A 241708-nucleotide genomic window follows, 5' to 3' on the forward strand; every position below is an offset into this window, starting at 1 on the left:
GTAAACATTTTGCAGGTCTGTTAGATAATAAAGACAACTCTATTTCAGCGTTCAGCTCCATTCCATGGTTTCACTTACATATTGCAATCTACTATGTTGGGATATGCCTGCTAATGAGTGGAGAGTGGAGTGTTCCTAATAGCAAAGCTGTTGCAGCTGAAGCCCACTCTTTGGTAGGTCTGATAATTCTCTGCTGCAGCTTCCCTATGCTCTTCTGCAATTAAAAATAACCATGACTTAAACCACCATGTTTTAAGCAATACAAAGGCAGTATTTCCAGTTTCCCACTTCCAGTTCTTACCTCCTATGAAATTTTGCTGATTACAGCTAATAAAAATCAGCCTTTCTTTTTAATAATGATTTGCATGTGTGCTCTAGGAACAAGATTGATATTGATTGCTTCATTTGAGGTTTCCTGTTACTGACTTTACATTGCAATTGACATTTTAAATCGCTTTGATTCAGATCCAGTCCATTTTGGTAGATGCTATTTGAGGTTGCAGAAAACCTTACTTTCTAATGTTATAATGGACAGATTTTGGCCTTTTTTCCTGTAACACACAAATCCAAAAACTACAAGGCCTGCTATGCTTCTGATGTAACTTAATAGAGCTTCCAGGTGAAATGCAGTGCCAAAACAGGCAAGTTATTTAGAGTTAAGGATGGAATCCAGCTTAAGCTGAGTTGCACTAAGCTAATCCGAATTCCTCAAAAATCTTAAGGTAATAATGTACAATCATTCTCTTCAAGTTTACTATTCCCCTTCTAGGATGTCTCAAGCCATAACATCTTTGATCTGTTGAGAAGCTTCCCTGATTGGCATGCTTCTACATCTAATTTTGCAATACAACAACTGCTCCCTTCAAAATACCCGCCCTGGTTAAATGTTAACACAGGGAAAGCATTCAGTGGATTCCTCCGAATGATGACTCGGTGTGCTTCCTAGATACAAAGAGGAAGTCCCTCTGGAGGAAGGAAAAGGACACTGCATTTTGGTCTGCGCAGGCTGCAGACTTGCAGAACAGGCAAAAGAACACACCCAACTCCTATGCCAGAGCACAAGACTGGGTCTTCCAGATCAGTGAACATCTTTAACAACAGCTGACAAAACACCACGGTGTTTCATTCTGCAGGGGACAAACACGTAGCCCACCAGCTTGAGCTTCTACCAGGAGCGCTAACATACCCTGAGAGGCAGGGTTTTACCAGAAGGGTTCTGTGCTCCTAAGAGGTCAAATGAGCCTTTTCCTTCTGAGCTGCTGTGTTTTGCAACACCACATGCAAACGGTATTTTACTGCAACGACCAAATGCAATGCAACGTTTATTTACGGCCAACTCCGATGTTTATTTCTTACCTGCACTTTGGGAGGACTGAATTCAAGATTGTAGACTCTGCCACTAGCAGGGTGGATCCAACGTGCTGTGAGCCGACTTTTTATGGTCTCAAATGGCACATCTAGGTCAATCACAGTGTCTATTTGACATGCTTTATCCAGGGCTTCTGCCTGAGCAACTGTTCTGGGGAAACCTGTTTAAAAGGAAACAACTCCATAAAACCCCAAAGGTAGAGTTATAGCAAGAATTACCTGGATTCAGTCATTAAAGAAACTAATTGTCCGGCAGAAAAAAAGCATCATCATACTGTAAAGGTTGAAGAGTCATCAGACTTTCCAAGTATTTTTCAGTATGCCGTGGCACTCTGAATTGTTAAATGCCTCCCATCTGTTTCCTCGTTTCAGTTAATCATCTTCCCAAAAGTGTAACAAATGCAAAAAAGACCCCATACTCATATGTACTACATACCACTATATTGAATAAAACCATTGTATACACATTTCAAACAATAAAAGACATGGGCAGTTCACTCAGAGGTCTGGAACAACCTAGAAACACTTGCAACAGCTCGCACTTCTACAGATGTGTAAGTGTGGCTTAAGGAGGTGACCATTACAAACCTATTTTACTCAGTTGCAGTAAGCCAAGTCTATCTACCTGAGGCAGTCTATAAAACAATAGCCTAAGAAAGCATTCTGGAAAGTCTAGCGTGTCAAACTATCCTCAGGGATGATGACTGTGAGAACACTCAGGCTGAACAGGAATCTGTCTCTTCACTTAACAGACACTACGTTTTGCCCCATGAACTCCGTGGCTCTGTTAGCATGCCTTCAAAGGCACATGTTGCTACTGGAGAACTCTACTGGAACTTAAGAAGGAGGCAGGGGGGAAACAGAGAACAAGAAAACCAAGGTCTCCATCATAAAGAATTTAAAATGAAGAAATTACCGCAGAACGTTAGCAGTCAAAGCTACAGTAGAATACGCCATTGCACCACAAATTCTCTGGAATAATACCTCTACCCACAAAGCTCTTGCACAGTCTCATGTTCTTCAGGAGCTTGTAATTTTCATCATACTACAGAAGTAAACTTCTCCACAAAGGCAAGTTCTGATAGGTACAAACTTAAGAAATTCTTCCTTGCATAACACTGGTTTATAAGTCCATTGCCTGAGTAAGGAACCAGCCAAGAACTAGCCTTAAAACAGGAAAAAAAAAATACTTCATGGTCTTAAGGCTACTGTGTCTTGTCTAATACAACACAAAAAGAAAGAGTTGATTAACTCGGACCAAGCTTTCACTTGTGCTTTGTCTGGTGTACCTGGTTTGCATCACAGTCATCAACTGCGCTCATTCTATTTCTGTCACGTTCACATTATCTCATGGAAGTACTTCTAAATGTTAAGAGCAGAGGGAGAGCCAGGACTCCAGCACTGCTGTTCTTTCTTATGGTTGACAAACTAGTCAGCCACCACACGTCTTAGTTATGCAGCTGGAAAATGAGTTTGCTTTGGGACTTACCAATGAGAAACTTCCTCAACAAATATAAAGCATTTCATTGAAACTGAACCAGCGTTGCTGCATACAGTGTTTTCTTGGTACAGAAAAAAAATAAATCTACAAGATCTAATGAATTATGAAGAATCCAAGAACACAAAGCGCCTAATTATACAGCACATAAGTCTAAGCAGATCATACCCCCCAGCTCCGACTCTGATTGCTGTATCTGCTATGGCTCTAGAAGCCACCAACCTATCTAAGGCAGTAGAAATGGGTATTTGGCCAAGTGAACACTCAAGCAGTTCAGCAACTCTATTTAGTTTGACCTAGCTGACCTCAGCTGTTTGTTCTGTGTTGCAGTTATTAAACTAAAGACTCACTGGTTAACACATTTCAACAGAACAGTATTGTTCCTACAGAGCCGATTATGCCAGAGCTATCCCTAGTGTAATTCACTGAGTCTCATTACAAATGCTGATACAGACAAGATTTCTGCTCCAGGAGTTTAAAGACGACAGGACATTAACATGCAGCAGAAATTGATTTATTCTCTTACAGTCTCCACATCATCTGCCTCTTAAGAGTTGCCGGTGTGCCCAGCTATACTGCTACGCATCCAGATGCACAAGGCTGGAACTGTGTGTACGTAGGACCTGGAACTAAAGGAAAAAAAAAACCAAACACCTGCAGCTCTTTCCTTCATTGATTGTGTTTTATTATGCTGTTCACCGTGGGAATTAAGCCTTTGTCCTCACTAAGGAGGAACACAATTGTGACTAAAGCCACCAGAACAGATCACTGTACTCGAAACAATTATAATAAAGCACTAAGGGACAGAGAGCACTGTGGATTTTTCACTCCCTCTAAACAAAAAGCCACACCAACAACTTTTTTTCGTTTTATCTACTGAGACAGGTTGCGACTAGAATCTGAAAACACACACATCCAGCCTGGATGCTATCTTTGTGCTGCGCATCCAACTGTACTCCCATGGGCTGGGGAAACAAGGGCCATTCAGTCCACAAAGATAGTGGCCAATGCATTTTTTTTCCCTACTGTGAACACTGAAGCAATAAGCTTACTCTGCAGAATTGCAGAACAATTCACTCTAGAAAACAGAACCAAAGAAGCAAACGAAAGAGGTCTTTTAGAGCACTGAAGACGTATTTTTGTTAGTGATTTATTATACGCTGCGCTGCTGTAGTACTTGCTTTCCATACTTACCTCACTGCTCTATCACATACCTACGTTCCTATTTAAATAATTCCTCAGCCCCATTCTTCAAAGGTGTTCCATTCCCAAAGGACTTTAAAATGAAAAGGCTTCAAAAAAATACACTTCTCAATGCATATTTCAAAGGGGAAATAAAGCACAAGGATTACCAGAATTGCCAGTTTTGAAAATTTTCTGGAGTGCTGAAGTCCCCCTTTTCAACATGAATTAAACATCCCTGTAATGCTCTGAAGGCGGGATGCACCCGAGGCCATTTTACAGCCGAAAAACCTGAGGCAGACGAGCAGCTGAAGGTTTCACAAACAAGCTGGCAAGAAACACCGTCCAGTTACTACGACTCAAGGATGGCTACTGGAGTGTAGCCACCCACAAGCAACCAAAGCACTCAAAGCTTGCCAGGGCAGTTTTTCGCTCCATATATAGCAATATCTAATATGCTAACTTACCATCCAGTAGCCAGTTGTACCGATCCAGACCTTTTAGCTCACTCAGCATTAGTCGTGTCATGATGTCATCTGGAATAAGCCGCCCTTGATCAATGTAGGACTTGGCAAGGATTCCAACGTCTGCGAAAGTAATAGAAGTCGCATTACACTATCTCTGACCTCCAGTGAGCGAAAAAAAGCCCACAAGCCTGCAAAAAATTTGTTTTGATCAGGGTGGTGCAGAACAGTACAGCTGTAAGCAAGACAGACAGTATGCTTGCTGAAATTCAGAAACAGGTGATCAGTTAGGATCTGATCATGCAAATATGCATCAGATTAATTTAACTGGTCTAGCTCCGCGGATAGCAACTTGGTGTTCAGCACACCTCTGTCCCCACACTCTCCTAATAATTTTACTGTTTGAAATATTAGGTTCCAAAAACAAAATCAGGAGAGCCCATTAGGTAAAAGAGTCTTCAAAAGAAGAAGAAATGTAAAGGATACAAGTTCATTAAAGAGATCAGCCCTCAGATTTCCTGTCAGGGAAGCTATTTTCTTAGGTTAGTGGCTAGTTATTAACTTAGGACCTCACTAAAAAGAGAAATGCCTTTGGTATTTAAAAGAGCGTTATGCAGTGGGACATGCTTGCCAGATATGAATTTTTATGATTACTAGAGTTACAAGAGGATGTTTATAGATGTTGTAAACTATTTTTGGGAGTGTGCAGACATTAGTATTTTCCCATGGAACTGACTAACCTTTAATACCCATCATTTCTTCTACTGGCTCGCTAAAATGCCATCCATGCATCAGAGTTCTGGATATCACACCACACTCCTGCATGACATGCAGTAGTGTGCTACAGTTCACCCAAACTATGGGTCTAGCCGGGAAGAAATTAATTTGCCTGGGTTGTGTCCAAGGCACAAAGTCTCCGTGGCCTTCATTTATAAAACAATTACCCAATAATGTAAATCACCCAGAATAGCAGTTGGACTGTTTTTACTGTGGATCTGCAGAAGCCTTTACTTGCAGCCAATTCAGATCTAGTTACAGTAAACTAAACAGAAGAGAAAATGGGATGGACTGACATACCAACACAAGATATAACCACTTTTCAGCAGAAAGCAATGGAGAATGCCAATCCCATCACTTGATGCAGTATTGAAACATGCAATACTACGGAGGCCTTTCTTCAGACAAGGCAACTGAAAAGCAATAGATGCCCTCAAGTAATACAAACAGTAGCTTTGGTGCTGGGGAAAAAAAAAAGTAATAAAAGGACAATTTCTCCTTATTGGGTGTTCACAGCTATAGTCAGGCTTTAAATTGAACACCATTCAAAAATAGGTGCTGTGCACCTTGGTCAGACTTCGAATAATCATCACAATGTGGAAAAGAGTCAGACTCCAGTGCTTCAGTCCTCCAGCACATCACAAACTGGAAAGGTGACAGTCTGTCTGGGTACAAAGTGTGTACGCTTTTCCCTACCTCCCTTCTTCAAAGCCAGCAAGTCATACCTCTTTCCTTATTCTAGTGCACTTTGAACTATGTACCCTGCAAACATAGGCCGAGAGGAGGAATAAATTACATCTAGATAGTTTAATGTGCACTTGATGCTTGGATCTGTTACTGATTTATGCAGCAGCATTGCTCCAGCCAGAATGATCTAAGAATATGCGCAAGGCAAGGCTGATAGAGAATGACAGTGACATACTGTGAAAAGACAGATGAACTTTTGGGCCCAGAGAGGTTTAGAGTACGGCAAGCTGCAAAGCACACAGGTCCTATTATTAGACTAACAGAGCTGGAAACACGCTGCCTCTCTCTACAAACTTCAGGTTGTTTAGAAAGTCATTACAGAAGAAAAAAAAAGGCACAACTGTTCCCAAATAGTTATATTAGGACAGAAAGTTTTTCTTCTCCTCCCCCCCCGTTGTTGGGGATGGGATTTTGTGAGGTTTTGTTGTTTTTATTTTGTTCTGGTTTTTCAACTCGGGTCTGAAACCACTAGAGGCATGGCAATCTTTGGAATTAAAGGCAACACAGGTTTCTTTCCTGTCTAGGTGGTAACAGATATCCAAGTTTCAAGGTTTGGCAAAAGATTGGCACATTCTAACCACATTACAGCAAACAAGCTCTATCCATATTCAGACAACAGGCTGCTTAGCACGAGAGAGGTGGTCACAGACTCCCCACTCTCCAAAGCAGCAGAACATGGTACTACCTGCAAATGGCTAAGGACACTTGTGTGTTCAACAGGATTTTTCAAAGTCCATTTTCACAAGACAGCAAATGCCAAAAACGGCACCGCATCACTATTGTTAGTTATATTTAATTTTCCAAGTGTTTTAACTGCCCACTTTAGTCTAACACAGTCCGCAGAGAACAGGGAATCGCAGGAGTCTTCTATTATAATCAAAACCAATAAACCTTTTGCCTCAACTAAACTTGTCAAAGCTCCCTGAGTTCCCTCTCAGTCCCTCTTCCTCCTTCAGTGTATTACTCCTGCAATCTCAGTATTCATCTCAATCTTTTGGAGACCATTTCTGCAACCAGTGACTCGCTTTCAATAAAATTACGACAGAGCTTCATCTGGGTTAATTAGTGAGTGAAAAACTCCGTAGCAGATTCCTCTAAGTTCTACACTAGCTATTCAGAGCAAACTTCATCATCTCTTACACACTCCACAGGCTTCTCTCCTCACATCCACAGTTTTAAAGCATCTGCTACACTTCCATTTCACATTTTGATTCTCCTTCGCATTCTTTCATCTGTTCAACTCACCTACAACAAACACTTTGCTGAATCACTTTTCTTTACACTGCTTCACGGCTCCCTCCTCAAATCAAGCAATGGGGTATTCCCACTCACAGTCTCCTCTCGCACACCCTTCAGCTTGATTCTGGCGCTCTTTGACCTTGCCTCCAAGACATACTGAAAGAGCACAAACACCTGAAGCGTTTAGTAAATAACATATTTGCTTCATCTTCTGGAACACCTTCCCTTCTCACTTGGTCTTACTTACACTGAAAGATCCTAACAGCAACAATTATGCTTTTGTGACCCTCTGTACGTAAAGACTTATGCTTGCACAACCAAAGAGGCAGAAAAAGCATGAATGTGATCAGATATGCCTGCAGAGGTGGTGCTCCTAGCAAATGTTTAACTTATCAGTATCAGCTGTAGTAAAAGTCAACTAAGCCAAAGTCATTGTTCTTGCAGAGCAAACAGAATTTGTGTGAAAAGAGATGTGGAAATCACATCACAATTGGTTTCATAATACAGATAATTTTTCACCCTCAAACATGCTTGTAAGCTTCCAAAACCAAGACTGCCAGTTACCTAACCGTAACACTGCAGTGATGCTTACAAGTGAATGTAGCCCTCTGCTGCTTCCAACCGCTGGAAATAAGAATACTCTTTACTTCATCACATGCCATCTGAAGTGGTTCTTACGAGGTTTTCTACCCCACCGTGGAAAGAAGCAGATGTTAGGAGGGGGCCTTTCATTATTGCAAAAATCCAGCAAAGAGAGGGGTTGTGGCATCTCAAAAGAGCACCAGAGGTCAAGCCAGGACAACATGCTAAGTATAATTCACATCATTACCTAATACAAGCAGCTCTGTATGCAAACACAGACCACGCTGAAACCTAAGCACAATATGAACTTGTTGTAAGATAATAATAATTTTAAAAGCACAAGGTCAGCATCTTGAAACTTTTTCCCATTGTTTTTGGGAAGCACCACTATAGCTATGCCTGCTAGTTCAGGACAAGGCCTTCTTATTTTGGAATAACTAGTAATTCTAGTTGCCTTTACTTCTAGCCATCTGTAAGAGATCTGAAGAAGTCTTATCGCTCAGAACTCCTCCTCCTGCCCCATCTGTTAAAAAAACATGAGTATTCTTCCTTTCCACGACGTTCAGCTGCAAAACTATCAGAGACACCTACCAAAACAAACAAACAAAAAAAAACCACTTATAAAAAGCACACCGAGACCAGCCCAGCCAACAATTAGGCGTTATGAAAACCGGGAAAAGGGGATAAACCCCAGATACGCTCCCGAAGAGGTTGCCGAATGACAGCTTTCTAGAAGACCCTCGGCCTCTGGCCTTCCAGAAGAACTGCGTGAGGACGGTTCCCACGGAGGGCGGGGGGAGAGGCGGGGGAGCCGGGACGATCTTCCCCCGCACCCCGGTTCCCCCCAGGGTCTGGACCGTCCTCGTTCCCACCTGTCTTCTTCTGCATGTTGTCCCTCAGCAGGTCGCCGCTGGAGAGGTGCTTCACCCCGAAATGTTTGATAATCCGAGCGGAGACGGTGCCTTTGCCGGAGCCCGGCGGCCCCATGATGACGGCGCGCAGCAGCGGCGGCACCACCATGCTGGAGCCGGAGCCGGAGCCGGAGCCGGAGCCGCTGCTGCTGGAGACGGGCAGGGGACGGGCAGGGGACGGGCAGGAGCGGCGCGCCGCCCTCCCAGCGAGCGCCGCCTCGGCCGCCCGCCCTAGGACCGGGGATGGCGGAGGTTGAGGGGGGGTGGCGGGGGAGGGGAGCCGGGGGGGGAAGGCGAGGCCGGTCCTCCTAGGGAAAAAACAGTGGCAGCTTTTCTGGCTGTCAATCAGGGGCAGGAAGGGAAGATCCTTTACGTAAAAGCACCGGGGGCGGGGGTAACAAAAAAAAAAAAAAAAGGCAAAACAAACCCGCAACCAAACAGGAAAGCAAATGGCATGATAGGAAGTCACGCATCAGGGGGCACCTGAAAGCACCTGACGGGAGGGTGCGGAGAGGCGGGGGTCGGTCTCTTCTCCCAAGTCACAGGCGATAGGACAAGAGGGAAAGGCCCCAAGTTGCACCAGGGGAGGTTTAGGTTGGATATTAGGAAAAATTTTTACACTGGAAGGGTTATTAAGCACTGGAATGGGCTGCCCAGGGAAGTGGTGGAATTGCCATCCCTGGAATATGGTTTAGTGTTGTCAGTGTTAGGTTGATGGTTAGACTCGATGATCTTAAAGTTGCCTTCCAACCTAGGCAATTCTCTGATCTTCCCTAACTGTCCCTGACCAACCTCCCCAAGTCCCTCTGCTCAGAAGCCCCTTTTCAGCTGCCTTGGGAGCCCCCCTGCCCCAGACTGTTCCCACGCTCAGTCCTGACCTATGGTCAGGATTTCCCAGACTGACCTGGGACATCTGGCTGTCACCTGATGGCTGCTGGGGCTGCTGACACTCTTACCACAAACCAGCAGGTAAAACTTTCTAAGACTCAATTTGAAGTTTCAGAAAGCAGGCATTCTTTATTGCGGCGCCAGGTGCACAGGGGATCACTCCTCCTATTGTGCACGCCAAATCCTGTCGTCAAGCCAAATTTATACGTGACAGGTATACATATTCAATATAATTCCAAGAAAATATTAGCATATTCATTACATTTGCCAAGAATTCATTTACATATTATAATGAGCTTTGGGGCATGTGTAGTCATGCCTTCTGGTGGTCCTCATTTTAAGTGAGGGTCATTTCTTCTGCAATCTTCATCTTCTTCATCTGTCCTTTGGCTCACTTTTCACATTGGCAAAACATTTTAACTGCCTAATTAGCCATTAAAACTAACGATCTTCCTGCTACCACCCCTTTGTCAGACAATGCCCGTATTTATTGCATCCTTGTCTTAGGCCACCATGTTCTCAAGGCCATATACATCCTTTCTTATCTTACTAAGTCCTTGAAAGGATTTAGGATGGTGACTAAAATAGCTACATTTCTTCTCTAAAAGAACGTTCCCTACAGTTTAACCCTTTACGGAATACACAAAGTCTGCTTTAGGTATCAAAAGGTCTGAGCTTTTTTTTCCAGATACGTGAATGTGAACTGCAGCGGGTTGGCCTTGTTTTGGAGCGGGGTTCTTCCAAACCACATCCAGAGGTCTGTTCCCACAGATACAGTTCAGTGATTCTCAGCTACAGCAGAACGCAGGGTTTTCACCAAAACAGCAGGTTGCACCACTTGCTGAGTGTTCACTGTCATGTCTGCAGCCATAGGAGTGAGCCCTCCCGCTAAAGGTTCTGGAGATGCTGATGGATCTCAGCCACTGTGAGCTGGAAGGGCCGCAGTGAACAAGTGATCTCACAGAAAGCAGAGCTCAAACCAAAACATTAATGAAATTCAACTTTCCGTTTTAAAACCTTGTTTAATTTGAGTGGTTTTACAAGAGATTTGCAACAGCAGGAGGAAAACATTCAAATGGATATGTGGCACTTGACAACAGTAGGAAAATGGGAATATAGCCCAAAACCTGCCCGGTCAACAAAATAAATCTCCTTAACAATTAAGTAGGGAGGCACTGGCTTGGCACAGAAATGTTAGCATGAGCATAAATCTTACTACACTGAGAAATGTGAACCTCTGTAATTGAACCCAGTGATACCTTTATTCTAAAATGCAGTAGGACATAAAGAGTGAAACATTCAGGGCCTTATGAATGTTCCCAGGGCAACATCTCACTCTGCCAAAGCACCAGAGTCTTAAATAAAATTTGTCGACAAAAACCATTTAAATGTTAGAAGCCATGCTGTTCTTTTTCAGCTCCATTCTTCACAGGCTTCTGAAAGGTGGAAGTCCACAAAATGCATAGACAACCTCTGAGTATTCCTAAAGTAAATCTGTGGGAAAATGGAAGGTATTGTAGGAAATAAATATGCAACAAATAACTAGATTTGTCAGAGGGGTCACTAACCCTTATCTCCAAAGCCACCATGTATAAAAAGCAGAAATAATTTATCTGACTGTTAAGGAGGGAACCAGAGGTCCAGCCTCCCTGCAGGCACTATTGAGCAGCTCAGAAAAACTCCACAAACAACTGCTAAAATAATCCCACTGTTGAAAACTACTTAGAAACCTGTCTGAACTTCATAAGGGATACACAAAGAAGGGGTGGAAGTGGATAGAAAGGCACTTCTCTCACACGCACACATGCTCTTACTAACCTATGGCCTTTGCAGAACAAAACTGGGTATTCATAGTATAAAAATTATGTAGTAAAAGAAATCGTTGTTCCCCTCTCCTTGGCTTTCTTTGCCAGAGTCCAAACCTTGTTCTACTGGTTTTGTGCAATAGTTGTGACATATTCAGAAGTGGAAAAAGAAATTGTGGCAGGATTTGTAATACTGAAAGAGATCATTGGTTCATTAGTTTGTACACAATTTTTTACACAGATATTCTGTATTTAAAAAAATGCACATGATTTTTTCTGCCATGATTGTTTTGATGTTTGGAACATGACATTTGATTATCTTCATTCAGACTTAGTAATCAATGTTTAATTAATGCAACTTGCGTTGTATTCTGAATTAACCTTTTTCTTCTTACAGACCAGATGCCTCATTCACACATGTAGCATATAGGTATAAGTTAAAATCCTCACTCTTGTTCAGTGAATTTATTGAAGTTGCCCTCATAGTGACTCAACAGTAATCAAGATCTTGTTTCTAACAGGTCCAAATGTTCTTTCCAATACAGAGTGTTTTGGATTTCTCAGCATTTTTTCAAGTATAAGAAATTTTTAAAGAGGCTTGTTAAGACTTAAATTGTCAGAAGAGTTACTGTCATGTCTTCTCCTTGGAAATCTGAATGCTCTCTTTTGAGATTGATACAGAATTCCTTTAGTACTGTCAGATAGCTACTTCCCAAGTGTTCTATGTTATACCAAAATGGTTGCTTACATGGGAAAGAAGTTATAGTATTATACTGACCTTGGTAGGGCTTCTGACGTGGTCTCCCACATAATGTTTGCACCTCATCTGGGTGGATGGGTGGACAACTAGATGGGTGAAAAACTGCGTGGAATCAAGGTTGAACTATAGCTGTTAAGTTTTGTACCCTACCAAGAAGCTGTTAAGGAGTGTAGTTTGTCAGGGTCTGCCCCAAGACCTTGTCCTGTTTAGTGTCTGTAGATAACCCTGGGGAGGAGACAGAGTGCACCCGTGTCAACTTTGCAGGTAACACCAAACCATGAGACCTCAATGGACAGGGCAGGGCTGGGCAGCCCAAGGGCAGGGCTGCAGTTCAGCAGGATCTGGCAGGGAAACGGGTCAAATGGAAACCTGACAAAATTTGACAAAGGCAGATGCAAAGTCCTGCACCCAGGACACAGTAACTACTTGCAGGAGAGGACTGACTAGAGAGGTTGCAGCTCTGGGAGGCACTGGTGGGGAGAAACACCCCAGCGCATGCCCTGGCAGCAATGAAGGCCAGTGACATCCTGGGCTATACTAACAGGAGGGTAGACATTACCTCAGGGGAAGCAATTATCCCCCTTTATTAGGCACTCCTTAAACTACATCTGGATACTGTGGCCAGTTTTGGGCTCTCCAGTAGATGACAGACATTGATTAGTTGGAGTGGGTTTATCAGGAAGTGATCAAGATGGTCCAGGGACTGGAGGAGAGCCACTGCCAGGGGCTGAGGGAACCACCCTTGCTCAGCCTGGGAAGGGGAAGGGTTCAGTGGTACCACGTAGCAGCCCTCTAACACCTACAGGCACCTCTAACAGCCAGTGAGAAGGCAGGGCCAGGCTCTTTGCTAAGGTGTGCAGCAGGACTCACGGAGTCAGGTAGTGGAGCCAAAGTAGTAGTAGTCGTCTCAGCCCTTCGAGGTGAGACTCGAAGCAAAGCGCCGAGCAACCCAGTCTGACCCTGCTTTGGGCCACAGGCTGGACTAGAGATCTGGATCCCAACCTGAATTAGGTTTTGATGTCATATTTTTTAATTAATCATGGGTTTTTTTTAAAAACAGGCATCAAGTACTTATCCAATGAGGACTAGCATACTTATGCAATATAGTTGGACATTCTCCCTCAAAAGTGAATACCATCAAAAACATTTGAGGCACAAATTTTTCTATTTTTAATTAGATATAGGTTAAAATATGTAGGGTGAAATGTTGTTAGCTTTAATTGTTTGCCTTATAGTTGAAGTAGCAAATGCATGAGGTTTTACAAACCAAATAGGTTCATTCACCAAACATGTACAGCTGTGATTCTTTATTTAGATTTAAATAATGTCTTATGCTTTGCAAAGAGGGATATAACAGTATCAATTTTGTTGTGTCATTCCTACCTTTATCAAACAGTCCAATGCATTATTCCCCCCAGATGCTAAGCAAGGCAAATTAACACTTATCCTTAACAAGAGTAGTCCCAAAACTCTTAAGTTGCCTAGGAAATTTATGTTTTTGAGGTAGAAATTTACTGTCTGTACAACAAGCTTGTTACACTCAAGACTTTATTTATGACAACGATGAAACACATCTTATTTATAAAGTAAAAAATTTATTGTTAGCATAATTGAGATATTAACAGCCTCATTCAAGAATTGTTATGCTGAAAAGTTTCAATAATAATAATACAGTTAAAATTGTTCGTCACACACTTCTTAGTTTCTACCGTTCTCCCTGTGTTGTGTTCACCCTTTTCCCCTCCTTCCCCAGACCCCAAGGTCAGTGGTCTCATTGGGGTGCGGGGATGGGTGTTACAGTGAGTCACCAACAGCTGGAGTCCTCCACCAGGAGGAATACGATGTTCATCTTGATGGTTTCTTCTTCCTCCCTCTAGGGTCCACTTGGAGTAATTTTTGTATGCTTGCCAACACGCTTTTATACCTTTCCTTTTTCTTCACTAGCCTGTAACTCCACATTACATCTGAGTTTACTCTATACAGGGCCTTCCACATATATTGTTAGATAGTTTCTTTGTCTTCTTTGCTAGCCCTAAAAGCAGTTGTGTCCAGCTCTAGGTCTCCATTTCTCTAACTGGCCACTGGTGAATTGTTTGTAGCTGTGAGGTCTCCAGTGCCAGCCTCGTGCTCCATCTCTTATCAGCCTATGTTCACTCTTTCCCGTGTCTCCACTTCTCAAGGCTACTCAAGGTATTGTACCAGGCCTGCATTTCTCTACATTACCCCATCATATTAGAGTCATAAATACCATTCTACACAGCACAACTGCTTGTTACTAATCCCTATTTAAAACTATCATTGTACTCTGCCGAGATACAGAAGAAAAATAATTTAGCCATAGAAAACTCATGAACTGGAGAAACTGCTGTCACAGTGTCCTGGTTTTGGCTGGGATAGAGTTAACTTTCTTAGTAGCAGCTGGAAACTCTGTACAAGGCTTATGGCCTGTTATGAGCAAAGGCAATGCTTTATTACGGGGCTACACAGTTACAAGCTGATAATGATCAAATACAGTATTTTGTTTGCAAAATATTTGTGTCTTCCCAGTCTTTCTTTTGAGATATATTTATAGTCTGTAATGAAGGAGTCCTGTTTTAATCCTATAAAAAGCACTCATCACAGATTGCTTAGACATCCCTCAAAATACAGCAGATAGATAGGAAAAGACAGTAAGTTAAACAGGGGTTACATAGCTATGTTTCTGAGCCTGTGTGAAAACACTTGGGACATATGTGAACTCACAGAAATTTAGAAAACAGCATTATCTTTTTGGACACTTGGAGGCCTCGTATAGTAGCAGAAAACAGCTCTCAGATATTTCTGGAATGAACTTTTCTGTATTATTTACCTCTACAAGCAATTAAATTATCAGAAGACTGTCATGTTCTCCAACCATTACTTCCATGAAAACAAACATCTATCCTAAATATTAAGAAATAGCTTTACATGATGAGACTAAATGGTAATGCTTATAAGTATCTAAAGGGTGGGTTGAAGGAGGAGGGAGCCAGACTCTTTTCAGTCGTTGCCAGTGAGAGGACGACGGGCAATGGGCACAAGTTGGAACGTGGGAGGTTCCACTCAAATATGAGAAAAAACTTCACGGTGAGGGTGACAGAGCACTGGAACAGGCTGCCCAGGGAGGTTGTGGAGTCCCCTTCCCTGGAGATTTTCAAGACCCGCCTGGATGCAGTCCTGAGTAACATGCTCTAGGCAGTCCTGCTTTGGCAGGGGAATTGGACTAGAAGATCTCTATGGTCCCTTCCAACTCTAAAAATTCAGTGAAATTCAGTGAAATTCAGTAATGACTGTCCAGATCACGACATTTGTACATCTACAATCTGCCATTCAGCCCTTCTGTGGCATCTCTGGGCAGTTAATAAAAATCTTTGTCCTGGCTCCAGAAATCCTTGAACTCCTAGGACAACAAACTGCCGGCATTTCCAGGGGAAGGAAATCCCTCTTCCATGTTGTTAGATACTGTAATGACAGATACAGCTGCCTCATTACAGGTATACTTACGTTATACCAGCCAATTAGTGTTTTTCATTCTTTCTGCCAGTGATTGTTTTACGAAGTATCTTATCTCATTTACGTGAGGACATTCTGGCTACCGATGGAGTGAGTCAGTATTGAAGATGACTGTTCTCCCGATTTTGTTTTCACATGCCTTGACATGAAACTGATACTTGCAAATTGTTAACAGATGATTCCAAGTCATCGGAAGTTACAGCAGAAGGATGAGAAGGACAGAACTAAAAATATGCATATGAGAGAGCAGGACTGTACACAAAGGAAGAGAAATGAACCAGAGCAGAGAGTTCATTTCAACTAGATGTATTGGACTAGATGTTTTCTGCATAAATCAAAGGGTTCACTGATACAGAGCTCAGACAATGCAGTGGAAAACTTCCATAGCTCCAGTAGCAGCAGGTGGAAGCATTTTAACTCAGCTGTCTTCACAGAAGAAGACCCCCTTGATTTCAGTGGGAGTGTCCATCCTCTATCACATCCTGAATCCACAACCTCACAGCAAACTACTACTTAACTAATATCCTGTAATTATGTCTAAAAGTCCTGTGAATAAAGGAAATTAAAGGAGACAAAATTGTCCCCTGAAAATAGGGACGTCTTTTCCATTTAATATTATAATGAATTCAGCACTGTTTGCTCTGGAATTCCAAAATACCTTCCAAATTCTGAAGCCCAAAGGAACTGTGCAGAGATTTGGCTGAATTTAATTGTTGGTAAGCAGGAATACAAGCCACCAATTTATGAAGAATGCTTTAAGAATTTTTCTGCAGACAAGTTTGGACATAGATTTAATAGATGGGAGGGAAATGATAAGATATGTGTGTTTTTTACCTTCCTCCCACTCACAGTTTTCTCTTAGTTCTGCTGAGTGCATCACAGAACAGCATTTCATGTGCACAAGATCCACTGGTATTTCTGTGATATTCTAGATCAGGGCTGCAATTTGCAACAAATTTCTCACACACAGAAATCTACATTGGTTTGATTCCTCAAAAACATGACAAAAACCTCTTTTTCTAAAAGTAGAGATGTGTTTATCTGTACATGAATAGCTCTACACACTTTTGCCCATATCACAGAAATCTTGGGCATTGCGTACGTGAGCTAAGGCTATATTCCAGCTGTCATTTTTTGATTTTAATTTTTCACAAATTTCTCAGCCTGTTTCCGTTAAGAAAATTTTTCATGCTTTTTTCAACATGGATGCGTTCTTTTGGTTTGGATGCATAATTTTTCTGGTTTTGATTTTTTTGCGTTTGCACCTGGGTCAGAGAAATCCTCAATATCAGTCCAGACTGGGGAATGAATGGCTTGAGCAGAGAAGAACTTGGGGATACAAAGATGTGAAAATCTGGATGCTTGCAGCCCAGAAAGCCAACCGCATTCTGGGCTGCACCAAAACAAGCGCGGCCAGCAGGTTGAGGGAGGTGATTCTGCCCCTTTACTCTGCTCTGGTGAGACCCCACCTGGAGTACTGCGTCCAGCTCTAGAGTCCTCAGAACAATAAAAACATAGACCAGATAAAGCCAGTACAGAGGAGAGCCACAAAAATGATCAGAGGGCTGGAACACCTCTCCTATGAGGAAAGGCTGAGAAAGTTGGAGTTGTTCAGCCTGGAGAAGAGAAGGCTGTGGGCAGACCTCATTGTGGCCTTTCAGTACTTAAAGGGGGCTTACAACAAAGATGGAGACTTCTTAACAGGGCCTGTAGTGACAGGACAAGACTGAAAAAGGGTAGTTTTAGATTGGACATGAGGAAGAACTTTTTTATGATGAAGGTGGTGAGGCGCTGGAATAGGTTGCCCAGGGAAGTTGTGGATGCCCCATCCCTGGAGGTGTTCAAGGCCGGGCTGGATGGGCCTTTGAGCAACTTGGTCTAGTGAGTGGTGTCCCTGCCCATGGCAGGGGGATTGGACTAGATGATCTTTAAAGTCCTTTCCAACCTAAACCATTCTGTGATTATGATTCTGTGTTGAAATTCAGGAAAATAATGACTAGTTAGACCTAAATTCAACATGCTTTCCACAAAACTTACTGTGGTCAGGTCTACTAGCAGTAGAGAACTTTCTTGAGTAGTAAGATACTTAACTTCAGGGGTGCATGGGAACTGAAAAGTAAGAGTTTGAAAGTATGCAGAAGTGTCCTTTGCATCATAATCATGCCATGTCATGTTTCCACTATCCCAATGGACTACCAAGAATGGGAAAAAAACACAGACTACTGGTGTTTGAATTCCAGTTTTATACTTTTCCTCTGGCATGTGTCCAATCTCTGCAAAGTATCCATATTCATCAAAGCTGTTATTATATAACCATGTAATTCACCTAATATTACATTTAAGGTGAAAGATACTGAAAAGGAATAAAACTACATGACTGGCAAATGCTGCATGTCATTCCAACCCAGATAAGCAAGAAGAGTCAGAGCCAAAGCTGGTCATGGGTCTCTCAACACTTGAACGTGGATTGCATTCATAAAATGAAGATTCACTAAAGCTATCAAAGGTGAAATAATACTTAAAAATCAATGATTCTTAACTCTGTTCTTTCTCAATAGGAATCCTTAACGGATTCAGCCAAAACCACAGCACATCTCCACCGACTTCACACACTAGTTGCTTGATACCCACCCGTAAGAAACATAGCTACCCTCAAAACTGTCAGAATTAAGTGGCAGTTTAAGACCTGCAGTAACACTTTTGGTCAGGAGATGTCCCTGCATCTACGCCTGAAGGGGCTACTGTCCTGAGCGCTCGCTCGCCGCTTTCAGGCAGCATCAAACTGTGGTATTTATTAATAGAGGCTTATTTCCTAGGCTTTACTCTTGTATTTGAGCTGCAGGTGTGATGTGTGCCATCCAATACACTCAAACATCTAACTTTGTCCAATATTTGGTAAAAGGATAAAACATTCAACCCTACAATGACTTATCCGAGTCCAGTTGAAGGCCTGTAACTAGCAGTGCACTGGGTCCGGTCTTGATCAATATATTCATCAATGACCTGGATGAGGGGACAGAGTGTACCCTCAGCAAGTTTTCTGAGGATACAAAACTGGGAGGAGTAGCTGACACACCAGAAGGCTGTGCTGCCATACAGTGAGACCTGGACAGGCCGGAGAGTTGGGCAGTCAGGAACCTGATGAAATTCAACAAGGGCAAGTAGTAGGGTGCTGCACCTGGCGGGGAATAACCCCATACACCAGTACAGGTTAGGGGATGACCTGCTGGAGAGCAGCTCTGTAGAGAGAGACGTTAGAGTCCTGGTGGACAACAAGTTGACCATCAGCCAGCAATGTGCCCTTGTGGCCAAGAAGGCCAACTGTCTCCTGGGGTGCCTGAAGAAGAGTGTGGCCAGCAGTTCAAGGGAGATCATCCTCCCCTTCTGCTCTGCCCTGGTGAGGCCACATCTGGAGTACTGTGTCCAATTCTGGACCCCCCAGTTCAAGAAAAACAGGGAACTGCTGGAAAGAGTCCAGCGGAGGGCTACAAAGATGATCAAGGGAATGGAGCACCTCCCTGAAGAGAAAAGGCTGAGAGATCTGGGTCCGTTTAGCCTGGAGAAAGGAAGACTGGGAGGGGACCTCATCAATGTTTATAATTTTCTAAAGGGCAAATGTCAAGAGGATGGGGCCAGAACCTTCTCAGTGGTGCCTGGTGACAGGACAAGGGGCAAGGGGTGCAAGCTGGGACACAGGAAATTCCACCTCAATGTGAAGAAAAACTTCTTTACTTTGAGGGTGCCAGGGCACTGGAACAGGCTGCCCAGAGAGGTTGTGGAGTAGCCTTTTCCAGAGACATTCAAAACCCGCCGGGATGCATTCCTGTCAAGCCTGCCCTAGGTAAACCTGCTTTGGCAGGGGAGTTGGAGTAGATGATGTCCAAAAGTCTCTTCTAACCTCTACCATTCTGTGATTCTTTGATTCTGCAATCTTGCAGATTATTTCATTTATCTCCTCTGCCTCCAAATGCACTGCATGTAAACAAGATCAGTGCTATCTGGTTATGTTTCAGGAAAAAAAAATAATTAATCTTATTAGGATTATTTATTTTAATCCACCTCAATTTAACCACCAACAATACATGTCCTCGTTCATTTTTCAATCAAGTATTTAGAGCAGATAAAATTGGATCATCTTTGTCTTCTGACAGCTAACCCTGACCAAAACTCTTCTTACATGGCCTCTGTGAAGCCCTCAAGAAGACAAGTGTTAAGATCCTTCTCTTGTCTACATAACAGCAGTTTTGGAAATTGCATGGCCTCTTATCACTGCTCCATCCATGCACAGCTGTTGTGAATTCAACAGTTTAATAGATTAATGCAGTAGATTACCAGTCATTAGCAGGTAAATCCTTTGGGAAAGAAGGACCTGACAATAATATGAAGGGACATTGTTCTGTGTTTACATCAAAAAGAAAAAATTTATTTTCTATAAGTTGATGCTGAGAAAGGCTGAGAGAGCTGGGACTCTTTAGCCTGGAAAAGAAAAGGCTGAGGAGAGACCTAATTAATGCTTATAAGTATCTAAAGAGTGGGTTGAAGGAGGATAGAGCCTCCTTCAGTGGAGGTTTTTCAGTGGTTCCCAGTGACAGGATGAGGGGCAATGGGCACAAGGTGGAACATAGGAAGTTCCATTTAAACATGAGGAAAAACTTCTTTAAGGTGAGGGTGACAGAGCCCTGGAACAGGCTGCCCAGGGAGGTTGTGGAGTCCCCTTCTCTGGAGATTTTCAAGACCCGCCTGGATGCAGTCTTGAGTAATGTGCTCTACGCAATCCTGCTTTGGCAGGGGAGCTGGAATAGATGATCTCTAGAGGTCCCTTCCAACCCTGACAATTCTGTGATTTCATGATTCCGTGATACAAGTGAAAAATCTACTTCCAGCTGAGTTAAGAAAAGAACCATGATCAAAGCAACTAAGCAGGAAGCTGGTCTTTATGAAGAAACAACAGAACAAAACTTTGCAGAGTTTTCAAAAAGCAAATTTAGAAGTTTGCATCATGACCCAAGGGTAATTTCAAATCAGATCTGAATGTAAATCCAATCCTTCTTCTTCTAAATGCTGAACATGATCTTTCTTATGGCTCCAAGCCTTGTTTGCGGTTTTTCTGTTTTATTTTCAGATCTTGAAATATTTTATAGAATCATAGAATATCTGAAGTTGGAAAAGACCCATAGGGATCATCGAGTCCAAATCCCTGCTCCTCACAGGACTACCTAAAGCTAAACCAAGACTAAAAGCATCGTCCAGATGCTCCCTGAACTCTGACAGGCTTGGTGCTGTGACCACTTCCCTGGGGAGCCTGTTCCAGTGACCGACTAGCCTCTAAGTGAAGAACCTTTTCCTAATTCCAATCTGAACTTCCCCTGATTCAGCTTCATTCCATTTCCTTGTGTCCTGTCACTGGTTACCAGAGCGAGGAGGTCAGCAGCTCCTGGTCTGCCACCCACCTTGAGGAAGTTGTAGACTGCAATGAGGTCAACCCTCATTTTGATTTGACACCATAATCTAAATCACAGAAATACACATTCTATTTATACCTCTCTGAAGAGCACTCTTCCAAAGACTGGCAATGGGAATGTATGCTTTAGCTGTATCCTCAGCAAAGGATAAGTCAAGAGCAAGGGACAACATGAGAACCCCACTGGTAGAGTTACCTTTAGGACATGGCTTCACAGTACGAAAAGATCAGCATGAATACTAGGTTGACTTGTCCGTGCTCCTTCTTCACTTTAGAGCCAATCAGTTCCATGACTAAGTTTGTAACATGGATGCAGAAATAGCTGTACCAGAAAGACTAGGAGGGCAAGAGAAGAGGCCATGGCAGGGGGCCAGGAATATCTTTAGCAAGCGTAGCCATCCAACGCTTCAAATTGTGAAACATAGCCTGCAGTTATGTCTGCACAGGAAAACCACAAGGCACCCTGAACTTCAGGGAAGGTACGTGCAGGCAAGTGTAAAGTAGCCTTTCAATCACTTTGATCTCAGTTCTTCAGACTCAGGTGTTGTTCCACAGCAGTTTGTACCACTAAGTCACATCCTCTCTCTAACCCCCTCAACACATCTCTGATGCCTTTCTTGTACCAGCAGTACTTGGGAAGCTTGTTCAGGGAGCTAATTCAGATGAAAACTAACTCTCCAAAAAAGGAAGTCTCCAGCGTCAGCAGCTCCCAGAACCAGTACCCCATGCTGCTGGTAGCGCAGACACAAGGAAGGATCTGTGGCAGCTAGACTCGAATCAGCTGAAGAATGTTGTTCTATGGCAGCCATGAGCCCATATGAAAACCCTGGTTCAATAAAGACCCCAGATGCCAGGAGTAATTTGTATATAGTAACCTCTGCCTAAATATACAGCTAGGTGCACCTAGTATTATTGTTTAGGCATGGTTGGCACAGGTATACAAGTCGTTTGAAACCTGTCATTTTCTACTGTCTACATTGAGAAGTACGTGATGTGCATTTCTATTTGTATTGATATGGAGGGCAGTATACCTGTAGGACAGACATTATGGTTACACTAAATTGAATTTCTTTGCAAGCTGAAGAACAGAGCTTACATGTCCACATGTGCAAATTTATTGCTCTCTTCTGACATTTCCAGACACCCTGGCCTGTCAAATACCTAGTCTTGGTAGACCACCAACCAAAGCATAAGGAGAATCTGCTGCCAAAGTCAGTAGTGTTGATGGGCCTGTGTTCCCTCCCCTCTATTAAGCGATACTGCTCTGGAGCCCAGAACGCTGTCTAAACAACTGAAGCTGCCTCTTTACAGGCCAGTGCTATTTTCCTAGCTGGTTGGATGTCCACTTCTCACCACCACCAGTACTGGCTCCCTACACCCAGACCGCAACAACATCTTTCTTGGCAGAGAATGTGAGAGCCAGAGGTAAGCCACAGCACTTTGTATCCCCTACCATTTTCGAGCTTTGTTATGAAAATGATACAGAAGTACAGTATTAAGACAAGCTCATGTACTTGTAGGGAGAGGAGGGTTTTACCTCATTTCAAGGCACTTTACATCTTTCCAAAGACAGTTTTTTATAAGAGTTGTGACCCTCTCTCCATTAGTGCTTTGGGTAGAATTAGACGGCTCTGGTTCAGGGACTTTAAGAAATATGAACCAGAACTGGAGGAGGAATTCTGGCTGGTATGACTTACTCTTTTTGTATCATCCCAGAAGCATAGCACAGTCTGTAATAACTGAATGAGATGCTGATGAAGGCCTAGGTACCAAACTATAAGATACATACATATGTAGCCCCCAAATCTTTTCAATTACACCTTATAATTTCAACCCATAACAATGCACAGAATATCAGGAAAAATTTGTGACTGTCAACTATATGAAGACTGTACCTCTGATTCCTATATTGTTGATATCTTTTCATAGCCTTAGTAAGAATAAATTTTTTCCAGGAACTTTCGAAACTATTGAGTTAAGTCCCTTTTAGAAGGCATGTTTCATGAGCTTATTGCAGAATGGAGGAAAACCAAAATAATTTAGTGCTTCAGAGAGGGAATTACATGGATTCTCCAGGATCAACCACTTACATTTTGGGGAAACTGACTTTTATATTTAGGCTTTGAGTAGATGACTTACCTTGAGTGTATCCTAGTTCAAGAAAAAATGTGGTCCATACTCTTTTGTAAAGATACGCATTTTCATACATCTTCCTGAATTTTCTACTGACAACGAGGTCATTCCTTTGTGCTTCCCTAGAGTTTGTTACAGTAAGTAACAAATACGTGAGGCCATATTACACATGTGTTCCTCTGAGGACCACAAAGAAAGGATCAGTATACATGCAAGGATACATGTGATTGTAATTTAACCAATTTGCACGAGTATACAACACTTTTTTTCTACAATAATATCAAAAACTTTTAAAGAATTCCTCCCTTATATGTTAATGCTTTAAACATTTTCACAGCATGCTACATAAAACTTGCACCAAATTCTCCAATGTTCATTTCATGTGCTTTATACCTATCATAGCTTACTAATTATAACAAAAAAGCAAAGGGGCAGGAAAGCTGGATATTATCCAAGAAGGAGATCTTCAAGGCGCAGGAGCAGGCTATCCCCACGTGCCGAAAGACAAGCTGGCGGGGAAGAAGACCGGCCTGGCTGAACAGAGAGCTTTGGCTGGAAGTCGGGGGAAAAAAGGAGAGTTTCCGAGCTTTGGAAGAAGGTGTCGGCGACTCAAGAAGACTACAAGGACGTCATGAGGTTATGCAGGGAGAAAATGAGAAGGGCCAAAGCCCAGCTAGAACTTCAACAGGCTACTGCTAGGAAAAGCAGTAGAAAATGTTTGGATAGATACACTAGCAACAAAAGGAGGGCTAAGGACAATCTCCGTCCTTTGTAGGATACATGTCCCGGACAGGGCTGCACCATGTGGGCGCCCAGTAGACCCAGTGCCCAGATCCAACGTGTCCCCCAAACGTACTGGGCCAGAGCCTGGAGATCCTGACCCCCAGACGCTGCCAGGCTCTGACGACTCCTTCCAGGGGCCAGATGCAACCCTCGTGCCAAAGGATTTTGTCAAGGGCCTTAGGCAGGAGAAGGCTACGGGAGCGTCGTCTCCTTTTGCTGGGTTAGGAGACATGCCCTTGGTGGAGAGAAAGCGGAAAGCCTGAGGAAGGCCTCAGCCTTCCTTTGAGGGCCTCTGAGACGACCTTGTCTCTGCACCAGACTAACAGCCACATGCCTCTCGCCTGATTCTCCTTTTTCTGCATTAATTTTTATTGAGGAAAACAGGACTACACAGGTGTCTGTCGCTGGCATCTCTTCCCACCATCGTCCCGCGCGCCTGCACTCAATAAATGCAGGTCTATCCTGGTTTTCCCCAGTTGCTCCGAATGCCAAGTTTTGTGAACTGAAAGGCTCTGGGGATCCCATTCTGCAAAGAAACCGTGTCAAAAATCAGCATCTCTCTGGGGTGTGAAGAGCGAGAGCGGGCTCCGTGTGTCAGGCCCCTCTCCCAGCGGGGACCGTCCGCGTTTCTTCCCCAAGCGGCTTGCTGGCAGGCGGGCGTTTCTGCCCTGGCCTCTTGCCCACATGCACGCACTGTACCTGCAGAGGCAAGGTCTGATGGGGCTTTCTCTGCATGGTGTAGTTGGATGTCCCCAGCAGAGTTTCGGCCTCGCCTTCCTCATCCAGTCCCTTGGAGATAAAGCACAGGGGAGGAGGTCAGGCTCGACCCGACCACGAGGAAACGTTCGTGCCTGCCCCGGGACCGTCATCTGCACCCGCCTCCTGCGGCTCCAGCAGAGTCTGGCACGGGATGCGGTGGGGCTGAGCCTCCTCCTTGTGTGTTGCTGGGGGTCCCGCAGGCGCTGGGCCAAAACGCACGGAGCAAGTCTTAGGAGGGGTGACAGCACCCTGCGTGTGCCTTGGAATGTCCCCTCAGAGAACGGCAGTGCGTGGGAGCACACGGATCTCGGCAGATGCGCCGAGAGCAGCAAGTCCCCGTTAACAGCTTTTCCCCGCGGCCGGGTCCCAGCCTCCAGCCCCCAGCCCCCAGCAGAGACTTACACAGGCAGCGAAATCTCGGGGGGCACCGCTGGCAGTCTTTGAGGTGTGCTGTACGGTGACTGCCTTCAGGGGTATTGGTGCCGGTAACGGGATTAGCAGCTCACTCCGAGACCCTTGGAATGGCCAGCAGTATCTCAGTAAAGCATCCGGCTGAAAGCAGAAGGCAAGAGCATGGAAGGTGAGGGCATGATGGGGCCCGTGTGCTCCAATGCAGCCATGAGCACAGGCGGCACTGCGCCGGTGGGCTGTGCTTGTGCTGGAAATGAATGGCGTGTTGGGAAGCCCACAGAAGCGCCCGGCCATCTTCCCGACCTGGGAAGGAGGAAAACAGCCATGCAGTGGGAAACATCCCATACCCCGCGTCGGAGCCAGGGCTTTCAAGAAACCTCTCCTTTTGGCCAGCAGCTCTGCACGCTCCCCCCACCCTCCACTGCCCCATCTGCGGAGCAGGAAAAGCCCAACAACTGGTCCAAGAAGGGCCTTGTGCACGGCCCAGCTGCTCCCAGCCCTCTTTCCCAAAGTGCAGCATCACCTTCTTCGTCGGGTCCATCTCTGCAGCCAGGCACGCGACCTCATTCCTCTGCCATTGAGATTGTTCCCTGCAGGCACCAGGAGAGCAGATCTTGTCAGAGCGCTGCCCAGCCCCTCCGGAGCCTCCAAGCTCAGGAGGAGCAGAGACAGAGGTGCTCGAGCCCCCGTTTCTTCCCCTGGTTTCTGAGTGCTTCCCTCCCCCTCCAGGTTTAGCAAATGGCCCGGGCAGGAGCCAAAGGCATGAGCCCTGGGCACTGGGCAAGTGAGGGCAAAGAGCACGCGCTCATCTGCCGCTACCCCAGCACAGGCGCTGCAGGTCCGGAGGGAGGAGAGGGCTCTTACCACAAGGACCACAGGTTGGCTGGTGCCTGCCCCAGCTGCACCTAAAAGAGAAAAGCTCTCCGTTTGAGTCCCAGAGCTGCCGGGGCTTGCCAGAGCCGGTGGCTCCAGGAAAGCCTGGCAGATGCTGCTGCCTGCTGAGCAGGACTCCTCTGTGGGCCTTTCCTGTCCCACTGACCAGCAGTCACTGATCAGCAGTCACTGACCTGTGGCACATCCTCTGCCCACTGCGTCCACGTGAGCTGCATGATCCCGCAGCAGGCACCAGCTGTAATTCACATCACCAAGAGAGAGTTACTTTGCGAGGGTTTCTAACGAGCCCTGCCGTCACGCGCTCTCCTCCCCCAGCAGGGTGGCAAGAGGCTGGCTGAGGACACGGGAAAGGGTGCAGAGAGAGGTTGTGGCTCCGAGCAGGGACCCTTTCCCTGGGCCTCGGGGCTCCGTGACACAGCCCTGCTTCCCGGGCACACTTCCCTGGTGCCCCACAGCTACAGCCCAATTCCCCTCCCTGCTCCGCGTGCAGGGAGCACCTTGGGAGCTCCCTGAGCTGCAGACGCGGGAGGCTGGAAAGGCCCCGCTCGCTCCTCTCCCTCACGCTGAAGCTCACACTCCCTGCCTCCGTGGCTCTGCTGCCAGCAGACAGACTCACCAAGAGCAGCTAGGTTCATGACGAAGAGGATCGTGAAGAGCCTCTTCTTATTTACGGCGACCATCTCTTTCCTGAAAAAGAGGGGGTTCTGGGCTTAGCAGGGGCCAAGGGCAGAGCCCTGCCCAGGGGGACTTTCTCTTCCAGGCTGAGGAGCAGGAATTCTGGAGGAGCCAGGCTCTCCTGGTGGGAAGCCTGACCGCCAGCCTGACCCTGCTCGCCCTGACCCACTGGCACCCCTCGTCTCCGTGTCCCCGCTGCACCGTCTTGTACTCACAGGGTGGAGATGCCCGTGCTGAGGCATCTCTGGACAAAGTCCACAGCCACCAGCAGACTGAAGAGCAAGCCTGTGTGAAGAAAGCGGAGATGAACCGGAGGACCCCTCTTGAGGACACCGGTCCAGCGCGTGCCAGATCCCTGCAGGGAGGTGGGCGCTGCTCCTCCCTCCCTGGGGGCAGGGGCAGGGGCAGGGCCGTGGTTATGCCCTGGAGAGGGGGGCAGCTGGGGGCAGCCTGGGAGTGGGCTGCCAAGGGCCGGGCAGGATCCCCTCGCAGGCAGGGCACTGACGGCGTGCCTGGGCAGGGAGGGTGGCCCCAGTCCCAGGGGACCCCGTGGTTACTCCAGTATCCCACAAAGACATGGGCAGGGTAGCCAGCTCCACATGGTCTCGCAGGCGAGGTGGCCCCAAGCCTCCCTCGGGGCAGGGTGCCGCTGGTTCTGCAGGGCCGTGGGTCCCGGCCGAGGCAGGCAGGCTTGGCGCAAGCCTGGGGTGAAAAAAGGCAGCCCTGAACTTACGCTTCTTCGCTGCAGCCCTGCAGCGTGCGGGCCTCGGCCGTCTGGTGCCCTGAGCCTGCCCAGATCTGGCCCAGCTGCCTCTGGCCCATCTGCTGGGAGCTCGTGCGGGAGCCCTTATCCTCCCCATCCTGGGGAGCAAGGAAGCTCTCCTGAAAGCTTCTGTGCCCTCCTTCAGCCACACGAGTGTTGCCTGTCCGCGCAGATCCCTCCTGGAGATAGCCGAGAGGAGAACGCCTGCCACAGGCACACAGCCGGCAGCACACTGCGAGCCCACAGCTTATGGCCCGCAGGGCACAACCTCACAAAGGCCTGGCCCCGCACGGTGTGAGCTCATGGCTCTGAAGTCACAGAGAGAGCTACAGCGTGGCTACATGGTGGGGAGAGACCCCGCTGCCCACCTGGCGCTGTGTTCTGCATTGGTGACTAGAATCGTAGAACCGTAGAATCAGAGAATCGTCTAGTTTGGAAGGGACCTTTAAGATCACCTAGTCCAACCATCAACCTCACTCTGACAAAAAAAGTACCCATCACCAAAGCACGTCCCTGAGCTCTATGTCAGCCCGTCTTTTGAACACCTCTAGGGATGGTGCCTCAACCACTTCCCTGGGCAGCCCATTCCGGTGCTTAATAAGCCTTCCAGTGTAAAGATTTTTCCTCATATCCAATCTGAACCTCCCCTGGCACAACTTGAGGCCATTTCCTCTTGTCCTATCGCCTGTGACTTGGGAGAAGAGACCGACCCCCGCCTCTCCACACCCTCCTTTCTTTCAGGTAGCTGTAGAGAGCGAGAAGGTCTCCCCTCAGCCTCCTTTTCTCCGCGCTGAACAAGCCCAGCTCCCTCAGCCGCTCCTCGTAAGACTTACTCTCCAGACCCCTCACCAGCTTCGTTGCCCTTCTCTGGACCCGCTCCAGCACCTCAGTGTCTTTCTTGTGGTAAGGGGCCCAAAACCGGACACAGCACTCGAGATGGGTTTTTCTGATTTTCTGATGATTTTCTGTTGCGTGAAGAGGCAAAACGGTTTTGGCAGAAAATAAACCCCCTTGCGTTCTAACGCTCCTCACCGAGGTGGGAGGCTCGGGGCGGCTGGGTTTAAATTCTGAGTGATGCCCAAGTCACCGCTATCAGTCCCGTCGCCTTTAATATTAAACTATCACGATGCTGGATACACTAATAGTGGACTGCACCTTCAGTCTAGTCGTGCTCACGAACGAGCACGGCCGCACTTCAGTGTCTGGTCACGTTCAGTGAGAAACCGAAACGGCTAGCTCCTTAAACAGTGCAGTTTGTTTAAGCAACAGATAGAAAGGTTCTTATGGTTTGCCGGTGATAAGTACAGTCTGCAAAGCACGTGCAAGTAAAAGAAAAAATGTTAATGGTACAAAGCGCGCGACAAAGTTGCAAACAATACAGCCTGGCTATAAATGTCACAGGTAACCCTCTAGAGAGATTTCTAAGTTCCCCGAGGAAGCACTCGGGACAGTCTGAGTCTTACCCACAGGCGTCCGTCCCTATGGGGGGGGAAGAAAGGCTCAGCCCATCGACTGGTCCCGGGAGTCAGAGGCAGTCCGTGATGGGGTCCTCCCTGACTTGTTTACGACGGTGTCTTCCCTAGCATCCCCCCTTTCTCGGGTTAGTTTTATATTATTTTTTACCTTCAAGGTGGAGTTTGAGTGACTTTAGTCATAAATACCATTATTAAGATTGGTGTAAAATTCTCTCGCCTCGCATTTAAAGTTATAGTTTACGAAAAATTCAGGGCGCAGACTCAAGGAGGAGTGGTCGCACCTTGGAGGCGGGTAGCCTTCGGGCTGGAGGTGTGTTTTGGTATTATAATGACATTATAATGAGCAAAGTTCGCACAAAGGACAGCATTTCATCAAAATTTGACAGACTCTTGGCTCAGGGTAGCAAGCATGCCACCTATCACTTCCATAGGATCACCTTGTTCCCATTCTGCTGTGTAATCACAGAGCTTGGCCGTGGAATCTTCACTCCACTCCATCCTCCGTGTTGCTTTTGCAAGCAATATTGTTCAGGGAGTCATAGGTGTAGGGCATTCCTTGCATACCAGCTGCTGCTGTGTTCCACCCCAGAAACGTTTTGATTTTATACCTTTCCTTAACGTGCGAACAAAGCTATATATTTTTAATAAAAATTATATTTTAGGAATTATTCCACAGCCTCACCAGTGCCCAGTAGAGGGGGACGATCGCCTCCCGAGTCCTACTCGCCACGCTGTTCCCGATACAGGCTGGGATGCTGTTGGCCTTCTTGGCCACCTGGGCACACTGCGGGCTCACGTTCAGCGGGCTGTTGACCAACACCCCCAGGTCCTTTTCTGCCAGGCAGCTCTCCAGCCACTCTGCCCCAAGCCTCTAGCGCTGCATGGGGTTGTTGTGAGGCAAGTGCAGGACCCGGCACTTGCCCTTGTTGAGCCTCGGCCCGTTGATCCAACCTGCCCAGGTCCCTCTGCAAAGCCTTTCTACCCTCAAGCAGGTTGACGCTCCCACCCAACTTGGTGTTGTCTGCAAACTTACTGAGGGTGCACTCGATCCCCTCCTCCAGATCATTGATAAAGATATTAGAGAGAACTGGCCCCGGTACCGAGCCCTGGGGAGCACCACTCGTGACTGGCCGCCAACTGGATTTAACTCCATTCACCACCACTCTCTGGCCCAGCCCTGCAGCCAGCTTCTTAACCCAGTGGAGAGTACTCCCATCCAAGCCACGGGCAGCCAGTTTCTCCAGGAGGATGCTGTGGGAGACTGTATCAAAGGCCGTACTAAAGTCCAGGTAAACATCACCCACAGCCTTTCCCTCATCCACCAAGCGGGTCACTTTGTCACAGAAGGAGATGGGGTTTGTCAAGTGGCACCTGCCCCTCATGAACCCATGCTGGCTGGGCCTGATTCCCTGGCTCTCCTTCGTGCGCCGCATGAAGGCATTCAGGATGATCTGCTCCATGACCTTGCCAGGCACCGAGGCCAGACTGACAGGCCTGTAGTTGCCCGGATCATCCTTCCGACCCTTCTTGTGGATGGGCGTCACATTTGCTAGACGCCAGTCAGCTGGGACCTCCCCGCTTTGCCAGGACTGCTGCTAAATGATGGGAAGTGGCTGAGTGAGCACTTCCGCCAGCTCCCTCAGTGCCCTCGGGTGGATCCCATGTGGCCCCAGAGACTAGACAGCGTTGCAAACACAGCAGTGGTGTAGCTGGTGCTGAGCAGCGCCTGCAGAGCGCCAAGGCTTCCTCTGTTCTTTCTCTGTGTGTCCCCCAGCCAGCAGGCTGAGGCTGGGCGAGAGGCTGGGAGGGGACAGAGCAGGGAGAGCCAACCCCAACCGACGCAGGGGTACTCCGTGCCGTGTAACGTCGTGCCCTGCAATAAATCCTGGGCCTTTGGTCTTTCGCAGAAAGAGTGGTCAGGCATTGGAATAGGCTGCCCAGGGAGGTGGTTGAGTCACCATCCCTGGATGTGTTTAAGAGAGATTTAGATGTGGTGTTGGGGGATAGGATATAGGGAAGAACTTTGTAGTGTAGGGTAGATGGTTGGACTCGATGATCCCAAGGGTCTCTTCCAACCTGGATGATTCTATGATTCTGTGATTCTGTGATTCTATGATTCAAAGCAGCCAGTGCTTGGGGACTGGCTGGGCATCGGCCTCCTGGGGTCACCCCACCGCAGCCTGTGTAGAAAAAGGAGGGTGTTTGATGTGTGCTTGATAGTTGGAGGCTTCACAGGTTGGAGGCTGTCTTGGGCATAATCGCAACATCAGAGAACCGCAAAACGATAGAGTTTTTGATTCCTAGAGAAGTAAGGACAGGGGTGAGCAGAACTGCTTCCTTGGAGCTGCGGAGGGCAGGCTTGGAGCTGCCCAGGAGCCTGGCTGAGAGAGTGCCTTGGGAGGCAGCCCTGAAAGCAAAGGGGCCCAGGAAGGCTGGATATTATCCAAGAAGGAGATCTTCAAGGCGCAGGAGCAGGCTATCCCCACATGCCGAAAGACAAGCTGGCGGGGAAGAAGACCGGCCTGGCTGAACAGAGAGCTTTGGCTGGAAGTCGGGGGAAAAAAGGAGAGTTTCCGAGCTTTGGAAGAAGGTGTCGGCAACTCAAGAGGACTACAAGGACGTCGTGAGGTTATGCAGGGAGAAAATGAGAAGGGCCAAAGCCCAGCTAGAACTTCATCTGGCTATTCGTGTCCCAGACAGGGCTGCACCATGTGGGCGCCCAGTAGACCCAGTGCCCAGATCCAACGTGTCCCCGAAACGTACTGGGCCAGAGCCTGGGGATCCTGACCCCCAGACGCTGCCAGGCTCTGACGACTCCTTCCAGGGGCCAGATGCAACCCTCGTGCCAAAGGATTTTGTCAAGGGCCTTAGGCAGGAGAAGGCTACGGGAGCGTCGTCTCCTTTTGCTGGGTTAGGAGACATGCCCTTGGTGGAGAGAAAGCGGAAAGCCTGAGGAAGACCTCAGCCTTCCTTTGAGGGCCTCTGAGACGACCTTGTCTCTGCACCAGACTAACAGCCACATGCCTCTCGCCTGATTCTCCTTTTTCTGCATTAATTTTTATTGAGGAAAACAGGACTACACAGGTGTCTGTCGCTGGCATCTCTTCCCACCATCGTCCCGCGCGCCTGCACTTGATAAATGCAGGTCTATCCTGGTTTTCCGGAGTTGCTCCGAATGCCAAGTTTTGTGAACTGAAAGGCTCTGGGGATCCCATTCTGCAAAGAAACCGTGTCAAAAATCAGCATCTCTCTGGGGTGTGAAGAGCGAGAGCGGGCTCCGTGTGTCAGGCCCCTCTCCCAGCGGGGACCGTCCGCGTTTCTTCCCCAAGCGGCTTGCTGGCAGGCGGGCGTTTCTGCCCTGGCCTCTTGCCCACACGCACGCACTGTACCTGCAGAGGCAAGGTCTGATGGGGCTTTCTCTGCATGGTGTAGTTGGATGTCCCCAGCAGAGTTTCGGCCTCGCCTTCCTCATCCAGTCCCTTGGAGATAAAGCACAGGGGAGGAGGTCAGGCTCGACCCGACCACGAGGAAACGTTCGTGCCTGCCCCGGGACCGTCATCTGCACCCGCCTCCTGCGGCTCCAGCAGAGTCTGGCACGGGATGCGGTGGGGCTGAGCCTCCTCCTTGTGTGTTGCTGGGGGTCCCGCAAGCGCTGGGCCAAAACGCATGGAGCAAGTCTTAGGAGGGGTGACAGCACCCTGCGTGTGCCTTGGAATGTCCCCTCAGAGAACGGCAGTGCGTGGGAGCACACGGATCTCGGCAGATGCGCCGAGAGCAGCAAGTCCCCGTTAACAGCTTTTCCCCGCGGCCGGGTCCCAGCCCCCAGCCCCCAGCCCCCAGCCCCCAGCCCCCAGCAGAGACTTACACAGGCAGCGAAATCTCGGGGGGCACCGCTGGCAGTCTTTGAGGTGTACTGTACGGTGACTGCCTTCAGGGGTATTGGTGCCGGTAACGGGATTAGCAGCTCGCTCCGAGACCCTTGGAATGGCCAGCAGTATCTCAGTAAAGCATCCGGCTGAAAGCAGAAGGCAAGAGCATGGAAGGTGAGGGCATGATGGGGCCCGTGTGCTCCAATGCAGCCATGAGCACAGGCGGCACTGCGCCGGTGGGCTGTGCTTGTGCTGGAAATGAATGGCGTGTTGGGAAGCCCACAGAAGCGCCCGGCCATCTTCCCGACCTGGGAAGGAGGAAAACAGCCATGCAGTGGGAAACATCCCATACCCCGCGTCGGAGCCAGGGCTTTCAAGAAACCTCTCCTTTTGGCCAGCAGCTCTGCACGCTCCCCCCACCCTCCACTGCCCCATCTGCGGAGCAGGAAAAGCCCAACAACTGGTCCAAGAAGGGCCTTGTGCACGGCCCAGCTGCTCCCAGCCCTCTTTCCCAAAGTGCAGCATCACCTTCTTCGTAGGGTCCATCTCTGCAGCCAGGCACGCGACCTCATTCCTCTGCCATTGAGATTGTTCCCTGCAGGCACCAGGAGAGCAGATCTTGTCAGAGCGCTGCCCAGCCCCTCCGGAGCCTCCAAGCTCAGGAGGAGCAGAGACAGAGGTGCTCGAGCCCCCGTTTCTTCCCCTGGTTTCTGAGTGCTTCCCTCCCCCTCCAGGTTTAGCAAATGGCCCGGGCAGGAGCCAAAGGCATGAGCCCTGGGCACTGGGCAAGTGAGGGCAAAGAGCACGCGCTCATCTGCCGCTACCCCAGCACAGGCGCTGCAGGTCCGGAGGGAGGAGAGGGCTCTTACCACAAGGACCACAGGTTGGCTGGTGCCTGCCCCAGCTGCACCTAAAAGAGAAAAGCTCTCCGTTTGAGTCCCAGAGCTGCCGGGGCTTGCCAGAGCCGGTGGCTCCAGGAAAGCCTGGCAGATGCTGCTGCCTGCTGAGCAGGACTCCTCTGTGGGCCTTTCCTGTCCCACTGACCAGCAGTCACTGACCTGTGGCACATCCTCTGCCCGCTGCGTCCACGTGAGCTGCATGATCCCGCAGCAGGCACCAGCTGTAATTCACATCACCAAGAGAGAGTTACTTTGCGAGGGTTTCTAACGAGCCCTGCCGTCACGCGCTCTCCTCCCCCAGCAGGGTGGCAAGAGGCTGGCTGAGGACACGGGAAAGGGTGCAGAGAGAGGTTGTGGCTCCGAGCAGGGACCCTTTCCCTGGGCCTCGGGGCTCCGTGACACAGCCCTGCTTCCCGGGCACACTTCCCTGGTGCCCCACAGCTACAGCCCAATTCCCCTCCCTGCTCCGCGTGCAGGGAGCACCTTGGGAGCTCCCTGAGCTGCAGACGCGGGAGGCTGGAAAGGCCCCGCTCGCTCCTCTCCCTCACGCTGAAGCTCACACTCCCTGCCTCCGTGGCTCTGCTGCCAGCAGACAGACTCACCAAGAGCAGCTAGGTTCATGACGAAGAGGATCGTGAAGAGCCTCTTCTTATTTACGGCGACCATCTCTTTCCTGAAAAAGAGGGGGTTCTGGGCTTAGCAGGGGCCAAGGGCAGAGCCCTGCCCAGGGGGACTTTCTCTTCCAGGCTGAGGAGCAGGAATTCTGGAGGAGCCAGGCTCTCCTGGTGGGAAGCCTGACCGCCAGCCTGACCCTGCTCGCCCTGACCCACTGGCACCCCTCGTCTCCGTGTCCCCGCTGCACCGTCTTGTACTCACAGGGTGGAGATGCCCGTGCTGAGGCATCTCTGGACAAAGTCCACAGCCACCAGCAGACTGAAGAGCAAGCCTGTGTGAAGAAAGCGGAGATGAACCGGAGGACCCCTCTTGAGGACACCGGTCCAGCGCGTGCCAGATCCCTGCAGGGAGGTGGGCGCTGCTCCTCCCTCCCTGGGGGCAGGGGCAGGGGCAGGGCCGTGGTTATGCCCTGGAGAGGGGGGCAGCTGGGGGCAGCCTGGGAGTGGGCTGCCAAGGGCCGGGCAGGATCCCCTCGCAGGCAGGGCACTGACGGCGTGCCTGGGCAGGGAGGGTGGCCCCAGTCCCAGGGGACCCTGTGGTTACTCCAGTATCCCACAAAGACATGGGCAGGGTAGCCAGCTCCACATGGTCTCGCAGGCGAGGTGGCCCCAAGCCTCCCTCGGGGCAGGGTGCCGCTGGTTCTGCAGGGCCGTGGGTCCCGGCCGAGGCAGGCAGGCTTGGCGCAAGCCTGGGGTGAAAAAAGGCAGCCCTGAACTTACGCTTCTTCGCTGCAGCCCTGCAGCGTGCGGGCCTCGGCCGTCTGGTGCCCTGAGCCTGCCCAGATCTGGCCCAGCTGCCTCTGGCCCATCTGCTGGGAGCTCGTGCGGGAGCCCTTATCCTCCCCATCCTGGGGAGCAAGGAAGCTCTCCTGAAAGCTTCTGTGCCCTCCTTCAGCCACACGAGTGTTGCCTGTCCGCGCAGATCCCTCCTGGAGATAGCCGAGAGGAGAACGCCTGCCACAGGCACACAGCCGGCAGCACACTGCGAGCCCACAGCTTATGGCCCACAGGGCACAACCTCACAAAGGCCTGGCCCCGCACGGTGTGAGCTCATGGCTCTGAAGTCACAGAGAGAGCTACAGCGTGGCTACATGGTGGGGAGAGACCCCGCTGCCCACCTGGCGCTGTGTTCTGCATTGGTGACTAGAATCGTAGAACCGTAGAATCAGAGAATCGTCTAGTTTGGAAGGGACCTTTAAGATCACCTAGTCCAACCATCAACCTCACTCTGACCAAAAAAGTACCCATCACCAAAGCACGTCCCTGAGCTCTATGTCAGCCCGTCTTTTGAACACCTCTAGGGATGGTGCCTCAACCACTTCCCTGGGCAGCCCATTCCGGTGCTTAATAAGCCTTCCAGTGTAAAGATTTTTCCTCATATCCAATCTGAACCTCCCCTGGCACAACTTGAGGCCATTTCCTCTTGTCCTATCGCCTGTGACTTGGGAGAAGAGACCGACCCCCGCCTCTCCACACCCTCCTTTCTTTCAGGTAGCTGTAGAGAGCGAGAAGGTCTCCCCTCAGCCTCCTTTTCTCCGCGCTGAACAAGCCCAGCTCCCTCAGCCGCTCCTCGTAAGACTTACTCTCCAGACCCCTCACCAGCTTCGTTGCCCTTCTCTGGACCCGCTCCAGCACCTCAGTGTCTTTCTTGTGGTAAGGGGCCCAAAACCGGACACAGCACTCGAGATGGGTTTTTCTGATTTTCTGATGATTTTCTGTTGCGTGAAGAGGCAAAACGGTTTTGGCAGAAAATAAACCCCCTTGCGTTCTAACGCTCCTCACCGAGGTGGGAGGCTCGGGGCGGCTGGGTTTAAATTCTGAGTGATGCCCAAGTCACCGCTATCAGTCCCGTCGCCTTTAATATTAAACTATCACGATGCTGGATACACTAATAGTGGACTGCACCTTCAGTCTAGTCGTGCTCACGAACGAGCACGGCCGCACTTCAGTGTCTGGTCGCGTTCAGTGAGAAACCGAAACGGCTAGCTCCTTAAACAGTGCAGTTTGTTTAAGCAACAGATAGAAAGGTTCTTATGGTTTGCCGGTGATAAGTACAGTCTGCAAAGCACGTGCAAGTAAAAGAAAAAATGTTAATGGTACAAAGCGCGCGACAAAGTTGCAAACAATACAGCCTGGCTATAAATGTCACAGGTAACCCTCTAGAGAGATTTCTAAGTTCCCCGAGGAAGCACTCGGGACAGTCTGAGTCTTACCCACAGGCGTCCGTCCCTATGGGGGGGGAAGAAAGGCTCAGCCCATCGACTGGTCCCGGGAGTCAGAGGCAGTCCGTGATGGGGTCCTCCCTGACTTGTTTACGACGGTGTCTTCCCTAGCATCCCCCCTTTCTCGGGTTAGTTTTATATTATTTTTTACCTTCAAGGTGGAGTTTGAGTGACTTTAGTCATAAATACCTTTATTAAGATTGGTGTAAAATTCTCTCGCCTCGCATTTAAAGGTATAGTTTACGAAAAATTCAGGGCGCAGACTCAAGGAGGAGTGGTCGCACCTTGGAGGCGGGTAGCCTTCAGGCTGGAGGTGTGTTTTGGTATTATAATGACATTATAATGAGCAAAGTTCGCACAAAGGACAGCATTTCATCAAAATTTGACAGACTCTTGGCTCAGGGTAGCAAGCATGCCACCTATCACTTCCATAAGATCACCTTGTTCCCATTCTGCTGTGTAATCACAGAGCTTGGCCGTGGAATCTTCACTCCACTCCATCCTCCGTGTTGCTTTTGCAAGCAATATTGTTCAGGGAGTCATAGGTGTAGGGCATTCCTTGCATACCAGCTGCTGCTGTGTTCCACCCCAGAAACGTTTTGATTTTATACCTTTCCTTAACGTGCGAACAATGCTATATATTTTTAATAAAAATTATATTTTAGGAATTATTCCACAGCCTCACCAGTGCCCAGTAGAGGGGGACGATCGCCTCCCGAGTCCTACTCGCCACGCTGTTCCCGATACAGGCCGGGATGCTGTTGGCCTTCTTGGCCACCTGGGCACACTGCGGGCTCACGTTCAGCGGGCTGTCGACCAACACCCCCAGGTCCTTTTCTGCCAGGCAGCTCTCCAGCCACTCTGCCCCAAGCCTCTAGCGCTGCATGGGGTTGTTGTGAGGCAAGTGCAGGACCCGGCACTTGCCCTTGTTGAGCCTCGGCCCGTTGATCCAACCTGCCCAGGTCCCTCTGCAAAGCCTTTCTACCCTCAAGCAGGTTGACGCTCCCACCCAACTTGGTGTTGTCTGCAAACTTACTGAGGGTGCACTCGATCCCCTCCTCCAGATCATTGATAAAGATATTAGAGAGAACTGGCCCCGGTACCGAGCCCTGGGGAGCACCACTCGTGACTGGCCGCCAACTGGATTTAACTCCATTCACCACCACTCTCTGGCCCAGCCCTGCAGCCAGCTTCTTAACCCAGTGGAGAGTACTCCCATCCAAGCCACGGGCAGCCAGTTTCTCCAGGAGGATGCTGTGGGAGACTGTATCAAAGGCCGTACTAAAGTCCAGGTAAACATCACCCACAGCCTTTCCCTCATCCACCAAGCGGGTCACTTTGTCACAGAAGGAGATGGGGTTTGTCAAGTGGCACCTGCCCCTCATGAACCCATGCTGGCTGGGCCTGATTCCCTGGCTCTCCTTCGTGCGCCGCATGAAGGCATTCAGGATGATCTGCTCCATGACCTTGCCAGGCACCGAGGCCAGACTGACAGGCCTGTAGTTGCCCGGATCATCCTTCCGACCCTTCTTGTGGATGGGCGTCACATTTGCTAGACGCCAGTCAGCTGGGACCTCCCCGCTTTGCCAGGACTGCTGCTAAATGATGGGAAGTGGCTGAGTGAGCACTTCCGCCAGCTCCCTCAGTGCCCTCGGGTGGATCCCATGTGGCCCCAGAGACTAGACAGCGTTGCAAACACAGCAGTGGTGTAGCTGGTGCTGAGCAGCGCCTGCAGAGCGCCAAGGCTTCCTCTGTTCTTTCTCTGTGTGTCCCCCAGCCAGCAGGCTGAGGCTGGGCGAGAGGCTGGGAGGGGACAGAGCAGGGAGAGCCAACCCCAACCGACACAGGGGTACTCCGTGCCGTGTAACGTCGTGCCCTGCAATAAATCCTGGGCCTTTGGTCTTTCGCAGAAAGAGTGGTCAGGCATTGGAATAGGCTGCCCAGGGAGGTGGTTGAGTCACCATCCCTGGATGTGTTTAAGAGAGATTTAGATGTGGTGTTGGGGGATAGGATATAGGGAAGAACTTTGTAGTGTAGGGTAGATGGTTGGACTCGATGATCCCAAGGGTCTCTTCCAACCTGGATGATTCTATGATTCTGTGATTCTGTGATTCTATGATTCAAAGCAGCCAGTGCTTGGGGACTGGCTGGGCATCGGCCTCCTGGGGTCACCCCACCGCAGCCTGTGTAGAAAAAGGAGGGTGTTTGATGTGTGCTTGATAGTTGGAGGCTTCACAGGTTGGAGGCTGTCTTGGGCATAATCGCAACATCAGAGAACCGCAAAACGATAGAGTTTTTGATTCCTAGAGAAGTAAGGACAGGGGTGAGCAGAACTGCTTCCTTGGAGCTGCGGAGGGCAGGCTTGGAGCCTGGCTGAGAGAGTGCCTTGGGAGGCAGCCCTGAAAGCAAAGGGGCCCAGGAAGGCTGGATATTATCCAAGAAGGAGATCTTCAAGGCGCAGGAGCAGGCTATCCCCACATGCCGAAAGACAAGCTGGCGGGGAAGAAGACCGGCCTGGCTGAACAGAGAGCTTTGGCTGGAAGTCGGGGGAAAAAAGGAGAGTTTCCGAGCTTTGGAAGAAGGTGTCGGCGACTCAAGAGGACTACAAGGACGTCGTGAGGTTATGCAGGGAGAAAATGAGAAGGGCCAAAGCCCAGCTAGAACTTCATCTGGCTATTTGTGTCCCAGACAGGGCTGCACCATGTGGGCGCCCAGTAGACCCAGTGCCCAGATCCAACGTGTCCCCGAAACGTACTGGGCCAGAGCCTGGGGATCCTGACCCCCAGACGCTGCCAGGCTCTGACGACTCCTTCCAGGGGCCAGATGCAACCCTCGTGCCAAAGGATTTTGTCAAGGGCCTTAGGCAGGAGAAGGCTACGGGAGCGTCGTCTCCTTTTGCTGGGTTAGGAGACATGCCCTTGGTGGAGAGAAAGCGGAAAGCCTGAGGAAGACCTCAGCCTTCCTTTGAGGGCCTCTGAGACGACCTTGTCTCTGCACCAGACTAACAGCCACATGCCTCTCGCCTGATTCTCCTTTTTCTGCATTAATTTTTATTGAGGAAAACAGGACTACACAGGTGTCTGTCGCTGGCATCTCTTCCCACCATCGTCCCGCGCGCCTGCACTTGATAAATGCAGGTCTATCCTGGTTTTCCGGAGTTGCTCCGAATGCCAAGTTTTGTGAACTGAAAGGCTCTGGGGATCCCATTCTGCAAAGAAACCGTGTCAAAAATCAGCATCTCTCTGGGGTGTGAAGAGCGAGAGCGGGCTCCGTGTGTCAGGCCCCTCTCCCAGCGGGGACCGTCCGCGTTTCTTCCCCAAGCGGCTTGCTGGCAGGCGGGCGTTTCTGCCCTGGCCTCTTGCCCACACGCACGCACTGTACCTGCAGAGGCAAGGTCTGATGGGGCTTTCTCTGCATGGTGTAGTTGGATGTCCCCAGCAGAGTTTCGGCCTCGCCTTCCTCATCCAGTCCCTTGGAGATAAAGCACAGGGGAGGAGGTCAGGCTCGACCCGACCACGAGGAAACGTTCGTGCCTGCCCCGGGACCGTCATCTGCACCCGCCTCCTGCGGCTCCAGCAGAGTCTGGCACGGGATGCGGTGGGGCTGAGCCTCCTCCTTGTGTGTTGCTGGGGGTCCCGCAAGCGCTGGGCCAAAACGCATGGAGCAAGTCTTAGGAGGGGTGACAGCACCCTGCGTGTGCCTTGGAATGTCCCCTCAGAGAACGGCAGTGCGTGGGAGCACACGGATCTCGGCAGATGCGCCGAGAGCAGCAAGTCCCCGTTAACAGCTTTTCCCCGCGGCCGGGTCCCAGCCCCCAGCCCCCAGCCCCCAGCCCCCAGCCCCCAGCAGAGACTTACACAGGCAGCGAAATCTCGGGGGGCACCGCTGGCAGTCTTTGAGGTGTACTGTACGGTGACTGCCTTCAGGGGTATTGGTGCCGGTAACGGGATTAGCAGCTCGCTCCGAGACCCTTGGAATGGCCAGCAGTATCTCAGTAAAGCATCCGGCTGAAAGCAGAAGGCAAGAGCATGGAAGGTGAGGGCATGATGGGGCCCGTGTGCTCCAATGCAGCCATGAGCACAGGCGGCACTGCGCCGGTGGGCTGTGCTTGTGCTGGAAATGAATGGCGTGTTGGGAAGCCCACAGAAGCGCCCGGCCATCTTCCCGACCTGGGAAGGAGGAAAACAGCCATGCAGTGGGAAACATCCCATACCCCGCGTCGGAGCCAGGGCTTTCAAGAAACCTCTCCTTTTGGCCAGCAGCTCTGCACGCTCCCCCCACCCTCCACTGCCCCATCTGCGGAGCAGGAAAAGCCCAACAACTGGTCCAAGAAGGGCCTTGTGCACGGCCCAGCTGCTCCCAGCCCTCTTTCCCAAAGTGCAGCATCACCTTCTTCGTAGGGTCCATCTCTGCAGCCAGGCACGCGACCTCATTCCTCTGCCATTGAGATTGTTCCCTGCAGGCACCAGGAGAGCAGATCTTGTCAGAGCGCTGCCCAGCCCCTCCGGAGCCTCCAAGCTCAGGAGGAGCAGAGACAGAGGTGCTCGAGCCCCCGTTTCTTCCCCTGGTTTCTGAGTGCTTCCCTCCCCCTCCAGGTTTAGCAAATGGCCCGGGCAGGAGCCAAAGGCATGAGCCCTGGGCACTGGGCAAGTGAGGGCAAAGAGCACGCGCTCATCTGCCGCTACCCCAGCACAGGCGCTGCAGGTCCGGAGGGAGGAGAGGGCTCTTACCACAAGGACCACAGGTTGGCTGGTGCCTGCCCCAGCTGCACCTAAAAGAGAAAAGCTCTCCGTTTGAGTCCCAGAGCTGCCGGGGCTTGCCAGAGCCAGTGGCTCCAGGAAAGCCTGGCAGATGCTGCTGCCTGCTGAGCAGGACTCCTCTGTGGGCCTTTCCTGTCCCACTGACCAGCAGTCACTGACCTGTGGCACATCCTCTGCCCGCTGCGTCCACGTGAGCTGCATGATCCCGCAGCAGGCACCAGCTGTAATTCACATCACCAAGAGAGAGTTACTTTGCGAGGGTTTCTAACGAGCCCTGCCGTCACGCGCTCTCCTCCCCCAGCAGGGTGGCAAGAGGCTGGCTGAGGACACGGGAAAGGGTGCAGAGAGAGGTTGTGGCTCCGAGCAGGGACCCTTTCCCTGGGCCTCGGGGCTCCGTGACACAGCCCTGCTTCCCGGGCACACTTCCCTGGTGCCCCACAGCTACAGCCCAATTCCCCTCCCTGCTCCGCGTGCAGGGAGCACCTTGGGAGCTCCCTGAGCTGCAGACGCGGGAGGCTGGAAAGGCCCCGCTCGCTCCTCTCCCTCACGCTGAAGCTCACACTCCCTGCCTCCGTGGCTCTGCTGCCAGCAGACAGACTCACCAAGAGCAGCTAGGTTCATGACGAAGAGGATCGTGAAGAGCCTCTTCTTATTTACGGCGACCATCTCTTTCCTGAAAAAGAGGGGGTTCTGGGCTTAGCAGGGGCCAAGGGCAGAGCCCTGCCCAGGGGGACTTTGTCTTCCAGGCTGAGGAGCAGGAATTCTGGAGGAGCCAGGCTCTCCTGGTGGGAAGCCTGACCGCCAGCCTGACCCTGCTCGCCCTGACCCACTGGCACCCCTCGTCTCCGTGTCCCCGCTGCACCGTCTTGTACTCACAGGGTGGAGATGCCCGTGCTGAGGCATCTCTGGACAAAGTCCACAGCCACCAGCAGACTGAAGAGCAAGCCTGTGTGAAGAAAGCGGAGATGAACCGGAGGACCCCTCTTGAGGACACCGGTCCAGCGCGTGCCAGATCCCTGCAGGGAGGTGGGCGCTGCTCCTCCCTCCCTGGGGGCAGGGGCAGGGGCAGGGCCGTGGTTATGCCCTGGAGAGGGGGGCAGCTGGGGGCAGCCTGGGAGTGGGCTGCCAAGGGCCGGGCAGGATCCCCTCGCAGGCAGGGCACTGACGGCGTGCCTGGGCAGGGAGGGTGGCCCCAGTCCCAGGGGACCCCGTGGTTACTCCAGTATCCCACAAAGACATGGGCAGGGTAGCCAGCTCCACATGGTCTCGCAGGCGAGGTGGCCCCAAGCCTCCCTCGGGGCAGGGTGCCGCTGGTTCTGCAGGGCCGTGGGTCCCGGCCGAGGCAGGCAGGCTTGGCGCAAGCCTGGGGTGAAAAAAGGCAGCCCTGAACTTACGCTTCTTCGCTGCAGCCCTGCAGCGTGCGGGCCTCGGCCGTCTGGTGCCCTGAGCCTGCCCAGATCTGGCCCAGCTGCCTCTGGCCCATCTGCTGGGAGCTCGTGCGGGAGCCCTTATCCTCCCCATCCTGGGGAGCAAGGAAGCTCTCCTGAAAGCTTCTGTGCCCTCCTTCAGCCACACGAGTGTTGCCTGTCCGCGCAGATCCCTCCTGGAGATAGCCGAGAGGAGAACGCCTGCCACAGGCACACAGCCGGCAGCACACTGCGAGCCCACAGCTTATGGCCCGCAGGGCACAACCTCACAAAGGCCTGGCCCCGCACGGTGTGAGCTCATGGCTCTGAAGTCACAGAGAGAGCTACAGCGTGGCTACATGGTGGGGAGAGACCCCGCTGCCCACCTGGCGCTGTGTTCTGCATTGGTGACTAGAATCGTAGAATCAGAGAATCGTCTAGTTTGGAAGGGACCTTTAAGATCACCTAGTCCAACCATCAACCTCACTCTGACAAAAAAAGTACCCATCACCAAAGCACGTCCCTGAGCTCTATGTCAGCCCGTCTTTTGAACACCTCTAGGGATGGTGCCTCAACCACTTCCCTGGGCAGCCCATTCCGGTGCTTAATAAGCCTTCCAGTGTAAAGATTTTTCCTCATATCCAATCTGAACCTCCCCTGGCACAACTTGAGGCCATTTCCTCTTGTCCTATCGCCTGTGACTTGGGAGAAGAGACCGACCCCCGCCTCTCCACACCCTCCTTTCTTTCAGGTAGCTGTAGAGAGCGAGAAGGTCTCCCCTCAGCCTCCTTTTCTCCGCGCTGAACAAGCCCAGCTCCCTCAGCCGCTCCTCGTAAGACTTACTCTCCAGACCCCTCACCAGCTTCGTTGCCCTTCTCTGGACCCGCTCCAGCACCTCAGTGTCTTTCTTGTGGTAAGGGGCCCAAAACCGGACACAGCACTCGAGATGGGTTTTTCTGATTTTCTGATGATTTTCTGTTGCGTGAAGAGGCAAAACGGTTTTGGCAGAAAATAAACCCCCTTGCGTTCTAACGCTCCTCACCGAGGTGGGAGGCTCGGGGCGGCTGGGTTTAAATTCTGAGTGATGCCCAAGTCACCGCTATCAGTCCCGTCGCCTTTAATATTAAACTATCACGATGCTGGATACACTAATAGTGGACTGCACCTTCAGTCTAGTCGTGCTCACGAACGAGCACGGCCGCACTTCAGTGTCTGGTCGCGTTCAGTGAGAAACCGAAACGGCTAGCTCCTTAAACAGTGCAGTTTGTTTAAGCAACAGATAGAAAGGTTCTTATGGTTTGCCGGTGATAAGTACAGTCTGCAAAGCACGTGCAAGTAAAAGAAAAAATGTTAATGGTACAAAGCGCGCGACAAAGTTGCAAACAATACAGCCTGGCTATAAATGTCACAGGTAACCCTCTAGAGAGATTTCTAAGTTCCCCGAGGAAGCACTCGGGACAGTCTGAGTCTTACCCACAGGCGTCCGTCCCTATGGGGGGGGAAGAAAGGCTCAGCCCATCGACTGGTCCCGGGAGTCAGAGGCAGTCCGTGATGGGGTCCTCCCTGACTTGTTTACGACGGTGTCTTCCCTAGCATCCCCCCTTTCTCGGGTTAGTTTTATATTATTTTTTACCTTCAAGGTGGAGTTTGAGTGACTTTAGTCATAAATACCTTTATTAAGATTGGTGTAAAATTCTCTCGCCTCGCATTTAAAGGTATAGTTTACGAAAAATTCAGGGCGCAGACTCAAGGAGGAGTGGTCGCACCTTGGAGGCGGGTAGCCTTCAGGCTGGAGGTGTGTTTTGGTATTATAATGACATTATAATGAGCAAAGTTCGCACAAAGGACAGCATTTCATCAAAATTTGACAGACTCTTGGCTCAGGGTAGCAAGCATGCCACCTATCACTTCCATAAGATCACCTTGTTCCCATTCTGCTGTGTAATCACAGAGCTTGGCCGTGGAATCTTCACTCCACTCCATCCTCCGTGTTGCTTTTGCAAGCAATATTGTTCAGGGAGTCATAGGTGTAGGGCATTCCTTGCATACCAGCTGCTGCTGTGTTCCACCCCAGAAACGTTTTGATTTTATACCTTTCCTTAACGTGCGAACAATGCTATATATTTTTAATAAAAATTATATTTTAGGAATTATTCCACAGCCTCACCAGTGCCCAGTAGAGGGGGACGATCGCCTCCCGAGTCCTACTCGCCACGCTGTTCCCGATACAGGCCGGGATGCTGTTGGCCTTCTTGGCCACCTGGGCACACTGCGGGCTCACGTTCAGCGGGCTGTCGACCAACACCCCCAGGTCCTTTTCTGCCAGGCAGCTCTCCAGCCACTCTGCCCCAAGCCTCTAGCGCTGCATGGGGTTGTTGTGAGGCAAGTGCAGGACCCGGCACTTGCCCTTGTTGAGCCTCGGCCCGTTGATCCAACCTGCCCAGGTCCCTCTGCAAAGCCTTTCTACCCTCAAGCAGGTTGACGCTCCCACCCAACTTGGTGTTGTCTGCAAACTTACTGAGGGTGCACTCGATCCCCTCCTCCAGATCATTGATAAAGATATTAGAGAGAACTGGCCCCGGTACCGAGCCCTGGGGAGCACCACTCGTGACTGGCCGCCAACTGGATTTAACTCCATTCACCACCACTCTCTGGCCCAGCCCTGCAGCCAGCTTCTTAACCCAGTGGAGAGTACTCCCATCCAAGCCACGGGCAGCCAGTTTCTCCAGGAGGATGCTGTGGGAGACTGTATCAAAGGCCGTACTAAAGTCCAGGTAAACATCACCCACAGCCTTTCCCTCATCCACCAAGCGGGTCACTTTGTCACAGAAGGAGATGGGGTTTGTCAAGTGGCACCTGCCCCTCATGAACCCATGCTGGCTGGGCCTGATTCCCTGGCTCTCCTTCGTGCGCCGCATGAAGGCATTCAGGATGATCTGCTCCATGACCTTGCCAGGCACCGAGGCCAGACTGACAGGCCTGTAGTTGCCCGGATCATCCTTCCGACCCTTCTTGTGGATGGGCGTCACATTTGCTAGACGCCAGTCAGCTGGGACCTCCCCGCTTTGCCAGGACTGCTGCTAAATGATGGGAAGTGGCTGAGTGAGCACTTCCGCCAGCTCCCTCAGTGCCCTCGGGTGGATCCCATGTGGCCCCAGAGACTAGACAGCGTTGCAAACACAGCAGTGGTGTAGCTGGTGCTGAGCAGCGCCTGCAGAGCGCCAAGGCTTCCTCTGTTCTTTCTCTGTGTGTCCCCCAGCCAGCAGGCTGAGGCTGGGCGAGAGGCTGGGAGGGGACAGAGCAGGGAGAGCCAACCCCAACCGACACAGGGGTACTCCGTGCCGTGTAACGTCGTGCCCTGCAATAAATCCTGGGCCTTTGGTCTTTCGCAGAAAGAGTGGTCAGGCATTGGAATAGGCTGCCCAGGGAGGTGGTTGAGTCACCATCCCTGGATGTGTTTAAGAGAGATTTAGATGTGGTGTTGGGGGATAGGATATAGGGAAGAACTTTGTAGTGTAGGGTAGATGGTTGGACTCGATGATCCCAAGGGTCTCTTCCAACCTGGATGATTCTATGATTCTGTGATTCTGTGATTCTATGATTCAAAGCAGCCAGTGCTTGGGGACTGGCTGGGCATCGGCCTCCTGGGGTCACCCCACCGCAGCCTGTGTAGAAAAAGGAGGGTGTTTGATGTGTGCTTGATAGTTGGAGGCTTCACAGGTTGGAGGCTGTCTTGGGCATAATCGCAACATCAGAGAACCGCAAAACGATAGAGTTTTTGATTCCTAGAGAAGTAAGGACAGGGGTGAGCAGAACTGCTTCCTTGGAGCTGCGGAGGGCAGGCTTGGAGCTGCCCAGGAGCCTGGCTGAGAGAGTGCCTTGGGAGGCAGCCCTGAAAGCAAAGGGGCCCAGGAAGGCTGGATATTATCCAAGAAGGAGATCTTCAAGGCGCAGGAGCAGGCTATCCCCACATGCCGAAAGACAAGCTGGCGGGGAAGAAGACCGGCCTGGCTGAACAGAGAGCTTTGGCTGGAAGTCGGGGGAAAAAAGGAGAGTTTCCGAGCTTTGGAAGAAGGTGTCGGCGACTCAAGAGGACTACAAGGACGTCGTGAGGTTATGCAGGGAGAAAATGAGAAGGGCCAAAGCCCAGCTAGAACTTCATCTGGCTATTCGTGTCCCAGACAGGGCTGCACCATGTGGGCGCCCAGTAGACCCAGTGCCCAGATCCAACGTGTCCCCCAAACGTACTGGGCCAGAGCCTGGGGATCCTGACCCCCAGACGCTGCCAGGCTCTGACGACTCCTTCCAGGGGCCAGATGCAACCCTCGTGCCAAAGGATTTTGTCAAGGGCCTTAGGCAGGAGAAGGCTACGGGAGCGTCGTCTCCTTTTGCTGGGTTAGGAGACATGCCCTTGGTGGAGAGAAAGCGGAAAGCCTGAGGAAGACCTCAGCCTTCCTTTGAGGGCCTCTGAGACGACCTTGTCTCTGCACCAGACTAACAGCCACATGCCTCTCGCCTGATTCTCCTTTTTCTGCATTAATTTTTATTGAGGAAAACAGGACTACACAGGTGTCTGTCGCTGGCATCTCTTCCCACCATCGTCCCGCGCGCCTGCACTTGATAAATGCAGGTCTATCCTGGTTTTCCGGAGTTGCTCCGAATGCCAAGTTTTGTGAACTGAAAGGCTCTGGGGATCCCATTCTGCAAAGAAACCGTGTCAAAAATCAGCATCTCTCTGGGGTGTGAAGAGCGAGAGCGGGCTCCGTGTGTCAGGCCCCTCTCCCAGCGGGGACCGTCCGCGTTTCTTCCCCAAGCGGCTTGCTGGCAGGCGGGCGTTTCTGCCCTGGCCTCTTGCCCACACGCATGCACTGTACCTGCAGAGGCAAGGTCTGATGGGGCTTTCTCTGCATGGTGTAGTTGGATGTCCCCAGCAGAGTTTCGGCCTCGCCTTCCTCATCCAGTCCCTTGGAGATAAAGCACAGGGGAGGAGGTCAGGCTCGACCCGACCACGAGGAAACATTCGTGCCTGCCCCGGGACCGTCATCTGCACCCGCCTCCTGCGGCTCCAGCAGAGTCTGGCACGGGATGCGGTGGGGCTGAGCCTCCTCCTTGTGTGTTGCTGGGGGTCCCGCAAGCGCTGGGCCAAAACGCATGGAGCAAGTCTTAGGAGGGGTGACAGCACCCTGCGTGTGCCTTGGAATGTCCCCTCAGAGAACGGCAGTGCGTGGGAGCACACGGATCTCGGCAGATGCGCCGAGAGCAGCAAGTCCCCGTTAACAGCTTTTCCCCGCGGCCGGGTCCCAGCCCCCAGCCCCCAGCCCCCAGCCCCCAGCCCCCAGCAGAGACTTACACAGGCAGCGAAATCTCGGGGGGCACCGCTGGCAGTCTTTGAGGTGTACTGTACGGTGACTGCCTTCAGGGGTATTGGTGCCGGTAACGGGATTAGCAGCTCGCTCCGAGACCCTTGGAATGGCCAGCAGTATCTCAGTAAAGCATCCGGCTGAAAGCAGAAGGCAAGAGCATGGAAGGTGAGGGCATGATGGGGCCCGTGTGCTCCAATGCAGCCATGAGCACAGGCGGCACTGCGCCGGTGGGCTGTGCTTGTGCTGGAAATGAATGGCGTGTTGGGAAGCCCACAGAAGCGCCCGGCCATCTTCCCGACCTGGGAAGGAGGAAAACAGCCATGCAGTGGGAAACATCCCATACCCCGCGTCGGAGCCAGGGCTTTCAAGAAACCTCTCCTTTTGGCCAGCAGCTCTGCACGCTCCCCCCACCCTCCACTGCCCCATCTGCGGAGCAGGAAAAGCCCAACAACTGGTCCAAGAAGGGCCTTGTGCACGGCCCAGCTGCTCCCAGCCCTCTTTCCCAAAGTGCAGCATCACCTTCTTCGTCGGGTCCATCTCTGCAGCCAGGCACGCGACCTCATTCCTCTGCCATTGAGATTGTTCCCTGCAGGCACCAGGAGAGCAGATCTTGTCAGAGCGCTGCCCAGCCCCTCCGGAGCCTCCAAGCTCAGGAGGAGCAGAGACAGAGGTGCTCGAGCCCCCGTTTCTTCCCCTGGTTTCTGAGTGCTTCCCTCCCCCTCCAGGTTTAGCAAATGGCCCAGGCAGGAGCCAAAGGCATGAGCCCTGGGCACTGGGCAAGTGAGGGCAAAGAGCACGCGCTCATCTGCCGCTACCCCAGCACAGGCGCTGCAGGTCCGGAGGGAGGAGAGGGCTCTTACCACAAGGACCACAGGTTGGCTGGTGCCTGCCCCAGCTGCACCTAAAAGAGAAAAGCTCTCCGTTTGAGTCCCAGAGCTGCCGGGGCTTGCCAGAGCCGGTGGCTCTAGGAAAGCCTGGCAGATGCTGCTGCCTGCTGAGCAGGACTCCTCTGTGGGCCTTTCCTGTCCCACTGACCAGCAGTCACTGACCTGTGGCACATCCTCTGCCCACTGCGTCCACGTGAGCTGCATGATCCCGCAGCAGGCACCAGCTGTAATTCACATCACCAAGAGAGAGTTACTTTGCGAGGGTTTCTAACGAGCCCTGCCGTCACGCGCTCTCCTCCCCCAGCAGGGTGGCAAGAGGCTGGCTGAGGACATGGGAAAGGGTGCAGAGAGAGGTTGTGGCTCCGAGCAGGGACCCTTTCCCTGGGCCTCGGGGCTCCGTGACACAGCCCTGCTTCCCGGGCACGCTTCCCTGGTGCCCCACAGCTACAGCCCAATTCCCCTCCCTGCTCCACGTGCAGGGAGCACCTTGGGAGCTCCCTGAGCTGCAGACGCGGGAGGCTGGAAAGGCCCCGCTCGCTCCTCTCCCTCACGCTGAAGCTCACACTCCCTGCCTCCGTGGCTCTGCTGCCAGCAGACAGACTCACCAAGAGCAGCTAAGTTCATGACGAAGAGGATCGTGAAGAGCCTCTTCTTATTTACGGCGACCATCTCTTTCCTGAAAAAGAGGGGGTTCTGGGCTTAGCAGGGGCCAAGGGCAGAGCCCTGCCCAGGGGGACTTTCTCTTCCAGGCTGAGGAGCAGGAATTCTGGAGGAGCCAGGCTCTCCTGGTGGGAAGCCTGACCGCCAGCCTGACCCTGCTCGCCCTGACCCACTGGCACCCCTCGTCTCCGTGTCCCCGCTGCACCGTCTTGTACTCACAGGGTGGAGATGCCCGTGCTGAGGCATCTCTGGACAAAGTCCACAGCCACCAGCAGACTGAAGAGCAAGCCTGTGTGAAGAAAGCGGAGATGAACCGGAGGACCCCTCTTGAGGACACCGGTCCAGCGCGTGCCAGATCCCTGCAGGGAGGTGGGCGCTGCTCCTCCCTCCCTGGGGGCAGGGGCAGGGGCAGGGCCGTGGTTATGCCCTGGAGAGGGGGGCAGCTGGGGGCAGCCTGGGAGTGGGCTGCCAAGGGCCGGGCAGGATCCCCTCGCAGGCAGGGCACTGACGGCGTGCCTGGGCAGGGAGGGTGGCCCCAGTCCCAGGGGACCCCGTGGTTACTCCAGTATCCCACAAAGACATGGGCAGGGTAGCCAGCTCCACATGGTCTCGCAGGCGAGGTGGCCCCAAGCCTCCCTCGGGGCAGGGTGCCGCTGGTTCTGCAGGGCCGTGGGTCCCGGCCGAGGCAGGCAGGCTTGGCGCAAGCCTGGGGTGAAAAAAGGCAGCCCTGAACTTACGCTTCTTCGCTGCAGCCCTGCAGCGTGCGGGCCTCGGCCGTCTGGTGCCCTGAGCCTGCCCAGATCTGGCCCAGCTGCCTCTGGCCCATCTGCTGGGAGCTCGTGCGGGAGCCCTTATCCTCCCCATCCTGGGGAGCAAGGAAGCTCTCCTGAAAGCTTCTGTGCCCTCCTTCAGCCACACGAGTGTTGCCTGTCCGCGCAGATCCCTCCTGGAGATAGCCGAGAGGAGAACGCCTGCCACAGGCACACAGCCGGCAGCACACTGCGAGCCCACAGCTTATGGCCCGCAGGGCACAACCTCACAAAGGCCTGGCCCCGCACGGTGTGAGCTCATGGCTCTGAAGTCACAGAGAGAGCTACAGCGTGGCTACATGGTGGGGAGAGACCCCGCTGCCCACCTGGCGCTGTGTTCTGCATTGGTGACTAGAATCGTAGAACCGTAGAATCAGAGAATCGTCTAGTTTGGAAGGGACCTTTAAGATCACCTAGTCCAACCATCAACCTCACTCTGACAAAAAAAGTACCCATCACCAAAGCACGTCCCTGAGCTCTATGTCAGCCCGTCTTTTGAACACCTCTAGGGATGGTGCCTCAACCACTTCCCTGGGCAGCCCATTCCGGTGCTTAATAAGCCTTCCAGTGTAAAGATTTTTCCTCATATCCAATCTGAACCTCCCCTGGCACAACTTGAGGCCATTTCCTCTTGTCCTATCGCCTGTGACTTGGGAGAAGAGACCGACCCCCGCCTCTCCACACCCTCCTTTCTTTCAGGTAGCTGTAGAGAGCGAGAAGGTCTCCCCTCAGCCTCCTTTTCTCCGCGCTGAACAAGCCCAGCTCCCTCAGCCGCTCCTCGTAAGACTTACTCTCCAGACCCCTCACCAGCTTCGTTGCCCTTCTCTGGACCCGCTCCAGCACCTCAGTGTCTTTCTTGTGGTAAGGGGCCCAAAACCGGACACAGCACTCGAGATGGGTTTTTCTGATTTTCTGATGATTTTCTGTTGCGTGAAGAGGCAAAACGGTTTTGGCAGAAAATAAACCCCCTTGCGTTCTAACGCTCCTCACCGAGGTGGGAGGCTCGGGGCGGCTGGGTTTAAATTCTGAGTGATGCCCAAGTCACCGCTATCAGTCCCGTCGCCTTTAATATTAAACTATCACGATGCTGGATACACTAATAGTGGACTGCACCTTCAGTCTAGTCGTGCTCACGAACGAGCACGGCCGCACTTCAGTGTCTGGTCGCGTTCAGTGAGAAACCGAAACGGCTAGCTCCTTAAACAGTGCAGTTTGTTTAAGCAACAGATAGAAAGGTTCTTATGGTTTGCCGGTGATAAGTACAGTCTGCAAAGCACGTGCAAGTAAAAGAAAAAATGTTAATGGTACAAAGCGCGCGACAAAGTTGCAAACAATACAGCCTGGCTATAAATGTCACAGGTAACCCTCTAGAGAGATTTCTAAGTTCCCCGAGGAAGCACTCGGGACAGTCTGAGTCTTACCCACAGGCGTCCGTCCCTATGGGGGGGGAAGAAAGGCTCAGCCCATCGACTGGTCCCGGGAGTCAGAGGCAGTCCGTGATGGGGTCCTCCCTGACTTGTTTACGACGGTGTCTTCCCTAGCATCCCCCCTTTCTCGGGTTAGTTTTATATTATTTTTTACCTTCAAGGTGGAGTTTGAGTGACTTTAGTCATAAATACCATTATTAAGATTGGTGTAAAATTCTCTCGCCTCGCATTTAAAGTTATAGTTTACGAAAAATTCAGGGCGCAGACTCAAGGAGGAGTGGTCGCACCTTGGAGGCGGGTAGCCTTCGGGCTGGAGGTGTGTTTTGGTATTATAATGACATTATAATGAGCAAAGTTCGCACAAAGGACAGCATTTCATCAAAATTTGACAGACTCTTGGCTCAGGGTAGCAAGCATGCCACCTATCACTTCCATAAGATCACCTTGTTCCCATTCTGCTGTGTAATCACAGAGCTTGGCCGTGGAATCTTCACTCCACTCCATCCTCCGTGTTGCTTTTGCAAGCAATATTGTTCAGGGAGTCATAGGTGTAGGGCATTCCTTGCATACCAGCTGCTGCTGTGTTCCACCCCAGAAACGTTTTGATTTTATACCTTTCCTTAACGTGCGAACAAAGCTATATATTTTTAATAAAAATTATATTTTAGGAATTATTCCACAGCCTCACCAGTGCCCAGTAGAGGGGGACGATCGCCTCCCGAGTCCTACTCGCCACGCTGTTCCCGATACAGGCTGGGATGCTGTTGGCCTTCTTGGCCACCTGGGCACACTGCGGGCTCACGTTCAGCGGGCTGTTGACCAACACCCCCAGGTCCTTTTCTGCCAGGCAGCTCTCCAGCCACTCTGCCCCAAGCCTCTAGCGCTGCATGGGGTTGTTGTGAGGCAAGTGCAGGACCCGGCACTTGCCCTTGTTGAGCCTCGGCCCGTTGATCCAACCTGCCCAGGTCCCTCTGCAAAGCCTTTCTACCCTCAAGCAGGTTGACGCTCCCACCCAACTTGGTGTTGTCTGCAAACTTACTGAGGGTGCACTCGATCCCCTCCTCCAGATCATTGATAAAGATATTAGAGAGAACTGGCCCCGGTACCGAGCCCTGGGGAGCACCACTCGTGACTGGCCGCCAACTGGATTTAACTCCATTCACCACCACTCTCTGGCCCAGCCCTGCAGCCAGCTTCTTAACCCAGTGGAGAGTACTCCCATCCAAGCCACGGGCAGCCAGTTTCTCCAGGAGGATGCTGTGGGAGACTGTATCAAAGGCCGTACTAAAGTCCAGGTAAACATCACCCACAGCCTTTCCCTCATCCACCAAGCGGGTCACTTTGTCACAGAAGGAGATGGGGTTTGTCAAGTGGCACCTGCCCCTCATGAACCCATGCTGGCTGGGCCTGATTCCCTGGCTCTCCTTCGTGCGCCGCATGAAGGCATTCAGGATGATCTGCTCCATGACCTTGCCAGGCACCGAGGCCAGACTGACAGGCCTGTAGTTGCCCGGATCATCCTTCCGACCCTTCTTGTGGATGGGCGTCACGTTTGCTAGACGCCAGTCAGCTGGGACCTCCCCGCTTTGCCAGGACTGCTGCTAAATGATGGGAAGTGGCTGAGTGAGCACTTCCGCCAGCTCCCTCAGTGCCCTCGGGTGGATCCCATGTGGCCCCAGAGACTAGACAGCGTTGCAAACACAGCAGTGGTGTAGCTGGTGCTGAGCAGCGCCTGCAGAGCGCCAAGGCTTCCTCTGTTCTTTCTCTGTGTGTCCCCCAGCCAGCAGGCTGAGGCTGGGCGAGAGGCTGGGAGGGGACAGAGCAGGGAGAGCCAACCCCAACCGACGCAGGGGTACTCCGTGCCGTGTAACGTCGTGCCCTGCAATAAATCCTGGGCCTTTGGTCTTTCGCAGAAAGAGTGGTCAGGCATTGGAATAGGCTGCCCAGGGAGGTGGTTGAGTCACCATCCCTGGATGTGTTTAAGAGAGATTTAGATGTGGTGTTGGGGGATAGGATATAGGGAAGAACTTTGTAGTGTAGGGTAGATGGTTGGACTCGATGATCCCAAGGGTCTCTTCCAACCTGGATGATTCTATGATTCTGTGATTCTGTGATTCTATGATTCAAAGCAGCCAGTGCTTGGGGACTGGCTGGGCATCGGCCTCCTGGGGTCACCCCACCGCAGCCTGTGTAGAAAAAGGAGGGTGTTTGATGTGTGCTTGATAGTTGGAGGCTTCACAGGTTGGAGGCTGTCTTGGGCATAATCGCAACATCAGAGAACCGCAAAACGATAGAGTTTTTGATTCCTAGAGAAGTAAGGACAGGGGTGAGCAGAACTGCTTCCTTGGAGCTGCGGAGGGCAGGCTTGGAGCTGCCCAGGAGCCTGGCTGAGAGAGTGCCTTGGGAGGCAGCCCTGAAAGCAAAGGGGCCCAGGAAGGCTGGATGTTATCCAAGAAGGAGATCTTCAAGGCGCAGGAGCAGGCTATCCCCACATGCCGAAAGACAAGCTGGCGGGGAAGAAGACCGGCCTGGCTGAACAGAGAGCTTTGGCTGGAAGTCGGGGGAAAAAAGGAGAGTTTCCGAGCTTTGGAAGAAGGTGTCGGCGACTCAAGAGGACTACAAGGACGTCGTGAGGTTATGCAGGGAGAAAATGAGAAGGGCCAAAGCCCAGCTAGAACTTCATCTGGCTATTCGTGTCCCAGACAGGGCTGCACCATGTGGGCGCCCAGTAGACCCAGTGCCCAGATCCAACGTGTCCCCGAAACGTACTGGGCCAGAGCCTGGGGATCCTGACCCCCAGACGCTGCCAGGCTCTGACGACTCCTTCCAGGGGCCAGATGCAACCCTCGTGCCAAAGGATTTTGTCAAGGGCCTTAGGCAGGAGAAGGCTACGGGAGCGTCGTCTCCTTTTGCTGGGTTAGGAGACATGCCCTTGGTGGAGAGAAAGCGGAAAGCCTGAGGAAGACCTCAGCCTTCCTTTGAGGGCCTCTGAGACGACCTTGTCTCTGCACCAGACTAACAGCCACATGCCTCTCGCCTGATTCTCCTTTTTCTGCATTAATTTTTATTGAGGAAAACAGGACTACACAGGTGTCTGTCGCTGGCATCTCTTCCCACCATCGTCCCGCGCGCCTGCACTTGATAAATGCAGGTCTATCCTGGTTTTCCGGAGTTGCTCCGAATGCCAAGTTTTGTGAACTGAAAGGCTCTGGGGATCCCATTCTGCAAAGAAACCGTGTCAAAAATCAGCATCTCTCTGGGGTGTGAAGAGCGAGAGCGGGCTCCGTGTGTCAGGCCCCTCTCCCAGCGGGGACCGTCCGCGTTTCTTCCCCAAGCGGCTTGCTGGCAGGCGGGCGTTTCTGCCCTGGCCTCTTGCCCACACGCATGCACTGTACCTGCAGAGGCAAGGTCTGATGGGGCTTTCTCTGCATGGTGTAGTTGGATGTCCCCAGCAGAGTTTCGGCCTCGCCTTCCTCATCCAGTCCCTTGGAGATAAAGCACAGGGGAGGAGGTCAGGCTCGACCCGACCACGAGGAAACATTCGTGCCTGCCCCGGGACCGTCATCTGCACCCGCCTCCTGCGGCTCCAGCAGAGTCTGGCACGGGATGCGGTGGGGCTGAGCCTCCTCCTTGTGTGTTGCTGGGGGTCCCGCAAGCGCTGGGCCAAAACGCATGGAGCAAGTCTTAGGAGGGGTGACAGCACCCTGCGTGTGCCTTGGAATGTCCCCTCAGAGAACGGCAGTGCGTGGGAGCACACGGATCTCGGCAGATGCGCCGAGAGCAGCAAGTCCCCGTTAACAGCTTTTCCCCGCGGCCGGGTCCCAGCCCCCAGCCCCCAGCCCCCAGCCCCCAGCCCCCAGCAGAGACTTACACAGGCAGCGAAATCTCGGGGGGCACCGCTGGCAGTCTTTGAGGTGTACTGTACGGTGACTGCCTTCAGGGGTATTGGTGCCGGTAACGGGATTAGCAGCTCGCTCCGAGACCCTTGGAATGGCCAGCAGTATCTCAGTAAAGCATCCGGCTGAAAGCAGAAGGCAAGAGCATGGAAGGTGAGGGCATGATGGGGCCCGTGTGCTCCAATGCAGCCATGAGCACAGGCGGCACTGCGCCGGTGGGCTGTGCTTGTGCTGGAAATGAATGGCGTGTTGGGAAGCCCACAGAAGCGCCCGGCCATCTTCCCGACCTGGGAAGGAGGAAAACAGCCATGCAGTGGGAAACATCCCATACCCCGCGTCGGAGCCAGGGCTTTCAAGAAACCTCTCCTTTTGGCCAGCAGCTCTGCACGCTCCCCCCACCCTCCACTGCCCCATCTGCGGAGCAGGAAAAGCCCAACAACTGGTCCAAGAAGGGCCTTGTGCACGGCCCAGCTGCTCCCAGCCCTCTTTCCCAAAGTGCAGCATCACCTTCTTCGTCGGGTCCATCTCTGCAGCCAGGCACGCGACCTCATTCCTCTGCCATTGAGATTGTTCCCTGCAGGCACCAGGAGAGCAGATCTTGTCAGAGCGCTGCCCAGCCCCTCCGGAGCCTCCAAGCTCAGGAGGAGCAGAGACAGAGGTGCTCGAGCCCCCGTTTCTTCCCCTGGTTTCTGAGTGCTTCCCTCCCCCTCCAGGTTTAGCAAATGGCCCGGGCAGGAGCCAAAGGCATGAGCCCTGGGCACTGGGCAAGTGAGGGCAAAGAGCACGCGCTCATCTGCCGCTACCCCAGCACAGGCGCTGCAGGTCCGGAGGGAGGAGAGGGCTCTTACCACAAGGACCACAGGTTGGCTGGTGCCTGCCCCAGCTGCACCTAAAAGAGAAAAGCTCTCCGTTTGAGTCCCAGAGCTGCCGGGGCTTGCCAGAGCCGGTGGCTCTAGGAAAGCCTGGCAGATGCTGCTGCCTGCTGAGCAGGACTCCTCTGTGGGCCTTTCCTGTCCCACTGACCAGCAGTCACTGACCTGTGGCACATCCTCTGCCCACTGCGTCCACGTGAGCTGCATGATCCCGCAGCAGGCACCAGCTGTAATTCACATCACCAAGAGAGAGTTACTTTGCGAGGGTTTCTAACGAGCCCTGCCGTCACGCGCTCTCCTCCCCCAGCAGGGTGGCAAGAGGCTGGCTGAGGACATGGGAAAGGGTGCAGAGAGAGGTTGTGGCTCCGAGCAGGGACCCTTTCCCTGGGCCTCGGGGCTCCGTGACACAGCCCTGCTTCCCGGGCACGCTTCCCTGGTGCCCCACAGCTACAGCCCAATTCCCCTCCCTGCTCCGCGTGCAGGGAGCACCTTGGGAGCTCCCTGAGCTGCAGACGCGGGAGGCTGGAAAGGCCCCGCTCGCTCCTCTCCCTCACGCTGAAGCTCACACTCCCTGCCTCCGTGGCTCTGCTGCCAGCAGACAGACTCACCAAGAGCAGCTAAGTTCATGACGAAGAGGATCGTGAAGAGCCTCTTCTTATTTACGGCGACCATCTCTTTCCTGAAAAAGAGGGGGTTCTGGGCTTAGCAGGGGCCAAGGGCAGAGCCCTGCCCAGGGGGACTTTCTCTTCCAGGCTGAGGAGCAGGAATTCTGGAGGAGCCAGGCTCTCCTGGTGGGAAGCCTGACCGCCAGCCTGACCCTGCTCGCCCTGACCCACTGGCACCCCTCGTCTCCGTGTCCCCGCTGCACCGTCTTGTACTCACAGGGTGGAGATGCCCGTGCTGAGGCATCTCTGGACAAAGTCCACAGCCACCAGCAGACTGAAGAGCAAGCCTGTGTGAAGAAAGCGGAGATGAACCGGAGGACCCCTCTTGAGGACACCGGTCCAGCGCATGCCAGATCCCTGCAGGGAGGTGGGCGCTGCTCCTCCCTCCCTGGGGGCAGGGGCAGGGGCAGGGCCGTGGTTATGCCCTGGAGAGGGGGGCAGCTGGGGGCAGCCTGGGAGTGGGCTGCCAAGGGCCGGGCAGGATCCCCTCGCAGGCAGGGCACTGACGGCGTGCCTGGGCAGGGAGGGTGGCCCCAGTCCCGGGGGACCCCGTGGTTACTCCAGTATCCCACAAAGACATGGGCAGGGTAGCCAGCTCCACATGGTCTCGCAGGCGAGGTGGCCCCAAGCCTCCCTCGGGGCAGGGTGCCGCTGGTTCTGCAGGGCCGTGGGTCCCGGCCGAGGCAGGCAGGCTTGGCGCAAGCCTGGGGTGAAAAAAGGCAGCCCTGAACTTACGCTTCTTCGCTGCAGCCCTGCAGCGTGCGGGCCTCGGCCGTCTGGTGCCCTGAGCCTGCCCAGATCTGGCCCAGCTGCCTCTGGCCCATCTGCTGGGAGCTCGTGCGGGAGCCCTTATCCTCCCCATCCTGGGGAGCAAGGAAGCTCTCCTGAAAGCTTCTGTGCCCTCCTTCAGCCACACGAGTGTTGCCTGTCCGCGCAGATCCCTCCTGGAGATAGCCGAGAGGAGAACGCCTGCCACAGGCACACAGCCGGCAGCACACTGCGAGCCCACAGCTTATGGCCCGCAGGGCACAACCTCACAAAGGCCTGGCCCCGCACGGTGTGAGCTCATGGCTCTGAAGTCACAGAGAGAGCTACAGCGTGGCTACATGGTGGGGAGAGACCCCGCTGCCCACCTGGCGCTGTGTTCTGCATTGGTGACTAGAATCGTAGAATCAGAGAATCGTCTAGTTTGGAAGGGACCTTTAAGATCACCTAGTCCAACCATCAACCTCACTCTGACAAAAAAAGTACCCATCACCAAAGCACGTCCCTGAGCTCTATGTCAGCCCGTCTTTTGAACACCTCTAGGGATGGTGCCTCAACCACTTCCCTGGGCAGCCCATTCCGGTGCTTAATAAGCCTTCCAGTGTAAAGATTTTTCCTCATATCCAATCTGAACCTCCCCTGGCACAACTTGAGGCCATTTCCTCTTGTCCTATCGCCTGTGACTTGGGAGAAGAGACCGACCCCCGCCTCTCCACACCCTCCTTTCTTTCAGGTAGCTGTAGAGAGCGAGAAGGTCTCCCCTCAGCCTCCTTTTCTCCGCGCTGAACAAGCCCAGCTCCCTCAGCCGCTCCTCGTAAGACTTACTCTCCAGACCCCTCACCAGCTTCGTTGCCCTTCTCTGGACCCGCTCCAGCACCTCAGTGTCTTTCTTGTGGTAAGGGGCCCAAAACCGGACACAGCACTCGAGATGGGTTTTTCTGATTTTCTGATGATTTTCTGTTGCGTGAAGAGGCAAAACGGTTTTGGCAGAAAATAAACCCCCTTGCGTTCTAACGCTCCTCACCGAGGTGGGAGGCTCGGGGCGGCTGGGTTTAAATTCTGAGTGATGCCCAAGTCACCGCTATCAGTCCCGTCGCCTTTAATATTAAACTATCACGATGCTGGATACACTGATAGTGGACTGCACCTTCAGTCTAGTCGTGCTCACGAACGAGCACGGCCGCACTTCAGTGTCTGGTCGTGTTCAGTGAGAAACCGAAACGGCTAGCTCCTTAAACAGTGCAGTTTGTTTAAGCAACAGATAGAAAGGTTCTTATGGTTTGCCGGTGATAAGTACAGTCTGCAAAGCACGTGCAAGTAAAAGAAAAAATGTTAATGGTACAAAGCGCGCGACAAAGTTGCAAACAATACAGCCTGGCTATAAATGTCACAGGTAACCCTCTAGAGAGATTTCTAAGTTCCCCGAGGAAGCACTCGGGACAGTCTGAGTCTTACCCACAGGCGTCCGTCCCTATGGGGGGGGAAGAAAGGCTCAGCCCATCGACTGGTCCCGGGAGTCAGAGGCAGTCCGTGATGGGGTCCTCCCTGACTTGTTTACGACGGTGTCTTCCCTAGCATCCCCCCTTTCTCGGGTTAGTTTTATATTATTTTTTACCTTCAAGGTGGAGTTTGAGTGACTTTAGTCATAAATACCTTTATTAAGATTGGTGTAAAATTCTCTCGCCTCGCATTTAAAGTTATAGTTTACGAAAAATTCAGGGCGCAGACTCAAGGAGGAGTGGTCGCACCTTGGAGGCGGGTAGCCTTCGGGCTGGAGGTGTGTTTTGGTATTATAATGACATTATAATGAGCAAAGTTCGCACAAAGGACAGCATTTCATCAAAATTTGACAGACTCTTGGCTCAGGGTAGCAAGCATGCCACCTATCACTTCCATAAGATCACCTTGTTCCCATTCTGCTGTGTAATCACAGAGCTTGGCCGTGGAATCTTCACTCCACTCCATCCTCCGTGTTGCTTTTGCAAGCAATATTGTTCAGGGAGTCATAGGTGTAGGGCATTCCTTGCATACCAGCTGCTGCTGTGTTCCACCCCGGAAACGTTTTGATTTTATACCTTTCCTTAACGTGCGAACAATGCTATATATTTTTAATAAAAATTATATTTTAGGAATTATTCCACAGCCTCACCAGTGCCCAGTAGAGGGGGACGATCGCCTCCCGAGTCCTACTCGCCACGCTGTTCCCGATACAGGCTGGGATGCTGTTGGCCTTCTTGGCCACCTGGGCACACTGCGGGCTCACGTTCAGCGGGCTGTTGACCAACACCCCCAGGTCCTTTTCTGCCAGGCAGCTCTCCAGCCACTCTGCCCCAAGCCTCTAGCGCTGCATGGGGTTGTTGTGAGGCAAGTGCAGGACCCGGCACTTGCCCTTGTTGAGCCTCGGCCCGTTGATCCAACCTGCCCAGGTCCCTCTGCAAAGCCTTTCTACCCTCAAGCAGGTTGACGCTCCCACCCAACTTGGTGTTGTCTGCAAACTTACTGAGGGTGCACTCGATCCCCTCCTCCAGATCATTGATAAAGATATTAGAGAGAACTGGCCCCGGTACCGAGCCCTGGGGAGCACCACTCGTGACTGGCCGCCAACTGGATTTAACTCCATTCACCACCACTCTCTGGCCCAGCCCTGCAGCCAGCTTCTTAACCCAGTGGAGAGTACTCCCATCCAAGCCACGGGCAGCCAGTTTCTCCAGGAGGATGCTGTGGGAGACTGTATCAAAGGCCGTACTAAAGTCCAGGTAAACATCACCCACAGCCTTTCCCTCATCCACCAAGCGGGTCACTTTGTCACAGAAGGAGATGGGGTTTGTCAAGTGGCACCTGCCCCTCATGAACCCATGCTGGCTGGGCCTGATTCCCTGGCTCTCCTTCGTGCGCCGCATGAAGGCATTCAGGATGATCTGCTCCATGACCTTGCCAGGCACCGAGGCCAGACTGACAGGCCTGTAGTTGCCCGGATCATCCTTCCGACCCTTCTTGTGGATGGGCGTCACGTTTGCTAGACGCCAGTCAGCTGGGACCTCCCCGCTTTGCCAGGACTGCTGCTAAATGATGGGAAGTGGCTGAGTGAGCACTTCCGCCAGCTCCCTCAGTGCCCTCGGGTGGATCCCATGTGGCCCCAGAGACTAGACAGCGTTGCAAACACAGCAGTGGTGTAGCTGGTGCTGAGCAGCGCCTGCAGAGCGCCAAGGCTTCCTCTGTTCTTTCTCTGTGTGTCCCCCAGCCAGCAGGCTGAGGCTGGGCGAGAGGCTGGGAGGGGACAGAGCAGGGAGAGCCAACCCCAACCGACGCAGGGGTACTCCGTGCCGTGTAACGTCGTGCCCTGCAATAAATCCTGGGCCTTTGGTCTTTCGCAGAAAGAGTGGTCAGGCATTGGAATAGGCTGCCCAGGGAGGTGGTTGAGTCACCATCCCTGGATGTGTTTAAGAGAGATTTAGATGTGGTGTTGGGGGATAGGATATAGGGAAGAACTTTGTAGTGTAGGGTAGATGGTTGGACTCGATGATCCCAAGGGTCTCTTCCAACCTGGATGATTCTATGATTCTGTGATTCTGTGATTCTATGATTCAAAGCAGCCAGTGCTTGGGGACTGGCTGGGCATCGGCCTCCTGGGGTCACCCCACCGCAGCCTGTGTAGAAAAAGGAGGGTGTTTGATGTGTGCTTGATAGTTGGAGGCTTCACAGGTTGGAGGCTGTCTTGGGCATAATCGCAACATCAGAGAACCGCAAAACGATAGAGTTTTTGATTCCTAGAGAAGTAAGGACAGGGGTGAGCAGAACTGCTTCCTTGGAGCTGCGGAGGGCAGGCTTGGAGCTGCCCAGGAGCCTGGCTGAGAGAGTGCCTTGGGAGGCAGCCCTGAAAGCAAAGGGGCCCAGGAAGGCTGGATGTTATCCAAGAAGGAGATCTTCAAGGCGCAGGAGCAGGCTATCCCCACATGCCGAAAGACAAGCTGGCGGGGAAGAAGACCGGCCTGGCTGAACAGAGAGCTTTGGCTGGAAGTCGGGGGAAAAAAGGAGAGTTTCCGAGCTTTGGAAGAAGGTGTCGGCGACTCAAGAGGACTACAAGGACGTCGTGAGGTTATGCAGGGAGAAAATGAGAAGGGCCAAAGCCCAGCTAGAACTTCATCTGGCTATTCGTGTCCCAGACAGGGCTGCACCATGTGGGCGCCCAGTAGACCCAGTGCCCAGATCCAACGTGTCCCCGAAACGTACTGGGCCAGAGCCTGGGGATCCTGACCCCCAGACGCTGCCAGGCTCTGACGACTCCTTCCAGGGGCCAGATGCAACCCTCGTGCCAAAGGATTTTGTCAAGGGCCTTAGGCAGGAGAAGGCTACGGGAGCGTCGTCTCCTTTTGCTGGGTTAGGAGACATGCCCTTGGTGGAGAGAAAGCGGAAAGCCTGAGGAAGACCTCAGCCTTCCTTTGAGGGCCTCTGAGACGACCTTGTCTCTGCACCAGACTAACAGCCACATGCCTCTCGCCTGATTCTCCTTTTTCTGCATTAATTTTTATTGAGGAAAACAGGACTACACAGGTGTCTGTCGCTGGCATCTCTTCCCACCATCGTCCCGCGCGCCTGCACTTGATAAATGCAGGTCTATCCTGGTTTTCCGGAGTTGCTCCGAATGCCAAGTTTTGTGAACTGAAAGGCTCTGGGGATCCCATTCTGCAAAGAAACCGTGTCAAAAATCAGCATCTCTCTGGGGTGTGAAGAGCGAGAGCGGGCTCCGTGTGTCAGGCCCCTCTCCCAGCGGGGACCGTCCGCGTTTCTTCCCCAAGCGGCTTGCTGGCAGGCGGGCGTTTCTGCCCTGGCCTCTTGCCCACACGCATGCACTGTACCTGCAGAGGCAAGGTCTGATGGGGCTTTCTCTGCATGGTGTAGTTGGATGTCCCCAGCAGAGTTTCGGCCTCGCCTTCCTCATCCAGTCCCTTGGAGATAAAGCACAGGGGAGGAGGTCAGGCTCGACCCGACCACGAGGAAACATTCGTGCCTGCCCCGGGACCGTCATCTGCACCCGCCTCCTGCGGCTCCAGCAGAGTCTGGCACGGGATGCGGTGGGGCTGAGCCTCCTCCTTGTGTGTTGCTGGGGGTCCCGCAAGCGCTGGGCCAAAACGCATGGAGCAAGTCTTAGGAGGGGTGACAGCACCCTGCGTGTGCCTTGGAATGTCCCCTCAGAGAACGGCAGTGCGTGGGAGCACACGGATCTCGGCAGATGCGCCGAGAGCAGCAAGTCCCCGTTAACAGCTTTTCCCCGCGGCCGGGTCCCAGCCCCCAGCCCCCAGCCCCCAGCCCCCAGCCCCCAGCAGAGACTTACACAGGCAGCGAAATCTCGGGGGGCACCGCTGGCAGTCTTTGAGGTGTACTGTACGGTGACTGCCTTCAGGGGTATTGGTGCCGGTAACGGGATTAGCAGCTCGCTCCGAGACCCTTGGAATGGCCAGCAGTATCTCAGTAAAGCATCCGGCTGAAAGCAGAAGGCAAGAGCATGGAAGGTGAGGGCATGATGGGGCCCGTGTGCTCCAATGCAGCCATGAGCACAGGCGGCACTGCGCCGGTGGGCTGTGCTTGTGCTGGAAATGAATGGCGTGTTGGGAAGCCCACAGAAGCGCCCGGCCATCTTCCCGACCTGGGAAGGAGGAAAACAGCCATGCAGTGGGAAACATCCCATACCCCGCGTCGGAGCCAGGGCTTTCAAGAAACCTCTCCTTTTGGCCAGCAGCTCTGCACGCTCCCCCCACCCTCCACTGCCCCATCTGCGGAGCAGGAAAAGCCCAACAACTGGTCCAAGAAGGGCCTTGTGCACGGCCCAGCTGCTCCCAGCCCTCTTTCCCAAAGTGCAGCATCACCTTCTTCGTCGGGTCCATCTCTGCAGCCAGGCACGCGACCTCATTCCTCTGCCATTGAGATTGTTCCCTGCAGGCACCAGGAGAGCAGATCTTGTCAGAGCGCTGCCCAGCCCCTCCGGAGCCTCCAAGCTCAGGAGGAGCAGAGACAGAGGTGCTCGAGCCCCCGTTTCTTCCCCTGGTTTCTGAGTGCTTCCCTCCCCCTCCAGGTTTAGCAAATGGCCCGGGCAGGAGCCAAAGGCATGAGCCCTGGGCACTGGGCAAGTGAGGGCAAAGAGCACGCGCTCATCTGCCGCTACCCCAGCACAGGCGCTGCAGGTCCGGAGGGAGGAGAGGGCTCTTACCACAAGGACCACAGGTTGGCTGGTGCCTGCCCCAGCTGCACCTAAAAGAGAAAAGCTCTCCGTTTGAGTCCCAGAGCTGCCGGGGCTTGCCAGAGCCGGTGGCTCTAGGAAAGCCTGGCAGATGCTGCTGCCTGCTGAGCAGGACTCCTCTGTGGGCCTTTCCTGTCCCACTGACCAGCAGTCACTGACCTGTGGCACATCCTCTGCCCACTGCGTCCACGTGAGCTGCATGATCCCGCAGCAGGCACCAGCTGTAATTCACATCACCAAGAGAGAGTTACTTTGCGAGGGTTTCTAACGAGCCCTGCCGTCACGCGCTCTCCTCCCCCAGCAGGGTGGCAAGAGGCTGGCTGAGGACATGGGAAAGGGTGCAGAGAGAGGTTGTGGCTCCGAGCAGGGACCCTTTCCCTGGGCCTCGGGGCTCCGTGACACAGCCCTGCTTCCCGGGCACGCTTCCCTGGTGCCCCACAGCTACAGCCCAATTCCCCTCCCTGCTCCGCGTGCAGGGAGCACCTTGGGAGCTCCCTGAGCTGCAGACGCGGGAGGCTGGAAAGGCCCCGCTCGCTCCTCTCCCTCACGCTGAAGCTCACACTCCCTGCCTCCGTGGCTCTGCTGCCAGCAGACAGACTCACCAAGAGCAGCTAAGTTCATGACGAAGAGGATCGTGAAGAGCCTCTTCTTATTTACGGCGACCATCTCTTTCCTGAAAAAGAGGGGGTTCTGGGCTTAGCAGGGGCCAAGGGCAGAGCCCTGCCCAGGGGGACTTTCTCTTCCAGGCTGAGGAGCAGGAATTCTGGAGGAGCCAGGCTCTCCTGGTGGGAAGCCTGACCGCCAGCCTGACCCTGCTCGCCCTGACCCACTGGCACCCCTCGTCTCCGTGTCCCCGCTGCACCGTCTTGTACTCACAGGGTGGAGATGCCCGTGCTGAGGCATCTCTGGACAAAGTCCACAGCCACCAGCAGACTGAAGAGCAAGCCTGTGTGAAGAAAGCGGAGATGAACCGGAGGACCCCTCTTGAGGACACCGGTCCAGCGCATGCCAGATCCCTGCAGGGAGGTGGGCGCTGCTCCTCCCTCCCTGGGGGCAGGGGCAGGGGCAGGGCCGTGGTTATGCCCTGGAGAGGGGGGCAGCTGGGGGCAGCCTGGGAGTGGGCTGCCAAGGGCCGGGCAGGATCCCCTCGCAGGCAGGGCACTGACGGCGTGCCTGGGCAGGGAGGGTGGCCCCAGTCCCGGGGGACCCCGTGGTTACTCCAGTATCCCACAAAGACATGGGCAGGGTAGCCAGCTCCACATGGTCTCGCAGGCGAGGTGGCCCCAAGCCTCCCTCGGGGCAGGGTGCCGCTGGTTCTGCAGGGCCGTGGGTCCCGGCCGAGGCAGGCAGGCTTGGCGCAAGCCTGGGGTGAAAAAAGGCAGCCCTGAACTTACGCTTCTTCGCTGCAGCCCTGCAGCGTGCGGGCCTCGGCCGTCTGGTGCCCTGAGCCTGCCCAGATCTGGCCCAGCTGCCTCTGGCCCATCTGCTGGGAGCTCGTGCGGGAGCCCTTATCCTCCCCATCCTGGGGAGCAAGGAAGCTCTCCTGAAAGCTTCTGTGCCCTCCTTCAGCCACACGAGTGTTGCCTGTCCGCGCAGATCCCTCCTGGAGATAGCCGAGAGGAGAACGCCTGCCACAGGCACACAGCCGGCAGCACACTGCGAGCCCACAGCTTATGGCCCGCAGGGCACAACCTCACAAAGGCCTGGCCCCGCACGGTGTGAGCTCATGGCTCTGAAGTCACAGAGAGAGCTACAGCGTGGCTACATGGTGGGGAGAGACCCCGCTGCCCACCTGGCGCTGTGTTCTGCATTGGTGACTAGAATCGTAGAATCAGAGAATCGTCTAGTTTGGAAGGGACCTTTAAGATCACCTAGTCCAACCATCAACCTCACTCTGACAAAAAAAGTACCCATCACCAAAGCACGTCCCTGAGCTCTATGTCAGCCCGTCTTTTGAACACCTCTAGGGATGGTGCCTCAACCACTTCCCTGGGCAGCCCATTCCGGTGCTTAATAAGCCTTCCAGTGTAAAGATTTTTCCTCATATCCAATCTGAACCTCCCCTGGCACAACTTGAGGCCATTTCCTCTTGTCCTATCGCCTGTGACTTGGGAGAAGAGACCGACCCCCGCCTCTCCACACCCTCCTTTCTTTCAGGTAGCTGTAGAGAGCGAGAAGGTCTCCCCTCAGCCTCCTTTTCTCCGCGCTGAACAAGCCCAGCTCCCTCAGCCGCTCCTCGTAAGACTTACTCTCCAGACCCCTCACCAGCTTCGTTGCCCTTCTCTGGACCCGCTCCAGCACCTCAGTGTCTTTCTTGTGGTAAGGGGCCCAAAACCGGACACAGCACTCGAGATGGGTTTTTCTGATTTTCTGATGATTTTCTGTTGCGTGAAGAGGCAAAACGGTTTTGGCAGAAAATAAACCCCCTTGCGTTCTAACGCTCCTCACCGAGGTGGGAGGCTCGGGGCGGCTGGGTTTAAATTCTGAGTGATGCCCAAGTCACCGCTATCAGTCCCGTCGCCTTTAATATTAAACTATCACGATGCTGGATACACTGATAGTGGACTGCACCTTCAGTCTAGTCGTGCTCACGAACGAGCACGGCCGCACTTCAGTGTCTGGTCGTGTTCAGTGAGAAACCGAAACGGCTAGCTCCTTAAACAGTGCAGTTTGTTTAAGCAACAGATAGAAAGGTTCTTATGGTTTGCCGGTGATAAGTACAGTCTGCAAAGCACGTGCAAGTAAAAGAAAAAATGTTAATGGTACAAAGCGCGCGACAAAGTTGCAAACAATACAGCCTGGCTATAAATGTCACAGGTAACCCTCTAGAGAGATTTCTAAGTTCCCCGAGGAAGCACTCGGGACAGTCTGAGTCTTACCCACAGGCGTCCGTCCCTATGGGGGGGGAAGAAAGGCTCAGCCCATCGACTGGTCCCGGGAGTCAGAGGCAGTCCGTGATGGGGTCCTCCCTGACTTGTTTACGACGGTGTCTTCCCTAGCATCCCCCCTTTCTCGGGTTAGTTTTATATTATTTTTTACCTTCAAGGTGGAGTTTGAGTGACTTTAGTCATAAATACCATTATTAAGATTGGTGTAAAATTCTCTCGCCTCGCATTTAAAGTTATAGTTTACGAAAAATTCAGGGCGCAGACTCAAGGAGGAGTGGTCGCACCTTGGAGGCGGGTAGCCTTCGGGCTGGAGGTGTGTTTTGGTATTATAATGACATTATAATGAGCAAAGTTCGCACAAAGGACAGCATTTCATCAAAATTTGACAGACTCTTGGCTCAGGGTAGCAAGCATGCCACCTATCACTTCCATAGGATCACCTTGTTCCCATTCTGCTGTGTAATCACAGAGCTTGGCCGTGGAATCTTCACTCCACTCCATCCTCCGTGTTGCTTTTGCAAGCAATATTGTTCAGGGAGTCATAGGTGTAGGGCATTCCTTGCATACCAGCTGCTGCTGTGTTCCACCCCAGAAACGTTTTGATTTTATACCTTTCCTTAACGTGCGAACAAAGCTATATATTTTTAATAAAAATTATATTTTAGGAATTATTCCACAGCCTCACCAGTGCCCAGTAGAGGGGGACGATCGCCTCCCGAGTCCTACTCGCCACGCTGTTCCCGATACAGGCTGGGATGCTGTTGGCCTTCTTGGCCACCTGGGCACACTGCGGGCTCACGTTCAGCGGGCTGTTGACCAACACCCCCAGGTCCTTTTCTGCCAGGCAGCTCTCCAGCCACTCTGCCCCAAGCCTCTAGCGCTGCATGGGGTTGTTGTGAGGCAAGTGCAGGACCCGGCACTTGCCCTTGTTGAGCCTCGGCCCGTTGATCCAACCTGCCCAGGTCCCTCTGCAAAGCCTTTCTACCCTCAAGCAGGTTGACGCTCCCACCCAACTTGGTGTTGTCTGCAAACTTACTGAGGGTGCACTCGATCCCCTCCTCCAGATCATTGATAAAGATATTAGAGAGAACTGGCCCCGGTACCGAGCCCTGGGGAGCACCACTCGTGACTGGCCGCCAACTGGATTTAACTCCATTCACCACCACTCTCTGGCCCAGCCCTGCAGCCAGCTTCTTAACCCAGTGGAGAGTACTCCCATCCAAGCCACGGGCAGCCAGTTTCTCCAGGAGGATGCTGTGGGAGACTGTATCAAAGGCCGTACTAAAGTCCAGGTAAACATCACCCACAGCCTTTCCCTCATCCACCAAGCGGGTCACTTTGTCACAGAAGGAGATGGGGTTTGTCAAGTGGCACCTGCCCCTCATGAACCCATGCTGGCTGGGCCTGATTCCCTGGCTCTCCTTCGTGCGCCGCATGAAGGCATTCAGGATGATCTGCTCCATGACCTTGCCAGGCACCGAGGCCAGACTGACAGGCCTGTAGTTGCCCGGATCATCCTTCCGACCCTTCTTGTGGATGGGCGTCACGTTTGCTAGACGCCAGTCAGCTGGGACCTCCCCGCTTTGCCAGGACTGCTGCTAAATGATGGGAAGTGGCTGAGTGAGCACTTCCGCCAGCTCCCTCAGTGCCCTCGGGTGGATCCCATGTGGCCCCAGAGACTAGACAGCGTTGCAAACACAGCAGTGGTGTAGCTGGTGCTGAGCAGCGCCTGCAGAGCGCCAAGGCTTCCTCTGTTCTTTCTCTGTGTGTCCCCCAGCCAGCAGGCTGAGGCTGGGCGAGAGGCTGGGAGGGGACAGAGCAGGGAGAGCCAACCCCAACCGACGCAGGGGTACTCCGTGCCGTGTAACGTCGTGCCCTGCAATAAATCCTGGGCCTTTGGTCTTTCGCAGAAAGAGTGGTCAGGCATTGGAATAGGCTGCCCAGGGAGGTGGTTGAGTCACCATCCCTGGATGTGTTTAAGAGAGATTTAGATGTGGTGTTGGGGGATAGGATATAGGGAAGAACTTTGTAGTGTAGGGTAGATGGTTGGACTCGATGATCCCAAGGGTCTCTTCCAACCTGGATGATTCTATGATTCTGTGATTCTGTGATTCTATGATTCAAAGCAGCCAGTGCTTGGGGACTGGCTGGGCATCGGCCTCCTGGGGTCACCCCACCGCAGCCTGTGTAGAAAAAGGAGGGTGTTTGATGTGTGCTTGATAGTTGGAGGCTTCACAGGTTGGAGGCTGTCTTGGGCATAATCGCAACATCAGAGAACCGCAAAACGATAGAGTTTTTGATTCCTAGAGAAGTAAGGACAGGGGTGAGCAGAACTGCTTCCTTGGAGCTGCGGAGGGCAGGCTTGGAGCCTGGCTGAGAGAGTGCCTTGGGAGGCAGCCCTGAAAGCAAAGGGGCCCAGGAAGGCTGGATATTATCCAAGAAGGAGATCTTCAAGGCGCAGGAGCAGGCTATCCCCACATGCCGAAAGACAAGCTGGCGGGGAAGAAGACCGGCCTGGCTGAACAGAGAGCTTTGGCTGGAAGTCGGGGGAAAAAAGGAGAGTTTCCGAGCTTTGGAAGAAGGTGTCGGCGACTCAAGAGGACTACAAGGACGTCGTGAGGTTATGCAGGGAGAAAATGAGAAGGGCCAAAGCCCAGCTAGAACTTCATCTGGCTATTTGTGTCCCAGACAGGGCTGCACCATGTGGGCGCCCAGTAGACCCAGTGCCCAGATCCAACGTGTCCCCGAAACGTACTGGGCCAGAGCCTGGGGATCCTGACCCCCAGACGCTGCCAGGCTCTGACGACTCCTTCCAGGGGCCAGATGCAACCCTCGTGCCAAAGGATTTTGTCAAGGGCCTTAGGCAGGAGAAGGCTACGGGAGCGTCGTCTCCTTTTGCTGGGTTAGGAGACATGCCCTTGGTGGAGAGAAAGCGGAAAGCCTGAGGAAGACCTCAGCCTTCCTTTGAGGGCCTCTGAGACGACCTTGTCTCTGCACCAGACTAACAGCCACATGCCTCTCGCCTGATTCTCCTTTTTCTGCATTAATTTTTATTGAGGAAAACAGGACTACACAGGTGTCTGTCGCTGGCATCTCTTCCCACCATCGTCCCGCGCGCCTGCACTTGATAAATGCAGGTCTATCCTGGTTTTCCGGAGTTGCTCCGAATGCCAAGTTTTGTGAACTGAAAGGCTCTGGGGATCCCATTCTGCAAAGAAACCGTGTCAAAAATCAGCATCTCTCTGGGGTGTGAAGAGCGAGAGCGGGCTCCGTGTGTCAGGCCCCTCTCCCAGCGGGGACCGTCCGCGTTTCTTCCCCAAGCGGCTTGCTGGCAGGCGGGCGTTTCTGCCCTGGCCTCTTGCCCACACGCACGCACTGTACCTGCAGAGGCAAGGTCTGATGGGGCTTTCTCTGCATGGTGTAGTTGGATGTCCCCAGCAGAGTTTCGGCCTCGCCTTCCTCATCCAGTCCCTTGGAGATAAAGCACAGGGGAGGAGGTCAGGCTCGACCCGACCACGAGGAAACGTTCGTGCCTGCCCCGGGACCGTCATCTGCACCCGCCTCCTGCGGCTCCAGCAGAGTCTGGCACGGGATGCGGTGGGGCTGAGCCTCCTCCTTGTGTGTTGCTGGGGGTCCCGCAAGCGCTGGGCCAAAACGCATGGAGCAAGTCTTAGGAGGGGTGACAGCACCCTGCGTGTGCCTTGGAATGTCCCCTCAGAGAACGGCAGTGCGTGGGAGCACACGGATCTCGGCAGATGCGCCGAGAGCAGCAAGTCCCCGTTAACAGCTTTTCCCCGCGGCCGGGTCCCAGCCCCCAGCCCCCAGCCCCCAGCCCCCAGCCCCCAGCAGAGACTTACACAGGCAGCGAAATCTCGGGGGGCACCGCTGGCAGTCTTTGAGGTGTACTGTACGGTGACTGCCTTCAGGGGTATTGGTGCCGGTAACGGGATTAGCAGCTCGCTCCGAGACCCTTGGAATGGCCAGCAGTATCTCAGTAAAGCATCCGGCTGAAAGCAGAAGGCAAGAGCATGGAAGGTGAGGGCATGATGGGGCCCGTGTGCTCCAATGCAGCCATGAGCACAGGCGGCACTGCGCCGGTGGGCTGTGCTTGTGCTGGAAATGAATGGCGTGTTGGGAAGCCCACAGAAGCGCCCGGCCATCTTCCCGACCTGGGAAGGAGGAAAACAGCCATGCAGTGGGAAACATCCCATACCCCGCGTCGGAGCCAGGGCTTTCAAGAAACCTCTCCTTTTGGCCAGCAGCTCTGCACGCTCCCCCCACCCTCCACTGCCCCATCTGCGGAGCAGGAAAAGCCCAACAACTGGTCCAAGAAGGGCCTTGTGCACGGCCCAGCTGCTCCCAGCCCTCTTTCCCAAAGTGCAGCATCACCTTCTTCGTAGGGTCCATCTCTGCAGCCAGGCACGCGACCTCATTCCTCTGCCATTGAGATTGTTCCCTGCAGGCACCAGGAGAGCAGATCTTGTCAGAGCGCTGCCCAGCCCCTCCGGAGCCTCCAAGCTCAGGAGGAGCAGAGACAGAGGTGCTCGAGCCCCTGTTTCTTCCCCTGGTTTCTGAGTGCTTCCCTCCCCCTCCAGGTTTAGCAAATGGCCCGGGCAGGAGCCAAAGGCATGAGCCCTGGGCACTGGGCAAGTGAGGGCAAAGAGCACGCGCTCATCTGCCGCTACCCCAGCACAGGCGCTGCAGGTCCGGAGGGAGGAGAGGGCTCTTACCACAAGGACCACAGGTTGGCTGGTGCCTGCCCCAGCTGCACCTAAAAGAGAAAAGCTCTCCGTTTGAGTCCCAGAGCTGCCGGGGCTTGCCAGAGCCAGTGGCTCCAGGAAAGCCTGGCAGATGCTGCTGCCTGCTGAGCAGGACTCCTCTGTGGGCCTTTCCTGTCCCACTGACCAGCAGTCACTGATCAGCAGTCACTGACCTGTGGCACATCCTCTGCCCACTGCGTCCACGTGAGCTGCATGATCCCGCAGCAGGCACCAGCTGTAATTCACATCACCAAGAGAGAGTTACTTTGCGAGGGTTTCTAACGAGCCCTGCCGTCACGCGCTCTCCTCCCCCAGCAGGGTGGCAAGAGGCTGGCTGAGGACACGGGAAAGGGTGCAGAGAGAGGTTGTGGCTCCGAGCAGGGACCCTTTCCCTGGGCCTCGGGGCTCCGTGACACAGCCCTGCTTCCCGGGCACACTTCCCTGGTGCCCCACAGCTACAGCCCAATTCCCCTCCCTGCTCCGCGTGCAGGGAGCACCTTGGGAGCTCCCTGAGCTGCAGACGCGGGAGGCTGGAAAGGCCCCGCTCGCTCCTCTCCCTCACGCTGAAGCTCACACTCCCTGCCTCCGTGGCTCTGCTGCCAGCAGACAGACTCACCAAGAGCAGCTAGGTTCATGACGAAGAGGATCGTGAAGAGCCTCTTCTTATTTACGGCGACCATCTCTTTCCTGAAAAAGAGGGGGTTCTGGGCTTAGCAGGGGCCAAGGGCAGAGCCCTGCCCAGGGGGACTTTCTCTTCCAGGCTGAGGAGCAGGAATTCTGGAGGAGCCAGGCTCTCCTGGTGGGAAGCCTGACCGCCAGCCTGACCCTGCTCGCCCTGACCCACTGGCACCCCTCGTCTCCGTGTCCCCGCTGCACCGTCTTGTACTCACAGGGTGGAGATGCCCGTGCTGAGGCATCTCTGGACAAAGTCCACAGCCACCAGCAGACTGAAGAGCAAGCCTGTGTGAAGAAAGCGGAGATGAACCGGAGGACCCCTCTTGAGGACACCGGTCCAGCGCGTGCCAGATCCCTGCAGGGAGGTGGGCGCTGCTCCTCCCTCCCTGGGGGCAGGGGCAGGGGCAGGGCCGTGGTTATGCCCTGGAGAGGGGGGCAGCTGGGGGCAGCCTGGGAGTGGGCTGCCAAGGGCCGGGCAGGATCCCCTCGCAGGCAGGGCACTGACGGCGTGCCTGGGCAGGGAGGGTGGCCCCAGTCCCAGGGGACCCCGTGGTTACTCCAGTATCCCACAAAGACATGGGCAGGGTAGCCAGCTCCACATGGTCTCGCAGGCGAGGTGGCCCCAAGCCTCCCTCGGGGCAGGGTGCCGCTGGTTCTGCAGGGCCGTGGGTCCCGGCCGAGGCAGGCAGGCTTGGCGCAAGCCTGGGGTGAAAAAAGGCAGCCCTGAACTTACGCTTCTTCGCTGCAGCCCTGCAGCGTGCGGGCCTCGGCCGTCTGGTGCCCTGAGCCTGCCCAGATCTGGCCCAGCTGCCTCTGGCCCATCTGCTGGGAGCTCGTGCGGGAGCCCTTATCCTCCCCATCCTGGGGAGCAAGGAAGCTCTCCTGAAAGCTTCTGTGCCCTCCTTCAGCCACACGAGTGTTGCCTGTCCGCGCAGATCCCTCCTGGAGATAGCCGAGAGGAGAACGCCTGCCACAGGCACACAGCCGGCAGCACACTGCGAGCCCACAGCTTATGGCCCGCAGGGCACAACCTCACAAAGGCCTGGCCCCGCACGGTGTGAGCTCATGGCTCTGAAGTCACAGAGAGAGCTACAGCGTGGCTACATGGTGGGGAGAGACCCCGCTGCCCACCTGGCGCTGTGTTCTGCATTGGTGACTAGAATCGTAGAACCGTAGAATCAGAGAATCGTCTAGTTTGGAAGGGACCTTTAAGATCACCTAGTCCAACCATCAACCTCACTCTGACCAAAAAAGTACCCATCACCAAAGCACGTCCCTGAGCTCTATGTCAGCCCGTCTTTTGAACACCTCTAGGGATGGTGCCTCAACCACTTCCCTGGGCAGCCCATTCCGGTGCTTAATAAGCCTTCCAGTGTAAAGATTTTTCCTCATATCCAATCTGAACCTCCCCTGGCACAACTTGAGGCCATTTCCTCTTGTCCTATCGCCTGTGACTTGGGAGAAGAGACCGACCCCCGCCTCTCCACACCCTCCTTTCTTTCAGGTAGCTGTAGAGAGCGAGAAGGTCTCCCCTCAGCCTCCTTTTCTCCGCGCTGAACAAGCCCAGCTCCCTCAGCCGCTCCTCGTAAGACTTACTCTCCAGACCCCTCACCAGCTTCGTTGCCCTTCTCTGGACCCGCTCCAGCACCTCAGTGTCTTTCTTGTGGTAAGGGGCCCAAAACCGGACACAGCACTCGAGATGGGTTTTTCTGATTTTCTGATGATTTTCTGTTGCGTGAAGAGGCAAAACGGTTTTGGCAGAAAATAAACCCCCTTGCGTTCTAACGCTCCTCACCGAGGTGGGAGGCTCGGGGCGGCTGGGTTTAAATTCTGAGTGATGCCCAAGTCACCGCTATCAGTCCCGTCGCCTTTAATATTAAACTATCACGATGCTGGATACACTGATAGTGGACTGCACCTTCAGTCTAGTCGTGCTCACGAACGAGCACGGCCGCACTTCAGTGTCTGGTCGCGTTCAGTGAGAAACCGAAACGGCTAGCTCCTTAAACAGTGCAGTTTGTTTAAGCAACAGATAGAAAGGTTCTTATGGTTTGCCGGTGATAAGTACAGTCTGCAAAGCACGTGCAAGTAAAAGAAAAAATGTTAATGGTACAAAGCGCGCGACAAAGTTGCAAACAATACAGCCTGGCTATAAATGTCACAGGTAACCCTCTAGAGAGATTTCTAAGTTCCCCGAGGAAGCACTCGGGACAGTCTGAGTCTTACCCACAGGCGTCCGTCCCTATGGGGGGGGAAGAAAGGCTCAGCCCATCGACTGGTCCCGGGAGTCAGAGGCAGTCCGTGATGGGGTCCTCCCTGACTTGTTTACGACGGTGTCTTCCCTAGCATCCCCCCTTTCTCGGGTTAGTTTTATATTATTTTTTACCTTCAAGGTGGAGTTTGAGTGACTTTAGTCATAAATACCTTTATTAAGATTGGTGTAAAATTCTCTCGCCTCGCATTTAAAGTTATAGTTTACGAAAAATTCAGGGCGCAGACTCAAGGAGGAGTGGTCGCACCTTGGAGGCGGGTAGCCTTCGGGCTGGAGGTGTGTTTTGGTATTATAATGACATTATAATGAGCAAAGTTCGCACAAAGGACAGCATTTCATCAAAATTTGACAGACTCTTGGCTCAGGGTAGCAAGCATGCCACCTATCACTTCCATAAGATCACCTTGTTCCCATTCTGCTGTGTAATCACAGAGCTTGGCCGTGGAATCTTCACTCCACTCCATCCTCCGTGTTGCTTTTGCAAGCAATATTGTTCAGGGAGTCATAGGTGTAGGGCATTCCTTGCATACCAGCTGCTGCTGTGTTCCACCCCGGAAACGTTTTGATTTTATACCTTTCCTTAACGTGCGAACAATGCTATATATTTTTAATAAAAATTATATTTTAGGAATTATTCCACAGCCTCACCAGTGCCCAGTAGAGGGGGACGATCGCCTCCCGAGTCCTACTCGCCACGCTGTTCCCGATACAGGCTGGGATGCTGTTGGCCTTCTTGGCCACCTGGGCACACTGCGGGCTCACGTTCAGCGGGCTGTTGACCAACACCCCCAGGTCCTTTTCTGCCAGGCAGCTCTCCAGCCACTCTGCCCCAAGCCTCTAGCGCTGCATGGGGTTGTTGTGAGGCAAGTGCAGGACCCGGCACTTGCCCTTGTTGAGCCTCGGCCCGTTGATCCAACCTGCCCAGGTCCCTCTGCAAAGCCTTTCTACCCTCAAGCAGGTTGACGCTCCCACCCAACTTGGTGTTGTCTGCAAACTTACTGAGGGTGCACTCGATCCCCTCCTCCAGATCATTGATAAAGATATTAGAGAGAACTGGCCCCGGTACCGAGCCCTGGGGAGCACCACTCGTGACTGGCCGCCAACTGGATTTAACTCCATTCACCACCACTCTCTGGCCCAGCCCTGCAGCCAGCTTCTTAACCCAGTGGAAAGTACTCCCATCCAAGCCACGGGCAGCCAGTTTCTCCAGGAGGATGCTGTGGGAGACTGTATCAAAGGCCGTACTAAAGTCCAGGTAAACATCACCCACAGCCTTTCCCTCATCGGGTCACTTTGTCACAGAAGGAGATGGGGTTTGTCAAGTGGCACCTGCCCCTCATGAACCCATGCTGGCTGGGCCTGATTCCCTGGCTCTCCTTCGTGCGCCGCATGAAGGCATTCAGGATGATCTGCTCCATGACCTTGCCAGGCACCGAGGCCAGACTGACAGGCCTGTAGTTGCCCGGATCATCCTTCCGACCCTTCTTGTGGATGGGCGTCACATTTGCTAGACGCCAGTCAGCTGGGACCTCCCCGCTTTGCCAGGACTGCTGCTAAATGATGGGAAGTGGCTGAGTGAGCACTTCCGCCAGCTCCCTCAGTGCCCTCGGGTGGATCCCATGTGGCCCCAGAGACTAGACAGCGTTGCAAACACAGCAGTGGTGTAGCTGGTGCTGAGCAGCGCCTGCAGAGCGCCAAGGCTTCCTCTGTTCTTTCTCTGTGTGTCCCCCAGCCAGCAGGCTGAGGCTGGGCGAGAGGCTGGGAGGGGACAGAGCAGGGAGAGCCAACCCCAACCGACGCAGGGGTACTCCGTGCCGTGTAACGTCGTGCCCTGCAATAAATCCTGGGCCTTTGGTCTTTCGCAGAAAGAGTGGTCAGGCATTGGAATAGGCTGCCCAGGGAGGTGGTTGAGTCACCATCCCTGGATGTGTTTAAGAGAGATTTAGATGTGGTGTTGGGGGATAGGATATAGGGAAGAACTTTGTAGTGTAGGGTAGATGGTTGGACTCGATGATCCCAAGGGTCTCTTCCAACCTGGATGATTCTATGATTCTGTGATTCTGTGATTCTATGATTCAAAGCAGCCAGTGCTTGGGGACTGGCTGGGCATCGGCCTCCTGGGGTCACCCCACCGCAGCCTGTGTAGAAAAAGGAGGGTGTTTGATGTGTGCTTGATAGTTGGAGGCTTCACAGGTTGGAGGCTGTCTTGGGCATAATCGCAACATCAGAGAACCGCAAAACGATAGAGTTTTTGATTCCTAGAGAAGTAAGGACAGGGGTGAGCAGAACTGCTTCCTTGGAGCTGCGGAGGGCAGGCTTGGAGCTGCCCAGGAGCCTGGCTGAGAGAGTGCCTTGGGAGGCAGCCCTGAAAGCAAAGGGGCCCAGGAAGGCTGGATATTATCCAAGAAGGAGATCTTCAAGGCGCAGGAGCAGGCTATCCCCACATGCCGAAAGACAAGCTGGCGGGGAAGAAGACCGGCCTGGCTGAACAGAGAGCTTTGGCTGGAAGTCGGGGGAAAAAAGGAGAGTTTCCGAGCTTTGGAAGAAGGTGTCGGCGACTCAAGAGGACTACAAGGACGTCGTGAGGTTATGCAGGGAGAAAATGAGAAGGGCCAAAGCCCAGCTAGAACTTCATCTGGCTATTCGTGTCCCAGACAGGGCTGCACCATGTGGGCGCCCAGTAGACCCAGTGCCCAGATCCAACGTGTCCCCGAAACGTACTGGGCCAGAGCCTGGGGATCCTGACCCCCAGACGCTGCCAGGCTCTGACGACTCCTTCCAGGGGCCAGATGCAACCCTCGTGCCAAAGGATTTTGTCAAGGGCCTTAGGCAGGAGAAGGCTACGGGAGCGTCGTCTCCTTTTGCTGGGTTAGGAGACATGCCCTTGGTGGAGAGAAAGCGGAAAGCCTGAGGAAGGCCTCAGCCTTCCTTTGAGGGCCTCTGAGACGACCTTGTCTCTGCACCAGACTAACAGCCACATGCCTCTCGCCTGATTCTCCTTTTTCTGCATTAATTTTTATTGAGGAAAACAGGACTACACAGGTGTCTGTCGCTGGCATCTCTTCCCACCATCGTCCCGCGCGCCTGCACTCGATAAATGCAGGTCTATCCTGGTTTTCCGGAGTTGCTCCGAATGCCAAGTTTTGTGAACTGATAGGCTCTGGGGATCCCATTCTGCAAAGAAACCGTGTCAAAAATCAGCATCTCTCTGGGGTGTGAAGAGCGAGAGCGGGCTCCGTGTGTCAGGCCCCTCTCCCAGCGGGGACCGTCCGCGTTTCTTCCCCAAGCGGCTTGCTGGCAGGCAGGCGTTTCTGCCCTGGCCTCTTGCCCACACGCACGCACTGTACCTGCAGAGGCAAGGTCTGATGGGGCTTTCTCTGCATGGTGTAGTTGGATGTCCCCAGCAGAGTTTCGGCCTCGCCTTCCTCATCCAGTCCCTTGGAGATAAAGCACAGGGGAGGAGGTCAGGCTCGACCCGACCACGAGGAAACGTTCGTGCCTGCCCCGGGACCGTCATCTGCACCCGCCTCCTGCGGCTCCAGCAGAGTCTGGCACGGGATGCGGTGGGGCTGAGCCTCCTCCTTGTGTGTTGCTGGGGGTCCCGCAGGCGCTGGGCCAAACCGCGCGGAGCAAGTCTTAGGAGGGGTGACAGCACCCTGCGTGTGCCTTGGAATGTCCCCTCAGAGAACGGCAGTGCGTGGGAGCACACGGATCTCGGCAGGTGCGCCGAGAGCAGCAAGTCCCCGTTAACAGCTTTTCCCCGCGGCCGGGTCCCAGCCCCCAGCCCCCAGCCCCCAGCAGAGACTTACACAGGCAGCGAAATCTCGGGGGGCACCGCTGGCAGTCTTTGAGGTGTGCTGTACGGTGACTGCCTTCAGGGGTATTGGTGCCGGTAACGGGATTAGCAGCTCGCTCCGAGACCCTTGGAATGGCCAGCAGTATCTCAGTAAAGCATCCGGCTGAAAGCAGAAGGCAAGAGCATGGAAGGTGAGGGCATGATGGGGCCCGTGTGCTCCAATGCAGCCATGAGCACAGGCGGCACTGCGCCGGTGGGCTGTGCTTGTGCTGGAAATGAATGGCGTGTTGGGAAGCCCACAGAAGCGCCCGGCCATCTTCCCGACCTGGGAAGGAGGAAAACAGCCATGCAGTGGGAAACATCCCATACCCCGCGTCGGAGCCAGGGCTTTCAAGAAACCTCTCCTTTTGGCCAGCAGCTCTGCACGCTCCCCCCACCCTCCACTGCCCCATCTGCGGAGCAGGAAAAGCCCAACAACTGGTCCAAGAAGGGCCTTGTGCACGGCCCAGCTGCTCCCAGCCCTCTTTCCCAAAGTGCAGCATCACCTTCTTCGTAGGGTCCATCTCTGCAGCCAGGCACGCGACCTCATTCCTCTGCCATTGAGATTGTTCCCTGCAGGCACCAGGAGAGCAGATCTTGTCAGAGCGCTGCCCAGCCCCTCCGGAGCCTCCAAGCTCAGGAGGAGCAGAGACAGAGGTGCTCGAGCCCCCGTTTCTTCCCCTGGTTTCTGAGTGCTTCCCTCCCCCTCCAGGTTTAGCAAATGGCCCGGGCAGGAGCCAAAGGCATGAGCCCTGGGCACTGGGCAAGTGAGGGCAAAGAGCACGCGCTCATCTGCCGCTACCCCAGCACAGGCGCTGCAGGTCCGGAGGGAGGAGAGGGCTCTTACCACAAGGACCACAGGTTGGCTGGTGCCTGCCCCAGCTGCACCTAAAAGAGAAAAGCTCTCCGTTTGAGTCCCAGAGCTGCCGGGGCTTGCCAGAGCCGGTGGCTCCAGGAAAGCCTGGCAGATGCTGCTGCCTGCTGAGCAGGACTCCTCTGTGGGCCTTTCCTGTCCCACTGACCAGCAGTCACTGATCAGCAGTCACTGACCTGTGGCACATCCTCTGCCCACTGCGTCCACGTGAGCTGCATGATCCCGCAGCAGGCACCAGCTGTAATTCACATCACCAAGAGAGAGTTACTTTGCGAGGGTTTCTAACGAGCCCTGCCGTCACGCGCTCTCCTCCCCCAGCAGGGTGGCAAGAGGCTGGCTGAGGACATGGGAAAGGGTGCAGAGAGAGGTTGTGGCTCCGAGCAGGGACCCTTTCCCTGGGCCTCGGGGCTCCGTGACACAGCCCTGCTTCCCGGGCACACTTCCCTGGTGCCCCACAGCTACAGCCCAATTCCCCTCCCTGCTCCGCGTGCAGGGAGCACCTTGGGAGCTCCCTGAGCTGCAGACGCGGGAGGCTGGAAAGGCCCCGCTCGCTCCTCTCCCTCACGCTGAAGCTCACACTCCCTGCCTCCGTGGCTCTGCTGCCAGCAGACAGACTCACCAAGAGCAGCTAAGTTCATGACGAAGAGGATCGTGAAGAGCCTCTTCTTATTTACGGCGACCATCTCTTTCCTGAAAAAGAGGGGGTTCTGGGCTTAGCAGGGGCCAAGGGCAGAGCCCTGCCCAGGGGGACTTTGTCTTCCAGGCTGAGGAGCAGGAATTCTGGAGGAGCCAGGCTCTCCTGGTGGGAAGCCTGACCGCCAGCCTGACCCTGCTCGCCCTGACCCACTGGCACCCCTCGTCTCCGTGTCCCCGCTGCACCGTCTTGTACTCACAGGGTGGAGATGCCCGTGCTGAGGCATCTCTGGACAAAGTCCACAGCCACCAGCAGACTGAAGAGCAAGCCTGTGTGAAGAAAGCGGAGATGAACCGGAGGACCCCTCTTGAGGACACCGGTCCAGCGCGTGCCAGATCCCTGCAGGGAGGTGGGCGCTGCTCCTCCCTCCCTGGGGGCAGGGGCAGGGGCAGGGCCGTGGTTATGCCCTGGAGAGGGGGGCAGCTGGGGGCAGCCTGGGAGTGGGCTGCCAAGGGCCAGGCGGGATCCCCTCGCAGGCAGGGCACTGACGGCGTGCCTGGGCAGGGAGGGTGGCCCCAGTCCCGGGGGACCCCGTGGTTACTCCAGTATCCCACAAAGACATGGGCAGGGTAGCCAGCTCCACATGGTCTCGCAGGCGAGGTGGCCCCAAGCCTCCCTCGGGGCAGGGTGCCGCTGGTTCTGCAGGGCCGTGGGTCCCGGCCGAGGCAGGCAGGCTTGGCGCAAGCCTGGGGTGAAAAAAGGCAGCCCTGAACTTACGCTTCTTCGCTGCAGCCCTGCAGCGTGCGGGCCTCGGCCGTCTGGTGCCCTGAGCCTGCCCAGATCTGGCCCAGCTGCCTCTGGCCCATCTGCTGGGAGCTCGTGCGGGAGCCCTTATCCTCCCCATCCTGGGGAGCAAGGAAGCTCTCCTGAAAGCTTCTGTGCCCTCCTTCAGCCACACGAGTGTTGCCTGTCCGCGCAGATCCCTCCTGGAGATAGCCGAGAGGAGAACGCCTGCCACAGGCACACAGCCGGCAGCACACTGCGAGCCCACAGCTTATGGCCCGCAGGGCACAACCTCACAAAGGCCTGGCCCCGCACGGTGTGAGCTCATGGCTCTGAAGTCACAGAGAGAGCTACAGCGTGGCTACATGGTGGGGAGAGACCCCGCTGCCCACCTGGCGCTGTGTTCTGCATTGGTGACTAGAATCGTAGAACCGTAGAATCAGAGAATCGTCTAGTTTGGAAGGGACCTTTAAGATCACCTAGTCCAACCATCAACCTCACTCTGACAAAAAAAGTACCCATCACCAAAGCACGTCCCTGAGCTCTATGTCAGCCCGTCTTTTGAACACCTCTAGGGATGGTGCCTCAACCACTTCCCTGGGCAGCCCATTCCGGTGCTTAATAAGCCTTCCAGTGTAAAGATTTTTCCTCATATCCAATCTGAACCTCCCCTGGCACAACTTGAGGCCATTTCCTCTTGTCCTATCGCCTGTGACTTGGGAGAAGAGACCGACCCCCGCCTCTCCACACCCTCCTTTCTTTCAGGTAGCTGTAGAGAGCGAGAAGGTCTCCCCTCAGCCTCCTTTTCTCCGCGCTGAACAAGCCCAGCTCCCTCAGCCGCTCCTCGTAAGACTTACTCTCCAGACCCCTCACCAGCTTCGTTGCCCTTCTCTGGACCCGCTCCAGCACCTCAGTGTCTTTCTTGTGGTAAGGGGCCCAAAACCGGACACAGCACTCGAGATGGGTTTTTCTGATTTTCTGATGATTTTCTGTTGCGTGAAGAGGCAAAACGGTTTTGGCAGAAAATAAACCCCCTTGCGTTCTAACGCTCCTCACCGAGGTGGGAGGCTCGGGGCGGCTGGGTTTAAATTCTGAGTGATGCCCAAGTCACCGCTATCAGTCCCGTCGCCTTTAATATTAAACTATCACGATGCTGGATACACTAATAGTGGACTGCACCTTCAGTCTAGTCGTGCTCACGAACGAGCACGGCCGCACTTCAGTGTCTGGTCACGTTCAGTGAGAAACCGAAACGGCTAGCTCCTTAAACAGTGCAGTTTGTTTAAGCAACAGATAGAAAGGTTCTTATGGTTTGCCGGTGATAAGTACAGTCTGCAAAGCACGTGCAAGTAAAAGAAAAAATGTTAATGGTGCAAGTAAAAGAAAAAATATTAATGGTACAAAGCGCGCGACAAAGTTGCAAACAATACAGCCTGGCTATAAATGTCACAGGTAACCCTCTAGAGAGATTTCTAAGTTCCCCGAGGAAGCACTCGGGACAGTCTGAGTCTTACCCACAGGCGTCCGTCCCTATGGGGGGGGAAGAAAGGCTCAGCCCGTCGACTGGTCCCGGGAGTCAGAGGCAGTCCGTGATGGGGTCCTCCCTGACTTGTTTACGACGGTGTCTTCCCTAGCATCCCCCCTTTCTCGGGTTAGTTTTATATTATTTTTTACCTTCAAGGTGGAGTTTGAGTGACTTTAGTCATAAATACCTTTATTAAGATTGGTGTAAAATTCTCTCGCCTCGCATTTAAAGTTATAGTTTACGAAAAATTCAGGGCGCAGACTCAAGGAGGAGTGGTCGCACCTTGGAGGCGGGTAGCCTTCGGGCTGGAGGTGTGTTTTGGTATTATAATGACATTATAATGAGCAAAGTTCGCACAAAGGACAGCATTTCATCAAAATTTGACAGACTCTTGGCTCAGGGTAGCAAGCATGCCGCCTATCACTTCCATAGGATCACCTTGTTCCCATTCTGCTGTGTAATCACAGAGCTTGGCCGTGGAATCTTCACTCCACTCCATCCTCCGTGTTGCTTTTGCAAGCAATATTGTTCAGGGAGTCATAGGTGTAGGGCATTCCTTGCATACCAGCTGCTGCTGTGTTCCACCCCGGAAACGTTTTGATTTTATACCTTTCCTTAACGTGCGAACAATGCTATATATTTTTAATAAAAATTATATTTTAGGAATTATTCCACAGCCTCACCAGTGCCCAGGACAGGGGGACGATCGCCTCCCGAGTCCTGCTCACCACGCTGTTCCCGATACAGGCCAGGATGCTGTTGGCCTTCTTGGCCACCTGGGCACACTGCGGGCTCACGTTCAGCGGGCTGTCGACCAACACCCCCAGGTCCTTTTCTGCCAGGCAGCTCTCCAGCCACTCTGCCCCAAGCCTCTAGCGCTGCATGGGGTTGTTGTGAGGCAAGTGCAGGACCCGGCACTTGCCCTTGTTGAGCCTCGGCCCGTTGATCCAACCTGCCCAGGTCCCTCTGCAAAGCCTTTCTACCCTCAAGCAGGTTGACGCTCCCACCCAACTTGGTGTTGTCTGCAAACTTACTGAGGGTGCACTCGATCCCCTCCTCCAGATCATTGATAAAGATATTAGAGAGAACTGGCCCCGGTACCGAGCCCTGGGGAGCACCACTCGTGACTGGCCGCCAACTGGATTTAACTCCATTCACCACCACTCTCTGGCCCAGCCCTGCAGCCAGCTTCTTAACCCAGTGGAGAGTACTCCCATCCAAGCCACGGGCAGCCAGTTTCTCCAGGAGGATGCTGTGGGAGACTGTATCAAAGGCCGTACTAAAGTCCAGGTAAACATCACCCACAGCCTTTCCCTCATCCACCAAGCGGGTCACTTTGTCACAGAAGGAGATGGGGTTTGTCAAGTGGCACCTGCCCCTCATGAACCCATGCTGGCTGGGCCTGATTCCCTGGCTCTCCTTCGTGCGCCGCATGAAGGCATTCAGGATGATCTGCTCCATGACCTTGCCAGGCACCGAGGCCAGACTGACAGGCCTGTAGTTGCCCGGATCATCCTTCCGACCCTTCTTGTGGATGGGCGTCACGTTTGCTAGACGCCAGTCAGCTGGGACCTCCCCGCTTTGCCAGGACTGCTGCTAAATGATGGGAAGTGGCTGAGTGAGCACTTCCGCCAGCTCCCTCAGTGCCCTCGGGTGGATCCCATGTGGCCCCAGAGACTAGACAGCGTTGCAAACACAGCAGTGGTGTAGCTGGTGCTGAGCAGCGCCTGCAGAGCGCCAAGGCTTCCTCTGTTCTTTCTCTGTGTGTCCCCCAGCCAGCAGGCTGAGGCTGGGCGAGAGGCTGGGAGGGGACAGAGCAGGGAGAGCCAACCCCAACCGACGCAGGGGTACTCCGTGCCGTGTAACGTCGTGCCCCGCAATAAATCCTGGGCCTTTGGTCTTTCGCAGAAAGAGTGGTCAGGCATTGGAATAGGCTGCCCAGGGAGGTGGTTGAGTCACCATCCCTGGATGTGTTTAAGAGAGATTTAGATGTGGTGTTGGGGGATAGGATATAGGGAAGAACTTTGTAGTGTAGGGTAGATGGTTGGACTCGATGATCCCAAGGGTCTCTTCCAACCTGGATGATTCTATGATTCTGTGATTCTGTGATTCTATGATTCAAAGCAGCCAGTGCTTGGGGACTGGCTGGGCATCGGCCTCCTGGGGTCATCCCACCGCAGCCTGTGTAGAAAAAGGAGGGTGTTTGTAGCGTATGAAGGCACTGACCCCAGTCAGAGATGCAACCAGAATCTTTTATTACAACAAACACACAGTTTATATAGCACCAAGTATCTTCTTTCCCAGACAACATGCCCCTGCAACCCCCAACTGCCAGACGGGCGGAATTCCCCTCAATCTGTAGGGTCCTTAGGTGCTGTGTACGGGTTGTCCTTTGCCAGTGTTCCTGCTTCTTGTATTCCTTCCTCTGGCCTTGCTTCTTCCACAATCCTGTTCACCCACACCTCCCCCTTTTTTGTTTAATATACAGAATAATGCTTGTGTTAATATATCAGATAATGATTATACGTATATTACATCCTAATGATTACACTGACCCTATACTATTAAAAATACTATAAAACTACTATTAACTATACTGTTTTTTATAACCCTCTCATATAATGTGATTAGCTTACTTCCACACAAATTCTATGCTATGGCTGGTTTCTACATCCACTTCTTTTTCTAACATCATGCTTTGCTTTGCAAAGCAAGTACAGTGTGCATTTGAGCATACATGACTTGATTTTATGCTTTTATAACATAGGAAAACAAACATGGCAAGCATAACATAATTATCAACAGAACTACCAGGCCGATAACATCAAAACCAACGATACTTCTGTGAACAGAAAAGATTCATTGCTCTGTTGTTTCTAATGGTTGTTCGCGATGCTCAGCTTCTAGATATGGTCAAACGTATTGTGCTGGGATCCACTTGGGACCATTTCCTGTGGAAACACAAGCGTATCCCCGCCCCCAGGTTATCAATGGCACAGGGCCTTCCCATTGTCCAGTAGCCATATCACAAATATGGACCATTGGCCGTGTTTTGAACACTGGGGAAGCTCCAAAGTGTTGACTTACTCGTGTCATATCACTGTTGTCTCTGTTTAGAAAGTTTAAAACAAAAGTGGCTTTCCATAGTTGTTCCTGTGGTGAATCTCCCAGATTCCCCCTTTTTTGTTTAGTTAGCAATTGCTTTAGCGTTTGATGGGCACGCTCAACAATCACCTGCCCTGTAGGGGAGTGTGGAATTCCAGTGATGTGGCGAATGCCCCATTCCTGTAAAAAAAGTTGTGTGGTTTTAGATACATACGCAGGGCCATTGTCTGTCTTGATGGTTTCTGGTATACCCATAGCAGCAATGGCTACTAGCCAGTGTCATCGGACATCTCGACTCTTTTCTTTATATAGGGTTCTCCAGGCGCTTGTGTGATAGCAGAAAAGGAAGCTTCTGGAGCGGCTGTATCAGGTACCCGTCTGTCCTGGGTTGAGAGACATAGGACTAACTTTTCTTCTAATGCTGGGGAAAATTGCACTTTTAGAAGACTCTAGTGTCTGAATTTGTGAAAATGTTTACTTCATAGCCAGCCAGGCTCCGTGGGACTCAAGGTTAGTGTTTTTGAGCCTTGCCAGGTGCAGGGACAAGGAGGAGCAAGGCCTGGGCATTTGACCCAGGCTGGCCAATAGGAGTATTTCATACCATGAACATCATATCCAATATAAATTAGAAAAGTTTGCTGCATAGTGGGCTCTCTCCCTGATGGCGGTGGTCCAGACAACTCCTTGCCCCGGTGCCAGAGCCCTGAGGCCTTTCCTTCCTCCTGAAGCCATTGCGCTCGCAGTGTCCGATACTTGCCGTCCACTGCTGGGAGTGCACAGCTTCCTACTGATAGAATTGGCTGAGTAGAATTCCTGTATATCTTATATCAGTATCGGGATTAATACTGGTTCTTTAGTATTATTGTTAATTATTTAGTCTTAGTCTATTGAATCTATTTATATTTCAATCCTTCTGTTTCTTTGTGTTCCCCAATTCCCCTTTCCGGGTGGGGAGGGGTCATTGGGTGATAGAATAATTGTCTAACGACAATAGATTGTTATGGGTTCTCTCAAACTGTAACACCATCTTATTGCGCGCTGTACAATTTCTTTTACTTGCTCAAAACACCGTCTGTCCATTTGGGCTTGCACAATGGGAGTAGCCCGAGGCCCCTCAATGATGAGCTCATTCACACCAATATGATTTAAATTGCCAGTTAAGTTATCCAATGCTTTAGCAGTCGCGAGATCACGGTACTCAGTCATGAATACAGCATATTGCATAGCTGACAAAATCATACGCAACACCAGTTTCCAATCACGAGCAGTCATAACGTATCCATCCCCAACAGTTGTTAGTAAGTTCATGGTGTATGCTGACTGGAGACCATAATCTTTTACTGATTTCCTCAGCTCTTTAACATGATCCTAACTCAAAGCCTCCCACGCTCCGGGTCCATTTCCACGATAAATAACAGGGAACGCCTGCAAAATGTCTGTGTCGCCTTTAACTAAGGCTTCTTTTTGACATCTGTCCCACACATTACAACAATCACTCAAGGGGGTTAGGTCATTCCCCACTACCTCTTTCAATTTATCATCACAAAGAAATAGATTAGGTTCTTGGTCTGGGTCAGTCGGCCCAGGATCGAAGGAGTCTCCCGAGAGACTCTATTCTGCAACATAGGTATTGTCCGGGGGTGGCAGCGGCAGGGTGGAAGGATGCGTTGGGCTCTCCTCAGAGTTTTTTGGGGTTTTTTGTCCCTTTCTGGAGCTCTACTAGGGCTTCAGATATCTGCCGCCAAACTGGTAAATGCTTAGCTGCAACCTTATCTGTCCCTGCAGCAGCGTCCCAAAGCTTTGTGCCAATTTGGTCCCACGTGTCTTTGTCAAAGGTGCCGGTCTTAGGAAAGCCCGGGACATTTTCTTGTACCCAGTCTAAGAGGGTTACCAAACACAGGGTAGGTACGGATCGATTCTGAGTTTTTAAAATACAGTGTAGTACTTCAAGATTAATTTGCTGCTCTTTCGGGAGTGTTTCCCATGGTTCCCGATCACTCACCTCTGTCCTGCAGAAAGGTGATGAGCCGGCAGTGAAGTCAGTCCTCGAGGCAATCCCTGGTTCAATCGGGATACGCTACCGGTACAGACATCTTTAGTCTCTTGATTCATGCCCCACGTTGGGCGCCATTTGTAGCGTATGAAGGCACTGACCCCAGTCACAGATGCAACCAGAATCGTTTATTACAACAAACACACAGTTTATATAGTACCAAGTATCTTCTTTCCCAGACAACACGTCCCTGCAACCCCCAACCGCCAGACGGGCGGAATTCCCCTCAATCAGTAGGGTCCTTAGGTGCTGTTTATGGGTTGTCCCTTGCCAGTGTTCCTGCTTCTTCCGCTCCTTCCTCTGGCCTTGCTTCTTCCACAATCCTGTTCACCCACAGGTGTTTGATATGTGCTTTATAGTTGGAGGCTTCACAGGTTGGAGGCTGTCTTGGGCATAATCGCAACATCAGAGAACCGCAAAACGATAGAGTTTTTGATTCCTAGAGATGTAAGGACAGGGGTGAGCAGAACTGCTTCCTTGGAGCTGTGGAGGGCAGGCTTGGAGCTGCCCAGGAGCCTGGCTGAGAGAGTGCCTTGGGAGGCAGCCCTGAAAGCAAAGGGGCCCAGGAAGGCTGGATATTATCCAAGAAGGAGATCTTCAAGGTGCAGGAGCAGGCTATCCCCACGTGCCGAAAGACAAGCTGGCGGGGAAGAAGACCGGCTTGGTTGAACAGAGAGCTTTGGCTGGAAGTCGGGGGAAAAAAGGAGAGTTTCCGAGCTTTGGAAGAAGGTGTCGGCGACTCAAGAGGACTACAAGGACGTTGTGAGGTTATGCAGGGAGAAAATGAGTAGGGCCAAAGCCCAGCTAGAACTTCATCTGGCTACTGCTGGGAAAAGCAGTAGAAAATGTTTGGATAGATACACTAGCAACAAAAGGAGGGCTAAGGACAATCTCCGTCCTTTATTGGATTTGTGTCCCAGACAGGGCTGCACCATGTGGGCGCCCAGTAGACCCAGTGCCCAGATCCAACGTGTTCCCCAAGCGTACCGGGCCAGAGCCTGGGGATCATGACCTCCAGATGCTGCCAGGCTCTGACGACTCCTTCCAGGAGCCAGATGCAACCCTCGTGCCAAAGGATTTTGTCAAGGGCCTTAGGCAGGAGAAGGCTACGGGAGCGTCGTCTCCTTTTGCTGGGTTAGGAGACATGCCCTTGGTGGAGAGAAAGCGGAAAGCCTGAGGAAGGCCTCAGCCTTCCTTTGAGGGCCTCTGAGACGACCTTGTCTCTGCACCAGACTAACAGCCACATGCCTCTCGCCTGATTCTCCTTTTTCTGCATTAATTTTTATTGAGGAAAACAGGACTATACAGGTGTCTGTCGATGGCATCTCATCCCACCATCTTCCCATGCACTTGCACTCGATAAATGCAGGTGTATCCTGGTTTTCCCCAGTTGCTCTGAATGCTAAGTTTCAGAAACTGAAAGGCTCTGGGGATCCCATTCTGCAAAGAAACCGTGTCAAAAATCAGCATCTCTCTGGGGTGTGAAGAGCGAGAGCGGGCTCCGTGTGTCAGGCCCCTCCCAGCGGGGACCGTCCGCGTTTCTTCCCCAAGCGGCTTGCTGGCAGGCGGGCGTTTCTGCCCTGGCCTCTTGCCCACACGCACGCACTGTACCTGCAGAGGGAAAGTCTGCATCGGCTCATTCTGCACGATGTAGCTGAATGTTCCCAGCAGAGTTTCGGCCTCGCCTTCCTCATCCAGTCCCTTGGAGATAAAGCACAGGGGAGGAGGTCAGGCTCAACCCAACCACGAGGAAACGTTCGTGCCTGCCCCGGGACCGTCATCTGCACCCGCCTCCTGCGGCTCCAGCAGAGACTGGCACGGGATGCGGTGGGGCTGAGCCTCCTCCTTGTGTGTTGCTGGGGGGCCCGCAGGCGCTGGGCCAAAACGCGCGGAGCAAGTCTTAGGAGGGGTGACACCACCCTGCGTGTGCCTTGGAATGTCCCCTCAGAGAACGGCAGTGCGTGGGAGCACACGGATCTCGGCAGATGCGCTGAGAGCAGCAAGTCCCCGTTAACAGCTTTTCCCCGCGGCCAGGTCCCAGACCCTAGCCCCCAGCAGAGACTTACACAGACAGCAAAATCTCGGGGGGCACTGCTGGCAGTCCCCAGCGGAGAGGCTCTCTTTGAGGTGTGCTGTATGGAGATGGCTACTGGTAGTATTTGTGCTGGTAATCGGATTAGCAGCTCGCTCCGAGACCCTTGGAATGGCCAGCAGTATCCTGGAGAAGCATCTGGCTGAAAACAGAAGGCAAGCGCAAGGATCATGAGGATCTGATGGGAATGTGAAGACATGGTGGGGCCTGTGTGCTCCAATGCAGCCATAAGCTCAGGCAGCACTGCGTCAGTGGGCTGTGCTTGTGCTGGAAATGAATGGCGTGTTGGGAAGCCGACAGAAGCGTCCGGCCATCTTCCCAACCCTGGAAAGGGGAAAACAGCCACCCAGTGGGAAACATCCCATACCCTGCATCGGAGCCAGGGCTTTCAAGAAACCTCTCCTTTTGGCCAGCAGCTCTGCAGCATTCCCCAACCCTCCACTGCCCCATTGGGAAGGAGACAATCAGAGCTGTGGCGGGAAAATGGGGTCCTGAAGGAGAATCCTCTTCCCCCAGCAGTGACCAGGGAAGGTGGGCAGGAAGCTCAGCTCAGCGCAGCTCCTTTCTGAGGGCAACTGCTGTTTTTCAGGGAGCCAAGCCCTGTGTGAGACCTCAGGTGCGTGGCACTGGACTAGTGCTGTGGCCTTTGGCAATAGCACTGGCCTGAGGGGAGACGCTTGCCCCACACCTTCTAAGAGTCAAAAGAAGCAACACTGATGGTTTCTGCTCCTGTACCTGCACAAAGGTATCCTGAAGTGGTGGAGCACACAGGAACCAAAACACCCTGCAGAGCCCTGCAGAGCTCCTGGATGATCTCTGCAGGTCGATGGCAGCCCCTGAAGGGAGAAGAGCACAGCTGACTGCAAAAGCCCCAGGCTCAGAGCACTTCAGGCTGCAGGCCTGGCAACCCCCCAGATAGTGCTGCATGCTCAGAGGTGCCCCAGGAAAAGAAGGGAATCCCCTGTGCCCGGTGATGACATTTCTCTCCCCGCCACACAAAGAGAAGGTCTGCGGGTGCTGGGAGACAGCAAGCCCCCACAGGAAAGGCTGCAGACCTAAGCTGAGGAGGCCCTGCTGCAGGGACAGCAAAGGACAACCCGGCCGCTGGCTTTTGTTACTTCCCTAGAAGAGCTCTGGGGAGAGGGAGAGGGCAGAAATGCTGTCAGGGGCATGGCAGAGGCACAAGCAAGGGGTCCAACGGCAGGGCTGGGGGGGAGCTCTGCTACAGTCATGCTCTTGGGCCCTGTGGTTTCATCTAATCTCCCTATGCTTTGGAGAGCAGAGTCTGCAGCGCAGCCTCATTTTAGGAGCACTGAGCCGGAGTTCAGTGTGATGAGAGCCCTGCCTGCGTGCTTCCATCCATACCTGCCTCCTTCAGAACCCAGTCAGACATCTGCGAGCTTGCAGACATCGCCTCTCTCATGTGCTGAGCTTCCTGGAAAGACACATAGGAACAGGGGAAATGACCTTGGTCAGGGGAAAGGGCTTTACTGTGGAGAAGCTCAACTAGCAGCCCCAGGCCAGGTATGGGTGTGTGGGTAGAGCAGGAAAAGCCCAACAAGTCACACAAGAGGAGCTTTCTGCAGGGCCCTGCTTGTCCCAGCCCTCTTTCCCAAAGTGCAGCATCACCTTCTCCATCGCATCGATCTCTGCAGCCAGGCACATGATCTCATTCCTGAGGAGTTTCACCTCTTGGGATTGTTCCCTGCAGCCACCAGAAAAGCAGATCTTGTCAGAGCGCTGCCCAGCCCCTCTGGAGCCTCCAAGCTCAGGAGGAGCAGAGACAGAGGTGCTCGAGCCCCCGTTTCTTCCCCTGGTTTCTGAGTGCTTCCCTCCCCCTCCAGGTTTAGCAAATGGCCCGGGCAGGAGCCAAAGGCATGAGCCCTGGGCACTGGGCAAGTGAGGGCAAAGAGCACGCGCTCATCTGCTGCTACCCCAGCACAGACGCTGCAGGTCAGGAGGGAGGAGAGGGCTCTTACCACAAGGACCACAGGTTGTCTGGTGCCTGCCCCAGCTGCACCTAAAAGAGAAAAGCTCTCCGTTTGAGTCCCAGAGCTGCCGGGGCTTGCCAGAGCCGGTGGCTCCAGGAAAGCCTGGCAGATGCTGCTGCCTGCTGAGCAGGACTCCGCTGTGGGCCCTTCCTGTCCCACTGACCAGCAGTCACTGATCAGCAGTCACTGACCTGTGGCACATCCTCTGCCCACTGCGTCCACGTGAGCTGCATGATCCCGCAGCAGGCACCAGCTGTAATTCACATCACCAAGAGAGAGTTACTTTGCGAGGGTTTCTAACGAGCCCTGCTGTCACGCGCTCTCCTCCCCCAGCAGGGTGGCAAGAGGCTGGCTGAGGACACGGGAAAGGGTGCAGAGAGAGGTTGTGGCTCCGAGCAGGGACCCTTTCCCTGGGCCTCGGGGCTCCGTGACACAGCCCTGCTTCCCGGGCACGCTTCCCTGGTGCCCCACAGCTACAGCCCAATTCCCCTCCCTGCTCCGCGTGCAGGGAGCACCTTGGGAGCTCCCTGAGCTGCAGACGCGGGAGGCTGGAAAGGCCCCGCTCGCTCCTCTCCCTCACGCTGAAGCTCACACTCCCTGCCTCCGTGGCTCTGCTGCCAGCAGACAGACTCACCAAAAGCACCTAGGGCCATCACGAAGAGGATCGTGAAGAGCCTCTTCTTATTTACGGCGACCATCTCTTTCCTGAAAAAGAGGGGGTTCTGGGCTTAGCAGGGGCCAAGGGCAGAGTTCTGCCCAGGGGGACTTTCTCTTCCAAGCTGAGGAGCAGGAATTTTGGAGGAGCCAGGGTCTCCTGGTGGGAAGCCTGACCGCCAGCCTGACCCTGCTCGCCCTGACCCACTGGCACCCCTCGTCTCCGTGTCCCCGCTGCACCGTCTTGTACTCACAGGGTGGAGATATGTGTGCACTGAGGCATCTCTGGACAAAGTCCACAAGCCACCAGCAGACTGAAGAGCAAGCCTGTGTGAAGAAAGTGGAGATGAACCGGAGGACCCCTCTTGAGGACACCGGTCCAGCGCGTGCCAGATCCCTGCAGGGAGGTGGGCGCTGCTCCTTCCTCCCTGGGGGCAGGGGCAGGGGCAGGGCCGTGGTTATGCCCTGGAGAGGGGGGCAGCTGGGGGCAGCCTGGGAGTGGGCTGCCAAGGGCCGGGCAGGATCCCCTCGCAGGCAGGGCACTGACGGCGTGCCTGGGCAGGGAGGGTGGCCCCAGTCCTGGGGGACCTCCTGGTTACTCCAGTATCCCACAAAGACAGGACAGGGTAGCCAGCTCCACGTGGTCTTGCAGGCGAGGTGGCCCCAAGCCTCCCTCGGGGCAGGGTGCCGCTGGTTCTGCAGGGCCGTGGGTCCCAGCTGAGGCAGGCAGGCTTGGTGCAAGCCTGGGGTGAAAAAAGGCAGCCCAGAACTCACGCTTCTTCACTGCAGCTCTTGTCCCCTGAGCCTGCCCAGACCTTGCCTGGCTGCTTCTGGCTCATCTCCTTGGAAGGACAGTCCCTTGTGCTCTTGGAGGACCCTTTCTCCTTCTCTTCCTGGTGTGAACTGAAGCTTACAAAGGCCTGGCCCCACATTGTGAGGTCATGGCTCTGATGTCACAGAGAGAGCTACAGGGTGGTGGGGGGTTGGAGAGAGACCCCGCTGCCCACTTGGAGCTGTGTTTTGAATTTGTGACGAGACAGCGTTGCAAACACAGCAGTGGTGTAGCTGGTGCTGAGCAGCGCCTGCAGAGCGCCAAGGCTTCCTCTGTTCTCTCTCTGTGTGTCCCCCAGCCAGCAGGCCGAGGCTGGGAGGGGACACAGCAGGGAGCGCCAACCCCAACCAACGCAGGGGTACTCCATGCCGTGTAACGTCGTGCCCCGCAATAAAGCCTGGGCCTTTGGTCTTTCCAAAGCAGCCAGTGCTTGGGGACTGGCTGGGCATCGGCCTCCTGGGGTCACCCCACCGCAGCCTGTGTAGAAAAAGGAGGGTGTTTGATGTGTGCTTGATAGTCTTCCGGTGGACCAGGAAAGTTCTTCTGTGCAGGTACAGGCTGCCCTGATGGCACTGGGCATCTGGCGTAGTGGCATGGGGACATGGGGGGTACTGAGCATGGCTCCCTGCCTTCTCCCTGCCTGGGCAGGGCCAGGCCAGCCAGATGGGGTTCTCATGGAGCAAGGAGGGAGCACTGGCTCTGGGTGACATGGGCTGAGGCTGCATGGTGCTTGGGCCTATTCAGCTGCTCTGGCTCCGCCTCATCATGGGGAGCTTCAGCCACCAAACTGTCCGTCTCTAAAGTGTACATGCCAAGGGGCTGCTGTGCACCTCCATCCTCAACAAGATGCACGAGCATCAAGGACACTGCAGCTGCTCCTTCTGGGGTAGCTCACGAATCCCAGTGATTCCTCTGGGATGAGACAGTTTCCAGGACCTCGCCAACTTGTGATGAGAGTAGACACCTATAGAAGGAAAGACAGAGTCTTTCTGCGCACTTTCCTCCTGCCATGCAAGCTGAGGCAGGTGACGGCCCCTGATGTGGAGGTTGTGTCCAGGACACAGGCTTTGGGAAGCCTCTCAGCAGATGCCCCTGCCACAGCTCCTCCACTTGCCACAGTCACTCCACCTAGTCTTGCTGTCTGTCCTTGCCCAGGCACCTGCACTGCTCCAGACACACTCGCCCAGTGTATTGGTGTACTGGGTGTCCCTGTCCAGGTGTTGGCAGTGGTGGGACTGCTGAGGGAGCCCCTGTGGGTAGAGGCCAGGACTGCCCTGTACCTGGCACAGCCATCCCAGCCAGCTCCAACAGATTCATTGCAGCTGAGCACATCCTACGCTTCCTGGGGCAAAATGTACACCAGGGGTCTGGATACATGATGATCTGGATGATGGGGCAGAGTGTGCTCTCATCAAGTTTGCTGATGACATGGAACTGGAAAGAGTGGCTGATGCACTAGAGGTTGTGCTCCCCTCCAGAGGGATCTCAACAGGCGGGAGAAATGGGCTGACAGAAGCCTCATGAAGTTCATCAAGGAGTAAAGGGCACTCAAGGGGGAACAACCCTATGGACCAGGACATGCTGGTGTTCAACACCAAGTTGAACATGAGCCAGCAATGTGCCCTCACAGCAAAGGTGGAGAATGGTATCCTGCACCGCAACAGGGGAAGAGCTGCCAGCAGGTTGAGGGAGGTGATCCTTGCCCTCTCTGCAGCACTGGTGAGGCAAGGCCACAACTGCAGTTCTGTGTCCAGTTCTGGGCTCCCCCTTACAACAGAGACATAGACATACTGGATAGAGTCCAGCAAAGGGCCAGTAAGATATTAAAGGACTGGAGCATCTCTCAGACGAGGAACGGCTGAAAGAGCTGGGACTGTTCGGCCTGGGGAAGAGAAGGCTCAGGGAGGATCTCATCAATATATATAAATTCCTGTCGTGTTTTAATCCTAGCTGGCAACTAGGACCATGCAGCCACTCACTCATTTCTCCCCCCCTCCAGTGGGAGGGGGAGAAGAATCGAAAAAATAAGGAAAATTCATGGATTCAGCAGGTAAGGATTCAGCCACCTCCAGGAAAGTGAGGTTCCATCACGCGTAACAGTTACTTGTGGAGAAAAACACCATACCTCCGAATGTTGTCCCCGCCCCCGCCTTCCTTCTTCCCCCAGCTTTATATGCTGAGCATGACATCGCGTGGCATGAAATACTCCTTTAGTCAGCTGGGGTCAGCTGCTCCAGTTGTATCTCCTCCCAACTTTTTGTGGACTGTCAGCCTACTTGCTGGTCAGGCAGTGTGAGGAGCAGAAAAGGCCGTGACTGACAACTAAAAACACCAGTGTGCTATCAGTACTATTCTCATCCCAAATCCAAAACACAGCACTATACCAGCCGAAAGTATACAGCAAGAAAGTCAATCCATCCCAGTTAAACCATCACAATTCCTAAATGGAGGGAGCAAAGACGATGGAGCCATGCTTTTCTCAGTGGTGCCCAGTGACAGGAAAAGAAGCAATGGTGTCATGGTCCATTTGGATCCCTCAAATTTACAAGACCATTTACTCTGTAAATTAATGAGCTCTTTAGGAAAGAAAACAAACAAACATGACAAACAAGGGCTCAACCCCCTTTGTACAGACTATCCTAGCATATGAATTCACTAACTCATTACTTAAGTCATGAGGTTTCTAACTCACAAGTTCTCTAATTCATAACTTGCTACTCATAACTTGTAATTTGTGCACCTAAGAGCAAAATAGTTCCTCCTCCGTCATGGCGCGAGCATCCCTCTGTATTGCAGCAGGAAGCCCAAACACCTCAGCAGTCTAGCTACTGTTGGATCCTCTTCAAAAACTTTTTGAGTAAGCTGACATATTTATGCCTTCCAGCTTGGAAGTTTGGTCTATAACATTTCCATGAGTTAGCAGATCCTGGAAAAACTGCCAGACATCCAACACGAAAGGATTATTATGGCTGCAGGAGACAGCAAGTTGCAGGTGACACTGGCAGCATAATGACCTTCCTTTACCCCTTTCTGGCCACTGCGTCCTCCTTCAATGTTGCCCTCTCTGTGACCTGATGGCACTGCCCCCATCACACATCAGGCCTCAGCATGAGCTGTGTGTCAGCCAAAACCTGAGCAGGAGTTGAGTGAACAGTGAATGAAAAAGCCCTTCGCCAGCTCCTTAAAGCATATGTACAGTCATTCCTGTGCTTCCTAGTATTTATACCTCCAACATCACTGTTAGCCTTTCAACCTGACAGACAGCATGCAGGGACAACATAAACTGATGCTTGCACTTTTTGCTTCCTGCTTTTTGCCCAGCCGGCCTTTATTTACTGTGGGAGCTTTCTGTTCTCCCTTCCTTGCTCCCAGATAGATAGTTACTCTTTCCTACAGAAAACAGAGAGTCTTTCCCTACATTGCTTAAACTCTGCCCCAAAACAGACAGCCAGGGACCTCTTAAGAATTTCACAAAGCCAGACCACCACTTCAGTTAAAGCAAAATGAACAGAGGACCCCTCTATTGCTCTCCTCAGTCTTCAGCCTGCCTAAACAAATCATGCTCTTCCAAAACAGCTTTCCCAACTAATTCCTGGGAAGATCCACCACCTTTCGCTCTGCTATTTCTTAATTTATTCCCTCTTCTAAATAGATGCAGCTAGAGAATCCAGGACCTCATCTTGATCCTTCTTGTGAGTGGAAGGCCTCAGAGTTCCAAGGTCTGACCTCCTCATCCAGAGGAGGGCAACAAGCCAGTGAAAGGGCTGGAAGGCATGTCCTAAGAGGAGCAGCTGAGGACGCTGGGTCCAACTGGTTCAGAGAAAAGCACGCTGAGGAGCGACCTTGTTGCTCTCTGCAGCTTCCTGAGGAGGGGACATGGAGAGGGAGGTGCTGGTCTCTGCTCCCTGGGATCCCGCGACAGGACGAGTGGGAATGGTTCAAAGCTGCACCAGGGGAGGTTCAGACTGGACATGAGGAAGCATTTCTTTACCAAGAGGGTGGTCAAACACTGGAACAGGCTTCCTGGAGAGGTGGTCGATGCCCCAAGCCTGTCGCCGTTCTAGAGGCGTTTGGGCAGTGCCCTTAACAACATGCTTTAACTTCTCATCAGCCCTGAAGTGGTCAGGCAGCTGGGCTCGGTGATGGCTGTAGCTCCCTCACAGCTGGACCTATCCCATTCTAAGAAGCTTCTATTCCCGTGCGCATGGACGCAGCCTGGCAATGAACACCGCCTCGCCTCTGCTGTAACGCGGGCTTCCCTCACAACACAGGCTGAGAGCTCCGCTCGCCCCTCGTCTTTAAGCGCAGCTGGGGCTCCGCCACAGATTTTCCGCTGGAAATCACCCTCTCTCCTCCCCGCAGCTCCCCTCAGGACAGCCCCGGGGAAACCGCCGGGACGGACGGACTGGGGGCGGGATAGGGAGGGACGGAGGGAACCTCCCGCCGCCCCGCCCCGCGCCCTCTGACCCCGCCGCCGCTGCCCCAGCGCTTCCTGTTTCCCCCCCACGCGGGCGCGGCGGCATGGCGGGCGGCGGGGCGGGCGGCGCGGCGCCTTGCCTGGGCTACGCCGGCTGCAACTTCCTGCGGCAGCGGCTGGTGCTCGCCACCCTCAGCGGGCGGCCGCTGAAAATCCGCAAGATCCGCGCCAAGGAGGAGGATCCCGGGCTCCGGGGTGAGCGGGGGGAACACCGGCACCGGCGGGGCCCCGGCCGTGCTGGTGTGGGAGGGCGGTGGAAGCGGCCGAAGCGCGTGGGCGGGTGTGTGTCACCCCGGGTCGCTCGGCTGCCGGCGTGGGGCCTTGCGGCGTGTGGCGGGAGTGGGGAGGAGGTGCCACGCGTGGGGCTGAGCCCCCTCGCCGGGTCCTGCCTAAGCTCCGCTGGCAGCTGGCCCGTGTCGCGGTAAAAAGTGGGCTTTTGGGTCAAAAGTCGCGGAATCGGGGCGGGGGGGGGGGGAACGGTCCGGCTGCCGTCGCTGTACGGGGAGCCCAGGCTCCCACAGCGGTAACGGCTCGGCCTGCACCCTTCGATTCGTTTTGGTTTGGTTTTGTTTTTTTTTTTTTAATCTGGGTTTTGCCCCAATAGTGATAACAGCGAAAGACGTGAAATCCGTTTATACCTCGTTTCTGAAAGCTGCCGGCCATGCCCACTCCTCCGGGGGAAACCTTGCCTAGGGGGTACCCGCTTTGCTCCTGCGCGGGGGCTTCGGCACCCCGAAGCGACGCTCCTCCTGTAACTGAAGTAAGGAGACGGCAGGATGGAGATGGAGGAGGAGACGCTGTTGTGGGATTCAGTTATGTTTCGGGCAAGGTGTGAAGCAGGGCTAGGACCAGTGTAGGTGCTACCCTGCCCCCGGAGGAGGCTTCAGCTTATAGCTAGAAATTCCCTGAAACTGTCAAAAAACTCTTGTGTGCTTGGCTTCACGCTTACCGTCACCCCGAGCATTTACTGTTACCTGGGGATGGAAGTTTGGTGTCGGTGAAGTTTGTAGGTTTTGCCACGGGTCGATTTGAATTGCCTTTTTCAAGGATGGGTTAAAATGTAAACTGCGGCTCTTAACAGAAAAGTAGTAACAACAAACCCTGATTTGCGCTGACGATTCAGCGTGCAGTTCTCTCTGCTTTTCATGACTGGAACCTTTGCAGTGAAAGCCTTTCTACAGGTTTGCTCACCAAAAGGGAAACATATATTCGCAAGGATGCACTCTTGCCCTGGAAGAGGTCCCAGAGCTCTCATATAAACTTTTAAGTTCAGAGATCAGCGTAACGAAGAGCAGAATCAGCACTGTGTGACTGGGGCATCAACTGTATTATGCAAATATTAACAAACTGTGATTTCTGCAGGTAGCTCTTTGTTTTAAATTTTTATGCATCCTACAAGGTTATATAGAAAGAAAAATATGATTAGTGTTTAAGAAGTTAACACAGGTTGTTGCTAAGGAAGTGCTGCAGCCTGCCAACTGTTACGCAGGTTCTGCCTGTCCTTAAAACTACCTGGGTTTTGAACTCTGCATATGTTCACATATTTCCCTTGATATCGAGTATGTATCAGCTTGGGATACCTAAATACTAGAATACTAGCGTATTGTCCCCTCCCCCCTTTTTTGGGGTGTGTGTGTTTGTTTTTTTTTTCTTTTGTTAAATATGCTTGTCCTTTCCTGTGCCTCTGAGCGAGAGTGCACACAAATAAGAGAAACTGAGGAATTAGTTCCATGTGAACTGCTGTAGCATACACAGTAAGGAAGAAAGGAGGTCATGGGGAGACTTGTGTTCCTCTAGCCTTTATTATGTCAATTACAGTTTTGGAAATGGGAAATACGAAACTTTGCAGATAGCTAATTGTGTCTGTGGATCAACTGTGCAGCAGCACTTCACATGTGAATGTCCCCTTCTTTTAAACTTAGACGAGAATAAGGCGTTATTAGCTTGTCGTGCTTAAATATATGGGATCCTGTTTGCTAGGATTTGCATGCTTTGCTTGATACTGGGCAAAATCTAAATTGTCAAAGGTTTTATCCTGGGCTTGATTGGTCCCTCAGGCCACAGTGGTCAGAAGTGTCAGCTTGTATCGCTCGCTGTGTGCCCGGGAGAGGAGTGTGGCTAGTCCAGCAGTCGCATCTGGGGGCATCTCAATTAATACGAGATGCCCATAAGCATGGGGGGTCAAATTAACATCTCTGGTTTTGTCATGAATTGTCTTTTCTCATGTGTTAGAATTATACCATGACAAGTTGAAGAGTGAAGGTAGACTTAATGTTTGTGAGAGGCAGGGAATGGAAAATGTGCAAGTATGGTGTTGGAGTTTCATATTTTTTTCCACGAATAAATTTAAGGAACTTTAAAATTCTGTCTTTGTTCTATTCCCCAGATTTTGAAGCAAGCTTTATTCGCCTGATTGACAAAGTGACCAATGGCTCTCGCATTGAAATAAACCAAACAGGTGAGATCTGTTTTCTCTTCTTCCACTGTTCTGGTCTTCTGGGCTGTATCAGTTGCTGCAATGAAATCAAAGTTTTGGCTTGGCGTAGGTGTTCAGATAGCATTGACTGAGAAGACTAGAAAAAACCAACCTGAGAAGTTTTGTAGTAATTGATCACGTGCAAGATGAGTGCTCCACCAGAGTGTTAAGCGAACTGTATTGCTCAAGAATTAAAGTTAGTTAGTATTTTGTTTGGTATGCAGGATTTTGTAGTGGGGGAAGATCCCTCTGAACCAGAACAGCTTTTTGTAGAACTACAAATGGTTTTTTTTTTGCGTTTTTTTCTACAAACGCAAAACGCAAACTTCTGAGCACAACTGGTTTGTCTAGTGATGCTCAGAAAAGAGGTTGGTTTGAGTGAGAAGCATCCCACGTGAAAATCTCGTCTGGTTCTTGTCTTTTTTTTTTTTCTCCTGAGGCTTTTAAGGATTATGGTTGGTTAGTAAAGCAGATGAACTACCACCAGATATGCCGAGACAGCAATGACCTGATCGTCTGCTGAAGATTTATCTGCTGCAGAGGATGATAATTGCTTGTATCGACATTTTGGGATTTGCAAAGAGTGCCTTGATTTTTGGGGAGGAGTGGAAAGGAGAAATTATGTGCAAGACAGACAGTCATGTGTTGGCCCATTTATTAACTGCAGACATAGAAACAGCATGCTGGAAGTGGCACCATCTTTCATAAGTTCTTCTGTCTCCGATGTGCCTGTATACGTTGCTGCAAAGTGTCTTTATGCTGCAGTAACGGCCAGTGTGCTGACGGTGCTCTGAATTGGTTTCCTCCACTCCCATCTTCCCCAGGTACTAGCTTGTATTATCAGCCTGGTCTTCTGTACGGAGGCTCATTGGAGCATGACTGCAGCCCCAGTCGCAGTATTGGCTACTATTTGGAAAGTCTGCTCTGCTTGGCACCTTTCATGAAACATCCATTGAAGATTGTCCTGAGGGGAGTTACAAATGATCAAGTAGATCCTTCGGTAAGTAATAAAATTTAAGTACCAGAGGAGGATTATATTTTTTCCTAGAAAAAAACCAAACAAAAATCCCCACCAAAAACTAAAAAAGATTAGGAAGAAGTCTCTAAAACATGTTGCATTTCTGTCATCTCCCACAGCCAGAAGTATCCAGTGTTATTGCATCTGCCAGCAAACTCTTTGAATCAAACAACCATTTGCTAAACTGCTGCTTTTCTGCATCACACTCCAAACTACAGTTTGTAATCCACCTCTTTTCTTTCAGTTCTGTATTGCTTCGGTCTTGTCCCCTGGAAATTCCCTGTAAATGCACTGTGAGGACGTGCCACTGGTTTGCTTCTCTTGTTCTCTTAGAAATTAGATGGGTTGTTTCTCCCACCCCACGTAGGTATTTACTGTAAAAAGAGGAAAATTTGAGTGTGACAAGGAAGGAATCTTTCTCTTCTGTTAGGTGCTGGGCATAGTTATACTAGTGGTGCTGTGAAGCTGCCTTTCTGTTAGAAACAGAAGTCACATGACAGTTATGAAATTTCAGTAGCAAAAATATGTAAAAACTCTCTGATTCTTCAGAAAGACACTAGAAGGCAGAGTAGATCAAATGACTATGAAATGCTTGCTTTGATTTTCAGTACTGCTGATTTACAGTCCTTTGTTGTAACAGTGTTTTTACAAAAATAAGCTAAGGATAATGTGGGATTAAAACACTGAAGTAATGGTTAGTGGTTATACGCTTTTTTTTTTTCGAAAAAAAAAAAAAAAAACACATGTAATGACTTTTGGAGAACAGCACTGCTTTTTACCTTTCAAATGGTAATTGAAAATCGGCTGTTTTCCTCTGAATAGATTAAGGAAACATTGTCATCTGGAAACTCAACCAGTTTAAATGAATACAAATACTATTAAGTATAGTATTAGACGAGCCTCCGAATCCTGCTGTTATTTATGGCTTTTCAACTGCACTTCTCTTGTCATTTAAAAAGCTTGTTTTCTCACCTGTGGCTTTGTGAGGCACCTACATGACTTAAATGATTGAAGTGGGTTATACACAGTACTGTCAAAAAAAAAAAGAAAAAAACCTAAAGTGAGAAGCATGTTTCTCTAACCTTTCAGTTACCATGATTAGAAGTGCTTTATAGAAAAGGTAAGTAGTAAGAATCAAAGAAGTCTTTTTGGTTGACTGTATCTTTTTAATCACGCGGCAGAAATTCTTGAATATTTTGGAGACAAAGAGCAGTCTGATCTTAGTTTTGCTTTCAAGTAAGTTTGGACGCTTATCTAAGCAATTGAGTCTCGATTCCGGAAGGTTGACATGGGTGTGAGAATTTGAGCCAGTTAGTTTGTGCTCGAAGAGGGCTTGCACTGGCCAAAGCTCAGACATGGAAGGGCGTTGTATGCATACATCAGCTATCACAGTATCTGACACTAAGTTTAAATAAAGCGTAGATGTGCGTACTAACTTCTTAAGTTTGTTGTGCTGTAGAAGCACACCCCTTGCTACTGTGACTCGGCTCCTGTGTAGTAACTTTAAATGGCAATAACTGAAATAGCAATTCCTAAAACTGGTTTAAACCTGGTTTATGTCTGTTTAACTATCCTGAGTAAACACTAAACCTTGTTCACACCAACAAACTACTTTAAAGAGTTTTACAAGTTTTTGTATATCATACGGCTCTGCAGGTTGCTGAGACTAAAGGCACAAGTTTAAGTACCACCCTAAGTGGTTTATTTGCTTAAGTAAATGGAAACTTAGTTTTAAATTGAGTTGGACTTTTATTTTTCAGTAGGCAGGAAGTGTTTAGAAACTAGGTGAACGTTTATTATGCTTGCCGAAAAAGGGATGCTTAAATTTGTCTATCCATCTGTACACTGTCTGGCTTTCCAAGGAGAAGGGGGAAAGGCAAATCAATGTAAATACCTTGTGAGTTGTTTAAAATGAGCAAGTTTTCGCTGCTGCTCTTCATGTAGGAACCCCTCCATCTCAACTTAATAGGTACAATAGGAAAGGCACCCACTCATTGTCTTAGGAGAGTTTTTATTGTTTTTATTTGTAAAATGGTTATCACGTCTTGTAAGCAGGTGTCTGTTTTGGAGCTAGATGAACTCTGCAGGATGTATCCGTACATGAGTTTGTTCACCATCTGTCACCTGCAGATAAAAGTACAAATTCACATAGGTGTGTGAAAATATGTATGTACATGTACACACATACAATCCTACAGCACTCTCTTTGTGCTTGAAAGGAGAACGTAGTCCTGCCCACCCTCCTCTCCTGCTTTCAGCAACACAGTCCTGCATACTCCAGTACCCCAGAGACTTCTCGGAGCCCTCCCTAAGACGGTTCAACTAACAGGGAAAATGGCAGAGAGCTGTATCCCTCATGGAGGGATTTTCTCATGGAGGCATCCACAAGGTAAATAGCAGGAATGTGTGTGCAGCCAGAGAAGTCGGACCTTTCCCTCATGGTAGCAGTGAGCAGGTAGGCTGACCCACTGGGCTTTCTGAAATCCACTCTCAGCTTTTATACAGCCTCAAAAATATCAGTTGGATGTGATAACTGTGTTGTGGCTTTGGGGTTGCTCTTTGCCAGAGACCCCTGTGTCGGAAGGATGAAAGAAAACGTGGCAGATCTCCTGCTGTGGGGAGAGTGGAAGTGGTGGTCAAGGTAAGAGAAAGGGGGTTGCTAAAGGATGGCTTGTGGAAGATTACAGCTGAGTTCAGCAAGGCGCAGGTCAGGCTTAGTTCCTGGAGTATAAATAATGTGTGTTTATGACAGCATTTGCTTATATACATTAATAGCTCTCCAGCGGGGTGCAGTGACATCTTTGACAGCTGGTGCCCTTCCAAAAGAGTACTCTGACCACTGATACACAGGGTATATACAGGTACTTGCTCCAGGTTGGACTATGGTGATAATTGTATGTGAGTGGTACATCCTCAATGAGTGAGAGGGATACTGCTTTGCTCCCACTTGTTGGGAAGAGATGTGGCTTTGGAATACCAGCCTGAGCCATTAACCCTCAGCCTTACATTTGCATTATGTTTTTCTGCACAGCCACTGGTGAGACCTGACCATGGACAGGGTTGTGGCTCTATATGGCTTGTGGGACTGCCATATAGAGTTGGGGTAGTTTCAAGTGTTTCAGTTTAGAGAGTATGTATGTGGGGGGTGTCTCTGTAAAGTGCCTTTTTGAAGGGAATGGAGGTGGCACACAAATAATAGATCTCATTTTCTTTTCTTTCTCTACGTGTTGTTATTCTGACAGATAAGTAGTGCTTCGGGAACCTGGTTTTAGACTAGTCTTTCTTAATGTTTGGGTTTGCAGGTGTTGAAGTTTTTTTACAGCTATGCTGTGGGACTTTGAACTGAAATTACTTTCATGCTGGCATGAGGCTATCTTGCGAAGTTTTGGGTTGGGAGCAATAAGTTTCAATGTTAATCAAAATTCAGCAGTTGTCTGTAATCCCAGGAAAACAGTGTTCTTCCTACTGACTTTTCTATCTTTTTTTTTTTTAACTGCTAAATTCTGGTTTCACTCTTCCCCACACCCCAATTCTAGGTTGTTGTCCCCAAAACATAATGCTGTATGGATGGCAGGGATAAATGCTGTTCTGTGCAGTGCTGATGGCTGCGCAGGGCAGCTAATGGTTGCCCCTTTCCTAGGTAGCCACGTGCTGTGGGATCTGTGTCTGGGTTTTTTTTTTTTTCAGCTTTGCAGTAGCTAGTGGATTCTGCAAACCACTAAAAGTTACTTTTCTTTTCTTTTTTTTGTTAATCATTGTAAATTTCTTTAAAAGAAAAAGGGTTGTATGTTGTATTTACACTGGTTTGTGAAGGAGTGATGTCTGTGGGCCTTAGCAAGTTGTTGGCGTTTGTGGTGAGGTATGCCCTCGGTTGTGTGATGCATTTGCCGTGGTACAACTTGATGTTGTGTTGTCTGCTCTGGAGATGGAATAACTGCCCTTCAAGGGGAGTTGAAGGATGGGTTTATGGCTGAGTATAGGCAAGAGACTGTAAATATGGGTTTAGGTCTCAATTCTGCTACTGTCTTGTGATTTCCAGTGAAGTACTTAACCTCTCCTGCCTGAACTCCTACTCGTCTGCTAAGAAGAACAGCCTTTTCCACTTCTTCAAATACTGCTGATTACCTTCTGTATTTAGACTGCAAATTTGGAACAGAGACAGTCTCTTATTATGTGTCTGTCTGGTACCTGATAAGTATCATGCCTGGAATTTGTCTGAGGACTGAAAACTATGAGGAGTCTTGAAATTTTTGGAAATAGACAAGCCAGACTCAAAATTGATCCAGCTTCCTAATGCTGGCATAAAGTGCTTTCTCCAGAGATAGAGACTTCAGTCCAGAATTGCAAAAGTGGAAATGGAGAAGGGAAAGGGAGTTCCTAACCTACGCAGTGGAGCTTTTCTTTTTTTACTGGTATATTTTGTTCCCTAAGAAAGAGGGAGAAATATTGTGTAACCTTTAATGTGAGCCAGACCAGCTTGTTGGAACTTCTGCCAGTGGTATTCACAGGTATCTGTGTGTATGCACATGCATGTTAGTAAAGGTTTTTGCTCTAAAAGTCAAATTTGTGTGATTAATGAATACTACTGAGGGGCCGAATTAAGCTAGCCTGGCTGAAAAAAAAAGAATATATAAATATAAAAAATTAATCATTCGCTTACAGGTTTTTATAACAAAGACATTCAAATATTGATACTACCATTTAAAACAACACCAAGTGTCTCTCTGGAAGAAGGGAAGTATGTTGGCCAGCAGAATTTGAAGAATGAGAACCACAGCATACACTTGTAGCTGCTCAGGTAGCTCTTGACAGGTTGTTCACAGCTTTGTCGGTGAGCTATGTGCTACTTCTTCATCAGTGGCTTTCATTCTGTGCAAGCAGAGAGAATGAAACTCAAGAACTGTGGATTCTGGCTGAATTCGTGGGAAGGAGAGCGCTTTTTTTCTGCCTCTGACACCTGAATTTAGTTCCTCTTTAGTGTACTGTCCTGGTCCTGTCTCTCACAAGCTGCTTGTCTTGGGTAACTCCCTGTGCTGTTGCTCTGCTAAATCATTTTTGTCACCTTCAGCAGCGCTACTGAAGTTTCAGCAGAAGGAAGATCACAGTCGCTGTTGTCTTAAGTAAGCAATTAGGAGGAGCAATGGCAAGAAATCCTGCACAGACCTGGATCTGGCAAGCATCTGGCTCAAGTGGGCGATGTCTCACCCACTTCAGATTCTTCTAAGTATTTCAACACAAGTTACCTAGAAGCTTCTGTTTCTCAGAAACAGATGAAAAGAAGTTCTTGACAAAAGGATGAGGTTCTTCCTGCCAAATCGAGGGCCTGCTCCAAAATGCGAAGGTTCTTGAAGTCATCATTTATTTAGCTGTAGCAATTTTTGAGCAATGACAAAAGAGTATAATTTTTTCAATATCTGTGTTCAGAGAAAAAAGTGAGCTGTTTTAGCTGAACCATAATACAAATGAAAATCAGGCTGAGGAAGAAATCCAGAGTAGGAAATTTCACTCCCAGTAATTTTTTCTAGCAATTTTTTTGAGTAATGATATCCTGTGGTAGTCTGAGAGTAGCTGAAGCTCTCTGTGTTGCATTTCCATGTCTTCCCATAGAATACCTAGTATGGAAAAGCCTTGTGTTTGTTAGGCACTTCATAATGCAATGATTTTTAAATTACTGACTTCTGTAACTTCCAATAAAGAGTCTGCTTTTTTGATTGTGTTCGACAGGTTGATGTCCTCAAGGCTACAGCTCTCCCCCTACTGAAGAAGTTTGGAATTGATGGTGAAAGTCTGGAAATCAAGGTAAGACAATTTGTTCCTTTCTAAAGGAACACATTTCTAAAATTGCCTCTTGTTCTTGGCATGTTTTAAATAGCATGCCAGCCACATAATGATTGAAGATGTGGTAGGAGAGAGATGCAAAGGCTATGTGTAGAGAGGGTAAGGAGAAAGTAGTGACTTTCCTTAGTCTGCAAGATCTTTGCAAGCTAAGATGTTTTGCTTTCCTTTTCAGTTCATTTCATTTCTTCTTCCTTCCGCTTGGTCTTCCTGCCTCATGCTTAGGGCTAGGGAGTAATAGTAGGATCTTTTGCCTACTTTACCAGTAGAGAAGCTGTATCTGTGTTTGGGTGATTAAGATTTGCTTCCAGTTTGGAAAATACAGGAAAGAAACTTTTCTTTAAAGACTACGCTCTTCACAGGCCCAATAAATCTGGATGTAGAATAGGTATTTTTTTTCAGGTTGGAGAAAAGGTATAGTTTCTTTCTCATTTAAAATATGTGAAGGCCCTAGCTGCATTACTAGTCTTTGCTTGCTCTGCCAGGCTCCTTCTAGGTGGTTCCCTCTGACCCTGCCTGTGACCCAGGATCCCACGTCATTCTCCTGGGACTGTCAGCCCCTGCTCCACTGACCCCACAGCTCTGGAGCCCTGCCTGGCCATGGGCTACCCCAGCCAGACCCACCCCTGGGCCCATGTCCCATCCCCATCCTTGTGGACATTGGCTGGGGAGGTGGGACAGGCTTGGGCTGGCCAGGCCTGTTAGTGGGAATGAGTTCATTCTGGTTCCCCATATACATATGAAGCATCAAAAACTCATAGACTTTCTTCAGCAGTGAGGTACGAATTTGCTATTAGAGAGCAGTCGTCAGCCGAGGTTGCCTTCCTGCTAAAGGTGTTGGGGTTTTGGTTGGTTGGTTTTGTTTTGTTTCCCATTGAGAAGCCATGCCCTACTGTACTTGAGAGAGAGGAGGAAAAAAGAAATCAATTTTTGCTTATACGTTTGGTGCAAAATCCATTTCTGCCTTTAGGATGTCTTTTTCTCGTCTATGTTCACATAATACCCCTACTGATAACATTTTATTATATGTGAAATAAAAGCTATCATTTTTGAGTGTATTAAGGACATTCGTTGTGCTCTTTACTAACCTCCTTTTTTTTCCCCCCGTTGTTTCTAGATCAACCGGAGAGGAATGCCTCCTAAAGGGGGAGGAGAGATAGTGTTTTCTTGCCCAGTGAGAAAGGTCTTGCAGCCTATTCAGTTCACAGACCCTGGCAAAATCAAACGCATCAGAGGAACTGCGTATCCTTTTTTTATTTTTTTTTTTCTTCTTTTAAAAGAATTTATGATTTAAAAAAAAAAAAAGAAAAAGAAATCTTCCAGCTTGAAGTCACAGAAGTGCATCCATGTTGCTGAGCATGTATCCAGATAGCACAGGGTGACCTTAAGCTGAGGGATCACACAACTGGATTTCAGGACTGTGTCTGAAAACTGCTGTGTTCAGAATATTGCTGTTCAAAAAGCAGCAGAGTAGAGAAGTAAATAAATTCAAAACTGAACAGCACTATTTCAAATCTTTTCAATAGACAGAAAAAGCTAAGATACCTTCCATCACATAATGTAGCAGCACTAAAAGGAATCATACCTTGTGTGTAAATCCAGTGTGACAAAGGAAGCTTTGTTATGCATCGAATATGTGGCATCTTGGCTGTTAAGAAGTCTAGCAGAATGTTGGATGGGAGCTTAAATTTTAGTTCAGTTTACACCTCACTAAACGCATGTGAACTGAGCTTTTTGTTTTGTTATGAAAAGTTTGTTAGCTCTTCATCTTCAGTAGTACCGTTGGAAATCAAAGTGGAGGAGGTTTTACTTCTGCACAAAATAATATTGTGGAGACAATTTTGCAAGCAGAACTGCACAGCTAGTTAATGTTTTGTTCGGGGTTTTTTCTTGATTTTTGTTTTGTGGTTTTTATATGGTATCTGTCATGAATCTACTGTCACCGTAGGAAGAAGGCAAGATATACTAAAGGTTGTGTTTCTTGAGCATTTTCCAACTTGTAGTTTAATTTGTGATTATAAGAGTCCTAAACATGATCTGGCTTTGATTACTCCAAAAGCAAGCAGGAACAGGGGCAGGTTTCCTGTCAGAGGTGCAGACTTGCAGCCTGTTCCTCCTTTATGGCATACCATCATAACTGAGTGTGAATACAGCACACCGCTACCTCTGTTTCCAACTGTGGCATTTGGATGACTGCAGCATTGCCAAGTATGAGCAATTTTACTGGGTGCGTATGCTGTAGAATAACAAAGGAGGAAGCTCAGTGTGCTTTTGGTGGTATTTGTCATGGTCTTTTCATGAAGAAAGTAATTTCCTTATGCCCCCGTCCACTTCTGTAGTAAGTAGTTTGTTCCTCTGTTTCTATGTGAAGGAGGAAGCAATGATCATGGCTTTAGTGCCGTCTTTCTAAATTGACATTAATACAGAGTGCCATTCTGGGCCACTTTCACTGGATTTGGTCAATGTCTGTGAACTACAGGTTTTCGAACTTCCTTTTTCCTTTAGGTTTTCGAACTTCCTTTTTCCTTTAGGTTTTCGAACTTCCTTTTTCCTTTAGGTTTTCCTGGGCCTTTTCTCAGGGGTAAAGGTATGCCTTCAAGTAAGCTTGGTGAGAGGCAGTCTGATTTTAGTTTAGCCACTAAGTGGTCCTTCAAGCCAGTAGAAAACAAAACATCTGGAAAGATGTGCTTAGGTCTTTTATATGTGCGTTTTTCTCCCTTCAAGATTCAACTGAGCAGTTCTGCCTCCTCACTGGGGAGCTTGTGTTGCAGCAACCTTTTATAGTCATCCAAAATACTGAGTGCACCAACTGTGCAGAACAATCAGTTTTCTGATTATTATTTACTGGTTTTGCCCTTAAAGTCTTAAAGCTTTTGGGTTACCTTCTCCACAAGAGCATGCAATAGAAATTTGTAGAAAAGGGAATTCACTTCTGCCAGTTGGAAGGTTTGAGAATGTGTTTCTCTGCATTGCTGTGTTGCCTGTAGGTGCAGATGGTGCTTAAATGTGCAGAGCGTGAATCTGCATTATAGTTGGGATGGAATTTGAAGCACAAGGTGCTTTGTACATTTGAAGATCTGTTGGGAATATCACTGAAGCGGCATCTAAGTAAAAAGGCACAAAGGCATTTCATCTCCTGTGTACTGTGAGAATGTGTGTTGTGATGAGCAGGAAGGTGGTGATTTCTTCTTCCCTGGAACCATTATCCTCGCATGCTGAGTGACTAGAGAACCAGTGAACCTGATAGCCTTACAGCACAGCAAAATAGTTGGAGAGAGCAAAAATTATTTTTTTTTATTTTTTAGCCTTTTAAAATTAATTTTTTCTTTTGGTAAAACATTTGTCTTTAATTTCATCTACCCAGTTTCTCTCTGATAGAAATAGAAAGACAAGATTTCTTGTTGCTAATTCAGAGAAAGTTCACCCATCACCTTTTTTTTAATAGTATTTGAGGAGCAAAGCACACAGGGCTTCCACCATTGTAAGAAAGCACAGGATGACGGAACAACAACTTAAAATTATTGGAGGGCGTTTTTAAGATAGATGTTTACCTAGTCATAACAGGCTGTTCTTCTGCATGTGTTCTGTGTACTTTACTTCAAGGTATATGAGTGAAAAGACTGTAGAAAACACTTTACGCACATGTACTTCCCTAAGTAGAGGAAAATGGACCAGTGCTCATGAATGGGTGTATAGGACAAAACCACATTTTCCGAAATAATGCATTGGGACCTTTTGACCACGTTTGTCAGCCTCTAGTTTAAATTTCTTATGTGACCACAATGAATTCCTTAGCTTGGAAATGTAGATATTCTGTCAGAGTGTCACCACAGATGGCAAACAGAATGGTGGAATCTGCAAGGAGCATCCTGAATAAATTCCTCCCAGACATTTATATCTACACGGATCACATGAAGGGGGTCAGCTCTGGAAAGTGAGTATCCAGTATTCACAGGGAACAGAAATGTAATTCTGCATTTGTTCATCTGCTAGGGTGTTATGAGCTATGATTTTATTGAATTTTAGATCATGATCTTCTATTTTGCTGACTTGAAGTAAATATTTCAGTTACAGGCGGAAAAAATTGAATGATTCACTACATATGTTTTGTTTTTACTCGTGGAACAGGGATAGAAGTTGTGTGTTTTCTTAAACAGGGAATGTAATACATCATTACTGCTACTAAAGGCAACTTGAGCTCACTTCAGGTTTAAGCCTGTTGCTTTGAAGTGAGATTAAGATCAGAGGTGCCATGGTATACTGTGAAAACTAACACACAAACTTGACTGTACACCTTTTGATGGCAAAGGTAGTACTAAGGATGAGACCAAACTCTTTTAGAAAGTGTTTGAGCTGTATGGGTTGTCTTCTGCTTTACTGTTACATAAATAGCTGAAGGAGTGTCCTTACACTAGTGAGGACTGGAAAATTGAGACATTAATTTACTGTACTTTCACAGATTTTGTTTGCCAGCAGAACACAGAATAGATGGATGGGATTCTGACAATTTTACTGATATCTGTCAGCTGTGTTGTCATCTTGTCATTGATTTTTTCATTGAGGTTGAGGGAGTTCTGGATAACTAATTTGCTTGTCTTCTATCTGTATGCTCGAATACAAGCATGCACATTTTCTTTTGTTGTTTCTGCTTTTTTAAATATTACCTGAAGGAAAACTTCTTAGGTTTGCAAATTTACAAATCTAAAAATTGTCGACTTGCTTTTAAGTATTTTTCCTGTTTTCCAATCCTTCCTATCCTATTAAATATCCCTGGTTAGTAAATATTTTGGCTCTGGACTGTTAATGGTGATCAGAATTGTGAAGACTTTTCTGGGACCTGTGAGGTTTTGAAATCTCATTTTATTTTTGATCTGTCTATAAAGTGGAAAAGTCAAATGAATTGGGGCAGCAGTATTACATTTACTTGGGCAGCCCATGCAGAGGGATAAGTAACAGCATTGGAAGAGGAACTGAATCCCTCGCCCCCTTGCTGGTTCATGTAGCTTTCTGATGCTGCAGTGCTGTCACATTCAGCATAAATACGATTGCAGTATACCCAATACTAACGTTGTGCCACTTTGGCAAAGCTTTTTTTATTACCTGGTTCCCAGTGCCTCCCTGTGTGTGTGTCTTGGCACAACAAGGAAGGAAAAATGTATGCCTTGTTTCCCATGCTGCCTCTGATGATGAGTAAGACCGGCAAGGACTAGTTCAGCCCATCTGTCCTCAGCTCAAACCAAGTCCTGATTTCAGAATATAAAGAGTTGAAATAGATACCTTCCACTGTGCAAAAAGCTTCAGGGAATAAATCATTTGAGCATGTTCTGCTCTATAATGTCTCTTTAAACAGAAACTTCCCAGTTCTGTTGTGAGCATTTGCAGCAAAAATTTCATGCAGATGCTTCCTAATACTGTCTGCTGCACATCCATGAGGCACTGGATGATTTTCATTTTTATTTAGGCAGATTGCCACATGCCACTGAACACTAACAAAATCTGCCAGTGGGTATGGGTATTAAAGGATGCTTGTCTAAAATATAGTATCTTTGACGCTGTTCTTGTCTTGCTGTCCAGACTTCTGTCCCTCCTTCAGAGGGAGGAAGGAAAGGAGAAGAGAAACATCTTTAACATACCTTCTACATTGCTTAGCAAGTGCAGGCAGTTGGGTGGGAATATGGGTGGAAACCACTGATATCTTTTCATTCCTGCCCTAATGAAATGCCTCTGGAGGAACTGCTTTTCTGGCACTGGGAGTGTTTGTGTGTATTGACGCTTGGGGTTTGATTTTGTGGTTTGTTGATGACATTCTTTACAGTTTTGGGTCAGTGGCACTATTTTAATTTAAAAGTTTGGGTGATGGAGGGAGCAGGAGTCCAGAACTGTGGTGGGAAGTGAAGTTAAACATGTTTTGAATGGTTAGCTCTTGATGCCTTTCCAGACCATATAAATAAGAGGATCTTGTGACTTTTTTTTTCCCTTCAACTTTCTGATTTCTTAGCAAGCTATATTTGGCCATCTGTGACTTTCTTGTAGCAAAAAATGTTTCTTTACTCTCTCAATAGCATTTTGTAGGAGCCTAAGCTCTTTTTTTGTTTTTCTCTTCAAATCCTATGTTTAGAATTCTTACACAGTTGTAGCGATTTGAATGGTATTGAACTGAAAGTGAAAAGAAGTGATTGGAAGTACAAATAATGTGGATCAGACTTTTTTTTTATTCTCCTGCTTGGTGTGATGGCTATGATCTGATCTTGATAAATATTGAAGCTTCCAGGGAAAGGGCTCCATTCCTAAAGAAAGTTAGTTTTGGTTTTGAATGTTGCAGAGAAAAAATTCCAGATACCTTTGAAATGTTCATCAAATATGAATTAAATAAATGTGAAGGACACTATTTTTTTTAATACAGGAGGGTATTTCTGAGGCTTGGATGTTTTATTTACTTTTTTCCTTCCTTTTTTCCTTTTTTAAAGAGCTTGTGCCAGAAATAGCCAGCACAGTGGGTTTGGGGCAGGTGGTACTGGGTTTAACTTATAAATACTGTTAATTTTTTTTCCAGGGTGAGTCAAACACACAGAACAGGAGATTTCTTAGCAAGTCCAGATTCCCAGTATTGTCCTATGAGAGGAGCTGTTTGTGACTTAAGGAGGAGGCTGGCTGGGAGTAGTTCTTGCCTCATTAGTCTATTTCTATCCTTAAATCAAATGCGCTTTTCCCCTTTCTTTCAGATCACCAGGTTTTGGCATGTGCCTTACTGCAGAAACCATCAATGGCACAATTCTCAGTGCTGAATTAGCCTCAAACCCTCAGGGCCAGGGAGCAACTGTGCTTCCCGAGGAACTTGGCCAGAGTTGTGCTAAGCTGTTGCTTGAGGAGGTCTACAGGGTAAGTGGCCAATACGTTTAGTGTGTATAGCTGTAGGGGAAGAAGGTAATGACATACTGGTAAAGGAAGAGGTGGTTTTGGAGGTAACCTCAGACAGGCTCAGATCCAAACAGAGAAATTATCTGATGCTGCCAGTGTCTTCACCCAGATAAGGAGTGGTTTTGAATGGTTCTGTTAACAGTGTAATGACGTACTGGACCATGTTATTTCCCATGTCCTGGAGATGTTACTATGAATCATAGTAGTGGCAGACTTTTCTTTTGTTGCTTTCTGTCTGCAGCACAGTTCAGTTAGCTTCACATTGGCTGGAAGTTTGTTTTTGTTGTTTTTAATGTTTAGTTGGAGGGGTTGAGTCAATAGAGTCAATGCTCTTAAACTAGTCTTTGTAATGAGGCATTATAAGTGGGAGAACTTAGGAGGAAGAAGAAGGGGAAAAATAGGAACTAATCTCAATGGCTGCTTTATGGTGATGATGATAGTCAAATATGCTGAGATCTGGTTGGTTGCATGAGGAATTGGCTGAATGCATTGTTCGAAAGGGGCTAGGACAGCGCGTAAGAATCTTAGGTGTATTACAGTTTTCTGCAGTGTAATTTTTTAATGCATTAAAATGTTTTTCATTTGTGGTGAAACTTTTAGTGGATGACCAGCTTTCAATTTTACATATGGTTTGGCAATTAGCATCACAGTGAGTTTCTGATTTAATGAAGATCTTACCTGCTTTTGTTGTGTATCTCTGCAAATGTTAAAATAAGTAGCTGTTAGTATTGGCAAAACACATTTGGCCTTTGGGAGGCAGTCATCTACAAATTGTACTCACTGTTTTAAAATACATAATTGCTCTGAACTGGAATAACTTGATAGGACTTCGCAAAGTATTAAAAATGCCATTAATGAGATTCCGTATTAGGTAATGTAGTCAATTATAAAAATACCCTAAAACCTCATAAATCATATTGATGCCTGTGGTAGATTGTTCATCTGTGCCCATGTTACCTTTTCCTTTCCCTACTGCAAACCCTTCATCTGTCTGAATTACCAACTTGCCCACTTGTTCCAGTCTTCTGTTAATATTTTGTCTTTGTTTATTCAGTATATGCACCATGTTGCTAGAGGACCTTCCCTTTCTAGCCCTGGGTTCTTATCTCATAGAAACACCACAAACAAATACTCTTCCTGGGTAAGGTCCAGATGCCTTGCATTTGAAAGTCCATCGTGCATGGAGAATGCAATCACAACTAGTGACCAAAACATCAGTCTGTTTCTGCAGTTATGTGGTGACAGGTAGCTATTTTTATTTGAATGATGAATTGTAAAATCTTTCAGCTTCCTCCCCTGCCCCCACTCCTCTCCCCTCCCCCCCAAAAAAAACCCTAAAATTTGGTACATTTTTAGCTTTGTGTAAACCTCTTGGAAGACATCTTCAGACAAATGGTCAGAGGCATCAAAAGTCCAATTTCCACATAATTTTATGAGCAGCAATAGGTATTTTTTTTTCCTTTGAAAACCACTCAGTGCTTGACACGTTGAAACTAGTGGGGGAATTTGTCCAGATATTATTCTTTCTTCGGAGTCAGATGTCAGAGAACTTCCAAAATGAAGAGGGCTGGAAAGGTCTGAACCAGGTAATTTTCTGCTTTAGTGTACTGCAGCCATTTGAACATAAGCCAAATTCTGCAAAGTACCAGTATAGCGAAGATCTCAGGACAACAGAAAAAAAAACATATGAGGAGGAAACAGGGTCAGGCAAGTCATTGAATGGTAAAGTGGTAGGCCATGACATTTCAATGTCTTTGAAGATCAGACTCTGAGCGAGTCAGGTTGTTGTGGCCTGCTATGGTACCGCTGGTGCTCCTGGAAGGCTCTTCTATGTGTGGGCCACTTCAGTCCAAAAGTGATTGACAAGTGCTGGGCATTGTACAGACTGCTTGTGGTCCTCCACTGCAGCAGCTCATAGTGGAAAAGTTCTTGTTTGTTAGCATTTTTAGCTATGGTGTTGCTCACCCACTGGCGTGCTCAGGCCTTATTCAGTGTTCATTAATTCCCCACTCCGTCATAGGCATTGTGGTGGGGTTTCTTCTGTAGTTTTCAGGATGCACACTTGAATTTATGTATGGCACACATGCTCACACAGCCCATCTTTCCAAATTCCTGGCTAGTGCTTTCCCCTTGGTTTTTTTGGAGCGTTGGGGGTTTGTTTTTTTTTTTTTTTGAGCTAGTGTTGGCCTCAGAGAAGATACTAAAACATGTTGCAAAGCGTCCAATGTTTGCTTAATTTGAAAATACTTTTTTTTTTTTTTAAGTTTCTTTGCCTAGATAAGATGTCTAGTGTAACAGTAAAAATTTGGGACATCTGTGCATGGGGCAAGAATACGTCGCTCTGAACAGGCACTTTTTAAGTCTCCCTCTCTTTACACCAGCTACTCTCTGAATACAGGGCTCAAGGGAGAATTTGTTCCCCTACATTTAGATCCATTCTTTATGAGATTGTTTCTCCATCTGTGTCTTTGCCAGTAGGTACTGTGCTGCAGGAGCCAGGGGAGGGTTGACCAGAAAAGAGCATCCTGGGGGCCTTGGAGATAATTCTCTGTGGAAGAGTTTTAGCTGTCAGGGTCACCTGCAAATCTGCTGGAGTTCATTACTGTTTAAAGGGGCCCAGGGACGTCTCTTAAAGTGCTAGTTTAATGCTTGCTATTATGTGAACTTCATCACCTAGGAAATGTAGGGATTTGAGTCTTGCTATGTTAAGTGCTAAATGGTCCCTTTTACTCAGCCTTCAAAAAGAAACGAAAGAGGGCGTATGATTCTTGGAATCAGTGGAGCTTTTTTATGTACATTTGTTGATGGAAAGATGTCGGAGCTAATTGACTAATAATAAGTGGCACAGTGCTAATTACAGTAACCCTGAAAAAGGGGGCATGGAGTGATTGGCTGGCATTGTCTTTACAAATCCATATGCAGTTCTGATGTAACTTAATTGTAGAAGGCCAATAAGGATTTTCCTCTTGTCTTTGAAAGGCATCACTTACGGGAGCTTTATATAGCAGGCAGCTGGCAGAATGGAAAAGCCTGGAAAAACTGGAAAAGAATTGAATGTTTACATTCCTTGTGGATCATGAGAAGTAGGGGAGGATGCAATATGTATTTAAGTCTGAGCTCTTAAATGAAAAAAGGTCAAGTTGTTGGTGTTGCTTGAGGGGGCAGGAAGGGTAAGGCGGTTTGTCTTATTTAACTAGACTAACGTGAGTGAAGCATTTAATTAAAAGGCTTAATTTTCAAGTGTTCTTACTTCAGTGTGACAAGGCTCTGCTCCATTCTTCTAAAAAAAAGTCAAAAAAACCCTCTGCACTTCACATAACAAATTATTGAGGCATGCATATATGTACCACACAGGTAAGGGAGAAAATTGTATGTATGCCAAAATATAACCAAGACTAAATCAAAGATGGGGTCAAGCTCAGAAGAGTAATCATCTTCAAAACACTGTTGACCAATACCCAGAGTTGTGGTATTTTTATGTGTGTGTCAGCTGTGTATATTTGTATAACATTCCAAAACGGACGGGATTTTAAGTGTTTGGTGTCTGTAATTGTCACATCCAGCTGGATCTGGTTCTGTTGTCAATGGAAACAATAATGGAGAAACTGCCATAAACTAAATTAATACAGACTAGAAGCTGTGTCCTGGGTTGGTAACGAGTGCCAGCTATTTTGGAACAAATGTCAGTTTGTTCAGCTCTGACTTTGCCCATCACATTTCTTGTGGGAGGGTTGTTTTTTATTTTGGACTCTTGAGTAAGTGGCAGGTGGATTGAGAGAAAAAAAGTTGGCCTTTTTGGGAGCGACATGTCCTTCATTTGGCACAAGTTACTGCTCTGTCATCATTAGCTTACAAGCAAATCACTTGATTTCCTTTCTGGCAACTGCCTATGTGGGAATGGGCGTAAGAGTGCATTGCTAATGCACAACAATAGTGGGGACGACTGACTCACTGCAGCAAGAGAGCTTATGTAAGCAGCTGGGACATGATGGATGCATCATGTTTTGCTGTATTGTTTAGGATGTGGTTGGCTCCGTGCTGATTGAAGCTTTTGTGTGAATTTGGTCATTTAAAAAAAAAAAAAAAAAAAAAAAAAAAAAACGTTTTCAGCTTTAGGAAAACAAAAACAAGCTCAGAAAATGTAAAGTTTTCATCCAAGTGACAAAGAATTGTTAATCAAACTACAAATACAAAAAGCCCTGTGTCAGGAATGCTTGTCACTGAACTCTCATCTGCTGCTTGTACGTGTTTCAGATTGGCAAATACAGCCGGTGAGAGCTGTAGCTCTAGATCATACCACCAAATTCCACAGGTACCTGTTCGCTCAAGACCAAGCACAATTTTTATCAGTCCCACAGAGGGCACTAGGTTGAATGCATGAACTTCGCTTTGGTATGGCAGGTTCATGCAGTTAAAAGGGCAAGAGCTGCTGCAACAGCATGTTGCTAGGAGTCAGGTCATGGTAGTGAACATAATAAAGATGTTTCCTTCGTTGCGGTGTATCACTAGTTGCATGAAGTCCAGAAGCTTTTTTCAGAAGAACGGAGCTGAGACTTGTCACTTAGAGGCAAGATCATCTTGAGAATTAAACCTTCAGTAACTTTCCTTGGAAAGGTCCTCCTTTCTGCCCTCTCACTGAGTTAATGTGCTGAGGTTGTCACATCATTGTGTTTTCTTAATCTGTGTAGTCCAAAATTTATTTTGCCCCCTCCCTTGCCTTTTTGGATGGTATTATCTCTTAAAATAATGACAGGTTACTCCTTGCCCACAGAGGTAACTGTGAGTTTATTTCATTAGAGAATTTGGTTTTAAAAGGATGAATTTTTGGTTTTGCTCTCCCCAGAGAGTGTGTTCAGAGGGCTTACTATTAGGACCAATCCAGCAGGAGACTGTTCACAGACTTCATATTGCTGTGGATTAGGATGAATATGAGGACAGTCTTAAATAATGTTATGCCAGATTATTTTTCTGTTTTCAGTGTGTTTGCATAGTAGTAGTTGGTAAATTCTCTCTACAGCAGTCTAGACTGAAAGTATCCCTCTTAATTTATGTTCAAGCCTTGTAAATAAAGCAAGCCTTCCAATTCTAAATTACATATGCATCATAGTTAACACCTTCCACACACAAAACAATTTACCATGCGTGTACGACTTATTATAGTCAAGTATGTACAAGAGTATGTGTAGTTCTACATAATTTTATGCATGGCTTTTTCACATAGCAATAAAAAAAAAATATTCCCATTTAAATAAGGGCGAAAAAGTGTTTTACCTTTAACCACAAAAGTTAGCAGCAAGGCCTTGGGTGGATGTGCATGAAAGAACTTTTAACTTGTTGTTTTGCACCTGCTAACTATTTGTCTGAACGTAGCTTTATAGTTATCTTAAAGTGCTGCAATTCATGGTATCTTCAAATGCCCATGAACTATGATTAATACCTATTTTCAATTTACTGCAAAGAAATTCTTCAGTACTTACATTCTGTGATGTTAGGAGAGAACATGTTGAGAGAGATGGGAGGGATTCATGTGACCTTGTTACTGGGTTTTGTTTTAGGTCTGTTCCTTTCCCAGCCTGCCATGTGAAATTCATTTGTCATTGTTACAAAATCTAGATTTTTATCTTTTTGGACTTGAAAATTGGAAGCGGTAATTCAGCCTTTTAAGTGTATCTTTCTCCTTCATTACTCTCCTCCCATCCCAATTTCTGGTTTGTACAGAGATTAATTATTAAAACATTTTGGTTTGCAGGGAGGCTGTGTAGATTCAACAAATCAGAGCCTTGCTCTGCTCCTCATGACCCTTGGACAGCGGGATGTTTCCAAAGTCCTGTTAGGACCTCTGTCTCCGTATACGTAAGTTGCTTTGTTCAGTTTAATTACCCAGACTTGTTTAATTCACTAATTTTATTGCACAGCTATTTTTTATATATGGAGGACTTTGTCTGTGGCTATGAATAGAACAACTTGTACCCGTCTTCAAATGAGACAGGTGGTATAAGTTACCTAGTGTTTATTCCTACACGTTAGAAGATGATTCCCTTACAGTTCTATATTATTCACAGTTCTGAGAATTGCAGGGATGGGGTTTATTGTTGGTTCTTGGTTTTGGATTGTATCTGTACATCAGTTTGCTTTTTGTTGCCTGGCATACACTGCTGTGTTTTCCTGGTGATCTCTCTGTAGCTGTGGCATTAAATAGCATGTTTCGAATGGCTAGACAAATGCTAAAGCTGTGATTGTCTGTAGGCAACAACATAACAGTTCAATTCGTGGAGCTATGTGCAATCCCAAAGCTTTAGCCCTATCAGGCAGCAGACTTCTGTCTAGTCCTTCAGTCTCAATTTTTATTAAAGCTTTGTCTGCAGCTGATAGTGGTTCAGAGGATAGAAAAAGACTGAATTTCTTACACTGATAGTTGAAACACATAGGTTAGGGGAAGGGCATCCAGTATCAAAAGTTTCATTTATTCTATCAGACTGACAAGTGATTGACTAGATCACAGTTAAGCCTAGAGACTGAGCAGTTTTCCTTTAATCAAATGGAGGGAGGGTTGTTTATCTGACAATGGCATCAAATAATAAGAATGTGAACTGTCCTTTTTCGGTTATCATGGTACCGGTGCTGTATACGTGAAAGGTACAGTACTGTGATAACTGAAGAATGGTGGTGCCATCACATGAGAGCTAGAAATTGCCTAACTGCTCTTCTCAACCCCTGATATCTTGGAAACAACATTCATCAGATTTTTGAGGGAAAGACAGGGAAGCTTTCCATTGCACTGGGCTAAAGTAGTCCCCTGTAAAGTAAGTAACCATGTGAAGGGCTTACAAAGAGTAGATATCAGTGTTTGAAGTGTACAGTTAAGCATGTGAAACAAACCAATCACTTGTCATTGTCTAGTCCTTTTTTTTTTGTTTGTTTGTGTTTTTTTTTTTGAGGTTATGAAAATCACAGAAAGGCACTAGTTTATTTCGTAAGCAGGCTGATTTCAAATGGGTAGACTGTCACTTCTTCCCAGCTAGGAGTGCGCAGCAGGGATGAAGGTCAGGAGCAGACATCCTGAAGCAGTGTGTGTCACATGAGATCATAAAATCTGTGATTCTGTGAGGATCTGTGACTCATCAGTCCTATGAGGATCTGTTCAGAGATCAGGCAGCTCTGTCTGAAGCACCCCTCTGCCCTCACTGAAGCAGTGCATAAAGGGCTGGGAAACTGGGCTCCTGAGCAACTGATTGGATTCACAGGCTTTTGAAATTGCAATACTGTCATGTTCCACTTCGTTGTTCTTTCTTTTTTCTCTTGGGGCTGTGACATCTCTGCATTTAACACTGTCACCCTGCAGAATCTGAAGCTATTTATAAGCCATGTTACACTAGATTGGCTTCCCTGTCTAGCACAATGTAGCATGGATGTGACAGTTCAGCTGGTGGATGAGAGCACCATGAGGGGACATGGTGCTTTGGAATACGTCCATCAGAATGCGGCCGTGTCTCCCAAATTTGTTTATTTCTATGGGAGACATCCTTTTGGCCCTGCTAATGGCATGGGGTGGGCAACACCATGAGGAGGGCTATCCTAAGTGGCACTGGGGACACCAGTCCCCAAAAGACCACTTGGCCTGCAGCCGTCTGGATTCCCTCCTCTTGCCTTATGCTCCAGATTTCACAGAAGTAAGCCCTCTCTGTCAAGCCTGAGCTTAAAAATCAGATGCAGGGTGCTGGCTGTGTTGCCAGCTCTCCTGCAGAGATCAGTCTTGCAGGACAGGTCAGCTGGCAGGAGCCTGGGCTAGGTGAAGGAGAGTGGTGGTGGCCAGCAGCTGCAGGTCAGGGCTGGCTGTCCCCAGCGGGACACTGGGGAGCAATACCAGGGCTGCTGGCACTGCCGGGCAGTGTCCTGCGCTGTTCTTGGGGTAGTTGAACTGAGAAGGCGTTGCTGGGGCACAGGTCTTCTCTTGCACTGATCTGTGAAGTTGGTCGTTTTCCCCTGACAGCAAGCTGTGTGAAGTGGTGTTGTACCTTTTGGTGTTGCTTAGCAGGCTTCTGGGAAAAGATAGCACTTAGTTTTTTTAATTTTTTTTTTCCCCTTGGTAATACAATGTTTTGGTTTTTTTTGAAAGCGGCTGGCCCTGGGGAAAATCTCCTGTGTGGCTCAAGTAGCTGTACCTGGGCCTAAAGAAAAGCGTTCAGCTCTGCCTTGTTCTTGCATGAAAACAGAGTCTAAATTTCCAGAAAAATAGAACTTCTCTGTACTTCTCACCCCCCCCCCTCAGTCCTCCAGCCTGTACGTAGATGTTTAAGTGCAGCCCTCCACTATTACTTGAGGTGCAAACCTTCCCACACGCAACCCGTGTCAGCCACAGGCTAATACAGACCTGCTTTCTGCTGCACTTCTGTCACATGCCCCTGCCTTTCCCCCCTCTTTTTCTCTAATTTCCAGGGCTCTTGCCATTTGTGCTTCTACTGCTGCAAGCCAGAGCTGGCCTCTTGCTGCTCCTCAGTTCTCCCCAAGCAGCCTCCCCTTCGCTCCCCCTCCTGTGAGCCTTTCCCATGTCCCTGGGGTCTGTGGCAAAGCCTTCTGGCTTTTTCTCACTCTGCCTTTCTTCAAAAGGGAGAAGAGGTAGAGAAGCATGGTAGTCCACGTAGGTGCCAAGAGAGGTGCGAACTGAACTGGTCCTACCAGCATGTTGCACAGTTTGCTAATTGGCTTTTAGGATTTTTTTTTCCCCAAGGCTGCGGCTCCACGCTGCCTCTGGCATTTGCAGGGTTTGTTCTCTGCCCTCCTTGCAGTTCAGCGTGCCGCTCCTGCTGTTTTGGGCTTGGCTGCTTTCTTGTCACACTGCCAGAGCTCTGGGAAAAGACCCAGCTAAGGAGGAGGCTGGTACAGAGCTTGTTGTCTGTCAGCTTTACTGAAGCATTTGTGCCAGCATATGCCCATTTGCCTATTATAGCAGCAACCAGAGACCTTGCAGTTGGGGGGGCAAGGAAGAAAAGGTGCTTTTCAGTTCTTTCTTTAAACTGTGTGTCCATTTGAGAGGTGAGGGAGCTGGTGTCTGTGCTGAGGCCAGTTGCCAGCCCGGGAAGGTGAGGTAGAAAGGTGTACATAGCATGGGGAGCCACGTGCCCAGGTTCACCTTGCAGAGGTATTCAGCTGGCTGGCCCAGAGGTAACCCGGATCTTGCTAAGCGTAGAGCAGTGTAGGTAAGAGCAGCCTCTCTCTGTCTGGCTCCTGCTGTTTCCATCCTCTCCGCACGCACATACCCGAGTGCAGGAGCGGCAGCACACCCAGCTGAAGTGGGTAAGGCAGCTCGTGCTCCCGCAACTCTCACTCTGCTTATTCACAATTTCGGTGTATAGGAGCTGCCAGGAGCCTTTCAGAAGCCTCATCGTGTTGCAGTGGGGACCGTCCTACCCTCTAGGTCTCCTGCTTCCCATTTTGTGGGTACTTTCTCTTGATTTGGTGTAATGATTTAAGTGTAATTAGCTTGCGATTATGCTCTCAGCATGAAGAGCAGGGGCTTTTTCCAGATTGCCAGCCAAACAAATGTGTGGACTGGATGTGCACATTCCCTTTCTTTAAAGGTTAAACTTAACCTAAGAAGGGCACATACCAATTGCTGCAGGAGATTAAACCTTAGTTCAAGAGTGCAGGCTTGCTTGTGGCCATGACTGGAAGAAACCAGACTTCTGTCTGGAGCAATTACCAATTTTATATCTGTAGCCTTTTGGTGTAATTGCTTGTTTCTTGTTTTGGGGACGCCAGCAGGGATGCTTCTTAGCTGGTTTTGGTATTGTCCTTTTTTTACACTTTTCAGTAGTTTTTCCTGTCAGTCACCCTCCAGTCAGCGTACGTTTAGGAGCACTGTGGCTATTTCGTCTCTTCGTGCCTCTCATTCTAAAATGATGACAGGAAAATTACCTTCTTTTTTTTTTTTTTTCTGAAAATCAGGAGAGGAAACAGGAAGAATTCTGAGTCTGTGATTCTAATGAAACATTCAACTAAGAAATGGATAAGTTAGTAATACAAATCAAACATTTGCTTTAGGATCTGATGCCTCTGGTTTTAAAGTATGCACCCAAGGCCAACGTCTTGGTTATCCCTGTTTATTTTTTATTTCTGCTTTAAACATTGGAAGGGGGTGGAGTACCACCACAGGTTGGTACTCAACATCATGAGTAAGTGACCTTGCCTGGCTACATCTCTTCTTTCTCCTTTCGTTCTTGTGCCCTCACCATTTAATCTCGTTGTGCTACCAGGCATTCCTCCTCTCTCTGCTCATACAGAGAGTGCGCTGGTTTCAGCAGGGGTCACTAGCCACTTTTACAACACAAGTGAGAAGACTGTTTGGAGCCTGTAGGCTTGTTTCTCTGTGCTAACAATATTTTCATGTCCTCTTCACTGTTGTCATTGCTGGAATTAGTGTTAGTACATACTGCTAATGGGTCTTCTGTTTTGTTTCTTAAACTCTGTTGTTTTCTCTCCCCCAGAATTGAGTTTCTCCGACACCTGAGAAGCTTCTTCCAGATCATGTTTAAAATTGAAACAAAGACCCCTGAGGAAGAGCACGTGGGCGGGGAGAAAGTCTTAATGACCTGTGTTGGCATTGGATTTTCCAACCTTAGCAAAACTATAAGATAAGAAACACCAGCAGACTTCATGAAATGGGGTGACAGAAAACTCTGCAAAGATCTGATAAAACCTGCCTTGCCCTGTGCTTGTTCTGGCACAGGGGAAAACCAGTGGTGCTTCCAGTGCAGAGGTACCCAAGCTTGCTGCATGTAAACAACAGAGCTGACTTTATGCTGTTTAGACTTGTGCTGTTTATAAACGCCATGCCAGTTTTCTGTGCTGCAGGGAATGGCTGGCTGGAGCCTCAGCTGGCTTGGGACTCTTTGCACTGTATTCCACTGCAAGGGACACAAGTGCCTCTTATGTGCCTGTGCCCTCAAGCCTCAATGCAGTGGGTGCTCTAGTTCTGTGTATCTACAGACTTCACTCTTAGATTTTTCTGAAAGGTTTAGATAGAGAAACAAGATTGACTAAAACAAGCTTTGCAGTGCAAAACAAATGATCACAACAGAAGCATTAGATTCTTGAGGTAATTGCAAAGACGATGTTGGCATGGAAATAAAAGTAAAGGTGTAATGGTAATTCTTTGTTTATACACTGCATGTGTATAGACTTTGTCAAGTGCTTTACTCCTGATTACATTGACTAAATTACAGTTTCACAAGAAGAAAAATATACCTGTCTTAATTTTCATTAATGTTCAAATAATGCAGAAGAGATCACAGCCTATACTGACTTGTTTTAGCCTTCTCTGCAAAGATGGGCATGGGAGGGGAAACCTCCTCAACAGTTTTTGACTGATCGCATGTATTCTTTTCAGGTTTGCTTGGCATGCCACACACTACAGTTCACAATCAGTTGTGAAAGGTAGCAAAAAAAGCTGTAGGCTTTGAGGGAGAAAAAAATACATATTCAGTTATGCCATCAACATTTTGTGCAGCTGCTCCCTTTTGAAAGAGGGGACAATGGTGTATGGGCACTGCTTAGATTGACAGGTACAAAAAGTTCCTACTGGGATATAAATATTTACCCAAGAAAGACTTTTGGTAGATTCCACGCAAACCTGCTGAAATTAATGCTGAACTCCTGACACAAGGAAAGAAACTTATACTTGACTTCAGACTACGCTCAGTGTGTCTGGAGTAAAAATAAAACTATGTCAAAAGCTGGTATATATATATATAGACCAAATACTAGTGACTGTGTTATAATGGTCTTACAGACTTTCTCTGATGCCACTGTAAAGGGGCATTACCTCTGTAATATGAAAAATGTATATTGGACCCAAAAGGACTTTGACAAAACGTTAGGTATTTGATTAGTGTTTTATTAACTACTGCAGGCTGCATGAGTCATTTTTGTACTGTACTTTGTTCTTGTTGCAATCTGTCTAAACATGTTTTTGAAAAATAAAGTATTTTTTCCTAAATAAGGTTTTATTTCCCTTTAAAAGAAAACAAGCAACAACCAAAAAAAAAAAAAACCACCCTGAAACCTTTTTCCCAGCCCTGTAGGATGGCACTTCAAAAGATAAGTGGCTATTTTGAACGCATATATCAAAAGAACAACTTTGGGAGTTGCCAGGGTGGGAGGAAGGGGGAGGGCGAAGCCGCCCTTACCATTTACTAGCTTTCCAAAATTTGTTTTTCAGGTAAGGAAACCCTAAAGAAAACAGTAGAATGGGAACTTAAATTATGTTACTGTATATTTTAAATTTCAAGTTACATTAGGAAAAAGTCTGTGGGCAAGGAACAATTTACCTTCTCCCTTCTGTTACCTATGCAATGAAAAAGCTAGAAGCTCTCAAAATTAAATTCCCTAAATACAGGGGGCCACTGATGCAAAAGGCGAAATGTACAAGCTGAGATTAATAGCCACTTGAATAAAAATATAAAGGTTATACTAATAAAAGAAAAAAAAAAGCACAGTGCAGGTTTCCAAAACTGGCCCAAGCAAAAATTTGGAAGTATTGTCACAATTTCAAAAATCAAAAGCTTTATTATCTTTAAACTCTTAAAGCTCTGAATTTTGAAGCTGTGACAGCTTTTCCAAATGTTCCAGTTGCACCAAACATAGAAAGGGCAATGTATTGCCCAGGTAGCATATTCTTTAGTAATAGAGTAATTATGTCATAAAATTACCCGTGCTTAACTAAACCTCACTGTTAAAGTTAAGACTGCTAACCTTTAGCCCTGCTGCAAATTGCATAGTTTTACAGCACAACACTCGCTATGACTCAGAATCGCTTGTTGCTTTCCGGAGAAAAAGGTATGTATATGTTTTTCCAGAACAGCCAGCCTCTGGAGAAACAGGAACAATTCCAGAGGAGGTTTTAGGCAAGAGCTTTCTTAAAATGGTTTGACCTCCATGTTCTGTGAGAAGTACTTAGTAGGAAATCCTGCAGATAAAAGCTGTTTATGACCAGAACAGCGATTAACGCCTGCGTTGGTGGGCTGATCCCACAAGCAGTAGACAGTTCAATTTTAGAGCTGGACAGAGGAAATTAATTTTTGGTGGAGACAACTCATATTCTTTGTAGCCACAGACTTTATGGTAAGGATGCTAGTTACTAGGAGATGTATCTTACATCTTAGTCCATCGTGGCAGATTTAATACTCGGATGTCTTGAATTTGGACTCAGTAGCTGCATGTGAATAGTCTTTGAGCTATTCATCACCAATTTAGTTAATCCCTTTGGTTGAACAACTCCGATAATGCCCTTCTGCTGTAATTGGAAACTTTTCTGCTTACAGAAAACTTCAAGGCCAGACCTAGGGAAATGGAGGTGTGCGAAGGGACTAATTAACGGAAGTATTTTGAAATGTGCATTTTAATTGCAATCATTTTAAAATATGGGGAGAGGGTGAAGAATGTACAGAAAAATGGTTTGGGACAGGATGCCTCATAAAAAGGAGAATCTCTTCCTTTAAACTTGCCTGACAGGAAAGGCAGCATGCTACGGCGGTGATGTGAAAAGTATTTGCAAAACGTGCCTTTACCTTGCACCCGCTTCCACTTTGGTGTAATATCTATTGACAAACCGTCTTCCACCTCTAAGCTATGATGGTAACTCGACTGCACCTTCTGTGCTTACGTCAGAAAATTCACATCGTTAACGTGCTGTGGGACGGGTTTCTGGAGTTGTAGAGATGATCCTGAAGGTGAGGCTGCCTCAGCCCAAGGCAGCGCGCTTTGCTGAAGGTGTGTGACTAGAAGCCAGCACAGTAACTGTCTGGGGACACAGGCAGTAGGTAAGTTAGCTAAGCCAAAACAGTAAGTACATGGCTGTCTTGGGTAATGTTTTCCAAATGGTGATTATGTGACTGCTGGAGCATAGATGCTCTCTCTCTCCTCTCCTCCTTCCCCACAGGTGATATTATGAGTCAAATGGATTTTGTTCCAAGCCACCGAGGCATAGTTCTGCTGCTTGCAAGCTCTGATGTTCACTTCCCCATTTTTCAGTCGTGCTCTTGAGACAGCAACAGGAGGAAAAAAAAACCAAATAAAAGTACCAGCTTTCAGGAGGCATAATTTTGCCTATGAGTTTCTTTCTCATCTTTTGATACTGTATGGCCATCTCCACAGTTTTATTCTGTATGATGAAAGCATTTCTATTTAGGCCAGATCCTAGGGGCTATCAAGTGAGACATGCAACTGTCAGGGCAACTCTAAATAAAAGAAAAAGGTGGAAGCAGTATCTTTTATAGCCACTGCTTAGGTTTTAGTAAGCTCTGTCCTAAAGTATCATTCTTGGTGGGATATGTACAGCTTTCCTTGTGTCTGATCTAGGAGCAGCACTGGCAAGCTCTGAAAAACACTGATTACTTGTTGTCAGTGGGAGAGGGAAAAAGGCAGAAAGTCCTGCAGGGAAGAGAGTGTGTGGGTTGAACTCTGCAGCGACAGCATCGTATGTGTAATGAAAACAAGTCATGCACTGCATCGGCATCACAATGTCCAAAATAGCACTTGTGCTACATAAAGTTAAATTGTGGCATTGTTATACGACAGGTTCGTTGGGATGATGTGTGGTATATCTGTAGCTATAGATGCTAGGTGTGAGTTCTAATCTCTCTCCTGGAATAGTGAGATTATTGCATACACGCACCAAGAAGAGTGCCCAGACCTATATTCCCTGTGTACTACAGAGTATAGAAACAACTGTGTGTGGAGGGAGCAATAAGGAGACCCACAGAGAAAATGTTTTCATACAAACCTGTATTGATCAAGGATACAACCCCAAGAGAACAATGGCCAAAAGCGACTCCTTACACCGGGGTGAATGGTGGCTGGGAGCCGACAGGAGTGAAGTGGCCAGGAGCCTGCCACTGCTGGCAACTCTGCAGCTGTGGAGGGGTGGCCCACCATGCACACCAGGGCAGGCTGGTGCCTTCGTACATGTGCCCTGGTGCTGTATGCCTGCCAGATTGTCCACACGCGCCCCGCTCTGCTCTGTATCAGTTTGGTCACGCTTCCCTGGCAGCCTCCACTTTGCTGTTCCCACAACAAACATCAACACGGTGAAAATCTGTCGGGTCCTTGTGGAGACTGATCCATGTGAGGTACCCCGTGCTTAACTACGTACGAATGAGCTGGTAGGATTAAGGGCTTGATTCCAGTGATCCTCACTACATGTCAGTGAGACATCCTGTTATACAAAACGGGACGGCCTCAGTAAGGCACCCATGTTTGCGGGCTGCATCGAAAGTCACACCATTTGAGAACAAATGTCTTGCTCCATCCTACCCTGCTTCTGTCCTGCAACCATGCTGCTCCTTGAAACTTACTTACACTTTTTCCAATCTTAAACTGTCTCCATGGATAAGAGAAAAGTTGCTTTAGCCAGTGATGAATGTAGATATATTCTGTAAGGTAAGGCAGTGGTTCTGAGTGGTCACCCCTCAGTATCATCAGGGTAGACAATTCTCTTCCATGTGTCTGGAAATGTAGTTTTGATTAGGTATAAAACACCATGCATTGGCAACCTGGGTCTAGATCAGAATATGCATGAATTTTGATTGTTTATTCTCTTTTTGCTTTTTAATTTACCAAAGTGAGGAAAAAAAAAAAAAAAGGAAAAAAAACACCTTGTGGCTTGTTTGCATGTCAGCATTCGGAAGGTGCCTGATTCAGTGAGGCTTTCTGAGAGATTTGTTTAAATACGTATTTAGAAACACATCTAGAGATTCAGAATGCATCTGCAGGAAAGAGTTGCTCCTGCAGAAAGTTCCCGAGCACTGAGTGTAAAAACCTACTTCATAATTCATGCCACAATTGTGTTACCCACTATTTTCACCTTGTTTTTTGCAACTTAAATAATGTATCTAATATACTTTCAAAGAAAACATCCACAATAAATCAGGGCTAAGTAAGATAACCTAGGAAATCTTATTGCCATTTCGTTTGGAAATGTGTTTGTCAGGCTGTTTAAATAAAAAACACTGTTTCCTCATCCTTCACTATTAATGTCAGTAGTGAGCCTTCCCCTGAAACAGTGTCAAGAGCTTGTTCTAGTCTTTTCTAAGCAGTAATGTATGGATTCAAAGTGAAGAAGAGCTGATTTGAAAAGATCTGGCTTTTTCCATGGTATGTAGAACATCTTGGAAGAACAAGCTATTACACAAGGCACAAGCTCCTCAACAGCTTCTTAGTTAACAAGAGGGTGATGAGGGGGAGGCTGATCTAAAGCTACACCATCTGAGGCTGGCCTTGTCCCAGGAAGAACGTGGCAACTTCCTGAATAGTTTTTCTTCTTAATTTTCAGTTTCGAAATACGAATAAAGAAGGAACATCTGTTTCAGCTTGCAGAGTTAAATACGCATTGTAAGCAGATGGTTTTTAAGACTTGAAATTTATGGTAAGAAGTGTTCGTGAAAAGAGGGTGTAGCTAATAGGCAAGGAGATGGATATTACAGAATCCTATTATCCTTTTTTTCCCTCCCCACAGGTTTACAGAGAAAAGAACAATTTGGTCAGAAATTGCTGAATAGCTGTTGAGACATTGTAAGGATAATACAGGAAATTATCAAAATCCTCATTCGCCTGACTGAAGCATGGAGTAAAACCTTAACCATGCTTATGTTCATGGCATTTTCTTCACTGACCCAGCTTTCGAAGTAAGAGCTGCTATGAGAGAACTTGACTGAAACGCCTGTTTTCACACCTTTTCAGATTTCAGTAGAATCTCTCATTGATTTCCTCTGGCCTCTGCCTTCCCCGGCAAGAACAATGCTATTAATTAATTAACTACTTGAAGTGGTTTGCCAATCATAGGCATATAAATACATAAAGGTGCGTTGTTTGCATTCATATAATTAAATACTTGGCTTTATGGATTTTCATCCTCTGTTCCAAAGCTTGTGTCTTAGAGAACTGCCTTTGTGCCTGTGGTACAGAAGAACGAAGTGACTCATTTGTATCCCACAGGGAGCTGGAATAGAAAATATCAAGATCCACATGTTCTCAGGTCTGTGCAAACATTTCCCTCACCTTATGAGGGCTATAAGCATGTTGGGGCTCTGCAAGCCCAAATCCTCCTAACTTATTTCTGCTCTATTTTTCTGGTTTGGTTTGGTTTGTTCATAGGATTTGTTTGGGTTATTTTGTCTACATTAGATTCTTGTGAAGACTAAAACCTGCCGGTTTTACTTGAGAAAGATTTCCTTTGTGGTACATCCCTTTCTCTGCTGATCTGTTCTCCCTCCTCCTGTTAGCTCCATGGCTTTCCCCCCTGTCATGCAAGCTGGAAGAACAGCCCCCACCACACTGCTATGGGGTTCTGAGTTACTGGATCATTTCCCTTCTCTGTTCCCTGGCATGAACACGGATTTCTCTGCGGGCTCTCTCCCTGGACACTCACCCAGACAACTTGCCGCTCTTTTGTCCAGCCTCACTGCAGGGACTTTCATCCAGGGTTTATAAAATGGAAAAGTGAATAGATGCACTGGAGTTCTTCTAACTAAATACACCCTAGGAGTCCCTTCTGTGGAAACAAAGCATTGTCCTCATCTCTTCCACCTCAGAGGTCTCCTTGAGGGCTTGCCATCCCAAAGTCAGAGAATTTAGGACCAAGAGGGGTTGCTAATTACAGAGTCTGACCTCCTGTATATTAGTACATTCTTCCTTATTGAAGGGAAATGACAATTTTCAGAAGGGCCCACAGACTTCACCAGAAAACGAAGACATGGTATTTCCATTACACAGTTCTGTGAATTGGCTCTAGCATTTAATCACTTGTTGCTTAAAAACAAGTGCTTGCTTTACTTGGTCAGCTTTCAGCTCCTGGTCCTTACAGTGCTAGAGAGCCCAGTGGGATCCAGTATGTTTCCACCCCATGAGTAACACATGAAAGACCTCAAAAACAAACAAAAAAAAAAGATTTCTGCTTTAGGATTAGAAAGCCTTATCTGACACACAGAGGAAAAGTAACAGTCTTCTAGCCGAATCCTCTGAGTTTTAAAGTGGAGCAGGAAAGCAAAGTACTTACAAATATTCAAAAATCAAAGTTTCATGCTGATTGGCATTAAAAGGTATGGGCTGCTTTAAAACCATCGTGCTACTAAATGGACAATAGGCACGTTCTCATAAAGTCGTGGGGCTATGGGTGGAACAAGACAAAATCTTGACATACAGCTCCACTCTTACGAAGCTGAACGACTGTACTCTTTTAGGCCTGTCTCTTGAGGAAGCAGACTAGTATTGTGTTTACTTACCAATATTGTGGGGGTTTTCTCTCGTTAACCTTCCACTGGCGAAAGCCCCGACTGTGTTTCATTATATAAGGTGCCCACCACTACTAGTACGAAGACTATTTATAACACAAAGACAGCATTGGCTTAAGAGCAGGAGTTCTGGGGACTAGCTACTACTTTTTAGCTCCTTGCTTTTCAAAGAAGTTGGGTGGGGAATACAAATTAAGATAAACATGGGGAAAAAAGTCTGAGAGATACAAAAACACACAATGGAAGAAATGAATATAACTGGTCTAGTGTTTCAATTATCTCCCTATATTTAAGATATTTAAAACTATGTAAAAATACTGTTCTTTATCCCACTAACACTTTATAGGGAATAAAGAAAAAAAAACCAGAACCCTTGCCAGAATACTTTTGCAGCACTAACTCATGTAACAAACCAGGAAATGCAGATGCTAAGGATTTCAGTAGCTGTATCTCACCCACCACTCTCATGACGATCTACTCCTGCTGGTGTTACTGCAGCTGCTAGCCAAATATTGAACTCGGCAAGCTGCGTGTGGCAAAATACGTTAGTTTCACTTTTAGGGGGAAGCAGAAAAGCAGCGGTTCCAAGTAAAAGCAGCCTCCTTTGCAATCTTTTCAGTTTGCTTCCTCTGCCGTTGACTGAACGGTAGCCCACCTGTAGACTGGTGGAATATTTATTTCTGTTGCCTGCTCCAGCATTTCTTCTACACAAACTGGCTCCCCATTTTCACAATTTCTGCTGACCAAATATATCTCCAGGTGGGTTTGCTGGTACCTCTAGGCTCTCCACCGATGGCTGACGCAGTCGTGTAGCAGCAGAGGGAAGCAGAAGACATTCAAAACCGGGAGGGATGGGCTCACACGGCTCATCCCAGAGGACAGGGTTTGCCCCCCAGGTCGAGCTGTGTCAGAGGCAGCAGCAGGGTGGGCTGCGGTGGGACTCCCTTGGTTCCTCTGGCCCTGGGGAATGCTAGGTTCAAGACGGCTCGGCACTGGACAGGGCATTTAGCAAAAACGATGAAAAAGAGCTTTCCTTCCTTTCTGTGGATGAGAACTACTTGTACTTTAAAGCAATTAGGTAAAAACTTCTAATTGGTTTAGTTCTTCACATGAAATTTACTTTGGGAATGACACATTTTGAAGTGATTACCTGCGAGGATCAAACCGAGTTGACTACTGTTTCTGCCTCCTGTACAACTGCCTTTTATAGTCCCACAGAAGGCAGGCTAGGAAGCTCGATGGCAAGTGAGAAATATCCCTGTGCCTGAGGGAGAACTTCCACGCTTTATTTCGCATGTTTACCACCGTGTGAGGAACTGCTTATCTAAAAACACCCCTCCTCCAAGAAGAGGAGTTTGTGGAAGCTGTTTCTAGTTCCTGAAACGCTCTCCCTGAGAGCTCCAGTACGTGGTTTATTTCCATTACGCCACAGAAACTAGAATGAGGAACCAATGTTTTTAAATGTAATAATTGCTGAGTGCCTTTTTTTTTTTTTTTTTTGGAAATAGGAAATGAAAACTGAATTAATCAAGCTGAATTTGATTTATTGTTTTAATTACAAAGAAAAGACCTAATCAATGTGACCGGAGTTCAAAAATACGGCAGCAGAAAAAGAAGAGCCACTGGCACAGGTTTGATGTTGTTTGTACAAATGTAATTCCAGAGCAACAGTGAAAGTTACTAGTTAATTTAAATTATGTAGAGTCTGACCCACAATTAACTAATTAAAGCAGTGTTACCCAAGTGATGGCCTGTGGGCAGACCTCTCTCTTTGTAAGTGCTTCTTAAATGGTTTGCACAGGTATCTAGCAGGGTACCTTTCTGAGTCCACACACTGAAATTTACTTTTTTGTGAAACCCCTGTGCTTCTGCTAGTTTCAACTAAAATTGGCCAAAAGATTCAAAAGCAAAATAGTCATGCTAAAGATACTTAATAGTTTATTTTTAACCTAAAATGTTTTGATGGTACAGTTTAGGCAGTGTGCACACTTGATACCAACATTGATATTCAGATGCTTCCTGCAGTAACTTACTTTTTCAGAAATACGGTAAAGCAAAGCATCTCATACTGACTCTCATTTGAGCAATTATTACTTGGTGCTTTTGACAAATCAGCACAATGCATATTTGTATAATTTTATTTCAAACTGAAATATGTTTCTGTTTTTAAATTAAACTCTGTTCATCCTTTTCCAGGACTGCGAATCAAAACACAACATGCTATTACTTTGTCCTATCAACCAGAAGTAAAACTGAATAGAAACAAAAACGAAACTCAGTGTCTTTGCTTCACTAATACGAAGATGAGAATACTAAGTGGAAAAATTAGCTACAAACAAATGAAATGTTTCACTTTGAATTTACTGTAAGCATTTTAAAGAGTTTTAGAAAAAGTTCATAAAAGGTTCTTGTTCATATATTTGTGTGTGTATTAAAGGTTCTTTCTCTTCAAGGTCTCTTGCAATTGATATTAATACAGTAGGCAATTTGGAAAATGTACAACATAACCTTGGTTCAGTTTTATGACATTAACTCCCATATTGCATTCAAGTAGCCTAGTTATGTATTTAATCATTCATAAAAATGCAAAAAAAAAAATTCAAAAATATCATTAAGGTTGAGCTCTACAGTGAGGAAATTTCAAAATTTCAACAGTTTACCTTAAAGGAATTTAGTTACTCTGTTCTGTTGTCTTTTGTCCTTTTAGTTTCCAGCTGTATCACACACATCGTGTCACACTAGCTAAGGCAGATTAGATTACACAAACAGATTAAATAATAACAACAACAATAATAATAATAAAAACACAGGATAAGAAATTACTGACTGAAATGGATTTATATAAACATTAACTTTTGAAGCTTCCTGACTTTGACAGGTAGGTAAGTGCTGCCAAACAAGTTCAGGAAGGTTAACTTTCCATACTAATGCAAAGCAAAAGCACCTTGACAGAGCTGCAGTTCCTTGCATTTAAAAACAAATATCATTAATCAGTACATATTTAACTTCTAGAAACCTTAAATATGAAAAATCCTTAACAGAGGTTTCCATCTAAATGTCCACTGATACCTTGAAATGTAAGAAAAAATTCTAATATATGTACATGTGTGAAAATATCTATTTCAAACAACAAACTTCCTTTTCACAAACTGGTGCCAGGTCCACCCAAGTCATTATGGGGTTCTGCACAGGATGAAGTCCTGGAGAAGGTGAACCTGGGCTGGAAACTTTTAAACTGGTATTAAGTTATTAGTTAATTTAATTCTGGTCAATATCTGAGTCCCTCTAAATGTTTGGAAACTCCAAAGCTGAAAGCAAAAATATTAGCTGTTTCCCATGTTTGACTAATGTAAAAAAGGCTGAGGTGATTTTGCTTAAATTTGTCAAAAGGAAAAAAAAAAATGAACCCTGGTCCCTCCAAAATCTGTTACAGGAGCTTTTCAAGACAGTAGACTTCCTTACTCCCGGGGGATTTTCAAATACTTTCTTGAGAGGAGTTACAATCTATTTTCCTGGTGATAGGTATATCCAGGAAGGCACAATTTTAGTTCCTCTTTATTATGAATACATTCAGTTTGCATAACAGTATAACCAAAACCCATACGAAATGACATATCACTTTGTTCAGTCACCAGTTAAACATGGAGGATATCCTGTTCTAAAGATGAAATAGTCTTGGGGGAGGAAACAACAGAACAGGACAAAACCTTTGCAAGCAAAATTTGATTAGGAAGTAAAGTGTAACTCAATGGAGACCTGTACTGATGGACTCCAGAAGCATCTGTATTGCAAACACCAGGAGTTTTGACTGCAGAGCCACTGGCAACCACTGCAAGCTGGGGTTTCCCGTGTCTACATTTCAAGGTTCTCCTTCAGCTCAAGTTCAGTATTGTTCATTTTGGTTTGTTTCTTTCTGTTAGCCGATTTTGTTAAGGAAGGAGAACATCAGAGTTTTTTTACTGACTCTTTTCCTCACTGGATGGTGCTAGCACACGTTATCTGTTTACTCCAACACAAGAGCAAAAAGTGGATCAGTTTTTGCTTAGAAGGTGACAGAGTGACAGTAAATTTGTGGTTCCCTGTACTGCCATGTACACCAAGCCATTTCCCATCAATGGCCTGTATTTCAAAATTTGTTTTCAAGAAGTTCTACGGTTAAGACAACTGCTTGCACTTACTTGCCTGCCTGCTTTTTCCAGCTACATAACTGTTGGCAGCACGCTAGTTTTTATCCTATAACAGGAGAAAGACACTTGTTCCTTAAAAGGAAATCCCATGCTGCTGCTCAGTTGTGACTCAACTAACTTGGCAAGAAACGAATTTGCTCCATCTCCAGATCAGATGCACACCAACCTGTGCTGAGCCGCATGAGGGATGAGAGGGTTCACAGGCTTGGAACATCTGGATCCGTCTCCAGGGGCAGTGTGGGGATCGGTGCGGGCACTGCGGCTCACATGAGGCAATCGGCGTCCCTAGAGACTAAACAAAAAAGTTACTTAATCTTTCTTTTATTTGCAGAAAACCCCTCAGAAACTACTGAAACCAACAAAACCAGAGTAACTCAATCTGAAAGATACAGATGAAAAGCCTGGGCGGTGCATGTGCTTGATCTGTGTATATGCTACCAATATAGAAGTAAGCAATACAGCAACACCGCTACGTCACCTTTTTTTTTTTTTAAATCCAAGTTTTATTGCTGCTGCACATCCGGCGTACACACCCCCACCGTGCAAACCAAGAGTCTCTCAGGTAGAGCACTATTTCTGATCCCTGCAGGCGATAAGGCGGGCTTCGTCACTGTCTCCTCCCTGTACCGCTTGGGGGGAATCCCAGAGAGCTGCTGGGAAGCAGCAGCTTAACCTGCCCCCTGGAGAACGCCAAGAAGGGCAACAGGGCAGCTATGGATACAGAGGAGGGGGGAGCATTCGTCTGACTTTATTGCTCTCTGTTTTAGAGAAGTCCTTGTTCTGCATTAGTCACTGTGGTGTCTGAGTGCTTTCCCGTTGCTCAGCAATTGAAATGAAGCCTGTTCTGGAAGATTTTTTTTTTTCTGTGTTTTGTTGGGATTTTATTTATTTATTTATTTATTTATTTATTTTGTTTGGGTTTTTTATTTATTTATTTTTCTTCTGGGATTGTTGTATGATGCAGCATTTCGTACGTGATCAACAACATAGCAGGGCTGTTAGGGAAGGTAGGATCAAAGAAGTGCATCTTCACAGAATCACAGAATGATATGGGGTTGGAAGGGACTTCTGGAGATCATCTAGTCCAAAGCAGGTCCACCTACGGCAGGTTGCACAGGAACATGTCCAGGCGGGTTTTGAATGTCTCCAGAGACAGGGACTCCACCACCTCTCTGGGCAGCCTGTCCCAGTGCTCTGCCACCCTCAAAGTAAAGAAGTTCCTCCTCATGTTGAGATGGAACTTCCTATGTCCAAGTTTGTGTCCATTCCCTCTTGTCCTGTCACTGGGCACCACTGAAAAAAGACTGGCCCCGTCCTCCTGACACCCACCCTTTAAGGATTTATAGGCACTGAAGTGTTTATAATAAGCAAATTATTGAATATTATGAAGCATTTAAGTATTTATAGGCATCTCCCACCAGCAGCAGTATCCAGTATAGAATTTAGTGTCTGGGGAAGTACATTTTTCATTCTTGGGTATGTGTTCCAAAAGCAGTCTTTGCAGAAATGCATTATGGCATTTTTTTAAGTGCTCTCTACCGTGTCTCGGAGGAATGGTTATCAAGTGAATGTCTAGAAGGGAACAAACTCATGGAACCACTGGAACACTCAAAGACAAGAGGTGGCTTTTTTTCCCTAGTTGGTTGTGGTGGTGTGTGTTTTTTTTTCTCAAAGTGGGTGAATTAGAAGTCTGTCCTTTCGGTAGCTGAATCATATGCAAACCTGTATTTACAGGTGCTTGTTCCTCTTTTCTCCTCCAGGAAGGAGGTATTCTATCGTACTACTCAAGGAAATAGCTTTCAGATAATGATTATAAACCATGAAAAAGTTTGTTTCAAGAGTGTTCTTTGTGCCATATATTTAAAGAAAAAGCATGGGTTTAAACTGAAATATATTTTTTTCTAAGGCTGGGCCTATACAAAAAGGAGAAAAACTATTGCAACACATGTGCTTATCTTCAAAGAGTAAAAATTTTACATCATACTCCAAAAGTAGACGGAAAAGTGAAATACATGCAGGCAGTCTCACTTCATAGATTTGACTTAAATGAGTTACTTCCCTGGCCTTGTTCAAATTTGTGAAGGTTTTGCAAATAATCCCCCCATCCTGAATACAGAATGTGCTTTGATTTTCATTTCGGCTGAAAAAGATAAATCTAAATCCAACTATTTTGAATTTTTGAAGTAACTACGACAAAACTACTACTATAATTTTTAGCTCTTTGAATATGAAAATGAAACAATCTATTTCCTGGTCTGTATGCTGATCTCAGAATCTGGAACACAGAAGTAATCAAGAAAGTAGAACTAAGCCTTTTGCACAGATGGCAATTTTTGTAACCTGCTTTGAAAAGCAAACTAACTCTGAAGTTGCTACAACAGTTGTAAAAATCAAGTTTCGTGTATAATTAGCGGTATTGTTGCCCATTATTTGGGGGTATGTTTACAAAGTTTAGTGTTTTACACCCCTGTTTAACTTAGGGTTCTGTGGTTATGCCGGTGTTACTACACCCTACACATATTTGTGTTTGACATGGTGTGAATTATGTGAAATTAAATGTGTAAACTGGATGTAGGTAAGTGATACTTCAGTACTTTCCAGTTCCCCCTGTGTCACAGGTTGACACTTGTACCCAAGTGTATTACATGCAAATATATGGAGACCATGGACAGTCATTTAGGAAAGAAAAAGGAAAGGGGGAGGCTTACATGGTAATAAGATGCAAATCTGACACGCCGACAGTTTTTGGGTGCACAAGCCTTTGAAAGGACTTGTTAAAAATTAAGAGTAGCAGGAGCACCATTGAAAGTACCCTGAACAGGTTACTGAAAAAGGATATTTCACAGGACAACGCTGTTTCTTGCTATACTATGCTAAAATGTGTTTAAACTAATTATAATAGAAGACAAACAAAAGTAAAAATGCCTGGTATCATCAGATAAGCTGTAATGTTTGGAGTCCTAAAATAGATTGGACTTTCACAATCTCATCAACTGATGGTGTGCTTTATCAGTCAAGAGTTTGGCAAGTTTTGCAGGTCCAACTAAACCTGACCCTGACAAAATGTTGAAACTTAATAAAACAAGGATTTCCCACCTATTTCAGTAAAATTATTTGCATTTGCAAGGTTCTGTCCACAGATATCTTGACGAGCTGAGTCTTAGATTCCCGGTGAGCACAACCAACATAGTATGCTACTCTCCTAGTCTCCTAAGTGGCCTGGATACCGGTGGTGTATTAGCTGATTATATTTGGGAGGAATCAGAAATTTTTGTTTCACTGTTTGTTTCCTTTCCCTGTTTGCGCGAAGTTTTCTGTGTCACTGCTTGTGTATGAGAGAGACATTAAAAATGAAAAGCAAATTATTAGAGGATGTAATAGCACAGAAACTTTCAGTGAGATCAGGGACTAGATATACTAGAAGACGACACGCTATAATCTACTCTATTTCAAAATCACCAGCTATCCTTCAAACTCTATGTTCAAGAAAACCAAATATGCAAAACAATATACACACACCAAGTTAAATTCTAGATCTGAATTGGCCTAGATTTTATTTTTTCTGGAAGATGATGTTATATGACATGGGCATACTCTTTTCTTCTGCACAAAGAGTGAAAAAACACATATAACCCTGTAGAAATAACAGTGATAAGCTTGTCCTTAATGAGATACTTTGACACTACCAAATTGTTAGCTGACAGTTAAGAGTTTGCTTTGAAATCACTTAAATGTATGAGCATGAGTCTGTTCGTAGCTTTGAAACTCAACATCTATCCAACTTTTACACGGCTTTTCAGTTCTTCCCTGTCCCAACTTCTGTTTTTCCTTTGTCTGCCGGATACAGACTTCACAGTATGTATTTGTAGATCAAGTCCCCTGACTCCGGTGCTCCTTCCTTAACTCGCACCAGCTGAGCTCTTTCTCTTTTTGCTCACATGCAAGAGACAATCTCTTTCAGAGCTTTCAGCTGAAGCATGTTTACTTGGCATGGACAAGAAAATAAGGAACTCACCACATAGGAAGTTACAGAGAAATGTACCTTTGCAAGGTCAGAACTGTGCAATAAATTCTGGGAGCTAGGACAGAAGGCGCAGAGACGCATTGCAGGAAAAAAACCAAACCAAACCCAAACCCAAACCAAACCCGTGCATTTTCCCTTTGGCCCAACTAACACACAGACTACTGTGAGACGAGACCAGACCAAAGATGCACTGCTTTTGTTTACCCCAGCTGAACAAGGAAAGGTCTGTCCCTCTAACTTCTGCTGGCCGCTCCGAGGCCCTTTGCTTCACTTCACTCGCAGTTTTTACCTCACAGCGGCTCCCACCGGTGGGGCCGGACCGAAACTTGCGAGACAAGCAGCCCTTGTTCCCCACAGAGAGCGGGGAGGAAGGGGGCCGGGGGAAGGGGGGTGGGGTGGTATACAGCAGCAACCGCTCGCCCAGGAGCCGTTCCCCTTCCCGCAGCCACACACCCCTTCTGCCCTCCTCAGCGCCGAGCAGGGAGCCTGCCGCCGCCATAGCCCAGCCGCTCTCTGCTCGCCCTGCTGGCAGCCCACGGGGCTGACAACCGGCCCCTGGGACGGCTCGCCTGCAGCGAGCGACACCCCGCCGGGACGCAGGACCCCGCGGGACGGCTGAGGGGGACGACGAGTGACGAAGGATGGCCGCGGCGCCCGCCCCTGAAGGGAGCTTGGGGGGAGAGGGCAGCCGTGAGCCCCGCGGAGCCACGCCCCGCGCGTCGCCTAGCAGCTGCGTGATGACGCAAACGTCGGGAGCCCGCGCGTCTCGCCCGGCGAGAAAGGTGGCTGCTCCGCCCTCCCCGCCCCCCCCCCCCGCGCCTTCCCGTCCCTCCCCCGCCCCGTAACGGCCGCTCCCCCGGGCGGGAGGGCGGGGCGGCCGCGCGCAGGCAGCGGGGCAGAGCGCGGCTCGGCACGCCGCCGCCGCCGCTGCCGCCTCCCCCGGTTCCGTACATGGGGAGAGGGAGCGGGTGCCGAGGGGATCTGCCTGCCCGCCCCGGCCAGCTCAGCCGCCGCCGGGGTGAGTGGGGCCAGCGCCGCCCGCCGGCTGGTGCCCGCTGTGGGGAGGGTGGTGGTGGTTGTTATTTACACCTTGGCGTATCCCGCCGTCCCGTCCCGCCGACGGGGATCTCCGCCGGGCGGCCCGAGAACCGCCTGTTGACGGCTGCACCCCCCTTCCCTGCCCCGGGACCCCGCGGAGTGTGAGAGGAGGGCGGGGGTGCGCGGCGGGGCCGGCGCTAGGCAACGCGACGGTCGGCGGGACGGCCGCCCCTCGGTAGGCCGTACCTGGGGAGGGAGGGGGGCAGGAGAGCCGCCGGTCGGCGGGGAAGGCCCTTGGTGGCCGGCGGTGTGTGTACGGGTCGGTGGGGCGCTCCCCTCCTCTCCCACTGGGGAAAACGGGACTCCCGGGGGGCCGGCGGGGAGCGGGTCCCACCGGGCCGGTGGGGGGACCGGGGAGCCGCCGTCCCTCCGCTGTCTGCCGCGACTCAGCGGAGGTAGTGTGTTGTGCGGGAGAACTTCCTCGACAATACTTAACTTGTGCCGCTAAAAAAAAAAAAAAAAATGCTCTCATGGCAGAAGGAGGGCAAACAGTCACAGAAACATATGTGGTTTTTCTCTATATGTCTGTATTGAATTTGCTTCTCGGTGGGGAAATGTTTCCTGAGATGTGGGGTATGAGTTCATGAATTTCATTTATTTTCACAGAAGACTTTTTTTTTTTTTTTCCAGAAAAGAATTGCAGATAAAACTTCTTCAGAATCTTTTTTTTTTTTTTTGTGTGTGTGCAACTGAAGTCTAATTAGAACCTGATTGGCTCTGTCTTCAAATTTCCCCTTCTCACCTCTGCAGCCGGTGACAGGTGAGAAAATAACACCTTGCTTTGGCTATTCGTAAATTATTTGTTGCTGGAGAGACATAGACTATATTCTTTTGGTTGTTGGGCAGAGGGAAACATAACTGTGAAAATTGTGGTGGCTACTCATAGTTTCAAATGTGATTTCGCACTTGAGATTACTTGCTTAATGGTCAGTGTTTCTGATATCTTAGCCCTGTACAGCTTTCCAGTTTATCTACTTCTCCATTGGTTCTATCATTAGCCAAATTTAATATATATGTAGTTTAGGTGAGAGAGAAATCTTTCTAAAGTTTATATTTTATGGAAAATCAATATCGATGGGAGATTGTGGAGATACTATGTGCACTGTTAAAAAGGGTTGTTTGGATCAGTTATATGGATTTAACTTTTTTTTCTTCCCTGGTTTTTATAGTAGCTGATATCGGAGTAATGTTGCAGTGATGTTCCTTGGGAATGCCAATTTATTGTCTCTGCTTAGGGTTATTGACAGTAATTTGAGGATTCATTAGGAACACAGTAGCCATTGCTGTCTCCTGCTTGATAAGGACAAGTACTAAGTGACTTCAGTAGTGTAAATGGAGAATTTTGTAGTAAACAACTTCAGCATTATAGTGTGAAATGATAGGGGCTTTAAGCAGCGGTGCATTTTCCAGAGAAGCCTTAAATCAGCTCTATTTACAGAGTTTTTCATTTTCATAAGTGCCAACGACAGCAACATAGGGAAGTGGCATTTGCTGCTGGGAGGGGAAGTTTTAATGAGCAAGAAGTTTACGGAATGCAGAAAACGGTTTGACATTCTTGTTGATCAAATCAGATTGACTGGAACTACAGAATGGAAAATGAAAGGAGACTGCTGCTGCTTCTCACATGCAGCTGGTGAGAATGGTGATTGGGCTAATAAAAATCGAAGTTGAAATCTCTGTAAATTAACCATTTCCAAACTATGTGGAGTTAATGTTATGCACGACCACCAAATACTACTAAAGTGAATGTCACTGCCATCTTGTACCAGCAATGGCATCGTCTTGCTAAAGTTGTAAGAAAAGCAGTTGCTGGACAGGGTTGCCATTTTTGCCATTGGTCTCTCTATCTCAGCTCTGGGGCATTTTTACAGTATGACCTTATGTAAACAAAAAGCTAAGTGATGATGTTTGCAGCTCCAGGAAATAATCTAGCATCTCGGCTGAAAGAACCTGAAGAGGGAAATACACAAGATTCAGAAATACAGTCATACTAAACAGATACATGAATTAAATGGTGTTAGTTATGGATAAAAGTATGCTATCAAAAGTTACAAAACTTTCATGAAAAATCAGATTAACATAGTTAAACATGCAATAATTAAAAAGAAATTTGTTTTAATAGTGTTTTGAAAAAAACAACTGATGTGGAAGAAGGCAACCAAAACCTCATGGCTTTTTTATAAAAATAGCTGGAGCTTTGAGTAGGAGGTTGAACTAAATGACCTCTTAAGGTGCCTTTCAACCCAAATTATTCTGTCCTATTGCTACTGTGCTATTAGAGGCTAGCATTTCTGTTATAAGACACCCCCCTTTCTTTTTACCTAGGCTTGTATGCAAATATCCATGCTGTTAGGCAATACACAGTTATATTTATTCCATTTAATTTAACAGAGCTGCTGTTTCAAAGCCTCTGACCCTGGCTGTGCACTGATTTCAGTGGGTTCCATATGAATTCATGTGTCCACCCACAGGGTTCTCAGCGTGAGCCCAGTAAGATGACTAATATGAGTAAGACTAGCAAGATCTGAGTCAACGTTTGAGCTCATGCTTGCATTTGTATTTCTCTAACTTGTTTCAGATGTGATTTCTTTATCAGAAGGTAAATGAGAAGCTTTCTTGAATTTCTGGATATCAAATTTTGCAGATTATTCCATAAGGTAGATCTCTCGCCATAAAAACTTGAAAAAACAAAAATGTGTATATACAATGAAGCTTCTTTATAGTAGCTCTGCTGGAAGAACTGTACTAGGTTTTATTTGCTACATACAAATACGTGCTTTTTGCTGCATGCTGTGTTGATCTAGAGAGTGCTTTATATCTCTTGCTTAAATGAGTTACGCATCTTGAGATACAGTGAGAGCCACAAGGTACAGGTGTAAAGTATCTTGTTGCTGTCAGTTGCAACCTGTGAGATGCTGGAAGAAAAAAAGTGATGCCTTACTCTGGTGTTAAGCTCTCAGGGCTATGCGGTACTGAATGCAGAGAGATCTGATTCACATGGACAGTGTTACAATCCCCTTGTGTTATTGTGGATATTGAGGTGCAGCTGATTTGATCTTTAGAAGTATTTCCTAGCTTTCTTTCCATCCCATTGACAGGTACTAGAAAGTAATTTTCTGTGGAGGAAAATCTAAATACTTCTTGAGTAGACAAGTAGAATTACTTGCCTGGAAGATAACTGTCCATCTGATTTTGATTACGCAGTCAGTATACCACACAGTCAGACATGACTATTTAAATTTGACTTGTAGAAAAAAACCCAACCCTAATGCATTGCAGCCAACTCTTGATTTAAAGTCAATACAAGCTTTGTCCTTTTATGATGTGAGTTGTCTCTGCATCTATGTCTTTGATAGTGATTTCCATGTCCATGGTAGTTTTCCTTTTGTTGTTAGTAGATTGCTTTTTAATCATGGTTGAACATTTCCCTGTACTAGGAAGGGAGGCATTAGCTCTTGATGTTTTGATTTTCTGTACCTCTGTCCCTTCTTCTGGGCTTTCTTCTGTTTTGTTGTTTTTGTTGTGGTGTTTTTTCCTAGTCTCTTTAGTACTTGTGCATAGCTCAGATAAATCTAGGAATTGATTCTGGTTTTCTGTGTTTTCTGTAACATCACAAAAGACAGTATTCCAGATGAAATGAGAATGTTTTCGATCCCATTCTTTGTTCATTGGAACACTTTGTTTCTTGTCTTGTGTTTGCCTGTATTAAGCAGACATTCTGTTGAGCTGCACATCCTGTGCATGGTTATTTTGTTTATCTGCTTACATTTGGCTTAAAATTCAATGCCGTGTGGGAATAGCTGCAAGTTATTCTTTCAGGAGTTTATTATTTTGTATTTGTTGACATCAAATCTTATCTGTCTCCTGTTTTTTCGCTTGGCTAGCTCTCAGTTTTGATCCTGCTAAGTCTCATGTTAACTGGTTATCACCAAAGTTGTTTTTAGGTTGGTGTTCAATACTTACTGGAAAGCTGGAAAATATATTCAATGCCAGGCCTAGGAAATAGAGCTGGAGCATTTTATGGACTTATTAAACTGAAAATTGATTACTTAGGCTGAGACTTTGAAAGCACTTATATGCTCGCATAACTATGTGTAGCGTACTCTTTCATGCTCTGTGTGCATCCCCATGTAGAAACTTTTCTGGTATTTACCTCAGTTCTTGAACTATGTGATGTTCATGATGTAAAATTTTTTTTATTGACAGGCTGGTGGAGCTGTCTTAGCTGATACTTCCTTTATCATTTTGCTTATGTGTCTGAGCAGCTGCAGTAGATTTCAGGGTTTAAGGTGGTCTTTTACAAGTGTTCTAAATAAATGAATCTATGATATATGTTCAAAGTGATGTGATTAAAATTATTTGCATGTATAATTAAGAATTTTACAATCTTTCTTTATGTGACTTTATTGGTCTTAATAATTTCTTTTTTTTGTAGCCTTTAGTAAGAAGAATTATCAAATCAGTCAAAATCCATTTGTGAGACTTTTTTTTTGCACAAACCAAGTCATCCTGTTTCCCGAAAATAGAGTATATGGAGACAAGAACTTCGACTGATATTTTTTGGTTTTTAATGTTTTAGAGGAATAGCATTAACATTTCTTAGTCTAGTATTGACATTTTGCATATATGAAATGGATATTTAAGATCATGTCTAGTATGCCTTAAATTAATATTTTCTGTCTTTTTTCTCCATTAGTCTTGGTTGATAATGAACAATTTGTAGTTATAAGCAAAATGTTCATCATTCTTCGATGTGTTGTGCTATAGCCTGGGTTTCCAGCACTGGGAGATATTTTTAAACTAAGAAAAAATTTGATTTTTAATTGGCTGATCTTGCTACATATAAACATACAGTAAATTTGTTATCTGTATTTCTCAAACAATTTTCAGAGGCCTCAGTTGTTCAAGTGCATTTAGATTGGGACCTCTGTTACCTTCAACATAAAATTATGGTACTGCTTGCATAGGTTCAGTTACAGAGATAGGGCCGCAGGTGGTGTCTGAGTTTTACGGAATATATTAGGTAAAACTTGACTACAAGACTAACGCAAGAGCATTTGAGGACATAGGCTATTGGAAAACAACCATTAACTCTTAATAAAAGAGGAGTTTTTGTGAGTTAAAGAGGTGCTTTGGAAACCCATTAAGATAGCCAAATAATATGGGAGGCTCTGAGGCTGTAAAGACAAAAACCTCTTAAAAATGCAGCCTTCAAGTGAGGGTTCATGTTGGAGGATGATGTTCAGAAAACAATATCAAGTCTGTTATCTGTGGAATAGTTGATGTACTGCATACTATAGTGGGCAGTATAAGCCAGCAAAAATCTTCTCTTTTGCAGGATTTCCCAGTTGTTGGGAATTCTGACATTCTTTAATGTTTGGTGCTGGTTCTGCAAAATGTAACAATACTGTATTATGTTTGTTCATAAGTTAACTAGAATACAGTTGCAAGGGGCAGCAATCCAGCTCTCTCTATACTTCTCTCTGAAGCCAAAGAACAAAAGGTTGCCAGAATGCAGAGAGGGGGAAAAAGCCACTTATGTGCTTGTTACATCCCATCTATGTGAAGGAGTACTCCTCTGTGCCCAGAAAGCAGGAGTTGGGGCCAAATAGCAACTGGTCCATATGAGGGGGGCATCTCTCTAGGGTGGAGAGATCAAAAACATTCTTACTCTAGTCCTGTAGTCTACAAAGATAAAGAAGGCAAAATGCTATCCTCAGAAAATGGAGGGATTAAAAGGAATTGAATTAAGTGAAACCTTTAAAACCCTTTCCTTGTAGTTGGAGGAATCAAAATTGGACAAAAGCCAAACTATTTCCATTTCATTGGCTGCGTGAAGATTGCCAAGAGGATTGGTGAACCTGAAAGCTTGCATGTTTTTCAGCTTTATCATCAAACTACTAAAGACATTTCCTCTCCCTAGGAAACGTACCTCACATGGAGAGAACTGCTTCTCCTGCAAACTGATTTTGGAAATTATAACTGGCATTTATGATCTTATAGCTGACACTATTTTGTCATACTTTGCAACACTGTCAGTACAGGTTCTCTCTTTGCATTTTTTTTTTTTAACCACTAGAAGTTTTATTTTAATATGGCATATATTATAGTCATATAATAATATGTACATAGAAATGTCGTCAGTTTTTATTGTCTTGTAAAATCAGATTTAAGCCAGTGCTACAAGATTGTACTCTCTAGAGTCTCAGATCAGTTGTGTGAGATTTGAATGTATTAACGTCAGTGTTAATATGCAGTCTTTAAGCAACAGATTTATTTTTATTACATTGATGAATTGTTGGCTATGCATAGTTTTCAGATTTCTGCACTGAGTAAAACAGTGACACTCTTGGGTTTTTTACATTTTGATACCTTGAGGTTTTGCTCTTTGGAGCAGCAGAAAGCAGACTCTACCTACTTGGGAACTGATGGCCAAGGGACAGGAGAATTCCTGAAGTGGGATTCTAAGCAGACAGTTTTGGCCTTTCTGTCAGGAAATGTAAACCAGGAAGTCCCAGAGATCTGAGAGTGAGGTAGAGGTTGTAGTTTCATGATGTGTGTTAAGTGTCCTCTTAAACTGTCTTTGGCACAGAAGATGCTTCTTTTCTCAGGGTCTCACAAACGCTGGATTTTGCTGCTCCCTCAGTTTTGTAAACACAACAGCTCTTTGTAGAGCTGTGCTGTAAACTGTATCACTACTGTGACCTAAGTTAAATTTTTTTTCTTCTCTTTTGGAACAAGTGGCACAAGGGAAGGGGAATAGACAGGGTAACTTCTTAAGATGGCCTGCAGTGCCAGAGAAAATGTTGTGTAACCACATCCTGGATAACCCCAAAGATGGACTGAGCTACAAAAGAAATTTTAGGTTCCCAGTGGAATCTGAGGACATGGGATTGCACAAGACGCAGATCCTCAGCTGTGGGCAATAAAGCATGTGTCAATCCAACAGCTGGCTCCCAGAAGGTTGAGACTTTGGAACTATTCTAACAACTGTGTAAATAGATGCATGGTTATCTTTTAATGGCTGTATACCTGGGTCTTCATAAACCTTTGTAACTATGTTGTCTATTGGTGTTTCATGAATAGATACTTCTGGTTGCTTTTATCTTAACCTGGCTTCAGTTAAAGGTGATTTCAAGGTAGCTTGCTAACATTAAGATGTTCTATTCATATGAGTCTTTTGATCCCTAAAACTGGAACATCTCACACTAACATGGTGGTTTGGGCATTGAAAGGATGATGGAGTTGCACTGAATTCCAACGAGTATTTTGGAAGCACACTTATACAGAAGTTGGGGAGAAGCACATTAGACTTAAGTTTGTGATAATGAGAATACAAAACTGTTTAGTAGGGCTTATGGGCCCTGTGCAAGGTGGGTGTGAAAAGTGAGCTGGAATCTTCACTTTTCATTGTTATGCATTGGCAGACCTAAAAGCGGTGTGATGAAATAGGCTCAGGTCAAAGTGGAGAATAAATAAAGCAGGAGGTTTATTTGGATGAGGTTGATGGGATTACACCAGTATAAGTCAGAACCAAATCAATTTGAAGCTGTGTCTCTAATAGAGTTGCATGTGTGATTGTAACACACGTGGGTGTACCTGAACTCCTCATATTTCAGTAGCTAGAAGCCACAGCAGTGTAAATTGCACAGGACACTGAAAATTTCGTGTTGCTTTTGCTCCTCAAGCTGGTTCAGGTATATTAACAGTGTTTAAAAGGATATCTTTAGACTGCAGCGGACTTAAGCTGTGCCATAATTTTCTTGGGCCTTGGTACTTTTCCAAGTCTAAGAGCTCTGCCACTTGCTCAACCTGATAGCTTATCAATATTTTTGGCTGTGAACTCACAAAACTGAGTTTTAAACTAACTTTAGAATCATAGAATGGTTAGAGTTGGAAGGGACCTTAAAGATCATCGAGTTCCAACCCCCCTGCCATGGGCAGGGACACCTCCCACTAGACCAGGTTGCTCAAAGCCCCATCCAGCCTGGCCTTAAACACTTTCAGGGATGGGGCATCCACAACTTCCCTGGGCAACCTGTTCCAGTGCTTCACTATCCTCACAGTGAAGAATTTACTCCTAATATCTAATCTAAATCTCCCCTCTTCCAATTTAAAACCATTACCCCTTGTCCTGTCACTACATCTCCTGATAAAGAGTCCCTCTCCAGCTCTCCTGTAGGCTCCCTTCAGATATTGGAAGGCTGCTATGAGGTCTCCCTGGAGCCTTCTCTTCCCCAGGCTGAACAACCCCAGCTCTCTCAGCCTGTCTTCATAGGAGAGGTACTCCATCCCTCTGATCATCTTCGTGGCCCTCCGCTGGACCTGTTCCAACAGGTCCATGTCCTTCCTGTGTTGAGGACTCCAAAGCTGGACACAGTATTCCAGGTGGGGTCTCACAAGCGCAGAGTAGAGGGGTAGAATCACCTCCCACGACCTGCTGGCCATACTTTTCTTGATGCAGCCCAGGATCTGGTTGGCTTTCTGGGCTGCCAGTGCACACTGCCAGCTCATGTTGAGCTTCTCATCCACCAACACCCCCAAGTCCTCCTCAGGGCTGCTCTCCAGCCATTCTCCACCCAACCTGTATTTGTGCCTGGGATTGCCACATCCCAGGTGCAGGACCCTGCACTTGGCCTGGTTGAACTTCATGTGATTTGCACGAGCCCATCTCTCAAGCCTGTCCAGGTCCCTCTGGATGGCATCCCTTCCCTCCAGCGTGTCGACCGCGCCACCGAGCTTGGTGTCGTCGGCAAACTTGCTGAGGGTGCACTCAATCCCACTGTCCATGTCTCCAACAAAGATGTTGAACAGCACTGGTCCCAGTACCGACCCCTGAGGAACTCCACTCATCACTGTCCGCCAATTGGACATTGAACCATTGACCACAACCCTTTGAGTGCGGCCAGCCAGCCAGTTCCTTATCCACTGAGTGCTCCATCATCGAACCCATGACTATCCAATTTTGAGACCAGGATGTTGTGCGGGACAGTGTCAAACACTTTGCATAAGTCCAGGCAGATGACGTCTGTTGCTCTGCCCTTGTCCACCAAGCCTGTGGCAGTATTGTAAAAGGCCACCAAATCTGTCAGGCATGATTTGCCCTTGGTGAAGCCATGCTGGCTGTCTCCAGTCACCTCTTTATTTTCCATGTGCCTTAGCAGAGATTCCAGGAGGATCTGCTCCATGATCTTGCCAGGCACAGAGGTGAGGCTGACTGGCCTATAGTTCCCTGGGTCTTCCTTTTTTTCCTTTTTTGAGTATTGGGGTTATGTTCCCCTTTTTCCAGTCAGTGGGAACTTCGCCAGATTGGCACAATTTCTCAAATATGATGGAAAGCGGCTTAGCAACTTCGTCCACCAGCTCCCTCAGGACCCGTGGGTGGATTTCGTCAGGTCCCATGGACTTACGCACCTTCAGGTTCCTTAATAGGTCTTGAACCTATCTTCTCCTACTGTGGGCAGTTCTTCATTCGCAGAGCCCTTGTTTTTGCCTTCCGTGACATGGGCAGTGTGGTTAGAGCCCTTGCCGGTGAAGACTAAGGCAAGAAAGTTGTTCAGTAGCTCAGCCTTGTCCATATCCTGGGAGGCCAGGTCTCCCGTTTCCTTCCGGAGAGGGCCCACAACTTCCCTAGTCTTGCCTTTGTCCCTGACATATCTGTAGAAGTTTTTCTTATTGTTTTTGATGTCCCTGGCTAGATTTAGTTCTGCCTGGGCTTTCGCTTGCCTGATCTGGTTCCTGGCCACTTGGACAGTTTCTTTATATTCTGCCCATTCTGCCCGTCCCTGCTTCCACCCTCTATAGGCCTCCCTTTTGGTCTTGAGCTTTTCCAGCAGTTCCTTGTTCATCCACACAGGCCTGCTGGCTATTTTGCCTGACTTCTTTTTCGGGATGCACCTCTCCTGAGCTTGGAGGAGGCGATCCTTGAATACCAACCAGCTTTCTTGGGCCCCTCCCCTCCAGTTCTTTCTCCCACACTACCCTGCCAATCAGATCTCTCAGGAGACCAAAGTCTGCTCTTCTGAGGTTCAGGGTAGCAAGCTTGCTGCACACCCTCCTCGCTTTCCTGTGAATCTTGAATTCTACCATTTCGTGGTCACTGCAGCCGAGGCTACCCTTGAACTTGACATCCCCCTCCAGTCCCTCCTTGTTGGTAAGGACAAGGTCCAGCACGGCTCTTCTCATTGGCTCCTCTATCATTTGAAGAAGAAATGTTAAAATGCTTTTACTTTTTCGTAAAAAGTACTGTAATATTTGTCAATTTTATGGTGGTTCTGTGAGTTTTGACACAGTCTTCTGGAACTCTTGAACCTGAGGTAAAAATTTGGGGGTAAGTTGATAATACACAATGGCTCTTTTTGTCAATTAAGATATTATGCTATGATTAGAAGACTGTGCAAGGTGGTGAAGTAACGTTTTTTACAGTGAGACTTTTTAGAAGGAAACTGGAAGTTTGTTGTTACCTGGTATCACAGCAGGTTAACCACACGCCATAGTATGCTAGAAGGCATTGTCTGTCTAGTTTCTTATTCCTGCAGTAGCCTTGTGGACTGCTCTACCAGCTTGTGTGAAATTTCTTTGAGCAACTTTATATTTAGATTACTTGATGCCATTTGTGGAAATACGGAAAAGCTTTACTTTTAAACAGCATGTAGGGCACTTTGTGCTCTGTATTAATGCGTCAAACTACTTTTCTCCTTCTCCCACATCTGAAGTCTATCTTGGCTAAGAAACCCAGTATTGTTATGACTTGCCACAATGCCGCTGAAGTATTTCTGACTGGGAATGCCTAAGGGGAAGTGACCTCAAGTGCACTTTATCATACTGTTGAAACAATACATTAAATATCCGTGGAGCCAGGAAAAGTGGTGATCTCTTTTTATGCCAAGGGGACATGAAGAAGAATAAGAAGAGCATATCATTCATGACCTTGGGTACACAGGCGTTTAACAGAGATGAAAATGATTTCTTAAAATTACTGTTTGTTTTAAAGAAAACCATTTGGAGATTGTTATTACAATTCTGCTAAGGCCTAAATTTAGTCAAATAATGTAACTTTTGATTAAATAAAAATAGCATATTCACTGAATCACAGAATAATTTAGTGTGGAGGGGACCTCAGTAGGTTTCTGCTCCAAACTCCTGCCAAAAGCAGCGTCACTAATGAGGTCAGAATGGGTACCGAAGCTGTATCCACTCAGGTCATGGAAGCAAGGTGGAGACAAGGCTTCCACTGCTGGGCTGTTGTCAGAATGACAAACTTTCTCCTTATGTCTGCTCAGAACCTCTTGTTTTTCAGCTTATGCCTGTTGTCTCTTATACTGTAAATAGCCTTGCTCTGTCTTCTGAATAACCTCCTGTCAGTACTGGGTGCTGCCGTTAGGTTTCCCCAAAGTCTTCTCCAGGTGAAACAGGCCCCTCTCCACAGGGTCTGTGCTACAGTCCCCGACTATGTTGGTGGCCTTTGCTGTGAACTTGTTCTGGTTTGTCCATGTTTTTTGTATTCGGGGGTGGCATAGGGCCTGGACACAGAATTTTAAATTAAAATAAGATCTGAATATTGGCAAAGTTCTAAAGAAAAGCCAGGACAGTAGGCAGTCAGAGACTTTACAATAACCAGACTGGGAACATTTCCCTCTCCCAGTTTATGTATAAAAATAACCATAAGATGATGAGAGACATTAGTTCTAAACCCTTGAAGGACATTGTGACCAGAAACAATCTGTTCAGTTCACGTAATTGTAGTGCTTTCCTTCTCTAATGAACTGATCAGTTTGAAGTGTAAAATGTGTTTTAATAAATTTATTTGGTTATGTAGCATTTCTTTGGAAGTGTTGTGTTTAATAATGTCAAGTGTAGATTTTTTTCTTTAGTTCTGTATATGTTTTTGTTACATTTCAATTTTCTAAATGCAGTATGCAAGAAATAAGTTAAAAATTAGTGTCTTGAAAACTGTAGCCAATATGCTTGTTAGCATAATGTAATTAATTAAAACTCAAACTCTATCTAGAACACATTAAGTTCTATCGCTTCTTACATAAAAATGCAACATAATACATCTTGTTTAATTAAAAAAAAATTAGTACAAAGAACTATTTCACTGCTTCAGTGATTAAATGTGCGGAACAAGAGCTTAAAAAATAATTGTGCAAAACGAGTGATTTATATTAAGTGTTCTCTTGAATTTCAGTCATAACTTAAAGAAACTATTTTAAATTAATTTGAATAAATCCATCTCTCTTGCCCTCAGATTGCTGAGTACTTAATTATACATACTTTATATGCATGCGATGCCTATATTTGGGGTTTCGGGTTCATTGTTTTGGGGGATTTTTTAATTCCCTTTAGTTCTGTAAGGTTCATGGACTGTTAAGCCAAATGGAACTTCTGGATTATTACAGCCTTTTCTTTTTGTCAAGTCATTAAACTTCCACCAGTTGAGACCAATGCATTCTGTTTTGTGGGCATGTCTTCTAGAGCTCGTTACAGCCAGTAGGATTTTTCTTTTTTCTTTTATCAAACTGGATTCTTGAGTACAAGTTCACAAGTCAAGTTAGTTTTACTATGTGGCTGCCTTAACAGTTGCTGTATAATCTCTTTACTTACTAATGAAGTTAATTGTGGAATGTAAGTTTCTTCCTTTGAAGAACATAACTGTGTGATGAATCAGCATGCCATTTTTTTGCATCTTTTAATGATATATAAATGTGTTTAATAAGAGCTTGTACTATTGTTATTATTTATTCCTAAAATTCTTTTATTTTTTACTGAGATTTACTCTTGTACTTGAGAAGCTAATTATGTATGGAATGTTAGAACACTTGCCTTTTGTTTCCACTTCTTTTTGCCTTATATCGCTTTTTAAATTTCATGTTGCTCTCTCTATTATCAAATTAAGATAAGCTAAAATATTAGGCTACTTCCTTTATAATTTAAGATTAGTTCAAAAGGGGAAAGAAGACATTTTAAAAAGTCCCAACTTGTTAAGCAAAATATCTTTGTCTTAATTCTTTTTCTTTATTTGAGAAATATATCTGTTTGGTAGCAGTAAGCATGCATGTGTTGCCTCTATCGTGTTATTAGTTGAAACTGTCTTTGCTTATTTCTGGTTCAAAAGCAAATATAAATTCTCATCTAATAGTTAATTTGTTATAATCCATTACAATTAATTTAAACTTCTTATCTATTGTTTGGTGCAGTATCTTTCTTATCTTGACATAATTTCCAGTTACTCACTGAGCCTTTAGAGAAAGAAACAAAGCAAACAAAACTGATGGAGATCCTTTGTTGTCAGGGAAATAAGATGGGAAGTCATCCTCCCTGATAACACATTAAGGAAAGGAAAGAGAGACTAAGGGAACAACAACAATATAAAAGCCTCCCTGGCAAAAATATACAAGATGCAGCAACAGAGTTAAATGGACTTTTAGAGGCATTTAGTAAGCTTACGCAGCAGATGGTAGAATAAAGGTTTTTTAAAATTGTAGATGTGAACTTTTTAATGTGAATGATATTGCATCACACTATAACGTAACTATTTTGAACCTACAAACAGAAACTAAGACAGTCTCGGTCAAAGACACTGCGGGGAGAGCATAATATATCCTTACTGCTTCTGAATGGTTATGCTTCCTGTGCTGTAAGAAAAGGAATTTACTACTTCTCCCACAACAGTAAAAATATTGTTGCTTTCCTTCCTAACAGTAGTGAAGCAGGAGGTAAGTTTACAGGCAGAACCAGGAAGGCAATAGGATTCTGGAACTAAAATGGCTTAAAGTAAGGAGGGAGCAAGTACGTAAACAGCTTTGTCTCTTCATCCCTCCAGATGCCTCTGTGTTCTTTACCTTCTTAGCATTTTACTCTTCTTTTTCAGAACTTTTCTGTCATGTTCAACCACATCTCTCCTATTGCAGCTTTGTTGCTTTCTTACATTCCTTCCTCCAGTCCCATTAACAAAAGAGCCATTAGCTGTGCTGTTGTTCTCAGAGTCAAGGAAGATCGCTTTTTGATCTTGACAGTAGTCAAGGTCTGACCTACTTGAAACCAAACTTCAGGGCCCAGATCCAGCCAAGTATTTAGTCCTTCAGTTTACATAGGTGAGAAAACTTTTGGATCCATTGTCCTCAGATTTGCTAGAGCAAAGTCCCCAGAGTGTCTCTGGGTGGCAAAATGGGGAGAAAATAAAATAACTAAAAAGCACATTATTTGAAAAAGATGTTCAGATCAGAAACTATATGGCAAATACATTTGCAAGCTGGGATAAACTATATTAAAATTATCTGGGAGGTTGGAAAATTGATTTTTCAATTGGAAGAGAACTGTTGCTGGTTTTGAAGAGGAAATTAGTTTTGATTTGTTAGTGGAAGAAACAAATTGCTTGTGAAAAACAGATTGTGAGAAGACTCAGTTCTGTTAGCCTCAGTGGGCAAGGGTGTGGTGTTGTGATTAGAATTTATTTTGAAGTGTGGGGAATGAGAAAAATCAATATTTGTCTGGAAGGAAAAGAGACTGACAGGTGGCTTGGCAGTAGACTGGATGAGAGCTGATGGTTAGTCTGAAATACAGGGATAATGAGGGGAAGTCAAAATGTGTTATGAACGAGGGGAAAAAAAACAGATGACAGATGGGTAGAAAGGTGCAAGCAGGTGTGGTTAGATGAGTGGTTCTGTACTGGAAATGCAGACAGTACAAGTCCTTGTATGTAATTTTTTTAGCCTTAACTGTTAATGTCCATGTTTAATTATTCCAGCAGCTATAGCTGTTGGAAAGTACTGTGTAATTCCAAATTTCTGTGAGGCTGATGCGTTGAGAAGTCTTTTCTTGCGCTAAGGCTTTGGAAATTTAGTAACATCACTATGGACAATTGGTCTAGAAAAAGATTCATGTTGGTAGGCTTTTGGGGCCTGAGTGTCTTGCTTACTTTTGATTCAACATGGTTGAGGGCCAGACACTCTGGCTATATGTAAGCATTAAAGAATTCATAATTTGAACTAAAATTATCTCTAATATAAATTAGAATTTATTTCCCCAGCAAATGCTGTATCTAACATGCATGCATGCACACATTCCTTACTTATTTTTTGCCAATAGCTTTTTAGTTTCATAACGGTGGAATGAGCAGAAATACGTATTTCAGATTGTGGTTCTTTCCTTATTTAGTCTGTGTGGTGGAATAAAGTAGCAGTTTAGCAAGCCTTTTTGTTTTATCGTGTCTCTGTTGTACTGTCACAGATGGTGTACAGGATTAGTTTTGCAATCGTAATTTGTGATCTTTCCTATCCTATTTGTTCCTACATACTTTTATTTCCTTCTTTTATCTGTGTAACGGGTGGGGTCCTTTTGATGGTATAATTAAAATATCAGATCACAGTACTAACCATGGGTAGTGATTGCTATATGAGACTAGAACTGTTTAAGTTACTGAAACAATTTTATACACATAAATACAGAATTATACATGCAATGTTCACAGTAAAATGTTACACCATTCTGATGGTTTTATGAGAGGCAATCTTCAGTAGACTACCGTTGCATGCATAAAAATACATTTATCACTATGTAAAATGATAACATGTCTCTGTTTTGTAGAACATGGGAGTTAATCTAGGTCATGATTAGAAAATTTTGCGTGCTTTCAAAATGCAGTTAGAGCATTGCAAATGTATTATTACTAATGCTACTGTTTCTGCCAGTTTCAAGACATTTGAAAAGTATTCTTGGTGTTTGGTGAGTAGATCATCAAAATGCTACTGTTGGACTAGTTCACACAAAGTCTGGCTTTAGCAAATCTCATTATATGATTACAGCCATACTTAAAGTGTTAAATGGTGTGTACAAGTAATGAAAGAAATGGCAGGTCAGCCATGGATTACACAGACTGTATGTGGGAGTGTCAGTTTGTTAATTTGTCTTTTCAGTTTTGCCTTTGTAACCTGAAAATCCTGGTTGAGTAAAGAACGTCATGTTTACTGTCAAGACTACTATGATAATTAGACTGTTTGGAACAAATGCATGATATCTAGACTCAGTAACACATATTTTGACATCTGCAGTTGTGTGTTTCTTTCACACAAAAAGAAGATGAAAAAAAACTTAGGTGATTTTTTAATTCACTAATAGTGCTGGAACTAATGAAAGTAACACTGTAATTGAACTTGATCGTGGTTTGGTAGAAATGAAGTAATTTGCAGTGCAGGAGCAAGAAAAATTTGGCAACACTGCCCTTAATGATAGTATAAAAATGAGTTTCCTAGATCCTTTTTGTAGATATATTTTTGAAGTATATTTTTAGGGTTCATACAAATTTCTAAGTTAACCTATTTCCCCATTAGAGCTCAGTCTCTGAATGTCTCTGAATGGAGGCTGTTTGCAGATCTTGTAAAATTCAGTGGTCACATAAAGAGCCTCATCAATAATTTATACTTCTAATATATTATTTCTAATTACTGACTTGACAGCCGTTACACAAAAAGACATTGCAGATTATCAACTCCAAAAGCAACTTGTATGCTCTTGAGTGATAAGGAAACAAAATACTAGTGAGAGCTGGCTTTTTTTTGTCTCCTGAAGAAAGGAAAAAAAAAAAACCCAAACCTCTCAAAGGGGTAGAATGACTTCCTGTGAGGAGTCCTGCTGCTAGGAAAGGAAGGAGAAAACGGGAAATGGAGAATGTCCAAAATAAACAAAGGAAAAAGGAATTTAAAGTGGGCAACTTTTACAAAATACAGAATAGAGCAGGGGTATAGATTAAAGTGGAAAAAACAGAAGAGGCCATGTGGTTTCTTCCCTCTCTCCTCTCTGTTCCCTCCTCTTTTTCCTTTTGTCTTTTTGAGGGAGGTGAAGGTTATGATGTATAAAAGAGAAGGGAAGAACATAAAACCAGAGGAAAAAGTTAAAGGGGATTTAGCTGCCAGCATAATTATGGCCTTGCTGGACTGGAGGCTCAGCATGAGAAGTATTTCGAGGCTTTGCAGACCCAGTATAGGCAATATATTTGCATTTGTGTGGTAAAGGGAGAAAAAGTTAGTCACTTGTCTGAATCGTAAAGCCCATGAACTGAAGGGTCAGTAAAGGGGGTCCTCAGCAGCTGAGCAAAGGGATTACAGAAAGGACCAGTTTGAGAGCAACTGCAGCTGTAGGAAGACAGTTGAACTATGTGTGGGACAACTTTGGATTTGTAAAAGGAAAAAGAAGTAATGACATTTCAGTTGGTTTGGCCATAGTGGAAGATGGCACTTGTTTCAGTGAGCATGTCCATTCACCAGGTTCTGGGCATTGGCATGTGAAGCCTTTGACTGCCTAGCTTTACCTCCCATATTAGTGATGTGACGGAAGTTTCCCATCCAATATGTCAGTTACTCACAAACATGTAAAAGCAGAGTATAAAGGAGAGCAGCAGCACGAGTGTTTACTGGTTTTGTTTGCTTAGAGTAGAGTTGCTAATAAGGTGAGGTAGACATCGTCAAGGGGAAGAGGTTTGGCAAGGTTGGGATGAGGGGGTATGTGGAAGCTTGGCATCACTGTAATCAACGTTTCCTATTAAAAAGCCTGATAAGAGGAATGAGGTCCTCAAGCAGAAAGCACTGAAAAGAGAGGGATAAAAAAAGAGAAAGGGTTAAAACTTTTGAGTACTGACACTTGCTTTGATGTCAGGGACGGGTAGGGCCAGTGCAGGTGTTCCTGAAGGGCTCAGTGAGATGAGGTTTTCAGTGCTGCAAGGATCCTCTGTTGATTGAGTCAAAGGCCAGCTGGAATTAACTGGAATTGAGTAACATACATAGAGAAGGCTAGTAGGTGTGTATTCATTGCTGTTTTATTTCTAGTACTGGTGCTGCAATGATAAGGGGTGGGCATTAAGCTGCCAAAATCCTTGCACCTAGATACACAGTATTGTTTTATAATATTTGAAGGAATTCAAAGAGATACTGGTTTAGAGATACATATAGGTGGCTTTCATCAAAGCACTGATTCTGTTGTTTGATTGCATTCAGTATAAAATAATGTCCATAAAATGTTGAGAACAAAATAACAGTCATGACTGCCTGTATGTTTACAGCCCTTAAAGCAGACAAATTTCAAGTGCCTTTAGAGAGAATCTGCAGCCAGATCATATTTTTTTGTTCCTGTATATTTAAAAATAATGAAACACCTCTAGTCAAAAGATCCAGTATTATCACTAGAAACCTAGCTTCTGATATTTACGTAAAGTACCCAGCTCTTCTGGGACTCAAATTGAAAAATATCTTAGATTAATATGCAAGAATCAAGTCAACAATCAAACATGTTAGACTCCTTAATCTGACTGAAATGCAACTTGTTTAATTTGATTTCTAAGTTTTTGCTGTCAGGATTCAAATGTAGTTTTACTCCTTGGGCTTTCAGTCAAAACCTTATGAAATCAACAAAATTAATTTGAATACTTCTCCATTTTCATTTCGAATTATGTGGATGTGATGAACAAAAATATTTGAGTAATATGTGACAGGGCTAGTACCTGGTTTTATGTAGCAAGAGTTATTTTTTTAATTGTGGTGGATTTATGAAGTATTTCTGACGTAATGAAAAGGTTGTTATTCCAGATAGAAGACACAACCTTTTGGAGGCAGACATCAGTACACTTGGCACGCACTGGACTTGATACTTAGAGAACATTTCTGTGTAACAGGTCCTGTTGTTTATTATAAAAGCCTTGAAGTTCTTGGTGTAAGTTTAACAAGCTTCCATGTCCCGGATCTTGTCTTGGAATGTAAGTTAAGTGTTGAGAGGAGGTATGGGAAAACTCCAATACCAATTTCCACTTGACTTGAGCCTTCTAAAGGTGACAGAGGGCTATGGGCAGGAGGGCAGACAGTGGACAAGCACGAAACAGGTTACAGTCCTTGCTTGTGTTTATTGGCAGACCAGATTGCAGAGATCAACAAATACTTTATTGTAGTTGCAAAGGGAGGAAAACCCTTTAATCTCCAAGCATCTTGCAATTAGGAGCATCCCTTTCTCACTAAATTGGTTCTTCTCTGAAATGACTTTCTTTTATTGTCAAATTTAGAGTACTTACTTGCTGGCTGATGTAACCATTCCACAACCTGTCTTGGCAAAAAGAGTGTTTTTGAATCCTCTTCTACCTTTATGTAGAATCCAGAAAGGTACTATGCATCTTCAGGAATCAGTCCGTGTCTCTGTTAACTTTTTTTTCCACCTACAGATTGAATTTGCTGGTCATTGACGTTACGTGGAGTAAATACAAGTTTCTCTTGTGTAGTCTAGCAAAGTGTATTGTTGAGTACTAAGAAATGTTTGGTCTGCACTACTTGAAAAAAAAAAAAATTAAATCTTGTTAACTCAAAGTTTAAAACTGAACCAGCCACTTTGTTGCGAGTCAGAAGCTGCTCCAGCAAGTTCAGTCGATGTGTCAAATATGTACAACTTCAACAGTGACTACAAGTGTTTATAAATTATAGTTTTATTCTCTGATTTAGTCTTGAATTTTCGCAAATGTTAAGCATTTGAATATTTGTAATACATTGCCTAGATAATCTTCAAACTAGAATATTCGTAAATAAATGTCACTCCTGCAGGAACTCTAGAACTGTATTTCTGTTTTGGATTTCAGCCAGGTGGTATGTAAAGGTAAAATTGTCTCCACCCTTGATGACTAAGTCCCTTGATTTATATATATACACATTTTTATATATAAAGTATATAAGTTAAATTGAATGTGCATAATGTTAATCTGATCCATATATATGTATGGTGCTTATTAGATGGGTTTACTGCTGAATTATATTGAAAATCTGTATTGAATTCACTCTCACTATGCCAGTAGTTATAATAACTACTACTTTTCAGGGCAAACTCAGTTGTTTCCTAGGTGTAGCCTGCATTTTTTTGGGGTATCTAACTTTGCATTTACATCACTAAAATATATTTCTTTTGAAAGAACATTTGATTTGAAAGGGCAGTCATTTTGTCTGGTTGTGCTATTCCAGTTCAGAGCTTCTTAATACTAGATTGACACTGGCATTCTGGAGTGAGTCCAGTGAAGGACCGCCAAAGATGAATAGGGGTGGTGTACATGATATACAAGGGGCTGAGAGAACTGTGTGTTTCCACTTGGAGAAGGCTGAGAAGATGTTTGTTGTCTTCAGCTACATGATGGGAAGGTATAAGGAATATGGAGCTGGACTTTTTTTTTTTTCTTTGAAAAGTACATGGTACTTCTAAAGGTACATGGTGTTTGGATGAGAGACAACAGACACAAGTGAAAACATGGGAAATTCTTCTTAGGTATTAAGGAAAATTTTTTCAGCATGAGGACAGTCAAACAGTGGAACAAGCTGTTCAGAGGGGTTGTGAAATATCAATCTTCAAAGATGGTAAAAACTTCACTAGACTGGCTTTGAGCCTGACATAGTTTGACCCTGCTTTGAGCAGAGGTATTGAACCAAATGACCACCATAGGTCCCTTCTAACTATATTAGCCTATGATTTCCTATTATTAATTGCAATTTATATCAACCTTTGTCACTTTCACATGTAATAGTTGTGACTTTTGGTTGCTATATGAAAACAGCCTATCGTCTCACACCAAAGAAAATGTTTGCTTGAATTGCACCTGTGTATGAATAATCATAACCCCAGGTAAACAACCCTGCCTCACTTTGATTCCCTGTTGGTAATTACTTTGAGGCTCTAATTAGTATGTATAACAACCTCTCTAAAATACATTTTTCATTTGTTTCTTGAAGTGGAACGTAATGGGATGCTAAGTCAAAATTGTTGCAAAAGCCTGCCGGTATAGGTATGTTTGGTTAATGGAAGTGTCTTTCTATGAAAAAAAAAAAATATACTCATGGCCTTTTTCCTGTATGAAGTCTTCTATTTTCAAATTTTCCTTGAATCTCTTGAGAATGTAAGTTTCCAGCCGTGAACCAGCTTTTTCTTAACTCTGGTGGCTTTTCTGTAGTTTTAGAGGAACTTCAGTGGTTTTCATTAAGGATGCAGTTCAGTGTCAGTGTTAGACTGGAGCATGTTTCCAGATATTTCTCCGCACCTGTGCTAGCAATCCTGTATCTGTGGAGTGAAAAAATGTGGAGAGCTGTTCCTCTGAAAACTTTAAAATAGTCATGACTGAAATTGGTTTACAGTTGTCACAGTACAGATTTCTCCAAGGAGAAATTAGGCTGCATTAACCTTCATATTTGAGACTTTTTAGTACTAGAGTTAGTTAATTGTTAAATAATTAGAGTAATCTTAAATTTGGTGATGATTGAATAGGAGTGTGGCTATTTTTATAGGCATTCAGAATTAGTTGAGCTGCTTGTTCAACTGAAAATGTAGCTCTTGTAGGTAAACTTGTGAGTAAATGCACTTGGTTCACTGGATTTTTATTTCTGTGGCATGTTTATACAATGGGTATCTCTCAAACAAATGTGTATCTTCATGAAGACCTTTAAACTGGGAGAAAAAGCAGATGAGAATGAATCTTGCTGCCATTTGTAATTTTGTTTATGTTGATCTGTGATTAATGCCAGCTCTGTTCTGATAGGTCTGTAATTTGATATGGAAATCATGGATATCCGAAGCCCACATACACAATTCTTTTAGTGATAAAAATCTTGGATTCAAGTATACTTGCTTAGAATTAAAGTTTCTCTTCTTTCTCATGGGTTTTAAATGGTTAAATGGGTGTTTATGTACTGAAAAGCTGGCATGTAGAATAGTTAATCGGAACACATCCTGCAGTATTTACCTGAGCATATAAGGTAAGGTTCTTTTGGACTTCATAAATTATATGTTGATTTCCGATGTGTACAAAAGTTTGAAGTTGCAGTAATGGTGACACTTGACTCCCCTCTTTCCATGGCTTTGCCAGCAGCTCACTTTCAGTACTGTAAATTGTGTTGATGATTTCAAGAATGCCACTTTATATAAGAACTTTTTCAGAACTCCAGCTCTTGAGAACTGTCTGCATTCTTCTCAGATGATATTCAAAACCCACCTGGACATGTTCCTGTGCAACCTGCTCTAGGTGGACCTGCTTTGGCAGGGGGCTTGGACTAGATCTCCAGACGTCCCTTCCAACCCCATATCATTCTGTGATTCTGTGTTAGCAAGATGCCTACCATTTGTATATGAGGATTGAATGAGTGTGTGTGTGTGGGGGGGTCAGTTTTGTTGTGGTCTGCCAATTTGTGTGTGTACTATATATGCATACCTAGTATCTTTAATTAAATACTGCCTCGACTGCTGTTCCAGATAATCTGTGCTGACTGGTTCCCTGTTTCAGATGCAGGCTTTCCAGTTCATGCAGCTCTCTCTACTGGTCAACCAGTATAATCAGATGTGCCTTAATAAAAGCACAATCAGAATTTTTCCTTTAGTATGTGCCTGTCTTTTCTTACTTAAGGATCAGGAGGTGTCACTGGAGTTGCCTTGCTCTTCAAGTCCTTTCAAGATCTCTGAATACTTTAATTGTGTAATTCTGCCTCACCCTGTGTTGTGTTCCAGTGTGAGTCATAGTCCTTGCCAAATAGATTTGCAGTCCTGCCTAATCTTGCTGCCATGTTCTGTGTCTTCTCTTGAGAGTGAAATGGACTGCTTGCTGTATTTTCCTTTCTTGCCGTCTCTACCCAGTTATTTTAGTATGGAGTTATTATTTTATAATGGCTTGTCTTTCTCATATGATGCAAGGACTGCTTATGGTAGGTGTTTTCTTTGTGAGCAAAAATACCTGCCAGATGTGCTGCTTTGAGTTTGATTTCATTACTTGGAAGTTGACTTGTTGAGTGGCTGATAACGATTCTGTGTCTTCTAAGTTAGGTAAATTACTATGATTCTCTTTCACTTTTGGGTCACGGAAAAAGCAGATTGCCTAGTCTGAGTGATAAGAGGAAAAAACTGTAGAAAGTGACAGGAAAAGATGGAAAGAGGAAACGTTAGAAGAGAGAGAGGAAATTAGGAGTGATGTGGGATCTTAGGGTTAATCATGTGGGGAGAAAAAAAGAAGTATCTCTAACTTAGTGCTAGAATTGAGTATCTTCTGGTCTGATGATTTTCATGTTTGAAGGCCAGAGGGATTTTCAGAACTGTCAGACATGCCTAATGCCCATCTAAATCAGTTAATCATTTGAGTGATTTTTATATTCTAATTCAGCTAAAGTGCATCCTTGTAAGCCTCTGAAAACATGGCAGAAGTTGGCCAGAACATTAAGAAGCCCAAATCTGTGTCATACAATTGACAAGAGAGATGAATATCAATCTGGAATACTAATCTAGCGGATAGAATCGCCTGTCTGCATATTGCTACAAAGCATGTTACTGGGATTTTTTTGTTCCCACCAACCTACCCTAGTAATGATTTCAATACAAAGTCATCTTTATCCCGAGTCTAATAATAATTTTGGGTGAGAAATGAAAACTGAATTAATTTGATAGTGGTGACAGAGGCCTTGAGTCTTGCAGGTGTAAAAGAACTATAATATTCACTGTGTTTTTCTTTTTTTGCTAAAAGATGGCTGTAATACCACGTATGATTCTTAAGAATCTGTTCCCTTTTATATGTTATCATTATTATAGTTAGATGCTCAAAATCAGTTCAGTCCCATTCCATGTACTTCATTGTGCATGTTTTGTATATTTTAGTTTACTTTTGTTTTAATTTTAAGCTTAGTTTGCCAAATGCTATAATTCTTCTGTATCAGAAAATAGGATGAAAAAGTTGAATCTACTTTTCAAATTAGAAATATCCAGATAGGAGTGTGTTAACTCATATTTTTCCCTGTCTTCATTCTTTGTAAGCAGGGAAACAGGTACATTTTGGAAACTTGGTAGTGCTCAGATACGTATTGCTGGTCTCAAAAGGCCGGTCACAGAATCATGGAATTTTCAGAGTTGGAAGGGACCTCTAGAGATCATCTAGTCCAACTCCCCTGCTAAAGCAGGATTGCGTAGAGCACATTGCTCAGGACTGCATCAAGGTGGGTCTTGAAAATCTCCAGAGAAGGGGACTCCACAACCTCCCTGGGCAGCCTGTTCCAGTGCTCTGTCACCCTCACCGTGAAGAAGTTTTGCCTAGTATTTAAGTGGAACTTCCTATGTTCCAGCTTGTGCCCGTTGCCCCTCGTCCTATCACTGGAAACCACTGAAAAGAGTCCAGCTCCATCATCCTTCAATCCACCCTTTAGGTAATTGTGAACATAGATAAGGTCTCCCCTCAGCCTTCTCTTCTCCAGGCTAAAGAGCCCCAGCTCTTTGAGCCTTTCCTCATAAGCTTCCTGTCAAGTTGACAGGAAGCACTTCAACATCTTAGTCTTTCTTTTGCTTTTTTGGGGCGTAGGGGTTAGAATCTTAAGATGGAAACAATGCAGGTGCATCGCTGGTATGATGGATGTTTCATGGAGAGTGCCTCTAGGCAAGAGAAGCAGTACGAAAGAGGTTTAGTTTGAACAGTAATTGGGACAGGGAGAGTGGGTTTTTCCATCGGGCTGGTGGGGAATGAATGGGAAACAGAAACTGCCTGTGAAGATGAAAAAATAGAACAAGAAGAAAGAATGATCAAGGTCATAAAATTTAATGGAATTAGTGGAAATAAAGGGATCAAAGGATGGGATTGGACAGACATGTCAATTTGTGACATCTTCAATTAGAGGAAAAGTAATGGAAGGAAAAACACAGTGAGAAGGGTACAGAGGCAACACCACTTAGCAGAAGTGGGAAGAAACTGGGACAGGAAGAACCTGAGGCAGGAGAATGGAGCCTAAAGTGCAAGTTAAGCAGCATGGGTTTCAGTTATGCTGGAGAGAACATCCTTTTCCTAGTAAAATCGCAATGTTAGAGAAGAATCATATGTACTGGAAGTTCAGGCTTATCAGTTGCAAGGTGATTCTCAGCTTGAGTGGAAACAAGCTCTTGGAGATGCTGATGTGGGGTGAAATAAAGATGGAGTGACAGCAGATGTGAGGATGGGCAGAAAAGAGGTGACAGAAACAAAGGGGTGAGTGGAGACACTCAATAGTCATGTGAGTATGCTGAGAAAAGAACAGAAAGGAAATCAAATGAGAGGTCACCAGCGCTGATGGAGGAAAGTTGTGGATGGGTGACAGGTAGAACTGTGGGCCTGAAGATTGTAGAGGAGAGATGAATTATCAGAGAGCGGAATGTTGTTTGATGGAGGTCCTTTGGTTCACTGGGAGTATTAATACCTTCTTTGGCTCAGGAATGCAACAAAGGCTAGCCAAGGGTCAGAAGTTGAAGTTTTCTGAGCTGTGAGGAGAGCTAGAGAGACCTGTTTGTTTAGGGATGAGGGCGTTACGATAAGGAATTGAAATGAGTGGAAGCTGAGGAGGAGGAAGGATGCGTATTATGATAGGTCCTAAGAGTAGGGCATAGGGAATTGTACAGAAGCATAAAAATCTCTTCTGTCTACTGTAATGAGCCCAACAGAATGTTGATTTGGTTTGTTTGTATTAAGTTAGAAGTGATTGTATTAACAATCTTGCATAAACATTGAATTGGGAACATTCAGATATTCACTATAGTCATGGTGTGATTAGGCAATGCAAATTAACTTAGTCCATCATCTGGCAATGTGAAATGCATTAACTTATTTGACTTTGTTTCAAAAATACAGTGACGGGTTTTTTTCTTCTTTTAAAAGATTTTGTATGTTATAACCAGATGATGTATAATACTGCCAAGCAGTCACTTTTCACTCAGAACTGACTTAAGAAAACGAAATGTGGTAGTGGCTTTCCTCCCTTGTGCACTATGCCAACTCTTTTTTTTTTTTTTTTTCCTGCCAATATCTTTCTTCTGCCAAGCAGTTAAAGCTCTTTCCTTGTTACGCATTGCTGATCTTGAACAGTGCCAAAACGCTGCTGTAGGCTTTTAGCAGTGACATGTGAATGATATTGCTGGGAAAAGGATTAAAGATACAAGGTAATATGGGGAAAGAGTAGTGACTGAAATGCTCAGATAAAACACCTTTGATGTAGAAAGTCTGACTGTTCTAAAATTGGAAAAGGAGGAGTAGAATGTGTGAAGGCAATCCCTGCAAATGATTAAATACCATTTTGTTTTAATCACAGGTAAGAGATTTTCTGAAGATAGAGGAATACAAGGAAGTATTGAATGTGGTGTTAACAAGGACTACACTAGTTGTACTGTAAAGAGCCTGTGATCAACGAACAAGTACTTGTTTCTGCCTCTTTTCAGGTGTTATTTCTAATGAACACAAAGATGATTTTGTATTCATCCTGGCTTAAGATGTTTGTGATAATCAAATCACTGTGAAACTACACTGGGAAAGTACTGTTGTAGGGTTATCCTATTCCTAAGCTCTTTCCTGGGCACATTTTCTTGACCACTGTTAGAAGAACAGCCCGATGTGACTTCGGTCTGATCCTGTATGCCTGTTCTGAAGCAAGTGAACAACCAAATGGCTTCAAAAAACTGTACTGGGAGACAATTAACTCTCAAAATCATGTTCTCATGTTGTAGTTTAGGTGCAGAATTAAGTACAAGTAACAGAATTGTTCTGTGGGCATTTTAAAAAGCAAAACTAGTCTGAAATCACACAATGTGCTAAACATTTGAGGCTGGCTGAGGAAGGACCTCTACCTTTTGGTCTTGTGGGTCACTCCGAAACATGCTCACTGGATCTCTAGCAGTAAGAAAAAGGCGTGATTAGAGTGGAATGCTCAGAAAAGCAAAAGATGACTAAGTGTATGGAGTGCGCTTTGCGTACATTACACCTCAAAACTGCTATAAATGTATGTTCATAAAGAAACAAAAGAACCTTAGTTGCTATAGCTAAATTCTTTAGAGATGTTTAAAAACAGGGACTGGATTTACAGATGTTCAGAATGGTTGTTATATAGCAGTTTGAGGAAAAGGAGAAATGAATGCTTCATATAGCTGAAAGAAATGGAAGTGATAAGCTAATGAAGAACTGTTTCGTAACTACTGAGTGTGAAGAACTGAGCCTTTCTTTCATTGTTCATTAGTTATCATGGAGTGTAGGTATTCTGGAAGTATTTACTTCAGGAGAAAAAGCACTGCTGATTATGAGGATCAAGAGACATTAAAGACAGGAGAATGGGGCTCATATGGAAGGAAGCAAATATTTAGGAGTTCAGCTTTTGAATCAAGAGACATACCTGTTCTGAGTGTTCAATGAAAAACAATGAAAGGAACATGGTTAAGCAATGGCTGTAGTGCAAAATGCGTGCAATGATAGCTTTTTGATGATGTCTGTCCAAAATATATGGCCCATGTTTGTTATCTTTGTTGGGAAGTTCACATACTTGAAAATTACATAGTCATAAGCACTAATTAATTTCTCTTGTACTGTCTATGCTAGTAGAGACTATCAGTCTATTAGAGGTTTTGTCAAAAGCAACATCCAAAGAAGTATTAAGTAGTAATAATTAATTAGGAACTCACTAGGCGTCATTATGCTAGTTCGTTTTCCTCTACACTAGAAAGCTGGATCTGGGCAGCAGTGAGTAAGAAATTCATGTCACTTACTGGTGATGGAAGGGAAATTAAATTTTTCAAACTTATCACATTGGTAGTCTAGGGAAACTGTTAATAATCACAAAATTATTTGTGATGGACTGTCTCCTGCTGCAATACCTACTAATCATAAAAACTACATACTATTAATTAAAAAAAACCCCCACACTAGTCTTGCAATTTAGGCAAAGGCTTGAAGTAAAAAGGCAGTTATCATCTTTATTTTTTAGCTCTTTCCAAAGACTTAAAAAAAAGAACTACTTGAAAGACAGGTACCTATCTCTAATTATCCATAAATGTATCATAATATATTATGATAATGGTATGTAAAGCAGCTGAGGGAAGCAAATGTACCACAAGTTCATTTAATTAACTTTGACAGCTGCTTCAGTGAATAGGTAAAACACAATACACCATCCATGTGGGAGGGCTTGCTGTGTTGGGTATCATACAACCCGTATCAAACCTAAATGAAAGGGGCAGCTGAGGAGTCAGGCAGAAAGACCAATGTTAACTTATCATCAACAGGTATGAACCAGCTAATTGTTCTGCCCTTGCTTTTAGTGCTTCTGAACATCCAGGTTTCTTTCTTCTCAGTGTATGATTGGACCTCTTGAACTTCTGTACGGTGGGAAAGCCTTCAGACTGACATTAAAAAAACAGGGTGCGTTGGGCGGGGGGGGAAGACCTGTGGCAAGAAACCAGGAAATGACAAGCTGCTTCAAAAGCTGTCTGGGAGCTGATTGTCCATCAAGACCACCAGTGAGTAGAGCACTGAAACTCCTAGTGCTGATTGCATGTCTGGCTAGTGAAGAAATTGGCTGATGTTGATGTATTTTATACACCTTTTCAAAGATTTATGTAGAATCACTAGAATAGTTGGCACACCTTATTGAAGCCTGTTCGTATTTAGATTGGGCGTTTTAAAAGCTCCATGGAAAACTAGGTAATTTCTTGTGTCCAGGAAGAAGCAAAACTGATTTATCTGAGCAGACGTTTACATAGACTGCCCAAGAAAAACTTGAACAGCTATGAAATCCACATTGAGCTGGCAGACTCTGCAGAACCATTTCTTCAGTTCCGTTCTGTGTGCACTTGGGAGATAGCCAGATGCTTATAATCACTTGTAGTTTGGCTCATTGTATATTCCAGGTGATAAGAAAATAGCAAAGCTACTTCCCTGTGTCTCTGTTCTGCTTGAGAGTGGCAGATCACAGAGTATCTGGCTGGAACCACAGCGATTAGAGCTTCTTTGTTCTTCTGGAGGAGCATGTTGCTACAAGTACTGACTGTTCTGGTTTCATTCAGTAAGGCTAGTTGCCTCCGCAACAGGTAATGTTTGTCAATAGTTGAGACTCTAAACATTCCTTATTCTATCCTTGGAAACATGTGTAGCATGTCGTGTTAACCCATGCTGGCTCAAGTTTATTGAGCAATAACAGTCACTTTTACTGATATTTTTACACACTGCACAAACAATGAGAAGGTTCAAAAGATGATTTGGACATCTGTGTTAACTTGGTCTTGCTCAGGTGCTCTACTGAAAGGCTCCTTAAGCCTTCTCTTTTTTTTTTTTCTTTTCCTCCCATGAATCACCATCAGTGTTCGTGTTTGGGTTTTTTTTTTTCCTCTAAAGAACTTTTCTCCCACTTGTCTTTTTGTCTGTTTAAAATATGATCCTAGAGATTTCATTTGTTCTGCCTTCATAAGAAAAGAGATCAGCAAATGTCAGCAACAGGAAGGTGGCACTTGTAATTTTAGCGCTCAAAGGCATTAGCTGCCTTTGAGGTGTCTCCCAAATGACTGAAATCCTTGGCTTAGAGATCCTAATCACCACCTCCTGAGGCTCAGCAGTGTGATTGAATCCTCCTCCATCAACTTTCTCCAGCACTCTAAGGGAATAAATAAATGTTGTTTGGAGTGTGAAGGAAAAACCAAAGAAATATGTGAATAGGATTAAAATAATTATTTCTCCTTCCCTTCAAAAACGAGAGGGAGTAAAAAACCCACCCAACCACCTGTGGTATATTTTTACCAGCAGCTATTCCTGCTTCTTATTTCTGCTTACACTATGATTTGGACACCATGGGAATGGAAAATGAATGAATTTTTTACCCTGTGGTATGGGATGTGATCCTTAGCATATGCTCTGCAGCATCTGATTTGGTAGTCTGGAGATGCTGGGAAGACTCACGGAACCTAAGGGAACTGGGAAAGGAGAGTCCTTGGTGGGGAGTCGCATAGAATTGGTTTACTTGGGTGAATTTGGGACCTGATTAGAAGAGATGGTATTTGCCAGAGATGAGAGGGGATGAAAGAGTCATATGTACTCTCTCTTACAAGGCAAGAATATAGAGGTGCAGAAGATAAAAGTCAAGAAAAATAGCTACCCGTTTTCTTGATTTCTGTCCCATGTATGACTCAGTGTGCTGCCTCCATCTTCCACTTGAACTGAGGCTGCTGCTTTTACTTCACTCCTTTCCTATTGTGGAGTATCTCATCCCTCTGGTGACTGTCACTGCCTCCCAGCAAATCATCATTGTGAGACGGTATTTTCTTCTCAGGAGTTGGATAGACTTCTTTCCAGGTTTTCATTTGTGTTCAGTTACATTTCCAATGGTTAAAACGAAACAGAATGCTTTGGCAGAAGTTGATTGTGGCAGGATGCCTTCATTTCCTTCCTCTTTTTGGATTTTTCTAGGAATCAAATGGAGTCCAGAGTTATGGCCATGTTTAGTAGTTGCTGTGTATTTTCCTGTACCTATTGAGATCAAGCAGGTTCCAACCTGCTAGTTTCTTTTGTTTGCCTATGCACAATCACTTGTTTCACCTTGTGTGTATTAAGGTTATGCCTGCCCAGCAATCCACTAACGTTTAATTAGTTTTAAATAATTTTAATTATTTTTAATTAAACAAGGTGGAGTAAATGCTAGGTGACTGAGATTATTTCAGTTAAAAATCGAACCTGCTTCCATACCCAGTTGTGGGTGGGAGGTGAGAGAGGAGAATTTTTCTCAATTAGAGAAGCTTGATGGGGAGGAGGAATGGGGATGGGGAAAGAGGAAAAGCAGCTGTCTTTTGAGACGTTTGGGCTCAGACTTGGCATACTAATCTGTGCTTTTGACCTAATAATGTATTCCAGACTTAAGGACTATTCAAGCAACATCCAGGTTTTAAAGTAAGGCATTCTCAAATCTTTGCAGAAGATACCCTATTCTGCTCTGTCAGTTTCTGATATCTGTCATCCTGTCCTTTTTTCTCTCTTGACTTTCCTTTTTTTTTTTTTTTTTGCCTAAGGATTTACTTCTTTTTCCTGTTGCCCACTTTTTTTCTTCTTTCTGTCAGAGACTGTGTGCAACACATAAAATGGGCTGAAGTCTGCAGGTGTGACTCAGCTGCTGTGCATACATTGCTTAGCGGGACATTGTCTGAGAGAGGGGTATTTGACTTTAGGAAGTTTCCACATCGGATGATATGGAATCCTTCACCAGAAAATGAATCCTTCCATTAACACTGTCTTGCTGTCAACAAAAGCATGTGGCTGGTAAGAGGAAGCGCAAAGGAAGACTCTGTTACGCTCTACCACTTCGTACATCATTTTGGTTTTAAGGGGTCTCTGACATTCTTTATTGATTATGAGAGTCATCAAACTACCTTAACTTACTTTCTCAAGAAGCTGATATACTACGTCTTGCAATTCTGACTATCTATCTGAAGTGACTGGCAGGATCTGTTCCAGTTTATATTATCTTTAGATTTGGTCATTGTGATGTATGCTGCTTATGCCAGTAGGTTGATGAGGTCAAGTGTTAAATGGTGCTATTGTCTGTGAACAGTTTTCAGGGGAGTGGGAGGGGAAGCATCTGCTAAATGAGATCAGCTTCTCTTCTTTTAGAACCCATCAGTCCTGAGGCCGTTTCTGTGAACTTGCTTTATTTACTGCTTGGAATAATGCTGAGGCATTAAGGCTATATAGGAATGGCATTTAGACTGGACCGGTATCACAGAGCCACTATGAATCGTGTTTCTCTTGAAGGCATGGAGGATGTCTTGGTCACCTGTGAGGTACTGAACAATACACCCACAGGCTTTGATAGAGATGCTCACAGTAGTATCATGTTTGTTACTTAATTCTCTTTTTACTGAACTCTAAAGAGTAATTGAGAATGGAAATCTTAAACAGTTTGCAGAATCATTGTGTTGTGTTATTTTGAGACCTGTTAAGTAGATGGCACCCATGTCTCTCCCTCTTAATGCCTTTTTTTTGCCTTAGTATGTTTTGGTTTTTTCTTGCACATGCCCTTTGTATTGAATTCCGTGTGTTTAGGAGGGTTTCTTTTTCTTTCCCAGTCTGAGGTTTCCTCTGTATACTAAAACTGAAAAATGAAACTGAGACACTGTGTATGGGGAGAGTTATGGTTCAGGTTGAATTTTGAAGTGGATTTCCTTTTGCAGTGTTTAAGCAGTTTGGAGAGTTCGACAGTACTTCCTTTATGGTGTTACTTAATTTTTCAACTCAACTATTTACCTTCCTTGAAAGTAATTATGAGGTGGTTCTTTACAATGAAATTTGTTCTAGTAATTATTTTGTGAAACAAAGAACTGTGTTTGTAATTGATCTACCAGTGGCTCACAGCTTGAGCTTAGGCAAATAGTTGAGACCCTTGTGCTTATGTTACATCTGCAAAATAAGAAAGGTGACAAATGTTTTATGTAAAGCACGCTAGTACTGAAGGGCAATGCAAAGTGAAAATACGAAGATTACTACGCACAGTTATGGAGTTGTGCAAATAGGTAAAGATTGCCTGGAATGGTAGAAATAATCTGATGGCACTGAGGCTGTTTGTCACTGACAGAAACATCTTCTGTTTTCTACAGCAACACTGCATTGTGGGGTTTTGTTTTTAATTAAATTTTATATTGAAGAATGCTATCAGTGATCTAAAAAATTAAGGCCATGTTATTTGGGTGGGTTTTTTTATATTTCTTTTTGTTTGTGTGCCAGTCAGAGGGATGTAATTGCACTGTGACCTTATTTGCTTTACCAAAATGGAACTCAATTCAGTTATTATTTGATGAATTGGCAGACAAATATCATGATGTTTAGTTTGGATCTATGTGTGGGTGGACTGTTTCTTGCATGTTCTAGCGGTCAAAGTCCTTACTATGTACCAATTAAGAAAAAAAATCTATTTAAAAGGTCGTTTACTGGTAGGTGAGCAGATGCGGCAAATGCTTAAGGGCAGGAGGTGGTGGAGGGATATCCATTTATAGATACTGGAATGCCTGCTCAGAAGTGCTCCATTCAGATATTCTTATTTCCTATTTAGGATTTTTAATTGAATTTAGTATGCTAATTGGAATATACATTTAACAAATCCAGTAACTAATAGCATTTTTAGTAATTTGTTGTTTGTTAGGGTGTATCTTCAGGAGTTCAAAGCATGCATAAAGAGAGAAGGGACAATGGGGTGTTTTAAACTTCTAGCTGATTTCAGTGGGTCTCAGCAATTTGTCTTATACCTGGGAATGTATGCACAAAAACCTCTTAGAGTGATCAGTTGGAGACATTCAGTGTAGCTTGCAAGTTACAAAAAAAACTTGGCTGTAGTAGACTTTCACTTGTATTCTAGACTTAGATGCAGCTTTTCCAATTAAAAATAATTTTATTCAGTGAAATAAAAAGTCTCAAAGAGTCTGCAATATCTGTAGCAGGCATTTGGGGGGCGGGGCTAGCTGGGCTTTTCATTGCATCATGGTCTTGACTTGTTTTTGTCATCTCCTCGTTAGCCACATGTGAAGTTGTGTTGAACACTAAATCTTTTTCTGTTTTGCCTTGGGAAGCAGTTCTCGAGGTCCATGAAAGTCTACTCCTTTGCAGCAGCTTGTTCCAAATCCTGGCAGAGCGCTCTGAAATTCTTAGTTTGGCAGAGCTGAGGTGAATCTGCAAATAAGCATGTATAATATGCTGAAAAGTTCTGTAGAAAACTGACGTGGTTTGTGAGTTTGAGATTTAGGAAAAAGCCCATCTTGTTCTGTTATTTAAAGAATAAGAGTATCCTAAATTTTGAACAAATCACCTTAGGTAGACTCGAATTTTCCCTCCAAAAGTGGAGGGGAAAATACCACCTTTAGGCAGGATTGAAGCGGTATCATTTCTGACTTGGAGTGGGGTCTAGCAAGAAGAACTGATGTGCCTTGGTTCGAGTTACTGAGTGAATACATCCTCAGAACTTCACATCCTCAGAACTTTCTTTAGAGTAGTGGTAACTCATCTGAGATTGAAATATAGATGAAAGCCCTAGACTTAAGGGCTCAGAGGCAAAGCTTGTGTTGGAATTTGACTTATGTACTGAGAAACTTGAGTGGTTTAAGTTTTTTCTACTTCTCTATCGTCAGATAAACTTTTAGGAATAGTTGAATAATTGTTCAGTGGAGATTTTGTAATGTAACTTTTTTGTAAATAACTTATCAGTTGAAAAACTTTAGCATGACAGTATTTTTAATCTTTATTTTATAATGCCTTCTCATAAAGGAGCTGATAAAAGCACAATCTACAGCTACACGTTTTGAAATCCAGAAAAGAACACTCTATCTTCTTATCTGATCTTCTGCATATCATAGACCAGTTACATTTTGGCTTTCCTCCTCCACCAAGTTCAGTAACACAGTTTATCTTAAGCCTATTTTGCAACATGCATCTTCTCTTGATGTTTTAAGATCAAGAAATACAAAATTTACTGCTTTCTTGACTGTTTGTTCCAAGAGTATCATATTCTTGTTTCTGAGAGAGAGAAAAAATGTTGCATTTCAGATAGATATTTATTCTACAGCCACTGTTTTTCCATTGTGTTTTTTGGAGGTTTTAGGGTGGGTTTTGTGGTGTGGGTTTTTTTTTTTTTTTTTTTAAATTCCATGTCAGGTAGTCTGCTGGAGCTTTTTGACCTATTGGGGCACAATTCACATGCTCTTGTTTTCTGAATTTCCTTATGCTTTTTCAGGATATAATACCAAGAATAACGAAAAAAGTTTTGTCATTCGTACTTCAGAACTTGGGGAAATATGCAATATGAATATAGGGAGTTCTTTCTAAGTGTATCTTAATGGAGAATAGTTACTTTCTCATTAAAAGTACAACATACAATTGCATAATCGTACTCAAAACAGCATTCTGTAAGTACTGGATACACATGATGATAATTTGACTGTTTTGGAGGGGGAGCACCAGTCTCTCTCTCTTTTTTTTTTTTTTTCTTTTTTTTTTTTAAATGGACAGGAGAATACAGAATATTTGAAATGTTACATTGTGCAGACATGGTTGTCTCAACTAAATATTCCTTTTTCCCTGTCACTTTCATTAGAGTTTTGCAGAATCACCACTAATGGTACATTTTATGACGAACCTTTGTTTACTTTCAGAGCACTGGGTTTTTTGGCTTCCATTTTTTCTGACAATCTGTGTTTATAGAGATAACGTGATCTTGGCAAAGCATGTACTGCTGTATCTTCGCAAAAGCTGGCTGGTGTTTCAGATAGGGAACAAGTGGAAAGCTCTCAAGCCATTGATGATTAAGGAAGCATTAAGTAAACTATCAAGCAAGTACATTTTCCTGAATTACAAAGATAAAATGTCAACATTGCTATCGTAAATTATTCAACAATATGAAGCATTAAAATAGGGTTTAAAAAAAGAATGTATTCCTTTTTTTGAAATACTTCAACCCTTCTATAAAAGAATAACAGAAACTTCAATATTTATATACATATTGTAATTGAACTCTAAATCATTATTTGATAGGCTTGTGAATGCGTATATATAGTTTTGCTTTTTAAAGTATTAGTATTAAACTTTCATTTACAGATTCACTTGATTTCAAATATTTCTGTGGCACTGTCTCACAAGATTGTTGCTTGGATGTCTCAGAGGGTCTTTTTCATGCTCTGTTGCATTGTACTATGTGACCAAGCCCCGATTCTGTAAGGGTTTATGAATGTGATTTAGTTTGTGCACAATGCCCATTTGCTGCCTTGTTGAATCTGTATAGGATCTAAGTTGGGGTGCAAGGAGGGAGGTGGTGTGGGTTTTCTTTTTGGCTTTTTTGTTGTTTTTCTTAAGGTAGTTTTTTTACTAGCTGGTTTACACCTTCAGACTCTCATATTGCCTATGTTTTTAGCTGCTCCTGCAGTACCAAAGAAAACTTTATTTATTTATGTAGATTGTATTAAATGTAATTTCATACAATGCAAACAAAGGTAATTCAAAGTTAAACACTTTTAAATAATTTTAGTGTTCCAGGTTTCTGTAATTGATGTGTCATTGTAAAGAGCTAGCTTTGTTTCTTCTAGAAAACTCTAAGCACTTTTCCAAAGGTGATGGGGGTGGGGGGAACCAAAAGCAAAATCCCCTAGAAACCTCTGCACCTTGAGCAGGGAATTAATACATGAAGTTTGCATCGGGTCTGGCCTATTGATACACGATTTCTAAGTGGAAGTTGAAAAAGCAGGGTAGGCTGAAGATGAAAAAAGTCATTCTGGACAGTCCAAAGGAGGCATTGGCATCTGTTGCTCTAGGCTGTTTGGTAGAGATTGCTGATTCACTCTGACTTCAATGTTATCCTGTTTACATGCTGACAGTTATTTCTGCATAGAGCTAATTTGTTGAAGCACAAGTTTTCAGATTCTCTTCAGATAGTCTGAAAGCCAGGATAGAAGTAAGGGATTAACTTCATTCATCCAGACGTTTTCACATTTTTTATGCCTCTGTCTCAGATTTACAAGTCTTTCCCTCCCCCACATTTTTCACTGAAAAATGCTACAGGAAACAAGGTCATGCATGTTTTATCATGTAGCACATTATGCAATGTTCTTGTCTAAGACCACTTTACCCTTTGCTTTTGTCAGGTGGTGAAAACAGGGAGAGGAAAGAAACCAGAGAACCCACAGAAGTGGGAACACCAGTGGAGACATCTTAGAATATTGTGAAGAACATAGTGGATGTGTTTTTATTTTATCTTTTGTAGGCAGAAAAGGTGGTTGGGATTGTGATTATATTCTCTGTAGTATTTTACCCTGTGTGGTAAAGTGTAAAACTGTACTTCTAAGTTGTAAAGTTAGAGATTTAGAAGTTTGACAGAGAAGAGTAGTCTCAGTCATGATATTCTAGTTGTTGCAACTGGAGGCACCTTTTCATCTAGAACAATATAGCAAAAAAAGCATAGCAATACAGTACAGCTTTGTGCAATTATTTGTCAGTATACATGAGATGACTGCAAATTACCTTAATCTGTCTTTGAGGTTAGAGTAAAAGTTTTTTCTTAAACTATTCTGATACTTGGCCAGTAATCTGGACCTTTCTATACTTAATTCTTTTTTTCCCCTCTTTTTTTTTTTTTTTTTTTTTTTTTTTTTAATGCAGCTAAATGCAAGCTGTGTTGGAAGAGAATAACCTAAAAAATAAAAGTAAGAGGCTTAACTCACAGGGGGGAAAGAAGGTTTTTAAATGTTGTTTTGACATTTTTTGTCTCTACTTTGGCTCTTCCTCCTTCTGTGTACCTCGTGCTTGCCTACAGGGGACTAACAGTGTCACTGCCCTTCCCCCATGCCGTATAATCTTCTGCTCTTGTTTCACAGGAAGAAAATTCTAGCTCTTCACCCCTCATGAGTTTCTGCACACAATGTAAACACATATGACAGTTACTGTAGAGGCAGTAGTTTTACTAACCTCTGAGGAGGGAAGTTGCCTGACTGGGGAAGTGAGATAAGAGGGCAAGAAAAGGGAGAAGGCAGAATTCAGAAGGAAAGTCCAAAAGGCTTTAACTTTTTAAAATCTAAGTCTTGGGAAGAGCTCCTTGAACAACCGCAAGCTGGGCAATTTATCCTAATAGTCAATTGCTGGCAACTGGAAAGAGTTATGACTCGTTTTCCTCACAGCAATATTTCCTGTGAGAAACTCTTTTATCTTCTGTGAAGGAAGAGAACCTTGTTTTTTTTCTACCAGGATGTAACTCCACTTGATGAAACTGTTGCATTGTTATTTGCTTAGAAGATACATTTCTTTATAGACTCGAAAATCCAGAGCACTCCCATGGTTGGAGAGGATAAGAACTTTGTCAAAGGTCTGACGCCCTTCAGAATTACCAGACTACGGCAAGTGGTGGGTCTTGGCTCTTCTCTTTCTTCCACAGTTAAACTGTTGAGAGCAGGCTATTACCTGAGAAATCCCTGCCTACCACAGGAAAAAGAACAGGTCTTTGGAGGCTGAGAGAAGAGAAACAGTTTTGAGACCTTTTCTGTCTGTTGTGCCACTCTTCAGCGCTCTCAGACTGCAACATGAAATGCATGTGACTTCTGGTAGCTTAATGTAGCCTGCTTGGTTCTTGATGGCATCTGCTAAACTGGCATCTGTTTTGCAACTGTTGATGCTATTCTTTGGCCACACAGTACTGTAGCAACAACTGTTGGTTTTCTGTTTTGACAAATCCCTCTTCAGTTATGACACTGGGAATTGCATTTGGAAAAGGATAGCTAGCTTTCTTCAAAAGTGTCTTCCAGCATCACCTCCCCACTATCTCAATCTTGCAATGTTTAAGAAAGTAAAGCGATTTGACACACTATTTTGCTGCTCTTGTGCTTTTTGCTTTTGTTTGCACTTTCAATATTTATTTTAACTTCTGAGTGTAGCTATAAGTGGCATATGTATTATCCAGAGGTTGTTGAAGGGGTTTTCCCCTAGACGATGTTTTCAGCAAAGATGCCTTTTAATAGAAAAATACTTTTTTCTGTTTTAATGGCGAGTCAGAATATTTTTTTCCACTTTGAAATGTGATTTTTTTTAAAAACTTTTTTTAATTGTCTCCTAATTTCTTGGTAATTCACTGGTAATTGTTTTTACATAGAAGCCAGTGCTTTGATTGTATAGTGTAGTATAGTGGTTCTCCATTTATTGTAACCAAAAGCCACCAGGCGAAATGAGACTGGTAACGAGCAGTCTTCAGAAACATTTCTTACTTTGAGTTAATTTTCTCTGTGCACTCAGGAGCACTGGCAATTCCTGACATAAAAGTCTTTTTGAAAGAAATCAAAGAATCAAATAAGGAAGACCTGTGCTTTACTAATTAACTTCATGGTCTGAGTTATTAAACAGAATTCAGTTGTCAGTACAGTTTACGAAACAAAGCCCAGTATGATGTGGCATAGTTGTGAAAATATCACTTAGTCCTAATTTTGCTGTTGTCATCTTTTATTGCATCACTTTAGAAGAACTTGAGAGATGTGTAAAGGAATCATGGGAAATCGGTGACATTTTTCACATACTTCATGCAAAAGGTCTTTCTGACTATTGTGGTTACTCTTCCTGTGTCCTCTGTGCACATAAAGCTGTGCAGATAATGGTGGCTCTGAATGGACTAAGGATCCTCAGATGCCACTGTCTCAGGAGGTAACCTTTGCCAAAACAATTGGGCAACAATTTGAATTGCTTGGAAATTTTCTGATGAAATAGTCTTTTGCTGAAATTTATCAGCATGGTGAAATTGAAATGTTTAACAGATACAGACCGACTTTTGCCAAAGTTCTGATTAAGCCAAAGCAGAGCTGTTGCTTGTGGGCAGGTATTTGATATGATTGCTTTTCTGGTAACTCACCTACTTGGCAGGTTACCGTGATGCTGAGGCTTCTAGGATGTATTGTTCATTCTGCTTTGCTGACAGCACCCCCAGGTCGCTTTCTTCATGGGATAAGTTAGAGCAAGGACTTCATTCTGTTGTGAAGAACTTAAAAATCACATGTTTGCTTGTTTGTTTTTGTTTTGTTTTGTTTTTTATTCCTAATCAGAATGAAAAGATATTTAATCCTCATACTAACAGCTGCTATCCACTTAGTCCCTGTGTGTCATGCAGGCGGATCAGGCCAGGATCATTACTCTTTCCTTGTGCAAAAGTTCATGGACTCTTGCTGAATTGCTGATACAGGCAGTGATTTGCCAAGTGAAAACTGTAAGCAAATGTTATCTTTGCTTCTCCACTTTTTTTAGCATATGTTTTTTTCATTGATATGTTAATCTACCATCTTCCTTCTGTATCTGCTTGCTATCATGTGCATTCAAATTTTGATGTATTAAAAATTCTGGTGTGATATTAATGTACAGCTGATAAAACAGGAAAAGTCCTTGGGAGTTACTTAACTTTTTGCAGTTATTTCTCGTGTCAGTGGCTTCACCTTGTGATAGGGCAACTTTTAGATCCACCAATAGGCAGAGCATGTTAGAGAAACACCATGAAAATTAAAGACATACTCTTTCTCTACAAAAAAATCTTTAAACAAGATTTAAGGCAATATTTTATGAAAGTTATTTTTAAAATAAGAACAAATATTACCTTGGAAAAGACAACAGAGGTTTTTTTAATGCAGAAGATGATGCATTTAAAGCACAGATTAGCTGTATGTTAGTGTATGGCATCTGTTGTCTAAGCAATGGAAAAAGTTCTCAGATTTTCCATATTGCTTAGTATTTTTAAAAGTATTGTTGAGTGCTTTGATAAAATTAGTCAGAAGAATATTTTCTTTAGAATATGTGTTGGAAAGATGTGAATCTGTTGTGGTGATTTTTTTTGTGAAATACTAGCTGACATAGTGTGTTCTGACTGAACAAAGACTTCAGAAACTTTTGTTGGTCCATTAAGGAGCAGTGGCATTTCTGCACATGCTGATGTTTTAAAAATACAATACTTTATTGCCTGTCAAAATAGTGTATGCATTTGGTCCCTTGAATTTAGTATACTTTTGTGTTTGAAAAAACCCACCGAAATAAACCTGCATACACAAAGCAAGTCAGACCAGATATGTAAGGAATTTTGCATGTTATATGTAGAATATGAATACTGTTATCTTTTTAAGATTAAACTTCTCACAGCGTTAATAGGCCATGCTGGGTGTATGTTATAGGAAAGTTTAGTTGTGCTCCATGTGTCTGTGAAGACACTGAACTTTGCTGAACTGTGAAGACAATAATTGAATATTAAGTATACATATTAAATGTAAACCAAACAAACTAACCAAAACAATTACAAGTGGGAAATGGCTGACCTTTCATCTTGGTCTAATCTTAGTTTTAGAGGTTAAAAAAATATATTTTGGAGGTCTTGTCATGAGACACGTAATACTCTTTAGAACTCTTTAGAACTTTCTGATGTTCTCCTGTTACTGCTTACTAACGTAAGATCTGTTGGCACTGTTTTGTGAGACTTTTCTAGTCTCTTACCTACACTCTTAACCACCAACCTGCCATCACTTGGGAAGGCTTTCATGATTGAAGTTTACAATGTTAATTCAAATTCCTTGAAAGAAGGATGTGTGTATAAGCAGATGGAAAGTGTGCACATTTTTGTCATCTTCAGTTTACGCAAGATATCATAGTCTACTGGCAGTAAACATGTTGAGTTGTTGGGAGACAACCTATGTCTTCAAGGTCTTACTTGTCAATAGAAAATGCTATTTTGATCTTTCTCCTCTCTTGCTAGTAAATTGAGTATTCAAGGTACTTGGTGACACAGGCACAATAAACACTAACTGTATTTATAAAGATTCTGAAGGCTTGCTTAGAAGTGACTGTTTCAGGTTGCAGAACCTCCTCTGCTTAACAAATTCTGTATTGTGTTCTTTGTAGATAATGGCAACTTGGAGATGATGGACTAATTTACTTTGTCTGAGTTTCATCAGATTCTAAGTTTGTTTTGGAATTGGCCATTTAAATCCTTGCAGCTGCCAGAAACATAAGCTGGTGTAGACTTGAACAAATCGCAGGGGAAGAGGAAATGGGGCAGCTAGGTTGCTGGCAAGACGGTGCGCTGTCAGATTAGTACAGCCAGGAATGTAGGTAACATTCTTTGCAACTGTGCTGCTGAAAGAACAAGTTGTGTCGGATGAGACTTACTCAGCTTGAAAGTATGTAAAATGAATAGTTTTATAAGGTCTTGATGCAGCTCCTATAAATAGGCATGTCTGTAAAAGTGTGCAGAATAAAAAAAGTTGTGAAGACTTAAAAAAAAGCAGAGACAAAAATATGTTACTATAACCACTGTGAGCCTGTTCAGGTTGGAGTTTTTCATCTTCAAATTTCCTCCAGAGCTATGAGCTGCTCTTTCATAAGCAAGCAATCATTTTTCTGTTTGTCATGTGAAGAAGGATAGACTTGATATTAGGCTGCCTTATCCAGTTTTTCAGCTTGAAAAGCAAGCTGCAGTGTCCCTGAGCTTATTCAAAGTGTTGCAACCCTTATTCCACTGGGCTCTGCTAGGCAGCGAGTAGAAGTGGCTTGAGTTCTTACCTTGACATGGTTTGTCCCATCAGTTTATTAGCAGCTGTCTCATATAGCTAATGATGTTATGCAATTGATCTGGAGTTTATGGAAAAATGACATAATTAACTACAGTCAGGTAAATCTTCATGCAGTTTTGCTCAAAGTCAAGAGCCTGACTGGGAATGATGAATGCAAGGCAGTTCTGAGCATGGAACAGTACTTTCTATAGAGAAAATAATTTAGAATACTGAGCAATGTCCCTCGGTCTGAAACCTGCATGAGGAGGTGGTGGTTCTGTGCTTTAGCTGAAGCTGGTCCCCTTAGATTGTTGTGCATGGAATGTGTGCTCAATAGGTCAGTGATAGAATGCCTCTGCCCCAACAACCTCCCCTCTCCCCCTCCAGCACTTTAATACAGGTCTGGAAAACTTGCATTGACTGTACTGTACTTTGGATCAGATCTTAATTGCCTGGCTAGACAGCATTTGAAGGAGAATCCCTGGAGGTGCATACAAAATACACAGCTGTCCAAACAAGGCAAAACTGCTTATCTCTAAAGCCAGTATTGGAAGGGGAGAAATGCTAATCATTGCCGTAACAGTCTGACTTCTGTGGGGAGAGAAGCTGAATTTACTGCCTGTTGAGATGGTTTCCTTTTTCTTGGGATATTATGGTATACTCAGTAGACACAGCACATGGTGCCGAGGAAATTGTGTTTATTTCCTTCTCTCCTTTCCTGTCCAGGGAGATTTCTGTCTGAAGAGTCACCAAATATAAAACCTGCAGAATTTTCCCATTCTGAATTCTACCCCCTTTGAACTTCCATTTTATTTTTTCCCCTCTGTCCAGTTTTAAAATTCATTTTGCTTCTCTGTCAGGCCCTTTCCTATGTTAGGAGAGTCACAACAGGGAATTTATAATTTTTTCGCTGCTACAGGAAGCTGCTGTTATGCTTAAATGCTTTCAAATTGTGTTTCTTGCAACCACAGAAGTGTTGTGTAAAGAGAGCAAGGGTGGGTGTGCCCTTGTTCTTCCTGCTACAAGACACTTGGTTTTAACTTCCACATGAATTGAAATGACTGCTGTTTCAAACAGAATTAATTGTTCTGGCTAAATGGAGTGTTACTACATGAAGTAATCCTACCATGTCTCTTCTTGTAATTACTTTTCCTTTTTCATTTCTCTTTTCTTCATGTAATGCCATCATCAATTTTCTTAAACTGATGCTGTATTCACAGAAAAGAAAAACTTGGTAAGTGCAAAAAAAAAATATATTGGTAATTATGTTTCAAGTTAGCTGTCTGTTTCATACACCAGTTTCTTGCTAGAACTAAAAACCAGTTTCAGTACCAAAAATGTGATTTTAAAAATGCTTTTTAAAATACTTTGTATCTAAAAAACATAAATCTAAAAAGTTCTCAGCAAAGATGACAGGAATTTGGGTAAATGAGGTAGGAATGGATCACTCTCTGTATCTAAGTACAGATTGAATTCTTAAATAATGATGCATTATGTATTGTTCACAGCCATTAACTTTTTTTTAATACTAAGTGTGTTTTCATTGCAGATACATTATGTTCCACCACTGCTTGTGTGCCTGCTTTGTCTGACCTCCTGTGGATACCAGCAGCAAGTGGGTGACTTGTGACGTGCTTATTTAAAGGGCTTCATCAATCTCATGTTTCATACAGACGTTTATCAAGTGATAAAAGGTAATTAGCAGTCAGAGATTTATCTGTAGTGAGAAAATTTTCTTATTTTTGAACTTCCAAAGTTGTATCTTTGAAGTGATATGGCTTAAGAACCAAGCCCTGGGGGTTACCCTAGAAACCCACAAAGAAAACAAAAGAAAGGAAAAGAAAAAAGGAGAAGAAAAAAAAAAAAGAGAGACACATAAATGGAAAGTGGGAAAGGATTGTTTTCAAGAGAGTTTAGATTTCACAAAACTAGTAGAGCCCATAGTTCAAATTGACCATAAGAAGAAAAAGAATGTTGTTCTGAATGGGATTATGAATGCTGTATATTATTAAATCATGAGGATTTTTTTATGTCCTCCACGTTTTAATGAAATTTCTTGCATAAGTGGTGGTTTTCAATCCCATTAATTAGTTTCTTCCTGACTGATTTAAAATATGAATTAGTGCAGCCCACTGTGGCTGGTAAAATTAATCCCCAGTTAGGTGCATTGGAGGTACAGACAGCAACAGAGAATTGCATGTAAACATGTTCCACTGTAGATGCTGGTGATTGTGGTTAGAGCAATACGGAGAATCATTAATCCTTTAGAAGCTGTGATTTGAAATATTATCCAGATTAGGAACATTAAAACAATCCTATTGGATCAAATGCTGTGTTCATCAGTACCAGAATCAGCTCTTTTTTAGTTAGTAGCTTTGATCTCTAAATCAAGATGCTTATATTCCATCCAGATTTTGTTACACATTCTTGTTATGGGGATAAATGAACAGGCTGTTTTTCACTTTCACTGAGTCTTGATTGTGTGAGACATCCACTTTTAGATGTGTGTGAAGCTGGTACATAGCTCCTTTTTGGCAAATACCTCTGTGGCACTGTGAGTAATTTACCTACAGAAGTCCCATTCTTGCTATATTAAATCCTTTTATACAGCTATGGGAATTCTTGGAATTCTTACACGAACATTTACATTCTTTACACAAACACAGAAATTCTTTTTAAGTATGGTATGATAACAAATCTATTCTGTATACCCGAGAAAATGATACTCAAATATGTTTTGCAAACAGGTTGATTGAAGTCTCCAAGTGTGTTTAGTCTCAAGTGACTTAGCTTTTACAGTGGTCAGAGGAATAGATCATATCTTAAATATTCTGGATGAACAGCAATTAAATTTTTTTTGCCATGTTTAAAGTTTCTGTTGTGCTGATGCAATGGTCTCTGGAGGGAGCAAAGATGGGAAAACTAAGTGTGTCAAATTGGATATTTGTCTGGTAAGAAATGCAGGTGAAAGCAATTTTTGTGAATGATGAGCTCTTTCACACCACCAGTGAGTGGTGACGGTGTGTTTCAATTACTGCGCTTGTGAAGCTCTCTCCGTAGAACTGATTTACTTGGATATATAGGACAAAGGCCAAGAAAATGTGTTTTCTATTTTTCAGTGAAGAAACTGATTTAGGGATATTCCTTGCTTTCACCTGTCAGTTTCATCTGTGCTTAGACATAAAAGACAAACTTGAAAATTATTTAAATTGAAGTAGTAACAATTATATAAAAAGTATCTCTGGAGATTTTTCACATTGTTGCATGGAACTTTTGAAATTAGTGCAACAAAAAGAGTACAGTAGTATATTCTGCTACAGTATTTTTCATTTTTTACTGCACGTTATTGATATTTCGCATGCTAAGGTATGATTAAGTAACGTTCCCTTCTAGGTTTATGGAATTTTTGAATACAGAAACAAGGAGGGAACAATGAAGGTTGTTTTGTTTTGGTTTTTTTTGAATGGCAAATGTGTTTGTAAATGCACAAACTTGTCTGTTTAGTGCAGTTTTGAAATTGGCCAGGTTTTCAGTTAGTTTTGTAAACAATATTTCCATTCAGTGTTGGATAGACATAATACTAAGTGACCAAGATGAAAATATCTGTCAGTTCAGGTGAAGGTTTGTATTCAACAGAGGGTTAATATTAGAACATTTTAGAAAAATTACAGTGGTGATTAAAGAAGGCTTCCTCTGGAGATTAAAGCTGTGAAGTTTTATATAAGCAAGCGGTTCAGCACAAATGTTACATCTTACATATTGTTGACAGGGGTAGTGAGAAATCTTTTAAATTTTGTGTTTTTAGTAATGTGGTAGTTATTTTCTCCTAAGGAACACAAATTCCTTGATGGGTTAAGAGAAATGCTTTTTTTCCTTAATTGAATGCTTATTACCTGTGTGCTGCCTTTGCAGCTGAAAGCACAAATCTCTCTTTTAAAGGTGGCTGGCTCTATGAATGGGGTGCAGGGAATCTATATGCCCCCCTAGATCAGGGCCCCAAGAACTGTAGTGAGTGACACCTATACCTAGAATTTCAGATTTATATGTCTGTGGTACACTGGCTCTTTGCGTTGCTTAGTTTGGGAAATAAAATGATGCAGTTTTCTCTTGGTGATGGTGTACATTTTTATTTTTTTTTCTCTTTGCCCCAGAATTACCATCATGGTAGCATAGTTTTATCCTCCAGTATGTGTAATTCAATATTTTTGTCTATCACATAGCTCATGAAGTTAATGTTTTCCTCCTTTAAGGTGTTTAGCCTTTTTTTTCTGTTGTCTTAACTGTTGTAATCTAATTCTGCAGCACAAGTCATCTTTAGCCCACATAAATGTATAGTCATATGCTCACCATTTCCTCAGTAATTGTAGATAGGAGCAGAAAATTAACAAAAGAATTGTTCCAAACAGCTCTTTTATGATAAAACAACATAGTTCACTATAAACAGAAGCTGTAGAAAATGTCACTTTAAGAATATAACACCCGTCTGCCTATGCAAAACAATAAGCATACTTTTAAGTTAAACGGTAACATTTTCATGTTCAATATGTTTAATAACTGTTCAGTATCTTCATCAACGACATACAGTGTGATTGAGCACAGCCTCAGCAAGTTTGGTAATGACCAAGCTGAGCAATGCAGCTAATACGCTGGAGGGAAGGGATGCCATCCAGAGGGACCTTGACAGGCTTGAGAGGTGGGCCCGTGTGAACCTCATGAAGTTCAACATGGCCAAGTGCAAGGTCCTGCACCTGGGTTGGGAAATTCCCAGTATCGGTACAGGCTGGGGGATGAATGGATTGAGAGCAGCCCCGCAGAAGGACTTGGAGATATTGGTAGATGAAAAATGAGACAGGAGCTGGCAATTTGCTCTTGCAGCCCAGAAACCCAGTTGTATTGTATAAAAAGAAGTGTGGCCAGCAGGTCAAGTGATGTGGTTCTGCTCCTCTGCTCTGATCTCAGGACCCCACTTGGAGTCCTGCATCCAGCTCTAGGGTCCCCAACACAAGGAAGACATGGACCAGTGAGACTGAGTCCAGACGAGGGCCACAAAAATTATCAGAATTCCAGGTGGTAATTATTTGGGAGCCTTACAGACTGTGGTCAAAACTTTTATCATAAGCATGGATTATACCGACTAAAATTATGAAGGAGTCACAGGAGAGCAAAGACATTCTTCAACTGGCTTTTGGAATGTGCTGCCAATCTCTTTATTTTTAAACTTTGGGGTTTTTTTTGCACTATCAAATATAACTGTGGTTCCATATTGAGTTATTAGTATCTTTTCTTTGATTACGTTTATCAGAGAGGGTCTTTAGCTGGAGTTCCTTATGAAGAGACTTAAATGATACGTCTGAAAGTAGGAGGTCTTGGTCGTTCTCCCATCTGCAGATACAAAACAAGCATGCTTATTTAGAGTCTTACCTCCGTTACCACTTTTTGTTTTAAGTGTCTGCTTAAGACTAAAACTTAGATGAAAGGTGCTATTCTTACCCTTCTCTTCACCAGTGCCAGTTCGTGACCTAGCTAGCTGTTTTGTCTTGTAAATTCTCAGTGCAGTATTTGTGTTTAAAGTGGGAATATAATGAATTGCACAGGTATCATTACAGGGATTATTTTGGCTTTCAGGTTTAACTAGGATGTTTCAATTGGAGAGCTGGGCACACACTGTTTAAAATTCAGTGAGAAGTAATAAATCCTCTGGTTGGACTCCCAATTAGTATCTCTGATTTTCCTGTCATAGTGTCTGTTATTTTTCAGACTAGGGCTATGTAGTAAATCAAGGAGAAATGCAACTTCTAGTAAACCTTAGCCATTCTCTTGTCCTTAGCAGTTAATGTTTTTCCTGTGTCAGAATGGTACTACCATTAAATAGGAGTATTACAAGCAAAACCAAATACAGTTAGTCAAGAAGTGCTCCTTACATTTCTTTTAGGCAAATGCTCTGAACAGAACCAAAACGAACAATGGCCTGTCTTACAATGACAAATATGGAAGGTACAGCAACTTCTACTGTCCACCAAAATGGTGACATCCATGGGAATACCAGTGCACCCAAGCAGACAGAACCATTGCTTCAAGTGTACCTTTATCATTCTCCTGGGAAGACAGGTGGAGATTACCTTCAATTTCCAGCTGGAGAGTATGTTGCAGAAGAGATTTGTGCTGTTGCCTGTAAAGCCTGTGGTAAGTATATACATAATGGTTTTTCTAATGAAGGAGCAAAACTTGACAGTTTTAAGTTAACTTAATGCAAGAAAGCTTTTAATAATCCAGAGATCGTCAAAATGGTGGCATTTTAACTGAAACGCTAATCTCTCTGGTGTTTCAGAAGTAATCAGTATCAGAAGTAATTAGCACCAGGCTGCAAAACTGTTCCTGTTGGAATGGTTCTGAAACTGACATTGTAATCTGGTGACTGCCATCTTTTTTTTTTTCTTTTTAGAGTATACTATCCTTTATGTGGAAGTCTTCTTTCATTGAGCTGAGATATAGTTTTGGTAACTAAATCACAGCAGGAGCTGGAGATAGCTTGAATTACTTTCTGATGCAACCTTGCAAAATAGGTTGATCCTGGAAGTTATGCATATATTGTGTATTATACTTCCTTAATCGCTCTGCAGATGGAAACTGTTCTATTAGATACAACATGACTGCCTCTGCGTGTGTGTAGTTAATGTTTTTTGTAATTGTTTAGGAAATAAATTGAGTAAATGACAGGGTAGTATATTTGAAATAAATAAATAAAACACGTTTATATCTAAGAATGCCTTTGAATTGTTAAGGTTACTTTTACGTAGAATTTAACGCGAATAGAGGTTGAGACTCACAGTAAAATAATTCAAGCATGCATTTTGTGCATGCATCTTTCATTGCAAAATTACGTTGAATTTGTGAATAAAAAAATTTATTTCAATAAACTTCGTATATTAAAGTGACTGGTTTTTTTGTTCCTCATGCACATGTGCGCAGACACATACATGTACGCAGAGTCTCTCCATATCTCTTTTGGGCTGTCAAGGCTAGGCCTTTGTTTTAGCTTTCCAAGTGCTGTGTTTCAGGTGCAAATGAATTTAAAAGAAAGGCTTGTAATTCCAAACCTTTCTTTTCTAGTGGATCACAAATATGAAGCTGCTGACTCTGACTGCACATTTTATTATCTCCAAACATCTTATACTTTTGTGATTTCTGTCTTCTGATTGCTATACTGTTTTTAAATATGGTTTTAATGACTTTACTTTTGGGAGAGATCTGTCAGTGTTTTCTTTGCTGTTGAATGTCTTACACTGACTGCATGCTGTGCGTTGGTAATTTGCTTATATATGCTAGTTTCACAAAGATTCTTCTGGGATTAAGTCCCATTGTTCCTTGGAATTCTTTAGGCATGGCAGTCTCACTAAGATCCAAGTTTGTAGAGTTCTCTTCACGTAATATAGAGCTTTAGGCAGACAAGCACATATAATTAGTTCAGCAGAACCACTGCCCAGGACTCCTTCTGGGAAACCATGAGGAAGTAATATGGTATTCAGAGGTTCACAAAGTTTTAGCTGTGTGAGATTTCGCTGCTCTAATGACCTTGCAGGTCTGAGTTTGACAGATGGACCTGGGAGTGTTCCCAAGTCAAGTTGTCTTTTTGGTGGTGACTCAAATCAAGAGCTTCCAGCTATCTTCTACTATGTCCCCAAGCTTCTGTAGTCTCATTCCTCCAGTTGAAGAAAAAGAAAAGAGGATATTGTCTCCCTGCTTTTGAAAATACTAATTTCTGTAATAAGGACAGATTTCTTAGCATTGCAGCCCATGTTTTTTGTACCTCATTGGACCCTTTTAGTTTGTCAGCTTTGTTCAGACCCTCAGGTACAGCATCTAAAAGTGTATAAGGCTAATGGGGGGAGGGAGGGGTTCTTCATTTTCTGAGTATTGAAGTGATACTAAATTTTTACATTACGCGCTAGTTAATTTTTTTTAATGGAAATAAATACTGTTGTAGTAGTGCTGAGGGAGTGAAATAGTGAATAGTTTTACTAGATAGTAGTGGAAAAAAATGCTTCATTGTTTAACTTGGATATTCATGTACCAACTTGCCAGAATATTACACTGATAAGGGCTTGTATCCATCAAATTCAGTATGTTCAAAGTAACATGGTCTTTGAAAGAATATACTGTATCATCGACCATGACATCAGGTGCCTTTCTTCCTTTGCTTCCTATCTGACTAGATTATTATTTTTTTTTGTGATAGGGGAATAACGAGTCATCTGAACACAAATTTTTTGGTTACTTTTCTAATGAAAATGCAGTTAGTTAAAGTTCACCTTGCAGAAAATCTCCCAGCCTAGTCTAAATTCACTGGAACAGTAACTACCTTGGTAGTTTGATTAGCTGTTTCTACTGTTTTTGCTGGTCTGCCCACTTTTTTTCTTCCATTTTCTGTGGTTAGAATTTTCCTTGCTTCAGTTATCAGATGTTTGTTCAAGTTATGTTCTTCTTTCCCCATCACTGATCCCAGGGAGATATTTATGTGCAGTAATCAAATTATCTCTAGGTCTTCTTTTTGATAAAACTTAAATTGATTTATTTGTTCAGCTTCAAGGTTGTAGCTGTTTTAATTTTTTGGCTGTCTTCTGCACTGTCTCCAGTTTCCCAGGAAAATGTGCAGACCAGGCCATGTATCATATATCTTCTCACTCACATCACAAACATACAAACCCCAATTCTTGCTAATCCACAAATCCAATTAGTCTTGTTCCCCTTGTCATCATCTGAAGACTTCATACTCTATTGCCTGTTTTGTCAGACCTCACCAGTCCTTCTCAAGGCTTCTAGCTTTTTGGGGTACCAGTTTCTGTTTTGCTGGTATGGCTAGTACCTGCCTGCTAGGTGTGTCCTTTTACTCTTGACTGTTTTAAAAACAATTTTGTATGAATAGTACTCCTTATCAAGTTGTTTTTATATTTTTCTATTGTTTCAGTACTCTTCACCAGAGTTTCTAAAGTATATCAGTAATGACTTATACTTGTATAAATAAAATGTTTGAAGTGAAAATAAATTGAAGACATTTTTATATTACACTAGGTGAGTTTGTAAATCACAGTTAAAACAGTCACAGTTATAAGCAAAACATTGCTTTGATGTTAGCCAAATAAATTTGTTCTATGTTCTTGAAATACTTAATTAAGTAGCAGAGTATGCAGAGCTAGTGACTTGAAATGTAACCAGAACGTTAAAAAAAAATCACTGAAAAATGTTTTGTCAAACTCAACTAAGGAGTATAGTTTTGTTTAGCCTCTTGCATTTCTGCCATGGCTTGTCGTCCTGGTGTATATGAATCCTAAATTTCTTTAGGAAGTATCTGACACTATTTTTCTGCTTTCTGACAGGCTCTTGTTGTAGTTTCCCCCTGTGTGTTTTCCCTCTGAGATCTTAACTTTTTAATGGAGCTAGAGTCCCAAGAGGGAATAGTTTTTTGATAATCCTGACAGGGTTGCTGAGTTACAGGCAGCTAGCAGTTAACAAAAGACCTGGAATTTGTTGGCTTCTGTGTTTGGGGTTTTGTTTGGTTTTGTTTTTTTTTTTTTACTGTTGAAGCTCCACCTAGGAACCTTTTCATTCTCACCCATCTGATTTGCAAATAGATTGGAAGTTCTATGGTACTTGAAAACAGCTTGTGCCCCCCAAAAAGCTGTAAGATAGCTGTAAGATAGCAGAGATTTTTCATTTATACCAATGTTTCAAAACGTTTAATGTGACTAAACACGGACAGTGTCTGCAGTCAATTAAACGTTTTCAAGGGAGCAACTGTGTTGCATAACGGGATGATAGTGATGATTTGTAGTATGTCTTTGCTTAGAAGGTTCAGAGGAGATTCCTTGATACTAGCTGAAGAATTTTAAGCAGATCTATCCTTAACATGCTGAATTTCCAGAATTCACATGACTCAAGAGTTATTGATTATAACTGCCTGATTTGGGGGGTGGGGGTGGGGGGGAGAGGAGGAGGGTTGTTTTTGGGGGTTTTTTTTGTTGTTTTTTCTTAAGTGATAGCCTTTCCTGAAAATCCGCACACAACACACCATCCCCTCCCCCCTCTTCCTCCCCAAGGGGAGGAATGAATTAGTCAGAACTCTGGGTAATTCTGTTTTGCCAGGAAAGGAAACATGTGCTTTGATTAAGTATTCAGAAAACATTTTGTTGACAGGATAGCAACATTGAATGTGGTGTCAGAGTTTGGAAAGCCTTCAGTTTGTATGAAAGATGAGGGTAAGATACTATTTTTACGTTAGAAAAGCCAAGTGATTTTCCATCTGGTACATGCGAGACTTTGTAAGTTTTAGATAGTTTACTTGACAGTTGTGAATGAGAACTGAATAATGTTTGTATTGGACTTGGAAAATCAGAGATTTTTTTTACACTGTTTTTAATCATTAACTCCATGCAACTAATTGCTTTCATCTGTATACAGCTAGTGACTTGAATTTAGTTTCATAAGACACTAATTCTATTGTAGACTACACATGGCTCCCACATTTCATAGTGGTGTCATGGCTTAATGTGATACAGTTTCTATTTGTTATTTTTTCTTTACAGAGGGACATTATCTAATGAAAACATACTGTATGGGTGAAAAGGTACTTAATGCCAACAAAGCAGGAAATGCAGAAAAAGTGTATTTCCTTAGCTGCTTCAGGGTAAAGTAGTGGGACTTGTCTGGATGTGGAGCTCTAAAATCATAATGAGGAAAGGAAGCAACTGCTATGCAAATTGTTCTTTTTTTTTTCAGGCTTGAGGTAGAAGTTTGAGGAATATACTTATGCAGTGTTACACCCTTTCGTGATGTTACTTGACAGTCTGTATAGTGTGATGAGGCTCCTTTATTTGGCCTTACACGCTAAATGAGTACTTGACAAGAGATAGTCATGTTTTTGACTTTGCAGTAGTCTGGACAATTTATTTAATAGCTCATGCTGGAGAAGCAAAGTGGAGAACAATTCTGTGTTATTATGTCTTGAGCCACTGTCTCTTCTCCTAATTAATCATTGATTGATTTGATAGCATGGTTAGTGCAGTGCAGAAATCCAGGGGAGGATTTTTATTACCTGTTGTGAACAGCTATTCTGATTCCACGTGTGGTGAAAATAAATTTCTCAGAAATTTTCAGTATTGTTGACACGTCTAGGCTTCATCAGAAGACTTTGGTTCTCCACCTCCAACCCCAGTCTTTTGGTTTTCATTGTTTCTGGAGAAAACACTTACATACTGCAGTTATTCTCTTGAAAAGTCCTTGCAATTAATAGTGCTGGTAAGATTTACATGAAAAGAGACGTTTCTGGCTTCTCTGCTTTAGTCAGACTTCAGTGGGCAATTTTCAAGACTGTAATAAGGGGATTTGCTCTATTTGTATAATAGTTGAACGTCTTCAAGTGTAGCGATACTCTGGCACGAGTGCATAATTCTTAACGAAGAGAAAAATGAAAAAGGAAAAAATGTGTAACTCGTTTTCTTGAAAAACACTTATGATCTATGTAAGGTGCAAGGTCCGGCACCTGGGTCATGGCAATCCCAGGCACAAATACAGGCTGGCTGGAGAAGGGATTGCAAGCAGCCCTGAGGAGAAGGACTTGGGGGTGTTGGTAGACAAGAAGCTCAACATGAGCCAGCAATGTGAGCTTGCAGCCCACAAAGCCAACCACATCCTGGGCCGCATCAAAAGAAGCGTGACCAGCAGGTTGAGGGAGGTGATTCTGCCCCTCTACTCTGCGCTTGTGAGACCCCACCTGGAGTACCGCATCCACCTCTGGAGCTTCAGCCCATGAAGGGCATGGACCTGTTGGAACAGGTCCAGCACAGGGCCACAAAGATGATCAGAGGGCTGAAGCACTTCTGTGAAGACAGGCTGAGAGAGTTGGGATTTTTCAGCCTGGAGAAGGCTCTGGGGAGACCTTATAGCAGCCTTCCAGTACCTAAAGGGGGCCTACAAGAGAGATGGGGAGGGACTCTCTGTCAGGGAGTGGAGCAATAGGATGAGGGGTGACGGTTTTAAACTGAAAGAGGGAAAATTTAGATTACATATCAGGAAGAAATTCTTTAGTGTGAGGGTGGTGAGGCACTGGAACAGGTTGCCCAGAGAAGCTGTGGATGCCCCATCCCTGGAAGCGTTTAAGGCCAGGCTGGATGGGGCTTTGAGCAACCTGGTTAGTGGGAGGTGTCCCTGCCCATGTCAGGGGGGTTGGAACTAGATAATCTCTAAGGTTGCTTCCAACCCAAACCATTCTATGATTCTGTGGTTCTATGGTAAGTCGTAGAGCACTGGCAGTGAAAGGTACAAGTTAGCATTTGGAAGTATAAGTGCTGAAGTATGAGGGATGGCTGAGTGCCCAGTTTACTTTACATACACAGGAAGGTAGCAAAGAGGATTTTTTTGAATTTTTTTTTTTTTTTAATGCCAACATTTATGATTTGGAGGGAGAATTCCAAATCATGTTCCATGCTTAGTTTCTGAAGTTTCTGAATGGCAATGTTATGATCTGGGTTTAAATATCTTGGGGGCTTTTTTATTTTGGTTTGATTTTTTTTTTTTGAGAGCCGGGGTGGGGGTGCCTGTAATCTATTTGGTGGAATACAGCAGCTTAACATTTAAGAATATTACTTGGAAATTTTTTTCTTGTTCAGTTTGCTTATGTGGGATTGTTAGTAGTTAGGGGAAATGTATTAGTGAGAGTAAGTAAATATTCAGCATTGCCTTAAATGGTGTTTAGCATCTGGCTAGAATCCTGAAATAGGCTGGTGTTTCATGTGCATTACACTGTAATTGATCTGAAATTATTTGAGATGCACACAGTACACAGCCTTAAAATTGTTAAATTTGTTGTTCCTGATTTATAGACAACTGATGTGTAATGTAATCTAGTTGATCTTACTTCACACATCAATTGAGAATGATATTTGGTTACATGGGATAGATTTCTTTTTAACTCCATAAAATTGAGTTAGTTTGGTATTTCTCAAAACTCTGAATGATCAAATATGTCTTAGTGCACCATAAATTTGCAACATCTAGATTTACAGCTAGTCCTTCAGTAACTAATTCCTTCGGGATTATTCTTTTGGGGGTTTTGTTTAGTTTTGGTTTCTCTTTTGTTACTTTACATAATGCTTTCTGTTTCTGTAGTTTCCTGTAAGTCTGTGACTCCTTTTCATAGAAAATCATGTGTTAGGACCCGTCATTCTAGTATATTTTAGTAAGCTTTAGTTTAAACAAGTGTCAGGTTAGCCTGTAGATTTCAGCAGTTTTGTGTGACATCTGCACAATAGACCTCTTGTTCTTAGCCCTTGTAGTAGCTCCCTACAGAGACAAACCCCATTTTATAACAAATTAAAGCTAGTTGTTATTTAAGACTGAATTACATTTTGTTCCACAAGCTTATGCAGTTTTCTGTGTGGAGTTGATTAGTTGTTTCTAACTGATTGTCTTACATACACTTTAGATGTGATGAAAGAAATTTGAGTCTGTCCCCTTCAGTAGCTACCTAGAGGTTGTTCTAAACAGAAAGTAAGAAATAAGGGATTTATTTTTTTTCCCCTGGTTTCTTATGTGCATATCAATGGCTTCGTTCTAAGTCTTTGGGAAGGGTTGTTGGTACCTTGCCTTCTCCCAGAAATCTTTTGTCTCTTAACATCATTTTAAGTTACTTTTGTTGTCTTTATCTGTTATTTTTACAATATTTTTTGCCGCCTTCTCCCAAAGTGTCTTGCTTTATGTAAACATAGTTTTCTTTCATTATGACCTACTGCAACTTTCACACTGTAATTGTCATCCTACTCTCTGACCTCTAGACCTGTATCTCTTCCTGCCTTCAAAATGTTTGTCAGTGTGTGCTGTCAATCTTCAGGCATTTAACAAGTTTTCCAAATCGTAGCACTGACATCGCATGGGTGCATTACACTGCAGCAGAATACAATGCTGTGGCATCTGTTCTATATTAGGCTTTAAAATTAGGTACTTTAAAATAAAGTTAAAAATCTGGTGCTGCCGAAGAGTCGATGCTCAACTGATTTCCATTGTTTCTGATTAAGTAGGATTGTTTGTTAATTCTCATTAAAACAATCCTGAATTGCTGAGGGGAAAAAAATATTTTCCACCATTGTTTAATTAACAATAAATGTTTGGTTTTGTTCTTAACTGAGCTACTAAAATGTGAATGTCAGGTGGTTGTTCTAGTCATGATGACTTTCTTAGTATTGCTTTACTTCTAATTTTTCATTGGTCCAAAATCTTAAAATCAATGCCTAGATCTTTTTTTGGAAAAGGTAAAGAAAGAGGTAATGTACTGTTTTTAGCTGTTACTAAACCGAGAGGCTAAGAAGCCATTGTATTAAATGCCATACAGGGAAGATCTTGTAATCTAACAGTGAATATAGGATAACAGGTGAACACAGCCTATAGTCAAGAGAGCATAAATGAATGAGAAAATAAACCAGCACAAACCAGTCTGCAGGTTATGGGGTGATGATTGCAATGCTGTTGACAGCAATACAGCAGTGCAGTGAATCGCTGGAGAACATGTGCCAATCTGTTACTTTTAACCTGCGATGCTTTTTTTAACAAGATTGATTCTTTGTGAAAACAATTTCCTATACATGTTTGCTTCTCTTTTCTTTGTTTAGGTATCATGCCAGTGTATCATAACATGTTTGCACTCATGAGTGAAGCAGAGAGAATGTGGTATCCCCCAAATCACATCTTCCATGTAGATGAAGCAACCAGACTCATCCTAATTTACCGAATAAGGTAATCCGAATCCAATGTTAAGCACTTTTTATGGTAAAATGAAACTGTGAGTAAACACAACCAATAAGATATTTAGTTGAACAGCAGTTTCTCATAAGAAGTTACGGGCAGATTGTTGGTGATACCTGGATAAGAGATAGATAAAAGAATAAATATTATTGGAGTAGGTTCGAATAGCATATTTTGTCAGTTGTTTGTTAACCATGTGTTTCCCATATCAGATTCAAGAAACAAACACTAAAAAATGTAGCAGAAGTAAAAATAATAATTTTCTTAATGATACATCTCATCTCCTCTGAGTTTGACTGTTTGAAATTAGTGGCAGTTCTGAAATGCAGAGTAATTATCCTGTGTAGTCAGAGAGATATCTGCAATGGAACCATTTTTCTGATGGAACCTCATTTTTGAATGTGGACGTCTAAAGTGACAGTTTTCCTGTCACTTCCTTACACAGTTTTCCTTGTGTGAAAGATTTTGTTTATTTACATTGCATAATGTGGCCTGAGTTTTTTTTTTTTTAGGAACTGTCTCAAAGGAAATTGGAAGACAGCAAGACAAAATTCTCTGTATTCTGATTAGTGAGGATAACTTTGCAGAGCTCCTCATTCCTACCGGTACAGCTCATCACCCTGCTTAGACATTGTAGTACTTTAAGACACCAACAGCTGGATCCAAAGCCTTCCATTGACTAACTAGGACTTCATATTGGTCCTCCAAACCAACCAGCACTAATTACATGCCTATGGAAACTATAATGTCTGGCGTTGGTAAGCAGAAGTATTTGTTTATTAATGTTTGCTTAAATATTTCCTAACAGGTTCTACTTTCCCCACTGGTATTGCAATGGCACCAGCAGAGCATATCGGTATGGCATTATTCGAGGTGCAGAAAGCCCTGTTCTTGATGATCTTGTCATGTCTTATCTATTTGCACAGGTATGATTTGCTTGATTATTTTCTTTAATGTATATTGGTAAAGGGTTGTTAGTATTTATTCCCTTTCATGTCTTCTGATGTAGGCCCTGCTGTGTAGCCTCTTTTGACAGCTTGAAGCCCACTCAAGATGAAAACTAAATTCCATGTCATACTCTGTATTTGGAGAGATGAAACTCAAATGGCATTAGTGGGGAGAGCAGTGAGAGTGTGTAGCTCCTTCCTTGTGCTGCTACCAAGTGAAGTCTTTCAGTGTGACTTTCATTTTGGACTGACACAGTGTAAAGCAACATTCTCCCCATAGGGACCTTTTCAAGATTTGAAACGAAAATATTTTGTAAACAGTGTTTCTAAGCCTGATGGTAACTGGTATCCATTATGAACATATGCAGCTTTTTGCAGATGAAGGGGTTAATTCAAAAGAATGCAGTCTTTAAAAACAAACAGACAAAGCCCCCAAACAAACAAAGACCCAAAATCCAAACCCAGATAAATAAACAACAAAACCCAACATGCAAAAAACCGCTTTATTGATGAACAGCAGTGCTACAGTTTTTATTTGCTTTCTTGCATTCTTCTTTCTCAGTGGCGAGATGATTTTTTGGATGGATGGATACAGATGCCTGTTACTCACGAAACACAAGAAGAATGCCTTGGAATGGCTGTTCTGGATATGATGAGAGTGGCCAAAGAAAAGGACCAAACCCCACTGGCTATTTACAATTCAGTCAGGTGACTCTGTACTTACCATAACTGTGTCACACCTATCTGATATCTAAAACCATTATTTTTGCACATTAGGATCTGGGAAGAGATGTTCAGCTGTTGGCCACTGATGTATTGTAGTGTAGTGATTGCATAAACTTACCTATAGTGTAAACTAGAAATTAATGGAAAGCTTGTGTCATGGTGGCCATTCATGTTTTTGGGTACATGGATTTGGTTCTCTTAATGAGAGATGAGGCAGCAACTAATCATGTTGTAAAAGGTGTAAGCAATAATTTGGGTTGGGAGAGACCTCAGGAAGTCAATTTCTGAAAACATCCAGAGATGGAGATTCCACTGTATCTCTGGCAGCTTTGTCTTGTGTATGACCACCCCCATTGAGAAATATTTTCTCTGTATCTAATCAGTCTCCTCTGCGATACTGATTATCCTCTGTTGCCTCTTGTCCTTTCACTGTGCATGTCTGAGAAGGGTCTAATTCAGTGTTGTCCTTAATCATCTGTTAGCTGAAGACAATTAGTAGAACACCCTACTTCAGCCTTCTTTTCTCCAGGCTGAACAAATCAAGCTCCTTTATGCCTGTTCTGTCATGTCCTGTGCTCCAGGCTCTTTACCATCTTGGGCAGATCTCTGCTAAAGTTGCTTGAGTTTATCAATTCACTTTGGTTTGTCAACCTAATTGGTTTTCACCCCAGCTGAGTTAATTCTGTCCCTGCTTTGTACTTAATGCTTGATGTTTGTCTTTTAATGAAACCTAGCAGCAGAAGTAAAAAGCAGAATGAGACGATGAGTCGTCCGGCTCATTGCAGGTGACAAATTCTTGTGCCCTTTTATACAGAGCATGGACTGTGATATAGGGACTTCGGTGAGAACCAACCACAGTGTTGTATTCTACCACCTGTATTTTCAGCCAGGAAATCTGTCCTCTGTCTGTGTAATTGCCTCTATCTGCGCAGTATCCTCTTTCCAGCTTCTACACGAAACAAAGCAACTGTGTAACTTCTGCTGCCTTACCTCAGAACTTCAGTAATGACTAGAACAGACATGTCTGAATTTATGGAAAATGTATTATGTAATATATGTTGAAACAGAGTGAGGGGAAAAAATGGTAAATGGAAGAAGAGGCAGGGCTGTATTTGAAAGAACATACTACAGATAGAAGAAAAGATCTGTGTTATTCTACAGTTTAAAGAATAATGTTACATTTAGAGGAAAAGATATTTTCATGATGACTTGTTTAGCACAGAACTAATTATCTTTGCTGGATTTAATGGATAAAATTAGAAATTTTTTCGCTGGTTATGTATTCACAGCTACAAAATGTTTTTGCCTAAATGTGTGCGAGCAAAAATCCAAGACTACCACATTTTGACGCGAAAAAGAATAAGGTACAGGTTCCGCAAGTTTATACAACAGTTTGGCCAATGCAAAGCTACTGCCAGAAACTTGAAGCTTAAGTATCTTATAAATCTGGAAACCCTTCAGTCTGCCTTCTATTCAGAGGTTTTTGAAGTAAAAGAACCTGGTGGAGATCCTTCTGGAGAGGAAAGTTTTGCAACCATTGTAATAACTGGAAATGGTGGAATTCAGTGCTCAAGAGGAAAACTTAAAGACTGTGAGACACTAGCAGAGCAGGTAATTTCTTTTATTATTTTAATAATTGTGCAATTTATCATATAACAGAGTGATTATCTAATGTTAGAAATTCTGATTTACCCCTGGTAAATTTGGTAGGTAAATTTTACTTCACAGTGATGATACAATTTCTGTATGGCTGGGGCTCACAGAAATGTATTGACTCAAAGAGTGCATGATTTTAAAAATAGTTTGTTATTGAAGTATTAGAAGACAGTAAATACTTGAACATGTAGTAGTTCTGTGCTTGACAAATGAAAAATTCAGTGTAGGACTTTCATTACTGTCAAAAAATCAATGTGGAAAAGTAATGACCCTGGCCTCAGGTATAGGTAAAATGCACAAATTCTTCAAATTCTCTTAGAAATCAGGGCTTTAAGGACTCAAAAAAACCAGATAAATTTACCTATCCCTCTTTCCTGCTGCAGTTAGACTCCGATCAGCGTGCAAGCTAGCAAATTTAAAGAAAGATTTCTGTGACTTCAGAGTCCATGTACTCTTTGTTAAGAAATTAGATTCTGAATGGTTCCAATAACTAGTAATCCTGTGCTGTTGCGTTTTTATTTATCAGTATTATTTCCTTTGTATGTGATTTCCCAGCATGACCATTGATTTTGTCAAATTTATCAGAATCTGTTACAAACTCGTAGCAGTATGCATTGAGAGTGTGGGAAATTGCCTTTAATTTTACCTTTGGAAAAGTGTAGCACATGTCAGTTATCCAAAATAATTCCATCTGTCAGTTTGATAGTTTTGATGCATAATATATAGCAGTCAAGACCAAACCACGTAAGGTTGTATTTTTACAGTATGCTACAATAATTTTTTAAAATGCTATTTTTTTTAATACTTAATAAAAAAAAAAATCTAATTACATAGCCAGAATTTTTAAGTGTGCTTTTTTCTTAGAACATTTGTAAGTTGGCATTAGGTCCAGTTACCTTATTCATAGTTTTTATGTTGCAGCCCTCTGCCTTTCCCAAGTTGCCTGTAAGTCCCAGTTGCTATGGCAGGAGCTAACATAAATGTCAGATTTTGCAATTTCTAGTTTTAATTGTACAAAATTTATGCATACTATGTTGTTTGGGCCTGGCAACCAAGCCTTTAGTAAGAGTATTGTTTAAACTGATCATATTTCTTATAGAGATTGCCAAATTATTTTTTCATAATTAAAAATATTATCCCACTTATTCACAGAGAAATGTTAGAGGCTGCATATATTTTCAGTATTTAAACTGTTTATAAAATTGGTAATGAAAACTGAGTAAATTAATAAGGCTGCTTGTAAATGTGATTGTAACTCCTGTTTCAGTGAACTACACTGATGAATCTTTATTAAGATACTGAATTGAAAAAAAATTTTTTTTAAGTCAGGAATGACATACATGGAGTAGATTGTGAAGAAGTTTGTTTTGCCAGTTCACTTTTCCAACAACCAGATGAACAAATAGAGTGTCAGGGACTTCAGTGCATTTCAGCTGATTTATTCTAGCTGATACCCACTGAGTCTTACAGCCTTGATTATTACACCTGTTTGTGTATTGGGATATGCTTGCAGCCATATAAATGGAGTATTCTGACTTGAATAAAATCTATTTGCTTTGGAAGAATAATTTTAGATAGATAAATCTACCTTTATTTAAGGATGTTACTTAGCACCTGAAGTTCAACTGGTAACAAAAATTATTTGTATGACATTGTGAATTGACTTGTGAAAGACTGAAGGAAGTGGTACAAAATACCGTAGTATCAAAAACTGCCTGAACTTGCTATCAAAGGAAAATGTGTCTTCAATTTCCCATGTAATCAGGATCAGTGCTTCAATTTGCCTGGTTATTGATGACCACGGCTGAGGGAAGAACCTTCTCTTAGACCTTTCCTTCATTCATACTACATCCATCTCTGTTGTAGCAGATTTTGCAGCTTGTATAACTCTAAATGAAGCCATGGCATTTTGGATTGTTAACAGGATTTCTAAACTTCTTTAATCTAGATGCTAGTAATAAGCTTTCAAAAAACCAAAACCAAACCCACCAAAAAACCAACCCCAAAAGATTAACCAAAATGTTCCATTGTTAATCCTCACAAAATACTACAGAGCAAAGAAGTACCTATGGTAAAAACAAACAAACAAACAAAAAACCAAAACAAACCCCCACCCATATATGGATATTTTCATTCATGGTTCCTGGTCTTTATGCTTTTTTTTTTTTTTTTTAATTGATGCTCCTTAGGATGGTCCAATAAACAAAACTCCTTTCTTTATCTGTAATGGCATATTTAAGGTTTTCTGATCCTCTTTGTTGCTAGTTTACAAGTTTAGAGTTGTAGGAATTCTAAAGCTGCAAATTAGTAGGTTTTGTTGCTATTTGTGTTGTTATATAACCAATATTTATTGCAGGATTTACAAACGTACTGTGATTTTCCTGATATAATTGATGTCAGCATTAAGCAAGCAAGCCAAGAAGGCTCCAGCGAGAGAAGAATTGTCACCATTCACAAACAAGACAGCAAGAATCTGGTCTGTTTGCTTTGCTTGCTGTTTTTTCAAATAGATGTTGCTTTGAGCAGACTGTGTGATTGCTGTTGTATTTATAGTATTGTATAACCAATTACCGCGTTAATTAAGCATGAGATAAAACTAAATGCATTTCAGTGATATAAGCAGTGTATGAGAACACCAAAGGTCTTTTGGATTCAGAGTTCTGAACATGCACTTAAATAGCAATAGACATTTTAGCTGAGGGTAATTTCTGATACATAGATTCTTTATTGGAGTCTTGAACTCGAATCTGTGGTTTTAGCTGTTTGTCAAGCATAGTTTCTGTGTTGTCATGGTAAGATCTCTGCAAGTGACCAATGCTTTTAAAAAGGCTTAAAAATGCTCTGAAGGAATAGTGATACACAGAAAATTAGTATTGGGACAAAATTAATGTCATTGCTTTTACTGTTTAAAATTCTTTGAAGAAGACCTTAAGAAAGTATTTTATACATAGATGTAAAAAGTTAAGTTGTTTCAGTTTGAACTGCAGCATTATTCTTGAGTCAGGCTTTCTAGAAGGTGTAACTGTCACATAGTTGTATGGTGGCTTGACCTTGACTGGACACAAGGTGCCCACCAAGCTATTCTGTCACACCCCTTCTCAGCCAGACAGGGGGAGAAGAATATGAAAAAAGACTTGTGGGTTGAGATAAGGACAGGGAGAGGTCACTCTCCAATTAACGTCATGGGCAAAACAGACTTGGGGAAATCAATTTAATTTATTCCAAATCAAATCAGACCAGGGTAATGAGAAATAAAGCCAAATCTTAAAAACATCCTTCCTCCACGCCCCTCTTCTTTGCAGACTCAACATCACTTCCAATTTCTCTACCTCCTCCCCTGCCAGTAGCGCAGGGAGACAGGGAATGGGGGTTGTGGTCAGTTCATCACGTGTTGTCTCTGCCACTCCTTCCTCCTCACGTTCTTCCCCTGCTCCAGCGTGCCCCCTCTCTCCAAGGGGTCATGGGTCCTGCCAGGAGCCTGCTCCAGCAGAGGTCTACATGGGGTCACAGCCTCCTTCAGGCATCCGCCTGCGCTGGCATGGGGTGCATAGGCTGCAGGTGGAAATCTGCTCCACCATGGACCTCCACGGGCTTTAGGTGCACAGCCTGTCTCACCATGCTCTTCACCATGGACTGCAGGGGAATCTCTGCTCTGGCACTTGAAGCACCTCCTCCCCCTCGTTTTTCACTGACCTTGGTGCCTGCAGAGTTGTTGCTTTGGCATATTCTTACTCCCCTCCTCCTGCTGCTGTTGCAGAGCAACTTTTTCCCCTTATTAAATATGTGATCACAGAGATGCTACCACTGTTGCTGATGGGCTAAGCCTTGGCCAGCAGCAAGTCCATCTTGGAGCCGGCTGGAACTGGCTCTGTTGGACATGGGGAAAGCTTCTGGCAGCTTCTCACAGAAACCATCCCTGTAGCCCCCCCCCCCCCCAACCTTGCCATGCAAACCCGATTCAGGGTGTTTCTTCCTTTATCTCTGTGACTGATCTTTGTGCCTTCAGCGATCTTCTGTGACTGGAGAGCTTTCCTCTCTGTGTTTGAAAAAGCCGTGTACAGATTGCGTACTTATTTTCTGTAAAAACAATTTTTAAAAAGTCCAGAAATATTTAAATCAGTGTATAGTTTACCTTTATTTATGGTAGAATTGCAGTTCACATTCATTTCCTGCATTAAAGGCACAGAATAAAGGACCTGCTAAGAATTCTAAATTTTTTCAAGGCTTTTTATTGAAACATAAGAATAGCTGGAATATCTGTGATAAGCATCTATGATACAGAGAGCATAAAAATATTTCAGATTGGTGGAGGAGGCTTCCTTCCTTAATCTTGAGCCATTAAAATTCTCTTTAAAAATTCTCAATAGCAGTAGTTAGGTACTTGACTGCATATGCTTCTGAGGGTAAAAGTGTCTTTTTAAGAGCTTGTCTAAAAAAGCTACTGAAGAGTAAGGCAGAGTCAGAAAAAGTGCAGTAGCTGCTGTTTTGCTTATGATTTTTGTGTGGACACTTTACACACTAGAATTAGCTGATGTGTAAATTAGAATTTGTGATTTAGTTTAACCTGTCATGCAGCTAGTAGCATTCATTATAGAAAGGTACTTTACATGGTTTTAGGATACATGGATTGATTTAATCACTGGATTTCTAGGTCTGTTTGTGTGGGTTTTCCTGTCATGTAGAAAGAACTGGAAAGGTAGTTGTTTCCAGGCCCTCTTTTAAAAAAGAGTTTGAAGACTTCCAAACAAGTTCTTGGCATGTGGTCAAAAGCACCAGCTTTTTTACTGCTGTCTAGCAAAGAACTTCTTAAGGAATTGTGTCCAGCCACTAAGTGGCCCAGTATCATGGGCAAACTCGTGCAGCACATGCTAAAGCCTGTTCTCTTGGGCTGCGCAACTGAATAAAATCTAGTGTGGCTCTGTTGATGGTAGAGTAACACTGCTCTGTTCAACTAAAGATGGCTTTTAATGTTCTGATACAACTGTCAAAATGTTAAGAATATATAGATAATTATATAAAAATAGACTCTGTTTTCCTTTATTGCCAGTAATAAATATGTTGTTACAAATGGATTTAACTTTGCCCTGCTCTTACCTGTTCAACATATTCTGTATAGACCTTTTCCACACCCTATTTCCTTTGACCACATTATTGTTCTCCCCACTTCGATCCATTGCTCCTCTCTTTATAGTTAAAGGTTAGCTTTATAGTTAAAGGTCAGCTTCTAGCTATGATCCACCTTAGGATGGCAGTTTTTGCTGACTACTATTTAAATTTTCAGGCAGGTACTTTTATAGAGACTTTTTTTTGCTACTTGAAGGCAGCTCCATAAATCTTTGATAAGTGAAGGCTTTCTTTATGAAAAAAACACAACTCACTGTGTAGCCAGTGCAGTATGTGTCTGCCATGCTGAGTTGTATATACTCAGCTTTTCCCTTCCAAATGTTCCCTCCTGTCAGTGTTCCTCTGCTGTTTCATATATTTAAAGTAAGGGGTTTTTTTATGGCAGATTTGATTGGTTTGGGTTTAATTTTGAACACTGAAGATTGCTAACAAGTTTTGGGTGGCACCAGGAAGGTAGAACTATACAAACAGTAGTTGAAACTAGTCAGGGTATCTTTAATTTATGCATATATTTGTATCTCTTATACCATTACCATATCCAGAAATTTTGTGTTGCCTGTTAAAAAGTGAAATTTTCTCTCCCTCCCTCCCCCGTTTCTCTCCTCCACCCCCACCCCTCCACCCCCTGCCTTATTTCCCCTGGTAATTTAACAGGAGGCTGAATTCCAGTCATTAAGAGAAGCTCTCTCCTTTGTATCATTAATTGATGGATATTACAGATTAACTGCGGATGCCCACCATTACCTCTGTAAAGAAGTAGCACCACCATCAGTCCTTGAAAATATCCAAAGCAACTGCCATGGACCAATTTTGTAAGCAATGTTTTAGCAATATAACAAGGTGATATTTTTGACAGAGGAACTTTAGTTGACTGTGAACCATGATGGACATCTTGAAATGTGTATTTACTACATTTATGTAACATGAAATGCTTTACATTTTTCCTCTTATTTTTCACTTTGCAAAATACAATATGCCTTCTTGATGTATTATAAAAAATAAATGGAAAGATTCTGGTTTTAATTTTCTTCCCTTAGAATTCTTTTTTTCTTCAAGTGAAACAGGCAGCAAAGTCATGGTGCTGATTTTACAGAATTATAGTTACTACCTTGGCAGCAACATACAGTGTCATAGACAGAGGTTCTCGTGTTTTCACTGCAGCCTCTAGCAGTTATGTTACCTGAGTTGCCAAAGGGAAAAAGGCAAACTCAGAGAAACTCAATATTAGAGCAAGGATTGTAGTAATCTGCTAGCCATGTAAATCGGAGGTTTTGTCTGTTTTTAAGAAATGTGGTCTCCTTGTTTGCTTTCTTTGGGGTGTGGGTTTTTGTTTGGTTTTTTTTTAGAGGAAGAATTTTGTACGTCCCTTGAATTTTTTTAAATTTTTTTTAATTTTTTTTTTTTTATAGTTCATATCCTATTGTTTATTGTTTGAAGAACCACACATGGGAACTTAGAAATGTTTTGTTAGGCAGAATAAAATGGGTATTTGCTTTAGCTACAGAAAGCTTGAAAGCTGGTATGTACAAGATAGGTTGCTTGAAACTAGCACTGTCTGCTCAGCTAATAGAGAGCAGTTCTGTAAATTTCCCAATGACAGGAAGAGGATAGGTGCTATAATCTTCAGAAGAGATGAAGGAGGATTGGGATGGAGGCCTATACAGTTCTGACCACGTTTCTTGCACTAATGACTAATGCTATATATTGACCTTTATTTAGTGCTGCTTAGAAGAGTGTGCAATGAGTCAAGACCTTTCCAAGCCATTCTGTTCTTCGTTCCCTGAGATGAATAGAAGTAGTCAGTTAGCAAGGCTTGTTAAAAGGGAAATTGGTTCTTGTAGTAGCAAACAATGTTTCATTTCAACTCCTCTTTCTTAATTAGCCCTTTCCCAAGTTAAACCCACCTTTTTCACCCACACAAATATTTCACTAATTTTATCTTATTTATTAGGCAGTCTTATTACAGCCTCTTCCATAATGGTGTTGAAAATCATATCATAAGCCTAGGGGAATATACTTTTTTAGGCTGTAAGATTTCTCATCAAATAAATAATTGTGCTCGTTTTAGTATTAAGAATTTTTAATATACTGCTTTCTACATAAGCAGCCACCTTGAATGTTGGAAAATAAAGGAAAAAAAAGACGAACTTAAAGGAAATTGTACAAATTGAGAGTATGAATTGATGTTTTATTAGATATCTGACAATAGTGCTCATTGGCCAATCTCTGATGTTCAGGGTTTTGAAATTATTCAATATTAAATATTTTCTTTTTACGATAGCATGGACTTTGCTATCAGCAAACTGAAGAAAGCGGGTAATCAGACTGGTTTCTACGTTCTTCGTTGCAGTCCTAAAGATTTTAAAAAATACTTCCTCACCTTCGCTATAGAGGTTTGTATTCTGCTTTAGATAGTACCTGTATAATCTTTATTGTGTGATAATAACAGTCCTGGGATGTTCAGTAAATGATTCTTGATTTTTCTCTTCAGAATGTTTGTCTGCTGTGTATATTCTATAGCTACTTCCATCATATTGGCCAACTTTCACGGTCTTGTGAGAAACTTCAAAATACTTGTATGGTAGAGAATGACTAATGACACATACTGTGTGCCTAAGACGACAAGGCACATAGAGGGAAGAGAGCTTGAGAGTTCTGAGGATGGTGGCATGACTCTTGGGACTGTAGTAAATGTTTGGGTGGTGGAGCAGTTTGGGTTTTGGTTTTTTTCTTTTTTTAAAGCTTGGGGGGTTTTAGTTGGACTTTTTCCCTTGGATCTCTGCCCACCCCTGTCCTGGCCCCTACGGAATAGGGCTTGGTTAGACTGGGTGTGCAGCCCTTGGTGATCTGAGAGTGTCTCTCCTTCACAGCTTCTTCTAGGTTTGGGTCTTGGGTTGTCCCCATCCCCAGTGGTGGGCCAGCCAGATTAACTTGGCAGCTGTTACATCAATGGAGATCTCCTGCTAGATATGTGGTGTTACCTAGAATGGGAACTATGCTTGAAAAGGCTGCAGTTCTCATGCAGCTAAAGAACCATACGTACCTTTCCTCTGTGAGACACTAGTTAGTGATAATATAGTACTTTAATATCGCTGTTACATAATTGCATGATCTTGTTCCAAGGATGGGCTTCTCTTTAATTAAATTAAGAGAGCTACCTCTGGGTTTTTAACTAGGTAAGGTGATACATGGTTTTTTCTGCTGGCGTGCAGCAGGCTAACAAGTTTGCAAAATACTGTCACAGATACGAGTACATCTCTGAAAACAAGAGAATAATGTTGATGAAAAAGTAAATGGCCATTTTAAGACCAGTTTCACAAAAATTTTATGTCCAGTCAGTGAAGTGTGTTTGACACAGTATTTTTTAAACTAAGAGATCAGTCCCCGAGCAAGCCTAGAGAGTCAAAGTCTGAGAGTCAAGTTTGTGAGTTAAGCCTGCCACTAACTGACCTGGCCAGGTTGGGGTTTTTTGGTTTTGGTTTGGTTTGGTTTTGGTTTTTTTTGTTTGGTTTTTTGGTTGGTTTGTTTGTTTTGTTTGTTTTGGTTTTGTTTTTGTTTTTTTTTCTTGTTCTGAGTCTTTCTGGGCAAGCCGTTAGAAGGCTTTTGAGATTCAGAATTTGTTGGAACATTTTCTGCAGTGTTGACATGAAGGACCGTGAAAGCACTATTAAGAGCTCCTCTTGTTTAAAAATGTTTAATGGGATCTTTTCAAGTCTCATTGTAAAAATAATTCAGTGCATATTGAAAATCTGTGCTAGGAACTAATTGCTTAGAACTGTACTGTAGACAACAGAAAAATAGAAATACAGCTGAGATCTCCAAATGCTTGCCAAAACAACACGGAGCATGAGCATTTGGTCTATTGCTTCCAATAAAATTTTGTTTTGATGTTACCCCTTGTAAGGGTGAAGAAGCTTTCATTACTAGCTCAAGGATTTTTCCTAGGATCCATTATCTGTTTTCTCAGCTCCATCTTTTCAGATTTCGTAACATTTGTTTTTCTTAGCATCAACATGCTAATTCCAGTGATGGGAGTAGAATCATGTTTTCTCAGAATCAAAGTTACATAGTGAGAACAGAATAACAAATCATGGTAATATTTTGCTGAAGCATTCTTTCTTTAATTAGTAGAGTGCTATACATTTAAATAGGCTTTCAAGTACTAAATATTGATCAATTTTATTTTTAATGGAAAAAATCTCTGCAGCGTGAGAATACCACTGATTACAAGCACTGCTTAATTACGAAGAATGAGAATGGAGAATATAATCTTAGTGGAACCAAGAGAAGTTTTGGTAATCTTAAGGATCTGTTGACCTGTTACCAGACAGAAACAGTCCGTTCAGATAGCATAATTTTCCAGTTCATCAAATGCTGTCCTCCAAAACCAAAAGGTAAGAGAAAGATTATTTCTAAGCAGAAGGGTTTGCAACTTTTAGATTAAAGATTTTAAAATAACATTAAATGACACTCAGGTAGGTAGATCTCTATGTTCATTTGGGTTTTTTTTAAATTTCACTGACCTATTTGTTCACCCTCATAGTCATAGTTTTCAGCCAAATTTTACTTTGTTATGAGATGGTCTTACAGAAAGAATCATGGTAGCCAGTTTCATGATTAGAAGCAAAACTGGTTTCTTAATTGCAGTGGATTGTGTGCGGCGGTGTTTCTTCTTCAGTCGAGTGTTTTCATGTCTTGAGGAGGAAAGAGCTACTAAATCGATCACTTTCCACTGAGAATAGTTCCATAAGCAATGGAATCAATAATGCCAGTGAATTTCTTTCATCGTTTGTTGGCATATTAGCTGAATTATGCCAAAGCTGCAGTGTGATTTCAACTTTTTAACACTGAAAAATACATACTGAATAGACCTCCTGCCTGAGGAGTGGATTTTTCTTGAATTTACATTAAAGGTTTTTGCTTAGCTTTTTTTATTCAGAATATCTTTCTCCTTTATGAGTTCTGATAACGTCTGCCCTTTTTGCTTATTGTAAGGAGTACTACTTACAGTTAATAGTAGTCTTTGTCTCTATCCAAGTCCCTATTTAAACAAAAACTTGAGAGAACAGACTATTTGATATAACTTTTACCTGTCTTAAATTTGATTGAAATTAGCCAATGGATTGAAAAGCTTAGAAGAGATTTGACAATTAATTATATATGCACGTTATGGAGAATAATTTTGTATCCTTATTTCCATCAAAATCAAAAATGTGTATGCATAAGAATTATAAATTATTAAATAAATATAGTTGCATGCATGCATATGCCCACAAATATGTACCTATCAGCTTTAGTTTTATGAACAGACTGCTCTACTTTGTGGAGAGCCTTTTTTCAGAATCACTCAAAGAATAATTACTCTGGTAAACGTAAGGCAATGCGGGTCGCTAAAGCGCTGCCAAAGCAAAAGTATGTAAAAGCTTTAAAGAGACATTAGAAAGATACGGATGTCTTTAACAGAATGACTTCATAATGTAAAAGAAGAAGGTGACTTACATCCCCTTTTCTCATCTCTGATTGTTATTACAAATACTGCAGAAGTTAAAATGTGAAAGGAGGCAGGAATATTTTCAGAGAGTTTGTCAAAAGTAGGAGCAATTAAGAAACTTAAATTAGCTGAGTGAACCTAAATGCTTTTGTTGATTAGAAAAAGTCATACTTTAAATTTGTTTAATGAAATATTGTGTGGCTTTTTCAATAAACTCAATGTGATACCTTCTTTTTGTTGGATTAACAGCTTCTCATTAATAATCCTTCTGAAATAATATTTGTTTAGTTTTATGTTTTACAAATCTACTTTGTTTTTCTCTTCCCTACCCTCTTTCTTCTCCCAGATAAATCAAATCTCCTTGTCTTCAGAAGCAATAGTGTTTCTGATGTACCTTCATCACCTACGCTCCAGAGACACAATAATGTCAACCAGATGGTCTTTCACAAAATCCGGAATGAGGACTTGATATTCGTAAGTCTGTTAGTTGCTTCTTCCATGCAGGTGGTTGATTTCATACATACTAAGTTTTAAAAAGCTTGGTATGTGTTTAAAAGAGCCATATCTGAGCTAGAAGGTTTTGCTCTAATCTTTATAGAGTTGTGAGAGAAAAGAATTTTTTAAAAATTTGTCATTAATACAAGTAATTGTTTTGTGGTTTTTTTTTTTTTTTAAATAAGAGTTGTCCTTTTGACTGCAATAGCAGTTTTCTTTACGTCTAGGGAAGTTTAAATACATCTTAGTAACAGCAATTCCTTCCTGTCTGGTTCTTGCAGCAAATTATTTTCTGAGATCTTAAGGAGTTAATAAAAAATGAACAAAGAATTTAAGCTGTTTCTGATATAGTTGCTTCCTTGTCCCCTCAGTCTGACTCTAGAGGTGTGCTAGCTTTGAAGGTATGCATATGTATTATTTAGAGTGGTCGTTTTAGAGAATTTTTGCAAAACAGGCAGAGATTTCTGATTTTTTTTCCCATCTGTATCCTTTCTCTCTTTTAGGAGGAGAGTCTTGGACAGGGCACGTTTACTAAGATTTTCAAAGGTGTAAGGAAAGAAGTGGGAGACTATGGCCAGCTCCATCAAACTGAAGTTCTTTTAAAGGTGTTGGATAAAGTGCATAGAAACTACTCTGAGGTAGGTGTGATTATTGACTACTATATAACATTTGTTCATGCTATGTTGAGCATTACTTTTATTACAATAAATGAGTTATTTGTTATATGGTAGAGGGTTGTATGTTGAACCAAGCTCATTCTTGGCCTTGAGATGCTGGGAGAATGGATTTGAGACTGTCTTCGGGAAGTACACTTACGTAATCTATTTCCCTTCTCTCCACCATCCGACAGAGAATTCAGAGCTAGCCATGAGAACCAGAGAACAGTTTCTTTGTATGATACAACTACTGCAGGAGAGGTGGAATGACCACAGGATTGCCTTTACCAGTAAATTCATTATGTACAGATGAGGCACTAACATTTACATAAAATTACTTTCCATTTGTAGACTATATTCAATGTTTTGGAGTCCTATTGACTCTTCAGTAAAATCAACATTTCACATCAAGTCATTAAAAACCAGAAATATTTATATATTAGAAGCACTTGCCATATGTAGAATCATTTATATTCACTTACACTTTCCACTGTTTGAGTGAAGCTGTGAGGAAACCTGAAATGCCTTTCTGCAAAAACTAATACACCCATAATGTAACAGAGCCCAAGATTGTGAATGTGAGAATTTAATTTTGAATGCTTTAACAAGATTTGGTAGTGCTCAATATATTAATGTAACTTTATATGGCTGTTTATTGTGTATTTTGATTATATAATTGTATCAAATTACTAATTAATCTAGCTGTATTTACAGCAAGCCAAGAGAACTAGTTCATTGTTTACTGAGCTTTTCAACTACTTAAAACAAATATATATGAAAATGTAAGCGAAAAAGGAAAAGACATTTCGGGTAGTTAATATTCATAAGGATGAGGCATACACTTTGGACAATTGAAAACAATAAAGAAACTATAACTCACATTTTAATTTTAATAAGCTGGGCAATATATTTACATTCTAAAGTTAGGTGAAAATCAGCTGTTAAAAGGACTAAGGGTACAGAAAGACAAATATAGTCACCTGAAGGAAAATGTGCTAATTTTGACCTTGTTTTGTTGGGTGAATAATCAGTACACAAGCAAGTGTAGTTGGAGATGCCACTGAAGAGAATAAAAAATTACTAAAGAAATAAAAGCATATGAAACCTTCCTGACAAGGTTAGGTAAGGTCTCACAGTAGTGGATGAGTGATATAATACTTCTTGTCTTTTAATTTAATAATGTGCTATGAAGAAATAAATTGGAAACTGAATAGTGCATTATGAAAGAATAAATTGGAAACTGAATAGTGCGTCATGAATTTGTCTGCAGTTTACTTTAGCTAGTTAAATGACATGAAAGGAAAGATTCTTTTTAAAATGTGGAGATACACTTGCCTGCAGAAAAAGAGATTGCTGACCTCTTTGGAATGTGGATTGTCAGTTATTTAAAAAAAACAACACAACCAAACCTAAACCAATCACAAACAACATAAAATACGTTACATAGGGTATTTGCAATGAGAAGGAAGTTGAAATGTTTTCAAAAGTGTATATGTGTTTTAATAAATCTATTAGAAATCATGTAGTGTTTTAGGGGGTTGTTTTCACTGATACTTATTCCCTCTTTCTCAATCTCTCTCTCTAATGTTTTGGAGTTTTTTTATGACTGATATTTATTCTCTCTCAATTTCTCTCTCTTCCCTCAAAGTCTTTCTTTGAGGCAGCAAGTATGATGAGCCAGCTTTCTTACAAACACTTGGTGTTAAATTATGGAGTCTGCGTATGTGGAGAGGAAAGTAAGTAGAAATTAATTATTTTTTTGTACTAATTCATACAGCTGTAGTTAGAGTTTGCCATGATTCTGGGTAAAAGCAGGGGAAATAAAAACAAACTAAAACAACCTGGACAACCAATACATACTCACATTGCAGTAGTATTAGTCTTGGTGTCTGGGAACTAGTTAGTATGGTGATAACAAAGAAAATGGAAAAGTTATGTAAGTATAGTCAGTGTGAATAGTAATCTTTGTAAATGACTTGCAGTCATGTCTGTTCTGTCTGAAAATCTCACTTTTTAAAAGTTTTGCTAAACTTCTGAAATGAGCTTTTGAAATGCCAGAAAAATTTGCACTCCTACATTGTATCAACAGCGTTGCTGTCTATAAAATGAATTTGTTATAAAAATCAGTTTATTTTTTATAACCAAATATAATACCAGTAGTTTCCACTGTCTTCAGAGTCTAAAAGAGAAGCACTATAATGTGAGCATCTTGCAGCTGAGGGCAAGAGTTCAGTCATGCAGTTTGAAATTGTTGTATTGAAAAATGATGAAGACTGCACAGTACTGTGAAATGGATCTTGTTTCTTGGGTTATTCACTGGATAACTCTATGGAGGCATCTGTTGTGTATATATACAGCAGTGGGTTTTTTTGAGCAAATACTAGTCTGTTTTCAAGAAGAGTATCTTTTGTCAGCAAAGGATCATTTTTTTTCCACTATGAATATAGATTTTAAATAACTATGAAGTGAATGACTTTAATGTTATTCAACTCACTACATGGATAATGCTGTACACTGCTATGCTGTATTAGAAGTTATGTTACTTATGGTGTCTTTCAAGTGAGGGTGGAAGGGTGTTTACTGGATTTGTTCAGGTGGGAACATATTGTCTAAAAAACTATTAAATCTAGTAATTTTGCATTTGAGAAGAAATTTGGCAAACTTCCACACCCTGAAGAAGTATAAGAAACATAGAATATTTGTGGCAATATGATAGATGTCATATAGTTTCAAATTTATAGTTAGTTCACCAGAAAGGTATCAAAGAAAGAGATGAGTAGTACTGAAGTAAAGAGTGGAATTTCAGGAGAGATTATTTGTTGTTGGTTTTAATTGTTACTTTGTTTACTGTTTTAAATCAGACATCCTTGTGCAAGAATATGTAAAATTTGGATCCTTGGACACATATTTGAAAAAGAACAAAAATGTCATCAATATCTTGTGGAAGCTTGAAGTAGCCAAACAGTTGGCATTAGCCATGCATTTTCTGGTAAGTAGTTTATTTGTAAGTTTTGTTAATGGCTGAATTCAGGTGTTTCAGGCTAATACATGTAGAATGGCTGAAATACTACCCTACTACTTGAAACTCTAGAGGGTATTTGAAAATGGGCTAGGCATTTATCAGGTAGTTAGTGGATACAAAGGTGTGTCCTTGGCTATCTTGCACAAAATGTAATTTAATTTCTCTTTCTTTTTTTATGCTTTATGTTTTAATGTGAAATAAAAATATGTTTCCACTAAAAATTCTTAAATTTTCTTCTCCCTCTCCCCCCTCCTCAAGGAATCAGTCCTTCCTGGTTTTCCCACCTCAGCTCATGACGCAACATAAGCTATTTCCTGGTAGTGTTAGTAGTTAACCACTGGGAAGTGAAAATATTGTACAGTTCAAACTGCTAGTACACAGTTTGGCAGAATGTGCCGCAGAATGGCACATTCTTGTTGTGCCATTACAGACATTACAGTCTGTTTAATTCAACATAAAGGCCGTTATTTGAGACAGGATATGTGATTAGATTAATCTTCCCTTTAACAGAATTTAAATGTTCTTGTATTCATTTTAAATGGATCATACTGATGGATCAGTATTCTTCAGAGTTGATGTACATCAAATAGTTTTAATTAAAATGGATGAAAATTGGCTAGAAGCTATAACTGAGTGGAACTGATGGAACATTTGAGATTGGATTAAGTTAATCTATGATTGTTACTCTCTTTGCTGATGTTTCCCTCATCCTGTAGAACGTTGGTTTTTTAATACTTTTTAAATACCTCTTCAACTGTAAGATTAATTTTTTGTCAGTATGTAAAAGATGCATTTCTGTTCATAGGAGGATAAAGGCCTTGTTCACGGGAATGTCTGTGCAAAGAACATCTTGCTTATCAGAGAGGAAGATAGGAAGTCTGGAAACCTTCCATTTATAAAACTAAGTGATCCTGGAATCAGTATTACAGTTTTGCCAAGAGACAGTAAGTCTTTGTGTCAGCTTTCTTGTTTAATGCTTCTCACTTAAAAAGTAAGTTTAGGTTTGGTTTTTTTCTGGCCATTTTTCTGTTATAGTAAGTTCCTGCATCCATCTGTCACTTCAAAATAATCTCTGCAGTCCTAGTCAGCAGTTTCAAGTGTATCTTCTTTATCAGCAAATAGTTACAGGAAATAAAGCCACAGTTCTCTTATTGTGTGAGGGTTTTTTCCTGCTGTTCTCATTTTCAACCTTTTTTTTTCCCACTGGTGGTATTAGGATGCTATAATGTATCATGAGTAAGTCTGTTGTTAAATTGATGTATTTTATAGCTTGAAGAAGCTTTCAGAGTTGAAAGTAAAAGCACTTCTGAAAATGCTGCCCAGCAGTTGAAAATCATCTTCAGTGGATTTCTTGGTGAATACTTGAAAGATCACCACTTGAGGATGCTAAAAATACTGGGCTGTCATCTGCCATTGAGACTGTTCTAATGCTTTATAAACAGCAAAATTAATTAAATGAAAAGAAATTAAAAGTGTGTGCAAGGTTGTTACGCTAATGAAACTGAAGTAACCTTACTATTCTTTATATAGTCTTTTTAATCATTACAGTGTCATTATTTTCCAAATATGGTGTCATTATTTACAAAATGGTGTCATTATTTTCCAAAAAACTGTTTAAAACTCTCTCTTTTTAAATGAGAAGCCAACATTAATCTGAACAGAGTTCTCATTTTAAGGAGCTCTAAATGTAGATCAGTGCAACACCATGTTTTAACTTTTTACTACAGTTAGTATCAAGTCTAGAAATTGAATATTATGAAATTCCTTGTTTTGGCACCTTTTGCTGTGCCGTAATGTGCCAACCATAAGCAAAGCACTGTTTAGTCTACCATGTAGTTTCCCTGTGGTAGCTAGTAAATCTTGGTAACATTGGGGGGAATACAGAAGTCAGAGCAAAAATACAATGTGTAAATGATGTTAAGGAAATTTTCTAACATTAGGTTCATTTTACGATAAAGCTAATGATCCTCCACTTTGATTCATAAATAGTATTTTTGTACATATTCTGTAGCTTTTTTTTTAGGCAGGAACAAAAACTTGGAAAGGTATTAAAAGCATATTGAAGAGTGAAATAGCTATGGAAACTGAAGTAATTTTTACTAAATCAAGTACGTTATAGAATTTTCTGGTTTTAGTATTCATCTTGACATGATATTTCCTTTGCGTGATTGCACAGTTCTTCTTGAGAGGATACCGTGGGTTCCACCTGAATGTATTGAGAATCCCAAACAATTAAGCCTGGCCACAGACAAATGGAGTTTTGGTACTACTTTGTGGGAAATCTGCAGTGGAGGAGACAAACCTCTGAGTGCACTGGATTCTTCAAGAGTAAGTATTACTGGATCTGCAGTCATAAAAGTTCTTTGGACGCTTCTAATTTAAAATATCTGCTCTTGTAAATATATAAGCGTGTAAAGTGGTGTGGCCCATGACCACTGTAGGAAAAGGACACTTTTACTCGTAGATAAGGATCAGAAGTAATGATTTGAGGTTTGATTTTGTTGTTTGTTTTGATTTTTTTATAGGGACAAGGTACACCGTTGCCTGTGTTATCTTGTTCATGTTTCTGTTGCTTTGTTGCAACAGTGTATCACTTTAAACAAGGAGTATTCCTAACAATGTGCATGGATTTTAATTGGCGTTTTTGTAGTAATTGAACACCTTAAATACCATAGGACTTTGTGGGTTGCAGGCAATTCTGCTATTTAAGCTAAACCAGAAATGGTAGCTTTGTCTCAGCTAGGGGCAGGGGTTGGAGGGGAAACACATTCCATAAAAATATTTCTTATGTATTTGCTTCCTTAGTTGAAAGTAAAAAGATTATTTCCTTTACCAGGCTACAAAAAGATTTGAAGTGGTATTTTTATAAATGGACTGTTACCTTCTTACAAAGCCTGATCTGATTTCTAGGATGTTATGATCAGCTCTTATAATAATCTCCAAGGTCTACCTAGACCTAGCTTATAGATACTTGGGTATTTCAGAAGTGGCCCTCCTCTTCTGTACTGATACACATTCTTTCATAACACTCATGAAGCTTTTTACAACTGGAGAAGCTCAGCCAGCTCGCAGGTGGATAGAATTTTCTGCTGGACCGATCCAATTGAGGTTTTCATATATTAACAACAAAGGAGACACCATCTTTCCCATTAGTATTCTCTATTTTCTTATCTTCCATCAGTAGCTGACTGGAATTTCAGAACAGATTAAATTATTGCAGTGTTGCTACATTGTTGGCCTTGGCTTTTGATATAAAATGGTCACATGTTATGTTCCATGAGATAATGGATCTAGCTTGAGAGCACTATTTCTTGGCTGGTTGGGTGAGAATGTTAAGGCTTCTGCACCTCTTTGTGGTTGTATATTAAAGTGGTTTTTATCTATTTAATTCCAGAAACTACAGTTTTATGAAGATAGACATCAGCTTCCTGCCCCCAACTGGACAGAACTAGCAAACCTTATAAACAGCTGCATGGATTATGAGCCAGATTTCAGGCCTTCGTTTAGAGCAATTATACGTGACTTGAATAGTTTGTTCACTCCAGGTGAGTCTGTGATGCAACAAGAATGCATTAGACAAAAAGAGCCCTGGTTCCTATTGGTTCATTTTCGTATGGTGCCTTCCTTTTTGGTATGTTGACTCAGAACCATCTCCAAAGCAGCCCCACAATCTAAGTTTGTAAGGACACTATGTTACTGCTTTTTCAGTTTGCTCTAAAAGAGAACACGTTAAGAGTTAGGATTATTGTTCAAAGCAGTTTTCTGGTTTGGTTAATATCTGTCACAAACATTCTAGTCTCTTAACCAAGTATGTTACGTTTGTGACTGTCTTTCTTTTTCCTCCGAATAAAATACATAGGTATTTTTCTTTTTTCCAAGTGGCAGGTGCACGTTATCGCAAGCCCTTGTGAAGTTTACATTTCTCCCCTCTGCAGTAGTGGGGCTGTTGCACAATAGTTGCTGAACTTGAAGTACAATAGGCATGCAAAAAGGAAAATAAGGAAATTAAAGCAAGACTCACAATGAGTCATGTCAGGTCATTTGGCTTTTTTGTAATACATCTTTGTCTTTTAATGGAAATCACTATATAGAAATTAAGGTAGTTGTTAATATTCTACTTAGCTTGGGGTATGCGAAGCAAAGGTGGAACATGCCATGATTGTAATAAGTGTTTTCATTCTCTTATTTGCTTCTCTGTGCCTCCTGTTCCCTTTCTCCCTTCCCTTTGTCCTCGTGCTCCTCAGATTATGAGCTATTGACAGAAAGTGATATGTTGCCAAATATGAGAATTGGAGCACTTGGATTTTCTGGTGCTTTTGAAGATAGGGACCCAACACAATTTGAAGAAAGACATCTGAAGTTTTTGCAGCAGCTTGGCAAGGTAGGATGTTTTGAAATTCTCTAATTGCTTAGCAAAGAACTATCTTCCTCAGTTGGTTTCTGATGACCCCACATACAATATTTACATTGAAACTTCTGTTGCAGAAATTAATAATTTCAGTCATATCTGACCACAATATGCACTTCCTTGGGGATCTTTTTCGAGTTCACAATATCATAAAGGTAGCTGACCTCTACAGTGAATCCAGTCACACCAAAAGGCTAAAATCCTTTTCAGTAATGCAGAGCTGTGTCTGACACAATCTTTTTTTTTTTTTTTTTTAATACTTAGTATTCATTTAAAAATGCTTCAGAGCAGTCTTGCATAGAACTAGTGCAGCTGGGTTTTTTGGTGCATGCATATTCTGAGAAGTCTGAATGTGCAGTCCTTGAATTCAGCAAAGTCTTTGAGATATATGTAGGCCTTGAACTTTTTAGGCTTTAGAAATTAGCATTTGGTTACTCATTTTGCAAGTCATTGCAGCCTGGTTGTATGAAAGCATGCCTAGACAGATGACCAAGTGCAGCTGGCAGATCTTCACCCAAGTACCATTTTTCCAGAATGGTTTCTTGCTGTTTTATGGGTTTTTTTGACATGATAGCTATATATTTATTTAATTCCAAATATTAATGAAAGCAAGCCTGGAAGTGAAGCAGCAAAACTGCTTCTGTTTGCAGATGGTTGTTTGTTGACTAAAAATGGTAGCATAGCACAGGGAGAGGAACAGAGTGGTAGATGATGACTGCATAAAGGAAGATAAAATACAGAGAAAGACATGACAAAACATTGAAACAAATGGAGGAAGAACCTCCAAGAAGCAGGGGAGAACTAAGAACCAAGAGGAACCTAAATGTAGGGGGTTTTGCAAGTGCAGGAAAAGGAGTATCCCACTGGCAGTTCGGGAGTGCAAGGGGAAATTTGTGAAGAAGAGGGGAGAAAATGGATGGACATCACGCCCTCTCCTTGCCCTCCTTCACTCCCATGCCATTTGCTTCTTTATAGAAGGAAGTGATCCTGCACTGTTTTTCTCTCAGGGAGGTTTTGTGGCATTTCACTTAATTAATTGTGGTCACCTTAATGCTGATACAGTGAGCACTGAAGCAATATGAACAAGCACTAAGAAAGAGTCAATGATGTGGACTTGTTTTCAATTCAAGTGTTTCCATTTGTGATCTAGGGAAATTTTGGCAGTGTTGAGATGTGCCGGTATGACCCCCTGCAGGATAATACTGGGGAAGTGGTGGCTGTGAAAAAGCTGCAGCACAGCACAGAAGAGCACCTTAGAGACTTCGAAAGAGAAATTGAAATACTTAAGTCTCTGCAGCATGATAACATTGTTAAATACAAAGGAGTATGCTACAGCGCAGGTATGTGCTATATTGAATACAACTTCAGGTGTATTTCCACTTATGCATACTGAGAAATTCAGAGAGGTAAGTGTTTATGAAGCTCATTGACTTGTTCTAGCTTTACGAGAGCTTAAGAGAGTACAAAGCAAAGGAAATAGTGTCTGTTGTATACTACTCAGTACAAGGTGGACATTTTATTCAGTTTCTTTATCTTAAAGCATAAAAGTCTTCTTAGAAAAGCATTTGGAGTTAAGTAGGAAAATGCAACCATTTTGTAATTGTTGTTGTTTTTTGCTCGCTGTAATGTCTCGGAGTGGATATTACCAATTCTTGTACAGCCTATACAGTAAAAGACTAGACAGTAAAAAGTTTCAGAAAAAAATGTATTTAAGTGAACTGTTGATGCTATTAAAGTTGATGAATGAAAGTATGGGTTCTCCCCAGGATCTTGCTGTAAAAAGAAGACTATTGGGTTCAAAATCAGACTAAGATTTTAAAGGTGGTAAAATTGCTGACCAGTTATGTTAGTTGCCGTTCTGAGTTTCATTTCAGCGATGAGAGGGAATTACATAAACACAGATATACACGTGGAACTTTTGCTTTGCTGTAGGAATAGTAGCTAAAGTATTGATGAGATGATCCTGATTAGTGATGCTCTGTATGTTAAGCATATCCACATTATTGTTTTGTTTGAATAAATGGCATTCCCTGAACAAATGCAGTTAACTATTCTATGAAAAAATGCAGTGATGTACATATAATATATTAGCTTTTTGCTATTAAGCCTATTTTCTGTTACTTTTATTCATAAACATTTGTAAATATTTATATTTCAAAAGTTGTAATTGGAAAATGACAAAAAATTAAGTGTATTTTTTGTTGTTGTAAAAGGTCGTAGGAATCTAAGATTAATTATGGAGTATTTACCATACGGAAGTTTACGAGATTATCTGCAGAAACACAAGGAGAGGCTGGACCACAAGAAGCTTTTGCTGTATGCTTCTCAGATATGCAAGGTAGGAAATTTAGGGTGATTGATATTTTTCAACAATTTTTTGTCTCCTTGGTCTCACTTGTCTCAAAACAACCATCAATGGTTGTTTTGGAGTATTTTTTATAATACTGTTAGGCTGGTAGCACCACATAACCCTAAAAGAAGTAGCAATACATTTTCGTGTACTCAAGAACTGGACAAACTTCTGAGTATCTTAATAGAGAATGCTGAAACTGGCTGGTCTGCTGATTGAGGCAGAATATCCTGCATTTATTGTTGTTTATTTTATAATTTGCTTAGCTTATATTTCTTTCAGAAGAATTAAAACCTCTTTTCTCTCTGAGAGCTGAAGTAAAACATACTCACCCAGGCAAACTGTTCATGACATACTATAACAGATTTTTCAGAACTTGGACATTCAGCTATAAAAGCACTATAACATCATGTATATGTTTAAGAAATTTACTTTAAAATGTGAATGATATTAGCTTATTTAGCAGAAAGAGCAAAGATAGCCAATTTCTATATGAAGAACTAGAAGCCACAGAAGTGCCCAAAGCTGTAATAAATTATTTGCTAGTTTCAATGAATGGTACTTAACATCTTCCATAAAATTTTGAAAACGGGCAAACGTCTAATCTTTATTGTGATATCTCATTTCCTCAGAAAGAGGGCCTTGTGCCTACCCTGGTTTTATTGCATGTTTTAGATTTCATTGCATGTTCAGTAGTTTGGGGAAGGGAAAAAGAAAGTGGGGGGAAAAGAGGGCTAGGGGAGAACAGAAAAAGAAAAAGGAAAAAAAACAGACACCCCTTACACCCTCAAGGCATGTACTAGAAGTATTTTTAAATTCCTTTCCCCAATACCCACTTCAAAGATGTGGAAACAGTAGGTTACTTAAAATTAATGAGTATTCTTCAGGGTGTGCAGCCCGCATATATTATGTCTGGTAGTTGTGCCCTGCCACATACCGAGGAGAAGACTTTCCTTCTGTGATATCTTCAGAAAAGGCCTGACAAGAATCGGGCAGGAGAATCTCTGCAAGAGCTAAGATTTCTCCAGGCATTCAAACTTTCACATGGTGAGCAGAGCTTGGCAGTTCCCTGCTTGAAACTGGACTGACTCAGTAAAACTTGTAGCTACTGAACCTGGGACAGGTACAGGATGCTGTGTGCATCATGTACTTCACTGAAACAAGGTTATGTGCGTAGCCTCCAGCAAAACCTCCTTGATGGGCAAGCAATGTGCAATGAGGTTGGAAAACAGAAAATGTTCACAAGTCTGTAGCAAGTGTCAGTTCTTTTCACAGAGAGGAAGGGTCGAACGTGTGACCACCCACACAAAGGGGGTTAAAAAGCCCTCTGATCTGTGTCTCCAAAACAAGAAGTCATTCTCCTGTAACAGGCATAAGAAATTATCTCAGTATTATTTCTGCAACAAAATAACTCTGTATCAGTGCTGGTAAGTCACTGAAGACAATCATCCTTCAGGCAAAGAGCTGGAAGAGTCTAACACTCGGCGTCACCTAGGAGGATGGTGACAGTGAATCTTTCACAGATCAAAGAAGCAACAGGGATTTTGAATACACAAAGATTGCAGCCACTTACCTGCTTTATTCTGTGGCCATCTCAGCCTGCTGCTTGAGGGTCATAACATGCCTGCCCTGTTCACTTTCATAAGAAGCTGTGAAGTTTGCACAGGCTAAGTCTTCTGGCCTTATCCAAAGCTTTATCCAAAGCCTCAAGGAACAATAGTGGCAACCTATCTCAGGACCCTGGTCTCTGAGACAGAGGTATCTGATGGAGAATTGGAAGGTGGATTTTCACCTTTGCAGGTAGTGCAAGTATGGCAGGAAACTTTGGGAAAGGAATTGTATTCAGAAGGTACAAAGAAAAGGTTCTTAATGTGTGTGTCTGTGTACATAAACATATATAAAAGAAGCACTGAGATATTACAGGTCTTCAGGATGGTGACGAAAAGTCATAGTAGATGAAATGGCTGCTTCCTAACTACCTAAGCACCCACCAGGAAGAAGGGAGCTAGAATATGCCTTCTGCAGATGCTGAAGTGGGAGAATGTCCTGCTTTCATGTGACAAAACATGGGTACGTGCAGTATCAGAATGTGGAAGGACCACATACAGGACTTGCTCTTGAAGTATCTTCACTTCTAAGGGAAGTAAAGAAAAATTAACGGTGTATATGTCTTGCACTGTTGTTGCTGTGCAACCTGCAAAGCAGAGGTTATATTGATCACTTGAAGATTTCACTCTAATCTGCAGCATTACTTTAAAACAACTTAGTTAAAAACATAGTACTTAGTATTAGGAAAATGGGATCCGAATGCTTTTCCTTCTTTAGCTGATCACATTTCCCTCTTTAGTTGTTTTTGCTTCTCTTGCAACATTTGCTCTTTCAGCATGTCACATCTGTTCTCTGTGCTGTGTATTTCTGTCACTCTGTTATTTTGGGTTTTTTAATAAAAAAATCTTTTTCCCTCTGCCTTGCTGCTCTTCTCTCAAATGTAGGAGAGTGAAATGAAGGCATGCCCGTAGCTGAGGGTTAAGATGAGCGTGTTTGCTTACTTGCTGTGTTTTGCCTCCTCGCTAGTATACTGGGAGAGGGTTCCTGACTTGAAGGATATTTTTTTGTGCATATCTGTGAAAAGCAGCATTTTCAGAGATGGCCTTTTTTGATGTTTCTGTAGATGCAAATTAGCGCAGCTGTCGTCTGGTGCAGCTTGTGCCATTAGTACAGCTTGTCTGGTGGCAAGCAATAGAACTCTACATTCAACTTTAAAGAATCCTGACAATAGAATGGCAAGTAAGGAGTTTAACTTCTCTGTGCATCTGATTTTGGGGATGTTCTTTTTTCCTTTTTTGGATCTGCATTTTATTAATGGTGGATGATAGAAGAAGAGGCTAAGATTAGATTTATTTTTCTATGTCTTAATACATACAGTGCTTCAGGTGTCCTTGTTGGAGATCCTAACTTTAATGATAGAAACATTTGAAATTACATAATTAAACTCAACTCCATTGTTAGACTAGTGCCACAGGATTATGATTTCCACTACAAATTGCATTATTTCAATTCGGTATCTCTCTTAGCCTGGAAAATACCTGTTTAATAGAAAAATTACTATAATCAGAAAAACTTTAGGACTCTCTTCCTTACAGTATGTAGTAGTAGTAAAAAGTTACAGCGTTCATATAGACTGGTTGTATCAGAACCCAGGAGTCTCACTTTGAAAAAGCTACGTTTGGTATTTTTTGGAATAACAGTGGGTAAGTGGGTAATGAAGAACAGGGAATTTTTCAACAGTTTTGGAGTGGGATGCAAGTAAATAGCAGTGCCACCTTGCGGTGCTACGAGGTAACAAGAGTCTGAGAGGAAGGTTAGATTTTGGAGACAAGCTACTTCTGAGGTTTCTCACTTAAAAAAGAAGAAAATCTTTTGGCAGTAATAGCATAACATTGATATTCAAAATGTTGGACCAGCGTTTTGTTACAGCAACCGATAGAAATCTAACAATAAGCAGAACTGTGTTGGTGAATAATGGTCCCTACAGAAAAGAAACAAGACAGACAGGTAGGAATACAGTCAGAGAATAGTTGTCAAATTAAAGAAATCATAATATAAAGTTTCATAAAGCAATCAGGAAAGCAGATGTACGAAGTGAATAAAAAAGATTAAATGAAATGGGTAAGTAGGAGAGTCTTCTCATCTGCTGTGGATTGTGTGGTTTAGCCCAAATTTTGTTTTCTTTCTGCCTATCACTGGCAAACTGCATCTGGCCACAGAAAGGAGCTGTAACAGCTATCCAGCTACATTATCAAAGAACGCCTGGCCCCGAGGGGTGCTCAGTCTATCTCCCTTCAGTTAAGGGAAGTCCCTGCACTTGGAAAAATGTAACTCCTCAAGAGAATTACAAATGTTCAAGCACATCGGTTTTGGTAACAATCCGTGTTTGGTTTTAACTTTGAGATTAACTCATCTCTTCAGGGGAAGTGCAGCTACTTAATGGTATTTTCCTATTGTGTTTGTGAACTTTTCTCCTAGGGCATGGAGTATCTGGGTACAAAAAGATATGTTCACCGGGATTTAGCAACCAGAAATATCTTAGTGGAGAATGAGAACAGAGTAAAAATTGGAGATTTTGGATTGACAAAAGTCTTGCCACAAGACAAGGAATACTACAAAGTAAAAGAACCTGGTGAAAGCCCTATATTTTGGTAAGTCTTCCTTTGGAATGTGAAATCATGGCATGTTTTCAGTTTTTGCAGTTCAGCCAATTGTTTTGCACATTGTGGAATTTTTAAGTGCAAACTCCAAATCAGTTACCCAGAATTGTAAGTCACATGCATGATGTTTGACTTTACAGAACAGAATGTAACTGTAAGACTTGTAAACATTTATTTTTTTAATCCCTCTAAATATTACCAAAATATTTAAAAGAAATAGAATGCAATAGAGAAGATATTCAAAGATAGAAGAAATCTGAAGGGGACCATTACCCAGGACGCTTTCAAAATTTTAGACCTTTCAAAGGTTCCCTAAACACTGGTCATTCATATCTTCTACCTGAGATCTGTTGGATAGACCATCTGTTGACCAAGTGGAGTTAAATGCCACAGACTGTAATTAGCAAGGATAAAGTGTTGGGTTGAATATTTGGGTAGATCTCTGGAAGCTCAGTGCCCAAATAAAGACAAGGTCCTAATTACTCCAAAATGCAGTAATGCTCCCAATGAGCTGCATTTAGTTTGGAAAGGAAAAGAATACTCTGTGTAGACTGTGAGAGATTGAAGGATTATGAAATGAAAATTGGTAGACTGTATTCAGAATACAAAATATATACTTCACTTCTGTTCTATAAAGACGTAGAAACACCTTAAAAAATACACTGGCATATAACTGTGATAGACACCATTTTATGTCCTGATAGCAAAGGAAAATGCCATTCTATGCGTGTGATTTTAGTCTATATTTTAGTCTGCCTTAGGCACTGTAAAAATGTCGTATTTAAAGAATAAATAATACGAAATGGCAGTTTAGTAGATGTAAAATTTAAGCTGTAAAATTGAAGCCTTGAACTGTGTACCAGGTACTTCTGGACTTACTGAAGGTGACAGAAGGACGCTTACTGGCTGTAATCATCTTTCTTTCCTGGCATTATCGCATCAAAATCTTGCTTACTCGAACTACAGATAAGAAAAGTATCTACAACTTTGTTGGAAAAAACCAAACTTGGATACAGTTAGCACTCACTGTATTTGTTTGCAGTAGTTTGTGTTTTCAATGCCAATTAACTATTATTAACAGAATAGTTACTAGTGAAGGTACTGGAAGGAAATGAGAATGTGCTGATGCCTATGAACAGAGAACGCTTATTCATGAAAAAAAAAAAATCAGTCTTTAAAGTAGTATCTTCAAAGTCAAAAAGACACATGTTACACAGAACAATATTGCTTTTGCCGTGTGTTGCAGGTATGCTCCAGAATCTCTGACGGAAAGCAAATTTTCTGTGGCCTCAGATGTGTGGAGTTTTGGTGTGGTCTTGTATGAACTCTTCACTTATATTGACAAGAGCAAAAGCCCACCAGCTGTAAGTACATAGTTAATGGTTATCAGAGTTTTCTTACTTACTTATTTAAATTTTTGAAAATATATAGGTTGTGCCTATACCTAAATAGATTAATATTTACTGACCCTTTTCTGGAGATATCTTAGTGTTTATGAGGAAGCATCCAATCAGAAGAATCAACATGCTAGAAAGTATTAGTATCAAGCCATAAGAAGGAAGGGAGACCTGAAAATTAACTGATAGTCTGATAATCTTATCCATCGTGTAACTCCTAACTGTTGAAAAAAGATTTTTAAATCTGTTATTATAGATTGTTTTTTCTTGTCATTTGCGGAGAGTAATTCCAGATGCAACTGTTTCATTGCAACATGACAGGTATTTTTAAAAATGCCATTCCAAATCTAAGGTTCAGCCAAATAAATACGTTAACATTAAGTTGATATAAATAAGGTAAACTAAAAGTTATTTGGTTCTTACAGAACCCAAGTTAGGAAGTTATTGAAGTTCAAGAAAGAGAGAGTGGCTTTTTGCAAACTGTTGGCAGACTCCTTTAAAGCCAAATTTATATTGGATGGAGGAAAAATACTGTGATTATTGATATATTCTCTGGACTCGTAATTTGTATTTTTATCATTGTGAGATACTATTATATTTATTCTTATTATTATTTATTATTCTCATAAACATTTTTTAAAGGAAAAAAAGATGCTGCAATATCCTTACCAAGGGAAAATTCTTATGACAGTTGGCTTTCTGTTTCAGGAATTCATGCGCATGATTGGCAATGATAAACAAGGGCAGATGATTGTATTTCATTTGATAGAGCTTTTGAAGAATAATGGACGACTGCCGAGACCAGATGGATGCCCTGATGAGGTGAAGTATTATCTTAATATGTTACTGTAGTCTGGAAGGTGCTCAGTCAGGGTGAGTACCTGGCAAATGCAAAACTTACGTTTTGTTCTGCTTGGATTACTTGAAGTATTTATACAAGTGGAATGGCTGTGCTGTTACTTTACCAATTGTGTGATGAGTACAATCACATTTCTCTTCTGATTCTTTAGATTGCATTTCCTCAGGAGCCCAGAATGTAGTCTTTCTAAATATAAAATAAATAAATAAATAAAATAGGTGTGCTTTTTAACGTGTATAACTTCCAGCTCGGATCAACTGTTGCAACCCTTTAAAGTCAAGCACGCTTGGCAATAATTCAAGTAATAATCCATTCAAAACTGGAGACAGAGTAGAGATCGGGGTCAAGTGGTCTAGCAGAGAAGAGAAGGAATGGTACAGGTGGGGCAGGGAAGTCATGGGGGAAGTGGGAGCTTACAGAGAATCGAAAGAGAAGTCTTTGAAGTAACCTTTCTTGCATTGTATGTGTGAGTTCAACAATTGTTGAATTACAAGGTTTGTTTTTTTGTAGATAACCTGAATGTCATATGTATAAGATAATACATAATCTGTTTTACTGAAACTGTATCCAAACTAATGCAAAGGCTTCAATGTCTGACATTTCTTCAGATATCAAAGCAAGATGGAAATGTCTCTCGTCAGAAACTGTGCCTTTCCCATTTGATCCTAAAAGGCCAGTTATCACAGATATTAAATCTTCTAGATGTCTGTAGTTTACAAGCTGCTTGAGACTTGGGTCTAAAGCAGCTTGGTCAATGCAGGAGTTTCAGGTTTGCTGAAAAATAAGGAACTGATGATACATTTTTTCCTGGGAGCCGTGCAGATTGTTCTTAAGCAACGTGTAAAAAAATTGTCGGAAGTACGAGAAGTTGGTAATAATGCTCTGGGTTAAATTAGTGAAAAGAGTACAGGTGAAGAGCTTGGCAAGTTTTTTTTGTGACCAGATATCAGGTACATGTTTGGTAGAGCAAACTGTTGCCAAATGCCTCTTGTAATCGAAATCTCCTCCAAAAATAATTTCAATCTACTTCTAGAAGTGGGGTCAGTTTGCAGAGTAACTTTTCTGGCTTGTTTCTGAGTATAGATGAAGAATATTCAAGAGTTCGGTATACGAATGTGGAGAAGTGTATGTTAACATTGCAAGTAAAGCTTAATTTAGAATTGCTGTCTTTGTAAGCCTGATTTTTGGTCAGACTTGTAAAGCATTTGTCATTTTAAACATTTTTGAGCTTTTCAAAAAATAAGAGCAAGGAAGAAGAAAAAACACAAAATAACATGTCTCTTAGAAGTTTCAAAAACTAGCTGAGTGAATTTCCATACTAACTTAAGAAAAAATAATCTCCTTTCATAATAAGAGCTTTAGCATAGCTAGCCGTCCTCACTTCTTGCTGTCATTGGGATCAAGCAGATAAACTGATTGGTATAGCGGGACTTCAGGCACACTCTTGCGCCACTGTTGCTTGGAAACCTAAAGTTAAGTTGGATGTTCTTTGGACCAGTTCAAAGTAGCTATTAACTATTTGTAGCATCTGTTTACCTAATACTGATTTTCTTTCTTTCTCCTCCAGATTTATGCTATCATGAAAGAATGCTGGAACAATAATGTTACCCAGCGCCCCACCTTTAGGGATCTTGCTCAGCGAGTGGATCATATAAGGGATAACATGGGCGGATGAGAAAACCGTCCCTCCTTCACGGGATGTGTTGGAATGCAGAACCAAATGTACTTGGTCTGCTGTGTATAGTTGACATATGTACACATGCGCATCTTACCTTTGCTGGAAGTAAAATCTGTGTGGCAAATATCCTATCTCAATCTGCATACTGAGGAATCCTGCTGGTTTTCTTTATCAGGATATATTTGTTACTATGAGAACATGCTGAAATTTTCAATAGGGAGAGAAATTATTTTTCTAAGTAAAATAATCTAATATATGGTCAGTCTACAACACCATTATTTGCCTTACTTGGCAATGCAAAAAAGAGGTGACTTAAAATGCGTTGAGATTAAGAGATGAAAAGACGGTGTATTTCCTTGTTTAAACGGAGATGCACAGAAAAGAGCTCTAGGCTTTTCACACTGAGTACACAGTGACTTGGCACCCTGTTTTCTGTATTGCACAAGGGCTTGCGTTTGTTAATACAGTTTTGTATTTGTTTCATTGTTGATGCAGAAATGGCTTCTCTGTATAACGAAACAGAAGTGGTTATGTAACCCAGAAACTTAATGTGCCTGTCTGAATCAGTTCTCAGCCAGCAATATATGCAAAGAGATATAGTAGGCTGTGTGATGTACTGTAAGTATTTTGAGGGAAAGGGAGCAAATTGTTCTTAATTTGGAGAGCCAGAAAATCTACTCATCGGTGTGAAAATTTTAATTTAAAATGAAAAAGCAAACATGTTATCCAGTTTTTGTTACTCTTCTTTTCCTCTGAGTAAGTATTAGATTCCCTTTATATAATTGAAGATGCAGTGATAACAAGTAGAAACGAAGCCATTTTATACAAGGCAGTGTCTTCAGTTTGTTCTGAATATGAAAAAGCTAAGCATACTGCTTTTAAATACTGCTCTTTTATTATTTCCATCTTTGTAATGTTCATGCAGTCATAAGTGTATCTATAAATTGGTAACTTTTTAAAGCAGAATTAAAAAATCTAGAAAATGCCCTCCATTTCACAGTTCCGCGCGTTGCTGTTAAGATGATCACCTTATACCTTCCTTCCAAGACAGAAAAAGGAATGCTTATGGCCCAGTATTTGATACGGCCAGTCACAATGACATCTAGTCTATTTTGTAATGAAGTGGCTCTAGTAACCTCCTACTTCTTTCTGTGATGATACCCAACAAAAGACTGTTTGGAAGGAGGAATTACAATTGCAATTGCTCCACACTCAGCAGGGGGCAAGGACATGATCCCAGTTACTGAGAACTGGAAAGAGATCAGAGCTACCTGAACAGATTATACTTACGCTCTATAATTTGACTTTTGAAATAAGTCTAACAAAAATTTATGGACAACTCTTCGGTTTTGCCTTCAGGCATAAAACTTGGGGATAATCTTGTATCGCAAAGCAGTCAAGTTGCAGGTTTTGTTTGTTTTTAGTTCAAATAATATTTTTTTTTTCTACTTAAGCATTATTGTTTGCAAAGTACAATGCTTGTTCTTCTTGGACTTTTGCTGAGAGAAGTTCAGTTATGGGGATATACAGCTTAGCAAACTGACCTGACATCCATTTTTGTATTTAAAAATGAAGTGTTCATTTTTAAAATTTGTGACGGTGACTCAGTGAGACAGAGGAGTTACTGTCGTGATGCGCCTCCTTAAGATTTGTGGTTAATTACATTCATCTTATCAGAACTTTTAAGTACCTCAACTTTAAAAAATAAAAAAATCCTTACTTGGTGTAACATAGTGCCAGTATAGCAGTGTTTTTTACCACTATGATGTTTCTCTCCCACAATCACTCATGCAAAATTATGATTTTTTTATAATACGGGAGATTGCTAAACAGGGAGGGCAGCATCAGCCCTCTTTCTGCTCACTGCATTTAATAATATTTCTTTTGGATTTCTTGCCACCAAGCACTTGCATAGTTAATTTTTTAAACTAATTTGATAATCAGTTTTTAAGCTGCAAAGAACTTTAAAGTGCTTTGTTCAATTTAACATGTGTTTTTTCTGTTTCTATACATTGCTTTGAAGATTTAAAATTTTGTGCAAAAGATGTCTTCACATTTGTAGTCTGTTGTGTGTGCGTATTTTTTGTAACAAAAGAAGATAAAGCTTTAAAGCATTGAAACAGCATTTTAGCTGGGATAACATATGCAGGAATTATGTAAAATTTGCAGTGTATGACACTCAGTAGCTAACTGGTTTCCAATATATAGTAGACTAAACATAATTTATGTAAAAATCTCAGGGAAGTTTGTGTAATGCAATGAAGAGATCTTCCAGTCTGCTGTTTTTTCAAGTGAATAAAAAGTCTTTTTCTTGTTCTACTACAGTATGACTGATTACCTAGTCTATTTGATTGCATAAATATAGTGTTGAACTCAAGGATAATTTTTAAGTGTCTTGTGGAATTTTTTTTTTTTCACTTTAATACTTTATAATTTTTAGAGAAAGCCATATCCTTACACTGCAGTGTAATTTTGTGCTGTTGGTCAGGAACATACAGTCTTTTGTGACAAGTCTGTCTGTGCAAAGGGCTCGATCATTCGGGATGAGTGTTCTTAGCTGGGTGAAGAGGACCAAGTAGTGTTGAGGACTCTCAGGGGATGTATGGTCATCTGCAGCGTCAGTGTTTCAGTCCTGGAGCAGGCCGAATGGTTTTCTCAAAAAGCTCTTGAGGAGGTGGATGCAGTGATTTTGCTGAATTTGCTACTGCCAATTGTAGTAACCTTTTTTTAAAAAAAATCCAAACAACATACACCGCATTTCGAAAGCTCTCAGATCTACAGTATCATCATATAATGCCGTATTTTTATATAGCCTTTGTATTAACAGACTCTATTCTTTGGTTTAGAAGCTTTCTTCAGTTGGCATTGCATTTGTCATACTCCAGTGTAATCATTATGCTACCCAAAATGCTGTGATGATTTTTTTTTTTGTAGAAAAAGTGATGGTTTATGCATATCTGACTGCTGCTACAGTGTAGAATTAAAATATTAACTACTTTGCACTTATATTTGAAGGGAAGGAATTTTTCTGTAAGTGCAGAATATGTCTTATGGAATCTCTGCAAACAAGTATTGTCTAGTATAATATTGGCTTGTCGTCTATCAGTATAAAAATGTTAAGTTTCAAAATTAGTTTTTAAATATATTCCACAGCCTTGCAACAGTCATGTAATAAGCCAGAGGAGGAATGAATTTTCAGGAAAAGAACCCCATATTCTTGTCAAGTCCTAGTATTGATTAAAAGCTTCCATAGTTGAGGTAATGATTACTAATTGCACAGATGAATAGAACTGTAAAAAGATATGTAAAAAATTATTCTAATTTTTTTCCAGATTTTAAGTTTTCCATTGTTGCATTTAGTTGAGATGTTGATCAACTGCCTTGAAATGTATGTTACTGTTTGAAGTATGGAGAAATGTATCTCTGGTAAAGAAAGCAAGTTTTTCAGGAATGTATGATCACAAACACCCGGAGGATAGAGTTCTGAGAGCAAAAGTAGAAGCGTAGAAGAGCAACAACACTGGTGGAAAAAGGCTGATGTTCAACACTGAAGAAGCTTTCCAAAATCTGAAATGCACAATGATTTATAAAAAAATGATGTCTATTGAAAATGCCATACCATGACAAATATGTGCTGATATATTTCTAAACTGTGCGTTGTCTGCCTTAAATCTAAAATACTCACAGAGACCTAACCTGACTGAAAAACGCAAGAATTACTATACCAAAAGAAACTGCTTAAGGTCGTGCCATGCCAGACAGCAATTTTGAAAAGGTGTTTGGCTAAGAAGTTTCTTTCTGAATTTTACTTTTTGAATAAGAGGTTTATGATACTTTATATTAAAGTAGAAAAAGTCCCTTTAGGGAGGGGGTGGGGGGGAAGAAGACACCTGCTACTTATGGTTGGACTGCAAACATACGAACACATGGTTTCCTGAAGAGAACATGAAAGGGATATTTTTTAGAAAACTCTGTGTTGATACCTGAAACTTAACTGTGCATTTCTTTTGAGTTTGGGTAGTGAAAATAAAATAACTACATACAATGAATGGCACATGCCTGCCAAGATTTTCTTTTATATAATACCTAGAACTAGTTACTGGTGTTTAAATAGCTACTGAGGAGAGCTGGTCTGTTTAAAGGGGTAGGATACGGCACATACGACTTTTGTGACCTTCCCGGAGGAGCCGTACATAGTGTTTATCTTTTAATTTACGTGTACCAAAGTAAAGGTGGTATATCGGGTGCTCCCTAACAAAAAGACTGGGGGGGTTCAAGTTTGTTTGTGTTTTAAGTTTTCATTAAGCTAATTATTTTGGGATGAAGAAACACTTCCCTTTGCTTCTCTCTAAATACTGAGAGTGAGTTTGTAAGACAGGGACCACTAAGAGGTTGCCTGTTGTCAGACTACAGTTCTTCACAATTTCTGACAATCTCTTATGAAGCCACTCGTTGATTTGCATTACTTTGTCATCTCCTTCGTCCTCATGTAACTTTACATTTACCACCACTTACCTTGCACAGAGTTGAATGCTGTCAAATTTTGAGAAGGACGGTGGCAAAATGGAAAATATGTATATAAATACAAGGATGCAAATGTATACTTGAGCTATTCTACTGTGGTGGAAGTAAAAATCAAGGTAGTTCGATTAGCCTTTCCCACACATAAATGGCATCTTATTCTCAGAGCAGATTGAAGATTTTTTTTTCTTTTATGTGAAAAAAATACCACACCACTGAAGTTTAAAGGTTATTATAGGTACTGTTCCTGCTGTTCCTCCCAACACCTACTGATATCATTGGGGATATTTAATTGATCTAGAGAAAAAATTTCTGGGAAAATGAAAAAGTTTGAAGAAGAAAATACTGGCAGAGTTGTAGTAATGTCATGAATCATGTTGTGCCTATGTGATAAAGTATGCGACAAGATAGCCTTCCATTCATTTTCATGCTATGCAATAGCGTGATGTTCTGCTTGTACTTTGTGGTAAATATTCATAGTGATTTTAATGAACTCTGAAATAGGTTTAGAAACCCATCAAACTTCATTCAGACTAAGTCAAACGTTCTTTGTGGATAGTAATAAGAAAGAAGAATGTCCAGTATTTGCATATATATATTTGCAAAGACTACCCCAAAATACTATGTCATAATTTCAGGAAGGAATCAGGGAGGCATTTGAACGGGGAGAAAAAAAAACAACCACAGATAGAAATTAATTATGTTAATTGTATAAAGCAACCAAGACAGCAGATACTGGTTCAGGTGTTTGTTATAGAGTGCTGAGACAGTTGACTCTTCCTTAGAAATGCAGACAAATTAGTAGATACTCTCATAACACAAATCAGTGAGTACAGAAACATTAAATACTAAGGTTATAGCTAAGTATTACTAATAAAAGTAGAAGAGCAAGGTAAAGCTTAAAATGCTTCAAGTTTTATGTGACCGATTATTTTGAGCAAAGCAGAAACATCCAGGAAAGGATTAAAGAACTTTTAGCTAAATTAATACTGCGGCACAGCAAGTATTGGGTTCTAATGAGCTGTGGTATATTGGGTGTTGGGTTTGTTGGTTGGGTTTTTTTCAGGGAATGAGAAAAACTGAAGGATTACCTTAAACTTCTTCAAGACTGCAATAGCTAATCTGCTGTGTACCTGGTTTTCTGTGTATCCAGTTGCATTTTCCGTATGGAGCTGTGCTATAAAACTTCAGCTCATTGAAGAGTATCAGTCAAAAAAACTGAACTGACTCATGTATAGAAACAAATCTGCATCAGTTTATGTTTCCTCTAGGTATTTTTCCCTTTTGTGTTATAAAAAAAACCCCCTCGCATCCATGTAAGCTTACTAAAAAAAAATAGTCAAATAGTACTCTCTGCAACAAAGTAAGACCACTACTGAAAGTCTGTGTGGCAACAGCTGTTATTTTAGGATCAGATCTTGACATTTGCATCCTGCCCAAGTCTTACCCGAGATGTGACCTTTTTTTTTTTTCTTTTTTTAATTAAGCAACGTACCTCTCCTCTGAATTACCTTATTTCTCCAGAGGATTTAACTCAGTGGAGTTCTTCAGGCAATGCAACTTTATTCCATTTGTCAAGTTTATTCTGAGACTCTGTGAAAAAAAGCTGAGCGCCCTGACAGTTTTGAGACTCTGTGGTAGTATGTCCTGTGCTGGGGTTAAACCAGAATAAGGTTTTCATTTGGGAAGGCAAGCGTGTGCACGTGTTGAGTTGGCATGTATTTTCTAGTGTTTCTATCCTGAGATGTACGGAGGGGCCGCGTCGCACACCAGTAACAAACAGCTTGGTGCTAGAGGGGCCAGTGTGGTTCCTGTTTGTGATAATTCCTGTGCTTGTAGGGGAGGTACCTGCTCTCAGAAAGCCATACCAGCCACAGTTTGTGATGGCACTGCACATCTGGCTTTGCACTCGGGTAAAGCGTGTGATCTACTACCCAGTATTAACTCTAGAAAAGAGGAATTTGAAGGCCAACAGCAGCCTAGACAGCAAAAATTCTCATATTAAAGCCAAACAAAATTGGACTGAAAGGTAAAACTTGGAGAAATCCAGGTGTATAATAGCCCCATGCATGCAATTCACAGAGCCAGATACTGGTGGTGCAAACAGGTCAAAAGAAACAGGACTGGAAGAACTAAATCTGGAAAATGTTTCAATAGGCAGTAAGATTTGAAAGACATGACCCAGTCATAAACCAGGTAATTTTTTTTAAGTCTTTCCCAGAGTATCTGTTTGAACTGTAGTGCTACTTCAATGCCTTCAAAAAAGTGTTTGAGCTACATTTGGAGTAATGCTAACGCAGAAGCTTTACAGCACCAAATAGAAGAAACACAACATTGAACACAGGAGGTCTGGGGCAGAGCTCTGCCCGCTTCCAGGGGGCTTCGGAGGGCGCTTGTGTACCCTGTCGTTCTGGCTCACGGTTGTTGCTGTGGGGTCAATGCACGCACAGATCCCACGGCACGTGGAGCCCTGGGAGCAGGGCTCACTCTCTCTCACTGGAGGTTTAAGGGGAAAGGGGGATCCCCGAGTCTCCAAGCAGCTGTGTGACAACCAGGCATTGGGCCGGGGGTGTTTGTGTGAGGATTTTGTGAGCCCTGGGCTTGTCCTTCCGGAGTGCATCCTGCTGCACCATGGCTGTGGTGAAGATTGTGGCAGGTGGCATGGATAAGTCATTTTTTTTTGTAGTGCTATCATTGAAAAAGATGAACTAATCAAGCTAAATTGCAATTTCTAGGGAACATCAGCAGAAGCTACAGAAAGTATATCTGAGCTTCTAACCCAAAAGTGCAGTTTACTGGAGCATGAACTGAAGCTGAGCATGAGGTCATATTTAGAGCATGAGCATTGATGAATGGATAGCTGGAATCGAGCTTCCCTACTTTTTTTTTTTCCCCTACCTTTGACTAATATTCTTTTCTTAGTAGCAGAAATTAATGATAAGTGGAAAGCAGAAGGGTATCCAATATTGAAAGGTCTTTGTGAGGTGCAACTTAAATTTCAAATCCATGGAGAAGATCTAAATAAAGAATACTTGCATGTCAGCAAGGTAGTGGATACGCCCTTCATTTCTCAGGACCAAGTGAGATTTTATTACTCTTCTGTAAGGTGTATAACTCTACAGCTGCAAGGAATTTGATAAGGGGATATCACGGCCTCCTTACAAAGGCCATCCCATGCTGCAAGTGTCCGGCAGCCATGCTGTTACAGGAGCAATATGATATGCAAGAAAGAGGCTGCCCTAGAGGAACTTTAGCCTCCTGTGCTGGGACTGTTGGGCACTTGGGGACCTGTGGTTCCAAAAGCAGCATCTCCCACTAGTGTGCTCAGTTGGTAAGTGTACAAAGATTTGGAGCAGGCCAACCAGGATTGTGACCGTGCTGGCAAAGGCAAAGCCTTGCTTTAGGATGGGAGGGGAGCAGTGTGTGAGCTCGCTCTGCTGCCATCCAGCATGGAGGCATGTGGAGAGGAGTGTGGAAGTCCAGCCCTGCAAGGAGGCAGGATGTGATTGAGGTGGAGCTGCTCCTGGTGGGACCTAAGCCCTACAGGTGGGAAGGAGTGATGTGGTTCCCTGGGCTTAACTCTGCTGGTGCCTGGGGGTGATTGTACACAGGTGTGCGAGATGAGTCCTGTGCTTGGTTTATTTAATACATCAAGCTTAGCAATGTCAAATGGTTTGATGTTACCTACCCCTACCCGAGAAGAAGTTTGCTGTTATTCCAGCACGTGTTTTCCACCACCAAGCTCACCCACCAGACCGAGGGCTGACTAAGGCAGAGCCATCAGGTGCCATGTGGGAAAACAAACACTTCCCTGGCGTTGAATCGGGCTTTGCCATCCGAAACGGTCACCAAACCACTCACTCATGAAAGGCTTTGAGGCTCCAACAAAAGCCACAGGAGTGCACAGGCACTAAAGAAATAGGAACCTCTATGAAACTGAGATGGCTTTAAAACTAAGATTCAACTAAGAACCAGCTAGTTTTAAGGATTCTAAGTTTAGAATGAAAACGCTAGTAATCTCTTATAAGTACTTTCCCTTAGGCTCCTAAGGAAAAATTTGGATCTCTTTGAAACACCTTTTTATTCAAATTATCATCTTTACCTTGCTTTCTTATGTCTGTATTTTCAGATCTTCAAATTGCATGGTTGAACAGAGAGGAAGATGTCAAACATACTTTCCTTGCACCACAAATGATGGAATGGAAAACTTAGAATTTTCAGTCAATCTTGGGTCTTGAACTAGTGCATCTGTGGAGATAGATCTGATTTTACAGACAAAAGATCTCAAAGAATTTGTTTCTTTGTAATAATAAGCAATAATAAGAATGTACTTATGTCAGATGACTTCAGTAACTACACCTGCCACCTTCTAAAAGACTCTCAGAAGAACTGGAAGTGTGAGGAGAACTAAAAAATGGATTAAGTATGCCAGGAGAAAAAAGGATATTATTGCAGAGTTGCATCAGAATTGCTGCAAGTCAGACTGCCCGAACAAGGATAGCAGAAAAATCCTGTTTAAGTGTGTGATCAGTATGTAGTTTAGGTACAGACAACCAGTTTTAGCTGGGTGGTGTGTGGTTGGATCCTGCATGGTGGGACAAAGTTAACATCATATTTCATTCACTCTGTAATACAGCTGCCACCATATTACCGATTTCTTGAAAAGAAAAAAATTCCTATGAATGTAATAGCTATTAGTGATCTTGCTTTGCTGCTATAATCATGTCTACTGTTTTACTGAACCTAGAGAACTCATTTTAACTTTAGCCTTTATACATACATAAGAGCTTTTAGGAGCCTTTGTAAAACTTTATTAAGAAACCAAGTATTACCAAATCAGATATTTAAATAAGTTAAATATAACTGACTGTACAGCTCAAGTGTACTTCAATTCAGTAAAATTGCAGTAATTTCCCCCCAACAAGAACTCCAGTTAGCAATCATCTAGTGTATTTTTGAGTACATCTAACTTGAACGATAAATCAACAAAAGCTAAACAATTACATCAAGAGGAGTTGAAAGAACAGCTATTAAATGTGGATGGTAGATGCGTTGCCTGAGCTACAGCCAATTGAGCTCTAATCAGATCAATGGGCTTTCCTAACTATGTCATTAAAAACTCTGAGTCAGGTCACTATTAGAAGTGGCTTGTCCTCAGAAATACTGATCTATCAATTAAAAAAATAATTTTAATTTAATGTTAAATCTAAGCTTAGCTTCAGGCTTCAACAGAAGCATATCTGACATAAGGACATGAATCCTTCAATTCACTTAGCCAAAGATATTGCTATTTAAAAGGATGTTGTGACAGCAAATGAAGAAAAAAACCACAAAACATCATACTAAGAGGGCTTGACAGTACTCCTCTTATTAATAGTTTAGTTCAGTTTGTGTTATCCTGGCTTATTTGCAAGGATTGTCAATTTCAATGCCAGGATATATAACATCTTACCTAACCACAAAATTTGGGTTTTGTTTTTTATTTTTAAATCCATGATGGTTGTTCTTCATCATTTTCTAAGTATCTGCACGTTGTTTATTTGCTACATTTCCTCTTGCCCCCGGAATTACAGACAGACTGACTGATCTGCAGTTCTCTGCCCACTTGTTAGAGAGTTTATATATTTTTTTCCATCACCTGAAAATTGTCTTGTCCACTTTGAATCCCCGCAGGTAACTTATCGATGATTCTGCAGTCTCAGCTGTACAAACACCCAGCTCACCAAGCCTGCTCTGAATAATTCTTTCC

At 44.9% G+C, this 241708-nt stretch overlaps 3 protein-coding genes across 6 annotated transcripts in view; 2 read left to right on the forward strand and 1 right to left on the reverse strand.

Moving 5' to 3' along the window:
- AK3 (adenylate kinase 3) overlaps positions 1-9010 on the reverse strand; it is a 12124-nt gene extending 3114 nt beyond the window's left edge. The window contains exons 1-3 of one of the 3 annotated variants that reach the window (XR_012463705.1): positions 8730-9010; positions 4516-4635; positions 1357-1529 (exon numbers count right to left, since the gene is read on the reverse strand). Coding sequence is in view for 1 of the 3 variants with exons in the window: in XM_074166331.1 (XP_074022432.1) it covers positions 1357-1529; positions 4516-4635; positions 8730-8877 (441 nt within the window). In the remaining 2 variants the exon portion in view is untranslated. The remainder of the gene's footprint in view (positions 1-1356; positions 1530-4515; positions 4636-8729) is intronic. The other 2 variants (XR_012463704.1, XM_074166331.1) reach the window with 2 other exon arrangements.
- Positions 9011-98001: 88991 nt separating this feature from the next.
- On the forward strand, positions 98002-126204 carry RCL1 (RNA terminal phosphate cyclase like 1). The gene is made up of 9 exons (XM_074166470.1): positions 98002-98160; positions 100352-100423; positions 101266-101441; positions 107184-107258; positions 108412-108536; positions 111103-111228; positions 114017-114173; positions 119962-120065; positions 124697-126204. Exons 1-9 carry the CDS (start codon positions 98010-98012, stop codon positions 124845-124847), a joined length of 1137 nt encoding a protein of 378 aa, XP_074022571.1. The 5' UTR covers positions 98002-98009; the 3' UTR covers positions 124848-126204.
- Positions 126205-141597: 15393 nt separating this feature from the next.
- JAK2 (Janus kinase 2) lies at positions 141598-233761 on the forward strand. 2 transcript variants are annotated; one of them, XM_074166821.1, is made up of 26 exons: positions 141598-141725; positions 142436-142565; positions 185181-185325; positions 189564-189814; positions 198289-198412; positions 199230-199347; positions 199931-200076; positions 201384-201705; positions 204107-204226; positions 207529-207686; positions 209156-209267; positions 211082-211268; positions 212712-212839; positions 213364-213498; positions 215165-215252; positions 216378-216505; positions 217344-217482; positions 218715-218866; positions 219933-220083; positions 220783-220919; positions 222097-222286; positions 223160-223284; positions 227323-227495; positions 228751-228868; positions 229610-229723; positions 231328-233761. In XM_074166821.1, the coding sequence occupies exons 4-26, from the start codon at positions 189595-189597 to the stop codon at positions 231433-231435; spliced, it is 3393 nt and encodes a 1130-aa protein (XP_074022922.1). In that variant the 5' UTR covers positions 141598-141725; positions 142436-142565; positions 185181-185325; positions 189564-189594; the 3' UTR covers positions 231436-233761. The 2 variants fall into 2 exon arrangements, with proteins under 2 accessions (XP_074022922.1, XP_074022923.1); XM_074166822.1 differs by lacking the exons at positions 141598-141725; positions 142436-142565 and having other exon boundaries at positions 185187-185246; positions 231328-232429.
- The last annotated feature ends 7947 nt before the right edge of the window (positions 233762-241708 follow it).

The sequence above is a fragment of the Numenius arquata genome, chromosome Z (genome assembly GCF_964106895.1).
Source record: "Numenius arquata chromosome Z, bNumArq3.hap1.1, whole genome shotgun sequence".
NCBI lineage: Eukaryota > Metazoa > Chordata > Aves > Charadriiformes > Scolopacidae > Numenius > Numenius arquata.

Coding starts and splice junctions, on each gene's coding strand:
- RCL1 (XM_074166470.1), top strand. CDS start 98,010: ATGGCGGGCGGCGGGGCGGGCGGCGCGGCGCCTTGCCTGGGCTACGCC. Junction 100,424..101,265: donor CATTGAAATAAACCAAACAG/GTGAGATCTGTT, acceptor CATCTTCCCCAG/GTACTAGCTTGTATTATCAG. Junction 101,442..107,183: donor ATGATCAAGTAGATCCTTCG/GTAAGTAATAAA, acceptor TGTGTTCGACAG/GTTGATGTCCTCAAGGCTAC.
- JAK2 (XM_074166821.1), top strand. CDS start 189,595: ATGGCCTGTCTTACAATGACAAATATGGAAGGTACAGCAACTTCTACT. Junction 200,077..201,383: donor GCTATTTACAATTCAGTCAG/GTGACTCTGTAC, acceptor ATGTATTCACAG/CTACAAAATGTTTTTGCCTA. Junction 207,687..209,155: donor AACTGCCATGGACCAATTTT/GTAAGCAATGTT, acceptor TTTTTACGATAG/CATGGACTTTGCTATCAGCA.